General features: G+C 41.0%; 4 protein-coding genes and 1 non-coding gene across 6 annotated transcripts; all 5 read left to right on the top strand.

Annotated features, from left to right (window-relative positions):
- Positions 1-3,042: 3,042 nt before the first annotated feature.
- Positions 3,043-25,024, top strand: gar1 (GAR1 homolog, ribonucleoprotein). Its single transcript, XM_060826697.1, has 8 exons — positions 3,043-3,195; positions 3,299-3,370; positions 10,179-10,340; positions 12,513-12,667; positions 15,311-15,370; positions 15,742-15,916; positions 19,727-19,798; positions 24,644-25,024. The coding sequence occupies exons 3-8, from the start codon at positions 10,193-10,195 to the stop codon at positions 24,658-24,660; spliced, it is 627 nt and encodes a 208-aa protein (XP_060682680.1). The 5' UTR covers positions 3,043-3,195; positions 3,299-3,370; positions 10,179-10,192; the 3' UTR covers positions 24,661-25,024.
- Positions 25,025-28,510: 3,486 nt separating this feature from the next.
- rrh (retinal pigment epithelium-derived rhodopsin homolog) lies at positions 28,511-46,021 on the top strand. The gene is made up of 9 exons (XM_060828421.1): positions 28,511-28,520; positions 33,009-33,020; positions 33,881-33,958; positions 34,359-34,549; positions 36,819-36,918; positions 43,683-43,836; positions 44,835-45,003; positions 45,645-45,823; positions 45,901-46,021. The coding sequence occupies exons 1-9, from the start codon at positions 28,511-28,513 to the stop codon at positions 46,019-46,021; spliced, it is 1,014 nt and encodes a 337-aa protein (XP_060684404.1).
- Positions 46,022-63,314: 17,293 nt separating this feature from the next.
- Positions 63,315-94,853, top strand: LOC132817772 (leucine-rich repeat, immunoglobulin-like domain and transmembrane domain-containing protein 3). The gene is made up of 4 exons (XM_060828306.1): positions 63,315-63,430; positions 65,406-65,875; positions 83,298-83,603; positions 93,802-94,853. The coding sequence occupies exons 1-4, from the start codon at positions 63,315-63,317 to the stop codon at positions 94,851-94,853; spliced, it is 1,944 nt and encodes a 647-aa protein (XP_060684289.1).
- A 19,372-nt stretch (positions 94,854-114,225) lies between these two features.
- egf (epidermal growth factor) lies at positions 114,226-267,024 on the top strand. 2 transcript variants are annotated; one of them, XM_060826662.1, is made up of 22 exons: positions 114,226-114,379; positions 145,053-145,252; positions 157,996-158,177; positions 166,304-166,534; positions 170,063-170,265; positions 177,673-177,771; positions 179,736-179,858; positions 187,665-187,787; positions 195,963-196,088; positions 197,365-197,501; positions 203,783-203,931; positions 210,688-210,792; positions 212,613-212,836; positions 212,937-213,104; positions 225,859-226,029; positions 227,276-227,392; positions 228,691-228,816; positions 232,954-233,137; positions 237,649-237,813; positions 242,096-242,201; positions 253,386-253,518; positions 266,806-266,873. In XM_060826662.1, exons 1-21 carry the CDS (start codon positions 114,259-114,261, stop codon positions 253,503-253,505), a joined length of 3,180 nt encoding a protein of 1,059 aa, XP_060682645.1. In that variant the 5' UTR covers positions 114,226-114,258; the 3' UTR covers positions 253,506-253,518; positions 266,806-266,873. The 2 variants fall into 2 exon arrangements, with proteins under 2 accessions (XP_060682645.1, XP_060682653.1); XM_060826670.1 differs by lacking the exon at positions 253,386-253,518 and having other exon boundaries at positions 266,806-267,024.
- trnaw-cca (transfer RNA tryptophan (anticodon CCA)) lies at positions 231,137-231,208 on the top strand. Its single transcript has one exon. It is a non-coding gene; the product is annotated as a tRNA-Trp (tRNA).
- Positions 267,025-288,358: the final 21,334 nt, after the last annotated feature.

The raw sequence follows: 288,358 nt of genomic DNA, 5'->3' as shown, positions 1-288,358 counted from the left end.
AAAAACATCATACTCCCAGGCACCAATCTAAACCCTAAGCTCATCTGCCTTACATACTATATTCCTTGAGGTCCCCAGCAGCAGGAAGTCATGACCTGGTGTGAGCACTGCCTGACAAACCAGGCTTTGCCCCAAAATGGAATGGGCCATATGACATGGTAATAAGTGGGGACACCTGTGCCTGCATAGATATTAAAGGAAAAAGCACATGGAAGCACTAGACCCAACTAAAATCTTTTAAAGACACCTATGACCAAACTAATGTCATTGACCATTCCCTAGGCGCAGACAAGATGGTCATCTTGGGGGAAGTACCGAAAACACAACAGAACAAACCACACAGAAGCACAACTGCACCTTCTGACGAACACACAGACTTTGACTGATAACTTTATTTAACTGCAAAAATGTGTGCACCTGTATATATATTACTGTGTTTAAGTGTTGCGACTGTCAGGAGCATGTCAGGATTTGGAAGATAACCTCTTCTATAAAACCCATCTGAGTTTGCATGGGAACTGAACTGTCTGCTACCCACCGGCGATCAGTAGAATCTCTATTTGTGTGGGTGTGGACTCCTCTTGACCTATATAGACACCTCGAAAGCACCGTGTAAGGGGCAGATAGGGAAATATAAAAGGGGACGCCAGGGTGAATGTGTGCAGCTGGGCAGGATCACCAGCACGTGGGTCTGGGCCCCCCAGCCTAGGGAAGGGAAGACCCATTTAAAACCCAGTAATTACCAACTCTGCTTCACAGGGCAGGGGTGGGGATGCGTTTATGTTCTGGTTCCCAAAAATGACTCATGCGTCCAGACACAGTGCACTTATCAGTATTGTACAGTCACCAGGTGACAGTTAACCTGCACCTGTAGCCCAGAACATCAATTCTCCTGCTCCTCAAATGCTGCCTGACCTGCTGTGCTTTTCCAGCACCACACTCTCGACCTAATCTCCAGCAACTGCAGTCCTCACTTTCACCGAGAGGATCAGATTATTGTAGAAATAAGTCACCATGTGATGGAAAATGTTCTGCTGTAGTCTGGGGAAAGGTCTCCTGAAGCTGTCTGAGACACAAAGGCCATGTTAACAGAGGTAATTATACCTTTACCTGCCTTTGTCACAGTTTGTGGATTTGTGCCAGGAGCTAGAAGGTTCTTCTGGGTGGGCTTTGCTTACACCGTTGCACAGGACAAAAGGCCAAAGGGAAGGAAGATCAGGAGAAAGCAAACAGTGCTGTTGTTGTTGTTGATGAATATTGGCATGTGCTCAGAATGGGCACAAACTACCTTCAATTGTCCAAAACACAATGTCAGATATGGTCATGGCTTTCCCAGGTGGTGGTGACTTATCTATACATGCCTCAGCATCACTCAGTGGCTTTGGAAGGTTTCCCTTGGTCATCTTCAGAATTACTATGGCCCAAAATGCCATAGGAATTACTTGGGTGGCACGGTGGCACAGTGGTTAGCACTGCTGCCTCACAGCGCCTGAGACTTGGGTTCAATTCCCGACTCAGGCGACTGACTGTGTAGAGTTTGCACGTTCTCCCCGTGTCTGCGTGGGTTTCCTCCCACAGTCCAAAGATGTGCGGGTCAGGTGAATTGGCCATGCTAAATTGCCCGTAGTGTTAGGTAAGGGGTAAATGTAGGGGTATGGGTTGCGGGTCAGTGTGGACTTGTTGGGCCGAAGGGCCTGTTTCCACACTGTAAGTAATCTAATCTAAAACTTCTCTCCAAGAGACTTATTCCTCAGCTCAATTGGACACTGGGAGAGTTTTCCAGGCTGCGGCACTTCAATAGATGGATGTAGGTTTGCTCGCTGAGCTGAAAAGTTCATTTTCAGATGTTTCGTTACTCTACTAGGTAACATTTTTAGTGGATCTCATGCGAAGCAATACTGAAAAATCCTGCTTTCTATTTATATGTTTGGCTTTTTTTGGGTTGGTGATGTCATTTCCTGTGGTGAAGTCACTTTCTGTTCCTCTTCTCAGGGGGTGGTTGATGGAGTCTAACTCGATGTGTTTGTTGAGAGTTCCGGTTGGAATGCCATGCTTCAAGGAATTCTCATGCGTGTCTTTGCTTGGCTTGTCCTAGGATAGATGTGTTGTCCCAGTCGAAGTGGTGTCCTTCCTCGTCCGTATGTGAGGATATTAGTAAGAGAGGGTCATGTCTTTTTGTGGCTAGTTGGTCCACTGAAGATGTCGCCTAGTAGGGTAACGAAACATCTGGAAATGAACCTTTCAGCTCAGTGAGCAAACCTATATCTAAAACCTCAACCTGAGCTACACATCTTCTCAAAACTTGTTAACGTCAATATATACATGAGATAATTAATGGTCTGCTCTGAAGAGTCAAAAAGCTAGGTTCGTAACTGATCATGAGGTTCAGACTGCAAGAGTGTGATTCATGTAATTCCCACAGGTAGAAGGTATAATCAACTACACCCATGTGGCTTTTAGAGCTTCCTAGGAACAAAGAAGAATATGAACAAGAAATTGCAGCTTGGAGTATCATGACTAGACAGAAATGTGACAAGTGCACAACCAGCAGTATTGTGTGTACAAACCACATAAAAATCTGAATTCAGGCTGACACCTGGGCTCAACCATAGTGATGCAGCTCCAGACCAGGTTTTGGTCAAAATATGTCAAAAATTAAATTCGAAAGGTGAGCAACTTGGAACTTAGCAAAGAATCATGGGGAGAAGTTCAATGTTAGGGTCAGGAATGGGATTTTAAGTCACCTGGTCTGGTCAGGTGCATTGGTTCGGCACATTCAATCCTGAGCATGTTTGACATTCTTTGCTCTCACTCGTGTAGGTGTAAGGTTGTTCTATAAGGGTGCAGCAGATAGTTTCCTTGTGAGGATATCTCAGTCACTCTTCAACAGAATGATAGACTTTCATTGATGTCACCAGTAGCTGACAAATAAAATGTGCCCGGATGTAATTCCCAGCTCTTGCAGTATCGCTGCAATGCACACATCCTGCCTCTAGAGGGGGGTGCACCATCGGTCTCTGCACTTCCGACAAGCCACCTGAAGAGGGCGAGCAGGGCAGCATCTGTAATACGGCAGGTCACTGATGAAGGGAAGCGTCCCAAAATTGTCGCAAGGTCCCGGTGTTTTGAGGTAGTCTCGCTGAGGAGGATGAATGGAAATTTGAAATGTAGTAGGTGTTTTCGAAGTTTGTGAAGGTAAAATACATTTAAAGATACAATACAAAAACACTGGCTTTCGCGCGGGACACAATAAACGAGTTAAGTTTGGGGGTTTTATATTTCTTTTTGTCCCTTGCAGCAGGGACGAGTGCACGTGGCTGAAGGAGGAGCGCGTGCTCCGAGTAACGTTCCAGCTCTGGGCCAGAGTTCGGTGAGTAAATGGAGCCGCGCGCTGCTCGGGGACACGGAGTGATTCTGGCACCGACTGCATGGGATCCCTGTGCCTCTCGTCGCTGCTAAGAAGGCAGATCCAGGAACCGGATTTCTACTCCTGCGTTTTCATTTTTCCTTTACGACGTTTTTAATTTTTTTATATAATCGTGACATTTAGAATTGGGTGACGGTTCTCAGCAGTTCGTTCATTTCCTAGTTCATCTAAAATCACTGGAGTTATAGCAACGAGAAGGGGCCCCTGGATTACTTTAGGGCGTGAGGGAATGGTTCAGAACCAAGGAGGCCTGAGCAATTCTAGTTTAGAAGACAGGAAGAGCTTCCCGAGCAGATAGGGCCAAGCTATGAATTTAGGAATGAACGGTTGTTTGCTCTTAAAATTCTAACGTACATTTTTAAAACTATGGTTTCCAATTCTCTTGCACTGTTCTGCGAGTCGTTCCCAAAGGTTGCTCAAGTATCCCTTTCTTAGACCTATGAATGGATTTGAAATTAGCAGCATAGAATGTTCTAACCCCAAAACAAAAATGAACTGGAATACTCAAATAGTTAGCAAGGGAAAAGTTGGAAAAAGTGCAAAGGTTTAAAGGCTTAACTCTCACGTGATTGTTATGCCACGTTTTATGAACGACCTTGTGATTTCTGAAAGAGTGGCCAAGAAAAGAAATGAGGTTTAGACAGATAATACAAGGAGGATGCAATTTAGCTGCCATGTTAGAGCAGAGGGTTTGGAAAAGTATAAACACAGTGGGTCCGAATACCATCTATTGTGAAAGGATCAGAGTTAATGTTTCAGATGTATGACTATTTGGAATGTTTCTCTGAGGAAACGACTAGAGAAATTCAAAGATATTTTCGGGAGATTTAGCCTTCGAGTTAGGAAAGCATCACGTCGAACAGACTTGGAGAAAATAAATGTCGAATGGAAATAGCAATTAAGAGGGTGGGTAATTTGAAGGTTACAGGCACAATCTGAGAAAAAGGGAATCGTGAACAGTGACCATGTGGGAGCCAGAACCGAATCTCGAGGAGGTGTATAAATCCAAAGCAAGATCTTGTGCTACAAGGTCAGTAAACAACAATGGATTACATCTAATTGACGGCAGGAACAAAAAAAACATCAGTCTGTATATTCTCTACCCATTGAAATTTGGGCGAGGTCTAAATCAAACAAAAGCATAGACCAATTAAAGGAAAGAAACCTCAAAAAGTAGCTTTAATTTTAACAAAAACAAGTCCAAATGACCACCTTTGGCTTGATTATGGTTTGTACAAACCAGTAGCTTGTTCCACAGACCTGTTATTTCCTTGGCAAGTATTTATCTTTGTCATTTGAACCAGATCATGGCTTGTATAATTTCAAAATTAAAAATCACACCAGATTATCGTCCAACAGGTTTAATTGGAAGCACTAGCTTTTGGAGTGCTGCTCCTTCATCAGGTGGTTGAGGAGTACACAGAATTTATAGGTTTACAGTCTCATGTAACTGAAATCATACATTGAAAAATACCTTGATTGTTTAAGTCTTTCATCTGTTAGAATGACCATGTTAGTTTCACTTCTTTCATATGTAAATCACGAAGCTTTTTTTAAAAGTTACATTTTCAGATTAACTAATAGATGAGACGTAACAAACAAGGTATTTTTCAATGTATAATTTCAGTTACATCACACTGTAAACTTTTGCTATAAATTCTGTGTCTTACAATTGTGTACTCCACAACCACCTGATGATGGAGCAGCGTTCCGAAAGCTAGTGCTTCCAATTAAACCTGTTGGGCTATAACCTGATTTTTAACTTTGTATATCCCAGTCCAACACCGGTGTCTCCAAATCATGTGCAATTTCAAATTGTGACCCCATTCTGAAAAGAAATAAATTTGAGTGACTTAAGTCCTCTTCAAGTAATTGTTCTTTGATAGTATAGAATTTGAGTATTAGTGAAGAAAGTTTAAAGATTTAAAGTTTATCATCTGGCATGCATTGGTATTTCTTGTGAATTGTGCTGTTTACTCTTCACACTAACGCACTATACTGTGAGAAGAGAGTGCTGATTAATTGACAAGAGGACTCTGATTATAGGCAGGTTTGCTAGTATTGGTCATGGTGTAATCCTAAGAAATGGGCCAGAGAATAATTTAACCCATTCTGAGTTGAGACAAATACTATGTCTGCAAGGAACCAAGCCCAAACATGGAAGTGTACCACACTACAGGCCCGAACGACAATTGTGAATTGGTTTCATTGTAATTTTTATCACCTTTGGAAAAGCAAAATCAAATTTGCAGGATCACAGCAAGAATTGGTTAGTGTGTTTTGAGGTTTGTAAGCATGGGCGGGAAAGGAACGGTCAGGACTTTGCTTTTTGAGAATAGCTAAAATAATATGCTGTTTGACACAATCCTCCAGTTTTTGGGATAAATGTCCTACATACTTAGCATTACACTAGCACTGAAATTGATACGCTACCCTATAAAATAGGCAGCACATTGTTTGGCTAGATGGCACTGCTGCTGTCGCGACTGCATAATAGCAGAGAGCAATAGCTAGCTTAATCTGAGACACCTCACCTAAGATAATTTGAGTGAGACTGTGTGCATTTCTCAGGATACAAGTGACTGCCTTTGGGCCGTTGATGAGTTTCTGTGATACACCACAAGAAATGACATGATCACAGTCACTTTGATCCTGCAGAATGGCTTTGACACATCTTATTTCATCAGGAAGCTTACTCAGTGAATAATAGCTCGGGTCCGACTTATGAGGTTGTTGATGAATCTTCTCGCAGCTGGATGTGTAGGAGTCCTGATGTGTACGTTGACCAGTGAAAGTAGATTTGTGTTAGGCAATAACTGGCTGACTTCTCAACTCCAATTAAAGGAGGAAAGGTGATTTGAAATCTCTGTCTTAGAGGTCAGTTTAAATGCAGGATGGAACCCATTGGGAGGTGTAAGGAAATGCTTGCATGCAACTGTGGATTGGGAAAATGGTGACATAGGAGTAATGTCACAGTGTTAATAATACAGAAACTCAAACTAATGCACAGGACACATGAGATCAAATCTGACTCTTGCAGCTGGTAGAATTAAACTTCATCAATATATCTGAAATTTGAAAGCTGGTATCAGTTTTGGTGACCATGAAACCATTGATTATATAAAACATCATCTGGTTCACTAATGGGAACGGAAATCTGCCATCCTTATCCAGTCTAGCTTACAAGTGACTTCAGACCAGTGCAGTGTGGTTGAGACTTAACTGCCCTCTGCAGAGACTGAGCAAGCCTGAGTTCAAAGGCAGTTAGGTATGGATAATAAAGGTTAGTCTTGCCAGCATTGCCCACATCCTGTGAAAAACTAAACAAAAGAATTCAAATAAATCCAACATGTCATTAACATATCAGAGAAATGCAAGGGATTGGAGATTAGGTATCGTTCATTCGAACACATGTTTTTCATGGAACCCAGCAAAGTCAGTTGAGAGAGAGCTGGGTCTAGCAGGGATCTCATGGCAACCCTGTCGATTTGGGGCATATGTGGTGTCTTTAAAACTGAACTCACCTGGACCTGTTGATACTGTGACCAGTCCCAAGTCAGCCTACCTGTTTTAAATGATGCTTGGTAATGTCCCTCATCATCTGACCATTGAATTATCCATGATAATGTCCCTTTTAGTCAGAGTCAAACCAATTAACAAAGTGTAAAATATTGTTTTCCCTTACATTGGTATATCTTACTAATTGTCATGATGGGTACAAGTTGAAAAACTCTGAGTTGTATGAGAGGCATGTGTATGATTGAGACATTCTGTGAGATAGTGAGGTGCTGGAGATCAGAGTCGAGAATGTGGTGCTGGAAAGGCACAACAGGTCAGGCAGCATCCAAGGAGCAGGAGAATTGATGATCCTGATGATGGACTTATGCCCGAACCGTCAATTCTACTGCTCCTGTGATGCTTCCTGACCTGCTGTGCTTTTCCACTCTTTAGATTCTGTGAGATGGTGAGTTTGTAATGCTTTTCAGTGGATATCTGTGTGAGTGTGACTGAAAGTGTGCAAGTGCATGGCTGAGTTAATATTCAGTTGGTAGGGTTGAATCAGTTAATTGTAATAAATAAAGGTATGTGGGGTTTCTACAACCCATGCAGTGTGCATCTTGCTCCATCCTCCTCCATGTGCAGGATGTGTTGTTACCTGAAGTGGTTCACATCCCAGATTTTGAAGCTTCAGTAGCAGGTGCCATTGCTGTGGTGTGACCAGAGATTTAGAGTTGTGTGATGACCCATTTCTGACTTGTGCACTCTGCAGCTTGAGGGTTTTCGAGAGGAGAAGAAATGGGTGCCTGAATAGGAGAAAGGGCCGAAATTATTTGAGAATGGAACCAGGTATAAGCGATTTCACTTGTACGGATAGATGAGCAAATGGAGTTGTTCTCCTTGACGGAGAACGTGGAGAGGAGGTTTGATAGATGTATTCAAAAGCCTATAGAGCCTGGAATTGTGTTCCTACTAGTGTAAGTGTCAAGAGTGAGAGGACATTGGCAAAAGAATCGATCACCATAAATTAATGGTGACATGTGGCAAAACTCTTTACACAGCGAGTGGTTGTGATCTGGAATGTATCATTTGAGAGTCTGTTGGTGACAGATTCAATCTTGGCTTTCAAAAGGGAATTAGATACTCATTTGAAAGGAGAGAGTTTGCAGGGCTTCCAGAAAGTTGCATGAGTGGAACTAACTAACCAACCATTAGCCAAATCCTCAAGGGCCTCTAACTGAGAACAGTTGGGCGTTGCTTACTAGTCTTGAGTTTCTCCCAGATCTTCATATTATCTACAAACCTTCAGATTGTTCCCCATAACAACAATGTACATCTAGATGAATAGTAGAAATAATAAATTGTAATTACCCTCACCTTGTCGAGTCAGTATTGACTCATTTCCAACTAATCTCCAAAATGAAATCCCACCTATAACATCTGACCCCCAAAGCATTTTTCAAGACAGTTTTCATTCAGTTTTCATGCAAGCTGAGGCTTTGAATTGCATTAGAAACATTTTCTCTGGTTCTTCAAATTCCAAAAAGTATTTGGAGTCCAGAAAATGTAATGAGCTTATCCCAACTAATACCTTTTGACTTCATCAAGCAGTGGCAGCTCAGTGGTTAGCACTACTTCCTCACCGTGCCAGGGACCCAGGTTCAATTCCACGATCAGGCAAACTGTGGAGTTTACACGTTCGCCCCTTGTCTTGCGTAGGTTTCCACTGCTCCAGTTTCCTCCTACTGTGCAAAGATGTGCAGGTTAGGTGGATTGGCCATGAGAGATTGCCCCATAGTGTCCAGATATATGCAGTTTAGGTGGATTACGCATGGGGGATGCAGGGTAACAGGGATAGGAGTCTAGATGAGATGCTCTGTGGACAGTTGATATGAACTCGATGGGCCGAATGGCCTGCTTCCACACTAGGGATTCTGAGTACGAATGCACGGACTTGCTTTGATCACAATTGCGTTGCCTGAAAGGATAGTGGAAGAATATTTAACAGGTTTTGCATGGCAATTAGTTAAATAAAGGGGAAGAATTTAAGGTTATTACAAAAGGTGGTGAAAATTTAAGCTTTCTAATTAGATGCAAGAGCCAGCGTAACAATAAGGCGGCTCAGTGGTTAGCACTGCTGCCTCACCAGGGTCCCAGGTTCGATTCCAGCCTCGGGCTACTGATTGTGGAGTTTGCACGTTCTCCCCGTGTCTGCGTGGGTTTCCTCCTAATGCTCCGGTTTCCTCATACAGTCCAAAGATGTGCAGGTTAGATGAATTGGCCATGCTGAATTGCCCATAGTGTTAGGTGCATTAGTCAGAGGGAAATCGGTCTGGGTGGGTTATTCTTCATAGAGTCAGTGTGGACTTGTTGGGCCGGCGGGCCTGTTTCCACACTGTAGGGAATCTAATCTAAGTTTTCCTGATATTTAGTTCTTTGCTTAAGGGATCATATAGCATACTTAGTGATTCCTTCAGGTATCTTTCCAATCCTTTCCTCAAAGTTTGGAACTACATTGGCTGCCATGTAATCTAAAGAAACAATCCAATGCAAGCTGTTAGAGATGCAGAATGTAAAGACACAGACACTGCCCCCATCACTGTCAAGACTTTCAGGTAGACATCATCTGGACTAGATTTGATAATGTTAAAAAAACTATTTAAAGAATTTGCTGGCTGCTGTGTGAATGAAGAAGAAATGGAAACAGTCACAGGATTAGCAAGGGCCAAAAAAATGGCTTTCTGAATCCAGAAACAAGAGAAATTGTTTAAGGGCAGCAGTCCATGGAGGCAGCTGAACCTAATTTTTACAGTCTTGCTAGAAGTCCAGAAGCTCTCGCGTGATGTTTATGTATAGGAGTTGTGGAGAGATTTAAGACCATAGATGGAGGTGAGGTGTCATTGTTTTTCACATTGCGTTTCCTGGAAGTAATTAAGTCATATTTGGTTCTTGATTGGGTTGCAGCCCTGAATATATTCTTAAAATACATCATGAAGCACATGCATTGTCTTCATCACTTTCTGTCCCGAATAATAGCCCATTTTGCAGTGTTGATTAACTGAATTTCTACACTATATGACTGACCCTGTTCCTCCAGTAATTGAGCAGTTAGTTCCTGATTTGAAGCTGCAACAATGTGATGCATCCACTTATCTCTTTGTAACGTGTTCATGGTGAATTGTGACTGCTCAGAGAAATGAACTGATGCTCATGCACCCAACTATGAAAACTTAAATCTGTTTTTTCCTTTCAGAGATTTTGATTGTGATGTCTTTTCGAGGAGGTTTTGGTAGAGGAGGACGAGGAGGTGGCTTTGGTGGAGGAAGAGGAGGGCGAGGAGGTGGAGGATTTCGTGGCGGAGGACGAGGAGGCTACAATACAGGATATGATCAGGGACCTCCTGATAGAGTGGTTGGTAAGACGATTACAATCGGTTTAAAATACCACCATCCTAAACCACAGGATCATTGCTATTCAAGTAAATATTTGAAATATTTCTGTGGCTCAATCATTAGTTTGCTTCGTCTAACGATTACTTTTTTTCCCCCAGGAATTAGTGAAGCAGACTGGCTAAAGATGTTACTAGCTATTTGGTCTTTCCTAATTACACAAATAATTCAATTTTGTTTTTTCATTTTATCCGTTCATAGGATATGGGTGTTGCTGGCTGGGCCAGCATTTATTGCCCTTCCTGGTTGCCTTGAGAAGTAGTAGTGAGCTGCCTTCTTGAACCACTGCAATCCACATGCTGTGGGTTGACCCACAATGTTATTATGAAGGGAATTTCGGGATTTTGTCCCAGCGACAATGAAGGAATGGCAATCTATTTCCAAATCAGGATGGTGAATGGCTTTGAGGGAAACTTGCGTGTTATGGTGTTCACATATATCTGTTGCCCTTGTCTTTCTAGATGGAAGTGGTTATGAGTTTGGAAGTTGCTATCTGAGGACATTTGGTGAATTTCTGCATCTTGTAGATTGTACTGCTGCCACTGAGTTCGGTGGTGGAGGGAATGGATACTTGTGGATGTGGTGGTGATTAAGCAGGTTGCTTTGTCCTGGGTGGTGTCAATCTACTTGAGCATTGTTGGGACTGCACCCATCTAGGCAGCTGGGGAGTATTCAATCATACTCATGATTTTAGATTGTGGACAGGCTTTGGGGAGTCAGGAGCTGAGTTACTTGGCCGCAATATTCCTAGCCCCTGACATGTTCTTGTAGCCACTTTCTGCTAATTTTAGTTGAGTATCTGATCAATGATAACCCCCAGGATGTTGATTGTGGGTGATTCGATGATAATAATGTCAGTGAATGTCAAGGGCCAGTGGTTAGATTGTCTCTTATTGGCATTTGTGTGATAAGCATGTTTGCAGATGGAAAGTTATATAATGCTTCCAATTTCTCACTTACCCCTGTGATAAAGCAGAACTGAATGCTCATTGGTGAAGGATTTCTGTCGGCACGGTAGTTCAGTGGTTAGCACTGCTGCACAGCGCAAGGGACCCAGGTTAATTCCAATCTCAGGTGACTGTCTGTGTGGAGTTTGCACATTCTCCCTGTGTTTCTGTGTGGGTTTCCTCCGGGAGCTCTGGTTTCCTACCACAATCCAAAGATGTGTAGTTTAGGTGAATTGGTCATGCTAAATTGCCCATAGAGTTAGGAGCATTAGTTAGTTAGGGGGAGTGTTAGTGTGGACTAGTTGGGCTGAAGGGCGTGTCTCCACATTGTATGGAATCTAATCAAATCTATTTGTCAAGAATACTGACTGGTTGTGCTTGAATGTGAAATGATCTACAGCATTGCACATGCAGACCTTACTTACCATTGCACGTTGCCACCATGAGTAAGGTGTATTTTCCATGTGTGCTGTACCCTTTACGCAGCTTCACACACAGTTAATAAAGTGGGGTGACGGTGTAGGTGCAATTCCCCCTATTTGCTTGAAGGCACACGTGCATATCATGATGCTGTTGACCCACGTGAGTTGGTTGGGATACCAGATTTGATCAACTCGTGTAAGCAGCAATTTTGCAGTTCATTCTAATGCAAGGTAGGCCCTGTACTGGGGTTATTCAAAGGACACTCGCCATGTAACTAAGACAGTTTGTTGTGCTGCTGCAAAATTCATGGAATCATTGTGGTGAGTGGCTGGAACAATTTGGAGGTTTCTAGCTGATAGCAGAAAGGGAGGAAGTAACATTGCCTTGCGACGATCACCCTCCTGTCACTGTGGTACAATTTTATGAACGTGGTAGCAGTAGGAAGCCATTTAGCCTCTTGAGCTGGCACTGTCATTTCAAACCAATCATAGCTGATCATTCACCTCAGTGCCACTTTACAACGTTAGCTCAATGTCACTTGATGTCCTTAGTATCCAAAAATCTATTGTTTTTGGTTATGGAGATTTGAAAGTTTTTTGGGATGCAGAATTCCAAAAATCTGTGACCTCTCTCCCCAAAGATATTCCTACTGAACTCCATCTTAATGGTGTGCAGTTCTACGTATATCCACATAAATGTGACATAAATTTTGATCTGTAGGTTTAATGAGATTATACATGTCTAATATTTGCTTTCCTTTAAATGTAGAATTGGGACATTTCATACATCCTTGTGAAGACGAAATTGTTTGCAAATGCACCTCTGAAGAAAATAAAGTCCCGTATTTCAATGCACCAGTCTATTTGGAAAACAAAGAACAAATTGGAAAAGTTGATGAAATATTTGGGCAGCTCAGAGATTTTGTATCCTTTTCATGAGTTAGTGTTGTGAAAGAATTTTAACTAACATGTTTGCAAAGTTGATCGCAACATAATGTTGCATTTGAGGGTATTGTATCAGCCAGCATTTTCTTTGAAACCAAAGGAAAATCACTGCACAGATCGAGGCTGGCAACCCAATATTTCCGTATTAGAAGAATAAACTCACTATCGATTTTACTCCCACTTTCCGGTGCCTGGTTCGAAGCCTTGCAGGGAACAGTGCTTCAGATGCAGATCCAGATTCCTCTTGTTTTGAAATAGTTGAAGATTTCCACTTCAGTTACCAAACTGGGTAATACATTCCAGGCACCCACCACCGTTTGGCAGAGCATTTCCTTGTGTCTTTTACCAATCATCTTAAATCTGTGCCCCTTGATAACTGACTTCTCCACTGTCTGAGGGAAACCGGTCTTCCTGGCCACACTATCCAAGCTCCTTCTTATTTTGTGGACCTCAATTAACTTACCCCTCAGCTGCTTCTGTTCTAAGGAAAATAGCCCCAGTTTATCCAATCTCTGTTCGTTGTCAGGTCTTGAAAACTGCAGCAATATTCTTGGAAATCTCCTCTGTGCTGTCTTGTAGCATAATCATGTCCCTTCATGTCATGCAGTAATCAGAATAATGCACAAAATTCCAGTTGTCTAACCACTGTTTTGTGTAGGTTCAGCATTATATCCCTAATTCTATATTCATTACCTCATCCGATGAAGGAAAGCATCCCAAATATCTTCTCGACCACCTTACCTACTTACCTGCCAGGGACCTCCTGACCACTATTCTTCTCAACCCCTCCCATTTCTTTGTATATTCCCTTACTTTATTTGCCCTCTCCAACAAATGGATATCTTGCAATTCTCTGGATTGAATTCCATTTATCATTTTACTGCCCACTGAACCAAACCATCGCTATCTTCCGGCAGTCACTACTTCACTACAGCTACTAGCTAGTTTATACCTGACAAATTTTTGAATCATGTGCCTCACATTTAAGTCTAAATCAATAGTACATACCATAAATATGGGAACTCAAAACTGAGTCCTGTGGAACACCCCTAGAAGCCATTTTCCTTTTGCAAAAACATCTGTTGATTATTGTCGTTTGTTTCCTGTCACTAAGCCAACTTTGGATCCAACTTGCCACCTCATCACGCCAAACACATGCACGCACACGCATCACCTTTGCATTCTGTGGGTTTAATTTTCTGATCAGTAGGACCTTGTCAGGTGCCGTAGTAAAATCTGTCAAGAAGTTCTAGGCTAGGGAATGCTTTCACGTAGCCCTTCAATACAATGTGGATAAGTACTCTACCAGGATCTGCAAATGTAGTCTCAAGATTAAGATGAACAAAACAGTTAGAAACGTTCAGTGCTTGTCAAGGAAAATCAGTAAAATTTCATGTTTTACATAGTGAAATGTGTTAATGCAATTTCTGCACCAGAACCTGTACTCTCTAAAACTTTCATACTCTCTTTGACATTTTGAGGTGATTTTGGGGTAGAACAGGACTTCAATCAGATGGGCGGAGGAGTGGCAGGTGGAGTTTAATTTAGATAAATGAGATGCTGTATTTTGGAAAGGCACATCAAGGTGGATCTTACATACTTAATAGTAAGATCCTGGGGCATGTTGCTGAACAAAGACACCTTGGAGTGCAGATTCATAATTCCTTGAAGGTGTATTCGCAGATAGGGTAGTGAAGAAGTTGTTTGGTACCTTGCCTTTATTGGTCAGTGCATTGAGTATAGGAGTTGAGGGAGGTCATGTTGCGGCTGTTCAGGGCATTGGTTAGGTCACTATTGTTTGCAGTTCTGGTATCCCTGCTAGAGGAAGGATTTTGTGAAACTTAAAAGGGTTCAGAAAAAATTCCCAAGAATGTTTGCCAGGATTGAAGGGTTTCAGCTCTTGGAAGAGGCTGAATAGACTGGGGTTATTCTCTCTGGAGCGTCAGAGGCTGAGGGGTGACCTTATAGAAATCATGAGGGACATGGATAGGATAAATCAGCATGGTCTTCCACCCAGGGTAGGGGGAAGGGTCCAAAACCCAAGGGCATAGGTTTAAGGTGAGAGGGAAAAGATTTGAAAGGGACCTGAGGAGCAACCTTTTAGCGCTGAGGGTGGTGCATGCATGGAATGAGCTGCCAGAGGAGGTGAATGGGTACATGATTAGAAAGGGTTTAGAGGGATGTAGCAAATGGGGCTAAATAAATTTTCGGATATCTGGTTGGCATAGATGAGCTCGTCTAAAGGATCTGTTTCCATGATGTGCATCTCTCTGGGTAAGTATGCATATCCCCATTTCCTTTTATTTCCCTTCTGGTCAGCTTTCATTTCTCCTCTGCTGCTTTAGCAGGGTGTGAGAGTAAATGTCAGATATTCACCAATATGAGATATGAAAGGGAAAATTTATAAGGAGGTTTATTCCTGGGCTGGCCTAGACCTGATTGCTTACTCGATGTGCATCTTAAGGAAGGGCACAGAGGGTCTGATGAAAATTTAAATTAAAAGACGTATTGATTGCTTCAAAAAAATTGTAGCACTTTCATTTATAATTACTCACAAGTTTACAGCTTGTTGCTATTGTATATAAGTTGCGATATCTAATTTTCCTTAAGTGACATTAATAGTACTTTTCAGTTAAATTATCAGATAACATGAAAGCTGCTTCTTTTAAGAAACTACAGAAGGTAGGTTTTCTTGTGAAGATTGGCAAGTAAGGAAAGTTGTAGTTACTCTCCTTTGAAAATTGAGAATTTAGGGGAGAGTAATTTGTAGATCCCACCAAAAGAATTGAGAATCTCAGTTAACAGCCTATTTCTTCAGTTGTGATTGAAATTTATATTTGCACAAATCAGTCGCAAATTCCATCTAGCAATATTGGTTTTTGGATGCTTCTGCAAATATGGCAATGTCACGCGAAAGCGATTTAAGTTGTCAAACGTAAGAGTGACATTTTATTATTGGTTTGTCTTTCTTTCTCCTTGAAACAGTTTCTTAGAGATGCATTTGAAATGGGCCTTTTTGTGCAGACTTTAGTTGTTTCTGTCTTTCCCTACAGTTCTACATCGATCCAGCTAAACTACTCCCTCTTCAGCGATTCTTACCTCGGCCACCTGGTGAGAAAGGCCGAGGGAATGGAGGTCGTGGAGGAGCCCGAGGGGGGCGGGGCGGTGGATTTGGAGGACGGGGCGGTGGATTTGGAGGACGGGGCGGTGGATTTGGAGGAAGAGGCGGTATGATGTCTACCATTCACTGAACATTTGTCGATTATTGTAATTAATACTGATTGCCTTGGAAAGAGGTAGAATGTTGTCCTGTGTGAAGCAGGCAGAGATTTGTGAAAGTGAGAAAAGTGAAGGATGCTATATTCCTGATAACCAAATGTGAAGGAAGAAAGTAGAGCCATCTTTACCTAGTGTTGATTTATTCACAGAGTATCGTTACAGGTATGATATGCTTAAATCCTAATCCACCCCCATTAGTGTCACTTTGCTCTTTTATTTTTATCTAATCTACTGTCTTGTGTTACGACACACCTCAGTGGCTATTAGTGAGGTGGAACCTGAACCTGGACCTCCTGGCTCAGAGGTAGGGAACCACTAAACCCTGAATTGTGTTCAAGGAAGCATACAATTTATGCCAGTCAGTTGTATACACTTACCTGAATTGATACATTCAGAGCCATCTGGTGTTAACTGTATATCAAGGTGTTGTTTTGCAACTGATACAAAAGTGAGACCTGAATAATACTTTTTCCCCAATAATCAGTTGATACTTTATCATTGTGAGTGAGCCTTACTTTGCTTTTAATACTGTATGCTATAGTGTGGATATGAAGCTGAATTTGCAATGAAAGAGAACACTGAAGAGGTTGTTCACATAACATAGAGTTTCTTACTTAGGTTTTGTGATTTTTTTTTTCTGCCTACGATCAGCAATGGGGTTTTAGATGAAGTTGATTTCAATCTATGCTTCCGTAGTCCTCAGGAAATTCCGTGACATTAGAATTGCATGAATAAAAATTACACCACAGAACAAAGCGATTTAGCCTATCATCTCCATGCTGGCTGTGAAAGAGCTATTTAGTCTAATCTCACCATTTCACAGCAATTCATGTTCTTTTGTATGTGCAAGGCATGTTGAGGTTGTTGCATAATTTACACTTTCACATACCTATAGCATTCTGATATGAACTTGATGGGCTGAATCACCATCTGTGCTGTTGTAATAAGCTGCCAATCATCATTGCTGTAAATTAGGGAGTGCCTTTTTGTGTGTTTATTGTAACATTGGTTCTGTCATTAACATGTAAATCGAAGTCTATTATTTTAATACCTGTAAATTTAAATGGTCATTGGAAAAACATATGGATGAGAATGGAATAGTGTAGGTTGGATGGGCTTCAGATTGGTTTCACAGGTCAGCACAACATCAAGGGCCGAAGGGCCTGTACAGTGCTGTAATGTTCTATATTCTAGATTGGCAAATTTAATAGCTGAAAATGTGTTGCTGGTCAAAGCACAGCAGGCCAGGCAGCATCTCAGGAATAGAGAATTCGACATTTTGAGCATAAGCCCTTCATCAGGAATGAGAGAGAGTAGCCAAGCAGGCTAAGATAAAAGGTAGGGGGGAGGGACTTGGGGGAGGGGCGATGGAGGTGGGATAGGTGGAAGGAGGTCAAGGTGAGGGTGATAGGCCGGAGTGGGGTGGGGGCGGAGAGGTCAGGAAGAAGATTGCAGGTTAGGAGGGCGGTGCTGAGTTGAGGGAACCGACTGAGACAAGGTGGGGGGAGGGGAAATGAGGAAACTGGAGAAATCTGAATTCATACCTTGTGGTTGGAGGGTTCCCAGGCGGAACATGAGGCGCTCCTCCTCCAGCTGTCGTGTTGTTATGTTCTGCCGGTGGAGGAGTCCAAGGACCTGCATGTCCTCGGTGGAGTGGGAGGGAGAGTTAAAGTGTTGAGCCACGGGGTGGTTGGGTTGGTTGGTCCGGGCGGCCCAGAGGTGTTCTCTGAAGCGTTCCGCAAGTAAGCGGCCTGTCTCACCAATATAGAGGAGGCCACATCGGGTGCAGCGGATGCAATAGATGATGTGTGTGGAGGTACAGGTGAACTTGTGGCGGATATGGAAGGATCCCTTGGGGCCTTGGAGGGAAGTGAGTGTGGAGGTGTGGGCGCAAGTTTTACATTTCCTGCGGTTGCAGGGGAAGGTGCCGGGGTGGAGGTTGGGTTGGTGGGGGGTGTGGATCTGACGAGGGAGTCACGAAGGGAGTGGTCCTTGCGGAACGCTGATAGGGGAGGGGAGGGAAATATATCCTTGGTGGTGGGGTCCGTTTGGAGGTGGCGGAAATGACGGCGGATGATACATTGTATACGGAGGTTGGTGGGGAGGTAGGTGAGAACCAGTGGGGTTCTGTCTTGGTGGCGGTTGGAGGAGCGGGGCTCAAGGGTGGAGGAGCGGGAAGTGGAGGAGATGCGTTGGAGGGCATCGTCGATCACGTCTGGGGGGAATCTGCGGTCCTTGAAGAAGGAGGCCATCTGGGCTGTGCGGTGTTGGAACTGGTCCTCCTGGGAGCAGATGCGGCGGAGACGAAGGAATTGGGAATATGGGATGGCGTTTTTGCAGGGGGCAGGGTGGGAGGAGGTGTAGTCCAGGTAGCTGTGGGAGTCAGTCGGTTTATAATAGATGTCTGTGTTGAGTCGGTCGCCTGAGATAGAGATGGAAAGGTCTAAGAAGGGGAGGGAGGAGTCTGAGACAGTCCAGGTGAATTTGAGGTCGGGATGGAAGGTGTTAGTAAAGTTGATGAACTGTTCAACCTCCTCGTGGGAGCACGAGGCAGCGCCGATACAGTCATCGATGTAGCGGAGGAAAAGGTGGGGGGTGGTGCCAGTGTAGTTGCGGAAGATGGACTGTTCCACATATCCTACGAAGAGGCAGGCATAGCTGGGGCCCATGCGGGTGCCCATGGCAACTCCTTTAGTTTGGAGGAAGTGGGAGGATTGAAAAGAGAAGTTATTCAGGGTGAGGACCAGTTCAGTCAGTCGAAGGAGGGTGTCAGTGGAAGGGTACTGGTTGGTGCGGCGGGAAAGGAAGAAGCGGAGGGCTTTGAGTCCTTCGTGATGGGGGATGGAGGTGTACAGGGACTGGATGTCCATAGTGAAAATAAGGTGTTGGGGACCGGGGAAGCGAAAATCCTGGAGGAGGTGGAGGGTGTGGGTGGTGTCCCGAACGTAGGTGGGGAGTTCTTGGACTAAAGGGGACAGGACCGTGTCGAGGTATTGGGAGATGAGTTCGGTGGGGCAGGAGCAGGCTGAGACAATGGGTCGGCCGGGGCAGGCAGGTTTGTGGATTTTGGGTAGGAGGTAGAAACGGCGGTGCAGGGTTGTGGGACTATGAGGTTGGAGGCGGTGGATGGGAGATTCCCCTGAGGTGATGAGGTCATGGATGGTCTGGGAGATGATGGTTTGGTGGTGGGAGGTGGGGTCGTGGTCAAGGGGGCGATAAGAGGAGGCGTCCGCGAGCTGGCGTTTGGCTTCAGCGGTATAAAGGTCAGTGCGCCAAACTTATGGCTGTGCTACCTTGAAATGCAAATCAAGAGCCAAAGCATCAAGTGCATCATTCCGTCCTTTAGTACTTTGAAAATAGATTTTATTGGCGCTGCTTGAACGTGCTAAAGTAATAAATAGCTTGAAAATCTGGGCTAAATGGAATTGTAGAAACACCTTTATAATGTGAATCCCCTGTGGCATTGATAATGATTTATGCTGAAATTTGTAATTCAGCATGGTCCTACACAATGCTACTCTCGCTTCTGCTCATGTTCAGTCCAACAGAAGGAACTTCTGTTTGTTAAAATTGCTTGGAAATTATTTTTTTTCCTGAAAAAAGGATACTGAAAATTTAGTGTATTTGTACCAGTAAAGTTTTATGGACTTAAATTATTAAAATAATTTGAGCTAGTGGATGTGATATTTGGAATCAAACAGCAGTTGGCGGTAGATTACATTTTAAAAATTTATCCTTTCATTTTTGCTTCATGTCCAGGTGGTTTCAGGGGAGGGAGAGGAGGAGGTGGTTTCAGAGGAGGCAGAGGTGGTGGAGGGCGTGGCTTCAGAGGTAAGTGAAAAGTGCTAACAAATGTCAAAAAAGTTGCCTACTGAATTCAATATCTTGTAATCTCCTTTGTCGCTCCAACACCAAATCATTGCTCATTTTGGTGATGTTGATTGTTCAATTCAGATAGTACACTGAAGGATTCAAGGGTCAGCACTGGAATTTGACACTGATCATACTGAACGATTAGCTTATTTGTAGGAATGTCCCTACTTTCTCATATACAGGCATATGCTGTAGCATTCTGTGCAAGCAAAACTTAAAAAGAATTATGTTTAAATGTTCAGAGTCCTTTAAACAGTTATGATCTGTTTTAAAGTACATCAGATGCTCGAAATCAGGACGTTATTTTTCCATCTTAACAACTGATACACAGCTGAGTCAGAAATTAATGCCCCATTCCCATTCTTTCCATTATTAGCTCTGTGTCCTTTAGGCGTTTATCCAGTTTTCTTCATAAAGAAATTTATCCGCTTGCACATCATTCCTGTTGTCTATTTTAAATTTCTGAATAACTGTCAGTATTTCCCTTTTTGGTGAAGGAGTCAAACTAAATGGTCACTCAGTTCAGAATTCAGTGCACTTTTAGAAATTCATAGAACATTACAGCGCAGTACAGGCCCTTCGGCCCTCGATGTTGCGCTGCCTTGTCATACTAATCTGAAGCCCATCCCACCTACACTATTCCATGTACGTCCATTTGCCTGTCCAATGACTACTTAAATGCACTTTAAACTTGGCGAATCTACTACCGATGCAGGCAAAGCGTTCCATATCCTTACTACTCTGAGTAAAGAAACTACCTCTGATATCTGTCTTATACCTATCTCCCCTCACTTTAAAGTTGTGTCCCCTCGTGTTTGCCATCCCCATACTTGGAAAAAGGCTCTCCCTGTCCACCTTGTCCAACCCTCTGATTATCTTTGTATGTCTCTATTAAGTCACCTCTAACCTTCTCTCTAACAAGAACAGCCTCAAGGCCCTCAGCCTTGCCTCAAAAGACATTCCTTCCATACCAGGCAACATCCTCGTAAATCTCCTATGCACCCTTTCCAAAGCTTCCACATCCTTCTTATAATGTGGTGACCAGAACTGTACACAATACACCAAGTGTGGCCGTAACAGAGCTTTGTACAGCTGCAGCATAACCTCCTGGTTCCGGAACTCAATCCCTCTATTAATAAAGGCACTGTATGTTTTCTTTCAGGGATCTGTGTACATGGATACCGAGATCTCTCTGCTCATCTGCACTCCCAAGAATCCTACCATTAGCCCAGTACTTTGCATTCCGATTACTCCGTCCAAAGTGTATCACCTCACACTTGTCCGCATTAAACTCCATTTGCCACCTCTCAGCCCAGCTCTGCATCCTATCTATGTCTCTCTGCAACCTACTACATCCTTCGTCACCGTCCACAATTCCATCTACCTCAGTGTCATTCCCAAATTTGCTAACCCACCCTTCTAAGTCCTCATCCAGGTCATTTATAAAAATGGCGAACAGCAGTGGACCCGACACTGACCCTTGCGGTATGCCGCTAGTACCTGGACACCAAGATGAACATGTTCCATCAACTATAACCATCTTTTTTCTTTCAGCAAGCCAAAATTTGACCAATATTCACCTATTACTGATCCACTTATAACTTCTCAAATTCTGCAGGTCTTTCAATAGCTTTATTTACCAATTGGATACAGAACTGACTCAAAGGTACAAAACAGAGGGTGGTAATGGAGGGTTGGTTTTCAGACTGGAGGCCTGTGACCAGTAGAGTGCTACAAGGATCAGTGCTTGGTCCACTACTTTTTGCCATTTATATAAATGATTTGGATGTGAGCATAAGAGGTATAGTTAATAAGTTTCAAATAACACCAAAATTGGAGGTGTAGTGGACAGCGAAGTGGACAGTATGGGGCCAATGTTCTGAGAATCGGCAGATGGAGTTGAATTTGGATAAATGTGAGGTGCTGCATTTTGGGAAAGCAAATCATAGCAGGAATTTAACACTTAACGGTAAGGTCCTAAGAAGTGTTGCTGAACAAAGAGATTTTGGAGTGCAGGTTCAAAGCTCCTTGAAAATGGAATCCCAGGTAGTAAAGAAGGCATTTGGTATGCTTTCCTTTATTGGTCAGAGTATTGAGTACAGGAGTTGAGAGGTCATGTTGTAGTTGTACAGGTCATTGGTTAGGCCACTTTTGGAATATTGTGTGCAATTCTGGTCTCCTTCCTATCAGAAGGATGTTGTGAAAGTTAAAAGGGTTCAGAAAAGATTTACAAGGGTGTTGCCAGGGTTGGAAAATCTGAGCTATGGGCATAGGTTGAATAAGCTGGGGCTGTTTTCCCTGGACCATTGAGGCTGAGGGGTGACTTTATAGAGGTTTATAAAATAGTGAGGAGTAGGATAAATAGACAAAGTCTCTTCCCTGGGACCGGGGAGTACAGGACTAGAGGGCATAGGTTTAGGATGAGAAGGGAAAGATCTAAAAGAGACCTAAGGGGCAATTCTTTCACACAGGGAGTGGTACGTGTATGGAATGAGCTGGCTGGTGGATGCTAGTGCAATTGTAACATTTAAAAGGCATCTGGATGGGTATATGAATTGGAAGAGTTTGGAGGGATATGGGCCAGGTGCTGACAAGTGGGACTAGATTGGGTTGGGATATCAGGTCGGCATGGATGAGTTGGACCAAAAAGTCTGTTTCTGTGCTATACATCTCTATGATTTTCGATCAGTGGTGCTGGAAGAGCACAGCAGTTCAAGCAGCATCCAAAGTGCAGCGCATTGGACGTTTCGGGTAAAAGCCCTTCATCAGAAATAAGGGTGGAGAGATAAGCTTGGGGAGGTTGGGGATGGGGAGAGAGTAGCATAGAGTACAATGGGTGAGTGGGGGAGGAGACGAAGGTGATAGGTCAGGGAGGAAAGGGTGGAGTGGATAGGTGGAAAAGGAGCTAGGCAGGTCGGACAACTCCGGACAAGTCATGGTGACAGTGCTGAGCTGGAAGTTTGAAACTAGGATGAGGTGGGGGAAGGGGAAATGAGGAAACTGTTGAAGTCCACATTGATGCCCTGGGGTTGAAGTGTTCCGAGGCGGAAGATGAGGCGTTCTTCCTCCAGGCGTCTGGTGGTGAAGGAGGCCCAGGGCCTCCATGTCCTCGGCAGAGTGGGAGGGGGTGTTGAAATGTTGGGCCACGGGGCAGTGTGATTGATTGGTGCGGGTGTCTCGGAGATGTTCCCTAAAGCGGTCTGCTAGGAGGCGTCCAGTCTCCCCAGTGTAGAGGAGACTGCATCGGGAGCAACGGATACAATAAATGATATTAGTGGATGTGCTGGTAAAACTTTGGATTCCACATCCTTGGCTCCTTTAGGGCCTTGGATAGAGGTGAAGGAGAAGGTGTGGGCACAGGTTTTACAGTTCCTGCGGTGGCAGGGGAAAGTGCCAGGATGGGAGCGTGTGTGGTAGGGGGGTGTGGACCTGACCAGGTAGTCACGGAGGGAATGGTCTTTGCGGAAGACGGAAAGGGGTGGGGAGGGAAATATATCCCTGGTCGTGGGGTTTTTTTTGAAGGTGGCGGAAATGTCGGCGGATGATTTGGTTTATGCGAAGGTTTGTAGGGTGGAAGGTGAGCACCAGGGGCGTTATGTCCTTGTTATGATTGGAGGGGTGTGGTCTGAGGGTGGAGGTGCAGGATGTGGACGAGATGCGTTGGAGGGCATCTTTAACCACGTGGGAAGGGAAATTGTGGTCTCTAAAGAAGGAGGCCATCTCGTGTGTTCTATGGTGGAACTGGTCCTCCTGGGAGCAGATACGGCGGAGGCGGAGGAATTGGGAATACGGGATGGCATTTTTGCAAGAGATAGGGTGAGAAGAGGTGTTATCCAGGTAGCTGTGGGAGTCGGTGGGTTTGTAAAAAATGTCAGTGTCAAGTCGGTCGTCATTAATGGAGATGGAGAGGTCCAGGAAGGGGACGGAAGTGTCAGAGATGATCCACGTAAATTTAAGGTCCGGGTGGAATGTGTTGGTAAAGTGCCGAAACGTCGATTTCGCTGCACTTTGGATGCTGCCTGAACTGCTGTGCTCTTCCAGCACCACTGATCCAGAATCTGGTTTCCAGCATCTGCAGTCATTGTTTTTACTTTATCTCTATGATTTTACCTATCCTTGCATTTTCAGGGTATTGTCCCACTTGCTAATTAGGTCTCATTGTTCATCTATGGCCTTCTGTAGCATTCCGCTGCATGTATGCTCCAATTTCTTTGAGTTGCTTACCATAGTGAATTACTTTACACTCTTAATTGCATTTGATACGCGCCCATGTACAGTAGTCTACTAATCTATCCATCTCTGAATCTTCTCCAGTTCTCTTTGCTGTTTGCCATACCTCTGACCAAATCAATTGCGTATGCCCAGAGCAAAAGCAAATCTAGCACTGCTCACGTACAACACCTCCACACCTTTGATCAGTATTTCTGATACACTTTTTATATTTTCCAGACTTTCTCCTCTTTTTATACACCTGTGATTTTAATTTGACTTATGTGAGACCTCTTTCTCAAATGCCAAGTGAAAATCCATTTGCTGCATTGTCTTTATTTATCCAGTCAGTTCTTGCATAGCAGTTTAAGTTACAGAATTATATTTCCCCTCACCTCTCCATCACTATCTGCTCCCCTGTCTGTTATTTTCTGGAATAAATTGGTTGAATATTGGAAGTCAACCCTAAACCTGTCTGCACACTCCTCTTCCCTTAATGGGTATTGTTGCAGATGTTCCATTCTGTTCATAGCTTGTCATGATTTACTCTGTTATTGTTGTTTCTGATTCACATGCTATAATTTTCTCCAACAGGTGGAAGAGGAAGGTGAAATTGCAAATGTTTGAAGATTGAGCAGCAACCTCCAAGTTTATTGCTTTGTTCCTTATTTTACCAGATATGAGCTGCATCAAGTTGAAAGTTTTTTATCTTTTAAAAAAATGTGATTTATTGCATGCAGGATGTTTTTGTATTATTTGCATTGTTGTATATTTGAAATAAATGCATTTGAGGGTCCAGTGTACCACTCAGAATTTGTTTGTACAGTGATAGAAATGTCAATATCCTGATAAATTAGTTCTGAACACATTTGTACACAAAAATGCGAAGCATGTAAGTTGCATTATACAAACATAATACAATGATATACTGATTATGATAGGTCCACAAAATAGTACAGCATGAGATGATTTTCCAATGTGATATTTGTTTGAAAAATAAATGTTTTTACATAAAGGTGTGAGCATATAAATTATATCTGAAAATCAACCGAGTGCAACGATGCACTTATCAGTTGGACTATTTTTTTAAATTAAATAATGGGATGTGGGTATTGCTGGTGAGACCAGCATTTATTGCCCATCCCTAATTACTCTTGAGAAGGTAGTGGTGAGCTGTATTTTTGAGCTGCTGCTGCAGTCCATTTGGTCCTGGTAGATCCATAAAGCTGTTTTGACCCAGCGACAGTGAGGGAACGGTTATTATATTTCCAAGACAGGATGGTGAGTTTTCATAAAACCTCTGTGTGCTTTTTCAGTCTGTGGCAGCTGACAGGATCCCCTGTAAGATTTGATGCTTTTTTTTTTGAGTACCTTTAAAAACAAATTTTCATCTATTCAAATTAAGATAATTCTGAACTACTTTTATGTATAGTAGCAAATTTCATGTTGGTGCATTAACTGCAGGACTGCTTTATTTAGCACCAGTTGAATCCAAATGAAACTGAAAGAATGCTTTTTACAACTGGTGCCAAGTCTGGATAGGGATTTTTATTTTACGTGTCTTATGGCTTATCTGGATCCATGGTATCAAACCTGGGCACTAAAATGATTCGCAAATGTTTGAAAACTTAGGATAGGAGCTGTAAACTGCATGTTGGAAAGAAGTTCTGGGCGATGATGGACTCTGTATTGAATTTAGAATTTGCAGATTTACCTTTTTATTATTGTTCTTGTAATTTTGGAGCTTTGCTACCATTTTTATCCTGATTTATTTTCACTCTGGTGACACGTCATAGAACATAGAATAATACAGCACAGAACAGGACCTTCGGCCCCCATGTTGTGCCGAACATTTGTCTTAGCTTAAGCACCTATCCATGTACCTATCCAATTGCCACTTAAAGGTCACCAACGATTCTGACTCTGCCACTCCATGCCCCCACAACTCTCTGGATAAAGAACCTACCCCTGACATTCTCCCCTCCCCCACTCTTTCCCCCCCCCCCCCCCTTAAATTTATGCCCCCTTGTAACACTCTGTTGTACCTGGGGAAAAAAATCTCTGTCTACTCTATTTATTCCCCTGATCGTCTTATAAACCTCTATCAAGTCACCCCCCATCCTTCGCCATTCCAATGAGAAAAGGCCTAGCACTCTCAACCTATCCTCGTACGAACTATTCTCCATTCCAGGCAACATCCTGGTAAATCTCCTCTGCACCCTCTCCAAAGCATCCACATCTTTCCTAAAGTGAGGCGACCAGAACTGCACACAGCACTCCAAATGTGGCCTTACCAAGGTCCTGTAGAGCTGCAACATCACCTCACGACTCTTGAATTCAATCCCTCTGCTAATGAACGCTAATACACCATAGGCCTTCTTACAAGCTCTATCCACCTGAGTGGCAACTTTCAAAGAGCTATGAAAATCAACTCCAAGGTCCCTCTGCTCCTCCACCTTACTAAGAACCCTACCGTTAACCCTGTATTCCGCATTCTTATTTGTCCTTCCAAAATGGACAACCTCACACTTGACAGGGTTGAATTCCTTCTGCCACTCCTCAGCCCAGCTCTGCATCATATCTAAGTCCCTTTGCAGCTGACAACAGCCCTCCTCACTATCCACAACTCCACCAATCTTCGTATCGTCTGCAAGGCGTCACTCCGGAGCTGAATTTCAACTCTCCCTTCCTTCTCTAAATTCTTGGTGTGGATGCTTTTGCAAAAAAAACAAAGTTAAACCTAACTTGATCAGTAGTTTTGGCTCTGGGACAACCTCCTTAAAATCTCATTCCAGTTTTCAAAATCAATGCAGCCTTATTATTCACATAAATTAGTAAATTATGAAAAAGACAAACCAGCACATAAGTAACAAACACGATCTGCAGATGCTGACAATGGATGCCCTTTTATCTAACTGAAGAGGAAGAAATTACAATATTTAAGTATAAAGGTTTTTCTGAAGTAATGACAGGGTCTAACTAATCAAAAGTTTATTGGGAATTCATAATAACTCCTTTTAATTGAAACCAATCAAACTGAGTTCCTTAGAAATGTACTGTTTTAATTGCAAAGAATGGATTTATTTTATGTCCCAGAAAAAAAATGGTAATCAGGTTTTCTGGATTTAAAATATCTTGAGTCATTCATCATGGAAACAGACCTTGCAGTCCAACTTGTTCATGCCAACCTTGTTCCCAAACTAAAATCGGATTCACCTGCCCATATCCGACCAAACTATTCCTTTTCACAAACTTATCCAAATATCTTTTAAATGTTATAACTGAACCAGCATCCTCTACCTTCACTGGCAGTTTATTTCACAAATGAAGCACACTGTTTAAAAACAATTTTACCCTTGTACTTTTTAAGTCTTTCTCCTCTCACCATAAAATGTTTTCCCTTCATTTTGAATATCTTGCTTTGCAAACTCAAATGAGCTGTCAGTCAATATGGCAACTGAACCAGTCATGCAGCTTTATTTCAAACATTGTTGTTTCAGTCTCTGTCTTCAAAGTGGTAAAAATTCATGGATTTTTATCAGAATTTGGTAATGGAATATTATTTTTGTCATTTCAATGATTGCCAGTAAGTTAAACATTTACACAAAAAGCATTAGTGATCTTCACCTTTGAAGTGGAAAATTCAACACTGAAAAAGATTCAAGATAATGGGAGTAGACTGACAAATGTAATATGTTCTTTCCTGCTATTCATAGTTAGTATTTGTTCTATCATTATCACGTGCTGTATTATTGTGGCTGGGATGGCAGTATGCTGAAGTCCATGACCCTGGATTGGAGAATTCAGTAGAACGTTGGGTAGGAAAAAGCAGATAATCCGACATATAGTCAATGTATACAATTATGCAAATATATTACTTGATATCAAAAAAGGTATTTCATCCTTTTGGGGGGAAAAAGTTGGGAGCAAAATATCTTGGATGTGAATCAAGCAAGTAGGTGCTCAAGAGACAGGAAACCAAGGGATGTTATCATTTATAGAAGAGGTTTCTTTGAAAAAAAACTTTTTACCCATGGTGTTAGTTTGGAATTAAGTGGCAATTGACTTATTAATAAATTGAATCTTGCAGGATGAACAGAATGTTAGTATTGAGGGTTTATTTTTCAGCAGATACTGGCACTCTTACTGAATCAGTAAGGCGCTGTATAGATGGAATGGGCTCCAACTGAATCAGAATCAAATCAAAAATATTGGACAGGAAGATGGCAAAGGTTTTAAACTAGTAAGATAGAGGAATGAATCTGCAAGAAGTAAAACAAACCGAAATAAGATTAAACTAAGCATGGTATGCTAAGAGAAAGTGAGGACTGCAGATCAGAGTCAAAGAATGTGGTGCTGGAAAAGCACAGCCAGTCAGGGAACGTCCGAGGAGCAGGGGAGTCAACGGTTTGAGTATAAGCCCTTCTTCACTCCTTTATATGGACTAACACTGGGAACTAAATGTTGAGGAGTCTTATATTTAGACAGTTTAGACGATGCAAGAGTTAATTTATTAGAGGTAATGGCAGCATAAAAAACAAAGCAACCAGTGAAACTGTGCGAGTAGAGATTAAAAACTGATCAGTGATGAGATTGGAAACTACCTCTAACAGATGCAGTTACAAATAGTAACAAGATTAGTAAAAACTTTTTAAAAGAGACTTTAATTACACGAGTAAATTGGCTAAACAAGGTAGATAAATTTGTACAATGTGCAGTGGACTCCTTTCCAACCCAATACTGTAATAGGGAATGAACTGCAGTAAGGAAATTAAAGTAGGAAAACATCAAGGACTAGTGACTGTAATAAATATTTTGAGATCAGATAATCACAAGAGTTGGCCAGAGGATAGAAATTTTGCAATATCTAACTCTCCTGACTCCTCAGAGGTATGTGTTAGAATACTTGCCATGATGAGTGCAACTGCCAAAGACTAATTCAAGAAGTTCACTGTCATCCAGAAAACAGCTCTCTTGTTTGATATCCCATCCATTAGTTTAAACATTCCCTGCACTGCCTGTGCACCTGGGCTCATATGCTATTGACAAGAGGCATTGCAGCAGCTCACTGCAACAATATGGAACACAAGGCAATGAAATAGCAGTGAGAAGCCATTAAAATATATTCCACTAAAAAGAACAAGCATTGATGAGATAACGTGAATGAATAAAATAATAAGGGAAAAACTGAAGGTAAAAAATGGATGACACAAAATACTTTGACACTACTATCAGAATTTGACAAGGACAAAAAAGAAAGGAAAACATGGCAAATTTATTGAAACTACAAAATTGTCAAGGAAGAAAAGCCAAAATAGTAAAATATTGTATGAGCACATAAACAAAAGGATATGCTGGGTTGGGAATAGACCCTTTAAGTGATTGCATAATTTAAAATCTTAAGACGGTGAAAACTAGTTAGCTAAATATGAAATAATTTGGGACGCCATCTTGCAAGCTGTATGGGTCATTGGTGAGGCCACTTTTAGAATACTGTATAATTCTTGTCATTGTTCTACAGGAAGGAGGTTGTTAATCTTGGGGAGGGGGGTTGGGGTGCTGAAAAGATTTAAAAGGATGTTGCCAGGGTCAGAGGGTTTGAGTTATTGGTAAAGGCTGGATAGGCTGGGGCTTTTCTCCCCTAGAACTTTGGAGGCTGAGGGGGTGACCATTTAAAAGTTTATAAAATCATGGGGTTCATGGATAGGGTGAATAGTCAAGGTCCTTTTTCTTGCGGGTGTCCAAAATTAGAGGGCATAAGTTAAAGGTAAGAGGGGGAAGATTTAAAAAGGACCAGGGGATTTTTTTCACACAGAGAATGGTGTACGTGGGCGGCACGGTGGCACAGTGGTTAGCACTGCTGCCTCACAGCGCCTGAGACCTGGGTTCCATTCCCGACTCAGGCGACTGACTGTGTGGAGTTTGCACGTTCTCCCCGTGTCTGCGTGGGTTTCCTCCGGGTGCTCCGGTTTCCTCCCACAGTCCAAAGATGTGCGGGTCAGGTGAATTGGCCATGCTAAATTGCCCATAGTGTTAGATAAGGGGTAAATGTAGGGGTATGGGTGGGTTGCGCTTCGGCGGGTCAGTGTGGACTTGTTGGGCCGAAGGGCCTGTTTCCACACTGTAAGTAATCTAATCTAAAAGTAATCTAATCTAATCTACGTATGGTGTGAGCTGCCAGGAGAACTGGCAGAGGCAGGTCTGATTACAAAGACATCTGGATATGGGTATATGAATGCAAAGGGTTTAGAGGGATGTGGGCCGAATGCTCTCAAATGGGACTAGGTCAAACTGGGATGTCTGGTTGGCACGGACGAATTGGACCAAAGACTCTGTGATTGGAGACTAGCAAATGTTGCATCCGTGTTTAAACAAAATATAAAGATAATTCCAGCAATGGGTGGAGGCTGGTACAATTACATTTAAAAGGCATCTGGATGAATAGAAAGGGTTTAGAGGGATATGGACCAAGTGCTTGCAAATGGGACTAGATTAGTTAGGATAGCTGGTCAGCATGGACAAGTTGGACCAAAGGGTCTGTTTCCATGCTGTACACAGACATGACATATTAGTCAGTTTAACTTCAGTGATGGGGAAAACTGCTAGAAACAATAATTTGGGACAAAATTAATCATTACTTCTGGAAATGTGTGTTCATTAAGAAAATCCAGCGCATGAATATTTCAAGGAAAAATCAGGTTTAACAAACATTCTACAGGTTTTTGATTAGGTAAGAAAGTATTGATGAGGGCAATGCTGTTGAAGTGATGTATATGGATTCTAAACAAGGTTTAATGCAATGCCCTAAAACAGATTTGTCAGCAAGGTTATGCCTCATAGAATAGAAATAACAGTAGCAATGTGGGTACAAAATTACTGTGTGACAGGAAACTAAAAGTAGTGGCTGAAATAAATATTTCCCAGTTTGTTCAAAGATATATCATTGAGTTCCCCAGGGGTCAGTGTTGGCACCCTTTCTCTGATATATATTAATGACATAGACCTTGGCATACAGGACACAATTTTCAAATGGAGGATACAGAACGTGGACACATTGTGAACTATAGGAGGATAATGTTGAACTTCAAAAGGACATAGACAATGTAGGAGGGTAGTATACAGCAAATGGCAGAACCCTTAGAAGCATTACCATACAGAGTGATCTAGGTGTACAGGTCCACACTACCATCCATCAAAGACATATCAGAAATGACTATCAGACTATTCTGACCTCTTGGCATCATGGTAGCCCACAAACCTAAGAACACACTGAAACAGCTACTGATGAACCTAATGGACCCAATACCAACAACCAGCCAAACAACTGTCATTTGCAAAATACCCTGCAAAGACCGCAACAAACACTACAATGGACAGACAGGCAGAAAACTAACCACCAAAAGACATGGCCAGCTATCACTAGTATCCTTACACACAGATGAAGAAGAACGCCACTTTGACTGGGATAACACTAAGACAGGCTAAACAGAGGCAAGAATGGGAATTCCTGGAGGCCTAGCATTCAAACCAGAACTCCATTGATAAACACATCAATTTGGACCCCATTTACCAACCTCTGAGGAAAAGAACACGAAATTATATCAACCACCTTAATAGACCAAGACACATAATTAGAAAGTGGGACAGAACACCAACACTTCACCGAAGGTTCACCTAGCATGGTGATGAAACATCTGAGAACAAACCTACCAGCTCAGTGAGCAAACTTACAACCTAACCTCAACCTGAGCTACAAGTCTTCTCAAAAAACTGCAGATCCTTGAAAGTGCCAACACAAGTGGATAAGTTGATGAAGAAGGCACGTGGCATGCTTGCCTTCATCAGCTAAGGCAAAGAGTATAAAAATTGGCAAGTCATGTTGCAGCTGTGTAGAATTTTAGTCAGGACACATTTGAAATATTGCATATTGTTCTGGTTAACACACTGCTAGAAAGATGTGGAGGCTTTGGAGATGGTACAGAAAAGATTTTCCAGGATATTGCTTGATTTGGAGGGTATTAACTATGACAGTAGCATCCGATCATTGCTATAATTAATGTTGTGACCCACTTGGACTTCTGTGTGTAGTTTTGGTGTTGTTTCCCAAAGAAGAACATCCTTGCATTAGAGGCAGTGCAGTACCAGTTCAAGAGATATTCCAGGAATGAGATGATTGACCTATGAAGAGGGATTCAGTAGATTAGGCATATATTCCCTGAATTTTAGATGCATGAGAAATGATATCATTGAAACATAAAATAAATATAAGGGACTTCTCAAAGCAACTGCTGGACTAAGGGTTTCCAATTTGGCAAATCTCAAACCACAAGCGCAGTTTCACTTCATGAAATCTGCCATTTAGGACTGAGATAAAGAGAAATTTATTTCGTCGACAGATTGTGAAAATTTATAATTCTCTATCTAAGAGAATATCCAATTACTGGCTACATTTAAGACAAGTTGTTGGATTTTTGGGCTTTCATGAAATTTAGGGACATAATGTTACTGCAGCAATATAGATTTGAGGTAGGACAGCCTTGAAAGTCAAAGGGTTTGCTCTTGTTTCAATTTCTCCTGTTTTTATGGAGGGGTAAGAGGAACAAAATTGAAAAACAGAGAAATTCTGCTAGACATATGTTGAACACTGATTTGGCACGCTTAAGAGTATTGTATACAGTACTTTTACTTTGGTGCAGATAAAGAATGTCACTTTGCTGAATTATGCCTCTCAGTAAAGAATGGACAACTAAAATAATTTCTCCTGAAATAATTATGGTGAGATTTGTAATACAATTATTTCAAAATTAAGCAAGTTTCAATCAAGGAGACACAAAGAGAATGTTTCCACCTGCAAGGAAGGGCAAAACTAGGGGCTATGAACATAAATAGCCACCAAAATATCATACAAGAAATTCTGAATACGATTTCAATCTGGGGAGTGGTGAGATTTTGCAAGGAGATAACATAGGAAGTAGCTGAGGCAAATAGTATGATTACATTTAAGATGAAGTTAGGTAATCATTTGCAAGAGAAGTGATAAGTGAGTTATGTTGATTGACTTGGATGTAAATGGATGGAAAGAGGCTTGAAATGGAGCACAAGTACCAGCATGGAACAATTGGGCAGAATGGCCTAATTCTATGCTGTGTGCTATGTAATAATATATCATTCTGTGGAAAAGCTGAGGGGGACTTTAGTGGCAGGAATGGACAATGAAAGTGATTGAAATATGAGAGAAACCCAGAGTAGCCTAAATTAAGTAGGGCCAGGTGTTCTTAAATACTTTTATGTAATTGGTTTTCACAAAAGTTCTAAATGTTCTTTGTAGGATGAGCTCACAATTTCTTGAAAATGGATGTGGATAAGCAGGATGGAATGATTTCTGTGACTCTTCTGCTTTAAACTTCTTTTTACAAAACCTGAACGAACCTTTGGAAGTTCAGCATGAAGGTACCTGAAACATGTTCCAACTCAGGACGGGTGCTGGAAGTACAATTTATTTATTGTAAGCAGGAAAGTGCACTGACCTCCATGTGACTGTAATCTCATTCAAGTAATTCTTTGCAAAGTACCAGATCAGTGGAGCTCATTGTTCGTGTAACAAGGAGTTTGAGTTTCAGATTTTAAACTCTTTTCACTGATTGATCCAAAAAACCTTTCAGCAGCCTTTGTGATTTGGAGACAAACCTTTGTGCTCAATTTTACTGTTGAATAGATAAAAACAGAACCTCTATCAGTTTATTTTTGGAATTGTTAAGTATCTCTTAACCACTGTAATGGAAGATGATTTAGAAACCCTCTTTGGGAATGCTACTTTCAATTCCTCCAGAGACTCAACTGAAATGGAATCAAAATCAGTCTTCTCTCAGAGGGAGCATAACATTGTTGCAACTTATTTGATAACTGCAGGTACTTGATCGTTAAAAGCACGTATGAATAGAGTGATGGTTAAAATATTGGAATGTTATGTGTTATGATGAAAAAAAGTCTACAAATAATGTTAATGAAGATGTAATGATGAAACTTAATTAGCCACTCATTTTTTTCTTCATAAAAATGGATTGTGTCATTGAATAAGAAATATTGCGCAGATTTATGAAATATATGGTTCACTAACTTTTAATATTGGCAATGAGTTGAAGTTTGATAAAACTTTGATAGAATTCTGTTTTCCCTTTTCCCGTTTTAGAATAATTAAGGCTTGATATCGTTGTTGGCAAACTACTGCTGCACAAGTCTTAAAATGTACTGTTTGCTTTGATAACAATGGACACATTAATGAGAAACGTAACATTATGTTTCATTACAGGAGTGTTAAGTCTACTCAGCAACATAATAGTGTTAATAATGTTTGTTAAGTTCAAGGAGTTCCGCACAGCCACCAATGCAATTATTGCGAACTTGGCTTTCACTGACATTGGGGTGAGTGCCATTGGTTACCCAATGTCAACTGCTTCAGACCTGCATGGCAGCTGGAAGTTTGGCCATGCAGGCTGTCAGGTCAGTAAACTGTTAAATTGTTAAAACAGGACAGGAAAAATAATTTTCAATTGTATTTGTGAAATGCATTCATTATGGTAATTTCCTCACTGCAGGATTGTTTGGCAACAATATCTTCTTTCTCCTTCTCTAGTTCTACCACCTGCCAAGAACAAGGGCAAAACTTTCACCTTCTGTGGGTTATAAAAGAAACGATATTAGACTAAAGGGCCATTTGCCTGTGGATTTGTCTTTCCTGGGAAGTAGTGGAATCTGTGTTATTGAATTCATACAAGGCAGATAAATCTAACAAATCAAATAAATTATGATTAACAAGGGAGCCAAAGTTATGTTTTGTCACAGATATGCAGCATATATCTTTAAGGGACATACTTACGATGTCATCTCCATATCATGTCATATGACTTAATGGTAAAAACTGAACCTGTCCTCTTGCAGTGTAACACACTGAGCAAAATGTGCTACAGTACATCCCAACTGCTTACTTTGACCTCAGAAACACGAATGCCTGTGATTGTAGTCGATGTTTGCAAACACCAGGAGTTGTAATAAAAGTTCATTGAATTGTTCAGTATTCGGTGACCTAAATTTCATATTTATGTTATGGGAGCTAACATAGGCATCACATCACAAGAGTTGAAGACTGTCAGCTATCTTAACATTTCACATGAAGAGGGATTAGACAGGAAAATGGAGTTGAGTTGCCATTCAGATCAATCTTGTTGATTGGTGGAGCAGGCTCAAAAGACTGAATGGCCCAAGGCCTATTTTCCTATGGTTCAAATGTCCATTACAAGCCTCCTGATCTTAACATTCATTTGGAAATTGGACAGATTATATGACAAGTGACCAATCCGATGTTACCATGCTTTGTTCTCCAATTAATGTTGAACCGTTGAAAATTTAATGGAATCACTGATTATAATCAGTGTTTTCTTGTATAAAGTTAGCTGCCATAATATATTCTATCTTTCAGCTATTAAAAATATAGAAAATATATATCACAATGTTTTTAACTTTACTGAAAGCATAATTGTGTATTCACAACATTGGGTCTGATAATCAACCATGCTGTCACATATCTGCCATTTTGTTCATTTCTACCCCTCCCCCTTTTTGTGCCCCTGCAATGATGTAAAGCAGAGGTGTTGTGGCACAGAAGGAGGCCACTTGGCCCATCATGCTTGCACCAGCTGTCCAAATCAACATAAACCTTTGCGTCTCTATCTTTTCCCATTATGCTGAAGGGTTAGCTTTGCTTTTTTTGCTCTGATCTGCTGAGTATTCCAGCATTTTCTCTTGTTATTTCAGGTTGCCATTCCCAACATGGATTTTATTTTTGCATTTCAATTCCACTGATGTCTTATACCCAAATATTAAAAGTTTTTACTATCCAACATATGGAAATGATTAAATGAACAAAATTGACAATGAGAAAGATGGCATTGATTCTTATCTCTGATCACTAGGCGTTTCTTGTAAAATGAAATACTTAGAAGCATGTTGGAAGATTTCCTTACTTTCTATTATGAGCAGAGTGTGTTTAATTGCCTTCTAAAGTAGAAGAAGGAAAAAAATTAGAATGGAAAGGTAAAAATTTCACCCTTCATGTGAAATGCTGAATTAGCTGATGGTCTTCAACTCTTGAAATGTGATGCCGATATTAGCTCCCATAACATAATTATGAGATTTAGTTCACAGAATACAGAACAATTTGGCAGCATGGTGGCTCAGTGGTTAGCACTGCTGCCTCACAGCATCTGGGTTCGATTCCCACCTGTCTGTGTGGAGTTTGCACATTCTTCCCGTGGCTGCATGGGTTTCCTCCGGATGCTCCCGTTTCCTCCCACAATCCAAAAGATACGCAGGTCAGGTGAATTGGTTATGCTAAAATTGCCCACAGTGTTAAGTGCATTAGTCAGGGTTAAATATAGGGTAGGGGAATGGGTTAGGGTGGGTTTCTCTTCAGAGGGGCGGTGTGGACTTGTTGGGCTGAAGGGCCTGTTTCCACACTGTAGAAAATCTAATCTAATTCAATGAACTTTTATTACAACTCCAGGTGCAAACATTTATGTGTCTGAGATCAAGGTAAGCAGTTGAGATGTACTGTAGCACATTTCCCTCAGTGTTACACTGCAAGGGGATAGCTTTGGTAAGGTGGAGACCTTGTTACCATTAGGTAATTTTTGCCATTAGGTAAAATCACCAATTATCTTCATTGGATTGTATGTATTTCCCTATTTGTTTTAATTGGTGTTTTTTTTTTCAGGCTTATGCAGCTTTAAATATCTTTTTTGGGATGTCAAGTATTGGGTTACTTACTGTAGTCGCTATTGACCGATACCTGCTGATTAGTAAGCCTGATTTAGGTAAGACTATAGTGGTAGTTTTATAGAGCAGTCGCGATCTATATAATTGCTGTGAACTCCTTAGTATTCTCATTCTTTATCTGAGTCAATATCCTGGAACTCCTTGCCGAACAGCACCATGAGATTGCCGACATCATGTCTAACCTTTCTTGTCAAAGGCAGTTAAGAATACTCAATAAGTTATTTTCATATCCAGTACATTGTTTTGTAATAATTAAAAAGTTGCTTTTGAATGCCAATGCAAACACAGGCTGTATATTAATAATGAACCATCAGCATATAACTCTATTAGATAAAGGTCTAACCCCATACTAAAACATGCTTTACACACACATGCAAACAGACAAAAGAAACTTTACTGATATGGGTAGAGGGAAATGCTGTTCAATAGTCCCTATCCACAGGAATTACTGAGATGATCCTTTTGGCTTGGGAGGGCACATTGCTGTTATTTCTCTTCTCCAGGTGCTTTTCATTTGCTTGCTGGAGGCACAGACCAACTGGTTCACAACTTATAAAATTGGTTATAAAAAGCAACCACTTACAGAAACTGGTGAGGGTCAATTAACTGGCTTTCTTCAAACTTTAGGTACTTTATATTGTAGCCCAAAAGACATCACTTCCTTTCTACAAGTGCAAAGTTTTCTAATCATCTCATTCACACCCTAACGAATCATAGAATCCCTACAGTTTGGAAACAGGCCATTGAGCCCAACAAGTGCAACCCACCTAGATCTATTCCCCTACCCTATTACTCTACATTTACCCCTGACTAATGTACCTAACCTACGCACCCCTGAACACAATGGGCTAGTTTAGTATGCATATGTTTGCATTGTGTGAGGAAACCAGAGCATCCAAAGGAAACCCATGCAGACATGAGGGGAATGTGCAAACTCCACACAGACAGTCATCTGAGGTGGGAATTGAACCCTGGTCCTTGGTGCTGTGAGGCAGCAGTGTGCCGCCCCAAGGCTTTTCAACTATCTGCAATCACATAATTGTTACAGGAAAAAAAGCCCTTGTCATTGATAAGTGAGGACCAGTTCACAGGCCAAATCACCCTTGGTCCACATCCCCTGGTTCCAAACCAGCTGCAATAACCTCCCAAAACTGTTTGAATATGCAACAGTGTAAACTGCTCTTACAATGAGTATTAGATAAGCTGCTTTCAAAAAGTGCACCAATCCTTCTATGTCCTTGCTTTTAAAATAGTTCTTTTGCCATTTAATTTTGCAAAATTAAAAGACATGGTTAACACATTGCAGAAATGGATAATTTCATGGTCTAACTTTTTCCCTATGATCGATGTTAATCTGTTGAGCGTGTTTTCTGTAAATTGTTTTAAACAGTTAAGTCACATTTCCTATTTTCAAATTGAATGAAACCTTCACCAAATTTAAGGAATTTAGGAAAGTTGAAATAAATGCATCAACTATCTTATAAGCCATTTCTTTTAAGATATTAAAATGAAGTCCATCACTGAATGGGAATTTGTCATCCCACAGCTCCAACAATTTGCTAAGGACTAATTCCCCAATGTTGCTGATGTTGCTATTTCTTTCTCTATAGTGAAGGCCAATACAAAGTACCCATTCAATTAATCTGGCCTCTTCTTATTTGCCATAATCAATCTCTAAACTCACTTTCTATAAGAATTACTCACTTTGTTAACCATTTGTTTTAGAATTCTATAGCAGCTTTTCATTTTTATTTTACTAGCTAGTTTTCTCTGACACTCTGATTTTCCCCACTTAGTACTATTTTAGTCATTTTTTTTTCATATTTTGTTCAATCTTCTCAATAGCCACCTATCTTTCTACAATTGTATTACTGAATAGTCAAGTTCTGAAGAAGTGTATTTCTGGACGCAAACATTAACTCTGTTCCTCTCTCCAGAGATACTGTCAGACCTGCTGAGTCTTTTCAGATTCTTTGTGGTTGCTTTCAACAGTTGTCTTCTTGCCTTGATGATTCTGTTATCTGTATTCAAGCTGTTTTATCATCCTGACTTCTGGAACTTTCATCATCCTTTCTACCATTATTTCCTTTTGATGTTTTCAGCTCTGTCAAGAAATTCTCTAAATGGAGCAAACCTAAATACAAGTTCATATGATACCATTTCTCCAAACCAGTACAGTTGGCCACAAGCAAGCTGATGTAGAACATCTGCAGACTTGACTATTTCATGCACTCTTGGCAGGCCTATCATCTTGATGTGAAACACAATTCTCTGTCCTTGTTCTAAAATTCACCAAGTACTATTCACCCAACATTCCTTTCCTTACCGATCTACATTGATTCCTAATTAAGCAAAGCTTTGAATTTAAACTTCTCTTCCTTGTTTTCAAATCCATCCACAGTTTCACCTACCTATATTCCTGTAGACTTATTCAGCCTGATAACTGAGATATCTATATGTCTGACATATCTATCAAAAGAATTCTGGTCTCTTGAACTTGCTTGACTTTAATCACTCAAGCACAAGTAGCCATACCTTGAGCCGCCAAGGCCTTAAAGCTCTAGAATTCCCAAAGCTATTTTTTAATGTCTCCCTTTGCTCTTTTAACTGCCCCTTAAATCCTAGCTCTTATGTAAATTTCTGGTCATCTCTCCGAAGATTACTTTATGTAACGCGTGGCTACAGGGATGGTGCAGGAGGGAGGGATTCCGGTTTCTGGACAACTGGGGTTCTTTCTGGGGAAGGTGGGACCTCTATAAAAAGGATGGTCTACACCTGAACCTGAGGGGCACCAGTATCCTTGGGGGGAGGTTTGCTAGTGCTCTTTGGGAGGGTTTAAACTAACTCCGCCGGGGCATGGGAACCTGGACTGTAGCTTTAGGGTACAGGACCTTGAGTGTAGGGAGGTTATGAACAAGGCAGCAATCTCGAAGGAGGGTGCCTGTAAACAGAAAGGTGGCTTGAAGTGTGTATACTTCAATGCCAGAAGTATAAGAAATAAGGTAGGTGAACTTGCAGCGTGGGTTGGTACCTGGGACTTCGATGTTGTGGCCATTACAGAGACGTGGGTAGAACAGGGGCAGGAATGGCTGTTGCAGGTTCCAGGGTTTAAATGTTTTAGTAGGGTCAGACATGGGAGTAAAAGAGGGGGAGGTGTGGCATTACTTGTCAAGGATAGTATTACAGCGGTGGAAGGGACGATGGAGGAAGACTTGCCATCTGAGGTAGTTTGGGCTGAGGTTAGAAATAGGAAAGGTGAGGTCACCCTGTTAGGTGTTTTCTACAGGCCTCCTAATAGTCCGAGAGAAGTAGAGGATAGTATTGCGAGGATGATTCAGGAGAAGAGTGAAAGTAGCAGGGTGGTTGTTATGGGGGACTTTAACTTCCCAGATATTGACTGGGAAAGCTATAGCTCGAGGTCGTTAGATGGGTTGGTGTTTGTCCAATGTGTGCAGGAGGGTTTCCTGACACAATATGTAGACAGGCCAACAAGAGGTGAGGCTATACTGGATTTGGTTCTAGGTAATGAACCAGGCCAGGTGTTAGACTTGGAGGTAGGTGAGCACTTCGGGGACAGTGACCACAACTCGGTGACTTTTACTTTAGTGATGGAGAGGGATAAGTGTGCACTGCAGGGCAAGAGTTATAGCTGGGGGCAGGGAAATTATGATGCGGTGAGGCATGACTTAGGATGTGTGGATTGGAAAAGCAGGCTTCAAGAGAAGAATACTAATGATATGTGGAGATTGTTCAAGGAACAGCTACTGAGTGTCCTTGATAAGTATGTACCAGTCAGGCATGGAGTTAAGGGTCTTGTGAGGGAGCCGTGGTTTAATAAGGAATTGGAATCCCTTGTGAAAGGGAAGAAGGCGGCTTATGTAAAGATGAGGTGTGAAGGTTCAGTTGGGGCGATTGAGAGTTATAAGGTAGCCAGGAAGGATCTAAAGAGAGAGCTAAGAGCAGCGAGAAGGGGACATGAAAAGTCCTTAGCTGGTAGGATTAGGGAAAATCCAAAGGCTTTCTATAGGTATGTCAGGAATAAAAGGATGACTAGGGTAGGTATCGGTCCAGTCAAGGATAGTAGTGGGAAGTTGTGCGTGGAGGCGGAGGAGATTGGAGAGACACTAAATCAATACTTTTCATCAGTATTCACTCAGGAACAGGACACTGTTGCTGGTGTGAATATTGAGTCACAAGTGATTAGAATGGATGGCATTGAAGTATGTAGGGAAGAGGTTTTGGGAATACTGGAAAGGATGAAAATAGATAAGTCTCCTGGGCCTGATGGCATTTATCCTAGGATCCTCTGGGAAGCTAGGGAGGAGATAGCAGAGCCATTGGCCTGGATTTTTATGTTGTCATTGTCAACGGGAATAGTACCAGAAGACTGGAGGATGGCGAATGTGGTCCCCTTGTTCAAGAAGGGGAGTAGGGATAGCCCGATTAACTATAGGCCAGTGAGTCTGACTTCTGTGGTGGGCAAAGTCTTAGAGAGAATTGTAAGGGATAAGATTTATGAACATCTGGATAGGAATAACGTGATCAAGGATAGTCAGCATGGTTTTGTGAAGGGCAGGTCGTGCCTCACAAACCTTATTGAGTTCTTTGAGCAGGTGACTAAGGAGGTGGACGAGGGTAAAGCAGTAGATGTTGTGTATATGGATTTTAGTAAGGCGTTCGATAAGGTACCCCATGGTAGGCTAATGCAAAAACTACGGAGGTATGGCATTGAGGGTGCATTAGAGGTTTGGATTAGAAATTGGCTGGCTGGAAGGAGACAGAGGGTAGTAGTTGATGGTATAGGTTCATCTTGGAGTGCAGTTAGTAGACTTATTTTATTAGACTTACAGTGTGGAAACAGGCCCTTTGGCCCAACAAGCCCACACCGACCCGCCGAAGCGCAACCCACCCATACCCCTACATTTACCCCTTACCTAACACTACGGGCAATTTAGCTTGACCAATTCACCTGACCCGCACATCTTTGTGACTGTGGGAGGAAACCGGAGCACCCGGAGGAAACCCACGCAGACACGGGGAGAACGTGCAAACTCCACACAGTCAGTCGCTTGAGTCGGGAATTGAACCCGGGTCTACAGGCGCTGTGAGGCACCTGTGAGGCGCAGTTACTAGCGGTGTACCTCAAGGATCTGTTTTGGGACCATTGCTTTTTGTTATCTTTATAAATGATCTAGAAGAGGGGCTTGAAAGCTGGGTGAGTAAGTTTGCGGATGACACAAAAGTCGGTGGAGTTGTGGATAGTGAGGAAGGATGTGGCAGGTTACAGTGGGATATAGACAAGTTGCAAAGCTGGGCAGAAAGGTGGCAAATGGAATTCAATGTAGCTAAGTGTGAAGTCATTCACTTTGGTAGGAGTAACAAGAAGATGGATTACTGGGCTAATGGTAGGCTACTTGGTAGTGTGGATGAGCAGAGGGATCTTGGTGTCCATGTACACAGATCTCTGCAAGTTGCCACCCAGGTAAATAGTGCTGTGAGGAAGGCATATGGTGTACTGGGCTTTATTGGCAGAGGAATTGAGTTCCGGAGTCCTGAGGTCATGTTGCAGTTGTATAAGACTCTGGTGCGGCCTCATCTGGAGTATTGTGTGCAGTTTTGGTCGCCATACTATAGGAAGGATGTGGAGGCATTGGAACGAGTGCAGAGGAGGTTTACCAGGATGTTGCCTGGTATGGTAGGAAAATCGTATGAGGAAAGACTGAGGCACTTGGGGCTGTTCTCATTGGAGAAAAGAAGGTTTAGGGGAGATTTGATAGAGGTGTACAAGATGATTAGGGGTTTAGATAGGGTAGACACTGAGAACCTTTTGCCGCTAATGGAGTCAGCTGTTACAAGGGGACACAGCTTTAAATTAAGGGGTGGAAGGTATAGGACAGATGTTAGGGGTAGATTCTTTACACAGCAGGTTGTGAGTTCATGGAATGCCCTGCTAGTAGCAGTGGTGAACTCTCCCTCTTTATGGTCATTTAAGCGGGCATTGGCTAGGCATTTGGAAGTTATTGGGCTAGTGTAGGTTAGGTAGGATTCGGTCGGCGCAACATTGAGGGCCGAAGGGCCTGTACTGCACTGTATTTTTCTATGTTCTATGTTCTATGTAAGTTGGTGTCCTATTCTGCATCATAACACTCCTGATAAGAACTTTGGATGTTTTTAATACATAACTTCCTTTTAAATTGTGTTTTATAATTCATTGTATTTTTCAGAATAATAAAAGTGTAATTATGGTAAATCAGAAAATCATGAACAAATAATTTCTTCAATGCTTTTTCTTATTGTAGTTTATTAATAGTGCATACTTTGATCCCATATTCTGTGATGGGCATGCAGTCATCTAGTAATACAGTGGTAGTTTCCTTTCTGCATAATATATTTTTGTTTTACTTCATACAAACTTATACTCCTAACAACCATTTCTACTGTCTTCTGAAGAAAAACATTCGCAAAAAACATATGTAATGCAACCTTTACTTCTCTTGAGTGAAAAGGTACCTAAGCCACTTTAGGCAAGGATTTCCTTTATGTACTCGGTGTCTTAAAATCAAATACTTCATTAACTATGTTGACATTTTTGCTACAATTAACAGAGAGAAAATGTTTAGCAGATTTGTATTATTCAAAGTAAAAGTAAATTCAAATGACTTGACTTGTAGCACAATTTTGCAATTCAGATAAACTTAAATTTAGATCATTTTATAATGCTCATTGTTTTGCAGAGAGTTGAGCTATATGTAGGTGTGCAGTCAACTAAAGTGGTCCATTAATCAATAAATATCTCCAACAGGAAGAAAGATGACCTATGTTACCTATACAACTATGATCACTGTTGCCTGGGTGAATGGCCTCTTCTGGGCTCTGATGCCAATAATGGGTTGGGCGAGTTATGCCCCAGATCCAACAGGAGCTACATGCACCATCAATTGGAGGAACAATGACTCGTAAGTTTTCTTCTGTATGTTTTCTTTACATTTGTTCAATTACAACTTTGAAGTTACAAATCAGAATTAAACTTCTTGTTAATTGTTTCACTTTTTTAAATCCTAAAATAAATTCTCAAGTTCAGAAATTGAAAATCAAAAGTCATAAATGCAATATGTAATGGGCAATATCACTGTGGGGTTTTTGATTTAAATTTTCTTTGACAATTAAAAATGAAATGATATAGTTTTCCTCATCCCATTTCCTTCCCTCTCACCTTTGATACATGATATATACTCAGATATATTTCTGCTGATTACAAAAGATAAAGAGAGTAAGTATGGCAAATCCACACTCTTGTGCTGTGAGTGCAACTTTTGAAGGAAAATCATGGACAGCAACTTCCAGATTTCTGTGTGAAGACTGTTGAGTATTTCAGAAGTTACAGTCTGATTCACTAACAAGTGGAAGCATTGTTAACTCACCATTGATAACTGGTGTTATCTCACCAAACATGTGATCTATTTAGTTACTGATAGAATTACTTTTAGAATAAAATTTATAATTAAATGAGCTGATAGCACTGCTTTTGAGTGTGTAGATAAAATGTTAAGTATGTAAAATGACATTGAATATACTGGAATAGTGGGGCCTCCACTTCCTCTGTCTGTCACCTCCTCTTATGTTGAGTGCCCGTTTTGTTGCTATACATGTAAATCATGCATCCGCATATTCAGCATTCCTTTCTGTTTTCCTGTTCTTGATCTTCTTACCAAGATCTTCAGTTTGAATTTCTATCACAGATATGAGAACATGTTTGATATTGATTTTCAGTTTCTGCATTGTCCTTAAATTTCAGAAATAGTTGAATTCAGACCTGTGGATTTATACACCAATCTGCAGAAAAGGAGTTACATAGTTAGCTTACAAAGTGAAACTTAAATGTCTACCTAGAGAAGTTGCACCTTCAACCAAGCATTGAGAATTGGTCTGATTCACTGCATGTCTTTGTTTGCAGGTTGTTTGTTTCTTATACAATAACAGTCATTGCAGTTAATTTTGTGGTACCACTGTCGATCATGGTCTTCTGCTATTACAATGTATCAAAAACTGTGAAAAGGTTTATGCACCACGATGTTCTAGAAAATTTAACCTTGGATTGGTCAGATCAACTTGATGTAACAAAAGTAAGACCTTTTTTCCTTCCAAATTAACTTGCAATGTCTCTGGAGACAACAAAATGCACAGTAGTTAAAACTAATGGAGATTTAAGTCTGTTTTTTTTTCCAGGATTCTTAAGCTACCTTTGAAACTACTATAACCCCCAAACTTAAAAATCCCATCCTCAACTCTCTATGCCAATATCTCTTTCCTCCTGCCTGAGGGATGATGGTGTTAAACTTGAAAGATTTACAAAGATGTTGCCAGGATTGGAGAGTTTGAGCTATAGGAAGAGGTTCAATAGCCTAGAGTCATTTTCCCTGAGCTTCAGAAGCTGAGGGATGACCTTATTGACATTTATAAAATCATGAGGAGCCTAGATAGTGTAAATAGGCAAGATCTTTCATCCAGGGTGGTGGAGTCCAAAACTAGAGAGCATAGATTTACGGTGAGAGGGGTAAGGTGAGAAGGAACCTAAGGGACAACTTTTTCATGCAAGGGTGATGCACGTGTGGAATGAGCAGAGGAAGTGGTGGAGGCTGGTACAATTAAAACATTTAAAAGGCTCCTAGACTCTAAGCTATGTTTAATGATGCATCACAATGGGCACAAGCATAATGATTGCTATGACTAAAAGAAATATCATTTGTTTTTCATTTTTTCATAGATGTCTGTCGTGATGATTGCGATGTTCCTAGTGGCTTGGTCTCCTTACTCCATTGTGTGCTTATGGTCTTCTTTTGGTGACCCAAAATTCATTCCACCTGCAATGGCAATTGTAGCTCCACTTTTTGCCAAGTCTTCCACTTTCTATAATCCTTGCATTTATATCATTGCAAATAAAAAGTAAGTGTTTATTCCCTCAGAGAATGAGCATTCTTTTTGCAAATTTCTTTCCCAAATTTTTTTTTCCTTCATTTCAGGTTTCGGAGGGCTATAATTGCAATGGTATGCTGCCAGACTCAACAGGATTTAACCATCAGTCACACTCTGCCTATGACCACCTCTCAGGCACCTTTAACAGAATTAAACTCTTTCATTTAAATTGGCTGTATTGTAATCTACTTATTATTTTAATGCATTTTTATTTCATTTTCCAACTGGAAAATGTTTTCTCAATGTCTTCATTTTTTGACTTGACTTTAATCTGTTTTCTGAATCCTGCATCTAGTCAAAGATATTCCCTTGATCCAATTTCTCCCAAAAATGCTGAAGTCTTTTATCAATTGCCTTACTATGCTTTTTCAAAAGAGAGGAAAATTCCATCATAGCAAATCATGTTACATGACACACTCCTCCCATAACAACTGGCTTCGTAGAGCTCACATAATTATTTTCATTTACCAGTGACCAAAACTGAAAGGAACAATGTTAACCCTGCCATCCTTTAGATGTGGTTTGCTATTTTAACAGCATGAGTGGGAAATCAAATGTGGCTTTTCTTTCAGGTCACTATTGGAAAAAAGAGCTGAGCCTAACCAGATATTTTTACTTCATTTTTTTAATTGTTAAACCAGAGGAAGCAGTGAATGTTTCTCAGTATCTCTAAGATGATTTCAACATTCCCCATTCATACTCCAAGCTTCCTGCTGACACCAGCTCACCCACAGCAATTATGTAACCATTTCAAATTCAGTCCCAGCCTTAAGTCGCTTTAATAGTCTATCAATTATTTTATGATTCAGTAGTACATATGATTTTGAATCCAGGTAGATAACATTCACAACAACATTGGGCTTTAGTTATCAACCACTGGCAGCTGATGGTTGAGGTAGAAATCCACCAATACTTTTGAGATGCTGAATCTAAGTGCCAGTTTACTTACTATTGATAGAAGATAGACTACTGGAGAGTCTTAATAAGAAATGACAATGTATTATGTAACTAAGTATCACGTATTGCATTATGGCAATCGGTACAATGAACATTGACTAATTAGAGATAGTTACAACAATCAGGAGTTAAGTACACCTTTCTAGTCTCTGTTAGAGCCCTAGCCAAAACTAACTGTTTCTCTGCAGAAAAACTGCGTGATATCATCAATTGGGTGGAAAGTAATGCACCATCTCCATGAATTTCCAAAGAACCATTATCTTTTTTGAATACCTCCCCAAACTACATCATTTTCATGAGCATTTATATGTCCACGTATATATCTACCTTTTTCATGTACAACTGCGTTGTCTTTCTCCACCTAGGTCTCTGATTCCACAAATTTAGACAGTGGAGAATGTGATTTTATTTCAAACTTGGAGGATTAATAAGTCTTTGGCTTTATGGCTGTTGGTTTTGACTGTGTTTGGTAACAACCCACTAGTTTTCTGGTGTTCGTCTTTGAGTTCATTCCAATCAAGTTCTACTGAATTATTGTTCTGCAATAACCTTCTTCAGCTGTATGGACTGTTTAGTTTGTTGCTGTTTTTCTCTCCCATTTGACAACTGTACCATTCTTTCTTCACCCTGTTGTCCTAGGCCAATGTGTGGCAGCCATTTGGCTGGTGACTTTTAATATAATGAGGGGTCTGCTGCTCATCATAAAACTTACCTTTTACTACAAATATATTTATAGTCCAAGCTGTGGGACTCAACTATGGGGTAAACCACTCTGATAGGACAGGAAGTTAAGTCTTCAGTTTCCTCCCCATTAGTAGTTCTGATAATGATAAACCACAGTGTAGTGGGATGGACCAGTAAGTTAACAAGGCTGTATTAAAGACAGCGCTTTTCTTCAAAGGAGATTTGATTGTCAGGACCGCATGCTTAACTTCTCCATTCAGGTATTGATATGCCAGTGAATGGATTATAGCTTAAAATCCAGAAGTGGCTGCAAACTGGCCGATAAATATCTGTTGGCAAACAGGTCTATTGCCTGACATAACTGTAGCTAGGTTGCCATGTGTAGCAAACACCTTGTGCAAGACCCTGACAACTGCATCAGTGGATAGTTCATGACTTTATTGTCCCTACCCACTGGGAAAAATAAGTAACAATATTGAGGCAAGACCACTTGTCAGACAAGTGGTCGTTTCCTAGTCATTCTTATGTTTTGTTGGGAAAAGTAATGGAGGTCAGTGGCTGTTGCTGCTCTGTCCTGTGTCTAGGCAGGTTTCACCGTCAGCTATGAAGTCCTCAACTGTCTTTGAAATCCTTGACCACATCTAACCCTGACTGTACATGTGGTAAAGCTCAAATGTCCCTGGTAAACTTTATCCAGGATCTTTTGAGGCTTAAATGAGAAATGATTCGTCAAGTACCAGCAAGCTGTCTTTATTTATGAATTGCTACTGATGTTTAAAATTTGTCTTCATGGCCACTCAACTGGGCCTTTGATCTGACCAGTCTTCAATCAGTCCTGATGAATGGCAACAGATTCTTGGTCTTTCTCTTGATCCTGAGCAATTTGATTGAGTTGTTTCAGATTAATGGCTATTTGATTGCTGTGGCCCAACCAACAAATGCTTCATCACTCATTCTCGAGCTGCGGACAATCACTATAGAGAACATGTCCACAGTTTTTTTTAGCTTCCCCTGCACTATTGGGATTGGTGGGTGAACCTCATAAAGCAGAATTAGAACGTTTATATCAGCAATAGCTTTAGGTCAATAGGCTTTAGCCTCCATTCCTTCAGCTTCAGGGACACATGCTGCATTTTCAAGTTTAAAAGCAACAAGATGTCCACTGGCATAAATAAACTCTGTGAAAATCAAATCAGTTAGATCCTTTTTTTCCCTGCAGGAATGGCATACAAATGTAGTATTCTTTTGTCATGAGTGAGCATTGTCTATGTCTGTGAGGTTCTACTGTTCCATAGCCTTGACACTGACTCTTAGTATCTGGTATTTGACCTATTGAATATAATAATGTTTTAACATTTTCAGCTTCAGACTTAGTATTTAATATTGAAGCAATTCTAAATTAGAAGTGTTAAGAATTATTTTCTCTAAGATGTCTAATCCTGTGTTCTATTTTGTCCAATTGTCATATTAAGTTTTTTAGAAGTGATTTTTCCATCCATTTCTTCTTAAGCTGATTATTTACTTGAATTACCTTAAAACTGTCTTAAATCTGTTGTAACTCAATTTTGTTTATAACCAGCTGGCTTCAGGCTTGTATGAACTGAATGCTGTTTAAATTTTGTTGTTTTGAAGTTGTTTTATATTTTCAATAAAACCTTCTCATGAGATAGCAAGCAATACTGTATTGTATTACTTTTTTCAACTTTCAAATTCTGCTAACTGCTAATGTTGTATCTCTGCACTGCTTATAGAGTATTCTCCAATTTTATTTAAACTATCTAGGTTCTGTTTAATTTTTCCTGCTGCAGTATAGAACTTCAAACTGCAGGGGTGATTTCTAAGATCCTCCCAATGGCTGTGCAGATGCACAGGAGGAAACATTGTTTCCTACTTTCTGGGGATTTCCCACTTTCTACAGCCAAGAAGAATGTTTCCCCAATTCTTCTTGGCTAAAATGCTTGCTCTTCTCCCTTTTGAGACCTAAAACATATTCTCTTACAAAAGTTTTAAAATGATATTCTATAATTGTGGCCTTAATAAATGTTCCTCCCAAAATTAAATTCTGGCTATTCTAATTTACAAAATATTTCAAAATATTGCAAAATTCTTTTCACTTTCTTCCTCTGTTGACTGTTCCTTCAATCCTTTTCTAAATATGCCCATTTGTATCCTTAAATAAATTATACAACTTTTCTGACACAAACAACATAATTATATTTAATTAATTCAACCAGTTTCAGAAAGTCCACAGAATTTATTCAAGGCTACTAAAGACCATATTTAGAAAAAAAATGAAGAAAAAGTCAACAGAAGAAGGAAGTTAGAAGAATTTTAATATTTTATAAGATCAGGATAATCAGAATTTAGTTTTGACAGAATTATTCGAGAATAAATTATTTTTCTGGCCCTTGTTCCTTTCAGTAGTATCTCATGGATTGCAGAATTAATTGGTTTGCAAGTTGAGTACTCACTTTTTATTCCCTTTCCATCTTTGCCTGGTTTTAAGCCACTTCAATACATTTTTATTGCTTTCCCTCAAGGGAATCTAACTTTACATCTGTAGATGACAATTACTCCCACAGAGCCATCTTTTCCATGGTTTCAATCTTTCTACATCCAGGGAAAGGGAAGTACCTGCTCTCTGTGTGTGAATCCAATTCACGATGCTAGTGACCCAAGCACTCAGTTGTAAACATTAGCCTGTACATATGTGGAGATAGAGCATGAGTCCACACTTTTTAGTTACAAGATGATGGCAGAATAGAGTGCTGCAGCCAGAGCTCATCTAGTCTGCCCACTTTTCTACTTTTCTTCTTTCTCTTCTTAAGGCAGCACAGTGGCTCAGTGGTTAGTACTGCTGTTTCAAGCGCCAGGGAACCAGGTTTGATTCCAGCCTCAGGTGACTAACTGTGTGGAGTTTGCCCATTCTCCCTGTGGCTACGTGGATTTTCTCTGGGTGTTCTGGTTTCCTCCCACAATCCAAAGGTGTGCAGGTCAGATGAATTGGCCATGTGTGCAGGTCAGATAAATTGCTCACAGCGTTAGATGCATTAGTCAGAGAGAAATGGGTCTGGGTGGATTACTCTTCGGAGGGTCAGTGTGGACTTGTTGGGCCAAATGGCCTGTTTCTGTACTGTGGGGAATCTAATCTAATCTTCTATTTTTCTTCGTCCTGGTGTATTTTTTCTTCTTCTTCTTCCCTTTCTTCTTTTCTTCCCTTCAACTCCTGGACTTTGATAATGACTCCTGGCCTTCAGCAACCTCCAGCAAGGAGTGACGATCCCTGGCGTCCAGTGAACAATGATTCCCTGTCTCTGGCAATACAGCCCGGTCAGGTGCAGTGCCTTCTTGTAGCAGTCTCCTGGCCTGGACCAGCGGCATCCTGGCATTGTGTGGCATCCTCCTGGTCTAGCAGTGCAGCCCCTCACAGTGGCGTCCTAGCAGCGGTGATGTGGAGCCAGGGCTTGGAGCAGACTAGAAGCTAAGTACCAGCATGGTCTGCTGTACTGAACTCTTTTCTGTAATGCTGGGCATTTTATTTATGTAACAAATCTTTTAACCTGTGCCGAGGTACTTTTGCATCTAGGTCAGCGCGTCACTTGGCAACATATATAATTTTTCACTATATGCATTGCATACATGTGACAATAATGGCTATTCTGTTCTGGAAAGCAATGAAGGCAACGCATAATTAAGATTAAATTTCATATTTGAAGTATTTGAGAATTCAAGGAGAGATGTATAGAAACGGTGGCTCAGCACTGCTGCCTCACAGCATCAGGGTCCCAGGTTTGATTCCAGCCTCGAGCGACTGTCTGTGTGGAGCTTGCACATTCTCCCAGTGTCTGTGTGGGTTTCCTCCAGGTGCTCCAGTTTCCTCCCACAGTCCAAAGATGTGCAGGTTAGATGAATTGACAATGCTAAATTGTCCATAGTGCTAGGTACATTAGTCAAAGGGAAATGTGTCTGGGTGGGTTACTCTTCTGGTTGGGCTGAAGGGCCTGTTTCCGCACTGTAGGGAATCTAATCTAATCAGGTAACCTTGATCAGAGGATAATATCTTAAAACTTGTGCTAGGCCCTTTAGAATATGAAAATAGGAATCCATTTTTCATAAAGAATAGTGCAAATTTGGAACTTCTCCAAAACATTGCGGTTGTTCCTCAAATAAAATTGTTGAAGTGAGATTTTTACTTGTTGAAGTTATTCTAAAAGTGGGAGAAACATCAACCCAACTGCTTAGCTGTCCAATTTTCTGTTTATTTATCATTTGAGACAGTAGGCCTGGTTTGGACATGACCATTCAATTTCAATAGCCAGGGGCTTGTCAGAGAGACAACATGTTAAGAATACACCTTATTAGTGTGTAAAACATCCAGTAACTTGTCAGTTTCAGGATGAGGGTTCCTGATACATTGATTGTGCTGAGACAACAATGTCCAAGCTTTGAGGCCATAGTGCTAGTAGGAGAAAGTGAGGACTGCAGATGCTGGAGATCAGAGCTTAAAAATGTGTTGCTGGAAAAGAGCAGCAGGTCAGGCAGCATCAAAGGAGCAGGAAAATCGACATTTTGGGCATAAGCCCTTCTTTAGGAAACAGTGCTAGTAGTTTGTGACAAGAGAAGAATGTACTATGAGTTGTGAACTGCTACCAGTTACTTGATAATTTATGTCATTCCTCCAATCACCTTGGAGCTCACCATCAATCTTCTCATGGCTGCTATTTACTGACTCCACAAGCAACAGTGATTTGTGAAAGGTATGTATACTTGAAACCTGGGCAGCAGACAGTTTTATTCACCTGTTATGTGGCATATGCAAAATAATTCAGAACTACATATTTCCTGTATATAATTTGGTGGCAAATGTTCTTTTAATTTTTTTTAAATAATCTCCATGCTGCCACTTCATAGTGTTGCTTATCATTAAACTCCATCAATGTTTTTGAAACAAGGGGATCAACATTTGGTACTGTCATTGCCTCAAGGCTGGCTTACTCCCAGAGGACCAGTTCCAATACCATACGGCGCAGATGGCCTCCTTCTTCAAGGACCGCAGATTCCCCCAAGACGTGATCGACGATGCCCTCCAGAGCATCTCTTCCACTTCCCGCTCCTCCGCCCTTGATCCCCGCCCCTCCAACCGCCACCAGGACAGAACCCCACTGGTTCTCACCTACCACCCCACCAATCTCTATATACAGCGTATCATCCACCTCCAAACGGACCCCACCACCAGGGATATATGTCCCTCCTCTCCCCTATCAGCGTTCCGAAAAGACCACTCCCTCCGTGACTCCCTCGTCAGGTCCACACCCCCCACCAACCCAACCTCCACTCCCGGCACCTTCCCCTGCAACCGCAAGAAATGCAAAACTTGCGCTCACACCTCCTCCCTTACTTCTCTCCAAGGCCCCAAGGGATCCTTCCATATCCGCCACTAATTCACCTGCACCTCCACACACATCATCTACTGCATCCGCTGCAGCCGATGTGGCCTCCTCTTTATTGGGGAGACAGACCGCCTACTTGCGGAACGTTTCAGAGAACACCTCTGGGACACCCAGACCAACCAACCCAACCACCCCATGGCTCAACTCGTTAACTCCCCCTCCCACTCCACCAAGGACATGCAGGTCCTTGGACTCCTCCATCGCCAGACCATAACAACACGACGGTTGGAGGAAGAGCGCCTCACCTTCCGCCTGGGAACCCTCCAACCACAAGGGATGAACTCAGATTTCTCCAGTTTTCTCATTTCCCCTCCCCCCACCTTGTCTCAGTCGAATCCCTCGAACTCAGCACCGCCTTCCTAACCTGCAATCTTCTTCCTGACCTCCCTGCCCCCACCCCACTCCGGCCTATCACCCTCACCTTGACCTCCTTCCACCTATCACATCTCCATTGCCCCTCCCCCAAGTCCCTCCTCCCTACCTTTTATCTTAGCCTGCTGGACAACTTTCCTCATTCCTGATGAAGGGCTTATGCCCGAAACGTCGAATTTCCTATTCCTTGGATGCTGCCTGACCTGCTGCGCTTTTCCAGCAACACATTTTCAGCTCTCTTACTCCCAGTCTAGTTTGGTGTGTTTTGATAAGATGGCTGATAGTCCAATGCATAACCTGCAGATTCTGCCAATGTTGGCAGGTAGTGTTTGAAGGGCTGGACAGAGAAGATGCTTAGAGGTTTGCATGCTAATCCCAGCATCTGGATTAATCTCTGCCTGTTTCCTTGATGTGTTTGGCACTTTCCCAAATAAAACATCTTAATTTTGGCCGGTACCAAGTTAAGGACTCCCATGTTTTGCCTGTTCAGGAATGCTTTCAGGACATCCCTAAAGCATCTTTCATTGACATGAAGCATGCATCATGAGATACCTTGCTATTGAATCTCTCCCAGCCTCCACTGTATCACATAAAGATCTTCTCCTTTATTCTACCTGCCCCTTCTACTCTTCTGTTGCAATAAAACCTTGTCTTTCTCTCAAAGAGTGGTGAATCTTTGGAATACTTTACTGCAGAAGCTGGGTCATAAAGTATATTCGAGACTGAGATAGATTTGTAATCAGTAAGAGAAGCAGGATAAGGCAGGAAAGTGGAGTTGAGGATTATCAGAACAACTATGAAGACATTGAATGGTGGAGCATGGAACATTCTCTCTCAAGAAGATGACATTGTTGCTGCCACATTGGTTTTGACCAAAGCCAGGCCTTTTGGGCCTAAACCTTTCAAGGTCATCTTCCAAAGCCATCTGCAGTCTCCCTCATTGAAAGTCAGCAGCCTCTCACCAGTCATGCTGTGGCCTCTGAGGTTCATTAAGTACGACCACTAGGATAGGCAGGACTCACAGATGACATGTTCTATGTAAATACACAAGCGTGATTAGTTGACTTTAGTATGCAATATGGCATAATTATATCATGAGTTTTGTTTGGCTTTTTTTGGTTCACTTTTGCTTTTGCATTGTCAGTAAGTTTTCCCACTTAAAAAGAGATTTACCTTGGGTCTCCAGTTTTACAGAGTTGCAAGGATAGAGGTCAGAGAGAACTGAGGGCTGCCGGGAAGGGTAATTTTTCCCACTTAAAAAGGGACTTACCTCGGGAGTTGGGCATCCATTTTTACTGAGTGGTGAGGAGACAGGGCGGAGTGAACCAAGGACTACTGGGAAGGAAGAGCATGAGAACCGTTTTTAAAGGAATAGCTGAGGGAGAGGACACAACGAGGAGCAAAGGGCTGCCGGGTATATATTTGGGCAGCAGCTGAATCCCGAGACTCTTCACATATATCCCCCACCAGTATCTCCCACCTGCCTTCCTCCTCCCACCAAAAAACAAATTCTTGTGTGTTGTTAAGGTAAGGCATTTCAAATGATACTTCTTTAGTATCATGTAATTGATTAACCGAGTTGGTTAGTTGAATAAGACCATAGAGAAGTACTAGAAATTATTTGATTCATAAATTTGTATAAATTAATTAAATAAGTAGAGATAGCTGGACAGGTGATATGCTGTAGCTATATGATGTGGTAGCAGGCTGATCTCATTGTGAATGACAGTGACCACATCTGCAGCAAGTGTTGATTGCTGGAAGAACTCCAGATCTGGAATTTGAGCTTCAAACACTGCAGCACATCCGGGATGTGGAGAGTTACCTGGACACTTTGTTTCAGGAGGCAGTCACACTCAGTAGATTAAGTAATTCAAATTCAGTTAGTGATCAGGGACAACAGAGTGTGACTGTAAGTGAGGCAGGTAGAGGGGTTCTGAGTTCAGGAGTGGAGGAGCCTCAGCTCTTGACCTTGTCCAACAGGTATGAGATTTTTCTCCCTGGATATATGAGGAAAAGGACTATGGACAGGATGAGCCAGCTGACCGTGGCATCATGGTGCAGAAGGCCATTCAAGAGCAGGGAGCAAAAAGACAAGTAGTTGTCGTAGGGGATTCTATAATTAGGGGGAACAAATGTATCCTTTGCGAGCCAGATCCGAAGTGTCGCATGATGTGTTGCTTGCCCAGTGGCAGGATGCAGGATGCAGGATGCAGGATATCTCTGACCAACTTGAAAGGATATTGGAGCGGGAGGGAGAAGATCCAGTTGTTGTGGTCCACTTAGGCAAGGCTAGGAAGGACGACCTGTTTAGGGATTATCAAGCAATAGGAAGGAAATTGAAGAACAGGTTCTTGAGGGTCATAATCTCTGGATTACTGCTTGAGCCACATGCTAATTGGCATAGGGATAAGAAAATTAGGGAAGTAAACATGTGACTAAGAGATTGATGTAGGAAAGAGAGATTCCATTTCATGGGTCATTGGCATCAGTTTTGGAAGCGGGGTTGGGGGCGTGGTGATCTTTACTGATGGGACGGTCCACACCTGAACCAATCTGGAATCAGTGTTCTGGCGAAAAGGATAAACAGGGTTGTTTCTTGGACTTTAAACTTGTGAGTCGGAGGAAGGGAAAGGGAAAGGGACAGGGAGTATGGAGTCAGGTAGAAAGATAAGCAGCAGGTTAGCATGTGTGCAGGGATTAAGTTCGAGGTAGACTAGGAATGAAGCAAAAACAAAGGATAACTTAGGACATATTGTTAGTAATGCTGGAAATCATGAGGATAAGAAAACTGGCATTAAGGTGCTCTACCTGAATGTTCATAGTATTCGTAACAAAGTAGATGAATTAACAGCACAGATCATTGTGAATGATTATGACTGGTAGGCATCACAGAGACATAATTGCAGGGGGTTCAGGACTGGCAGTTAAACATCCAAGGAATTACAACTTATTGAAAAGACAGGGAGGTGGGCAGAGGGTTGGGGTTGCCTTGTTAGTTAAGAATGAAAGTAATTAAGAATGAAAGAATGACACAGGGTCAGATGATGTGGAGTCTGTGTGGGTGGACAAAGGCAAAAAAAAACATAATGGGAGTTATGTACAGACCTCCTAAGAGTGGTCAGGACCAGGGGAGCAAGATGTACCAGGAAATAGATAGGACATGTCAGAAAGGCAAGGTCACAGTGATCATGGGGGACTTCAATATGCAAGTGGACTGGGTGAATAATGTTGCTGGTGGATCCAAAGAAAGGGAATTCATGGAACGCTTACTGGATGGTTTTTGGAACAGTTTGTGATGAAGCCCACAAGGGAGCTGGCTATTCTGGTGCTATGTAATGAACCAGACTTTATAAAAGAACTTAAAGTATGGAAACACTTAGGAGGCAGCAATCATAATATGGTAGAGTTCAGTCTGCAGTTTGAAAGAGAGAAGGCAAAATCAGATGTAATGTTGTTATAATTAAATAAAAGTAATTACAGGGGCATTTGAGGGGAACTGATGAAAATCAACTGGAAGCAGAGCCTAGCAGGGAAGACAGTAGAACAACAATGGCAGGAGTTTCTGAGTGTAATTCAGGTCACAGTACAGAGGTTCATCCCAAAAAAAAGAAAGATTATCCGGGTGGGGGTGGTGGTAGGGGGTATGGAATTAGACAACCATGGATAATGAAAGAAATCAGGAAAACTTTCAATGATAGAGAGCCTATAAAGTGGGTAAGAGCACTGGGAATTCAGAAGATTGGGAAGACTACAAAAACAAACAAAGGATAACAAAGAGAGAAATGGGGAAAGAGAGGATCAAATATGAAGGATATTTCATAGCCAGTATTATTAGAAATGATAGTAAAAGTTTTTTTCCATACATAAGAAACAAATGAGAGGCAAAAGTAAACATTGGGCCATTCCAAATTGATGCAGGAAGGCGACGCTGGGAGATAAGGACTAAAGAACTTAACAAGTACTTTGTGTCAGTCTTCACAGTGGAAGATAGAAGTAATATCCCAACAATTAAGGAGAGGCTAGGGCAGAGTTAAGTTTGGTAGCCTTTACAAAAGAGAAAATGCTAGAAAAGCTAAAAGGTCCCGGGGAAATAGCAGTGATTAGATTCCCTACAGTTTGTTTTTTGGGCGGCACGGTGGCACAGTGGTTAGCACTGCTGCCTCACAGCACCTGAGACCCGGGTTCAATTCCCCACTCAGGCGACTGACTGTGTGGAGTTTGCACGTTCTCCCCGTGTCAGCGTGGGTTTCCTCCGGGTGCTCCGGTTTCCTCCCACAGTCCAAAGATGTGCAGGTCAGGTGAATTGGCCATGCTAAATTGCCCATAGTGTTAGGTAAGGGGTAAATGTAGGGGTATGGGTGGGTTGCGCTTCGGCGGGTCGGTGTGGACTTGTTGGGCCGAAGGGCCTGTTTCCACACTGTAAGTCTAATCTAAAAAAGTATGGAAATAGGCCGTACAGCCTAACCAGTCCACAATGACCCATTTCCCCCTTACTAATGCACCTCACACGATGGACAATTTAGATTAGATTAGATTACTTCGGCCCAACAAGTCCACACCGACCCTATGAAGAGCAACCCACCCCGACCCATTCCCCTACATCTAACACTACGGGCAATTTAGCATGGCCAATTCACCTAACCTGCACAGTTTTGGACTGTGGGAGGAAACCAGAGCAGCAAGGAAACCCACACAGACACGGGGAGAATGTGCAAACTCCACACATCTGAGGCAGGAAATGAATCCGGGTCTCTGATGCTGTGAGGCAGTAGTTCTAATCACTGCGCCGCTGTGCCGCCCATGGCCAATTCACCTGACCTGCACATCTTTGAACAGTGGGAGGAAATGGGAGCACTGAGGAAACCCACACAAACACGATGCTAATGTGCAAGCCCAAGGCTGCAATCGAACCTGGGACCCTGGTGCTATGAGGCAGCAGTGCTAACCACTGAGCCACCGTATCACGTCACTGGAGTCAGTGAAAGTCTCAGATGATTGGCAAATCACTGTTTTAACTTCCTTGTTCAAGGAGGATCAAGACAAAAGATGGAAAATTATAGGCCGATTAGCCTAATCTTGGTTGTTGGTAAAATTCTAGCATCCATCATGCAGGGTCGAATTAGAACAAATCAGCATGGATTTAGTATGGGGAGATCATGCCTGACAAACCTGTTAGAATTCTTTGAAGAGGTAACAAGTAGGTTAGACCAAGGAAATCCAGTAGATGTTATCTATCTAGATGTCCAAAAGGCCTTTGATAAGATGCCTCATGGGAGGCTGTTGAGTAAGGTGCAGGCCCATGTGTGCAAGGTGAACTACTGGCATGAATTGAGGATTGCTGTCTGACAGAAGGCAGAGAGTGGGGATAAAAGGTTCTTTTTCAGAATGGCAACCGATAACAAATGGTGTCCCGCAGGGTTCAGTGTTGGGGCCGCATCTGTTCACTTTATATATTAATGATCTGGATGAAGGAACTGGGGACATTCTGGTGAATTTTGTTGATGATATGAAGTTAGGTGGACAGGCAGTAGATTCCCTACAGTATGGAAACAGGCCCTTGGCCCAACAAGTCCACACCGACCCACCCAGACCCATTCCTCTATATTTACCCCTAATTAATACACCTAACACTATGGGCAATTCAGCATGGCTAATTCACCTGACCTGCACATCTTTGGATTGTGGGAGGAAACCGGAGTACCCAGAGGAAACCCATGCAGGCATGGGGACAATGTGCAAACTCCACACAGACACTTGCCCAAGGCTGGAATCAAACTTGGATCCCTGGTGCTGAGAGGCAGCAGTGCTAACCACTGAGCCACTGTGCTGCCCTTAGGTAGTACTGAGAAAGTGGGGAGGCTGCAGAAGAATTTAGACAGTTTAGGAGAGTGGTCCAAGTAATGGCAGATGAAATTTGACCTGAGCAAATGCGAGGTCTTGCACTTTGGAAAAAATAATACAGGCATGGACTATTTTCTAAACAGTGACAAAATTCATAAAACCAAAGTACAAAGGGACCTGAGAGTTCTAGTCCAGGATTCTCTAAAGGTTAATTTGCAGGTTGAGTCCGTCATTAAGCAAGTGAATATAATGTTGTCACTTATCTCAAGAGGGTTGGAATATAAAAACAGCAATGTGCTTCTGAGACTTTATAAAGTTAGGCCCCATTTAGATAATTGTGTCCAATTTTGGGCCCCACACTTCAGGAAGGACATACTGGCATTGGAGTATGTCCAGCAGAGATTCACATGATGACCCCTAGAATGGTAGGCCTAACATACGATGAAAGGCTGAAGATCCTGGGATTGTATTCATTAGAGTTTAGAAGGTTGGAGATCTAATAGAAACTTACAATATAATGTATGGCTTAGAAGGGGTGGGAACTGGGAAGTTGTTTAAGTTAGGTGGGGAGACACAGCCTTAAAGTTAGAGGGAGTCAATTTAAAACAGAAATGTGAGGAGACATTTCTGCAGTCAGAGAGTGGTGGGCCTGTGGAATTTATTGCCATGGTGCACATTGGAGGCAGTTAAATGTCTTCAAGGCAGAGATTGTTAAATTCTTGATCTTGCAAGGAATTAAGAGCTACTGGGAAAATGTGGGTAACTGGAGCTGAAATGCCCATCAGCCATGATTAAATGGCGAAGTGCACTAGATGGGCTAAATGGCCTTACTTCCACTCCTATGTCTTGTAGTCTTATGGTCTTATTGTGACAAAACTGCTGGTTATTGGACAGTGGCAGAGGGAAAGGAAGGGATCAGAACTTTTAAGTGAATGGGGATTTAGAATTGGGTTTGGAACTGGGATCACATTTGAATGAATTCTTCAAGGATAACAGACAGTTAATGGCTGTCTAACTTGTCTCCTGCCCTCTTCTTCTTTAACACCTTTATCTTAGTGCTCTTCCGCTTTCACATGCTCCTCATCCCCTTCCACTTGCTGTATAGTAAAAACCAAGATCTGAATCACCACAATTGTGGGATTGTGCACATCACAAATCATGACACTCCCCTGGTGGAATATTATATATCTCCTTCAAAATGGTAGAGGCAAAAGAAGTGTCAGCCATACGACATCTTGGAGATGTCCTGACGCAATCACAGAAAACACTTGGAGAATGTTAGTAACACCAGAAAAATAAATCAATTTAGTATCTAACCTTTAAATAGTTGATGCTCCCTTTTAGTAGCACTGGTGCAACTGCTACTGAAAGTGTGTTCTGTTGTGCAAGGTTAAGCAAGGCTATTTATTGAAGCTTCAAGATTCAAAGTAGCATTGCTGATGTTTGCTCTGCAGATTTTCAGCAGACATTTCCCCAGTACTTGCTAATGTACTTCAATATGACATTGATCATGATTCACTCCCCAAGTGTTTGTGAATGCCAAAGGCATCCATTTGGAGCCCTACCACCTGTCATAACAAAAAGAATACCCAATCTCTCAGCCAATCTATTTCAGTAGCTACAAGATGTAGGAGCAGATGTTGGCCATTCAGCCCATCAAGTCTGCTTCCACACTTATTGAGTCCATGGCTGACCTGATCATCTTAATTCCACTTTACTAGTTTTCCCCATAGCCCTTGATTTCCTGAATGATTAAAAATCTGTCTATTTTAGTCTTGCATATACTTGATGACCCAGTCTCTACAGTGCTTAGCAGTTGTGACGATATTGTGCCTTTCAGAGAGATTTGTTCTCTCCTCTTTCTCTTGCAGAGAGGTGTTGCCACAGTGGTAATGAAATGTCTGTGAGTAAACAACTTGGAGCTCACTGTGCTTTGTTTTAAAATTAAACAAAGCAGCATGTGTGGGCGGAGTCAGACTCACACAGACCCAGGATCTTGGTTTTGCTTTCCTTTGGGTTTGGAGTTATCTGTTGAATCTGAAAGATCCAGGTCTCTCCCTCTGCTGCAGCAAAAAAAGCTAGAGTTCTCTTTCAGCTGCTGGATTGTTTCATTCAGTGTTCTGTTCTCCTCAACTGGAAAAGAGATAGCATGTGAGGAGAAGCTGTTTTGCTGAATTTGCCTTTGCCAAGAGTTTCCTTTGGGAAACTGCTATATTGGAACAGTTGATGATTAGTAGTTAGAACATAGAACTGTACAGCACAGGAACAGACCCTTTGGTCCACGATGGTTGTGCCAAGTATGACGCCAAGTTAAACTAATCTCTTCTGCCTGCCGTTGGTCCATAGCCCTTCTTCCTTACTTATTCACGTGCTAATGTAAAAGCCCCTTAAGCACCCCTATTGTATCTGCCTCCACCATTACCCCTGGCAGCAAGTTCCAGACTCCTACCACTCTCTGTGTAACTTCAAAAAGCACCAGGTAATAATTTTATTAAGTTTCTCAATAGTGTTAAAGTTATGCCAATTCTCTTTTTTTGTTTGTATTTTATCTGTTTTGTAAGAATAAAGTATGTTTTGCTTGAAATCTAGTGGTGGACCAATTGAATCAAATGTGGAACTCAGCGCCTGACACTTGCCTTTAAATAAAATAAAAAGTTAGAGTCTAGTTTTGAGAGGGATTTGAGAGGGTTTGGTCTGGTCCATAAGAGCAGTAAAGAATTCCACAGATTCAATACCCTCTGAAAGTAGACATTCCTCCTCATCACTATCTTAAATGTGTAACCCCTTGTTCTGAAGTGATGCCCTCTGGCTTTACATTCTCCCCTGCCCCCCAAAAGGAAAACAATGTTCTATTAGCAATCTTATTTATATCAGATGGTCACATCTGACTGTGATGACTTTACATACTTTGAAAAAGGCATCAAATGCAGTGTTGAGCATTTTAAATTATATTGGCAATAACTGACTTATGTTTATAAATAGCTGATATTCAGTTCTATTTACATTTCAGTCAGAAAACAAAGAGTGGAAGTTAAAAGATTGTTTCTCATTTCACAAGTATATTTCCCATCCACCATCTCTGGCCTTAGGATGCTAAACTGGCAATGGGTAGTTTAACACCATGGACTTTTTGAAAATGGGTGAATACGATAAACTCGTTTTATATAGCAATCTTTACAGAATGTTTGGAGGAACAATTTATCTCATCGGCTTGATTTTAATTTGTAAAAAAGCAATAATTGTCAGATATGACAATTTTTCTAAAATTCATCTAGTACGAGTTGGACCAAAGGGTCTGTTTCCATGCTATGACTCTATATGAAACTTCAAAGATTTAACCATCATTATCAATGAAATTCTCTTCTTATTGTTAGTTTTTGTTTTTTTGAAGAGTTGTATCCTTTGGTCTTCATTTTTTAAAAATACACTCTCATTTTGACCTACTTGCGTATTACAATGTATCTATTACATCAGAAATCCAGTTCATGTTCCTACTTAATTTGTTTTGTATATATGCTCTGATATTGTTCAGTAAGCTTCACTGTGAAATGGAGGCCAAGAAGACAGATTCAAAGAGTACTTTAATCAGTTCAATCACCGACTTAAAAGTGGATCTTCCTCAGTCACGCACCATAATTAGTAGCCAGCTGCTTGGGCTAAACCATTTTCCATTTATTTCAGGGAAACGTTCATTCTACATTTGTTCTGTAGTTATCGATGAATTCACAGTAACTATATTTCTCTTTTTATTTTATGTAAGTTCAGAATTTTGTGATTTTCTCACAATGTTCCACCTTAAACTATAATTCACAAATTGTTGGACAATCAGTCAAAATTTCCAGTTTAACTATCATTTAAAACCAAAATTTAAATCTGATGTGCTACTAAGTCCCAGTAACAAAAGTATAAAAAGAATGTTGCATCTACTATATATAACCAGCTCTTTGTTTCCCTATTAAATAACCTCACTAAGTACGTCTGACTGAAAACTAAGCTCTTCCCAGGGATACCTGAAGGTTACATGACCTATAAAGCTCAGCTAATCTCATGTAATCCTCTATATCCAAACTGGTTCCTCCATGTTCTGAAATAAAAGCTATATAGAAATAGGGACTCTCAGCTTTATTTGTGCCTAGTTTTGTTGACTTTGAACAATGCATCTGATTGCTGTCTTTTGCTCGCTAGCCACAATTCTCACAAAAGTATCTTCCTTCTGTCCTTCTCAGTGCATGTGCATTTTCCACAGTAGAAGTGATGGCACTGCAACCAGGTAAGTCAATTAAAATAAATAGTCAGGTGGATATAATAGTTCTACAGCTAAACAATGCTCTATGAAAAGCAAGTGAGTGTACTCAGTTTTGAATCCAGTTACTTTTTCAAACACTGCTAGAATGCACCCTCAAAAGCCATTTGTTTAAAATTCATTTGAGCAATCTCCATACAGTTTATACTATTGATGTTGTTCAAGTGTGAGGATAAAATGTGTTTCCATTCAGCAACAGTGGTTAAGAATATAAACTATATGTTAAGATTGGCCTACATTGCAGAATTTAGTATTGAATAGCATAATGCCAAGAAGACAGAAGTACATTTTAAAATTTGAGTTGAAAAGGTACAAAGTGCATTTGACTATTTCAATCTACACTGCAGCAAGAACATTTGACTGAATGAGGAATGTGTATATCTCTCAGACCTGTAAATTATATTGGACATAATGTTTCATAAGTTAGACTATCCATACTAAAACGTTATCATTTATATTTCATATTTCTAATGTCCCATAATGCACTGTATTCAGATCCCACATTCAGATTATATATTCTGATCAAAGAATTCAGATGTTGTCATAAATCATGATGTAAAGAATCTGCAGATAAATTACAAATATGTTTATATTTAAATTTTCTATGACTTCATTTTTTAAGATAAATAATGTGGAGCGTTTAATGTGCAGCATGAAAAGACATAGGCTTAACTTCATAAAATATGTTATCCACTGAAATGCACTTTGGAAGTATGGATGTGTGCTCTAAGTGATTTTCCCATTTAGTAAAATAGGTGCAGCAAACATTGTTGGGATTGCGGGCTCTGGAAGGGATAAATGTTTCAGAGGTCTTGATTTGTGCTTTTCACATCACTTTTGGAATTTCAGCCTTGGTTCTAATTCCACATCCCTGTTTTCCTGATGGCAACTGCAGTCTCAGGGAATGTGGAGTGGAAATATGACTACTCTCCATTTCCTGCATAGAGCTCCTTACAAACAAATTTTCCCACCAGGATAATTTTCTGGATCTGACATAAGTTCTGTGGATCCTACTATTTATTGACATCAGAACTGATTGCCTCAATGATAAAATCAATAATTTAAATCTGCTCAGAACCATTTTGAGAAATAAGAGCACTGCTGGCACAGAGCATGTCTTTTTTTTTTCTTTAGATTTTTAAAATTTGTTCATGGGATGAGTGCATTGCTCTCCAAGACCATGTCCACTATTTCTTGCTTACTCTTAACCATGCTCAAGAAAGAAGTGTGAAGCCCCTTCTTGAACTGCTACTGTTCAAAGTTCATACATAATGTGTGTTGTTAATTTTGCTTTAAGCAAATATTGGTCAGTTCTTTCCCTAATCTGGTCCCTTTGCTTATTTTCAGTATCTCTCAAATTAGAAAATAATGCTTTATTTTCTTATTTGTAGAGAAATGCAGGCCCTATGAGTGTAAGACAATGGCTAAACCTTAAGTTACACTGTGTTTTGGGCTGATGAGCTATGTTGAGCTCCCTTTTACTCAAATCAGCAAAATTCCTAATTTATAATTCATGAGTGAAGGAGGGCTGACTTTATCCAAAAACGTTCTCATAGCAGAACAAATATAATACAAAATTATTTGGATATTTAAATAACAGATTTTGATTATTGATTTTATCATTGAGGCAAAGACAGAGCAAGTCAGTTCTGATATTAATAAACAGAAAGATCCACATCAGAACTTGCATCAGATCCAGAAACTGATAAATGCATAATATACTAATTTTTTAGATTAGATTCCCTACAGTGTGGAGAATCTCATCTAAAGAAGTAGTATATATTATGCATTTATCAGTTGCATTTATTATACTAATGTCCAGATTAAAGTTGTTTCTCTATTATAGATTATGGTGGTGTTAACTGGTCAGTGAAGTAACATGAGGGACATTCTATGAAAATAAAACTACGAAGTAAACTGAACATTTTCCTTTTTTTTTCAGGTCTGTATTATGTGATGACCCAGATATGTCTGAGATCCCTGTCAATATTCCAATGGATACAGTTAAATTTCGTGTTGAAAAAACTGTTGTCCAACAACTTCCACGTGAAGCATTTTATTACCTTGTGGACTTAAGATATCTCTGGTTGACATATAATGCCATCAATACCATAGACCCGCAAAGCTTTTATAATTTAAAAGAACTCCATGAATTGCGCCTTGATGGAAACATGCTGTCTACCTTTCCTTGGGAGTCACTGCAGGAAATGCCAAATCTTCGAATTCTTGACTTGCACAATAACAGGCTGTCAACTATTTCTGCTAATGCGGCTCGATATCTTAGAAATATAACCAATTTAGATATATCTAGTAACAAGCTCACTACCCTGCCATCTGACTTGTTAGATATCTGGCCTGCTCACTCAAGGTATCACATGTTTGAAAAAGATCCAATGCAGAGAGTAATTCTAGGTAAGTACTAATCATTATCTTCTGTAAAAGGCAGGAACAAAGACAATACCAACTTCTATTTGTGTTGCATTTTTACATTGTAAGGCATCAAGTTGCTCCATAACAAGTCATGGGATGATTTGTAAATAAGCATGAAGATCTTATAATTGATGTATGAGGATAGAAAGCCAATGATAATAAATGCCTGGGTAAGAGATCAATAGGATTAAGCACAGCAAGGGTTGTGAGTGATGGACTTCTGGAAGACATGGAATACAACAATAATTAAAGTTAACTTATAATACCAGTCTTAAGGAGCTGAGTAAACAGAAATTAGCAGAGGCTCAGTAAGGAGCATCTTACCTGGCCACATTCCGTGTCAGTTAAAAATGCAGGTTGATTAATGACATACTGTACATAATTTTTCTAAGCATTCTGCAGCATTTCAAATGAAAAACTATTCTGTTTTAACTTGAATTATTGAGTGATGCACAATTAGACAGCCAGAAAACCTCCAAAATCATCTTTCAATATGGGATTGGGCCTCAATTTAAAAATGACAATGCTTACTCCTGTGTCGAAATGTCACCTTAGTTTATGAAGTGCAATCGTTTGTATCTTGATGCATTGGATTGGCTGAATGCAGCAAATATTGGGCACTTAAAAATCAGTTGGCCTAATTTTCCTTCTGACAAAAAATAAAAAATTGTTAAAAACATAAAGATCGAGATGGTCTCTGGGGTGAATAATTTAACAGATTTACCACCTTCTGAATGAAGAAATTCCTCCTCATGTTGTTCTCAAATGGCTTTCCTTTTACCAGTGAATTGAAAATATTTGGATTTTCAAAAAGCATGTGGTAATATGCTTATTACATCAACTTGAACTCAATGGATTGTGATGGAATATGAATATGGATTGAGGATTAGCAGTTGGTAACTAGTGGAGTACCACGACGATCAATTCTTAGACCTCAGCCTTTTACAATCTAAATTATGACATAAAGTAAGGGATTGGGTGAGTAGTACTGCATGCAATTTTGCTGATAATACAAAATTAACTGGGAAAGTACACAGTGAAGAGAGTGCAATGTGATTGAAAAGAGACAAGCTGATATATGGGCAAAAACATGGCTGATGGAATACATTATAGCAAAGTTTGACGTCATGTTTAAAAGGAATTATAAAAGACTGAATATTAAAAACTGGAAACTGTTTGCATTCAGAAGGACCTGGGTGTATGTAAGCTCCATGAGGTTAATTAGGAAAGGAAATAGTATGTCAACTTTTGTTATGAAGGATTGGGGTACAAGAATAAAACAAATCTTATCCAAATGTAGATAGGATGAATGAGGCCATGCCTGAAATATTGTTCACTGTTTTAGCCTCCTAATCTGAGGAAGGACCTACGTGTCCTAGAGCGAGTGCAATAAAGCTCACAGAATGTTTACCAGGACAAGGTTTTACCCAATTGGAGAGATTGAGCACTTAATGGGTCCTGTGGAGTGGTGCCGAACAAAGAGACCTGAGAGTGAGGGTTCATAGTTCCTTGAAAGCAGAGTCGCAGATGGACAAGACAGTGAAGAATGCATTTGAAACTCTAGCCTTTATTGGTCAGTGCATTGAGTAAAAGATTCCATGTTGTGGCTATATAGGACATTGGTTTGGCCACTTTTGGAATATTGTGTTCAATTCTGGTATCCCTGCTATAGAGAAGATGTTGTGAATCTTGAAAGGGTTCAGAAAAGTCTTTTTTTATTGTTCATTCTCGGGACGAGGGTGTCGCTGGCTAGGTCAACATTTGTTGCTCATTCCAGATGGTAGTTAAGAGTCAACACAGTGCTGTGGTTCTGAAGTCACATGCAATCCAGTCCAGGGAAGGATGGTAGTTTCTTTCCCTAAAGGGCATTAGTGAACCAAGGATGTTGCCAGGTTTGGAAGGCTTGAGTTTTAGGGAGAGGCTGAATAGGCTGGGGCTGTTTTCCCTGGAGCATCGGAAGCTGAGGGATGACATTATAGAGGTTTATAAAATCATGAGGGGCATAGATAGAGTAAATGGACAAGTTCTTTTCCCCAGGATAGTGTGTCCAAAACTGGAGGGTTCAGGTTTAAGGTGAGAGGAAAGATTTAAAAGGGACTTAGGGGGCATGGTGGGTTGCGCGTGTGTAAGATGAGCTGCCAGAGAAAGTGGCAGAGGTGGGTACAATTACAATATTTAAAAGGAATCTGGATGGGCACATAAATAGTATGGGTTTTGAGGGATATGGGTCAAATGCTGGTAAATGGAACTGGATTAATTTAGGATATCTGATTGGCATGGATGAGTTGAAATGAACAGTCAGTTTGTGGCTTATACATCACTATGATTCTGTGATTCCACAACAGGCCTACTTTCCCTGTAGATCTGAACAATTAAAGGTGATCTAACCAAAACTTCTGGATTGATTAAGGAGCTTGACTGGGCAATGGGGAGAAGGTGTTTTTCCTGGTTGAGGAATCTAGATATAGAATCTCAGACATAGAATAAGGAGTCAGTTGAAGATAAATTTCTTGTCTCAAAACGTTGTCAAATTTTAGAATTTTTACCTTAGAAAGCTGGGGATGCTTGACTTTTGAGTATATTTATGTTAAAGGTCAGTTGAGTTTTGAATTTTAAGGCAATTGTGAGATGTGTGATGATTGGCAAAGCATGTTCAAAGGGCCTACTCTTCCATCAATATCTTATTCTTTTATATCTTTACATGAAATATTGAAATGAACATTTGAAGTAATTTTTTTCTGAAATTTCAATAGGGTGTGTTTTGAATTCCTGCCACAATTCAGTGCAAGATGGATAGATATCCTAGAAAAGCAATATAAACAGAGACACAAAGAGTAGAACCTCATAGGGTTTGGATCCTTATGCTCTATGGCAAGATTTGTGGCAGAATTGGACGAGGAGTACAGTGAGGCCTATCTTGATATGGACAGAATCTCACTTCACCTTTTATGCATTTGACAAGTGGTGTGGTGAGGTTCTCTCGAGGTAGTGTAATGTTGCCAGTTAATGGAGATGGATGTCTCATTAATTTCCAGCTTCCTTTCTCAGCAAATGTGCCAAGGAAGCTAGATAGTGAGGAAACTTTACACGGAGGTCAGAGAATTCAGTTCACCAATGGCTCTTGAAGGATCTGTACATTATACCCAACCAAAGACAATTTCAGGGCATGATACATAGGAACTAGTTATACATTCCCTCCATCCATGGACACTGGCATACGTTTTTTGCCAATCCATCATGGCCATCATGGTGCCTTTCTGATACACTCTCGCAGAGAGACAAACAACAGGTAGAATGTCAAACAAGCGTCATTTACAAAAAAAACTGCCAGATATACAGTGCATCATCATCATCAATGCCTCAATAAGTTTGCTTTTTCTTACCCCACCCAATACATCTTAGCATAGACCCTGGTTCTGCAGCTGGCATTGAGGGAGCTTGTTTAGCACTGAAGCCAGTTGACACTGGAGATTTGGTCAGGTGATCCTATGGATACTGGTGTCTGAACAGGTCAAGCATGTTAACCATCTTGCCAGGTGCAAATTGACACTCCTCAGTGTGAACGTCCAACTGTTGAAAGTGAGGTGGAGGACATAGTCACATCTGGGGTGTTCTGCATGGAGACCTCTGAGGGGGCTGTGTGCGCTTCCTCCTCAGACCTGGTACCTGTAGGGATCACACAACTTGTTTGTTCAGCAGGATTCAAGTCCCTAGGCACCATGCCTTCAATCCTGAGGACCAGTAGCTGGGCCAGTGGAGTGCAAGTCTGTATGTCTCTCTGGCAATTATCCAGGAAGAAGGCTCCTCTCCTTTGCACCGTCCACTTTACAAGGATCTCCAGGTCACTCGTAGAGAGTCACAGGGCTATCTTGCCCTTCTCTGATGTCTTCTTCAAATATCCTTGAGTGAACAGGACAGCCTTTAGGATTCCAGTGCTTATTCTGATATAAAACAGCCTTTTACAAATTGCAGGGATGCAAGGGAGCTGGTCTTTTGGATATCTGCCGTGTAGTGAGCTGTTGTTGGCACAGTATGTTGGTAAGCAAGGGCTAGAGTTGGACATGAGAGACACCATCGGAGCATAATATGTAGTTAATGAGGAGTGTTTGATAAGATGCATTAAGAATGCCCACTGGGCCTCATGGCAAAATGCCATCCAAAACATCTCAGCACAAGTTAGACTTAGCAATAAACAAATGCAAGGTTCTGCCTAAAGAAATTGTTCAATTCTTAGAGGTAGTTCAAAGTAAAGCCGGAGGTATGAGGAAAAGTTGTATCTGAAAGATGGTCATTTGGAGTGATTTAATGTTGGGTCCCTTCTAGAATGGTTAGCTCCGCTGCCTCTCAGTCAGATGGTTTTGAATTCAATTTATATTGTACTATGTGAGCTCAAGTCTCCTCTGAAAGAGGACTGCTTCCAGAATTTAGGATGAGATGTTAAACTGAGGTTACATTGACCCTCTTAGTTAAAAATAAAAAATCTCATAGCAACATATTCCTAATGTGTTGTCCAATATTTATCCCTTAGCCGAAATTCGCAAACAGGTTTTTAGTCTCTTTCACAATAATAACGGCAGTAAACTCACTGTGTGCAATAGGCCTGTTAACCATCAGTGATGGGTAATTGTTGGAGGAATTCTGAGGGAAAAGATGTACATGCATTTGGAAAGGCAAGGACGATTAGAGATAGTCAACATGACTTTGTGCTTAGGAAAACATGTCCTACTGACTTGACTGAGTTTTTTGAAGAAATGGCAAAAAAGACAGAGCAGCAGACTGAAGATAAACTTCAGTAAGGCGTTCAACAAAGTTCTGCAGATAGTCTGGTTACCAAGTATAGATTACATTGGATCTGGGGAGAGCTAGCCATTTGGATACAAAATTGGCTTGAAGGAGACAGAGGGTGGTGGTTGCTTTTCACACTTGGAGACCCATGACCAGCAGTGTGCCACAAGGATCGGTGCTGGGTCTACTGCTTTTCATTGTTTTTATAAATGAGCTGAATGTGAATACACAAAATATGGTTAGTATGTCTGCTGATGACACCAAAATAGATGGTGTAGTGGAGCACAAAGAAGCTTATCTCAATGAACAACAGGACCTTGACCATGTGGGCCAATGGACCAAGGAGTGGTAGGTGTAAAATTAATTTAGAAAGATGCAAGGTGTTCCATTTTGGTAAGGTCAACCAGGGCAGCACTTATACACTTAATGGGAAGGTCCTGGGGAGTGTTGTCAAACAAATCGTCCTGGGGTGCAGGTGCATAGTTCGTTGAAATGGAGTCACGGGTAGACAGGGTGGTTAAACAGGCATTTGGTATGCTTATTTTCATTAGTCAGTGCATTGAGTGTAAGAGTTGGGAGGTCATGTTGCGGCTGTACAGGACATGGGTGAGGCTACTTTTACAAGATTGTATATAATTCTGGTTTCCTTGCTATGGGAAGAATGTTGTTAGTTGAAAATGCGTTGCTGGTTAAAGCACAGCAGGTCAGGCAGCATCCAAGGAATAGGAAATTCGACGTTTCGGGCATAAGCCCTTCATCAGGAAGGGCATTCCTGATGAAGGGCTTTTGCCCGAAATGTCGAATATCCTATTCCTTGGATGCTGCCTGACCTGCTGTGCTTTAACCAGCAACGCATTTTCAACTGTGATCTCCAGCATCTGCAGACCTCATTTTTTACCCGAAGAATGTTGTTAAACTTGAAAGGGGACAGAAAAGACTTACAAGCATGTTGCTGGGCTTGGAGGATTTGAGGTATAGGGAGAAGCTGAATAGGCTAGGGCTGTTTTCCCTGAGGATGTTTGAATAGGCTGAAACTGTTTTCCCTGGAGCTGAGGGGTGACCTTATGGAGGTTTATGAATTCATGAGGGCCATGGATAGGGTAAACAGACAAAATCTTTTCCCTGGGGTGGGGAGTCTAGAACTAGAGGGCATAGGTCTAAGGTAAAAGAGGAAAGATATAAAAGTGACCTAAGGGGCAACGTTTTCACACAGAGGGTAGTGCATGTGAGGAATGAGCTGCCAGAGGAAGTAGTGGAGGCTGGTACAATTGCAACCATTAAAAGGCATCTGAATGGGTACATAAATAAGAAGGGTTTAGAGGAATATGGGCCAAGTGTTGGCAAATGGGACTAGATTAGGTTGGGATATCTGGTTGGCATGAACAAGTTGGACCAAAGGGTCTGTTTCCATGCTGTACATCTCTATGAGGCTATGACCTTATGGAAATTTATAAAATTATGAGAAGCATGGATAGTGTGAATAGCCAAGGTCTTTTCTCCAGGGTAGGGGAGTCCAAAATTATAAGGTGTAGGTTTAAGGTGAGAGTAAAGATTGAAAAGGGATCTGAGGGCCAACATTTTCAGAAGCTGGTGCGTGTATGGAACAAGCTGCTAGAGAAAATAGTGGAGGCAGATACAATTACAATATTTAAAAGGCATCTGAATGTGTGCATGAATAGGAAGGGTTTGGAGCAATATAGGATCAAATGCTGTCAAATCGAACTAAGTCAGTTTACAATATCCGTTTGATGCAGATGAGTTAGACCAAATTATACAAACCAATACATTTCAAAAATATTTCATTTACAGTGAAGCACTTTGAGGTTTTTGGAGCCATGAAATACCATATATAAATATGAGTTTATTATAGAATAGAATCCCTACAGTGTGGACACAGGCTATAGAGCTGCAACAAGATCTCTTGACTCTTAAACTCGATACCCCTGTTAATGAAAGCCAAAACACCACATGCTTTCTTAACAACCCTGTCCACTTGAGTGGCCATTTTAAGGGATCTATGTACCTGCACCCCAAGATCTCTCTGTTTCTCCACACTGCCAAGAATCCTATCCTTAATCCTGTACTCAGCTTTCAAATTCAACCTTCCGAAATGCATCACCTTGCATTTATCCAGGTTGAACTCCATCTGCCACCTCTCAGCCCATCTCTGCATCCTATCAATGTCCCGCTGCAGCCTACAACAGCCCTCTATACTGTCAACGACACCTCCAACCTTTGTGTCATCTGCAAACTTGCTGACCCATCCTTCAATCCCCTCATCCAAGTCATTAATAAAAATGACAAACAATCGAGCTCTGTGGAACACCACTCACCACAGACTTCCAGGCAGAATATTTTCCTTCTACTGCCACTCACTATCTTCTGTTGGCCAGCCAATTCTGTATCCAGACAGCTAAGTTCCCCTGAATCCCATTCCTCCTGACCTTCTGAATGAGCCTACCATGGGGAACCTTATCAAATTCCTTGCTGAAGTAAGGCCAATTCACCTAACCCGCCCATCTTAGCTGAGGCTTCAGCGGATTGTGGGAGGAAACCGGTGTACCCAGAGGAAACCCATGCAGAGACGGGAAAAATGTGCAAATTTCACACAGTCACTTGACAGCTGGAATTGAACCCAGGTCCCTGGCGCTGTGCAACAATTGAGCCGCAATAGTATTGTTTCTTTTAAATTGGAGTTCAGTTGAATAATTATTGAAGCTAATCCTGAAGTGCTTCAGCTCTTTTCCGATGTACCCACCACTTACTTTTAGGCTACTTTTTTTAAATTTCAAAAATATACTTTATTCATAAAATATTTTGATGATCTGTACAATTAGTGGTGCTAATCATAGGCATACCTTGCATTTCTTTACATACAGAGATCGGACTTAATCAATTGTATATACAGATCTATACGTTTACCATCCATATATTTAGCTGAGGCTTCAGCGGAGCCCACTTACAGAGTGGGCCCCCTGTTCTTCTTTGTCAAGTAGACGCTACACGGTGGTCTTTTCCCACTGCACCTTGGCGGCAGCTACCCCGAATTTCAGCGCTTCCCTCAACATTTAGTCCTGGACCTTGGAATGTGCCAGTCCGCAACACTCAGTCGGGGTCAGCTCCTTCAGCTGGAAGATCAATAGGTTTTGGACAGACCAAAGAGCATCTTTGACCGAGGTGATGATGATCCTCCAGGCACAGTTGATGTTCGTCTCGGTGTGCATCCCAGGGAACAGACCGTAGAGCACGGAATCCTGTATCACAGAGCTACCCGGGACGAACCTCAACAAACACCACTGTATTCCTCTCCAGCCTTTCTTTGCATAGGCACATTCCAGAAGGAGGTGTGTGACAGTCTCGTCCCCTCCACAGCCGCTTGTGTGGTGCAGCAGAGAGTCCAGGCATGCATAAAGGATCTCACAGGCAGAGCCCTTCTCACCATCAGCCTAGCCATGTCTTGGTGCTTGTTGGAAAGTTCTGGCGATGAGGCTCTGCCTCTTTCGAAAAGCTTGGAACATGGTAGCTTGGGGTATTGCACATCTCTACCCAGCCCCTGATCACCTGTGACTGATCCACTTGCAAGTCCAACTGGTGGTGACACTTTACATGAATTCCTAGTAAAAGAGATTCATTGCAGCTTCCTGTTACCTAATTTGCAAATCAGTTTGTTGTGTATTGCGAAATGGAAGTAAGAAATTGAAGGGCATGTTTTCTTTTGCACTTATCAGAACTCGGCAAAAGTTGTGAGGCATTTACAAATTTCTTTTACGGACATTAAGCAGTGTCTTGAGGTTTTTTTTGGTATTGTGGCAGATTTTCCATTGGTCAGACAGTCCTTATTCCTGTATAGGTGGGAGTCATGCATGGAAACCCTGCAGAATCCCCATTGTAGTAGATTCCAAAAGGACTAAAAGGAAAATTGAAAATTCCATTGGGCATTTCCTCTGTATCAGGGAAGCCTTTAAAAGTTTTCATAAAAATTGAAGATTTCACAGAGTCATAGAGTCATAGAGATGTACAGCATGGAAACAAACCCTTCGGTCCAACCTGTCCATGCCGACCAGATATCCCAACCCAATCTAGTCTCACCTGTCAGCACCTGGCCCATATCCCTCCAAACCTTCCTATTCATATACCTATCCAAATGCCTCTTAAATGTTGCAATTGTATTAGCCTCCACCACTTCCTCTGGCAGCTCATTCCATACACGTATCACCCTCTGCGTGAAAAGGTTGCCCCTTAGGTCTCTTTTATATCTTTCCCCTCTCACCCTAAACCTATGCCCTCTAGTTCTGGACTCCCTGACCCCAGAGAAAAGACTTTGCCTATTTATCCTATCCATGCCCCTCATAATTTTGTAAACCTCTATAAAGTCACCCCTCAGCTTATGCGCTCCAGGGAAAACAGCCCCAGCCTGTTCAGCGTTTCCCTCTAGCTCAAATCCTCCAACCCTGGCAACATCCTTGTAAATCTTTTCTGAACTCTTTCAAGTTTCACAACAACTTTCTGATAGAAAGGGGACCAGGATTTCATGCAATATTCCAACAGTGGCCTAACCAATGTCCTGTACAGCCTAAACATGACCCCCCAACTCCTGTACTTAATACTCTGACCAATAAAGGAAAGCATACCAAATATCTTCTTCACTATCCTATCTACCTGCGACTCCACTTTAAAGGAGCTATGAACCTGCACTTTGTCTCTTTGTTCAGCAACACTTCCTCGGACCTTACCATTAACTGTAAAAGTCCTGCTTTCCCAAAATGCAGCACCTCGCATTTATCTGAATTAAACTCCATCCGCCACTTCTCAACTCATTGGCCCATCTGGTCAAGATTCTGTTGTCCTCTTCGCTGTTCACTACACCTCCAATTTTGGTGTCATCTGCAAACTTACTATCTGTACCTCTTATGCTCGCATCCAAATCATTTCTGTAAATGACAAAAAGTAGAGTACCCAGCACCGATCCTTGTAGCACTCCACTGGTCACAGGCCTCCAGTCTGAAAAACAACCCTCCACCACCACCCTCTGTCTTCTACCTTTGAGCCAGTTCTGTATCCAAATGGCTAGTTCTCCCTGTATTCCATGAGATCTAACCTTGCTAATCAGTCTCCCATGGGGAACCTTGTCGAACGCCCTACTGAAGTCCATATAGATCACATCCACTGCTCTGCCCTCTTCAATCCTCTTTGTTCCTTCCTCAAAAAACTCAATCAAGTTTGTGAGATATGATTTCCCATGCCCAAAGCTATGTTGACTATCCCTAATCAGTTCTTGCCTTTCCAAATACATGTACATCCTGTCCCTCAGGATTCCCTCCAACAACTTGCCCACCACCAGCACACATGGTTCCAATGAAATAAAGTAAAATTGTTCCTCAGGAAAGTTTGGACTATAAAATACATAGTTGAATGCCTGAGTAATAGTTAAACCAATCCAATTCTTATCTCACAACCCCTCGACTACATTCCCTCCACCTCTGGACCAATCACATGGCTAGAACCTGACCTGATACCAGCAGCCTATCGGGATCTGATACTCCCCACCCAGAGTCAAAACCTCTGACCTGCGATCTGACATTGAATCTCCACCTCACCATGGGGATCTGGCACTCCCACCCCCCAGAAGTTGACATCTCTACCTTGAAATCAAACAATTGACTCCCCCATCCCCTTCACTGAAATGTACCCTGATACCCTATTTCCTGCCTGCCTGACCCATAATTGACTTGATTCATGAGCCCTCCCACTATCACCAGCAGTGAGCCCACTCCTCCAAATCCCCTGCATCCAGCCTGACAAACACTCCTGTTGCCACACCCTGCCCCACATTCCCCTCAACTCACTTGAAATGGCCACCCATTCACCTCCCCAGACCAAGGATTGCCATCTCACACCACTGATACCTTTACCCCTACAAGTACATACTACCCATTCACCTCCTCTCCCGATCCCACCTGAAGCCCAGTCCAAACATAGGGTGCGATTTACCTTCCCCTATGCTATGAAAAATCTGACAGAAATCTGTCACAAATCTCAATGGAGTCCAAAGTGGAAACTGTTAAAAAAAAGGATGGAACCGAGTGGCACTCTGTATGAAATTGCCACTCCTGGGAAATTAGGCCCACAGCTGTTAGCATGTGCATGATTCATTTCCAGTGCAACTTTACGGATTATTTAATAAATGATTTCCAAAAGCTGACTACCATCTAATGGTGGATAGACATTTTGACTACCAAAGGCTGTTTGAGTATTATTATCAATCCATCGCCAGACCATAACAACACGACGGTTGGAGGAAGAGCGCCCCATCTTCCGCCCGGGAACCCTCCAACCACAAGGGATGAACTCAGATTTCTCCAGTTTCCTCATTTCCCCTCCCCCTACCTTGTCTCAGTTGATTCCCTCGAACTCAGCACCGCCCTCCTAACCTGCAATCTTCTTCCTGACCTCTCCGCCCCCACCCCACTCCGGCCTATCACCCTCACCTTGACCTACTTCCACCTATCACATCTCCATCGCCCCTCCCCCAAGTCCCTCCTCCCTACCTTTTATCTTAGCCTGCTGGACACACTTTCCTCATTCCTGATGAAGGGCTTATGCCCGAAACGTCGAATTTCCTGTTCCTTGGATTAGATTACTTACAGTGTGGAAACAGGCCCTTTGGCCCAACAAGTCCACACCGACCCGCCGAAGCGAAACCCACCCATACCCCTACGTTTAACCCTTACTTAACACTACGGGCAATTTAGCATGGCCAATTCACCTGACCCGCACATCTTTGGACTGTGGGAGGAAACCGGAGCACCCGGAGGAAACCCACGCAGACACGGTGAGAACGTGCAAACTCCACACAGTCAGTCGCCTGAGTTGGGAATTGAACCTGGGTCTCAGGCGCTGTGAGACGGCAGTGCTAACCACTGTGCCACCGTGCCATCCACTGTGCTGCCTGACCTGCTGCGCTTTTCCAGCAACACATTTTCAGCTATTATTATCAAGCTGCCTGGCTTGAATGGTCAAACAGGCACACAATTTTACACAGTCCTCCAATTATTGAGACTTACAGCCTATATACCTGGCATCAGAAATTCATGCATCACATTCCTCATTTGTACAGTAGACAAAATGCTTACTTGGATAGAAGACAACATCCTGTTGGTGGAGAAAACCATTCATGAATTTACTGTATGATAGCAGTGTGACTTCACCTATAGTTCAAATGTTTGAGATACTTGACTTCTCGGATAATTTGAGGTAGATTAACCACCACTCACTGCCAGGAGTGCTGGATGTAGGCCTTTTTTCACATTTGAGCTTTGATCAAATTTTTACTCAGGATAGTTTTGATAATCCCTATTGGGCGGCACAGTGGTTAGCACTGGGTTCAATTCTCCCCTCCGGCAACTACTTGTGTGGAGTTTGCACATTCTCCCCATGTCTGTGTGGGTTTCCTCCAGGTGCTCCGGATTCCTCCTACAGTCCAAAGATGTGCAGGTTAGGTGAATTGGCCATGCTAAATTGCTCGTAGTGTTAGGTGAAGGGGAAAATGTAGGGGAATAGGTCTGGGTGGGTTGCTCTTCGGAATGTCCGTGTGGACTTGTTGGGCTGAAGGGTCTGTTTCCATACTGTAAGTAATCTATCTATCTCAGTATGACGCTTATCCAGTGGCCTAGGACCCTATTTACGAGATTGTCCTTACATCAAGGAAAAGAGCACTTTGATCACTCCATTTCAGTGGCAAACACAGCTTGGAGTTTCTTAAATAGCATAAAGAAATTCTTTGATGCAACTGTGGATTCAAATATCACAAATATTTCCTCTATGTGTTGGAAACGTGCAAGGGGAAGGAGGTTAGTGGCCTTTTCATCAAGTATTTGCTTCTCATGGTAACCAACAAAGACATTTTCAAGAACTGGGCTTGGAGTGGTTCCTATGGCAATGCTATCCTTTTGGGTGTACATGATGTCATTGAAAATGAACACAACTGAGTGTTCAGTTGAGTTTAGTGATGACACAATCAGACACTGGTAGCACATAGATGACCATGATACAAGTATCAGTGGCTTTTTTTGAGTTTTATATCAGCAAATGAGCTGGTAATGACAAATTATTACATGCACATGTTATTGCTGTCAATGTGTAGCTTTTGTATGGTCTCAGCGAATGTGAAGGAATCCTTCACAGTATGTGTGGATGGTGTTAGGGGAAAGCCTTAACATTCAGTTGTTTTAATTTCACTCCCAGTAGAGGGAGCAGCTGACTGTTCTATCAAGGCAGCATTTGTGGGGGCTGCTTTCCAACTGAAGTTGGAAAATTGAGTGTCAGTCCCTGGAAAATGCCATGTTGTCAAACATTCCTCACCCTCAGAAATGAAAGCCATATCACCCCCCAGTACTTAAATAAAGTATTTCATCCTTCATAGATTCAGGCCATGAATTCTACATTGTAAACACCATTGACAACTGGGTTCATTATTTGTAACATTCATCAAAGACCCTCAGGCCAATGCGGGATTGAGAACATGGCAACTCAGGGCATTGAACACCCCTTACCCCTTAGTTCTGAACTTCCTCACTGTGTTGCTGCAGGTGGAAGCTCTGCCTCTTTTGAAACCTTATAGATTTTTCAATGTAAACCAAGATCTGGCCTATTTGAGCAAAAATCACATGATACCAAGTCATATTTCACAGGTTTATTTGAAAACACTAGCTTTCGGAGTGTTGCTCATTCATCAGGTGTCATGTGATTTTTAACCTTGTCTAACCCAGTCCAAATATACACAAGATCTCTTCCCCCTCAGCTCTCTGTGGCAAGAAGTTCCAAAGATTCTCAACCCTATAAGAGAAGAAATTCCCCCTCATCTCAGTTTTAAGTTGTCATCTCTATTCTGAGACTATGCCCTCCAGTCCTGAACTCTCCTTGAGGGGGTAACTTCCTCTCAGCATTTATCCTGTAAGCCTCTTAAGAATCCTATATGTTTCAGCAGGTCTTGTCTTATTCTTCTAAACTTCCTGTGAGTAGAGTCCCAACCTGTTTAACCTTTGCTCATAAGACAATCAATTCATACTGGGGATCAGTCTAGTGAACCTTCTCTGAACTACTGCTAATGAAATGGTATCTGTCCTTAAATAAGGGGTCCAAAACTACTCCAGATAAATGCTCCGGATGATATCTCATCAGCGTCCTGTACAGTTGCAGTCAGACTTCCCTACTCTCATTCTCCAAATCCCTTGGAATAAGGGCTAACATTCTTTTTGCTTTCCTAATTACCTGCTGCATCTGTGTGCTTGCTCTTTGTGTTTCCTGGTCCTTTGCAGCTTTCTGCAGTTTTTCTCCATTTAAATAATACTATGTTCTTTAGTTCTCCATTCCAAATTTCACAAGGCTATGGGGAGAGTGCGGGTAATCGGAATTGAAACGCCCATTAGCCATGATTAAATGGCAGAGTGGACTCAATGAGCCAATTGGCTTGCTTCTACTCCTATGTCTTATGGTCTTTTGGTCTTAAAATGAACATTTCTATCTGCCAACTTCTTGCCCATTTACTCAACCTATCAATACCTCTCTGTAAACTGTTGACAGGGCAACCTCAATTATCTGAACGACACTGGTGGGGAGTATTTTGTTTGGATAATCGAATGTTGGGATGACCAAATGTTCAGATAATACAATTTACCCAAGCATTGGGATCTTGAGATCTTGTTTGGATATTCTGAAATTCAGATGATCAACGTTTGGAAAATTGAGGTTGCCTTGTTTATCCCTCTCGCAACCTGTCTTTCCTCGCATTTCTAGTGTAATCAGAATTTGGCTTCAGTACATTCACTTCCTTCCCCCAAATCATTATATTATAAGCAGTTTTGTTCTCAGTCAAAAGTGTGGTGCTGGAAAACACAACAGCTTAGGCAGCATCCGAGGAGCAGGAGAATCGACATTGTGGGCATAAGCCCTTCATCAGGAATCTTCCCAGTTATGTTCCCAGCATTGATCCCTGTGGAACCCATTGGTTAAAAAAAGGACTGCAGATGCTGAAAACCAGAGTCTAGATTAGAGTGGTGCTGGAAAAGCACAGCAGGTCAGGCAGCATCCGAGGAGCAGGATAATCAATGTTTCGGACAAAAGCCCTTCATCAGGAATAGAGGTATTCATCTATTCCTGATGAAGGGCTTTTGCCCGAAACGTTGATTTTCCTGCTCCTCGGATGCTGCCTGACCTGCTGTGCTTTTCCAGCACCACCCCTCTCCCGTCTATCTAGTCTGGTTGAGACTTCCTTAAAAAGATCTAAGAAATAAGTCAGACAAGATTTTCCTTTGTGAAGCCATACTGACGCTGCTTGATTCACTTATGATTTTTCAAATAATCAGTTTCCTTAATGATTGATTCATAGAACATAGAACAGTACAGCACAGAACAGGTCCTTCAGCCCACGATGTTGTGCCGACCACTGATCCTCATGTATGCACCCTCAAATTTCTGTGACCAATAGCATGTCCAGTAGTCTCTTAAATGTCCCCAATGACCCTGCTTCCACAATTGCTGCTGGCAACACATTCCATGCTCTCACAACTTTCTGTGTAAAGAACCCGCCTCTGACATCCCCTCTATACTTTCCTCCAACCAGCTTAAAACTATGACCCCCTAGTGTTAGTCATTTCTGCCCCTCGAGATAGTCTCAGGCTATCGACTCTATCTATGCCTCTCTTTATCTCGTATACCTCAATACTTACCCAACAATAGATGCCAGACTAATCTGCCTGTGATTACTTGCCTTTCGCTTCCCCGTATTTTTGAATTGGGGTGTCATTTTGCCAGTTTTCCAATCCTCTGGTACTTCTCCGGAATCCAAAGATTTTTAGAAAGTTACAACCCATGCATCCACTATCTTTGTACTCACCTCTTTTAGAATTCTCAGATGCAAGCAAAGGGTTTCAGTTGCTTTTAGCCCCACTTGTTTGTCTAATACTACATTTCCAGTGATGGTGATGGCACTTAATTCCTCCCCATGTTCTTTAGTATTAACGGGATGTTCAAACTAACTTCCACATTAAGGACATTCAGCTCTTCGAACCTGTGCTGCTATTCAAATCGATCATGGATGACTTCTCCCTCAAAGCCATTTTCCTGCATGATCAATTTTAATAGAAATCTTTCAATTTCTATCTTTAATATATTTTAAGATTGATACTCTGCAGTCTCTGGGGAAGTGAATTTCAAAGAGAAATTTATCTTCATCTCAGTTTTAATTTATCTATCATTTAGATTAGATTAGACTTACAGTGTGGAAACAGGCCCTTCGGCCCAACAAGTCCACACCGACCCGCCGAAGCGCAACTCACCCATTCCCCCACATTTATCCCTTACCTAACACTACGGGCAATTTAGCTTGGCCAATTCACCTGACCCGCACATCTTTGGACTGTGGGAGGAAACCTGAGCACCCAGAGGAAACCCACGCAGACACGGGGAGAACGTGCAAACTCCACACAGTCAGTCGCCTGAGTCGGGAATTGAACCCGGGTCTACAGGCGCTGTGAGGCAGCAGTGCTAACCACTGTGCCACCGTGCCGCCCACTAACTGACATTTAGACTGACATTCCCCCCAGTTCTAGACCCCACAAAGGGGAAGCATCCTTTTTATTACTCTGCTGAGCACTCTAAGAATTATATATGCTTCAATGTGATCACCTCTCATTCTTCCAAATTCCAAAGGATGCAAGTTCCAGTCACCTCAATCGTTTCTGAGAGGTCAATACCACCATCTCAGAAATCTTTCTGGTGAACCTTCCATTATTCCTCATAAAACCAGGATCCCCTTCCTTTGGTAAGAAGAGCAAAGCTTTACACAATATGTCAGGTGCAGTCTCTCCCAGCTTTTATGCAGTTGCAGAAAGGTACCTTTACTCCTGTTCTCAAATCTTCTTGCAATGAAGGTCGACAATAACGGGATTTTCCATCTTAATTGCTTTCTGCATCAGCATGTTTGCCTTCAATGATTTATGAAGAGGCACATCCAGGTTCCTTTGGACATCAACATTACCCTCTTTAAGAAAAACTCTGCATAGTGCCTATCAATTTGGGAATGACTCTCTAAGATCTGTCATTAAGTCAGTCTCGGTCTGTATCATTATAGACTGACTGTTTTTTCTTTAAAAAATTCATGTCAACTCTACCACTATTTTTAAAGTGTTCATTTATTAAATCCTGTTGAATAGATTCTCACATTTCCACTACTACTCATGTCAGGTAACAGAGCGATTAATTTCAATTTTCTCTTTTCATTCTTTCTTAACTAGGGGTTGCGTTTGCTTCTTTCTTCAATAGTGCAGTTAGATTTGTTAAAATGATATTGTTAGGTGGTCTTGTACAGAGTCTTTGAGATTAAATAAGTGCAACAGCCAAATGCAACAAGTTCACTTTTTAATTGGGTAGTCTGAAATCTCTAGAAAGCTGGGGAATAAACACAGGAATTAAGAATCTTTAACTAAAGACTTTATTTTAGTTACAAGCCTTGGCTTAGATAAATATTTTTGAAAACGTTTCATACAACAAAGATGTTACAGAGTTTCAAATGCTTTCATTTATTTTTTTGAAAAGTCTTAAATATTTTTCTCTTCATTAGGTTTTCAAGACAACCCATGGTTCTGTGACTGTAGGATATCAAAGTTGATTGAGCTTTGTAAATCAGAAGAAACATCAGTTATTCTCATGGATCCTTACCTGACATGTAGTGAACCTGAAAACATTGCAGGAGTTTTCTTCCAGAGAGTTGAGCTTGAACAGTGCCTCAAACCATCAGTCAAGGCTTCAGCAACCAAACTTACATCACCTGTTGGAAGTAATGTCTTGCTCCGCTGTGACTCAAAAGGATATCCAACCCCATCACTTGTCTGGCTCAGGGGGAATGGCTTACCGGTAAACCATACAGGTAATTCATGCAACAACAACTTGGATTCATGTAGTGCCTTTATCATAGTGAACTATCACATCGCGTTTAACAGCAAGCAACATTTGTCACTAAACAGTATCAGGAGATATTAGGTCAGGAGACCCAAAAAATGTTTAAAGAGGTGGGATTTAAGGACTGTCTTAAGGGGACATAGAATGAGGTAGAGGGAGGTGGGGAATGAATTTTGTAGAGGATGTTCCGGGGCTTAAGATCTGGGCATATGAAGGCATGGCACCAATATTGACCAATAAAAATCTGGGATGCTTAGAAGATGACAATCAAAAAGTTACAGAGATTTTGTAGCGTTTACAACAGGAGGGGATTACAGAGCAAGAGACAGACAGGATCATGGAGGGAAATATAAATATGGATGAGTGCTTTAAACTGAGGCTTTGATGGATCAGGAACAATTATGAATAGTTAAGCATAGTGATGAGAAGTAACTGGGAGTGGATTCTGAGTTAGGATATTACCAGCAAAGTTTTGGAGGATCTCAGAGTTACAGAGGCTGGAAAATTGGAGGTCAGCCAGGAGAACTTTGGAATGGTCAAGTGAAAGGTAGGAAACATATGTGTGAGGGATTCAGTAGTGGATGAGTTGAGACAGTGGTCGAGACAGACGATGCTCTGTAAATGGAAGTAAACAATTGTGATGAACGCATAGATATGCGTTTGGATGCTCATTTCAATGTGAAATAGGATGCTGAAGTCTGAAAAGTCTGGTTCAATATAATGTCATGACTAGGGTGAGTGATGGAATCTGTGATGAGGACAGAAGTAAATGATATAGATCTTCATGTTAATTAATTGGAAGAAATGTCTGCTTTTCAGGGATTGCATGTTGGACAATGTGCCTGGCAAATCAGTGACAGTTACAAAAGTGATTTTGAGATAGAATGGGAGTCATCAACACACACATGGAATCAGACACAATTTCAGATAATGGCAACAACTTGTAGATAAGGACAAAGAACAAAGAATAAGACAGGCCCTTCAGCCCAACAAGACTGTGTTGACACATGATGCCTTTGCTTCTACATGGTCCATATCCCTCTATTCCCTGCCTATTCATAAACCTACCATTTAAACATTGCCATTATATCCACCTCCACCATTTCCTCTGACAGCATATTCCAGGAACATAGAATCATAGAGTCATAGAGATGTTCAGCATGGAAACTCGTCCATACCGACCACATATCCCAACCTAATTTAGTCCCCCTTGCCAGCACCTGGCTTATATCCCTCCAAACCCTTCCTATTCATATATCCATCTAGATGCCTTTTAAATGCTGCCATTATACCAGCCTCCACCACTTCCTCTGGAAGCTCATTCCATGCAAGTACCACCCTCTGCATGAAAATGTTGCCCCTTAGGTCTCTTTTATATCTTTCCCCTCTCACTCTAAACCTATGCCCTCTAGTTCTGGACTCCCTCACCCTAGGGAAAACACTTCGTCTGTGTATCCTCTTCCATGCCCCTCATGATTTTGTAAACCTCTATAACGTCACCCCTCAGCCTCCGACGCTCCAGGCAAAACAGCCCCAGCCTATTCAACCTCTCCCTATAGCTCAAATCCTCCAGCCCTGGCAACATCCTTGTAAATCTTTTCTGAACCCTTTCAAGTTTCACAACATCTTTCTACTAGGAAGGAGATCAGAATTGCACACAATATTCCAATTGTGGCCTAACCAATGTCCTGTACAGCTGTAACATGACCTCCCAACTCCTGTACTCAATACTCTGACCAATAAAGGAAAGCATACCAAATGCCTTCTTCACTATCTTATCTACCTGCAACTCCACTTTGAAGGAGTGATAAACCTGCACTCCAAGGTCTCTTTGTTCTGCAACACTCCCTAAGACCTTACCATTAAGTGTATAAGTCCTGCTAAGATTTGTTTTCCCAAAATGCAGCACCTCACATTTATCTAAATTAAACTCCATCTGCCACTTCTCAGCCCATTGCCACATCTGGCCCAGATCCTGTTGTAATCTGAGATAACTACACCTCCAATTTTGGTGTCATCTGCTAACTTACTAACTATACCTCTTATACTCACATCCAACTTACCACCCTCTGTATAAAAAAATGTACCTCTCACATCCACTTTAAACTTGCAGACTTTTACCTGAAATTTATGTTGCTGAGTAATTGATATTTCTACCCTGGGATAAAGATTGCTACTATCCATTCTATCCACGCCTCTCATAATTTTGTAAAACTTTATCAGGTTGCCCCTCAGCATCTGATATTCAAATGATAAAAACCCAACATTCATCTGATCTCTCCTCATAGCTAATACTGTCTGAAACAAGGCAACATCCTGATAAACCTTTTGTGTTCTTTCTCCAAAGCCTCCACATCTGTCTGGTAATGTGGTAAGCAGAATTGCACACAATATTCCAAATGTGGCTTAACTGAAGTTCTATACAGGTATTACATGACTTGCCAATTTTGATATCCTATGCTTCTACCAATGAAGGTGGGCATGCCATATGCCTTCTTGACCAACTTGGGTTGCCACTTTCAGGGAATTGTGGGCCTGTACCTCTAGATCCCTCTATATGTTATTGCTTCTAAGTGTTCTGCCACTTACTGCATACTTCCCTCCTGCATTAGATCTTCCAAAATGTATCAGCTTGCATTTATCCAGATTAAATTTCACCTGCAATTTCTCTGCACAAGTTTTTAACCTGTCTAACCCCCATCTTTTCTTCCGCTACATCGATGACTATCGGCGCTGCCTCGTGCTCCCACGAGAAAGTTGAACAGTTCATCCACTTTACCAACACCTTCCACCCCGACCTCAAATTCACCTGGACCGTCTCAGACTCCTCCCTCCCCTTCCTAGACCTTTCCATTTCTATCTTGGGCGACCGAATCAACACGGACATCTACTATAAACCGACTGACTTCCACAGCTACATAGACTACACTTCCTCCCACCCTGCCCCCTGTAAAAATGCCATCCCATATGCCCAATTCCTTCGTCTCCGCCACATCTGCTCCCAGGAGGACCAGTTCAAATACCGTACAGCCCAGATGGCCTCCTTCTTCAAGGACCGCAGACTCCCCCCAGACGTGATCGACGATGCCCTCCACCGCATTTCCTCCACTTCCTGCTCCTCCGCCCTTGAGCCCCGTCCCTCCAACCAGGACAGAACCCCACTGGTTCTCACCTTCCACCCCACCAACCTCTGTCATTTCCACCACCTCCAAACGGACCCCACCACCAGGGATATATTTCCCTCCCCTCCCCTACCAGCATTCCGAAAAGACCAGTCCCTCCGTGACTCCCTCGTCAGGTCCCTCCCACACCCTCCACCAACCCAACCTCCACTTCCGGCACTTTCCCCTGCAACCGCAAGAAATGCAAAACTTGCACCCACACCTCCTCCCTTACTTCTCTCCAAGACCCTAAGGGATCCTTCCATATCCGCCACAAATTCACCTCCACACACATCATCTATTGCATCCGCTGCACCTGATGTGGTCTCCTCTATATTGGGGAGACAGGCCGCCTACTTGCGGAACATTTCAGAGAATACCTCTGGGACACCTGGACCAACCAACCCAACCACCCTGTGGCTCAACACTTTAATTCCCCCTCCCACTCTAGCAAGGACATGCAGGTCCTTGGACTCATCCATCGCCAGACCATAACAACATGACGGTTGGAGGAAGAGCGCCCCATCTTCCGCCTGGGAACCCTCCAACCACAAGGGACGAATTCAGATTTCTCCAGTTTCCTCATTTCCCCTCCCCCCACCTTGTCTCAGTCTAATCCCTTGAACTCAGCACCGCCTGCCTAACCTGCAATCTTCTTCCTGACCTCTCCGCCCCCACCCCACTCCCGCCTATCACCCTCACTTTGATCTCCTTCCACCTATCGCATCTCCATTGCCCCTCCCCCAAGTCCCTCCTCCCTACCTTTTATCTTAGACTGCTGGACACACTTTCCTCATTCCTGATGAAGGGCTTATGCCCGAAACGTCGAATCTCCTGTTCCTTGGATGCTGCCTGACCTGCTGCGCTTTTCCAGCAACACATTTTTAGCTTTGTCCTGTCTATATCCTGCTGTATCCTTTGGCAATTCTCTTCAATTTCCCTGATCCCCCAACCTTTGCGTTATTGGAAGTAACTTGACCTTCGGTATCAACCTGCCATGAGGGACCCTTGCTGAAGTCCACATCGACAACATCTATTGCTCTTTTCCCACCAATCCTCTCTGTCACTTCCTCAAAGAACTTAATTATGTTTGTGAGGTATGACCTTCCCTATACAAAACCATGCCACCCATCACTGATAAGTCCATATTTTTCCAAATGTGAGTAAATCCTGTCCCAGAGAATTTTCTTCAATAATTCCACTGACATAAGACTTAGCCGCCTGTGATTTCTGGATTAGTCCTGCTGTGCTTCTTAGCAAAGGAACAACACTGGCTATTCTCCAATCCTCTAGAACTACTCCCATATCTAAACAGGATACAACGATTTCATACACGGCAATTTCCTCCTTCACCCCCTCTCTATTCTGGGATAGATCCCATCAGGTCCTGGGGACTTGTCTATATTAAAATATTTCAAAACATGCTTTTCAAAACATTCAGTATCACCTCCTCTATGATATCCGATATGATATTGCCATGTCCTAGAATATCAACATATCCCTCTCTTGATTCATCATCCACCATATCTTTCTCCTTTGTGAATACTAATGCAAATATTCTCTAAGGACTTCACCTTCTTCCTTTACATCCGTGCATAAATTGCCTCCTTTGTTCTTGAATGGACCAAATGATCCGATGATCAATAGGAGTAGGTCAAGGATAGATCCTTGGTTACTCTAGAGATAGTAATGCATGATGAGACCCTTGATGTCAAGTAGTCTTGGAGGGGATCTGAGTGTAATTGTACAGTCATAGTCTCAGAGAGATGTACAGCATGGAAACAGACCTTTCGGTCCAATCCGTCCATGCCGACCAGGTAGCCAAACCCAATATAGTCCCACCTGCCATATCCCTCTAAACACTTCCTATTCATATGCCCATCCAAATGTTGCAATTGTACCAGCCTCCACCACTTCCTCTGGCATTTCATACACTTACAACCCTCTGGGTGAAAAAGTTGCCTCTTAGGTCTCTTTTATATCTTTCCCATCTCACCCTAAACCTATGCCCTCTAGTTCTGGGCTCCCTGACCCCAGGGAAAAGACCTTGCTTATTTACCCTATCCATGCCCCTCATAGTTTTGTAAACCTCTATAAGATCACCCCTCAGCCTCCGACGCTTCAGAGAGAACAGCCCCAACCTGTTCAGCCTTTCCCTATAGCTCAAATCCGCCAACCCTAACAACATCCTTGTAAATATTTTCTGAACCCTTTCAAGTTTCACAACATCTTTCCGTTAGGAAGGAGACCAGAATTTCATGCAATATTCCAACAGTTGAAGGAAGAAGTCAGCGGGTAGAGGTGAGGAGAGGATTATTGCACAACACATCAGATCTAAGTTTATAGAGGCAGGTTGTTCTCTGGATTTCCATCTGTTAATGTGTTGAAGCATTGAAAGGAAACCAGGTACTTCGAAAAATTCAAAGATCACACAGAAAGTCACCACAGATTCACACATCAATTCATGATTCAAAACATTTCAGAGGATGCATTAGACTAATTCTTCTGCCTGCCCTCTTGATGTCTGGTTGTAAATATCTTAGAGAGATTAAAAGATTAAAATAAAATTAGAAACATAACAAGATTGAAGTCCAAAATTATCGGTATAATAAAAGTAATTAATTCATGCCCTTCCTTTTGTGATGAAGTTTTATTTGGATCATGCTTGAATAAAATCATAAGCTGGTTTCTGTGTTGGCAGTAAAAAGTACATTGTGACCAGTCTTTGAAGATGTCCATATTTAAATGTCAATAATCAAAGATAGATGACAGGTAAATTTATTTAATCACAATGAGAAATAATATTACAAGCTAAGAAAGTTAGATAAGTCAGACAAACTATTTATGGTTTTACTTTTTAATATAGTTCATGTAATGTATATTGAATTAATATATCACAATAAATTTAGCCCTAATGGCTCATAGATTTATTATTGTGACTAAATGGCTATAGGTGATAGATGTAGGAGTAGAAGTAGGCCATTCCTCCCATCGAGTCTGTTCCACCATTCAATGGGATCATGGTAGATCCAATAATCCTCAACTCCATTTTTTGACATTATCCCCATAACCCTTGATTCCTTTATTGATTATGAATTTGTCAATCTCAGCCTTTAATATACTTAATAACCCAACCTCTACAGCTCTAGCATCTGCGGAAACAAATTCCATAAATTCACTGCCTGCTGAGAGAGAAAATTCCTTATCTGATCTTCATTTGAATCTATAGAACCTCACTTATTCACACTTTTAAGGGACTGAAATGTTCTGAAGTGATTTAAGACCATAAGACCATAAGACATAGGAGTGGAAGTAAGGCCATTCGGCCCATTGAGTCCACTCTGCCATTCAATCATGGCTGATGGGCATTTCAATTCCACTTACCCGCATTCTCCCCGTAGCCCTTAATTCCTTGTGACATCAAGAATTTATCAATCTCTGCCTTGAAGACATTTAGCGTCCCAGCCTCCATTGCACGCTGTGGCAATGAATTCCACAAGCCCACCACTCTCTGCCTGAAGAAATGTCTCCGCATTTCTGTTCTGAATTGACCCTCTAATTTAAGGGCGGCACGGTGGCACAGTGGTTAGCACTGCTGCCTCACAGCGCCTGTAGACCCGGGTTCGATTCCCGACTCAGGCGACTGACTGTGTGGAGTTTGCACGTTCTCCCCGTGTCTGCGTGGGTTTCCTCCGGGTGCTCCGGTTTCCTCCCACAGTCACAAAGATGTGCGGGTCAGGTGAATTGGCCAAGCTAAATTGCCCATAGTGTTAGGTAAGGGGTAAATGTAGGGGTATGGGTGGGTTGCGCTTCGGCGGGTCGGTGTGGACTTGTTGGGCCGAAGGGCCTGTTTCCACACTGTAAGTCTAATCTAATCTAATTCTAAGGCTGTGTCTACGGCTCCTAGTCTTCTCGCCTAACGGAAACAATTTCCTAGCATCCACCGTTTCCAAGCCATGTATTATCTTGTAAGTTTCTATTAAATCTCCCCTTAATCTTCTAAACTCCAATGAATACAATCCCAGGATCCTCAGCTGTTCCTCGTATGTTAGACCTACCATTCCAGGGATCGTCCGTGTGAATCTCCGCTGGACACGCTCCAGTGCCAGTATGTCCTTCCTGAGGTGTGGGGACCAAAACTGGACACAATACTCCAAATGGGGCCTAACCAGAGCTTTGTTGGATTGTTGGCAAATGACCTTTTCAATATGAGCCATTGAAGAAACTATTAGGAATGGTGAAATGCTTGATCAAATGCAAAAGATTTTAAGAAGTATTTTAAAGGAGAAAAGAGATGGGTGGGGTTGGAGAATTCTAGCGTTTATCATTCAAACTATTGAAGCCATGACTTCAAAGGATAAGGTGAAGAAAATAGAAGTTGCCTAAGATTCCAAAATGAGAATGAATTGAGTGTTGGTGGAAACGTTTAGCGATATCACGCCAAGTAGTTCAAAAGTATTGGGTCAACACAAAATAAATTGGGGAGAATTACCATGCCATTTTACTAACGTGTAATCTAAAAGAAAATACAGCGTGTGTGCAGTTGTTCTAAGGAGTTAATGGACAATGGACAACAGCAAATCCTTTAAGCCAAAGGGAAAAAAAAAATTTGACAGGCTATAAAATTTGCTAATATCAATTTTGCACGTTCTTCACGGATCAATTTTAAGAACCTAAGAACTTGGGGCAGGAGTACACATCTAAGCCCTGCTCTGCCATTCAATAAGATCTGGCTGATCTCATCTCGGCCTTAATTCCATTTCCTGCCTGCTCTCCATGATCCTTCAACCCATTGCTAAAAATCGAAGTCCTCCCCAAATTTACTTAGTATTTCTGCATCCACCCTACCCAGAGTACTGAATTCCACCAATTCACAACCCTTTCAGAGTTTAGCTTCCTTATTCAATTCCATGGAGAGAGTGTGAAGGATCCTGTGGTGAGGTGGGACCATCAGTTCTGGTGGTTGGGGGTATGGCTGTCAGGTTGTGGGGGATGTTGTATCAGGGTCCAGTGGATGTAAGGGATCTGGGGAGGGAGGGTGCAGTTGGGGTAAGTGTTTCGAGCTGCGAAGGGGGCAGGGTCAGCTTAATAGTTACCCAAGAGTCTATGAGGTTTGTAATTATCTTGCCTTTCCTGGGTTACTTTTAACTGCAAGAGAACCTTTCAAATTCGCTAGTTTAAATTGACATTTTTTAGGTTTCCAGCCACAGGGTATTTGTCCATCAGAGCCTTCAATTCACCAGCCAATTTCATCAGTCAGCTCTGGCTGGTCTTGATATATGCTCAATGCTACAAAAATAACTATCAGGTCTTTGGAGAATCTGGGCCACACTGAGAATCTGAAAGTCCACGTAATGTGCTGGTTTCCAGAGAAAGGTTTTAAAAATCACCACTTTGTAGCATAGAGCTTGAATATTGCTGAAAAAAAAATGCTGCTGAAACTTTTTCTTTTGTCCCAAGCTAATCTGGACAAATACAAAAAAGGCCAAAATTCAAAAAATCACATCGATTGACACTGTGGGAGAGAAGGTGCTGTTTAGTTAGCAAGTCGTCCCTGATTGGCCATTGTGGCCATGGAGAAAGCAACAAAGGACGAGAGGTTCCCCAAACTTTTGCATGATTCAAAACAGAAAAAAAGGAGACTTGAACACATTCCTTTTGAATTCTGGTGAAAAGGGAGGCAAAACTTTTCATCTGTAATCATCAGGATTTATGCAAGAATACCAAATTTCAATTGATAACAGTAATGTATACAGCAAGGAAGAAAGGTGCTGATCGAATGCAAGTTGGCTGTTCAAAATTTGGCTCATTTATGCTGTCTAGAAGCAAAATCCGTTCAGAGATATGGACCTATTCTCTGCAAATTCAACCCTTGCACATTCTGTGAACCACCAGGGGAGCATAGAGAGCCTATAGGCCTATTGCTGTCACCATGGCAATGTCTTAGCCAATCAGAACAATAGGACAATAGGTCCCAATGACTGGCTGAGATTCTCATTATCGGCAAAGTACAGAGTATTCAACTAAGCTGCACCTATTCTATGTGACATACATCCATATACAGGAACCTGTTCTCTGCTAACAAAAGGTACATGGTCCAACCTTGTACATTTTCAATTACCCAGAAACTTGCAGAGCTTACAATTCTTCATTCTTTCCTCTATGTCAATGCCTTAACTAATCAGAATCAATTTGACAATCAACCAGCAGTCTTTTCTCCTGACACATCATGTGTAGTGATCATTTGAAAGTGGTATTCCTATTCATCTTGATCAGTGCAAGATGAAATGCGCTGGCAACATTTTCCTCAGTACTTCTGGATTTGTGAGGTAGCCTGACATTGCATCTATTGTGATATACCATTAGTTCTTCCCGAAGGCTTTCTTCTTGTGACCCAAGAGCAGCTGTTTCTGGAGGCAGGACTTTCAGAGGAGTGTGAGTATTTTTTATAAAAGCTCACTTTACTTAATTATGTCTTTGTGTTGGTTTTGAGGTGGTCTAGATGTTGGGGGGAAGGTATTGCAGTTAGACAGAACAACAATTAATTCTGGAAAATGCTGCTTCAGGACACATATGAAATTAAGAAATATGTCATATTAGGTTTTCGGAGAGACACGTTTCACAAAATGATATTAAATAAAATTTAAACCTTACAGTATGAGAATCAAACTGTACCACACCACTTCTTTGCCTCTTGCTAGACCTCAATGCTTTCATAACTGTAACACTATTTTGGCTTCAGGTTGTCTGCAAATTATTTCATTCTGTGACAATTTGGAATTATATTTGAAATTCAGTCAGTTAAATACTAACATTCCAGCCTAAGGCAAACCTCACTATTGGTAATTGTTTAATAATGAATGAGAATAATCCAGTTTTAGATCAGTTGCATTTAACTGAAAGTATTAAAATCCCTAGATTGAGAAGCCTCTTTAGTTTTTTTTATTGTTCTTATTATTCAGTACTAATTAATGTTCTGCTACTCTCAAATATTTTTTGTTTCAGTTGTCCAAGAATCACCAGCAGATGGAATCCAATGGTCAATAATAAGTTTGACAGGAATTTCCTATAAGGATGCTGGTGAATACAGATGTAAAGCAAAAAATCTAGCTGGAACATCGGTAGTCTCTATTACTCTCACTGTTATAGGAACCATAACTACAGCTTCTCCTCAGAGACAGAGCCTTTTGAAGAAGTCGGGTACAGAACAAAAGATTTCAACTCCAGCAAATATGGAACAGAAAATGGAAAGTTTGACAACTGATGCGCTCTTCTCTGTCTCCACCACATTATCAACTAAGGAAAAACTTCTTCCTGTTGATGAAGCCATGCCTGTGGCAGATGAAAGAAAGCTCACCAAGTTGCAAGTCGAGAAACAACCAGTCAAAATAATTCAACAAGTCAATGAGAACAAGAAAAAAAACCTACCATTAAATACAACTACAACACCAGAAGAAAATGTTATCATTAAAAATCTGAGAGTTATCAATGAGACGGATCAGAAAGTCTCTGTCAGTTGGAAAATATCAAATTACAGAAGGGACACTGCCTTAAATGTACTCTACTCAAAGTATGGTGAGAAAGATGTCCAGAAGATCAATGTGGACCCTAGCAAAAACAAAATATCACTAGGCGGATTGATGCCAAACACAAAATATACAGCATGCATATGTCCGAAAGGAATCCAACCTAAGAAAGAGCAATGTGTCATTTTCTTGACAGAAGGAGAATCCAACACAAGTAGCCATCAAACTCTATTGATTATTATTGGTGTTCTCCTAGGATGTATTACTGGAGCAGGATTCCTTTTGGTGTTGTCTTATGAGCTAGTCAAAGTTCGTCGCAAGCGGAGAAAAACAGCAGAGCAGGAGCTACTCAAAGATTCTTATGTGAATTTTGAAACACTGTCACTCAGAACTCAGCCAGTAAGGAGAGGGAATGATTTGTGGTCACAGCGTGATTCTGAATCCCAAAGGCTACTGTTGTGGTCAAGATCGAGCATAGACTCACAAATCACCTTCAAAAGTGACAGTTCTAGGTCTGAATATCTTTGCTGACTTGTGCAATGCATTGACTCTCGTGTACTACAGAAGTACATTTGCCTGATATCTGCATGTTTTTCATTGTCAGTTGACATGTGCATGTGCAGTGATGAACACAGATTTGTATATTATTGTTTTTCAAACTGTATTCAAAACATTAATTCTTATTTCGTACTGAACACTTCATAAGCTACATCTTTATAATAAAATTACTTGTGTCTGTTGTGACCATCATCTACATTGTGAGCGTCAAGAATATATGCCAGAAAGATGTACAGATAAGAATTGCCCTTCACAGTGGGATTGTAGGAAGAATTGCCTCAGATAAGGCCAACAGGGATAAGTTGATGCCCTGATTTGCTGACAGGGACCTGGAAAGTTGGGATGGTGGAAAGGATGATAGTCTCCTGTCCTCAGGACTCACAGAGGATTCTGTGGCATCAGATATCAGGTCTAAAGTTGCCACATGGGTCAATGCAATTTCCACAGTTCAAAGGAGCATCTAGCAGTGCATCTACCCTTTGCCCACTCCTGCCTGTCCACACCAAGCAACCAGTTGGTGAGGTTCACCCCTTAACATTTCAACTGGAAATGGAATAATTATAGCACAGGTGGCAGGGTGGGAAGTTCAAGATGGGTCTTTCCAAATCTACAATTCATTGGAGTAAGGTAAAGAATTACGGCAAAGTCCTGCCCCCTCACTCTATACTTTGCTCCACTAAGCCTATGGGTTGGAGGCTGGAAGATTGTAGTCTTTGTTTTAAAACTAATGGGACTTGATTTGGACTATGGGGTTGGGTTGAGTGGGAAGAGGGCATTTTGAGCTTAAAATTATGTACATTTCTTGCGCTTATCTCAGAATCCCTGCAATGAAGCAGAAAGTCCAAATTATTATGATGTTCAAGACCATATTCTCTCTAATGAGAGGAGCAAGGAGGGAGCAATGCAACACTCGACAATGTTGGGACATGAGTGGTCTCAAAATCTTCTCCCACTAAAGCATGGATTCTCCCCTTGGAGAGGATGAACAGACAAATATTGGGCGACCCATTGTCTTAGCTCTGTCTGCCCTTCAATAGGATGTTTCCTCCAGGAATGAGACAAAAAGAAGAATTGAGAGAGATGAACACTGCTGGTATAGCTGTTAGAGTTGGAGAAGGTTGGAGAAAGCTGGTGAGATATCCTGAGTGAATGAGTAGGCAGCACAGAAGGGTGTTGGGGGGAGTGGGATGGGTGACAGTGAGTGATACAAGAGTGAGGGTGGTAAACCATTATACTTGATGGAAAATGAATGCAGTGGCAGAGAGTTATAACGAGAGGTAGCAGAGAGAAGATGGTGACACTTATTGCCACGGAGAGCAAAAGGTTTATAATCTTCTTCCTGCACTGTTGGGAAGCTCTCTGGGCTATGGAAATTGCATTAACCCACGTGGCAACTTTAGACCTGGTATCTGATGCCATGAAATCCTCTGGCAGTCCTGAGGAAAGGGGACTGTTATCCTTTCCACCAACCCATCTTTCTGGATCTACAGATCCCTGTCGGCAAATTGGGGCATCAACTTGTGCTTGTTGGCCATATCTGAGGAGAGTTACCCTTCACAGTGCCACTGTGAAGGGTAACTCTTGTCGAGCAATGATTGACCTTGTGCACAACTGGATTTTAAATATGGTACCAGTGGCAGAAATCCTGGAACAAACTGGCAGTAGCAAGTATATCTACATGATGCACGTGATAGCACAGGAGTGGCAGCATAGAGGTGAGGTCTGCACATAATGAAGTGTGCAATAGAGAAAATGTGTTGCTGGTCAAAGCACAGCAGGTTAGGCAGCATCTCAGGTCATCTCCTCTGCACAGAAGCTCTTCAGCACCTTGACCTCCTTCCACCTATCCCACCTCCATCGCCCCTCCCCCTAGTCCCTCCTCCCTACCTTTTATCTCAGCCTGCTTGGCTCTCTCTCTTATTCCTGATGAAGGGCTTATGCTCGAAACGTCGAATTCTCTATTCCTGAGATGCTGCCTAACCTGCTGTGCTTTGACCAGCAACACATTTGCAGCTGTGATCTCCAGCATCTGCAGACCTCATTTTTTACTCGAAGATTTTAACCTACTGCGAATCCTCTTACAAGGATGCCTTCCTTGAAGAAGCTCTCTTCCTCCCTCTACAAGGATTTCAGTGAGTCCCTCTCTCACTGCACCCCCCAGGTCATCTCCTCTGCACAGAAGCTCTTCAGCACCTTGACCTCCTTCCACCTATCCCACCTCCATCGCCCCTCCCCCTAGTCCCTCCTCCCTACCTTTTATCTCAGCCTGCTTGGCTCTCTCTCTTATTCCTGATGAAGGGCTTATGCTCGAAACGTCGAATTCTCTATTCCTGAGATGCTGCCTAACCTGCTGTGCTTTGACCAGCAACACATTTGCAGCTGTGATCTCCAGCATCTGCAGACCTCATTTTTTACTAGCAGTAGAGAAAATACCTGACAAACCTCACTAGAGCTGATAGAGAGAATACAATATCCTGACATTCATATGTAACCAATATTTAGTAAAGATAAAAAGCAACATTCTTCCCAGCTGCCAGTCAAATTCCAGTGGCAGTGGTCTCCGTTGCCTTTCAATTTACCAATGTGTGAAATCCAGCCTTGAAAATAGCAGGTGCAGTGAAAAGCATGACGATATTCTCTGGCTCACTTCGTGCAAATCTAGAGAGCATTGACTGATAATGTTGAAGTTGATGCTAGTCTGTGTATCTAGTAAAGTTGTCATGGTCCCATATGGGGACTGCTCTCTCATTAGAGAGAAAGAGAGAGGTAGTGGTTTAACCTGAGGGTCACCATGCATTAGATGAGAGGAGAGGTTGTGAAGGGAGGTCCTTCATGGTAACATAAGCTGGCATGGAATTAAACAAACACTGCAACATCACACTTCCCATGTATGATAAATCAAGAAGCCTGACTGGAAAGAATCTTTATCTATTATTGAGCACCAAAATGCACCACTGCTCTTGATGTACATAGGCTAGTCCCAGTTTGCGACAGTCAGTTCTGCAGTCCATCCATAGGGGACTAGCCATGCCTTGAAGTGTTTAGTTTAGGCCTCTGGGTCTGTATTGATCCGGAGGCTCTCTTAGATCACTTCAGGATGCTTCCCCATGACTTCATATAGATCATCAATGCCCATTTTAAAGTTCAGTTACCAATCCAGATGGATTATCAATAACCATTAAAATCACTGACACCCTCCTTCGACTGACTGAACTGGTCCTCACCCTGAATAACTTCTCTTTTCAATCCTCCCACTTCCTCCAAACTAAAGGAGTTGCCATGGGCACCCGCATGGGCCCCAGCTATGCCTGCCTCTTCGTAGGATATGTGGAACAGTCCATCTTCCGCAACTACACTGGCACCACCCCCCACCTTTTCCTCCGCTACATCGATGACTGTATCGGCGCTGCCTCGTGCTCCCACGAGGAGGTTGAACAGTTCATCAACTTTACTAACACCTTCCATCCTGACCTCAAATTCACCTGGACTGTCTCAGACTCCTCCCTCCCCTTCCTAGACCTTTCCATTTCTATCTCGGGCGACCGACTCAACACAGACATCTATTATAAACCGACTGACTCCCACAGCTACCTGGACTACACCTCCTCCCACCCTGCCCCTTGTAAAAACGCCATCCCATATTCCCAATTCCTTCGTCTCCGCTGCATCTGCTCCCAGGAGGACCAATTCCAACACCGCACAGCCCAGATGGCCTCCTTCTTCAAGGACCGCAGATTCCCCCCAGACGTGATCGACGATGCCCTCCACCGCATCTCCTCCACTTCCCGCTCCTCCGCCCTTGAGCCCCGCTCCTCCAACCGCCACCAAGACAGAACCCCACTGGTTCTCACCTACCACCCCACCAACCTCCGCATACAACGTATCATCCGCCGCCATTTCCGCCACCTCCAAACGGACCCCACCACCAAGGATATATTTCCCTCCCCTCCCCTATCAGCGTTCCGCAAGGACCACTCCCTTCGTGACTCCCTCGTCAGATCCACACCCCCCACCAACCCAACCTCCACCCCCGGCACCTTCCCCTGCAACCGCAGGAAATGTAAAACTTGCGCCCACACCTCCACACTCACTTCCCTCCAAGGCCCCAAGGGATCCTTCCATATCCGCCACAAGTTCACCTGTACCTCCACACACATCATCTATTGCATCCGCTGCACCCGATGTGGCCTCCTCTATATTGGTGAGACAGGCCGCTTACTTGCGGAACGCTTCAGAGAACACCTCTGGGCCGCCCGAACCAACCAACCCAATCACCCCGTGGCTCAACACTTTAACTCCCCCTCCCACTCCACCGAGGACATGCAGGTCCTTGGACTCCTCCACCGGCAGAACACAACTACACGACGGCTGGAGGAGGAGCGCCTCATCTTCCGCCTGGGAACCCTCCAACCACAAGGTATGAATTCAGATTTCTCCAGTTTCCTCATTTCCCCTCCCCCCACCTTGTCTCAGTCGGTTCCCTCAACTCAGCACCGCCCTCCTAACCTGCAATCCTCTTCCTGACCTCTCCGCCCCCACCCCACTCCGGCCTATCACCCTCACCTTGACGTCCTTCCACCTATCCCACCTCCATCGCCCCTCCCCCTAGTCCCTCCTCCCTACCTTTTATCTTAGCCTGCTTGGCTCTCTCTCTCCTATTCCTGATGAAGGGCTTATGCTCGAAACGTCGAATTCTCTATTCCTGAGATGCTGCCTAACCTGCTGTGCTTTGACCAGCAACACATTTGCAGCTATCAATAACCATTCCCTTCCAAAGGTTGGCACCTGGCCCCTGCATGACCATTAAGGGTAGTCGGAATACCTATGCCCATGTCGAACTCGGACAACAGTGGTCCCAGTAACATGTAAGGGCCCCCCAGTGCATGTGGCCAATTTAGCTTTAGTGCCTCACTGGCTTAAATGCAAGATGAGGTGACCTGGTGGCTCAGTGGCTAGCACTGCTGCCTCAGCACCAAGAATCTAGATTTAATTACAGCCTTGAGTGACTGTCTGTGCAGAGTTTGCATGTTCTCCCCGTATCAACATAGGTTTCTTCTGAGCGCTCTGTTTTCGGCCAACAGTTTAGATGGATTGGCCATGCTAAATTACCCTGCTGTCTCTAAGGATGTATAGGCTAGGTGGATTAGTCAGGGGAAATACAGGGTTGTGGGGGTAGAGTGTGTGGCTGAGTGTGTGTGTGGAATGCTCTTCTAAGGGTTAATGCAGACTTGATGGGTTGAATGGCCTCTTTCAGCACTGTACGGATTCTATGAAATGTCCCACCAGACTTTCCTAATGGTTTGCTTCCGACAATAAATACAGTGATACCCATGTCTACCTCCATGCCAAGGGTGTGGCTATGCCACATTGGGAAGAGTGACATAATTTGGTTTTACCAATTCCTCATCCACAGGCTGATTTATTTGCAATACCCTTTCTTGAGATGGCTTTGCCCTTTGGCCTGGGCTGCAAATGTTTCGCCTATTTCATTAGCCTTGTCTGGGTTGAACTCTATGACCACAAATACAGCATGGATACTCTTGTTCATTGCTGTGTTGTGGAGAAACTTCTAGATTCTGTAACATTGCAACCTCTGACTCCAATCACCCTTCCCAGGCAACAAGTGGGACCTTGATTATTATCCACTGAGGACTTGGCACAATGTTTTGGGGGTCATCCAAGGTTGAGGCTGGTACCATCTATGGACCACTGAAGCTCCCGAGTCCCTTTCTTGCCTGTTTCTTGGAAAAGGACCAGTTATTTGGCTTTCTTCAGTCAGTCACTTCCTTTGTGTCTCAATATTATTAATTTCACAAACTAAATGATCCCTTAACATTGCTCGAAGTGCTGACTTGTACTGACAGTATTCTACCAGTTTCCTCAGTCAAGAATTCGGTAACTGATTCCCCAGGAAATTTATTTGCCATGTGAAACCTGCAATGCTGCAATATAACAGATGGTTTGGAGTCATAGTGTGCCACTACCATTTCTATCAGTCCTTCAAAAGATTTTGAATGCTGGGCTGCTGTTTAGCTAAACACTTTATGATGCTGAAATTCAGACCCCCACAAGTGGTCAGAAGAATGATTTTTTTTGGCAGTGGTCCATTTCTTCCTGTTTGCCTGAAAAAATGTATTTAACTCTGTCAGCATACTGGGGTGAAACCTCCACACCCACATCATGAAATTCCAGTTTCCTAAACAGTGGCATTTTAAACATTTTCCTGTCATGGTCTTACTGGTTTTGTTGAAAGACAAGGCTGCCTGAAAATGTTTCTCTATTCACATTGCCAATGTAATAACTCAGGAAGCCTGCCTGGAAAGGAGCATCATCTACTGTTGATTCCCAAATTAGAGCTACTACTTATGGCAACAATCTGGGACAGACAGTTCTGCAATGGAATGGGACTATTTGGCGCCACCATTTTGGAGCCGATCATTTGGTCCTGCCGTTTTGGCTATAAACTGTTTTGGCACTCATTACTTTGGTGCTGAGCTGTTTTGGCGCCAATATATATAGATAACCATCGTGTGAAAATTTTGGTTTGTCTCTCTTGCTTAGAATGTTTTCAGCCATTTCTGGTATGGGCTCTACAAGAAAATACAAAGAAAATTTATTACAGCTTTCCAATGTGAACACAGAAGGGCCTAAGTATCATCAAGGCAGTAGATGACTATTAACAATTGTTAAATGAGAAAATGATTACAAAATGAGATTTGAATCTACAGCGGGTCATTGGTCATCCTCTCTTCTTTAACCAAGCAAGACTTTTTTTTCATTGTGAATTGGTGCCAAAACAGCTCAGCGCCAAAGTAATGAGCGCCAAAACAGTTTAGAGCCAAAACGGTGAAGCCAAATGATCGGCGCCAAATGGGCAGCGCCAAAACGTACCCGACCAGTTCTGCAGTACCTCCACTACCAATGGTCAGTGGTATACCCTACAAGGTGTACTGTAGAAATTCAACAAACCTCCTAAGAATGAACCTTCAACACTCATGACCACTTCCACCTCAAAGGACAAGAGCAGTCAATGGAAACACCACCATCTGCAACATTTAGGGTGCAGGTTTGCTCGCTGAGCAAATATCCAGATGTTACATTACCTGGCTAGGTAACATCATCAGGTCTTCACTTGGAGGTCGCCACTGATGATGTTACCTAGCCAGGCAATGAAATGTCTGGATATCAAACCTACAGCTCAGCAAGCAAACCTACACCTAAACCTCAACCTGAGCTACAAATCTTCACCATCCTTGCATCTGCAAGATTCCCCCCATACCACTGTTTTGGAAAGGTATTGCTGCTCCTTCAGTGTAATTGAAATAAAACCTTGGAATTCCCTCCCTAACAGCATTGTGGGTCTACCTATAGCACATAGACTGAAGCGATTGAAGAAAGCAGCTTACCACCACCTCAAGATCTACTACAGTTAGACAATAAATGTTAGCCCAGTCAAAAATACCTGCATTCCAGGAATGAATAAAAAGTAATAATAGTGCATACTTGCAGTAAGTGTAACAATTATTGCTGCTAACAATGTGATCAAGCTTCTTCGGTATTGCCTGAATTGTACTCATCCAGGCAAGTAGGATAGTTTCCACCACACTCCTGTCTTGTGCCTTGTGGGTGGTGGACAAGCTTTGGGCAGTCAGGGAATGGGTTACTCCCTGGAGTATTCTTCACCTCTGACCTGCTCGCATGGCTACTATATTCACTATATCTACATGGCTAGTCCAGTCTAGTTTCTGGTCAATGGTAACTCCCAGCATGTTGATAGTGGGAGATTCCATGATGGCAATGCCAATGAATGTCAAGGGGTTCGATTGTCTCTTCATAAAGATGATCATTGCCTAGAACATTTGCGTAGAGTGAATGTTATTTGCCACTTTTCGGCCCAAACCTGAATATTGTCCAGATCTGACTGCATATAGACATAGATTGCTCAGTATCTGAGGTGTCATGAATGGTGCTAAACATTGTGCAATCATTAGTGACAATCTCCACTTCTGACCTTATGATGGAGGGAAGGTCATTGATGAAACACTTGAAGATGGTTAGGCCTCGGATATTACTCTGAGGAACTCTTGCAGAGATGTCCTGGAGCTGTGATGAATGATCTCCAATAACCATAAGAATCTTCTTTTCTGATTCCAATAATTATATTTTTTAATATATTGTGGATTACACTCCTGTTTACTCTTATAATTATAGAGATTCTGAAAACAGATAACGGCCTGTTTTAAAAATCAAAAATGAATGTAATCATTAAAATCTGTAATCTTGAAAAATGTGTTATTCACATTACCTTCTTTAAAAATGAAGTGAACAAACTTTCAGACTGCACACAAATATTATTTATATTTGTTAAAAACGCTTTTGATAACAGATTTATCAAACAAATGAGGTTAGAATGGGTTACTTTATTTATTATTGTGTGACGAGCTGAGTTGAACTTTTGGAGAACCATATGGACATACCATGTGAATGGCACTTATTCTGTGCTATAACCATTCTATGATTCTATAAAAATGATGTGTGAACATGTTGAGAGTGTAGATGATTTACTGCGGCATTTTGTATTTGTCATTTAATCAGTAGCATCAGAAGTTAGTCATGTTGCTCACTAGATAAATGTGTATAAATTGCTTGGATCATATTATTGCATAGTTTCACTCTGAATAACAGGTCATTTTAAGTAGAGTCATAGAGTCATAGAGATGTACAGCATGGAAACAGATCCTTCAGTCCAACCCGTCCATGCCGACCAGATATCCCAACCCAATCTTGTCCCATACCAGCACCCGGCCCATATCCATCCAAACCCTTCCTATTCATATACCCATCCAAATGTCTCTTAAATGTTGCAATTGTACCAGCCTCCACTACATCCTCTGGCAGCTCATTCCATACACGTACCACTTTCTGCATGAAAAAATTGCCCCCTAGGTCTCTTTTATATCTTTCCCCTCTCACCCTAAACCAATGCCCTCTAGTTTTGGACTCCCTGACCCCAGGGAAAATACTTTGCCTATTTATCCTATCCATGCCCCTCATAATTTTATAAACCTCTATAAGGTCACCCCATAGCCTCCGACGCTCCAGGCAAAACAGCCCCAGCCTATTCAACCTCTCCCTATAGCTCAAATCCTCCAGCCCTGGCAACATCCTTGTAAATCTTTTCTCAACCCTTTCAAGTTTCACAACGTCTTTCTGATAGGAAGAAGACCAGAATTGCATGCAATATTCCAATAGTGGCCTAACCAATGTCCTGTACAGCCGCAACATGACCTCCCAACTACTGTACTCAATACTCTGACCAATAAAGGAAAGCATACCAAATGCCTTCTTCACTATCCTATCTACCTGCAACTCCACTTTCAAAGAGCTATGAACCTGCACTCCAAGGTCTCTTTGTTCAGCAACACACCCTAGGACCTTATCATTAAGTGTATAAGTCCTGCTAAGATTTGCTTTCCCAAGATGCAGCACCTCGCATTTTCCTGAATTAAACGCCACCTGCCACTCCTCAGCCCATTGGCCCATCTGGTCCAGATCCTGTTGTAATCTGAGGTAACCCTCTTCGCTGTCCGCTATACCTCCAATTTTGGTGTCATCTGCAAACGTACTAACTGTACCTCTTATGCTCGCATCCAAATCATTTCTGTAAATGACAAAAAGTAGAGTACCCAGCACCGATCCTTGTGGCACTCCATTGGTCACAGGCCTCCAGTCTGAAAAACAACCCTCCACCACCACCCTCTGTTTTCTACCTTTGAGCCAGTTCTGTATCCAAATGGCTATTTTTCCCAGTATTCCATGAGATCTAACCTTGCTAATCAGTCTCCCATGGGGAACCTTGTCGAACACCTTACTGAAGTCCATATAGATCATATCTACTGCTCTGCCCTCATCAATCTTCTTTGTTACTTCATCAAAAAACTCAATCAAGTTGGTGAGACATGATTTCCCACACACAAAGACATGTTGACTATCCCGAATCAGTCCTTGCCTTTCCAAATACATGTACATCCTGTCCCTCAGAATTCCCTCCAACAACTTGCCTACCACCGAGGTCAGGCTCACTGGTCTATAGTTCCCTGGCTTGTCCTTACCACTTTCTTAAACAGTGGCACCATGTTTGCCAACCTCCAGTCTTCTGGCACCTCACCTGTGACTATCGATGATACAAATATCTCAGCAAGAGGTCCAGTAATCACTTTTCTAGCTTCCCACAGAGTTCTCAAATAGAATAAAATTGGACAACTGCTATCTAGTAGTGACTCACATTGGAATAATATTTTATTCACACAGACATACAGGTATGCAGACACACTCATACCTTTAAACTGAGTTACATAAGGTTGTGTATATCAGAACAAAGCAAGTCCAACTAAGAGAAGGTGAAGTATGATAAACAAAAGGACAACTAAATTTTGAGATGGATGATATTTCAAGGGGTGTGCTTGATGTCTCCTTGTTTTGAATCTTGGTTCAAGTTTAAAGTTACGATTATTTTTAATCAGAATTATATTTAGTCACACTTTTCAACTTGTACTCCATCTCAACTACATCAGGGGTGTTCACAGAATGGTCTGTGAACTGTGAGTTTGTAAAGCTCATAAAACACAAGTAAAAGATTGGTGTATGAAAATATTACTGAAAATTAACAAATAAAAAGGTGGATACAGAGGTAAAACAGAGAACAAATGATCAAAAGCAAGTGCAGATAAAATGTACTTAGAAAGGTAAAACATAATGTCAATACTGTCATTGTTAGTCTGTTCATTGAAGATGACCTTTTCAAAATCTTAGACATGATACAGCACAGAAAGGAACCATTTGGCTTAAATGTTCATGTGACCTAAAGACACACAAAAGACCTTTCTAATCCCATCTTCCTGCATATGGTCCATAATGCTGCAGCTTACAGCACTTAAGGTACAGATTCAGGTATCTTTTGAATGAGTTCAGGGTCTCTGCCTCCACAACAAACTCCAGGAGCTAATTCCAGACACCACCCACCCTCTGCATAAAGATGTTTTTCCTCATGTCTCCTCTACTCATTCTGCCACTCACCTTGAATCTATACCTCCTGATTTTTGGACTCCCTGGCAATGAGGAACAGGTTCTTCCTGTCCACTCTGTCTGTACCCTTCACAATTTTGCACACCTCAATCATATCATTCCCTCAGCCAGCTCTGTTACAAAGAATGCAACCTCAAGCTCTCCAATCTGTCCTTGCAGTTGCAATTCTCCAGGCCCTGGCGACATTCTACTAAAGCTTCTCTGTAGTCTCTCCAGAGCATTATGTCCTTCTTGTTCTGTAGTGACTAGAACTGCACATCACACTCCAGCTGTGATCTCATATGATTATCTTATATGTTCATCATTAAATCCTTTTGTATTCTGTACATCTTCTAATGGAGGAAAGTATTCCATATGCCTTCTTTACAGCCTTATCTACTTGTAATCTATTTGTGCACTTGCACATCAAGGTCTCTCACTTCATCTGCACCTTTCAGTATATTTCCACTTCCTTTGTATTCCCTTTTACTTTTTGACCTTCCTAAATGCATTATCTCACACTTATCAGAGTTGAACTCCATCTGCCACTTGCCTGCTCATTCCACCAACCCATCTATATCATTCTGGAACATACAGCTATCCTCAACACTATCCACTGTACGGCTGATTTTTGTGTAATCCGCGAACTTTCCAATCTTGCTGTTCACGTTCATATTCTGATCATTAATGCAAACAACTAACAGCAAGGGTCCCAACACCTAGCCCTGTGGAACACAAATATAATGCATTTTAACAACTTTTCAAATAAACTATCAAGCAGAGAAAGTGAAGAGTGATAGGATCAATACATGAGAAGCCCAACAAGGGAGGAAGCACTGCTAGATTTGGTAATAGAAAATGAAGCAAAGCAAATAAAACATGTACATTTGATAGATCAACTGTGGGAGTAGTGATCATAACATAATAACTCCAGAGATATTTGATGAAAGACAAAAATCAAAGTAATTGACTAGAAACAGGCTACAATGAGAGAATCAGTTTGAAACTATAGAAGTAAAGTGGAGAAAATATTAATAAATCATAGAACAGTGATAGAACATAGAACATAGAAGGATACAGCGCAGTACAGGCCCTTCGGCCCTCGATGTTGCGCCGACCGAATCCTACCTAACCTATACTAGCCCAATAACTTCCAAATGCCTATCCAATGCCCGCTTAAATGACCATAAAGAAGGAGAGTTCACCACTGATACGGGCAGGGCATTCCATGAACTCACAACCCGCTGTGTGAAGAATCTACCCCTAACATCTGTCCTATACCTACCACCCCTTAATTTAAAGCTATGTCCCCTAGTAACACCTGACTCCATTAGCGGTAAAAGGTTCTTAGTATCTACCCTATCTAAACCCCTAATCATCTTATACACTTCTATCAGATCTCCCCTAAACCTTCTCTTCTCCAATGAGAACAGCCCCAAGTGCCTCAGCCTTTCCTCATAAGATTTTCCTACCATTCCAGGCAACATCCTGGTAAACCTCCTCTGCACTCGTTCTAAAGCTTCCACATCCTTCCTATAGTATGGCGACCAAAACTGCACACAATACTCCAGATGAGGCCGCACCAGAGTCTTATACAACTGCAACATGACCTCAGGACTCCGGAACTCAATTCCTCTGCCAATAAAGCCCAGTACACCATATGCCTTCCTCACAGCACTATTTACCTGGGTGGCAACTTTCAGAGATCTGTGTACATGGACACCAAGATCCCTCTGCTCATCCACACTACCAAGTAGCCTACCATTAGCCCAGTAATCCATCATCTTGTTATTCCTACCAAAGTGAACGACTTCGCACTTAGCTACATTGAATTCCATTTGCCACATTTCCGCCCAGCTCTGCAACTTATCTATATCCCGCTGTAACCTACCACTTCCTTCCTCACTATCCACAACTCCACCGACTTTTGTGTCATCCGCAAACTTGCTTACCCAGCTTTCAAGTCCTTCCTCTAGATCATTTATAAAGATAACAAAAAGCAATGGTCCCAAAACAGATCCTTGTGGTACACCGCTAGTAACTGCGCTCCAAGATGAACATAATCCATCAACTACTACCCTCTGTCTCCTTCCAGATGCGTGATATTTAACAAAAAATCAATAGAGCTAAGGAAAAAAATTAAATTTATTAATGCCAGGTAAATTTGGACGAGAAATGCTAACTCTGTTCTTTCTACAGATGCTGCCAGACCTGCTGTGCTTTTCTAGAACTCTCTGTTTTTGGTTCAGATCTCCAGTACCCACTTTTCTTTGTGTTCATTTCGGTGGAATTTAATGATTCCTGCTGAAGACAGCTTTATAGTGGAAAAGGCAATTGAATTGCATAGGAGTGGGAGAATCCAAATTCCAACAGCGGAAAATAATGGTGAAATTAAGAGGCTGGAAGGAATGCAGCAAGGCGGTAAAGCCCAGGAGTAGTTCAAAGCCAATTACTGATAGGATTGTTGAGCAGTCAGTTAAGAGACACTTACATCTTACTGACAGCTATCAAATGCACATTTGAAATTATGTGCAAAGAACCAGGCTGTCTGGTCACTGCCCAGTGAAAACTGTTGAAGCAAAACATTTCTCTAAGTTCGAAAACCGTGCTCTTCGTAAAACCTTTACACACTGGTTTGGAAGGAGTTCACAGAGTGCCAGTCTAAGAGGCATAGAACAGGCTGAAGGGAATACATCGACCTTTTAAATTCAGCATCATCAGCCAGTGCAAGGCAAAAGCAGAATACAAACTTGTTGGATGTCTGAGAGGTGGAAGGGTAGCACTGAGAGAGGCGACACCATAACCGAGAGGCAGAAGCCACAAAACAACCTCTCTCTGGATATGTAATTGAACAAGTCCCACGTGTGATTTTGCCGATTTATCCAATCACTGTGTGATTGCCTTTCCAGCTGCTTCCCTTTTGCTTGGGAATCTCTCCAACTCTTGAGTCTAAAGGTAGGACTCGTTGTCTCCGTTACATTTCCTCCAATTTATCTGTCCTCATGTTAGAAGATGAACAATGCATTTTGGAAACAGTAGGCACAAATGTTTACCAAACGTAACAGAGTTAAAGAAATTGATCTTATCAAAGAAACAGTATTTGAGAAAGAAATGGGGCTAAAAACAACCAATCTTGCAGACATAATGGATGGTCACAATGACAGTGGATGCACTAGTTTTAATCCACCAGAATTCCTTTTAGTTCAGACAATACTAAGTATAAGCCTGGTTTTAAGAAAGAAGGGAGTGAACAATCAAATATCTACAGTAGGGAAAATCCTGGGATCTATTATTCGGAATGTGATAACAGGACACCTAGAAATTCATTATAAGTCTGGACGAAGTCGATATCAATTTTTGGAAGGGGGAAATTACGCTTGACAAATCTGTTAGAGGTTTTTGAAATTGTAATCAGCACAGTAGATAAGGAGAAAACAGTAGATTTTCAAGACATATTTGATAAGAAACCACATAAAAAGTTGTTTTCACAAGATTAGGCCTCATGTCAGCAGAGTTTGAGGATTGGTCTGAAAGCAAGTAGTAAAAATAAATGCATAGTTTTTAACGTGGCAAGCTGTAACTAGGGATCAGAACTTGAGCCTCATAATCTAATTAGTTCATAAGTTCAATGGGACATAAATTTAAGGTGAAGGGTGGAAGGTATAGGAGGGATGTCAGGGGTAGGTTCTTTACCCAGAGAGTGGTGGGGGCATGGAATGCGCTGCCTGTGGGAGTGGCAGAGTCAGAATCATTGGTGACCTTTAAGCAGCAATTGGATATTTACATGGATAGGTACTTTAAGCTAGGACAAATGTTCGGCACAACATCGTGGGCCGAAGGACCTATTCTGTACTGTATTGTTCCATGTTCTATAAGCTAATGTAGGAAAGGGTCGGTTTTAACAAAAAACGCAAATGTGAAAGGACTTACTGTACTTTTTCAAGCAAGTTTTGACATTCATTGTAAGATCCAATCGGTGGGGAAAGAGGTCAGTTGCAGATGAGCTGGCATCAGGACATGCGTATCATGTGAGATTTAGCTGGCTATAAGTAGCTGACTGATTTCTTCAGTGGTTTCTTGATGTTAATGACAAAGGCCAAATGGCTGCCTATATGATTGGCTCCTTTGTACAGTTTGTGTGTGTGAGTGAAGTCTTTGGACCTCCAGAAGTTGGTTGATGCATCTTTCTATAGTTTTTAATTCCCAAGGCCTGAAGAGAACCAGATTATTTTCCCTTAAAAAATTGATGTATGTTGTTGCTTTTAATGAATAAGTCAAGGGGTTTATAAGTCGTGAACCAATCACTGTGTGATCTGCAATAAGTGGCAGTACCTGGAAAAGAGAGTTTGAAGAACAGGAATCCTAGAAAATAAAAGGATCATCTCAGCAAACTCTGCAGACAAGAGCCATTGAAGTGTTTTCACAGTAATTTCCCATCCCCCCTCAACACCATGCTATTTTGCCTATCTGTGTCTGTCTATGTGTATATATGTGGGGACTGGGGGTGGGGTGGGGACTGGGGGTGGGGTGGGGTGGGAGTGGGGGGGGAGGGGCGGTTGGTGGAAGGGGAGTGCGGGGTGCTGTTTATAAGGAGAGAAGGAGGAAAGTGCCACTACAATTACATGTTGTCTTGGTTTGACTGTATTTGAAGTGCTCTATTTGGTTTTGGTCTTCTTAACTGAGGAAAGATACACTTAAACTTAGAAGGATTGCAATTAGCTTTTATAGGATGGAAGCATTGCCATGTGACAAGTGATTGAGTAGAGTAGATCTATATTATCTGGAATTTTTAAAAAATGATAGGCAATTCCATTGAAATTAGGAACAAAGTTGACAGTAAAAGTTGTGCTGAAAATGTGTTGCTGGAAAAACGCAGCAGGTCAGGCAGCATCCAAGGAGCAGGAGAATTGACGTTTTGGGCATGAGCCCTTCCTCAGGAATAAGCCCTTCTTCAGTAAAAGTTGTGAGCCTGTTAACCACATCCAGGGAGCTCAAAATAAGGCATCGATGGCTTAAGACTGAGATGAGGAGAAATCTATAGATTCAATTGTAGATACCCAAGATAGTGACTAATAGATGTTCAAATAGTTAGGAAATCATAGGAGACTAGTATAGTGCAAGAAGTTGTGGCTGAGGTGGTAAAACAGCCATGGTCTTAGAGCTAGCATCATGTGATAATGGCTTACCCCTGCTTCTATCTGTTATTTTTCTGTGTTCTCATGGATGTGGAAGTTATAAACTTTTTACAGTCTTTGACATGGTGCCACAGGAATGGCTCATGAGACAGCTCAGGCTGTATGGAGTCAGGGACCATGTAGAAAAGAACAGTTTGAAAGATTACTGAACAGCAGTAAGTTTTGGGTGGGAGATCAAAACTTGATCAGGCAGGAAGTGTGGTGCATTGTCACTCAAAAATTAATACTGGAATGCCCCCTGTTCACCATTGACAAAGGTGATTCAGAATCCGTTCTCCCCTTGTCTGTGTGGGTTTCCTCCTGGTGCTCCGGTTTCCTCCCACAGTCCAAAGAGGTGTGGGTCAGGTGAATTGGTCATGCTAAATTGCCCGTAGTGTTAGGTAAGGGGTAAATGTAGGGTATGGGTGGGTTGCGCTTCAGCGGGTCGGTGTGGACTTGTTGGGCCGAAGGACCTATTTCCACACCGTAAGTAATCTAATCTAATCTAATCTAATCTGAAACTGGGTTGGGATATCTGGTCAGCATGGACGGTTTGGACCGAAGGGTCTGTTTCCATGCTATACATCTCTATGACTCTATGACTCTGCATGGAGGAGAATTTTGAACTGAAACATCTTTAAAATTCAATTGGATCACACTTGGAATATAATGTATCATTCTGCTCTCTATTATAATACTAGAGGAGGCAAAAAACATTTAGAAGGTAGACTAAAATTGAGTTGATGAAAAGGAGGGGTTTATTCCTGGAAAGAGTAAACTTAAAGGAACCATAATAAAAGCTTTTCTGCAGTGAGCCTGTGAAATTTGTCATCATATGGAATATTTGAAGCAAATGGCATTGATACGTTTAAGAGGACTCTTAATTCACATATTTTTAAAACTTCATTCACGGAATGAGGATGTCACTGGTTAGCGCCAGCATTTATTGCCCATCCCTAATTGCCCAGAGGGCTGTTAAGCATCAAACACATTGTTGTGGGTCTGGAGTCACATATAGGCTAGACCAGGTAAGGTAGTTTCCTTCCCAAAAAGTAATAGTGAATCAGACAGTCTTTTTCTGACAATCGATTCATGGTCATCAATAGACTCTTAATTCCAGATTGTTTATTTAGTTCACATTCTACCATTTGCCATGATGGGATTCAAACCCAGGTTCCCAGAACATTATGTGGGCCTCTGGGTTAACAGAGCAGTGATAATATCACTCGGACATGAGGGAGAAAGGAATGTGTAAAGGGCAGGAGGGGAAGTACAATTAGAAGGGTTGGCATGGACCTGGTTGAAGGCCTGTTTTCTGTGCTAAGTTCCATATACCTCTGCTGTAACTTAATGCTATCTCATTGGTGCTTTGCATCAGTTGAATGCTGTTATTACATTACCAGTCTCAATCTTAAATTGAATATGCGACATACTTATGTCAAAGTTTAAAGAACCAAGGATCCTCAATCTGGAAGCAGCTTTTGGTAGTTATCTTCACATGGACAGTGAGCATTGGAAGGATGTTTGGCTGTTGGGTGTATCACAGTTCCATCTTATTTTGTCCTCTTTTAACATCCATATCTGTAACACATCAAATTAGTTGAGTCATAATCAGCAAAAATAACTTTGCCTGATTTCTTTACACCGTTAGTCTCAGGACAACAAGTTAGACTATACTCCTCCAAACTACTGAGGCTTAGGTCACCTAATTGAGTTCAGAACAAAGTAAAGTTGCTTCTGGTCTGTACAGTTCACATGTAAAATGGGGTTCAAAACTTTGAAAGATATTATACACTGGAAGTATGATGTATTCACATACCTTAAAAAATACTTTAAATAAGTCGGTTATCAGATTATGAACCTTTACTGTGATGCTTGTCTCCAGATTATCCAGGTCACAGACTTGATAGTATTCCTATAAATCTGGCACTCAACCATGTAATACCCCATAAACATGATCAGCCTTTCCACGATGAGAACTATGAATATGCCATTTGCTCAGTCTGCACACAGTCAGAATGTTGATCCTGTGGAGTATCAGTGGCTTATTTCTGCTTTAGTAATTACGATACTTAAAGAGTTAACTGAAAATAGTAGCTGTCCCATTGGATGCAATGTCAATCTAACAATTAGCTATTGTGAATTTACAGTAGTTAAATGGGTTTTGTGTGTGGGAGGGGATGAGAAATCATTTACTAAAGCTCAAAATTTATTGCACCTTTCTATTTAGGTTAATGATTTGATCAGAAAAGTCAACAAAAATTGTTTAAAAATCTCGGAGTAATCTATCAAGAATCATGCTTACTAGTAAAATCTATTTAACAGGATCATGTAAACAGTATGTAGAGTGTAATGTAAAAATATTATTTGACTTCAATCAGCTTACAAAACTTGACTTTTTTTAATTGTGCATAAGCAGCAATAGTGAACTACAATTGACCCTGCCACTGTTTAGAAAAGTTGATATTTACTGTAGGTTGTGAGTGTGACAACCAAAGTCTGAATACTTATATTCAACATGCAAACTACAAACTTGTACAGACAGAGAAAATATGAGTTATGGGTCTCTGCTCTTTGGCTGACTTCTGCTTGGTATTAGTTTGCCCACATCTACATTTGAATGAAGTCTAACTCAACTGTTTAAAAAAAACAGAAAGGGGTGGGGTGAACTGAAATCTCGTGCTGCTACAGACAGTTAGTGGAGGAGGGGAGTCTTTAGAAATGCATGCAAACAAACACTTTGGTGAAAGTAGAACACCTCATTTCGCAAAAGAAAATGTGCTGAAAAGAGCCAACACTGCATTATTGTACTTTAAATTACTTTAATCTGTAGGTTTAATACTTGCAGAGAAATTTGTAGTGATCAAATGATCCAGATTTTTTAAACATGTCAAATGTATCACAAGGGTGTCAGGCATTTCATACTTTACTTCCAGAAAGCTACAAAACCCTGAAAGGCATTCCGAGGGAGCTGCATTTTGTAAAAGAATAGAAGTTGATAACATGAAAAAGAGGAATTGTGAAAAAACGCTACAGATCATTTAGTCTATTTCTGGAATCTTCCCATACACTTTTGCCCTGAAGAAATGCTTAGAAAACCACTGAATTATCATTGCAGTTATCCAGACACTATAGAGATTATGCCACTGTTACCACCTTTGATAGTACTCTTCAGCGTTGTTTTGACAAATCTTTCTGCCTCTGTGGAGTGGAGATATTTTGATGGTTACCGCCGAGCTGATGATAACCTCACATGTGTTGGTAAGTACACTTTTAAAATTAGACATCTTAGAGCATAAATGGTAAGTCATGATTTAACATCTTATTTATCCTAAAGTTATTTTCACTATGATATGTTTGTATTTATAATTTATTATTGTTTAAATCATAAATAATGTTAGAATTTTAAAAAATTGAACATGTTGCAAGTTGAGGTTCGAAGAGACATTAAATTGAACTCCTTGTCCACCAAAGAAATTGTTTAGACAATACATTATGAATTTTTTCAATATTTCAAAAGCTTTCTAAAATCTTTTTTTAAAAGTCTTCGTTCTGCAAATTTAAAAGGAACTTTTTTGTGGAAATATGTCTTCTGTTAATGATTAATTTATGATTAATGATTAACTTATAATGAATTAATGGTTAAATAGATTTAGTTTGATTACTAAGTGAACAGTCACCATCTCAGAAAAGAACAGGAAAGTTTTCCCTGTTGGCGTCCAAGCTAGCATTTATCCAATTTAATAATCATACATTTAGTGTTCACAGGGCGGCACGGTGGCACAGTGGTTAGCACTGCTGCCTCACAGCGCCTGAAGACCCGGGTTCAATTCCCGACTCAGGCGACTGACTGTGTGGAGTTTGCACGTTCTCCCCGTGTCTGCGTGGGTTTCCTCCGGGTGCTCCGGTTTCCTCCCACAGTCCAAAGATGTGCGGGTCAGGTGAATTGGCCATGCTAAAATTGCCCGTAGTGTTAGGTAAGGGGTAATGTAGGGGTATGGGTGGGTTTCGCTTCGGCGGGTCGGTGTGGACTTGTTGGGCCGAAGGGCCTGTTTCCACACTGTAAGTCTAATCTAAAATCTAATCATTCAGTGATCTTGTTCGGCCTGTCTCTATAACTCACTCCAACCTTGCAATCCTCCAAGATGTCTGTTTCCTCAATTCTAGTCTCTTCTGCACAGCTACCAATGCTAGGATTAGGTTAGGTACCCTACAGTATGGAAAGGATGATTTCCTTCACCCTACCGTTGATGGCTCCTGTTAATGTTTGGCCACCAAGATCAAGAATTTCCTCCCTAAAGTTCTTTGCCTCAGGAAAGGAACTTCAATCATAATCTTCTTGGAGGTAAGCGTGTTACCATTGAGCTAAGGTGTAGTTAACGTCATGAACCTTGACATCTGCATACCTTCTACTGATGAAAATCCTGTCTTTAGGGTGAAGCTCTATGCCCTGTCAAGGTGATACCTTCTTTTTCCATGCCCATATCAAAAGTTGTATCTATAACTGTGTGATACATATAAAGACTGCATCTGAACTCATCCAGTAAAAATCTCAGTGTTAGTTTAGATGGACCTAATAACTTAAATATTTAATGCCTTGATAAATTTTACAGATAGTAGAGGGGCTATTCCTCTTCCAGAAACATTTTGCCAATCAGCCTAAAGTATTTCATGTAACTATCTTTATAAACAATCTGTCATTAAATCTTGGCTGATATGCCAGAGTATAGCTTTTAGGATTTGTAAATGCACATTTGAATGCGACATCCCAGTGAGTCATTCACTCAAGAATATGTTTACCTCATCTAAGCCAGTGCTTTGCGAACTTTTGTAGAAGACTGTTACACTGAAGAGTGCAGCATGAATAGAAAGATCTCATGGAATTCTCCCAGGATTCTGGACAACATACATCCCTTAACTAACATCACTAAAGCAGTTTATCTCATTCTTATTTCATTGTCTTTTCTCGAACCTTGCTATCTGCAGATTGGCTCTCACAGATCCTGCATAAGAAAGATGACCACACATCTGAAAGAACTTCGTTGACTGCAGAGTGCTTTGGGGCATCCTTAGGTCATGTCCAGGGTAGTATAAATGCATGTCTTTCTGCAACATCCTGTGAAAATGAATTGCAATCAAGAATATCATGGACCAACTATACAATTTAAATTGACAAATAGAAATTCTTGATCTTCCAGGAATGCTGCAGCTCTTCTGATAATGCAGAAATGGGAATATTGCTTTGAAAATTCACTCTGATAGAACTGTACAGAACTGAAACAGCTCTTGCAAAATTGTTGGATGCACAATCCAGTCCATCTCAATCTTTCATTTCCATATAAACAAGTAATGTTTTAATGGAGCAAAAGTTGCAAATTGGCATTTTGACCAGTAAATTGCCAGTAACACAAATTCAACTATTTGGTATAACTTAAAACATGCTCATTTTAAATAGTTGAAACTATTTAAACACTTTATTCCATAATGTGTAAGCATGACAGGTGAATGAAAGTTACCAGGTCATTTTCTTCATGGTTAAAAATCACACAACATCAGGTTATAGTCCAACAGGTTTATTTGGAAGCACTAGCTTTCGGAGTACTGCTCCTTCATCAGGTGGTTGTGAAGTAAAAGATCATAAGTCACACGTCTCCAAATCATTTTCTTCATGATAATTCTTTTCAATGGTTGGACGATAACCTGGTGTTGTGTGATTTGTAACTTTTCAATGGTAAAGGGAACTTTCAACCTTAAATTATTAAATAGCTTTACTATTAGAATTTCTTTCATAGTTCAATACTTGCAATGTTCTGTACTGCTTTTGATTTAGCATAGTAATGGCATCAGAGGGCACACAGCTCCAAAAAGTTTAAGTCAATGTTGCAAAGACCTTTAAAATACTTTAAATTGATCATAATTTAAATTTGTTAGCAATCCAGTGCAATACTGTGGAACCTACTCAGCATTTGTACAGTTGTGAGTGCATTTATCAAGAACTATTGATAACCGTTACCTACCATTGAAGGACTTAAGACAAGTTTTCATGAAAGTGTACAACCATTGTGGAGGATTCTAAAATTGTTGAATTCCAATGGAATAATCTGAAAATTACATTTAAGATAACTAACTGGGACAGCTTAATGAATTCCAGCACAAATTAAAATGATACACATCCTTTGTAAACACAAGAGCTTATAGGGCAGTAAAGGACTGAAAAAGGGAGGGATGTGAGTCACAGGGCAAGGTTCTGTATTATTTGCAGTAAACTGTGAGTAGTCTCATGTATTCAAACTTCAGAGTGGTTAGTTAGCAGAAATCAGTCAATGGCCCTTTCTGTACGTCATGCAGTAATTAGATTTGCAATTCAGTTAGCTACATACTATGTTAAATGAAAATTGAACTATTAATGTTTATTATATTATGCACATACTTTGTAAGGTATTATTTAACCTTAACAGTTTTAGTTTTTAATACAAAATAAATTAGCTCCCCTTTTAATTTGTTGCTTCATTTCTTTGCTTTAGAACAACATTTTCCAAACTCCGTCTTTATCCAAAATTTACTGGAACTTTCTTCTCTTGTTTTGTCCATATGCAAATTACAGTTGGTGGTAGGCTCTATTAACTGGCAACACACAAACAGGACAAACACAGACACTCCAAGCAACAATTCTGCCTTCATTGCCAGGCCTTGGGAAATGTCAGCCCGCAATCATGGTGTCAGACATTGAAATGTTAGAATATTAATCACAGCATCATTCAGAGACCCTACTTTGTTATCTAGTGCTAATTCTTTGCTGATTTCAAATGCAAAATCTCCAGGGTGCACTCTAAAGATGTTATTCAGTCACCTCCAAGATTTTCAGTCTTCCATTCAAAGCAGCTTGTTAAATTGCTTTAGATTCTTTTTACTGGCATTCAACTCATTTTACAGTTAAAGGCAGTTCTCTTTGAGCAGACTGTTGCTAGGATAAATTAAAGCTGAATATGCTGATTCAAATTCGTTTTCCCATCTATGTAAACATAAAAGCAAATCATTCTTGTTTGGGTTTTTCCAATTTTATATATCTTTGATGAATGCTATAATTACATCTGCACCTTTAAAAGCTTGATCTTGTATAAATATTATTTATGAAGGCTTCAGTGCTGGGAATGGAACACTGTTCACTTCAGGCACCTAGTGTCAACTTGACACATTCCCATGTCATATGTAATGTAGCCAGACACAAAGTATCAGCTTCTTCCTCTTTGTCCTAACCATGTATTTCAACTCCAATCTCAGAAGAACACATTTTCTTGTACTGTTGTGGCAAATTCCCCTTTCTAAACAAGCTACCTTTATGGTGTCACTGAGCAATGACGACTAATTTGGTACAAAAGTATAAAGAAGCAGTGTAAGGCTTTATTTTCTAAACAGATTGAACTCCAACTTTAACAACCAGGCTGTTGACAATGAGGAAGGAGGCCTTAAGTTAGAGAAAGATTCAATGGATTTGTCAGAAAGGCAAATCAGTGGCAGATGGAAGATAAACTTGATAAGTATGAGACAATGCAGTTTGGAAGAAGTAAGAAGATAAGGGAGTAGTCAGTGAATGGCAGGACACCAAGAAGCTCAGAGGAACAGAGGGATCTTGGAGTTCTTGTACACAGCTGGTGGCAGGAGAGCATCTGTAGTTAAAAAGGGATACGGGACACTTGCCTTTATCATCCAAAGCATTAATGATGAGAGCAGAGAGGTTATGTTGGAACTACACAGGACTTTGGTTTGGCCACAGCTGGGGTATTATGTGCAGTTCTGGTCCCTACACAATAGGAAGGATGTGATTGCAGTGGAGGGAGTGCACAGGAGTTTCGTCAGCATGCCGCCTGGGATGGAGCACTTTAAGTATGAAAATAGCCTGGGCAAAGTCATGTTATTTTCTTTGGAGCAAGACTTTGAGGGTTGTTTGTGGGGGGGGGGGGGGGGGGGGGGGGGTTGGTGGTGGTGGTGTACTTGATAGAGATGTGTATTATTATGAGAAACATGGACAAGGTGAAAAGGATTCTGGGTAATCCAAGATGGAGGACAAGAAAAAGTTGTGACTGTAAGAGCTATTCCTTTTTTGAGATATTTTAGGTGGTGGAGATGGTTTCCTTGAGGTCTGGGAGCAGTGATTACTGTTTTATATACTAGTGCATTGTTTTGGAACTTTGGGGGAACAAAGATCAAAACAAAGGCATTTTAAAAAGGTGGAAGACAGACAAAAGCAGAAACCGCATGTTCAGAGAAAGAAACACTGGTGTCTGACACAGTTGCTCCCTTCGTTGTTTAAGATCAAGTATTACTGGACATTGGAGCGCATCTAAGACTACTCCTGGTGTTACGAGCTAGTGAGGGTAAGAATACGAGGATAATGCAGATGATTGCATGGCTGAGTAGCTGGTGCAGGGATGAGGATTCACATTTCTGGATCATTAGAATCTCTTCTGGGGTAGAAGTGACCTGTACAAGAAAGAAGGATTGCACTTAATTGGAAGGAGACTTAAATACTAGCAGGGAGATTTGTGAGAGCTGCAAAAAAAAAGCATAGCTTGGGGGGAAGGGGGTGGGGGGGGGAGCTTATTAGGGCTGGTTTGCTATTGAGGGCTTATCCATTCCCACATGAGTCCTCCGGCCAAATGTAAAATCTTTTCTTTCTAACGCTACTATTCTCACCCTGAGTCTTGGCCTCAGCCTGAGTTGTAAGCCTCCCTCTCTTGCAATGAGGCCAAAAATGTCTGCAATGGGAATTTTGAATCTTATTTTATTTCATCTCATTCTGGGTTCTGACATCTGCCCATGGTGGATATTGCATGAGGCTTGGAGGGTTTAAGAGCAATGGATGCTGGGTAGTGGGTATCGAAAGGCATGTGTTGGCACTAGGTTTGCAAGGGGTATTATAAAGTGCCATTGGGTGGGTACTGGAGCTTCGGTTGACATGGAAGGTATGAGGGATCGGGGGCTGAGCTGAAGGAATGCTCAGCACAGTAGGAAGTAGTTCAATGTTCTTTTCCATTCCACCAGCATGAGTATAACATTCCACCTTTTCTTCGATACCTCGTATTCACTCTATCTTTGCTACTGTACACACATCCCACCAAGTTTCATGCTTTGGCATTCTCATTATCATCTGCAAAATCTTATTAAATACACTGTATTCCACCCTAATCCCTGACACCACCAACCCAGCATGTCCTCTATGTTGCCTACTCAATCACTGCGGACACCACCCAACCTGTGCCAATCATAATAGCTGTGCCACTCACTTTCCTTTTCCAAAATATCTGTCCATATCTCATTCCAAGATCAAAACAACTCATAACAGGGCTCGGGGACTCATGATGGTTGGTGTGAAGCCCGTCATTTGGCTCCTCAATCCTTATGATGAGAATATCCTTACTCTGACTATCCCAGGCAAGGTCTGGAATGGTAGTGGATCTTGCCCTTGACTTCCTGTGCAGGGGCTTCACAGTAAAACGCTCTTTGAAGCATTTTGACCACTAAGACAAGATTTCTCACTTTGTGCCTGTGCTAAATTGTGCAGCAAGACAGTTGTAACATGAGCCCAGAATCGTTGGCTAAATGAGCAAAGCACAAAAAGGCAAGGCAAGGCAGGAATGCTGTGAGCATCAAGGTAGTCTAAGAGTGAATGAGTTCTATGACAGTGAGCAAAGAGCCCAGAGGTGAAGCATGGTCCAGTCCATGCACTGTGTGTATGTCCCTAAGTGTACAGTGTCCTTGCTGCAGCATTACAGTGAGAGTTGCTGGCAAAGCCTGAGGTGCAACATTGAAGTGCTAAAGCATTCTGTATGTGGACTGAAGCAGTGCCATAAGAGTTCTTAGCTCTATCCAGTGTCAATGGTCTGCAAATGTGGCCTGTGCCCATGGAAATGCTGGTTTTCAATGTGGATGTCATTCACAGCAAGTGAGGAGCTGAATCCACCAGCTACATGCTCTGATTTCCTCGTCGAGATTCCTCAACATCAAGTTAGATTGGCACATGTGGCTGAATATTAATGAGGTGAGTTGTGGCATTAACAAAACTTGACAAGCATTAATCCCCTTCAGTTGGTATCTCGCTGCTTCCTGGAGACAATTTTGCCAGCCTACCTGTGACAGCATGCAAGATGGCAGAGACACTCCCATATTAATGTTGACTCGCTGGACTTCTCACCTGATTCTGCCACACCCTTTGCTGTAGCCCACATCTCTCAGATTCCTGTCACATGTCACCTTCTATCCCAAATTTCATAGTATTGAAGACATTGATGGCTAACATGTTTCTGTAATAGGTTGAAGACAGTTGAGTGCTGATTGAGAGGATACCATTTCCACATGACTGGATACCAGTTAGTTTTATGTCTTTCACAATAACGTCTGATAAAGACAAGACCTGAAAATGGTAAACTGCTGGATGAAGTTGCATCATCCAAGAGCTGAGGAGTCTCACTATTCAATTCTAATTACAGGACAATGAATTCTCACTGTTCCTGTGCTATACTCTCAAATTTAAGATGAAGAGAGGGGTGAATCACGGGGAAGAGCACAGAGCATAAATTCACTTCTTGCACAAGGATTGTGAAAAATTTACAGACATCCTTTCGGATTTGCAGTCAGGATTGTCAAAACTGTACTTGAAATCATTGCAAAATATTCTGGAAAGTGGGGATGAGACGTTGAGGAGAAGTTCACTATTGCTAACTGTTACATCAGACGCTGTCCCTGGAACACTAAACAAAGGTGGAGAAGTTTCTGGGCTCTCACACACAAGTAGAGTATCATTCTCATGCTTCTGGATTGTTAAAGAATTTTCTTGCAAGTGTCAAGTTTCCTGTTTCCTGTGCACCTGGGTCAAGTCAACAGGCACACCCTATGTGTAGCTGAAGGAAAAATCGGTGTGAATCTCTCCTCTATCTCTAACTCACCCAGCAAAGCTGAAAATACGGTAATGTACATCACGTTGCAATAGTGACGTGTTTCGTCATTACTATCACTTGTCTTCTTGCTTCACCTGAGGAGTAGTTAAAGAATTATGTTTGCTCTGATCTGGAAGAGTATCATAGGGATCCTCTGCACCAAAGTCTAAAGAATCAAGAACCACAAGATTTGCTTCCTGAAATGATGATGAAACTAAGCCTTACTGTAGCTTGTTTACAGGGGCAGCCCCTGGAAGCGTCTCCTGGTTAGGAATAGCTAATGCAGAAACATGATTATCTTCTTCGATCACAAGTAAGTGAGATTCATAACGCTGTCAAAATTCTTAGAAAAGCTGAGAATGTTCATCTCAAAATGTCATCTTTAGATGAAAACTCATGTTCCTAGAGAAGTTGAGTTAAACTATCATTAAGTTGAATGCAATCATTTTGACCTGGCAGTTCCTAACAGTGTGGAATATTGTCAAGGAATGTCATCTACCTTGGCTAAAACACCAGGTGGGTGCTTTAAGAGACATAACTGGACACATTCAGCAATGATTTGTTCTGATTCTGTAAAACAGGAGTAGTCTTCTTAACAACTTTACCAACGTAGGTAAGTGATGTTTCAAAATTTCTTTTGAAAGGATCTGGCCTCCGATACCCTTGATCTTGTAATGGTCAAGTGTATAATGCTATGACTCGATGAATCTAAGTGAAAAATCTGCATTAAAATTCTTGACTTAAATTCTTGATCAATAGTCCTGGTTCATATCATCATCATTTGCTGTAGGCTCAGCGATATTCACTTTTCCTAACATATATGAAAGCCTCATGTCTTCTACTTCTTCTTGTTGAAATTGTTGATTGCTCCTTTATACTGGAAGTGAGCAATGTGACTTACTTGAAAGGGATGATTTGACATTGCAACCCTGCTAAAAATGTTCAAATCTGCCACAATGAAAGTACTGAGACATGACTTGAACTGAGCCTTGGGTTTGTAGCAAATGATTTTCTATATTCATTCACTGCACAGGTCCTGCCTAATGTATTGGTTCACTGGTCAGAAGGTCAGGCCTTGCTCTAACTGTAATAATTAGAAACCTTGCCTGAAAATGATCTATTTTCCAGATCAGGAGTGATCAATTCTGCTAATGTGCTGCTTCTCAAAGACTTGAGTTGTCTTTTTATTTAGACACAAAGGCATGAGTAGGCACATACTAAAAATATTTTCTTACAAAATCACATTTACTTCATTAAAAAACTGTTGAGTGTACATCAATATTGTTGTCACATGGTCCAAAGTTATAAATTTGGAGGATAACTATCATAGAATCCCTACAGTGTGGAAACAGGTTCTTCCTCCCAACAAGTCCACACCAGCCCTCTGACAAGTAACCCACCCAGACCCATTCCCCCTTCACTAATGCACCTAACCTACACATCCCTGAATATTATGGGTTATTTAGTATGCCAATTCACCTGACCTGCACATCTTTGGATTATGGGAGGAAACCAGAACCCAGAGAAAACCCACGCAGAATGTGAAAACTCCACACAGAAGCCCGAAGCTGGAATCGAACCCAGGTCCCTGGCACTGTGAGGCAGCAGTACTAAACACTGAGCAACTGTGCCACCCCAATATCAGTTTACTGTGAAGGACTGGATAGAATAGTTACAGAAAAGACAAATGAAGAGAAAACGTTACATTACCGCTATGCGAGGGGTGATCGATATTGGACAGATGTCAGAGGTAGTTTCTTGACTCAGCAAGTAATAGAGGCGTGGAACACACTGCCTGCAACAGTAGTAGACTCGCTAACTTTAAGGGCATTTAAATGGTCATTGGATAGGCACATGAATGAGAATGGAACCGTGTAGGTTAGATGGATTGGTTCCACAGGTTGATGCAACATCGAGGGCTGAAGGGCCTGTACCGTGCTGTAATGTGCAACCATCACAGTCTCTCTCAAAAAGTTCTCCAGATCAGGTCAATGTAGGTGTCCTCCAAGTGGTATAACTACTGGCTGTGGCCGTGCTCCTCACTCCAACTGCTAACATCTCTGCCAACCGCTGATCGTCCTTAGAGGCCAGGACCAGGAGTTTGAAGCTGAGAGAAGGGATAGAGGAAGCAAAAAGAAAAAGAAGGAAAAGAATGGGCAGAGAACAGGTGCTCTGGTTGAAGCGTCCTACACTGCAGCCTTCTTACCAGAAAATAAAGTTTCCTTCACCTGTATTACAGAAATGGGAACATGTTATAATAGAAAGGAAAATAAAGAACTACTATTTTCTTTTAGTCTGCTTGATTGTTCTAGTTCCTAGAATATTTTATGCTTGTATTTATACAATGAATTTTCGTAAAAATTTCGTAACCTAGACAGAACCATCGTTATGAAGATGTGAGTGTCCTGTACTTTAAAGAGAGTTAAAAATAGCAGAATTACCTGACAGAACCACGTGTTCTGAAAAAGGTATAATGTAAACTTTTGGTCCAGTAACTAAGACAGCTGGTTATCTGGATATGCAAAACAGATTTGAATTAGGCCAATCAATTTAAATTATATCTCAAAAAATACCAAACTCCAATCAAGTTTGAATTTACTATACTGATAATCTTAAACACGATCTGATGCTTTGGGAGTGTAAGACTGGGAAAATTGAACAGTTGGGAGGAGAACTGCCAAGCCACCAGCATCTTTAGACTGCCCAGAGAATGGCTCTCTGAAAGGTACCTTTATTGATCAGTAACCTATGAAACAGAAATCCCCGAGAAGAAGAAAAGAAGACTGAGGAAGATATAAAGAGAAGATTCAACATCTGGCTGGTTTTGAAAATTTGAATTTTTGGGAAATCTTAATCGGGGATTGTATCGGCCTAGTATTGTAGAAAGGAAAGTAAAAGATAGGTTGGAGGAAGGAGTTATAAATACCTGTTAGTTAATTATTCTCTGTTATACTTTAAGAAATAAAGATGTTAATTTTTACTTTTTAAATAGTTCTGCACAGGATAAATCTTTTCTGTACTGCTGGATTAAACTAAGCAGAAAGGTTTACCCCATGACAACACAAATTCTAGCTGCATTTCCAATTCGATTGCACCAGATGCAATTGATTTATTGATTTAAGACAAATATGAGTCAAAGGAAATCTAAATCTTCTACAATGCTTATTAGAAGCAACCTTACTGATGAGTCACAGAAGTAAATGAATTTTGCAGTTGAGCAACGAATAAGAAATTTGTTTTCCGTTAATTTTTTTTTGGCAATGTCAACAATAAAAACCACCATAAACCTCAGAATGTGAAAAGTGACAGCAAATGAGTCATTAATGTAAGCAATACTAACAATTATAGTTATAGACATAGACAGCACCTGCTTCAAGCTTGGTAGTGATTCACTGTATTTGTCTTTACAACTTTCTAATTTTATAATTATTACTCGATCTGTCTTGTATCTATCATATTTTTGAAACTGAAATATGATAACAGTATGTCATCAGGCAGAAATCTATGAGTCAGATGAAGTTAAGAAATGGAGTGGAGATTTAAGGATAAGCCTAGTTAGTGTAAAATGGCTAGAATACGTCTGGTGTGTGAGGGGTAAAATCATAAACTAGAGCTATTGCCTACATTTTCAGTGAACCACGCTTAGGCCGGTATTCTGTGGAATTTAGAATGAGAGTTCATTGAGGAATATAAAATACTAAAAGGGATCGACAAAATATATGTAGTGTAGACATTTCCTCATGAGAAGCAAGCTAGAATGAGAACTCATAATTTAGGATAAGGTATGGCAGATTTAAAACAGAAGTGAGGAGAAATTACTTTTTCAAATGATTGTGAATCTGTAGAATTCACTACCCCAGAGTGTGGTGGATGCTGGGAAAAAGTGAGGACTGCAGATGCTGGAAAGTCAATATCAAAAAGTCTGGAGCTGGAAAAGCACAGCAGGTCAGGCAGCATCCACAGGACAGGAGAATCGATGTTTCAGGCACAAGCCCTTCATTAGGAATGTGGCGGATGCTGGGACATTGAGTAAATTTAAGGTGGTGATAGATTTTTCAATAGTTGAAGATTTATAAAGAAGGAATAAAAAAGTGGATTTGAGGCTGAGACGGGATCAGCCCCAATCCCATTGAATGGTGCAGCAGGCTCGAGGGGTGAATAGTCTTCACCTGTTCCTCGTTCGTTTGTTCTTGACAAATTTGCATGAATTTTGTTCGAGTGATAATTGATCAAAGCCTGCAGATCAATTTATTGTTTCATTGTAAACATTGTGAACTCAGTTCTAAGCTATAATGTTTATGAAGTAGAAAAAAGACAGATCTTTTGCGATATAAGCTCCTTTAATGCATGGACGTGATACATATGTAAATACAGGTGTGGTTGTATGGTGGAACAGTTGTAGTTCTTACCAGATGAATTTTGAAATAAATTTGTACAGATGTGCAATATTGGACAACTTTTAAATGCACATCTCAGCAAGAAGGTTCAGCTATGGGAAGCATGCATTTGTAAAATTAGCCCTTATCTCTGTGTTAGATTACCTTTACTCATTTTATATTTTATGTACTTAATAGTTCCCTTCTCCCCAAAGAAAAATATCTGTCCAAGTGCCATTCAATCAGTACGTTAAATGCAATTACGTTTTTCTAAAGATCCTCCATTTCTTAAGAAAAGAAAAAATTGTTTGCACTGTCATTTTCATTTACAAATGATCCAAGTTATGCAAGTTACCAAATATACATAGTCATCAGCAATGATCATGAGCAGAACTATGTGTTACCTCTGGTATGTTCCATTTCCATCAGTCTCTGCACTCACATTGACTACATAGTCTTTAAATTGTATCAGTTTCCTAATCGCATGTATGTTTATTGTTATTAAATATTTGGCTGCTATCTGCTGATTTCCAAGGTGATATTCTTTGTCTGGGAAGTGTCATTCTTGTGGTGAATGTTTTTGCCACTATAACTGTTGTTATTGATTCATTTCTGTTGTTGGGGAACAGTCAACTCTAGGCCTGATGGATGATCTGTTCTCACTGGCTGAGATTACCATGAAGGATTCTCCTTCGCAACATCTCTCCTCTCTTGAGTCATAGTGACTCTCAGGTTAAACCACCATGTCGAATGATCTGCTGCCGAGAATGTGGTGCTGGAAAAGCACAGAAGATCAGGCAGCATCTGAGGAGCAGGAGAGTTAATGTTTCGGGCATAAGCACTTCATCAGGAATGAGGCTTGTGAGCAAAAGGGCTGCGAGATAAATGGGAGGAGGGTGGGGCTGAGGGAAAGGTAGCTGAGAATGCAAGAGCTGGATGAAGGTGGGGGAGAAGGTTGGAGAGGAGGGTGGAGAGGATAGATGAGATAGACGATGGACAGGTCAAGTCGAGTTGGAGTCTTGGGACTTGGATAAGGTTGGGGGAGGGGAAACTGGTGAAATCCACATTAATCCTGAATGGTTGCAGGGTCTCAAGGCAGAAGATGAGGTGTTCTTCCTCCAGGTATCGGGTGGTTAAGTTTTGTCGATGGAGGAGGCCCAGGACCTTAATGTCCTTCATGGAATGGGAGGTGAAACTGAAGTGTTGAGCCACAGGGCGGTGGGGTTGGTTGGTGCGAGTGTCCCAGAGATTTTCTTTAAAATGATCCGCAAGTTGGCGTCCAGTCTCCCCAATGTACAGGAGACCACATTGGGTGCAGCGGATACAGTAGATGACATTGGTGGAAGTACAGGTAAATTTCTGTTGAATGTGGAAGAATCCTTTCGGGCCTTGGACGGAAGTGAAGGGGGGAGGTGTAGGCACAAATTTTGCACTTCTTGCGGTGGCAGGGGAAGGTGCCGGAAGTGGATTGTGGGCTGGTGGGGACGTGGATCTAACAAGGGAGTCGCGGAAAGAATGATCTCTCCAAAATGCTGATAGGAGTTGGAGGGAATAGTGCTCTTAAAGGTACCTTTAACTATCACTGATCTCTGAAACAGAAATCCCTAAGAAGAAGAAGACTGAGGAAGATACAAAGAGAAGATTTGACAACTGGCTGTTTTGAAATTTGCAAGGGCTGTAGGAAGTAATGAAAGGATAGTCTAAAGGACACATTAGGTTATATAAGAAAATATTAGGCACACAGGTGTAGCAGAGAAAGGGATAAATGCATAGAGGTAGAAAAACTTAAATTACAGTTGAAGAAAATTGAGTTAGAAGATTGTGGTGGCACAGTGGTTAGCACTGCTGCCTCACAGCACCAGAGACCAGAGTTCAATTCCCACCTCAGGCAACTGTCTGTGTGGAGTTTGCGGGTCTGCGTGGCTTTACTCCAGGTGCTCCGGTTTCCTCCCACAGTCCAAAAATGTGCGGGTTAGGTGAATTGGCCATGTTAAATTCCCCTAGTGTTAGGTGAAGGGGTAACTGTAGGGGAATGGGTTTGGGTGGGTTGCTCTTCAGAGGGTCGGTGTGGATTTGTTAGGCCAAAGGGCCTGTTTCCACACTCTAAGTAATTTAATCTAATAAACAAAGGGCTAGAGAGAGAAATAGAGGATAAAGAGAGAGCGAGAAAGTTCTTAGCTGAGCAAAGAGAGGAGAGACAAAGAGAGAATTTGAACTTGAGAAGTTGCGACTTAGTCAGTAAAGTCAAGTTAACATGATGGAGATAAAAGAGAAGGTAGTGATATATATAAATATGTGAAAACTCTGCCACATTTTGATGAGAAAGATGTTGAAGCTTTCTTTATTTTATTTGAAAAATTGGCTAGGCAGCTGGAGTGATCTGAGGATTTATGGGTAATGCTAGTTCAGACTAAATTGGTAGGCAGAGCTATTGAGGTATTTGTCATCCTATTAGATAAGGGGTCAAGAGATTATGAAGAGGTTAAACAGGCTATTTTAAGTGCTTATGAATTGGTACCAGAAGCATATAGACAGCGGTTCAGAAATATAAAGAAGGAACCTGATCAGACTTATGTAGGGTTTGAAAGAATTAAACGTAATCATTTTGATAGATGAGTGCATGCTTTAAAAATAGGTAAGACCTTTGAGGCTCTATGAGCGATTATTCTGCTGGAGGAGTTTAAAAACTCACTTCCAGAGATGGTAAGGATTCAGGTGGAGGAACAAAAAGTTCAGGAAGTGAGAAGGTCAGCAGAATTAGCGGATGAATGCATGTTGATCCTTAAGACAAGCTTCCGGCCGGAATTTTGTCCTGTGAGGGATAGAAGTTGGGAGAAGGGGAGATCCTATACTATGAAACCAAGAGTACAGAGCACTGATAAGTATTTACCAGAGGATTAAAAAAAGTAGCCAAGAGGGTGAAAAGGAGATGAAAGGCCTCAGGTGTTTCCACTGTGGTAAAGTGGGACATGTAAAGTCACAGTGATGGTTGTTAATGAAAGGCACTGTGGAAAAAGATGTGGTAAAAGAAGCTAAGCATTAGTGAAGGTAGCAAAGGAGACCCCAAGAAGAGTGAGAAGCTGCAGGAGAGTGCAAGACCTAGGCAGGGGCTGGATATTGAGTTAGTACCTTATCTCTATAAAGATTTTGCCTCTGTGGGTAAAGTTTACTCAGAAATAACAGAGGGAGAAGGACAAGAAGTTACAATTTTGAGAGCTACAGGATCTAACCAGTTGTTGATAGTAAAGGATGAGAGAACATAGGCTCATTCTGATATGTTACCTGGGAGTGTGGTAATTTGTGGGATAGATGGACAAAAATTTAGCGTTCCCCTATGTAAGATCAGTTTGGAGTGCAAACTCAAGACTGGGGAAGTTACTATTGGAGTGATTGACGGAGTGTCAATTCCAGGAATTCAGTTCGTGGGAATGATTTGGCAGGATTTAAGGTGGGAGTGATACCATTTATTGTGGAGAAGCCCAAGGAAGACCAAGAAACTGCGAAGTTAAAACAGAAATACCCTGGCATTTTCCCAGACTGTGTAGTAACCAGATCCCACTATCATAAGTCACAGCACATAAGTGAAAAGTAAAGAGAAAGGTGAAAGAGTTGATGTTCAGTGAGCGGACACCTTGTTTGACGTAATGGTGCAGGAAAAACCTGAACAGGCAGAGGGTCAGACAGTGTTTAGTCCAGAATGGCTAAGAGACTTGCAACAGCAAGACAAGATGATAAAAAATATACATGTGGATGCATACTCCAAAAAGGAGGCAGAGAATATTCCAGCGGGTTATTATCTGAAAGATAGTATCCTAAAATGGAAATGGAGACCACAGCAGATTAGTACAGAGGAGAAATGGGCCAAAGTGCACGAGATTGTATTGCCAGTAGCATACAGATGGGAGATGTTACGGGTCGCACATGAACTACCTGTAGGAGGTCACCGAGGAGTATGAAAGACTCAGGCTAAGGTACAAAAACATTTTTATTGGCCTAGAATGCACAAGGATGTGGTTAACTTTTGCTGTATATTTCATACATGCCAAATGGTGGTAAGCCACAAGCAGCAATAAAACCAGCACCTTTGTTGCCAATTCCCATATTTGAAGAACCTTTCAAGTGGATTATAACTGATTGTGTAAGTCCCCTCCTGTGAACTAAAAGTGTCCACCAGTACTTATTAATCATAATGGATGTTAGATTAGATTAGATTACTTACAGTGTGGAAACAGGCCCTTCGGCTCAACAAGTCCATACCGACCAGCCGAAGCGCAACTCACCCATTCCCCTACATTTACCCCTTTACCTAACACTACGGGCAATTTAGCTTGGCCAATTCACCTGACCTGCACATCTTTGGACTATGGGAGGAAACCGGAGCAAACCCACGCAGACACGGTGAGAATGTGCAAACTCCACGCATTCAGTCGCCTGAGTCAGGAATTGAACCCGGGTCTCTGGCGCTGTGCCACCGTGCCGCCCACGAATGCTGGATATATTGATCAGATGTCCAGAAGCAACGTCATTCTGGAGTATCAAGGCAAAAAGGGTAATTGAGGAATTAGTAGTTTTCTTCACGTGGTATGGACTACCCAGAGAGATTCAGTTGGACCAAGGGTCAAATTTTACTGCTAGGCTGTTTTCAGAGGCTTAGGTATACAGTACTTTAAATCCAGTACATATCATTCCGAATCCCAGGAAGCTTTAGAAAGGTGGCATCTGACCTTGAAGGCCATGTTGTGACCATACTATTAGGAATGCTGGAATGATTGGGATAAAGGTGTCCCATTCGTATTGTTTGCCATTACAGATGCCTCAAATTAATCTACTCAGCTCATTCCCTATGAGTTAATATTTGGGCATGAAGTGAGAGGCTCTTTGGTCCTGTCAATTTTTCTTTAATTAATTTCAAATTCTGAAATCTCACATTTCGATTATGTATTAGAGGTGAGGGAGAGACTAAATCAAGTAAGTGAGTTAGCTAAACAGCACGTAAAGAGGGCACAGTATGGAACAAAGCAGTTTGCAGATAAAAGCTCTAAGATTCAGACGTTTTCCTCAGGGAATGACGTGTTATACTATTGCCAGTGATAGGCGATCCCTTCAAATTCAGATTTAGTGGTTCCCTATCAAATTGAGAAAAAGTTGAATCAAGTGAATTATTTAGTAAAAATACCAGTTAGAAAAAAAGGTATCAAGTATGTCATGCGAACGTGTTGAAACTGTATTACACTGGAGAGAAAGAACTGGAGAAACAGGTGTTAGTTACTGCCCCGCAGAGTGAGGAATCAAATTAAGATGACATGGAATTTGATGTGCCTCAAAATTGATTAAAAAATGAAGAAGTCCTTGAGGAGTGGGATAAGTTAGTCAGCTATGAGCATAGAACACAGTTGAAAGATTTGTTACTGCAGTGTAAGGACATATGTACGAATCAGTTGGGGAGAAGTAATGCTATTGTACATGAAGTAGATGTAGGGAATACTGTTCCAAAAAAACAACAACCCAATTGGCTTAATCCTTTCAAAGCCACACAAGTCCAGAAGTAGGTGGAGACCATGCTCGATGAGGATATCATTGAACCAAGCCAGACCAAGTGGAGTTCATCAATTGTCTTAGCTCCCAAATTGGACAGGACTCAATGCTTCTGTGTGGATTATCAGAAGGTCAATACCATTATAAAATTGGACTCAAATCCAATCCAAGATTGGAGGACTGTATCAAGAATGTTGGACAAGCCAGTTACATCACCATGTTGGACTTACATCTTGGTTACTGGTAGGTACCTTTCACAGAGATGATAAAAAAATTCTGCATTTGTTATCCCAAATGGTCTGTATCAATTTGAAGTGATGCCCTTTTGGAATGCACCCACCACATTCCAAAAACTCATGAACACAGTTGTGGCTGGGTTAATAAACTGTGCAGTCTATTTGGATGATGTCATGATCTTTAGTAAGTCCTGGAAAGATCACACAGTAAGTTGGCAGAGATCTTTGAACAACTGCAAGAAACAAAACTGATAATAAACTTAAATAAAACTGATTTCACAAAAGCAAACGTGACATTCTTGAAGATTGATACCACAGAACACAAAGACGAAGGCCATTGAGTAATTTCCATGACCAACCTTGAAGAAAGAGGTGTTTTGATTCTTAGGACTCTATTGGAAATTTGTTCCACACTTCAGCAGTGTAGTGGCACCGTTAACTGAGTTGCTGAAGAAGAACACAAAGTTTTGGTGGACAGAACAATGCCAGGAGGCATTCGACCATTTGAAAGCAATATTAACCACCAAACCAGTTTTAGCTATGCCAAACTTTTCAAAGCCTTTTAAAGTCGCCCTCGATGCTAATGACATAGGGGTTGGAGCTGTGTTGTGAAAGTAAGGGGTACTGTACCTTTAAGAAAGTTGAAGAACTTAGCAAGAACACAGAATACTTGAGAATTTACATTTTAACATTTGGTCCAGCAGTTGCTGTACCTGGGTTGCTATGAGAAAAAAATCAAATTCAGCCAATCAGTTTAAATTATGCCCTAAGATACTAACCTCCAATCAAGTTTGAATTTAATATTTTGACAATATTAAAACCAATAAGACCAGGAACAATTGAATAGTTGGAGGAGAATTGCCAAGCCACCAACATCTGCAGACTGCCCATAGGATAGCGCTCTTAAAGATACCTTTAATCTATCAATGACCTATGAAACAGAAATCCTTCAGAAGAAGAAAAGAAGATAGAGGAAGATACAAAGAGAAGATTCAATAGCTGGCTTGTTTTGAAATTTGAATTTTTGGTAAATCTTAATAGGGGTTTTATCTGTCTAGTATTGTAGAGGGAAGGTAAAAGATAGATTTAGATAAATGAGTTATAAATAGTTGTTAGTTAATTATTCTCTGTCGGATTTTAAAAATTAAAGTTGTTAATTTTTACTTTAATTAGTGACTTTTGGGATAGTTCTTTGCCTCCTGAATTTTCACAGACTACAGCAAGGGATGAATCTTTTCTGTGTTGAATTTAAATTAGCAGAGGGGTTTACCCTGTACCATAACACCTGTTTCCACACTGTAGGAATTCTATGATTCTATGAAGATAGGAGTGGCCCAAAAGCATCTCTGGCAGATCAGGCACGTCCATATTATAGAACATCTAATGGCTTGACAGAATTTCATTAACAGTGCGAATGGTGGGTCACATTGCATAATATCATGACAAATGACACAGTGGGGCCGGTGGCTCAGTGTGTCAGTGGTTAGCACTGCTGCCTCACAGCACCAGGGACCCAGGCTTGATTCCAGCCTTGGGTGACTGTCTGTGTGGAGTTTGCATATTCTCTCCGTGTCTGCATGGGTTTCCTCCGGGTGCTCAGGTTTCCTTCCACAGTCCAAAGATGTGCAGGTCAGGTGAATTGGCCATGCTAAATTGCCCATAGTGTTAGATGCATTAGTCAGTGGTAAGTGTAGGGGAATGGGTCTGGGTGAGTTACTCTTTGGATGGTTGGTATGGACTTGTTGGGCTAAAGGGCCTGTTTCCACACTGAAGGAAATCTAATCTAATCAAACCCAAATATATATATGAATCTGACAAAGGGCTGGACTAGTCAAAGTCAATCTAAGTGATTACATCTATAGAACCTGCCATTGCACGTGACTGAAGAGCCATACTCAAGAGCAAATTGCAGTTGAATTTGTCTGGTCACATTAATTCATGGGATGTGGGTGTGATTAGATTGGTTGCCCTTGAGAAGGTGGTGGTAAACTACCTTCTTGAATCACTGCAGTCATTTGGTTTAGGTAATAGTTCCATAAACTATTAGGGATGGAATTCTATAAATTTAACCCAAAGACAATGAAAGATCAGTGATATATTTCCAAGTCAGAATGGTGTGTGACTTGAAAATGAATTTATATGTGGTGGTGTTCCGAAATATCTGCTTCCCTTGTCCTTCTGGAAGGTATTGATCATGGTTTGAGAAGGTGCTGAATTTCTGAAGTTCCCAATTAAATCATAATTCACTGTTCACCAGAAAAACCCATGAAAGGACCTCTATGATTGGCCCTCGAGAACATGTGTTGACCAAATGATTGTGGAACCTGTTGAACACCAGATCTAAGTAAGTTTTCTACATAGACTATGAAAAAACCCTTCCCTTTTGTTACAACTGTGCAAGAGCTACATGTTGAGAGAAATAATATCTCTATGTGCTATTTCGACTTTGTCAGCTCACTTATAAATGTACCTCTCAAATATTTGCACAGTCACTATAACACGGTGATCCAGATGTGGCACCAGTGTCTTAATCTGTATTCATCAAACTCATGCAGTTGAATTCATTTTCAGTGACACCATATATGCTCAAATGGATAGCATTGTCATCCTCTGTCCAGCTCCTGGAAGAGCCTTTGTTGGTTACCATGATAAGCATGACTTTGATGGAAAGACCACTAAACCCCTATCCATTTCATGTTTCCAATACATAGATTGCAATATTTGAATCCATAGTTGTAACAAAGAATTTCTTTTCATAACTTAATAAACTCCAACCTAAATTTAAATGTACCACTGAAATTTACCAATCAAACAAGCTCTTTCCTTAAAGTATTTCTTGAGGGGTTTGTCTATGAGTTCAGAATTGCTATCTGCTGAAAGCCTATGTTCACTGGGTAATATATACATTGGGATTTATACAGTCCCAATGTCAATCTCATTGACAATTTCATGAATATGGCCCTCCTCATCTGCTCACTGTCAAAGCTTCATGCTGATTTAGGGCATATCAAAATTATTCTATGTGATAACAGATAACCTGATCGAGTGATGGCTTCCATTCATCTGTATATTGCGAAAATGCATGGAAGGGCCCAAGTGCATCACTTTGACCTCTGAGTATTGCTAATAGTGCAGGGGAAAGCATGTCAAAAATTTACAACATCTCATGATGCTACTGCACAATGAACCTACGACTGGCTTTCTCCAATGACAAGACGCTGCCGAAAGCCAGAGTTACGTTTTGTTTACTACACAAGTGTTGAATGTGCTATATGAGTTTCAATGCTGGTGTAAGCCAATTATGGTGGTCATGCTTGCCAACAACTGGTGAGCCATCTCAAATAACACATCCTGTGGACTCTTTACAAATTGTGCTCAATCAACCCATGCTTGCAAGCCTCAGAAAAGTATATCTACATTTTGATATGAATATGCTATTGGAAATCATTTATTCGATAATCTGGATTATACTAAGAGAGTGTGCTAAAATGATACATAGTAATACACAAGACCCTGCTTTATGCCTTTTTTTCATTGAGAAAGGGGTCATTAAGACTACTGACCTCTGCAATATTCCCTATAGTAACACTGTGACCATCTGCCTGCTTTGAGAATTAAGATTGACAGTTAACTGTCCTTGCTGTATCTTCAATTCAGTGGTAACCCAACAAATCAGTGCCCTCTTCTCATGCGGTATAAATTAGTGCCCCTTTTTCACGTCTGATTCTGATTCTGGGGTTACAGCCCTAAAGTGTAGAAGGCAGGAAGCTTGGAATTCTTGTCTCCTTTTGTCAATGTTTAAATTCTAAACTGCCCCTCATTTTAAAAAATGGTATAAGCATAGAGAGGACTTGCCTAAGTTTAGAAAACTAGAGGTAGTAGAAAGTTTGTGTTTAGTTGTGAAATGGTGGAGGCTGGGACAGTTATAACATTTAAAAGGCATCTGGATGGGTATATGAATAAAAGAGGGGAGAGGGATATGGGCCAAATGCTGGTAAATGGGACTAAATTCATTTAAGGTATCTGGTTGGAATAGATATGTTGGACCAAAAGGTCTGTTTCCATGCTGTACATCTCTACAACTCTATGAATGACAAAGGCAAGAATTTATTTTTAGACCTGGCATACAGGCTGGTAACTGTAAGCACATGATAGGATTGAATATAAAAGACATAACAATAGAGCTTTCTCCGAATCATACATCAATAAACATGGAGGATTTTATTCCACATAAAAATTGGAAAAGGCAGTTAGTTCTATCCTAGAAGAGGAGCTCAGAGTAAATTCTTAGAGCAACATGTTCTGGAGCTGATCAGGGTGCTGGATATACTAGATGCAATATTGTGGAAGAGATACCATTATGAAACATTAATTAAAGCTAAACATTTGCAATCAGCTACTTTTGCTGGTCAAACATCTTTTCACAATGTGACAATACTGTGGCTTTAAGAGGTGCATTTTGTTCTGGTTTTTTTGAAGTGAGACATGGACCAGAAGAGCCAAGCAGTCTGTGGTAATATCTAAGTAGCTTGAAAGGCTGTGGGTGTTTTTTTAAGTTGAAACAATGGAAACAACCTGAATAGGTGTGGCTAGGTCTCATAGGCCTAGATTTCTAGTCTTTTTTTTTAGCTTTTAGGTTCAGTAGAAACCACTGGAGTCTTGAAGAAATAAAATGTATTTTTCCCCTCTCTCAGTTATAAGTAGAAGCTGAGCTTTCTCTTTCTACTGTGGGCATTGCATGTGAGAAAATCTGATTTCTGACTTTGCTTTTTTGCCAAGGAATTTTTTTGGGATGTTACTATATTGGAACAGTTAACTAGTAATACTTACTGTATCTATCATTCTATTAAAATTTCCAATTTTGTTAAGTTAGTCGAAGTTCTTCTTTCTTTTGTTATATTTTAACTGCAGTGTTTGAATAAATTGTGATTTGCTTAACATCGAGTCGAATTGCATCTAAAATAAGACAAGTTAGGGTTTGGGCTACCTTCTTAATACATTTTGATGGGTATGGTCTGGTCCATAATAATGCATATACATTGGCTCCAGTTCACCTATGACTAAACCTTCTCTGGCTCTTGAACAAACATCAGTGGAAACAATTAATATGAAATGACTTGCTTTCAAATGGGACAGTAAGTCTTTCCACAATCCTTGGTTTTAAAACCGATCTTGTCCCATTTCATCCACAGTCAAAAATACAAGAAAATAAAATATCTGGTTTATACAATAATATCAGGCATAAAGAAAAAACATAAAACTGTGCAAAGTTGGCTGGTAGACAAGTAGAGTTGACAGAATGTTTATAAAATGACGCATTACTATAATATTGACAAAAGGATCATCAAGGAGGGAAAAGTCAGTGTATAAGAGAAAGCTAATTAGAATTAGAAAAGCAGGTATTTAATGTTTCCATAAATACATAAAGGAAAATGACTTAGCAAAGTGTGTTTTGGTCCTAATGAAAATGAGTTTGGGGAATTCAAAATGGAAAATAATGAGGATGGCAGCTGAATTTGACAGGTATTTTACATCAGGGTTCACTGTAAAGGATACATGTAACATCTTAGAAATAGATGTAAATCAGAAAATGCAAGAGATGAAGGAACACAGCAAAACTACAATCGCCAGGGAAGTGATACCAAGCAAATTGTTGAAGCTGTTGGAGGTATTCCTTGGGTCCTGATGGATTTTATTCTCCGGTCTTTAAAGAAATGTCTAGTGCAATGGCTGATATGTCAGTTCTAATTTTTCAAACTCAATTAACCCACTCGAACCACATGTGATGTGACGACGTGGCTCAGTACTGGCAGGTGTAAATTGTGTCTCAGCGCTCGTACTATTCACATGCGCATCTGCTGTTAGGTAATTTTTTTATTTCACTGTGAAAATGTCATTTATTCTGAAATCCAAAAATTTCTGAATTCCAGAAAACAGCTGACCCAAAGTATTTTGGGTAAAGGAATAGCAAATATTTCGATTTGTATTAGCAAATTGGCAGCTGACCCTTCACCATTCCGAGCTCAGCTGAAGCTAGGTTATGATATATTGCCGCTGAAAATGTGTTGCTGGGAAGGTGCAGCAGGTCAGGAGCATCCACAAGGAGCAGGAGAGTCAATGTTTCAGGCATGAGCCCTTCTTCAGGAATAATAATAATAATAAATAAATAATAATAATAATAATAAAAATAAGAAAAATAATAATAAACAACTGGAAGAGTAGAAGGTCAGCTGTTGATTTGCAAGGTAGGTTTTCGACTGCTGGCAACTTTCTCTCTGATATCCCTCAGCCTGTATTTGAAAATGATCCTGCAAAAACATCCAATCCATAAAGTAGTCATCATCAACCAATACTTTGCCAACTATAGCAACAAATAAGATCAGAATATATTAATCACTTAGAAAATGAGCCAATAGCCTCCTAAGCTACTGTTTGTCCAAATGCCTTCCTAATTTAAATTACTGTGAACAAAATATATTTTAATGTTTCTCGTTGAATGATGATCATGAAGCTGCTAACACATATCGTGTTGTAAAGCATGATTTGTTAACAAACCATGTAAATCTCAGACAAAACAATCTATTCCTACCAACGAATAAGGTGATACTGCTGTATAAGTGAGTCAGAGGAATAATAATTTATCAGAGTCACAGCAAATATCTTTCAGACATTGATGAATGTTTTGAAAATGGACTGGGAATTTGTGGTCAAATCTGCACCAACAAGTCAGGGTCATACACCTGCTCCTGTCTGCCTGGTTACACGTTACAGGAGAATAAATGATCTTGTCATCCAGACTGTAAGTTGCCAATGAGCTGCTTTTCATGTTGACTCTTGTAAGAAGGATAATAATTCAAGTCAGGTGACAAATGATACTAGAAAATGTAATTGAATACTTGAATGCTACTTTGCTATCAGATTAAAATTTACATCTACTTCCCTCAGTTCTAAGTCAAATAACAAATGTTCTATTTAATAAAGTTCTGGGTTAAGTATTTCTGTGACCAGCAGTCATCCTACTGTTTCTGACCTTGAGACAATGGCAAAATTTTAATACCACTGCTTTTTGATTTATCTTCTTTCTGCCTAATACTTAAAGAAAGAATTGCTCATGTAACGGGGAAGTACATGATAATGGGAATTGATATTAACATTCTAGTTTTTACTTGTTGTTTCCATTGCTGTAACACTAAGATCATTTGGAAGCTGGTCTTCTCCCTATTATTACTATTGATATCTTAAATATATTTCAACAAAATGGTGAAGTTGTCAGCATTCTCAAAGCTGACCAAATTATCCTTTGGGAAAACAGACTATTAATTTTCAATGAAATGGATAGTGTGGAGAGATGCATTAAGTGTAGAAATCAATATCACCCATTTTATGTCATCAGAAAATCTCACTCTAAGGGACCTTTGTAAAATATTACAAGGATGAACTTTGCTTCTATTGATGAATAGAGAATAGGGGTTGAAAAATCATGACCTGCATCCATTTTCTATGCATTTCAATTACGATTATAAAGTTAAGGTATGTAGACCAACAGTTGCATTACCATTGTTTGTCTGGAGTACCACGTTTTGAGGCCTCCAGAATTAAATAACCAATTAAAATTTCTCATTTAAATTTGAACAAAAATGTTGATGTAGCATTTTGAGAGAACAGTTTCCATTCCAGTGGACAAAGGAGCTGTATGTTATAAACTGAGTAGAAAGAAGGTTGTTGGCAAAAGTCCAGGCCAGCTGTTAAATTCTTGAGAAAAATGTAACCCAGTCCAGTTCAACATTCTAATGTTATTTACGTAAATGAAGTTTACATGTTCTATAAAGGCTGACTATCTCCTGCTCTGTGCAAACAGAAAATCCAGGAATATGTGAATATTGTTAGCATCTACTGAATGGTGCACATGTTTTCACTAGGGGATCTTCTGGTCATCAGCAATATGTCTCTTGGTGGAGTGGAAGCCCTTTCAGTTGAAAAAATGCTACTAATCTATGATTAATAAATCTATTATTGTCTTACTTGAGAGGTGTTTGAACAATTTTGAAAATCAGTGAAAAACAGATTATTTCAAAAACTTCAATGATTATTTGGAAGGAAAATGTTGCAAGCAAAAAAAGACAATATTCTCTTTTATTAGTAAATATGCTAAATGCGCATTGAAATGTCATAGGTCTAATACCCTTATTGTCAATTCTGGGACTTTATTATATTTATATTACACTTGCATCTCCTTAGCTAACTATTCTGTTGTCCCTGATCAGTGTCATTGCACCACTTGCTAGTAACTTTTAATTTCATTCTGTAACCAATATGTAAGAGTGGCAAAGAACTTGTCTAAATATTGTTCCTCTCACCAGAAAGCAGATTTCTCTCCACCAAGTACCTGTCTCTGCAAGCTATAAGCATACATGGGAAACTCATTGTGCCAGGAGTCACCCAAGCAAATGTATATCATTGCACTTTGTATTCTGAGAAGTCTTTTGATACAGTGGTATCCTTACTTCTTGTACAGAAGTTCAAGGCCTATCCAAGTACCTCTTGGCCAACAAAGGTGTGTCATAATATGTCCAAGCAAGTTGCTTATCTATGAATCTTGCTGATACATTGGCAGATGAGTTGTAGATTCCTGATCCACTAAAACTATGGCAGCTCCAGCACAATAGCCACTCCATACTAAAAGATTCAATGCTCATGTTCCCACTGTCATTCTTGTTATCAGTCACTTTGTATTTGTGAGTAATACTTGATATTACAGGTTAGATGTTTATATGACAACTAAACCTCTGAATATCAAATTTTGTTTATATTAAGCTAATTTCTTAGAAACAGAGAATATAGGAGCAGGAATAAGCCATTAATCCAAGCAAGCCTGCTCCATCATTCAACATTGTCATGGCTAATCCTCTTTCTCACCACCATACTCTTGCTGTTTTCCCATTTCTCTTGACACCTTTAGCTTCAGGAAAACTATGTTTTTCTTTAATATAAAAATGTTCTTAGTCTCCAAAGCCTTCTGTGGTAGAAAATTCCACTGATTCACCACCCTCTGAGTGAAAAGATTTCTCCTCATCTTAGTCTTCAATAGACTACTGCATATCTTAAGGCTGTGACCATTTGTTTTGGATATCTTGTTCAGCAGAAGCATCATCCCTACATCCAATTATCTGGGCCTGTCAGAAATTTATATGTTTCAATAGGTTAGGGAGGTGACAACCTAGTTGTATTATCACTGGACTGTTAAACTGGAGACCCAGGTAATATTCTAGGGAATGGGTTCAAATCCTGTCACAGCAGATGGTGGAATTTGGGCACAACTTAAAACAAAATCTGGACGTCACCATCTAATGATGACCATGAATCAATTGTCAATCTGTGTCTGTGTGCTTCTCTCTCACTTCTCCTGAAGAAGAGGATATGCTCTGAAAGCTTGTGATTTCAAATAAACCTGCAGGACTATAACCTGGTGTTGTGTAACTTCTGACTCTGAGATATATTACATGGTTGTAGCACTAGATTAAAGGTAAAGTTTAGTTTAATTCTGCCTGCTGTCCCTGACCACACTGTTGTAGTAACAGTTCATGTTTTGGAGATCTATGGAGATCATTATATACATCATACATACTTAAAAATAAATATTCATGGATTTCTGAGTAATCCTAACAAGTCTTGAGACCTCTTTGTTTTTTTTTAATTGTGTTCATACTGCAGCTTTCGCATAGTTGCAGAATAGCTTTCACTTCAAAGTAAAAAAGATGGAGTTCAGCAATATAAATGAACGAGGCTAAAGACTGCGGGGGGAGAGATGAGGAGAACTTCTTTTGGACAACAACTAGTTATGATCGAATATGCTTTACCTGACAGGATGGTGGCGGCAGATCCAATAGTCTACACCACTAAGAAAACCTTCTTGGTTTCATAATTCAAATGCTCTTCTGATGAAAGTAATCTTTCATGACGTGCATATCTAATTAAAATTGATGTCTCTCTCTCTTGTTTACACCAATGAGTTTGGACAAATCGTCTAACTGTGATAGCAAATTACACTGATGGCCAGAAAGTAGCTTTACAAGTGTAGCTGAAAATGTGTGGGGAAATTTTCTGAATGCTGAGCACAAATGGTTTTAAGAAGTGGAGTTACTAAGACTGTGCAAATGTGTTATGACTAACCTGGGAAATGGAGAGGTGCACAGATATGTCAGTGTAGATCTTGTGAAGAGATCTTCCTAAGGCAATAGTAGAATTACTGTGTACTGTGAAGATCCCCGTACTGTCTGGTACTTTCTGAAAGAAAAAATTTGAATTCCCAGTGGTCAACTTAATGGGATTGCACAGTAAAATTTCATTTTTAAAGTTTTTGTTTTAACAGCAAAACCCAAACTAAAAGCAACAGAGGAATATAGGAACAGAAGTAAGTTATTCAGCCTGCACTGCTATTTAGTTAATGACAACGTTGAGATAACTTGCATTCAAAACTACAAAATATTCCCCATTTAACATGACTGCAAATCTCTCTCAATGGTCATACTCAGTTCTTGACGTGAACACTTCATTCTCCCAGAACTAATCCAAAGTGATACTTATTTCCTTTTTTTTCGTTTAGTCAGATAATTTCTACTCTTTGAGCTGGCTTTCATGATGCTGATTATTCTGGAGATTCCCTCATCTGTCCAGGTTTAGGTAAATCTTCCAGCTTCTTTTAAACCCCATGATCCTTGTCTCTTCAATTACAGCCTAAGCTTTTATCCTCATTCTTACATGGTGATCTATAGAAACATGTAGCTTTTATCTTACACCTCCCTCTCTATCTCAATTTACATCTCTTACAAATTCTTGAAGGCCGAACCTCTCCGTGGAGTTCAGTAACATTTTTAGGAAAATCTGTTAAGACCAGGAAAGATGGAGTGAAAGAGCTCCCCCTCTTTTCTATCCTCTTGGTTGACCACAGCAAATATTTTAAATTCAGCTATGTCACACTTCAATCAAAACACACTATTAGTCAAAATTGAGGAGACAAATACAACTTTTCTTGAACAAATTAAAAGGAATTTTATTGCATTCTAACTCCTGCAAGGCAAAAAGTATAATTAAAGACGCAAACGAAAGTAAGTATACATCTTAAAAAGGTAGTGTCTAGTGCAATGGGAAGGCAAAGAGTATGCAGTTTTATAAATTCTTTGAGTCCTTAAGTTGTTACAGTTGAACCTGAGGAAGGGTCACCAAAATCTTCGAGTAAAAAATGAGGTCTGCAGATGCTGGAGATCACAGCTGCAAATGTGTTGCTGGTCAAAGCACAGCAGGTTAGGCAGCATCTCAGGAATAGAGAATTCGACGTTTCGAGCATAAGCCCTTCATCAGGAACCCAAAATATTAACTCTGATTTTTCTTCACAAATTTGAGCTTTTCCAGCAACTTCTGTTTTTGTTTCTGATTTACAGCATCTGCAGTTACTGAGACCATGAATGTTTAGTTGATATTCTGCATCTTCAGCATTGGTAAAATTTGTAGACTTGTTGAATTTGGTTTGTCATTATTACTAACTTTCAAAACAGAATGAGGATAGACTTCCAGTTCTTTTAAAAATCAATTTTCTTTTCTTCATTTCCTGTGGCTCTGATAAGTAACTGCTGAAATATGTTTAATTTTTACATTCCTAAATTGGGCTCCATTGTCATTCCAAACTGGATAGTTGCAGTTAACTCTTTTATGTTCAATATGTGCAACTACTTAAACAAGTTAAAATGTACCTGACTGTGTAAACTAGTATTTAATGCTTTTAGGTAAAATGATAATTTCAGTTCAGATGATTTTGTTTATTCCATATGGTTTCTTGAACTTGCCTCAATCTATGGTCGGATGATCATTGCAGCTATTTTAGGTCCATGTTGCTTCCTTTATAAATCCATTTTAGTCCATAAAGGTCTATATAAAACCAGACAATATAATTTAAATTGATAATCCATATTTTGTTACTATCGTGACAAGCCTGTAATAGTTTCTAATGAATCATTCTTGTCTCAAGTCCATCCCCATGGCAATGTAATGAATATCGACCTTTTATCCAGGCAGAAATGCTAATTAGCTATCCTTTAAACTCCCAAACTTCTATCTTGAATCTATATAGAAATATCCAGGTGTAATCATCTGGAAAATCTGACATTCCGAGCACTTTCCTGAGACTTTGGAGACTAGCAGCATTAACGCAGGTATTCCTTTCATGGTTTACAAACATGAACACCTTTCATCATTTTGCCGATAAAATAAATTTAGCCCTTCTTTAATCTTTGGCATAAACTATCTGGGCTTGTTATCAGCAAAATATGTTACATGGCCCTCTTAATCTTTCCATTTTTCCTAAACATCAAGACACAGTCCTGAAACATAACAGCCTTAAAATCCTGTAATTGAAACACCCATAAGGTACTGACCTCTGTAATAGTTCCTAAGTAGTTGGTTAGTAACTTGAGCAGAATGTATGTCTTGTGCATCGGTCTGTTTTCCTGGTCCCTTTTCAATTAAATGGAGGTTGCAAATCAGTATTATTAGTTATAGGTTTCACATCCGTAATGTAATTGCTTTGCAACGTGGAACATATTTCCTTAAGTCCCAGTTATGGCAGTGATAGCCTACCTTAATGAATCTCTTCAGTATAGTACGTTGCAGAAGACACACCAAAGGGCTGTTCCAAACAATGTGGTGAATAATGAGAAATTGTGTACCAATCCATATTCTATGGATAACACTTCGTAATCCAAAATGTTTGTTGCTGCTAGCATTAGTAATAATTCCTAGGCACTGTTGTGCCTCTGCTCAGATTCATATCATACACTTTTATGTTTTTGATTTATTTAAGCTCCACCACCATACCTCATCTTCAGCCATGGAAATGCAATATTCAAGATTGACATCGAGGGAACTAACCACCAGAAACTCGTGACCAATTCTGGGGTATCAGTCCTGTTGGACTTCCACTACATGAAAGGAAGAATTTATTGGGCATCTGTGGAGAAAGGACTGATACAACGGGCCTTAATAAATGGCACAAAAAGAGAGGTAGGTGCATAAAACTGAAAGCTTGGCTCTCAGAGCTTTATTCTTGCAAACCCTAGTCAGGTACTCATATAGTCTGCCAGTGAAAGTTGAGGCAATTTCACTGGATGAAATTAAATTAAAGTATGAACTTAGACTAATGTTTATCAGACCGGTCAGAAATAATTTCAGTAAATGAAAATGATATGAAAAAAAAGGCATGACTGCTATGCTTGACAGCGAAATTAATAATCAAGCCTATTTTCAAGATGGCACACATTGTATAAAAGTCTGGAAAATTCAGCACCCAAAACAAATTCATTCCTCCAAGGAATGACAGTGTTTTGAAACTTGATGCTGCTGTTTAATGTGAGTGACTACCATGCATCAATTTAGCCTTTCAGAAAAGTGCAGATGTGCAGAGAGCTCACAGCATTGGGGATGTCACTTCAGTGTTGTTGGTGGCTCAGTGCACCTTAGTCTACTGCAAGATAGATTAAACCCTTCTCATATCCAACAGCCCAGATTTGATGCAAAAAATTTTTCAACAAGCTTTTGGCACAAGCCTCCAGAATTTAGCTCGGATTTGTTCCTTTATTTTGAATGGATTCATTTCGAACATGAGTACTGGATGCCACGTGAGTGTAGAAGTTTGAGTATAAGTTTGACTTGTGTATTTTGAACAGGTTTTAATGAGATGATGTTTAGATATTTCCGACAATCTTATTACTTGTGATGAATTTTATTTGAGGTCTTTTATTTTACACACCTTTGGAGTATCTTTGTTTTTAAATTGACTCAAACTGCTGAATTTGATGCTTAAGGTGACATAAGCTGAAATAAAGCGTTGTAAAGAGATTAGCATGCACCGATGCATATTTGCAGAACTCAACACTTTTCCCTCCCAAAAAGCAAGCCTCAGCTTGCTCTAGGACAGCCAAGAATAGGCTGCCAGATCTCTGCCATTCAACAGCAAAGTCACATGCAGTTAACTTGTAACTGTCAGGGAAATGCAACCATAGATGGGCCCTGATGCTGGGAATGAGTCTGTTATGAGCAGCTCTCACTAGCAAGGTTACACAATTTATTTCAGGTTCCATAACCGATTCTGTGTCTAGGGATTGATTGTAATAATTTCAGATACTTCTCTGCGGATTTGAACCCACAGATGAAAGAGATGGATAAGAAATTGTCACTTTGAACCCAATTTTTACAAGAGAAAACTGACAAAGACTTTCTTGACTTTGTATTACTACAATATAGAAATGCCCGTGCTCAGTGCCAGTGCATTCCAAGCAGAAATATGGGAGGTCAATCTTGAGGATTTAAAAGATCTGATCCTCAGAGAGTTAAAGGATTTAGCAATGCATTTAGAATTAGAATTTTGGTCATAATCTAGGAATCCCAAAATTTTAGAAGTGGTTCACCCAGGTTCGGGGGAGATTAACTTAATGGGGAAACATCAACTAATAGAACCTAGCTGCAGTAGCTGCAGCTCCTTCATTGTATTCATTGGTGAATCAGTCGGCTCCAAAAGACACTGCATTGATTAGTGACAATTAATTCAGTGACCACAGCTGATTCCTTCTCAATATCCTGGCTGGAAGATTGCACAGATAAAGGCTATAAATCAATCTACATTACCAAGTTAAATTTACTCAAGGAATATGGGCAAGTCCCCTGGATTGTCTGCATGAAGAAAATTTCCACCTTTGAAAATCTGGTTGGGTTATCCCAGTATTAAGTCATGCCATTTTGACTCCAAGATACCCCGGCTACCTTCCAAGGGAAGATAGTGGTTAATTGCAGAGTGTACCTACATAACCTCTTGTTTACAGTGACATGTGGGTAATGTATTTAGAGAGAGTGGAAGCCCTATACTAGAAAGTACAGTCCTGCTGGTCAGTCTCACGAAGAGTGGGTTCACAGGAGAGTGAAACTGTACAAATAAATGATTAAGGATGAAAGCTGCTGACCAAGACTACAAAGTACAAGCAGTAGCACAGATCTCCATCCTCACAACAGGAAATCAAGAGGGTTCTTGGGATGCATAGATTGTACTGAAAGTTCATCCAAAACTTTAATCTTACAACTGTGTTGCTGACAGATCTACAACAGAAAGAAATGAAAGTAATATGGATTGAAAAATGACAAAATGCTTTTGAAAAGCTATAGGCTTTTTTGACAAGCAAGCCTATTTTTGCTACTCTCAACACTAGGTGTTGTGGTCGTGCAGGTCGCCCACACCTCCTCCCTTACTTCTCTCCAAGGCCCCAAGGGATCCTTCCATATCCACCACAAATTCACCTGCATCTCCACACACATCATCTATTGCATCCGCTGCACCCGATGTGGTCTCCTCTTTATTGGGGAGGCAGGCTGCCTACTTGCAGAACATTTCAGAGAACACCTCTGGGACACCCGGACCAACCAACCCAAGGCTAAACACTTTAACTCCCCCTTCCACTCCACCAAGGACATGCAGGTCCTTGGACTCCTCCATCGCCAGACCATAACAACACGACAGTTGGAGGAAGAGCGCCTCATCTTCCACCTGGGAAACCTCCAACCACAAGAGATGAACTCAGATTTCTCCAGTTTCCTCATATCCCCTCCCCCCACCTTGTCTCAGTCGAATCCCTCGAACTCAGCACCGCCTTCCTAACCTGCAATCTTCTTCCTGACCTCTCCGCCCCCACCCCACTCCAGCCTATCACCCTCACCTTGACCTCCTTTCACCTATCACATCTCCATCGCCCCTCCCCCAAGTCCCTCCTCCCTGCCTTTTATCTTAGCCTGCTGGACACACTTTCCTCATTCCTGAAGAAGGGCTTATGCCCAAACCGTCGAATTTCCTGTTCCTTGGAGGCTGCCTGACCTGCTGCGCTTTTCCAGCAACACATTTTCTACTCTCAACACTAACCAAGCACTTAAAGAAACTATTGTTATAGTGGCATGGGGTCACACAGAAAGACTAATCTGGAATAAAGAGACCAATCTTGTACACTAAACAAACATTAAAAAACATTCTTCATTGTAGGGAAGGAAATCCATGACTTCTTATTGGTTCTCAACTACTTTGAGATAAAGGTCTGAACTAGATACAGAGGGACCACAGGCAATACCAACCACAGTGCATTAATCCTTGCAGATAGGTTCAAGAACCAGAATATCAGGTTGTTCTGCTGGAGTTTGTTCCTTCAATCATGGAACTTAAATATGACAATCGTTGACAAGAATAAGATGTGATTGCAGCTGCTCTGTGTAGAATCTACAGAGAATCTGTTAGAATTGAAGAGATATAATTGACCAATCCTAGGGGAATGGATGTGTATGTGCGTCAGGCTGTTGTTTCAGTTTAAGTTTTCCTCTTTCTTTTAATGAAATGAGAATCAGTCTCATTTCATTCATCTTGCACCGGAATATAATTACCACACATGAATTTCAAAAGAAGGATTGATACAGACAAGATGACTGTTTAGTGGCAATCTAGAGAGAAATTCTGCAATGTCACGCCCATAAAGAGTCAGGAAAAGGAAAAAGTAACTGGAGGCTGACTACCCAAACTCCTCTCAGCAAACAGTGAACTCCTCAGAGATCTTTGTGTTTTACCCTTTCAGGATATAATAAAAACAGGGTAAAAGTTCATTGTCTCTGTGTATTTCTGGTCTGATATCCTTGTCTGGGGACTAGTAGATTAATAGAATCTTTATAGTGTGGAAGCAGGCCATTCAGCTCACCAAGTCCACACTGATCATCTTAAGAGCATCCCAACTCCATCCCTGTAACCCCACTTTTCCCGTAGCTAATCCATCTATCCTGCACGTACCTAGAAACTATGGGCAACTTAGTATGGCCAATCTACCTAACCTGCACATCCTTGAGCTGTGGGAGGAAACCAGGACATCCAAAGGAAACCCACGCAGACACAGAGTGAATGTGCAAATACCATGCAGACAGTCACCTGAGGCTGGAATCAAACCCAGGCCCCTGGCACTATGAGGTAGCAGTACTAACCACTAAGCCACTGTTCCATCCAAATGAAGTTCACCTATGCAATGATGACTGCCATAAACTACCATGCAGAGCAGGTAAAGGGGGAAAGCACTCTCTCTCACAGAGTGCTGAACTCAATAGCTAGTCAGTCAAAAAGGAACCAGCATCACAGAAGAAACCTTTCATTCTAAATGTTATAAAAAAAAGCCAGCCTCAGCCAAAAGGAATCAGGGCAAAGGAATATCAACCTATAATGCCAAAAATCTTGAAATTGAGGTTTCAACAATGTGGAGGGTGGTGGATTTTCATGAGAACGTAGTACGAGCAGCCAAATTTCATGCCAAACAGCCAAATATTGAGACTGGCTCTAATGCAATGAGGAGTATGTCGGGTTCCAAGAAATCAATTGTGTTAGGCGATTCTCTAGTCCAAGGTACAGATAGACGTTTCTGTGGCCAGCAGAGAAAAAGCAGAATGGTATGTTGCTTCCCTGGTGCCAGGATCAGGGATGTCTCAGAGAGGGTGCAGAATGTTCTCACGAGGGAGAGGGGCCAGCAAGAGGTCATTGCCCACATTGGAATCAATGACATTGGAAGGGAAAAGGTTGAGATTCTGAAGGGAGATTACAGAGAATTAGGCAGAAATTTAAAAAGGATATCCTCGAGAGTAGTAATATCTGGATAACTCCCGGTGCTACGAGCTAGTGAGGGCAGGAATAGGAGGATAAAGCAGATGAATGCATAGCTGAGGAGCTGGTGTATGGGAGAAGGGTATACATTTTTGGATCATTGGAATCCCTTTTGGGATAGAAGTGACCTGTACAAGAAGGAAGGATTGCACCTAAATTGGAAAGGGACTAATATACTGACAGGAAAATTTGCTAGAGCTGCTCAGAAGGATTTAAACTAGCAAGGTGGGCTAGATATAAACAGTCAGGGCAGGCAGGCACAAGGTATTATTTGGACCTTATTGGGATTCTATTATAGAGCCCCTAGTAGTCAGAGGCAAATTGAGAAACCAACTTGTTAGGAGATCTCAGCTATCTGTAAGAATAATAGGGTGGTTATGATAGGGGATTTTAACTTTCCAAACATAGACTAGGACTGCCATAGTGTTAAGGGTTTAGATGAAGAGGAATTTGTTAAGTGTGTACAAGACAATTTTCTGATTCAGTGTGTAGATGTACCTACCAGAGAAGGTGCAAAACATGACCTACTCTTGGGAAATAAGGCAGGGCGGGTGACTAAGTTGCCAATGTGTGAGCACTTTGGGGCCAGCGACCATAATTCTATTAGATTTAAAATAATGAAGGAAAAGGATAGACCAGATCTAAAAGTTGAATTCTAAATTGGAGGAAGGCCAATTTTGATGGTATTAGGCAAGAACTTTCAAAAGCTGATTGGGGGCAGATATTTGACTGTAAAGGGATGGCTGGAAAATGGGAAGCCTTCAGAAATGAGATAACAAGAATCCAGAGAAAGTATATTCCTGTCAGGGTGAAAGGAAAGGCTGGTAGGTACAGGGAATGCTGGATAACTAAAGAAATTGAGGGTTTGATTAATAAAAAGAAGGAAGCATATGTAAGGTATGGACAGGATAAGAGTGAATCCTTAGAAGAGTATAAAGGAAGTAGGAGTATACTTAAGAGAGAAATCAGGAGGGTAAAACGGGGACATGAGGTAGCTTTGGCAAATAGAATCCAGGAGAATCCAAAGAGATTTTACAAATACATTAAGGACAAAAGGGTAATTAAGGAGAGAATGGGGCCTCTCAAAGTTCAGCAAGGCGGCCTTTGTGTGGAGCTGCAGAAAATGAGAGAGATACAAAATGAATATTTTGCATCAGTATTTACTGTGGAAAAAGATATGGAAGATATAGACTGTAGGGAAATAGATGGTGACATCTTGCAAAATTTCCATATTACACAGGAGGATGTGGTGAATGTCTTGAAATGGGTAAAGGTGGATAAATCCCAGGACCTGGTCAGGTGTACCCTAGAATTCTGTGGGAAGCTGGAGAAGTGATTGCTGGGCCTCTCGCTGAGATATTTGTATCACTGATAGTCACAGGTGAGGTGCCGCAGATGTGGTGCTACTGTTTAAGAAGGGTGGTAAGGACAAGCCAGGGAACTATAGCCCAGTGAGCCTGACATCAGTGGTGGGCAAATTGTTGGAGGGAATCCTGAGGGACAGGATGCACATGTATTTGGAAAGTCAAGGACTGATTAGGGATAGTCAACATGGCTTTGTGTGTGGGAAATCATGTCTCACAAACGTGATTGAGTTTTTTGAGGAAGTAACAAAGAGGATTGATGAGGGCAGAGCACTAGATGTGATCTACATGGACTTCAGTAAGGCGTTCGACAAGGTTCCCCATTTGGATACAGAACTGGCACAAAGGAAGAAGACAGTGGGTGGTGGTGGAGGGTTGTTTTTCAGACTGGAGGCCTGTGACCAGTGGAGTGCCACAAAGATTGGTGCTGGGTCCTCTACTTTTTGTCATTTATATAAATGTTTTGGATGTGAGAATAAGAGGTACAGTTAGTAAGTTTGCAGATGACATCAAAATTGGAGGTGTAGTGAACAGCGAAGAGGGTTACCTCAGATTACAACAGGATCTGGACCAGATGGGCAAATGGGCTGGGAAGTGGGCGGCACGGTGGCACAGTGGTTAGCACTGCTGCCTCACAGCACCTGAGACCCGGGTTCAATTCCCGACTCAGGTGACTGACTGTGTGGAGTTTGCACGTTCTCCCCGTGTCTGCGTGGGTTTCCTCCGGGTGCTCCGGTTTCCTCCCACAGTCCAAAGATGTGCGGGTCAGGTGAATTGGCCATGCTAAATTGCCCGTAGTGTTAGGTAAGGGGTAAATGTAGGGGTATGGGTGGGTTTCGCTTCGGTGGGTCGGTGTGGACTTGTTGGGCCGAAGGGCCTGTTTCCACACTGTAAGTCTAATCTAATCTAATCTAATCAGCAGTGGCAGATGGAGTTTAATTCAGATAAATGCGAGGTGCTGCATTTTAGGAAAGCAAATCTTAGCAGGACTTATACACTTAATGGTGAGGTCCTTGGTGGTGTTGCTGAACAAGGAGACCTTGGAGTGCAGGTTCATAGCTCCTTTAAAGTGGAGTCGTAGGTAAATAGGATAGTGATAGGATAGATAGGATAGTGGTATGCTTTCCTTTATCGGTCAAAGTATTGAATACAGGAGTTGGGAGGTCACATTGCGGCTGAACAGGACATTGGTTGTGCTACTGTTGGAATATTGCATGCAATTCTGGTCTCCTTCCTATCAGAAAGATGTTGTGAAACTTGAAAGGATTCAGAAAAGATTTACAAGGATGTTGCCAGGGTTGGAGGATTTGAGCTATAAGGAGAGGCTGAATAGGCTGGGGCTGTTTTCCCTGGAGCGTCAGAGGCTGAGGGGTGACCTTATAGAGGTTTAGAAAATTATGAGGGACATGAATAATGTAAATAGGCAAAGTCTTTTCCCTGGGATCGGGCATAGGTTTAGGGTGAGAGATGAAAACTAAAAAAAAGAGATCTAAGGGGCAACTTTTTCACGCAGAGAGTAGTACATGTATGGAATGAGTTGCCAGAGGAAGTGGTGGAGGTTGGTACAATTGCAACATGATTCTATGAACTACCGACATTAAGGGGACTAGTGACATCCACTGTAATGGCTGTAATGTTCAACTATCTTCACAAACAATGCTGAGACTGATTGGTATATTTCTTCTTGTTTTTACATTTTTCCTTTTTGGGTGCACTTAAAGTCATAGAATCATAGAGATGTACAGCATGGAAACAGACTCTTCGGTCCAATCCGTCCATTCCGACTAGATATCCCAACCCAATCTAGTCCCACCTGCCAGCACCCAGCCCATATCCCTCCAAACCCATTCTATTCATATACCCATCCAAATGTCTCTTAAATGTTGCAATTGTACCAGCCTCCACCACTTCCTCTGGCAGCTCATTCCATACATGTACCACTCTCTGTGTGAAAAAGTTGCCCCTTAGGTCCCTTTTATATCTTTCCCCTCTCACCCTAAACCCACGCCCTCTAGTTCTAGACTTACCCACCCCAGGGAAAAAGATTTTGTCTATTTATCCTATCCATGCTGCTCATAATTTTGTAAACCTCTGTAAGGTCACCCCTCAGCCTCCGATGCTCCAGGGAAAACAGCCACAGCCTGTTAAGCCTCTTCCCATGGCTCATATCCTCCAAACCTGGCAACCCCCTTGTAAATCTTTTCTGAAACCTTTCAAGTTTCACAATATCTTTCCGATAGGAAGGAGACCAGAATTGCACTCATTATTTTTGTTTCAAATCTGTGTTGCATTGACATTTCTTCTTGCAGTTCATAGTTAAGAATAGAGTCTTTTCCTTAATTCAATAAAACCTGTTTGACTCCTTTTAAAACACAAGTTCATTTGGGTCTGGTGGAAAGATGGACATAAGGGGAAAGGATCCTTTTTATAATTAACTTGATTGCACACAACTGAGGGGGGTGCTGAATTTCGAAAGGGAGCTGGTTCACCCCTCCTTACCTGAGAGTTGAATGGTTTGAAGTATCCAATCTGGAGACAACTGGGGGAACCTCACCAACAGACTGCTTGTAACAACTGGCTCTGTCATATCAATTGATATGCTTCTTACACATGAAAATGCAGGTGCATGAGGTGTTAGTCAGTATAGACAGCACTTTCACTTCTTTTGCTATCACATAACACAATATGACCATCCAGTGTGTTCACATATTACTGTATTTCCTCCTGGGTGGCTTACTGATGATTGCTTGGTCTAATACCTACACTGGCTAACAATTCAGAATTATTTGGTGCATTTTGATGTGTGCACTCATGTGAGTGTGGCAAGATTTACAATTCTTAATACCAGATTGAATATCTGGTCTACTAGAATATGATTATGTATAGTAGGTGACAAAACAGCTGTACATATACTAGTACAACAATAAGTGTGAACCAGGTTGATAAGCAGGCTTTCAAAACTCACTCTTTTTGGTCAACTATCTGATAGGTACCACACTAATGTAGCTTCATTTGGCCAGTTTATGTATCCTTTTGATTTGATTTATTTTTGTTTCAAATACCTACATTTAGTGAAAAGTTTTGTTTTGTGTGCAGTACAGAAAGATCATGCTGTGCAAAGTACATAGGAGTAATAGAACAGAGCAAGGAATACAATATCGCGGCTGCAGGGAAGGTGCGCAAGGAGCAAGATCAACATTAAATTTGAAATTTGAGAGGTCCATACAGAAGTCTAATAAAAGTGGGAAATAAGCTATTATTTAGCCTGTTGGTACGAGTGTTTAAGATTTTATATCTTCTGCCTGATGGAAGAGGTTAGAAGACATTATAACTAGGGTGGGAGGGGCCTTTAGTTAGGTTGGCAAATCCTGAGTTCTGCAAATATTTTGTCAAGCTTTAAGGATGTCAGTTACCTTCTGTTGGGGAAGCACCATGCTGTGTTGTGGGAATGATGCACTTACTACTTAAGTAGGCAATTGTCTTCACATTTTCCACATTCAGCAACATATCATAAGTAATCAAACATGTCTTCAAAATTTGATATTGATCCGACATTTTGTCCAAAGATTCCACTTTGTGTAGTCCACTCCACTCAACTTTACTCAAATTTCAGCTTTAATTGTTTTTGGTTTGTCATTTCGAAATTTATGCTTTTTTTTTCTCATATATTACCCCTCCCACTCTCCTAACATTACTGCCATCATCACAGGTAAAAAGGCTTATGCACTTTAAAAAAAGAATATTTTTTGCCCATTGCATATGAATCAATGATACCTCTTTAACTGTTTCTAACTGTCTGAGAAGATACTGAATTATACTTACAACCTGCATCTGGTCTTAGGTGATCCTAAGGCATATGTTTGTCAATTAGGTTATGTCATAGTTTATATACATTGTCAGGAGGGGTGATAAAGAAGTAAAATTGCAAGTTTTAAATTAAAAAAAATTGAGCTGAGCTATAGAAAATAATAGAAAGAAACAGAACCAAAAAAAAGAGAAACTAATACTGTGTAGATTCTTCCTACTGAAGGTACAATAGTTAAGAGTTTGAGATTCAGATTTTGAATATACCCATGTTGTTCCTAGATGGATAATTTTAGCAGTTTATGCTATAGATAAGGTACGTGTTTTTAACTGTCTGTTGATACAGATGAAAAATGTGGGACACATTTGTTTGAATTTCTGATATATGCTCCAAGTATTCAAGTCACCACACAGGGAGATTAAATCTATTATTATATTATTCCACAAAATTGAGAAAAATCCATTTTAAAAAGAGACTATGGGTTAATTTTTATCATCAGTGAAAGTAAGAAATGAATTCTAAGGGATCATCACTTGGTATAAAAGAGATGAATGCAAGTTGAGATTGGTCTGATCTGTTTTGTTCTTTTTACTGAAGGTGATTTTATTCCCACTAGGTCTACCCTGTCCTTACAGCAAACAAGAAAGTTCAACAAAATTCGAATATATTTCCTAAAATACCATCATAGCGCAGGTCACACCAACAGGAATGCAGTCAATTGCAATTTTATAGCAAAAATCATTTTGCTGTACATATGTGATATTTAATGTAACTTTGTAAATACGATGCTGCAAGACAGGATCTGAGGAGAATAAGTTGGGAGCAGAGGCTGTCAGGGAAGGATGTCATTGAAATGTGGAACGTTTTCAAGGAACAGATACGACCTGTCCTTGATATGTATGTACCTGTCAAGCAGGAAAGAGATGGTCGTGTGAGGGAACCTTGGTTGACGAGGGAGGTTGAATGTCTGGTAAAGAGGAAGAAGGATGCTTACATAAGGTTGAGGAAACAAGGTTCAGACAGAGCATTGGAGGGATACAGGATAGCCAGGAGGGAGCTGAAGAAAGGGATTAGGAGAGCTAAGAGAGGGCATGAAAAATCTTTGGCGGGTAGGATCAAGGATAACCCCAAGGCCTTTTATGCGTATGTGAGAAACATGAGAATGATGAGAATGAGGGTAGGTCCGATCGAGGACAGTAGTGGGAGAATGTGTATTGAGTCAGAAGAGATAGGAGAGGTCTTGAATGAGTACTTTTCTTCAGTATTTACAAATGAAAGGGACCGTATTGTTGAAGAGGCAAGTATGAAACGGATTGGTAAGCTAGAGAGATACTTGTTAGGAAGGAAGATGTGTTGGGCATTTTGAAAAACTTGAGGATAGACAAGTCCCCTGGGCCTGATGGGATATATCCTAGGATTATGTGGGAAGCAAGAGAGGAAACTGCAGTGCCGTTGGCAATGATCTTTTCAACAGGGGTGTTGCCAGGGGACTGGAGAGTGGTGAATGTTGTGCCCCTGTTCATAAACGGGAATAGGGATAATCCCGGGAATTACAGGCCAGTTAGTCTTACTTCAGTGGTAGGCAAAGTAATGGAAAGAGTACTGAGAGATAGGATTTATGAGTATCTGGAAAGACACTGCTTGATTAGGGACAGTCAGCACAGATTTGTGAGGGGTAGGTCTTGCCTTACAAGTCTTATTGAATTCTTTGAGGAGGTGAACAAGCATGTGGATGAGGATAGAGCAGTGGATGTAGTGTACATGGATTTTAGTAAGGCATTTGATAAGGTTCCCATGGTAGGCTTATGTGGAAAGTCAGGAGGCATGGGATAGTCAGAAATTTGGCCAGTTGGATAGAGAACTGGCTAACCGGTCGAAGTCGGAGAGTGGTGGTAGATGGTAAATATTCAGTCTGGAGCCCGATTACAAGTGGAGTTTCGCAGGGATCAGTTCTGGGTCCTCTGCTGTTTGTAATTTTTATTAATGACTTGGAAGAGGGAGTCGAAGGGTGGGTCAGTAAATTTGTAGACGATATGTAGATAGGTAGAGTTGTGGATAATGAGGAGGGCTGTTGTCAGCTGCAAAGGGACTTAGATATGATGCAGAGCTGAGCTGAGGAGTGGCAGATGGAATTCAACCCTGTCAAGTGTGAGGTTGTTCATTTTGGAAGGACAAATAAGAATGCGGAATACAGGGTTAATGGTAGGGTTCTTAGTAAGGCGGAGGAGCAGAGGAATCTTGGAGTCTATGTTCATAGCTCTTTGAAAGTTGCCACTCAGGTGGATAGAGCTTGTAAGAAGGCCTATGGTGTATTAGCGTTCATTAGCAGGGGATTGAATTCAAGAGTCGTGAGGTGATGTTGCAGCTCTACCGGACCTTGGTAAGGCCACATTTAGAGTACTGTGTGCAGTTCTGGTCGCCTCATTTTAGGAAAGATGTGGAAGCTTTGGCGAGGGTGCAGAGGAGATTTACCAGGATGTTGCCTGGAATGGAGAATAGGTCGTACGAGGATAGGTTGAGAGTGCTAGGCCTTTTCTTATTGGAACGGCGAAGGATGAGGGGTGACTTGATGGAGGTTTATAAGATGATCAGGGGAATAGATAGAGTGGACAGTCAGAGACTTTCTGGATAGGTGCTTAAGTTAGGACAAATGTTCGGCACAACATGGTGGGCCGAAGGGTCTGTTCTGTGCTGTATTATTCTATGTTCTATGTTCTATGTTCCAGATTGATGCTAATGCTGAATTAATGCCCAAGTCTCCACTGAAGGTAGTTTCCCAATGTAAGAAACAATTGGTTAATAATATATTACTTGGCTTTTAATCCAAAAAAGATGCATTCCTTTCATACAACTTGTTTTACTTTATTTTCTAAGAAATCATCAAAGGATAATGAGCCTTTTTTTTGCATCACAGAATGTTCGAGCTGTCGGGAAAGGTCTTTCGGGATTTGTTGTGGATTGGTTGCACGACACCATCATTTGGACCAATCAAAGGAAAGGAACCATTGAAATGTCAAACTTAAATGGGAAGAATTCCAAGAAACTGCTAGAAGAACTTACCTTTCCCACTGCTGTAGCAGTTGATCCAAAAAATGGGTAGGCCTCTGGTTAGACTTTTCTGTTATCCAGAATTTCCAAATATGTAATGCACAGAAAATCAGATGAAGCTCTGTTGCAGGAAGCATCATTTAGATCATTCGTCCTGTTAGAAGGAAGCATTTCCAGAAAAGGTTTGAAATACATTTAAGAGATAAGAGAACACACATTTTGTGAATCTCTCCCGGTGAGACTGTGAGACAATATTGAATGGGACTTTTCCCTCTCACCATTACCCGCATGCTGAATCCCTGTAGAAAATCCACTTACCTACTCAGCATTACAGATATCCATGTCTTCACTGCCAGTGTCCTCAGTGATAATCTCCCAGGCTGAAGAGTCTCCCAGAATGTGAATGGTCTCTGGCATGCAGGACATCTGTGTTGAGGCTTGTGTGAATCGTAGAAGTCCACTGGTCAACTATTCCGAGGCTATATGGGTTTGTTGAGTGAGGGTGAATTTAATCATCTCCTCAAAGTTTGTGCGAAGATTTGTAGCTCGGGTGCTTGTTGTAGTGGTTCTGTTCGCCGAGCTGGAAGTTTTTGTTGCAAACGTTTCGTCCCCTGGCTAGGAGACATCATCAGTGCTGTGGAGCCTCCTGCGAAGCACTTCTTTGATGTTTCTTCCGGCATTTATCGTGGTCTGTCCTTGCCGCTTCCGGGTGTCAGTTTCAGCTGTCCGCTGTAGTGATTGGTATATTGGGTCCAGGTCGATGTGTCTGTTGATGGAATTTGTGGATGAATGCCATGCCTCTAGGAATTCCCTGGCTGTTCTCTGTCTGGCTTGCCCTATGATAGTAGTGTTTTCCCAGTCGAATTCATGTTGCTTGTTGTCTGAGTGTGTGGCTACTAGGGATAGCTGGTCGTGTCGTTTCGTGGCTAGTTGGTGTTCATGTATGCGGATTGTTAGCTGTCTTCCTGTTTGTCCTATATAGTGTTTTGTGCAGTCCTTGCATGGTATTTTATAAACTACATTAGACAGAGAAGCCAGACAGAGAACAGCCAGGGAATTCCTAGAGGCATGGCATTCATCCACAAATTCCATCAACAGACACATCGACCTGGACCCAATATACCAATCACTACAGCGGACAGCTGAAACTGACACCCGGAAGCGGCAAGGACAGACCACTATAGATGCCGGAAGAAACATCAAAGAAACGCTTCGCAGGAGGCTCCACAGCACTGATGATGTCTCCTAGCCAGGGGACGAAACGTTTGCAACAAAAACTTCCAGCTCGGCGAACAGAACCACTACAACAAGCACCCGAGCTACAAATCTTCGCACAAACTTTGAACACTTACGGGCGAGAGACGCTGGGACAAGCCAGGAAATGGGAATCCTGCGCTAACCGCCTAAGCGCAACATAGGAACAACTCCGGTTTCTACACGAATGCCGAAAAAAATCAAATCCTTCCACAATGTGTCAGGTACAGACCACCAGTCAATAATCCACAAGCCAGGGAAACAGCCAAGCAGAACGGACTCAGGATGATCCAGGTAATGATCACAGACGCTCACAACCGACTGCACAAATACAAACAAGAAATTGCGCGCCAAAAGTCGTTAATTTCAAAGACCGCTAATCATGAATGGACCCGGACCATAGAACAGGCTGTCACTATAGGACAGAACAGGACAACACATCGCAAAAAAACGGCACTAAAAGAAAAACTGGCCAAACTAACACACAAAAAAGAGGACACTACAACACACACCTGGGTTAAAAACCTCTCCCACAGACAGCTCACAGACATGGAAAGAACTATACTGACCAAGGGACTCAACTACAACCACAGGGACGCCAAGACAGCAGACTTCCTAGCAGCACTGGAATGCACACTCAGGAACAATGGACTGACTGAAGAGACACAACAAACAGTGAGACAAACGGTCGTACCTATGATGATAAGAAAAAGACAAACACATAACCTCAACACCAAGGAGAGGGAAGCACTGAAAGCACTAAGAAATGATAAGAACATAATCATACTACCAGCAGATAAAGGCAGAATGACTGTCATCCTAGATAAATCAGACTACATCAAAAAAGCACAACACCTACTAGCAGACACCAACACCTACCAAATGAAGGATTCGGACCCCACACCACAACTCACCAATAGAATAAATAACACTCTAAGGAATCTACAAAAAAACGGACAGATAACCAAAGCGGACCTATGAAGAATGAAACCGGAAAGCAACAACACCCCCAGATTCTATGGACTACCCAAAGTACACAAACCAGACATCCCACTCAGACCCATAGTATCACTACCAGGGTCACCAGCATACAAACTGGCCAAAGAACTACAACAGAAACTGAAACACCTGGTCAGCGGATCCAAACGCTCCATACAATCAACACAGGAATTCTTGGACGCCATCAGGAATACACACATAGACAAAGAAGAAACCATGATCTCATTCGACGTGACGGCACTGTTCACTTCGATTGACAAAACCCTAGCCAGAGAAACAATAGCCAACCTACTGGACATACATAACAGAAAACAGGAGGCGGAACCTATCAACAAAGACGGCATACTTAAACTACTGGACCTATGCCTCACTACACACTTTACATTCAACAATCAGATATACGAACAAATCAACGGAACACCCATGGGATCACCAATCTCAGGACTCATAGCAGAGGCAGTTATGTAAAGGTTAGAACAAACAGCCCTACCACAAATTCAACCCAAACTCTGGGTCAGATATGTCGATGACACTTTCGTAATCATCAAAAACACGGAAATAGAAAAAACACACCGGATCATCAACGCCACACTCACAGGCATCCAATTCACGAGAGAAGTAGAAAAGGATAGCCAACTCCCACTCCTAGACGTGATAGTACAGAGAACACCGAACGGAGAATTCACCACAAGGGTACACAGGAAAACAACACACACAGACCAAGTCCTAAACTATGAAAGTAACCACCCCAACACAAACAAACGAAGCTGCATCAGGACACTATTCAAAAGAGCTACAACACACTGCAGTACACCAGAACTGCGAAAAGAGGAAGAGGAACACCTATACAAGGTATTCGCCAAAAACGGATACCCGCGCAACTTTATCAACAGATGCCTAAGAGATAGACCACGGAACGAGGACGTGCCACAACCAAAAGGACTAGCCACACTACCATACATCAGGAGCGTTTCAGAACTGACAGCCAGACTACTGCGACCCCTAGGACTCATAACGGCACACAAACCAACAGCCACGCTCAGACAACAACTTACTAGAACAAAGGAGCCAATACCCAACATGAGCAAAACTAATGTAGTTTATAAAATACCATGCAAGGACTGCACAAAACACTATATAGGACAAACAGGAAGACAGCTAACAATCCGCATACATGAACACCAACTAGCCACGAAACGACACGACCAGCTATCCCTAGTAGCCACACACTCAGACAACAAGCAACATGAATTCGACTGGGAAAACACTACTATCATAGGGCAAGCCAGACAGAGAACAGCCAGGGAATTCCTAGAGGCATGGCATTCATCCACAAATTCCATCAACAGACACATCGACCTGGACCCAATATACCAATCACTACAGCGGACAGCTGAAACTGACACCCGGAAGCGGCAAGGACAGACCACGATAAATGCTGGAAGAAACATCAAAGAAGTGCTTCGCAGGAGGCTCCACAGCACTGATGATGTCTCCTAGCCAGGGGACGAAACGTTTGCAACAAAAACTTCCAGCTCGGCAAACAGAACCACTTTAATCATCTCCTGCTACATCGAACGCAGAGATTACTAAATTCAGCCCCGTGAAGCTGAGGTTATCTTATATATATTGGGATGTATGAAACCTTTGGGTAGTATACCATCTTAGCTTTGATAAGAAAAGAGGTGAAAGATTATCAGATGTATGTAGGAATATGGAGTAGTCAGATCAGCCAAGATGTTATTGAACGGTAGAGCAGAATTGAGCTCCTCAATTCTGTTCCTTTATTCTACAACCTGATGTTGTGTGATTTTTAACATATTTTCATAAACATATTTCAATGTTAATGCCTGAGGTTTGGTTTGAAACCAGCTGAGAGTGCTGGTGTAAAAACCTCCTCTCATTCTCTCTCTTTCTCACAATCCGCCAATGAGAAGGAACCTAATGGAAGTGAATTTTGGCAGTTCCATGTCAGTGATTGGCAATCTAATTTCAAAAGGAAATGTAAATGTTATCCAATACAACAAAAAGGAAGCATTGCCGTCCTTTTATTCCATATAACTTCATTCAGGCACTGAAAAGTTCTATTTCTTTTCTTTTTTATTCACTGCAGTTTTCTTTGGTTATGACCTGCTCTTGTAGCTAATGTATTTATGTGGCTAGTCTAATTGGTAACCTCTGGGCTGCTGATAGGGGAGATTCAGAGATGATGATGTAATTGAAGGGTGATGTTTAGTTTGTCTCTTATTGGAGATGGCCATTTCCTGACATATCTGATATACATGTTACTTGCCACTTGTCAGCCCAAGTCTGGATATTGTCCTGTTCTTGCTGCATTTGACTATGGACAGCTCCAGTATCTGAGAAGTTGGGAATGGTGCTGAACATTGTGCAGTCTTCAGTGAACATTTCATCTTCTGACCCCACAATGACATCAAGGGGCTCTAGATAAATAAGAGTCAATGGGAATCAGGGGCAAACTTCTCCACTGGCTGGAATCAGACCAGGCATGGTTGATAGAGTTCTGCCTTCTCAGTTCCAGGCTATCTTTAAGGAATTCCTCAGGGTAGAGGCTTTGACCCAACCAACGTCAGTTGCTTCAACAATGATGTTGGTGGCACAATGGTTACCACTGCTACCTCACAGCTCCAGAGACCCAGGTTGATTCTAGCCTCAGGTCACTGTCTGTGTGGAATTTGCACATTCTCCCCATGTCTGTATGGGTTTCCTCCAGGTGCTCCAGTTTCCTCCCACATTCCAAAGATGTGCAGCTTAGGTCGATTGGCCATACTAAATTGATCATAGAGTGCAGGGTGGGTGAGTTGGCCATAGGTAATGCAGGGGTAGAGGTGGGATGCTCTTCAGATGGTCTGTGTGGACTCGATGAGCCAAATGGCACGTTTCCACATTGTAGGGATTCTATGAAACCTTCTTTCCATTCCAAAGTCAGAAGTGCAGAAGTTCACCAATGATTGCACAATGTTCAGGAACATTCGCGACTCCTCAATACTGAAGTGGTGCATGTTCGAATGCAGTATGACATGGACAATATCCAGTCTTGGCTGACAAGTGCTACCATACAGGTGCCAGACAAAGAAGACAGAATCCAATAAATGGTCCTTTGACATTCAATGACATCATCACCATCATGCCCCTCCTAGTAAATAAATTCACCATAGTCCCTGAGAACCATAGGGCTGCTCATAAAGAAAATCAACTGGTTTTGGTTCATCCTGAGGGTGACGAGGCCTCAGAAGTGTGGCCTTTATGGTGACCTCAACTAGTCAGGAAATTGAACCTTACTGTTGGCATCACTGTATCATAAACTTGCAGTCCAGTCCCCTCATCTAACTGACTTCCTCTTCAGCATTATTATTGACCAGAATGAACCATTTGGTTGCAAGAACTGGTCAGATTCTCAGAATCCTGTAGTCAGTAACTTATCTCCCGACTCCCCAAAGCCATCTATAAGGCTTAAGTCGGGGTGCGGTGGAATACTCCCCACTTGCCTGGATGAGTTCAGCTCCAACAGCATGTAAGAGGTATTGCACGATCCAGGACAAGCAGCCCACCTGAATGGCACCACATCTACAAAGATCCACCCCCTCCACCATCAATGATCAGTAGCAGCAGTGTGTAATACTTATAAAATGCACTACAGACATTCATCAAGGCTCCTTAGACAGCACCTTCTAAACAAATAACCACTATCATTCAGAAAGGCAGGGACAGCAGATACAGAGAATACCACCACCTTCAAGTTTCATTCCAAGCCACTCACCATTCTAACCTGAAAATATATCCTTATTCCTTTAGTATTACTGAGTCAAAATCTTTGAAATCCCTGCCCAATGGCATTGTGGGTATACCTAAATCAAATAAATTGCAGTAGTTGAAGAAGACAGCTCACCATCATTTTCTCAAGTCCAAGCAGGGGTTGGGCAATAAATCTGGCCAGCCAGTGACACCCCCATCAATCAATGAATTAAGAAAAGGCAATAGGTGTCTTGGCCTTTCGAGCATGCATCACCAGTCTATAATGTCATGGCTGATCTGATTTTAACTTCAACTCCATATGCTTGCCCATCTCCCAATAACCTTTGACTCCTTTGCTGATCAAGAATCTGTCTGCTCCTTCCTTAAAACCATTCACAGATTCTGTCTCCACTGTTTTTGAGGAAGTGAGTTCCAATTGGCTTATAATCCCCTGATTATATTAAATTTCAAACAATGACACCAGTTCTATATTTGATATACCAGACAAATCATCCACCCTGTCATGAACTGTCAGGGTTTTGTATGTATCAGTCACATCATTTTTAACCTTTCTAAACTCCAACAGGTACAAGCTCAGCCTGTCTATCATCTCCTCATAAGACAACACCTATTCCCGTTATTAGTCAAGTAAAGTTTCTGAACTACCTCCCATTCCTACAAAGGGAGAGCCATACAGTACACATTGCTCCAGATGTGGTGTCACCAGTACACATTAGAACTGAAACATCACCTTCATATTTTTGTGTTCAATACCCCTCACGATAAATAATAACATGCTATTTGCTTTATAATCATGCGCTGTAGCTGCATACCAATCAGATCCCTCTTTGTGTCAGAGTTCCGCAATCTCTCATCATTTAGATAACACTTTTTTTTGTTCTTCCTACCAAAGTGAACAATTCCACATTTTCCCATATTATACTCCATTTGCCATATATTTGCACACTCACCTAACGTATCAGTATTCTTTTGTTGCATCCTTATCTCCTCTTCATAACTTATGTTCCTGCCTATCTTTGTGTCATAAGCAATTTGAATAACCATACCTTTGATTTGTATAACCAAGTCATGTGTATAAGTTATAAAGGGTTGAGGCTCCAGCACTGGTAGCACACCATTCATTACTTCTTGCCAACCAGACGTTACCAATTTATGCCTTCTCTCTATTTCCTGTTCCCTAGCTAATCTGTTATTCAAGTCAATATGTTAATCTCATGACATAGGCTTTTATTTTCCTCAATAATCCTTGATGTGACATTTTATCAAATACCTTCTGAAAATATCAGTACAGAATACCGTTCATTCCCTCTAATCCACAGTTCATGTAACTTCTTCAAACATCTTTAATAAATTGATTATAGATGATTTTCCTTTCACAAAACCATGTTGATTCTGCTGGATTGTCTTGAATTTGTCTAAGTTGTCTATTGTGACATCTTTAACAATAGTTGCTAATGTTCTTCCTGTGACATGATGTTAAGCTAACTGGTGTATAGCTTCCTGCTTTCTGTTTCCGTCCTTTTATGAATAATGGAATTATGTTAGCTACTTGCCTATCTGTCAGGCAGGCTATTAAAGCAAAAGTACATTAGCTTCAGAAATTTTATCCCTCTTTATCTTGTCCAAATTCAGTCCTCCAAGCCTACATCAACATATTATGCTCTTCCATACTAAAATGGGCTTCAATTTGTATTCCTCTATTCCCTTCCTATTCATCTATTCATCCAGGTACTTCTTGAATGCTTCTAATTGTGTCCACTTCCACCACCTCCTCTGGAAGCGCATTCCAGGCACTCACCACTTTTTGTGTGAAAAACGTGCCTCGCATATCTCTTTTAAACTTCTGCCCCTGCACCTGCACCTTGAACCTGTGATCAATTGTGCAGAATCCACAATTCATTTCTGGTGTGAAAACCAAAACTTCTATTGAGTTATTGCATGGATGGTCTCAGTTTATAGCCAAGCTTCATTGTATATTATTCACTGTAACTTTGTGTTCTGTCGTCCATGATTCTTTGCCAACACCAAGTTTTTACTCTATTATATTGCATACTATTTTTGCAGCTAACCTTGCATATATTCAATCCCCAGAGAAAACAACATTATTGTGATAATTGATCCAAACTATGTAATCTTGTTCCAAGGTATATGTTTTGGGCTACAGAAGGCTCTGTTCCAAGTGTTCATCGTGCAACACTAAACGCTACTGGAGTTGTCACCATTTTCAAGACCATGAACAAAGTGAAGAGTTTATCTCTGGATCTTATTGACAAGCGACTCTTCTGGGTTCAAAGTGATGTTGGGAACATGTCGAGCAGCTTTGGCTCATGTGATTACAATGGTGACTCAGCTTACATCATAAAGCAATCAATGCAGTAAGTGGCAATGTGAAAAATTCAAAATCAACAAATCCTTGCATATAGTCAAATGAATTTTAGTTATGTGCATTTCACTAAATAGTTTCTTCATCATACTCTTTAATGTGAAATTATGTTGCCTACATTTTCATTACTAATTAATGAATTACTGTATTAATTAATGAATTAAATTGGATTATTTACAGTGTGGAAACAGGCCTTTGGCCCAACAAGTCCACACCGACCCTCTGAAGAGCAACCCACCTAGACCCATCCCCCTACATTTACGCCTTCACCTAATACTACGTGCAATTTAGCATGGCCAATTCACTTAACCTGCATGTTTTTGGACTGTGGGAGGAAACTGGAGTACCCGGAGGAAACATGCAGACACAGGGAGAATGTACAAACTCCACACAGACAATTGCCTGAGGCGGGAATTGAACCCAGGTCTCTGGCACTGTGAGGCAGCAGTGCGAGCCACTGTGCCACCGTGCCACCCACTCATTTATTCAAAATGGTTCATTAAGATTAGAAAGTAATGCATTGCTTATCTAACAGCATCACACAAATCATTATTGTCAAACTACATAGATTGAAATTATTTCCTGTGAACTTGCAGCAAATTCTAAGGAAATACTGCTGTGCTAGTGTCTGCATCTGCTGTTTTAACAACAGATGTAAAGGAAAGACTCATGGTATAGTTAAAATTACCCAAAAATTCTGAAATTGTGACAATTACAGGTAGTTATGACTTCTTTTACAAATCTATACGTATCTAGATAGATCAACATGACTATATGTACAGTTCAAATTCCTAAACTTTAGTTGTGAATCCATACACTGGCACTTTAAAATAATCTCTTGTGCTTGTAGTTTATATCATATCTGTCACCTATATTGTGTTAACCATTTGGGCTTGTCAATTCTTCTTCATTATTAATTAAGTTTATATTTTCCTTCTCTCCAATTATTTTCACGACTGACCAGCCATTTCATATAAGCGTCTCTCATAAATTCCAATTCAACTCATCAAATTTCATCAGAGAAGAGATTTTGTATTTCATATTCCCAGAAACAAGATGTTATTGCTATGATAGTTTATCTCTCCTCTAGAATATTACATTCCTAAAATTAACATCAATCACATGATTCATATATAAATACCAATTTGTATCAGTTGAAAATACTGTGTGCTCAAATGTACACTCGAGTGAAACATTGAGGATTGGCTGCATTGCTGGATGTATCTAGCTTTGAATGAGTTATAAACCACGGTAGCCAATTTGTAAATAGCACAACCCTGTAAACAGTTATATGGCAATGACCAGCTCATTTGTTTTACAAATATTGATTGAGGGATGACTATAATCCAGGACACCAGAGAGAACAGCTCTGTTTTGCTGCAAATATAGCATGATATTTTGATTATTTTATATGGGCCATTACAATAGCTTGCAAAATGTAAAAATATATTGCTATCTAAGGGAGTAAGAAAGGATGTCATTTGAGTATCTGCATTGGCTTTACAATGAACATCATGACTTAGTACCATTCCTTTGCCTTTTCATATTGCTTCTCTTCAAATAATGATCTAATAATCTCTTAAACACATCAACTGAACTTGCCTCCACCACACACCCAGGCAGTCCATTCCGTACCCAATCTAGTCATTGTGTGAGAAGGGTTTTTTTCATGTTATCTTTGTTATGTTTGCAAATCGCTTTAAAACAGTATCACTGGTTCTTGAGTTGCATTCTTAATTTTGCATTTCTACTCTATTAAATGTGAACCTTAGTGTTCCATTGGCTTTTTTGGCTTTACTGACCTGTAATGCTCCTTTTAGTGATTTATATATCTATATTTCTAGATCCCTATTGTTCCCTTATCCCACTTAGGTAATTATTTGCACAGATCTCTGTTTCTTTCTATCATATGTATTTTGAGACCATTGTCTATATTACAATTCATTTGATTATTACATGGAACATAGAATTGTACAGCACAGGAACAGGCCCTTCTGTCCACAATGTTGTATCAAACATGATGCCAAATTAAATTAATCCCCCAGCCTGTCCTTGATCTATTCCTTACATACTCATGTGCTTTTTCAACAGTGTCTTAAACATTCCTATCATATTTGCATTTACTACCAGCTCTGGCGACGTGTTCCAAACTCCTACCACTCTATGTGTAAAAAACCTGCCCCATACATCTCCATTGATCTTTCCTGCTCTCACCTTAAATGCATGCTTCTTAGCTTTAGAGATTTTGACTCTGGGAAAAAAGATTCTGACTCAACCCTATCTATGCATCTCATAATATCATAGACTTCGACCAAGATTCCCTTCAGCCTCCACCAATTCAGAGAAAATAATTTGAGTTATTCTAGTCTCTCCTTATAGTTCATACCCTCTAATCCAGACAGCATCGTGGTAAACCTCTTCTGCACGCTCTCCAAAGCCTCCACATCCTTCCTGTATTGTGACAATCAGAATTGAATGCAATACATTGAGTGTGGTCTAATCAAAGTCTTATAAAACTGCAACATTGACTCTTGTACTCAATTCCCCGAACAATAAAGGCAAACATTCAATGTGCTTCCTTTACCATCCTATTTACTTGTGTGGCTACTTTCAGGGAGCTATAGACTTGAACCTCAAGATCCCTCTGTATATCAATGCTGTACGCCAATTGAATATCATTCTGTAAGTTTATGAATGTTGCCCTGTCTTTTATCTCTGTCCTCCTCTGTATTCATTGCATCCCCAATTTAATTTTGTCTACAAATTTTCAAATTGCAGTTGTAAAGATATTGAGTAAGATATATCGAACAACACATCACTGCTAAATATTTTCCAGTGTTGCTGACAAGTGTCTGATTAGATTCCTTCAGCCAATAAAATCACTAAGATCTATCGAGGATCAACGTCCCTGATCTTCCTCAGTAGTGCCTACCTCTCTCAGTAGGGGTGCTAAGGATCCATAGATAAATGTCTAATCATTGGGCCCTAAAGTTTTGGGATTGCACCCACATCATTAATAGAGAGCAAGAGGGGAGGCAGCCAATGGGAAAGTGGTCAGTTAGGTATCCATCTCTTTGATCTTATGGTTTCATCACTGGCATTTGGGTTAGCCTTGTCACAACATCAAGTCACAAAAACCTGTGGAAATATCAAGCCAATTACGTCAATTACATTGTCCTTTATCAACCTCTTCTGTTACACCTTCCAAGAATTCTATAAGATCAAGATTGACCTCCCTCTATAGTCATTTATGTATTTGACTAAAAATCCCATTATTCTTCCAACCTGGATATTAACATGTAATATTTCTTAAACTCCTTTTATAAAACATAGGAATCACAGTGATTAATAATCTTTAAAGGAGACAATTGTATCTTTTGGAATAAAATGCATTTTATGAATGAGGAGGTGTGAATTTGATCTTTTTTATGAGAATGAATTGGCACTTTGTGACATCTCAGAAGAAAAGTAAAGCATAATATTTGTTGTTTATTAGCTGTCTCTATTTCTATCTGAACAGTCACCAGCCATTTGGAATATCCGTCTTTGCTGAGAACATATACTATGCAGATTGGAAAACCGGCACTATTCGTCGAGTGAACAAATACACTGGAAAAGATATTGTGACCATCAGCCTAAAACCATCCGTTTTACCTCCAGCCGATGTCAAAATAGTGCATCCATTCCACCAACTGACAGCAGAATCAGACTCACAGTCAGCAGGTACAAATCTTGACTAACAATTTTTCCCTAATGGATATATTTTAGTGTATTCAGAATATTCTACACCACTGCAGTTATAGTATATATATTAATTTCTGAATAATCATCTGAACCAAGTACAATTTGGCATAGGGAAACATAGATTAATGGTTTGAGTATGTGACTGAATGAGTGGGACAGGAGGAAGGTGCACAATTCATGGATCACAGGAGCCCATACTGGTGAAAAAACGTTTGCTCTATTGGGCTCAAATAAATCTGGCGACAATTACTGAGACATGGTAGTAGTTGTAATTTTTATGGGGAAGGGATGTAGTTTCAGGTGATGGTGGGATGTTAAATCCTCTGAAAATGACATTAGGTCAGAATTCTGAGATCACCACACCCACTTCCTATTTTCAATGAGTATATTCAGAGGTGAACTGTGAAATAAAGCATTTAAATGCTCAGATAGGCAGTTAAGTCCTACTTTAATCATTTGAAACAAACATTCTAAATTTAAAAGGAACTAGATTTACTTCCCAAGGTGTGAGGAAAATTGAGTTGCTAAAACACATATACTGTGGGGTACACTTTTGCACTGAAATTGACAGTCTGAGAACCTGTTGATCAATGAAACTGAAGAGTTCCAGCCATGGTTGTTACTTACGGCATGCTTCCTCAGTCAGAGTATTCACGGACTGACAGGTTGTTAGAGCTGCCCCATGACAGTACAACAAAATGACCAATGACAGCCCCAACAAGCTTTGCAGTACACGTTTAATAGGAACAAGAGACTGTGGGAAGGGCTCAGCACTTAAAACAATAGCCGAATGTTTATTATAGTAAGATCGAATGAACAGATAAGAACATTTCATACCAATCAGTTATTTCTTTTAAGTCTTTTTTCTAAAAAAAAGTTGTAATATTACAAATAGGGTTCAACTAAAATTCTTCATGATAATCATAGATACAGATTCAGAAAGATGTTTATTAATCACTTAAATACTCAGAAAAAGTTTTAAAACTAACAGAGAGGGGCCTCTCTATCTCTTATTAAGGCAAAAGCTATGAGAGTTGGAATGGTAAGAAATCTTAAAGAAGACTCTGTTACAGTCCTGTATAAAATAGCAGATGCAGACGCCATAATTGAGAGATGAGGTCACAAGCAACCATGGAAAGTTCAGCTTCCCACACACTAAAGTGAGCTCATTCTGATCATAGCAATAAGATTAATAATTGAATGATGTACTGGGAACCCAATCATAGTTGAACAACCCAGCACTAATTAATAAACAGTATACATGGGGAGGGAGTATGTGCCGCCATGTATACAAAATATGTATAAAAGATGTTTTACTTGAAGTTGAAATTAGAGTGCCATTGACTTTTCTTCCAACTGTGCTGCAGATTAAGAAGGTAGTTGAACTCTTGCGTCAAGGTTAGATTTGGGAGAAGTCTTTGGCCTCATCTTGTATTGTACCGGTGGAATACATGAATAAAATTGCCATGTGCCTCAAGCTCTGCTGTCTCCCAATCTTATCTCTGGAAAGATTTGCTCCAACACAGGTGATCACCAACTTATTAGAAGATGCTTCCGCAATCTTGCACTTTATCATGCAACCATACTTCCCTGTTCCCACTCTTTACCGCAGATTACAAACATATCTACCTTGCACCTTTGACAAGGAATAACTGGAGCAACACCAAGACAAGCTGCCTATCACCCTCACCTTAACTTCCTTCCACCTATTGCATTTCCAACGCCCCTCCCCCAAGTCCCTCCTCCCTACCTTTTATCTTAACCTGCTTGGCACACTCTCCTCATTCCTGAAGAAGGGCTCATGCCCGAAACGTCGATTCTCCTGCTCCTTGGATGCTGCCTGACCTGTTGCGCTTTTCCAGCAATACATTTTCAGCTCTGATCTCCAGCATCTGCAGTCCTCGCTTTCTCCTAGATTTTTCTTCATCCCCAAGCCAGAGGAAATGGACATATGAACACGCTTCACTGAGGAGAGATCCTCAACAGAACCTATAAGCAGACTATTTGTTATTGTTCAGGAGCATCAGAGGGCTAAATGTCAATGTGCTACCCCTGTGAATTGTAAAATAACATGAAGCCACAGATATGAGAAACTATGCCAAAACTGATGAATGACAAAACAAAGCATAAATAGCGTACAATGGTTCACAAATTCCAAGTGCTGGATCAATGGTGCTGGAGTTCAAGTACAATAAATCTACCAGGATGCTGCTGATGTTCTCCATCATAGACATAGTTAGACTGTGGAGAGAAACCAGAGTAAACGTTGAGTGAGCTTTCCTCAGTTCTGTTTTCTCCCCATAAATGCTGCCAGACCTTATGAGCTTTTCTAGCAATTCTGTTTTTAACCCTCCTCTTTCAGTCAGTCCTTGTGAAAGCCACATACTTAATTCCTCGTTTGATCTCCTTGTGACCACATCGACATAATAGCCATAAAATCATACCTATTAACCTCTATTTGTGCCACTAATTCATTTATTACATTCTAAATGCTACATAATTTTGGTAAAGAGTCATGAATTTGCCTTGTTCCTCCTTTGATGCTATTTTGCTGCTTCTTTTTGAATGCTTGAACACTCTGAAGCAGCATCCAAAAAAGTAGAATTGTATTTCAAGTATAATGGTAACCTGTAATAAGACACTCTGCTGGTTTCAGCAGGGAACGCCATACCCTGAGTGAATGAAAAACACTATCAAGCCAGGTAATCAACTGTGGTTAGATGAGGACTGAGGAAAGCATGTTTTTATCACTGGTCCCATTCATTGGAATCCGTGTGATATCAAGCTCAGAAACCTTGTCTCAGAAACTTCAATTCATGGCTTACCATTTAACTATCCAGAATTTTTCATCAAAATGAGCAGTGTCAAAGGAACTGCAAGGTTGTATTTGGAAGAAATTGCAAACACATCTTACTCTGTAAGTACAATATTCACTTCAAAGACAAATTGACGATCGAACTTGACAAGATTGCACAAGATGGAATCATTCAAAGAGTACCAAAACACACAGACTGGTGTCATGTAGAAAGATGAATCTTTGAGAGTATGCCTTGATCCATGACACCTAAACATGCTTTGAAATGATGTCTTTACAAAACACCTATTCTCAGAATTAAATTCAAAATTCTTGAAACTTGATGCCATGCATAGTTACTGGTCAGTGCATCTGGTCAGACAGTTCTATTTTCATTGGCTCTCATTTAGGTTATTCATTAGCCAGGAATTCAATCAAGCTCCTAATAACTGTAGTTCATCCATTGTATGAGGATGTATTTGTGTAATTAGTGACAAAGCTGTGATAGGAAGGACAAGGCAAGTACATATCCAAATTCTGCAATTATTGTTACAAAAGGCATGAAATGAAAGACTGATATGCAACAGTTAGAAATGTCATACCAATGTGTCACAGATGAACTTTTTCAATTCTATTTACTCCAATACATCCTGATCCAAATGAAATAGAGAACACAAAAGTCATACCAACTCCTCAGGGAAAAATGATCTTCAAAGATGTCCAGATCATTTCAACTTATTATCATAGAGTCATAAAGTCATAGAGATGTACAGCATGGAAACAAGACCCTTAGGTCCAACCTATCCATGCCGACCAGATATCCCAACCCAATCTAGTCCCACCTGCCAGTACTCGGCCTATACCCCTCCAAACCCTTCTTATATACCCATCCAAATGCCTCTTAAATGTTGCAATTGTACCAGCCTCCACCACTTCCTCTGGCAGCCCATTCCACACACATACTACTCTCTGGGTGAAAAAGTTGCCCCACTTACCCTAAACCTATGCCCTCTAGTTCTGGACAACCCCACTCCAGGGAAAAGACTTTGCCTATTTACCCTATCCATGCCACTCATAATTTTGTAAACCTCTATTAGGTCACCCCTCAGCCTCCGTGCTCCAGGGAAAACAGCCCCAGCCTGTTCAGCCTCTCCCTATAGCTCAAATCCTCCAACCCTGGCGCCATCCTTGTAAATTTTTTCTGAACCCTTTCACATTTCACACCATCCCTCCAACAGAAGGGAGGTCAGAATTGCAATATTCCAATGTCCTGTATAGCCACAACATGACCTCCCAACTCCTGTACTTAATACTCTGACCAATAAAGGAAAGCATACCAAATGCCTTCTTCACTATCCTATCTGCCTGCGATTCGACTTTCAAGGAGCTATGAACCTGCACTCCAAGCTCTCTTTGTTCAGCAACACTCCCTAGGACCTTACCATTACATGTATAAGTCCTGCTAAGATTTGCTTTCCCAAAATACAGCACCTCACATTTATCTGAATTAAACTCCATCTGCCACTTCTCAGCCCATTGGCCCATCTGGTCCAGATCCTGTTGTAATCTGAGGTAACCCTCTTCGCTGGCCACTACACCTCCAATTTTAGTACTAACTGTACCTCTTATGCTCGCATCCAAATCATTTATGTAAATGACAAAAAGTAGAGGAGCCAGCAACGATCCTTGTGGCACTCCACTGGTCACAGGCCTCCAGTCTGAAAAACTCCCTCCACCACCACCCTCTGTCTTCTTCCTTTGAGACTGTTCTGTATCCAAATGACTAGTTCTCCATGTATTCCATGAGATCTAACCTTGCTAATCAGTCTCCTGATGAAGAACCTTGTCATACGCCTTATTGAAGTCCATATAGACCACATCTACCGCTCTGCGCTCATCGATCCTCTTTGTTCCTTCCTCAAAAAACTCAATCAAGTTTGTGAGACATGATTTCCCATGCACAAGGCCATGTTGACTATCCCTAATCAGTCCTTGACTTTCCACGTACATGTACATCCTGTCCCTCAGAATTCCCTCCAACAACTTGCCCACCACTGAGGTCAGGCTCACCAGTCTATAGTTTCCTGGCTTGTCTTTACTGCCCTTCTTAAACAGTGGCACCACGTTTGCCAACCTCCAATCTTCCGGCACCTCACCTGTGACTATCGATGATACAAATATCTCAGTAAGAGGCCCAGCAATCGCTTCTCTGGCTTCCCACAGAGTTCTAGGGTACACCTGATCAGGTCCTGGGAATTTATCCACTTTTATATGTTTCAAGACATCCAGCACATCCTCCTCTGTAATATGGATATTTTTCAAGATGTCATCATCTATTTCCCTACATTCTATATCTTCCATATCTTTTTCCACAGTAATTACTATTGCAAAATACTCATTTAGTATCTCCCCCATTTTCTACTGCTCCCTACAAAGGCCACCTGCTGATCTTTGAGGGGAATCTTCACTCAATTCTAATTTTACTTTAAAGATTTCAGCACTTGGAGAATTATTGAGGCAAAAAGCATACCTTTGAAATGGTGTGGGGATCAGCAGGACTTCTTTGAAGCTTTAGTAAAGTCACTTTCAATTCATTATAAAACTTATAATTTTATAGCACTCCTCATGAGATCTTTCTGGACAATTGATTGGGAAGGTATTTCAGGAAAGTTAAACACATAATTTTTTGTCCACTTATCACAAGTCCAATTGTCTAGCTAAATGTATTATTTGCACAATCAAGAACCTAATCCTCAAATGTAGCCAGGCCCATGCAAGATCTACACATTCTAATGTCACACTTGAGAGCAATACTTCAGAGTGAAACCATTCCATCACCAGTGGGGTGCATGTTTGACTCACATACCAATTTATGGAGTCGTATTCAAAGTGCTCATTTTGAAACTCGAGGGCAGCTTATAAAACTGCAACAGATAATGACAAATGAGCTTAAAATAAAAATATGGATGCAAAATTTTGAAGATTACACAGGGAATGACAATTTTGTGTTCACGATCCCACAGGAAGCAGATGGCACTCAGCCAAGGTAACAAAATGTGATCTGAACTGGTCTATACACACACAAGTTAACACAATGGTGAGATAGAACTGAGGATAGATCAGGTCTGTTCTAGCTTCCCAATGATCTCTCAGTCCTGTTGAACTATACAAAATCCAGAACACAGAAAGAAACAAGAGGCAAAGTCACCATAAATGTGAACTAGATGTGTGAGTAAATTACAAAATGAAGCTTCTTAGGTTCGCATTATTGTAATGAGGCAAACGTGTGTGTGTTTGTGTGTGTGTGTGCGCGTGCATTATCGCAACTCTTCTTGGAAGTCTGCTTCATGTTTGTAAACTGTAATGTCTGCTTCGTAACCGATACTGTGATTTACTTCTTCAAATAAACTAGCTATATAATCAGTCCCTGATGAAGATTTGATTATTAGTTTATTATTATGAGCGTGACAATGGCCATTTAGATGCTCCTCTATGCACAGTGGCGTGACTGGCTAGACAGGAGGCCAGGGTTGGGGGCGGTAATTTGGGGAGGGTGTGTGTCCTGCCAATATAGCAACTAGCTATAGCCTTGATTGAGGACGGACCCAGGTACAAATTAATGACATAGGTATGAGTGTGCAAGAAGAGGTTTACTCAGGAAAGTAATTGCCTTCAAAGTAGGTGACTAGCTGTAGGCTTTCCTGATTCTCAATCTCTTGATTCATTGCTGAGTGTCTTTAATGAGAGACCTTGATCTCCTGGAAGCACCCAAGCAAACAAGAAGTATATTTGTCATGTTCCCACCATGATGAGTTCTCTACCTGTTAGTGAGTTAATGCAAGTGAACTGGGCTGTCCATGAATTGTCCTGGCCCAAACATATTCAGGGTGGACTTGGAATAGTAGTAGTAACCCTCCTGCCAAATCACCAACTCCCAGGAGTGCCAAATGTACCATAGGGTTGGATAGAGGCTTCCACCAACTGAGACAGATAGCTTGGTACAAACATATGAAGAATGGAGGTAATCATAGGTAAATACAGTCATAGAGTCATAAAAATGTTGATTTCTAGTCTAAATGATCCCGTTATGAATGAAAATTGCTGGATCATACAGTTTGAATTTCCATGCATTTACATTAAAAGATAGATTCCTCAAGCAGTCTGTGTCCACATTTTTTCCAGCCAATGTTTCTTGCAGTGCTTCTTCCAGCCAGTAGCACCAATGGGAAAGCAGGTAAATGACCAACCTAGTACATCAGAAATTTAAGAACTTCTGTAGCATTGTCTGAGAGTGGCAAAATTGTGCATTGGTAAATAGATTTTATAATAATTATTAAGTTTATAATAAAGTTCTATTCCACAAACCTTAATTTGCAAACTGTAATATCATTCATAGATAGAGGAAGAACAGTTTTGAATGATTTGGAGGCTTGCAACACTTTCTGGATAAGCTACCCTGATGGGCAAGGTGCACTTCTGGAAATTCATCCCTAAGACCTCAATTCCCATTACCTTGACATTATTAAAAGGAGAATTTGAAAACTGTACCTTTAACATTGTTGCTTTCCTGCTTCTGTTATCTATTTCTGCAGAAAGAGACAATGGAAACATCTGCAAAAAAGCCTTGGAAGAAAATCATTGTGAGTGTAAAGATGGCTATGTTCTGAGTGATGATCAGAATTCCTGTGAAGGTAAACTTTGCACAATGAGCTGGCAATTTTCTGAAATTGAACATGATTCCTTGCAACTTTGGTGTTGTGCTTGATGCCAAGATGAACTTTGGACCATTTATCTACTTTATTACTGAGACTATCTTCTTCTACCTTTGTAACCACATCTGACTCTGACCCTGCCTCAGTTCATGTGCTGCTGAAACTATCATCTCTGACATAGTTATCTCTGAACTTCACTATTCCAATTCACTTTTGGCCAATCCCCTAACTTCAACCCTTCATTGACTTTTGATAATCCAAATCTCTGCTGCCTGTATCTTCTGTCACACTGTGGACAGAATCTTGTAGCAGTGTGGATCTGATCTGCTAGTTAAAGACTTGACATGAGACAGCTCTGTCTCTGATCTTTGCCATCACTTGCACAGTGCTTGTTTATGTTTCTTTGCCTACTGTTAAGAAGTATCAAGCTATTGCAGTTTCTGGTATTGTTACTTTAAAGGTTCTGAATGACTTAAACTAACATTGCATTGCAACAACTTTGACTCTTTTTAACATAATGTACAGCAATGAATGAATTGCTTTTTTAAAACATATGCCATTGTCACTGGAGGGCTCATTGGATCTACATAGTGTATTGTGGGCTAATGAACCTGAAAGCGCCATAGCTTGGCATTGAAGAATGAAGGACCATGAGGCATAGCTTAGCATTAGAAAGTGAAGAAAACTCTGAAATCACTATTCAAAATGGTCCCTCATGCAGAATATGGTTCAGAAAACCTCTGAGATGCTCTGAGCCAAGACTTTGTCAAAAGGCCAACCTGACTCCATGAAAGTTATGGATCAAAAGGATATTCTTATTGCTACAATAGAGCCAATGAGGTCAGGAGTGCCAAGTGCAACCTCAACCAGCTCAAACCCTTAAAGGCCTTGCTAAAAATTGAAAAGCCTGGAAATAGATTTGGGAATCAGGATGCATCCTCCATTTTTAAAAGATTCCTAAATCATTCTGATGTGGCAGAATTCCAGGTTCATATGTTGTCTTCATGTACAAGTATGTTAATGTTCTTTGTTGTGTATGTGTTTTATATGAAATTTGAGTAAATTATTTCATCTTAAAAACCATTACTGATACAAATGTAATGTTTGTATTTCTATGTTGGTACACACACATGAATGGAATGTTTGCGTTTATAAGATGTGCATTTGAAATAGTAGGGAGAAATTTTGCTTCAATGCTCCAAATGTTGGAAGCGTACATCTGATCATTCTAACATGTCCAAATATATTCCAATCACTATTTTTTTACTGGGTTATACAATTTGCTGGGAAAGGATGTGCTAGGAGTATCAAAGCGGGACATCTCCCATTATATTTCCTCATTTATCTGTCTACCATGACTAAACAGACCACATTTTCATGTAGATGCTTCTATTAGTTGTAGGGAGGTTAATTGTTTGTATGAAGATGTAAAATCTGCAGTTTGGGAAAAAATGATTTAAGTTTAGAATTTGTTCTCTGCAATGGTAACATTATTTAGAATATATCTGTCAAAAAGTCATTTGTAAAATATATTTAACACATCTCGCCCACCAAAGGCATCAAAAGCCAACACAGGCATTTTTGATTTAGATCATTTTAAATATGCCTGTGTTTTGCTTGGATGTTTTTAATGGTACAAATCACTTGCATGAAGCAAGATTTCAATGACATATCAAGATGGTTTTTCTTCACTAACTGTATTTAAGGCTGAGGTGAAACAACAATGTGGAATGAGAGAGAGTTCAGATGATGAGGCCTTCTGCCATATTATTGCCCAACCTGGGATCATACAGTACAATGATATCATTTGGCTTCTGTATGAAAAAACTGTTTAATTACATTCATTATTTCCTTATCACCTGCTACACTGTAATACTTTTATTAGTTCCAAATACAATATGCAACTTCTCTTCCCTCTGATGTATATATCTCTGTATATTCAGATGTCAATGAATGTGCATTTTGGAACCATGGCTGCACTCTAGGCTGTGAGAACTTTCCAGGCTCTTATCGCTGCTACTGTCCAGAAGGCTTTATACTGCTGCCTGATATGAAAACCTGTCATGGTAAGGTTTTATGCAAGTATTTTTGTGAAAATCTAAGAATAGTAGGGGCAGCAACATTCAATCCATTGACTCTTGTATCTCCAGTAAATTTTGAAGAATTTCAACCAATGTCATTTTCTTTAAGTGAATCTCTGCATTGTCCATGGATTCCAGAACTTCCAATGAATAAGAGAGGTATTATTCACACTGTTGGGTCTCCCAACGCTGCAAGGTCTGTAACTGTTCAAGAAGGCAGGTCACATTTTACAGAGGAATGAGGGATTAGGAAAAGCATTGTCTTGGCCAGCAACATACACATTCTGTGATAGAATCTTTATTGACACTGAAGAACTTACTTGTATTGGAATAAAGATAAAATACTGTTCATGCTGGCCCTCTGAAATAAAAACAGAAAGTGCTGGAGAGTCTCAACAGGTCTGGCAGCATCTGTGGGGAGAGAAATGGAATTAACATTTCAAGTCTGTTTTGACTTCTTCGGAATTCTTCAAAACCTGCCCCCTTTCTAGTGTTTACATCCATGGCTAATTTGCCTCCCATTTTTTTTCCTTGCATCTGACCATCATTAATGAAGTATTTTGGACTGTTTTGTTACATTAAAGGCACTATAAAAATATAAGTTATTGTTGGTGATTGTAGAATCATAGCGATGTAGAGCATAGCAACAGACCCTTCAGTCCAACTTGTCCTTGCTGACCGGATATCCTAAATTAATTTAATTCTATTTGCCTGCATTTGGCCTAAATCCCTCTAAACCTTTCCTATTCATACACCCATCCAGATGCCTTTTAAATGTTGTAATTGTACCAGCTTCAAACACTTCCTCTTGCATTCCATACACAGACCACTCTCTGTCTGACAAGATTTCCCCTTAGGTCTCTTTTAAATCTTTCCTTTTTCACCCTAATCCTATGCCCTCCAGTTCTGGATTCCCCCACCCCAGGGAAAAGACCTTGTCTAATTACCTTGTCCATGCTGCTTATGATTTTATAAAATGCTATTAGGTAGTCCTCAGCCTCTGACACTCCAGGGAAAACAGCCCCAGCCTATTCAGCCTCTCCTTACAGCTCAAAAACTCCAACCCTGACAACATCCTTGTAAATCTTTTTTGAACCCTTTCAAGTTTCACAACATCCTTGCTATAGGAGAGAGACCAGAATTGCATGCAATATTCCAGTAGTCACCTAACCAATGTCCTGGTCAGCTGCAACATGACTTCCCAACTCCTATACTCAGTGCTCTGACCAATAAATAAAAGCATACCTTCGTCACTATTTTATATAACTGACACTCCACTTCCAAGGAACTATGAACCTTCACACCAAAGTCTCTTTGTTCAGCAGGACCTTGCCATAAGTGTATAAGGTTGATTTGCTATTCCAAAATACAGCACCTCACATTTACTTAAATTCAATTCCATCTGCATATGGCTTGTAAGTGAACACATATTAACAACTATTAATACTTCTGGCAAAATATAATTAGTGTATTTAAAAGATCACAAGACCATTTTAGATCATTAGATCATTCAGCCCATTGAGTCTGCTTCAGTATTTGATATGGTTGATATGTTTCTCAACACCATTCTCATGTTTTCTCCGGTAAACCTTTGATCCGCTTACTAATCAAGAAACTACCTATCTCTGTCTTAAATGCATTCAATGACTTGGCCTCCACAGCCTTCTGTTGAAATTAGTTCTAGAGATTCATCAGACTTTGGTTGAAGAAATTTCTCCTCATCTCAGTTCTGAAGAATCATCCCTTCAGTGAGTGTGCCCTCTGGTCCTAGTCGCTCATACTATTGGAAACATTTCCACATCTATTCTATCCAGGCCTCTCAGTGTTCAATAATTGATAATGAGATTCCCCCTATCCTCCCAAACTCCATCAGTACAAACCCAAAGTCCTCAACAACTCCTCATATGACACACTCTTCATTCCCAAGATCATTCTTACAAGCCTCTCCAAGACTAGAACATCTTTCTGTAGATATAGAACCGACTTGGATTGTAAAGTAGGTTCAATGGGATTTGGTGGAATTTTGTCTGCACAGCAGCTTCATTTAAAAGCAGACAATAAAATGTCTTCCTCACATGTATCATGTGTTGTTCACAGGTTCAAATACCTTTTCAAATAAGTTGGCTGGTTAGGTCGATTATACATCCTGTGTTGTGGATTTCACACCTCGAGAGTTTTAGACAGCCAATTTGAAAAACCCTGTTAGTCAGTGTTTTGTGGTTAGTTTTAAAAGTAGTTTGAATTTCATAATATACTGAGAAATGACACTTTGTACTTAAGCATCTACTGCTCACCACTGAAGTCAACTTCACTGGGTGCTATTCATTCAAAGGCAAGTGTTCAACTCCTCATATCTGTGCAGAATAGAATAAAATCCCGACAGCATGGAGAAAGGCCCCTTGGACCAGCAAGTCCACACCAACCCTCTGAAGAGTATCCCACCTTAGACCCTTTCCCTACTATTCTACAATTACCACTGACTAATGCACCTAACCTACATATCCCTGAACACTATGGGCAATCTGTAAGAATAATAGGGTAGTTATGATAGGAGATTTTAACTTTCCAAACATTGACTGGGACTGCCACAGCCTTAACAGTTTAGATGGAGAGGAATTTCTTAATTTTCTAATTCAAGACAATTTTCTAATTCAGTATGTGAATACACCTACTAGAGAAGGTGCAAAACTTGACCTACTCTTGGGAAATGAGACAGGCCAGGTGACTGAGGTGCCAGTAGGGGAGCACATTGGGGCCAGCAACCATAATTCTATTTGTTTTAAAATAGTGACGGAAAAAGATAGACCACAACTAAAAGTTGAAGTTCTAAATTGGAGGAAGGCCAATTTTGACGGTATTAGGCAAGAACTTTCGAAAGCTGATTGGAGGCAGATGTTCGCAGGTAAAGGGATGACTGGAAAATGGGAAGCCTTCAGAAATGAGATAACAAGAATCCAGAGAAAGTATATTCCTGTCAGGGTGAAAGGAAAGGCTGGTAGGTATAGGGAATGCTGGATGACTAAAGAAATTGAGGGTTTGGTTAAGAAAAAGAAGGAAGCATGTGTCAGGTATAGACAGGATAGATCAAGTGAATCCTTAGAAGAGTATAAAGGAAGTAGGAGTTTACTTAAAAGGGAAATTAGGAGGGCAAAAAGGGGACATGAGATAGTTTTGGCGAATAAAATTAAGGAGAATCCAAATGATTTTACAAATATATAAAGGGCAAAAGGGTAACTAGGGAGAGAATAGGGCCCCTCAATGATCAGCAAGGTGGCCTTTGTGTGGAGCCATAGAAAATGGGGCAGATACTAAATGAATATTTTGCATCAGTATTTACTGTGAAAAAGGATATGGAAGGTATAGAATGTAGGGAAATAGATGATGACATCTTGAAAAATGTCCAGATTACAGAGGAGGAAGTGCTGGAGGCCTTGAAACGGTTAAAGGTGGATAAATCCCCAGGACCTGATCAGGTTTATCCTAGAACTCTGTGGGAAGCTAGAGAAGTGATTGCTAGGCCTCTTGCTGAGATATTTGTACCATCGATAGTCACAGGTGAGTTGCCAGAAGATTGGAGGTTGGCAAACGTTTAAGAAGGGTGATAAAGTCAAGCCTGGAACTATAGACTGGTGAGCCTGACCTCAGTAGTGGGCAAGTTGTTGGAGGGAATCCTGAGGGACAGGATGTACATGTATTTGGAAAGTCAAGGACTGATTAGGGATAGTCAACATGTCTTTGTGCGTGGGAAATCATGTCTCACAAACTTGATTAGCTTTTTGTAGAAGTAACAAAAGAAGATTGATGAGGACAGAGCAGTTGATGTGTTCTATATGGACTTCAGTAATATGCTTGACAAGGCTCCCCATGGGAGACTGGTTAGCGAGGTTAGATCTCATGAAATACAGGGAGAACTAGCCATTTGGATACAGAACTGTCTCAAAGGTAGAAGACAGAGGGTGGTGGTGGAGGGTTGTTTTTCAGACTGGAGGCCTGTGACCAGTGGAGTACCACAAGGATCGTTGCTGGGTCTTCTACTTTTTGTCATTTACAGAAATGATTTGGATGTGAGCATAAGAGGTACAGTTAGTAAGTTTGCAGATGACCCCAAAAATGGAGGTGTAGTGGCCAGGGAAGAGGGTTACCTCAGACTACAACTGGATCTGGATCAGATGGGCCAATGGACTGAGAAGTGGCAGATGGAGTTTAATTCAGATAAATGCGAGGTGCTGCATTTTGGGAAAGCAAATCTTAGCAGGACTTATACACTTAATGGTAAGATCCTAGGGAGTGTTGCTGAACAAAGAGACCTTGGAGTGCAGATTCATTGCTCCTTGAAAGTCGAATCGCAGGCAGATAGGATAGTGAAGAAGGCATTTGGACATTGGTTAGGCCACTGTTGGAATATTGCGTGCAATTCTGGTCTTCTTCCTAACGGAAGGATGTTGTGAAACCTGAAATGGTTCAGAAAAGATTTACAAGGATGTTGCCAGTGTTGGAGGATTTGAGCTATAGGGAGAGGCTGAACAGGCTAGGGCTGTTTTCCCTGGAGCGTCGGAGGCTGAGGGGTGACCTTATAGAGGTTTACAAAATTATGAGGGGCATAGATAGGATAAATAGACAAAGTCTTTTCCCTGGAGTGGGGGAGTCTAGAACTGGTGGGCATAGGTTTAGGGTGAAAGGGGAAAGATATAAAAGAGACCTAAGGGCAACTTTTTCACACAGAAGGTGGTACATGTATGAAGTGAGCTGCCAGAGGATGTGGTGGAGGATGGTACAATTGCAACATTTCAGAGACATTTGGATGGGTACATGAATAAAAAGGGTTTGGAGAGGTGGGGTGCAGATTGGGTTGGGATATCTGGTCAGCATGGACAGTTTGTTTCCATGCTGTACATCTCTATGATTCTATAATTTAGCATGGCCAATTCACCTAACCTGCACATCTTTGGATTGTGAGAGGAAGCTGGAGCACCCAGAGGAAACCCACACAAATACAGGGAAAGGCAGCATCTCAGGAATAGAGAATTCGACGTTTCGAGCATAAGCCCTTCATCAGGAATAAGAGAGAGAGAGAGAGCCAAGCAGGCTAAGATAAAGGGTAGGGAGGAGGGACTAGGGGGAGGGGCAATGGAGGTGGGATAGGTGGAAGGAGGTAGAACGTGGCTGAAGAGTTTCTGTGCAGAGGAGATGACCTGGGGGGTGCAGTGAGAGAGGGACTCACTGAAATCCTTGTAGATGGAGGAAGAGAGCTTCTTCAAGGAAGGCATCCTTGTAAGAGGATTCGCAGTAGGTTAAAATCTTCGAGTAAAAAATGAGGTCTGCAGATGCTGGAGATCACAGCTGCAAATGTGTTGCTGGCCAAAGCATCTGCAGATGCTGGAGATCACAGCTGCATCTGCAGATGCTGGAGATCACAGCTGCATCTGCAGATGCTGGAGATCACAGCTGCATCTGCAGATGCTGGAGATCACACCATCTGCAGACCTCATTTTTTACTCGAAGATTTTAACCTACTGCGAATCCTCTTACAAGGATGCCTTCCTTGAAGAAGCTCTCTTCCTCCATCTACAAGGATTTCAGTGAGTCCCTCTCTCACTGCACCCCCCAGGTCATCTCCTCTGCACAGAAACTCTTCAGCCACGTTCTACCTCCTTCCACCTATCCCACCTCCATCGCCCCTCCCCCTAGTCCCTCCTCCCTACCCTTTATCTTAGCCTGCTTGGCTCTCTCTCTCTCTTATTCCTGATGAAGGGCTTATGCTCGAAACGTCGAATTCTCTATTCCTGAGATGCTGCCTGGCCTGCTGTGCTTTGACCAGCAACACATTTGCAGCTGTGATCTCCAGCATCTGCAGACCTCATTTTTTACTCAAATACAGGGAAACTCCACATTGACAATCACCTGCGGCAGGAATTGAACCCGGGTCAGTGGCGCTGAGACAGCAGTGCTAACCACTGAGCCACTGTGCTGCCCAAATAATAATGGTCCCTTTTGCACCGGCATGGGGCCGTGTTGGTGGGAACAGTTTCTGATCTGGCAATCTGCTAGTGAACATCTTTGAACAATTAGGTCACAAGATAATGGGAGAGGGTGAATTTCAGCTTTGCAAAAATATTACACGTGCAAGCTGACCCACTAACTTTATGATTTCAGAAGAAACCACTGGCTTTCCATGTTTGGTCTCAGAAATTCTACTTTTACACAAGTACATGTGGGATTTAGCTGTTTCAACCTATTGACAATCTATATATATTGACTAGTCACTGAATGATCAGCAAATTAATAAATAACAAGTCATAATTATTGTAAATTAACTGCTTGAGTGCAGTATATTGTTGTTCGATGTATACAGATATGTAAGAATGACAGTACGTTATAATGAAGAAATAGGTGAGGACATTTAACTCATTCCAAGTTATGTAAAGTAACATTATTTAAACAAAATAAATGATAAAACACAAACTCCCTTAACACATGGAAGAATCTGAGATCTGTTTAATACAGAATTGCAGTTACAGTAATAGGCGTGGGCCATGCCATGGAGTCATAGAGACATACAGCAAGGAAACAGGCAATTCTTTTTTAAACATTGCTTAAACATTCTCTTTTAAACAGGTATTCACCAGCTCCTCTGGAAACTCATTCCACACATGAATCACTCTTTGCGTAAAAAAAAATCGTTCCTCATATATTTTTAAAACTTTCTCCTCTCACCTTAAAAATATGTCCTTGAGTCTCCCATTCTAAGGAAAGAAACTTACCATTTACCTATCCATACTCATTATGATTTTATAAACCTTTATAATGTCACCCCTCAAATGCCTACACTCTAATGAAAGAAGTCCCAGACTGTCCAGCCTCTCCTTGTAACTCAAACCCTCCATTCATGGAAACATCCTGGTAAAACTCTTCTGAACCTTTGCCAGCTTAATAATATTCTTCCGATAACAGGGAGACCAGAACTGCACTCAGTACTCTGGAAGAGGCTTCACCAACATCCTGTACAACAACAAAATGTGCCAACACTTATACTCAAAAAAACCTGAGCAAGGGAGGCAAGCATGCTAAGCACCTACTTAACCAACCTATCTATATATGATGCAAACTTCAATGAATTTGTACCTGACCCCCCAGGTCTAGCTGTTCTGCAACACGTGATCTTCACTTTGCACAGCTCAGGGTTGATCCACACCAAACCTTCATTGAATATTTCTTCCAAATCAATTATTACCCTTTTGAAGCAAAAATCAACAGTCTCTTTCTAGAAACAAAAACAGGCACTAAAAATTGAATAAAAATGTTCCAGTGCTCTCATACTGCATTAAGAACTGCTTTGAATGTACTCAAGAATATTCAATGTCCCCAGTAGAATTGGAGGTGACCAGTAAGGAGATGGTTCCTTGCCTGTCACCCAGTATCACACAGGATTGCAGGAATTGTAATGTGTTATATTTTATAAAGACAACAATAATGATAATTTGGGTTATCACCGTAGTCCTACCAGACGATAGGAGCTGCTCTCTTATTAGACAGAAGTGACTGGTGGTGATTTAACCGGAGGGCCACCAAACCTCAGGCAAGGGAAGAGGCTGAGAAGGAGAGTCCTTCATGATAACCTCAAACCAGTGATGGGGAATTGAACCCAGGCTGTTAACATCATACTACTCTGTAAACCAACAATCCTGCCAACTGAGCTAAATCAATTCCCCATTACTAATTTATTTGCTACACTATTGTTCTTTATTCACCAATGCTAATTTATTTGCTACTCTATTGTTCTTTATTCATCAGATCCTATCCCTTGTTTGGAAAATTACACTGAATGTAGCCATGATTGCATCCAAACATCCAAAGGACCAATCTGTGTCTGTCAACCAGGATCTATTTTAGGATCTGATGGAAAAACATGTTCAGGTACAACACGTGAAGGCAAAATGTTTTAAAAATGTTTCAATGAAGTGAAGTGGAAAAGATCTTTATGGGTTGATCAATAGGTAATAACACTGTTAAGGCTGAAAACACACAAGATTGATGTGAAATATTTCACAGTAACTTCTGCAAAATTGACCAAAATGTATATTTTTATCCTTGGAACTTGCAGAGTTTGGATGAATTAAGTTCATGTGCAAGTGATGAATCAGGCTACACATCAGAACAAGTTTTCTTGAAGTATTAAGTAGTATGTTAATGAGGTGAACAAAATCAGAATGAGAAATTTATCTTTTTATAAATCCAGCAATGGGGTGAGAATTTTTTGTCAGAAATAGAAGAGATGTAAACTGTGAGAATCACAGATCCACTTTGCTTAAATCACCAAGAAACACACACCAAAGCATTTATGGATCCTCCATCATATTCCCATATCAAACCTGGGAATGCTAATAAACCATAATAAAGATTGTCCAATTCTTCTTTGGAAAGAATTCTAAGGGATATGAATTATGACTATATGGCAAAGCATAGTGTGATTAAAGGCAGTCAGCATGGCTTTGTGAGGGGCAGGTCATGCCTCACAAATCCTATTGAGTTCTTCCAGGAGGTGTCAAGACAGGTCGATGACAATTGAGCAGTGGATGTGGTGTATATGGACTTCAGCAAGGCATTTGACAGGGTTCCCATGGTAGGCTCATTCATAAAGTCAGGAAGTATGGGATACAGGGAGATTTGGCTATCTGGATTCAGAATTGGCTGGCTGACAGAAGGCAGAGAGTGGCTGTCGATGGAACGTATTCTGCCTGGAGGACAGTGTTGAGTGGGGTCCTGCAGGGCTCTGTTCTTGGGCCTATGCTCTTTGTAGCTTTTATAAATGACTTGGATGAGGGGGTTGAGGGATGGGTTAGTAAATTTGCAGATGACACAAAGGTTGGAGGTGTCGTCGATAGTATAGAGGGCTACTACAGGCTGCAGCGCGACATAGACAGGATGCAAAGTGGCGCTGAGAAATGGCAGATGGAGTTCAACCTGGATAAGTGCGAAGTGATGCATTTTGGAAAGTCAAAATTGAATGCTGAACATAGGATGAAAGACAGGATTCTTGGCAGTGTGGAGGAACACAGGATCCCTCAAAGTTGCCACCCAAGTGGATAAGACTGTTAATAAAGCATATGGTGTTTTGGCTTTCATTAACAGGGGAATCGAGTTTAAGAGCCGCGAGGCTTTGCTGCAGCTCTACGAGTCCCTGGTGACACCACACTTGGAATATTGTGTCCATTTCTGGTCACCCTACTATAGGAAAGATACAGAGGCTTTGGAAAGGGTGCAAAGAAGGTTACCAGAATGCTACCTGAACTGGAGGGCTTGCCTTATGAAGAAAGGTTGAATAAGCTCGGACATTTCTCTCTGGAGAAAAGGAGGAAGAGATCCTGATCGAGGTGTACAAAATAATGAGAGGAATAGAGTCATTAGTCAAAGACTTTTCCCCAGGGCAGATTGACTGGTACGAGAAGTCATAGTTTAAAGATATAAAGGAGACATCAGAGGTAGGTTCTTCACACAGAGAGTTGTAAATGCATGGAATGCATTGCCAGCTGTAGTAGTGGAGGCAGAGTCCTTGGGGACATTTAAGCGACTACTGGACATGCACATGGATAGCAGTGAGTTGAGGGGTGTGTAGGTTAAGTGACTATATTTTACACTAGGATTAAATCTCGGCATAACATCGTGGGCCAAAGGGCCTGTTCTGTGCTGTACTTTTCTATGTTCTATATTCTTAATCAATGAGCAATAAACAACTCCAGGCAGGTTTTTAAATGTTTTATATGGATAATTCTGGATGTGAGAGCCAATAATGTTGCAAGAATGAAACCTGAATGAACATAGCAAGCAACTTGAAAACTCTAGCCAAAAGACTGAAGGATTTCAAATTCACAGAATGAGAACTGAAAAGGTAGTGTTTGTTAGAATGCGTGATTTCAATGCAAGATGGAAGAAAATAGAGAAAAGTCAAGAAAAAATAGATTAAGGCAGGGAAAAGAGACAGAGAGGAAAACTTTCAGATTATATTCTAAATATTGCATTTTAAAATTCACAAAAAGTAGTGAAAAGATGAGAGTTGAGTTTCCATGTCAAATAGTTGATTTGATAACAATCAACACTTGTCACACCATTAAAACACTTCTGAGATTGAAGAGGCAAGACTTAACTTATAATATAATGGTAATAGTTACAGTAATTTATTGTTACATGTGTTTATGAAAATACTGTACAAAATGTGCAAGTTGCCATAAGTTGGCACCATTTTAGTGAAATAAATAATTTTAAAAATGCAAAGTTAGCACAAATTTTATGTTTTGCTCCATCCACGGCTTCTTGATTTCCCAAGTGGCTACGGGATGCCACAACAGTCTGCAGCGGCCAAACCATTCCCAGACTCTGCAACACCAAGGAGAAAGCATGTTGAAGCAAATTGTGCTGCCATTGAAAAGACCTCTGTCAAAGCCTCATCGCTGCTGATTCTCCAACTGCTGCCACAGCCAAGAGATTGTCCCAAATGGATTCTGGGTAATCCAAGATGGAGGACAGGGAGAATTTCTGGCTGAAACAGCTACTCCTTTGTGTTGGTGTTGATTTCCTCGGATTCCAGGAGCAGCACTTATGTTTTATATGCTGTTGCATTGTTTTGGAACTTAGTTGTGATGGATATTAGTTATAGGAAGGGAAAAAGTTGTAGATACAGTCACATAGATGGATTAACTCCAGGAAAGGTAAGAGAAGTAGGCAGGTCATGCATGAGTCTTCTGTGGCTATCTGTGCTATTTTGGAAAATGTAGGCGGTGATGGATTCTAAGGGGAATGTAGCACAAACAGCCAAATTTCTGGTATTGAGACTGACTCTAATGCAATGAGGGGTATGTTGAGTTCCAAGAGATCACTTTTGTTCGGGGACTCTCTATCCGAGGCACAAACAGACATTTCTGTGGCCAGCAGCGAAAACTCAAAATGGTGTGTTGCCCTTCTGGTGCCAGGATCAAGAATGTCTCAGAGACGGTGCAGAATGTTCTCAAGGGGGTGAGGGACCAGCAGGAGGTCGTTGTACATATTGGAACCAATGACATAGGAAGGGAAAAGGATGAGGTTTTGAATCAAGAATGTAGAGAGTTAAGCAGGAATTTTAAAAAGGAGATCCTTGAGAGTATAATATCGGGATTACTCCTGGTGCTGTGAGCAAGTGAGTGTAGGAATAGGAGGATAGAGCAGATGAATGCAGGCTGAGGAGCTGATACCGGGGAGAAGGATTCACATTTTTGGATCATTGGAATCTGTTTTGGAGTGGATAGATCGAATGGTGGATGGTATGGTGGTTCAGTGGTTAGCACTGCTGCCTCACAGCAGCAGGGTCCTGGATTTGAATCCCGCCTGTCTGTGTGGAGTTTGCACATTCTCCCTGTGTCTGCGTGGCTTTCCTCCAGGTGGTCCGGTTTCCTTCCACAATCCAAAGATGTGCAGGTCAGGTGAATTGGCCATGCTAAATTGCCCACAGTGTTAGGTGTGTTAGTCACGGGTAAATATAGGGTAGGGGAATGGGTTTGGGTGGGTTTCTCTTTGGAGGGGCGGTGTGGACTTGTTGGGCCAAAGGGCCTGTTTCCACACTGTAGAGAATCAAAACTAATCTAATCTTTAGAAGAGTATTAAGTCAGTAGGAGTATACTTAAGAGAGAAATCAGGAGGGCAAAGATGGGAATGAGATAACTTTGGCAAATAGAGCCAAGGAGAATCCAAAGGGTTTTACAATACATTAAGGACAAAAGGGTAACTAGGGAGAGAATAGGGCCCCTCATAGGCGGCCTTTGTGTGGAGCCACAGGAGATGGGAGAGATACTAAACAAATATTTTGTATCAGTGTTTACTGTGGAAAAGGATTGGAAGATTCTGAATGTAGGGAAATAGATGGTGACATCTTGAAAAATGTCCACATTACAGAGGAGGAAATGCTGGATGTCTTGAAATGCATAAAAGTGAATAAATCCCCAGGACCTGATCAGGTGTACTCTCAAACTCTGTGGGAAGCTAGGGGAGTGATTGCTGGGTCCCTTACTGAGATATTTGTATCATCGATTGTCACAGGTGAGGTGCTGGAAGACTGAAGGTTGACTAACTTGGTGCCACTGTTTAAGAAGGGTGGTAAGGACAAGCCAGGGAAATATAGACCAGTGAGTTTGACATTGGTGGTGGGCAAGTTTAGATTAGATTAGACTTACAGTGTGGAAACAGGCCCTTCGGCCCAACAAGTCCACACCGACCCGCCGAAGCGCAACCCACCCATACCCCTTACCTAACACTACGGGCAATTTTAGCTTGGCCAATTCACCTGACCCGCACATCTTTGGACTGTGGGAGGAAACCGGAGCACCCGGAGGAAACCCACGCAGACACGGGGAGAACGTGCAAACTCCACACAGTCAGTAGCCTGAGTCGGGAATTGAACCCGGGTCTACAGGCGCTGTGAGGCAGCAATGCTAACCACTGTGCCACCATGCCGCCCACCGTTGTTGGAGGGAATCTTGAGGGACAGGATGTACATGGACTTGGAAAGGCAAGGATGGATTAGGGATAGTCAACATGGCTTTGTGCGTGGGAAATCATGTCACACAAACTTGATTGAGTTTTTTGAAGAAGTAATAAAGAGGATTGATGAGCGCAGAGCAGTAGATGGGATCTATATGGACTTCATTAAGGTGTTCGACAAGGTTCTGCATGGGAGACTGGTGAGCAAGGTTAGATCTCATGGAATACAGGAAGAGCATTTGGATACAGAACTGACTCCAAAGTAAATGTAGAAGGTGGTGGTGGAGGGTTGTTTTTTAGATTGGAGGTCTGTGACCAGTGGAGTGCCACAAGGATCGGTGCTGGGTCCACTACTGTTAGTCATTTATATAAATTATTTGGATGTAAGCATAAGAGGTATAGTTAGTAAGTTTGTAGATGAAACCTCAAATTACAATGGGATCTTGATCAGATGGGCCAATGGGCTGAGAAGTGGCAGATGGAGTTTAATTTAGATAAATGAGGGGTGTTGTATTTTGGGAAAGCAAATCTTAGCAGGACTTATACACTTAATGGTAATGTCCTAAGGAGTGTTACTGAACAAAAAGACCTTGGAGTGCAGGTTCATAGCTCCTTGAAAGTGGAGTTGCAGGTAGATAGGATAGTGAAGAAGGTGTTCGGTATGCATTCCTCTATTGGTCAAAGTGTTGAGTACAGGAGTTAGGAGGCTATGTTGTGGCTGTAAAGGACATGGGTTAGGCCACTTTCAGAATATTGTGTGAAATTCTGGTCTCCTTCCTATCGAAAGGATGTTGTGAAATGTGAAAGGGTTCAGAAAATATTTACAAGGATGTTGCTTGGGTTGGAGGATTTGAGCTATAGGGAGAGGTTGAATGGGCTGTGGCTATTTTCCCTAGAGCATTGGAGGCTGAGGGGTGACCTTATAGAGGTTTATAAAATCATGAGGGATGAGGATAGGATAAATAGACAAAGTCTCTTCCCTGGGATGGGGGAGTCCAGAACTAGAGGGCATAGGTTTAGGGTAAGAGGGGACAGATATTAAAGATACCTAATGGGCAACGTTTTCACACAGAGCATGGTGTGTTCATGGAATGAGTTGCCAGAGGAAGTTGTGGAGGCTGGTACAATTGCAACATTTAAAAGGCATCTAGCTGGGTACGTAAATAGGAAGGGTTTGGACTGATATGGGCTGGGTGCTGGCAGGTTGGACTGGATCTGGTTGGCATGGATGAGTTGGGCCGAAGGGTCCGTTTCCGTGCTATACAACTCTGTAACTCTATAACTCTCAAGGACTGAGCACATTGTCAATGTCCAAGAAGTGTTTGACCAGTTCAATAAATTAACTCCTGAGGATGGAAGAGTCATTCACTCTGCTGCTATTGCAGATGCCACCAAAACACCAGAAGAAAAAAAATGGACCTCAATTCATCAACATTGGAACAGTTGTTCAAGATGTTGACTATGAGGAATGGACCAGATCTGCCGTTCACCTGCACCGAGGAGACTCTCTCCACCACCACAGCTGCAGAAAGAAGAAAAAATGAATTTGATTCAAAAGTTAAGTGAAGAAAAATAAAGTAAAAGAAAAAGGATGCAGTCGTTCATGCTAGAGGGAATGGACAGGCCAGGAGTCCGAACACCTCTTGAAAGATGGATGATGTGTTTAATTCATGAGTACGATTCAAATACTACAATCACATGCCATTTAATGAATTTCAATTGCAAGGCAGACAGCTTCTGTTTTCACAAAGCTACTGATACTGGAACACATCTTGGACAGCAATAGTTGAGTTTCCATAAATAATCAGTGCATTTGTCCTCAACTGAAGGCACAGCAGTATATGCACATAAGTAACAATGGTGAATATCATTATTATTTCCATTATTTCAGTGGAAAAGTATGTGCCAATATCATTTTTAATCTTCTGCACGTTTTTAATCTAGTAGACTGTTCAAAAAGGCTCTCCAAAAAAAATCTAGTTTCCATTTGGCATTGATTGTTATATCAAGTACTGACATAAATGAAGGATTCTAAATGGAACTAAATGTACCACCAGCACAATAAAGAGTTTTAGAGGAGTGTCTACGGGTTTCAAACAGTAAAGTTAAATATAAAATGGAGAAATAAGAGTATAATAAAGAAATAGGCTAAACAAATTACAATAATATTTTCCATCTAAATTATTTCTATTGAATTTGATGTTAAATGCTCTGGGAACATGAACCGTCCTTCTTAAGTCTCCCTGCAGATAGTCATACCACTGACAACCAGAGGAAACTGGGGCTGATAACATCAGTAATTTGAAGAGGGAGCTTGAAAGGCATTTGGCAAAGACAAAAATAACAGGGGAATTGCAGGTAGTGAAATGTGCTTTTAAACTCTGATCATTTTCAATTCCGATATATTTCTCTACATAAAATTAATACTTTTCAGAATCATTAAGCCATTTATTTTCAATTTAGGTAACTAATGATTTCCCGGAGTTGTGATAAATTTGTTGTCAGGCTTTATCATGAGAGGATTTTAGAAAAGGAGGAGTGAAGTTGTATTTCACATGTACTGAAGTTTGGTTAGACTGCACCTGGAGTAACATGCAGTTCTGGACTCCTTGTCTCACGACTGATATTACCATCGAGTAAGTGCAGCAAAGGTTCACCAGACTTGTTCCTGGGATGATAGGACTGTCCTATGATGAGAGATTCTAAAGAATATAGGCAAGCTGCGCCTATATTCTCAAGAGATTTGAAGAATGAGATGTAATCTGGTTGAAAGCTGCAAATTACTTAAAAGGATAGACAGGGTAAATGCTTCCCCCCCATTGGAGAGTTTAGAACCAGGGAAAATAAGGGGCATGTCACTTAGATCTGAGGTGAGTTTTCTTTTATCAAAGGGTTGAGACCCTTTGGAATTGTCTCCATGTGGAAGTTCAGTCTTTGACTCTGTTTCAGGTAGAGAATGATAGATTTCTGATTACCAATAGCACACAGGGTTATGAGGGTGGGATGATTAAAAGTCATTGAAGTGAATGATTAGCCATGATTGTATTGAAAGGTGGAACAGACTCAATGGGCTGAATGCCTGCTTGTTTTCCTATGTTCCATTAGTCAACATGTTAAAAAATATGAAATGTTAATTGTTATAATTTGGAGATGCCAGTATTGGACAAAGATATACAAAGTTAAAAATCACACAACATCAGGTTATAATTCAACAAGTTTATTTGGAAGCACTAGCTGTTGTGTGATTTTTAACTTAATTGTTGTAATTGTACTAAATATTTGACTAAAGGGATTTTTGGTGCAGAGTTGGTTTCTGCTGCAGGGAAAATATCTACTTGTTGGACTGCATTATTGTGTCATTGTGTAGGAACTCTTGAAGGTATCCTTTCTACTTGTAAAAAGAAATTATTTTTCAGGTTGAAACTATTTTAATGATATGAATCTGTATTAAGCATCTGTATAAGAATCTGTATAAATCAGAATCTAAATGGCAACCTTTTGACAAAAAAAAGCAGGCAAGGAATTAATAGTGGGCATTGTTAAGTTACGAGTGATTCCATGACCCAATTCATTTCTTTTTTTCAGGTTGCACTGCACCAGATAATGGTGGCTGCAGCCAGATTTGTGTACTGCAGAATCCAGTGTCCTGGAAATGTGAATGTCTGCCTGGTTATCAGCTACAACTTGATGGGCAGCACTGCATTGCTTCAGGTCAATATTAATTCCTAATGTTGAGAGTTTTAGTAAATCATGAATTCTAAATGAACATGAATGGGGAAGGACTTTGGTCAAGTACATACAATTCAAAATGCTCTCTCAAGAACTACTTAACAGAAACTGATTGATCTGTAGAAATATAAAATTTACAAATTTACAATCAGAATATGGACTTTGTTCATTAGGCGCACACAGTAAAAAACAGACTAAATAAACTCCAAATGAGGAAGAGATTTGAAAAATGATCTAATTTTTCTCTTGTCTTCTGTCAAGCTTATCTTGTCCATGAAACTTGGTATCATTTCAACTGTATTTTCCTAAGCAACGAAATTATACTGTGGCCACCTACCTCTGCTCTCCCTCCACTCTCCTCTCCAAATCACCCTTCCCCTCGTGGGTTAAAAGTCTAAATGGTTAATTTTTCTTGTGAAACGTCTTACGGTCTGCTTTTCTTTCAAAATTTCTTTCTTCTCCCCTGTCCCCCCCACCCCCCCTGCCACCCCCACTCCCAAGAAGAAAATCTACTTTCAAATCCTCTGCCCTCGCAACCTACCACTCAATCTTGAATCTTTGTTCTTCAGCGAAAACCCTTCAAGATCTTGTCCATCTTTCCCAAAAGTTTGAGTTAACATCCCTCCAGTTAGATTTGTCTCCCTACTGTGGTGTCAAGATCACAATTTGTAACTGTTATTGTTAATGCATTGTTCCTCCTCATCTCTCTTGACCTCTGGTCCTCAGGTTTCTAAACCACAATTGTTAATAGTTTTTTTTAACCAAATGGAACATTTATGAAAACTGCAGCCAAAACGCTGATGATCTCTGAGCCTGGATATTTATGTTCCCTATTATAATTTGGGCTGGAGACCTTTGCTTTACATAACATATATTTTTTGGATCTGATAGCAGACATGGTTGCACAGTGGCTCAGTGGTTAGCACTGCTGCCTCACTGCACCAGGGACCCAGGTTCGACTCCGGCCTTGGGCAACTGTGTGTGTGGAGTTTGCACATTCTCCCTGTGTCTGTGTGGGTTTTCTCTGGTTTCCTCCCACGGTCAAAAGATGTGCAGGTTAGGTGAATTGGCCATTCTAAATTGCCCGTAGTGTTAGGTACATTAGTCAGGGGGAAAATGGGTCTGGGTGGGTTACTCTTCAGAGGGTCGGTATGGACTTCTTGGGCCAAAGGGCCTGTTTCCACACTGTAGGGAATCTAATCTAAAAAACTTTGTTTTTGAACTTATACAGAAAATAATGCTAATTTGTATTCACCAGGTCCTAGACCATTTTTGTTATTTGCAAACAGCCAGGACATAAGGCGCATAAACTTTGATGGAACAGATTACCATATTCTTCTGGAAAGACAGATGGGAAGAGTTTTTGCGCTTGATTATGACCCTGTGCAAAATAAGGTAAGCAGGTAACCTGTTCATAGATGGCTCCTGAATATGTACACGCATAATTAATTTTTCCAATCAAGTTTCAATTAATACCTTAATTTTTCATTGATATTCTACGCACAGAAGTTTAGAAACTTTTGTTGGCAATAATATCTTACATCATTGAGGTGACATTTACTTGTCTGCAGAGCAATTAGCCCATGTAAAATCAACGGCTGTTAAACAGATGAACCTTTTTTTAAGCAACAAATAATCAAGCTATGAAATGTCCCACGAATGGCAGGGTTTACTTAGAAATAATTTGCATATACTGACATTATCCTTTAACAGTGAAGTTTGATTCCTAGCTTTTCGTGATATTATCCTCACCTCTATCACAAAGTTGAACTATTTAATGTCTACTTAGTTGATGTCAGTGGCTGGGGGTGGGGGTGGTGCAGGGTTAATGGGGGTGCAGTTGGCTGTGGAGACATTATTTGGCTTAGCACAGAGAGAAACTCAGTGGGTTTGGCATCATCTGTAGTAGGTGAAACAGACTTAACATTCAAGGTGAAGGAGAAACAGAGATTTGAAATAAATGCAAATTAGTGTAAATGAATATGAGAGGGCAAAAATGGATCCTCTTGGCTAAGAACACAGTGATGAAAATGTGTTGCTGGAAAAGCGCAGCAGGTCAGGCAGCATTGAAGGAGCAGGAGAGTCGATGTTTCGGGTGTTGACTCTCCTCCTCCTTGGATGCTGCCTGACCTGCTGCGCTTTTCCAGCAACACATTTTCAGCTCTGATCTCCAGCATCTGCAGTCCTCACTTTTTCCTATAAGAACACAGTGAGCAAGACAAGCCTGTGACATAAGTGTGGAGGAGTGGTGGTTGGGGACAGGGTGGGGTAGGGGTGGGGGGAGGTAGGTGTGCTGGTGCTGAGGGATGGAACAAAAGGAAAATGGAGAACTGACATCATGGGCTCAAACTCTGAAGCTGTGGAATACAATATTGATTTCTAGAGGCTGTAAACCTCACCTGCACCATCTCTGACTTTTCCCTTCCCTTCCTTGACGTCTTACCTTCAATTTCTGGGCATAGGCTGTTCATCAATACCTGTTAAAAATCTACCAGCCCCCACAGTTACCTCGACCACATTAGCTCACACCTTGCTTCCTGCAAGGATTTCATCTCAGTCTCCCAGTGCTGCCACCTTCCACTGGGGTGCCTCTGGCATATTCTCCTTTTTTCTCAACCGAGGATCCCATTTCCAACACCTCATTTCCCATTCCCTCCCCAACTCCTATCCCAACATCAGGGAGAAGCCATTCTCTCTTGTAAATGAAAAAAAAAGAGAGATTTAAAGGTATGCACAAACAAAGCAAGGACAATGTAAGAAAAAGTGTTATCACGCAGTGAGTAGTTAGGGTATGGATTGCACTGCCTAAACATTTGCTAGCTGTAGGTTCAATTGAGGCATTCAAGAAGGCATTGGATGTTTACTTGGGTAGAAGTGATGTGCAAGAGATTGGCGCGAGATAATAATGCAAACACATTGGACTATATGGCCTCTTTCTGAGCTGTATCAGATTTTTTGAATAACAGTGAAATATATAGTTGCAAAAGTGCAGACTTTATCAAAGTCTGGCAGCATCTGTGGACAGAAGAACAAAGTTAATATTTTAAGTCCAATAAGATTCTTCATTGAAATTGAAGAGACCTGGAAAAGTGATAGATACGTGTTGAGGGAAAAGAAGGAAGGAGGAGCAATGGAACAGATAGGAACAGTGCATAGAGCAAAAGGGAACAAAGAGCTAACAATGGACATAGGTCAAAAGCAGGTGCATGTTAATGTCATAAAATAGGTAGATTTGCTGAGAGAAAACCCATGCAAACAAGAGACTGGGAGTGGGGAGAGGATTAATCAAAATGAAGCATAGTCTGAAGTTTTATAACTCTATTTGGGTCCTGAAGGGTATAAAGTGACTCAGCGGAAAAGGGGATGCTGTTGCTCCAGTTTGCAGTGTGTTTTGTTGCATTACTGTAGCAGGCCGAGCACAGAAATGCTGGCATGAGAGGAACATGGTAACATGGCAAGTGGTCTCAGCAGAGTTGTTCAGCAAAACAGAATGTATTTAGTGATGCTAATGTAGAAGAGAGCACATGTTTGCTGTAGAATTGATTGAAAGAAGTACAAATAACACACTTCTTAGAGAAGTTGTGCTTGAGGTCTTGATCAGTGAGAACGTAAGGAAACAACTGTTACACCATCTGTAATTGCATTGGGAGGGTGCCATGTGGGGGATGAAGAGGTGGAGCGGACCAGGATGAGAATGGTTCCTGTGGAATGCTGTCAAGGGAGGGAAGGGGAAGATGTATTTGGTTGTGGTATCCCTCTGGAGGCGATGGAAATGGTGAAGGATGATCTTTTGAGTGTGGCGCTGTGGAAAAGGAAGTGAGGACAGGGCTAACCCTACCAGTGTTCTGGAAGGGAGGAATGGAGTGAGGTAAGAAGAGCGGGAAATAGATCAGACACAGCTGACTCCACAGAGTGGGGAGAATCCTCGGAGAAGGAAGCTGAAAGACATGTTGGAATTCTCTGTGTAGAAGGTGGCAATGATAAGTTTCTCAAACACTTTGTGTTTTCATTCCAGAATTCCAGCCTTCACGGCAATTTGATGTTATGCAGATTACGTATAATAATTGAAAATTGACACCCATATACCCTTGAAATTTTTTCTCTTCCTTGCCCTCCCACTACATCTATTTGCAGGTCTGACCTTGGCAGGCAGAGTGAAGAGAGACAGACTCTGGTGACTTTGAAGACTTGGTCAGTTGTCACCTGGTGGCTATTAGCCTCGAGGTGAAGTCTGCAGTAAAAGTCCCACTGACTCCTCCTCCATTCCATGTCCGCCATGTTTTCCAGGGATCCCTTTTTAATCCTGAGCCTCTCCTATGTGCAGTGCTGGCAGCAGCCACTGTTTCTAGTAGTGATGAGAAATGGACCCGTCCTGGCTTTCTGTTTGGATGTCTTTTGCCAGGGGCGGATTTCTGCCCCAGATCCTCAATCCAAGGAAAGACCTGAGACTGGCCACCTCCATACCTGATGGGCACTTAATTCCATCAGGCCTTCCCCTTGCAACTGACAGGTGTTCCCCACCAGCTTTCCAGCAGATTGCTATCCACTTCACTAAAGCAACTCAACCTTAATCCCACAGAAACATCCACCTTAATATTAATTCTCCCCTTCACTTGTGATGACAAGCATGAGAGAATGTATGTAGGAGTGGTTAGAGTTACATTTACACAATGTATCCCCAGTGCTGTGTGCATGCTTGCCAACATTTTTATAGGAGTCAATGTTTAGAGGCATGCCAGTATCCCACCATGGAGTAACAGAATATCCCTTGGGATCTGGAAATTCATGAGAACAAAGTAGGAGTGAATTGATGGCACCATAGTTAAATGTTTGTGTCATTGCCCACTTTGAATCAGTAGGATTAGAGGCCTCAAACCAAGGACCCCTCTGAGAGACTTTCAATCTCCCTAAGCCCCGATCTCCAGGGTAACCACTCCAGACACTAACCCCCTTCCTCTCCGCCATTGATTCCTGACCTCTTTCCCCCACATTCATCATATCCACAACTGACCTCTTTTTCTCTTCTTGATCAAGGCTTGTCTACCCCTTTCCAATTTTCAAGAATCAGTCTCAAGAACTTTACCTGCAGCATCCTGCCATTGGAATTTCTTCCCAGTCATTGGTTTAGTTATCAATTTCCAGATAGGAAACAGAACTAAAAACTGCTAAGGAGGTCCTATCGTCAATTTCAACAGGACCTCAATAACTCCAGAATTGCCAAGCTATTTAGTGATTTCCAGCCAGATCTCATTTTTCCTAGGAAAAGGCAAGGTCCTTGTCACTTTGACTTGATTTCATTTTTCCTCCTTAGGCACTCACTATATCAAAATCTGATGGATTTTGACGAAATTGTACTCGTCATCTCTGAGCTTAGCTGAACTTCAAAATCGACATTTAGTCTATCATTAACACCTGCAGACAGCTCTGGAAAGTAAACTCTTTCAATCAGTGTCTCAGCCCCATTGTCTCTTAAACCTTCATCTACATCCTCGTCACTCCTGGACTTGATTGTTTCAGATGCATTCTGCACTCTTCTCCATCCAAGTACTTACACTTAGTCAGTTCACCCCATCCCAAACTAATTTGTTTCCATGATCACTCCTAAGTCTCCTCATCTCCACACACTGACATCATGTCGTTATTATCATTTTCTTAACCCTCTGTAAACAAATCACCATTCCACTATATTAAATGCTTTGCTGTTTGAAATGTATCTAATTTTTCTTTCTGTTTTGATGCACAGGAGCAGGGCTGATTGCCACCATGTCCATTTACCCTGCATTCATTTTAGTTTATGGCCCCAAAAGCACGGTGGGTCAGTAGTAGGCACCGCTGCCTCACAGTACCAGGGACCCGGGTTTGAATCCAGTTACAGGCGACTATCTGTATGGAGTTTGCACATTCTCCCCATGTCTGCATGGGTTTCCTCTGTATGCTCTGGTTTCCTCCCACAATCCAAAGATGTGCAAATTGGGTGAATTGACCATCCCAAACTGCCCATAGTGTTCAGGGATGTGTAGGTGAGGTAAATTACTCATGGGAAATGTAGGGAAATGGATCTGGGTGGGATCCTCTTCAGAGGGTTGGTGTAGACATGTTGGGCCAAATGGCCTGTTTCCACACTGGAGGGATTCTATGATTCGAATAAAATGCCTTTAGGATTGTTCTCAATGGTGCCAGTAATGTCAAGTATTTTTTCTGTTGTTCTAACAATATGAATGCCCCTTGGTACCTATTAGTCTTTGATGCAATGCTTTTTCATTCTGCTATAATGTGCTTTTCTTTAATGCAAAATCACTATAATGCAATTGACAAATTGGGGATACTATTACTTTTATTACTATTACTATTACTATTACGTGAACTTTTAAAACAAGTCTTTGTTATAACATGATTCCAGGTCCATTACTTAAAATGATACTGCGGTTTTCTTATAACGTAGGATTGCATGAGAATGAAACTACTACATTAAAGCAGAACTGACTGTATTCTGAAGCTAGGAAAGGGCTTTTTGCCCGAATCGTTGATTTTACTGCTCCTCGGATGCTGCCTGAACTGCAATGCTCTACCAGCATCACTAATCCAGTATTCTGAAGCTCGACAATGGTACCAAATGAATAGTAAATATAATTAAAAATAGCTCGCATATAAAGTTACAGGGACACAAGTCCTATCCATTGAAATTAATTGGCAAAACTTCAATGTGTCTGTGAGTTCAGTGATGAGAATTCGTCATAACGTATCACTGACCCTGTCAATTTGAGTTTGCATCACTACAAAGAATACTGCAAGCTCGGTCAGGAATTATTTACCCCTTTGAAAATGATATTTTTGGACAGTTATTGTTATTTTCACAGTGGCTCTCTCATATTTCACAATGTATATTTTTCTGCATTCAGGTTCTGAGAGGTGTTGTTGGGGCAGTCAGGAGACTTTGAACAGTTCAGGTCTGTACTTGCTAGAATTTAGAAGAATGAGAGGAGATCTTGTTGAGGTTAAAGGGGATTGACAAAGCAGACAGAGAGTGGATAGTTCCCATTGTGAGGCAATCCAGAATGAGAGGTTATAGTTTTAGGGCAAGGGGTGGCAGATTTAAAGGAGAGATGAAGAGGAATTACTTCCGTCAAAGAATCATGCATCTATACAATTTATACCCCAGAGTACGGTGGATGCCAGGACACTGAATAAATTTAAGAAGATCGGCAGAGTTTTAATTAGCAGCATGTCAAAGGATTGTAGGTAGCAGGTGGGAAAGTGGGGTTGAAGACCAAGACGAAAAACATCATGATCGTATTAAATGGCAAAAACAGATGGAAGGGAGTGAATTGCTTACCCCTGCTCCTATTCCTTATATTCTTATTGGAAGCCTTTCTTTGTACCTAACTACAGGAGGTTTATCTCTGGAGCATCTCATTCAAAAACTGAGTGTCCAAAAGAAGTATTTATCTTCCAGCCACCATATGCAGCTTGAAACAAATGCAACTTATCTAAAGAACTGTAGGATGCTGTGAATGGCTCATGCAAGGTGCAGATACAATGAGCTGAACGGGCTCTTTTCATGTTGTCAAAAACTCTATAACAGTATTCCTACACAAGCATTCGATAATTTAACATATAAAAGACTGATCTTTTTTTTAAAATATCTTTTTAATGATTTTCTGTTATTTCCTTTGTAGATTTATTTTGCTCACACAGGCCTGAAGTGGATTGAAAGAGCTAATCTGGATGGTTCTGAGCGTGAGGAACTTATTAGCAATAATCTGGATTTGCCTGAAGGACTAGCTGTTGACTGGATTAACCGTAAATTATATTGGACTGACAGAGGGTATGTCCGGAGTTAGACTGATAATTCTTGAGGTTTACCTTAATTTTAAATGCTGGATCAAAATCTGTATTTAGCTTAACATCTGTCAGTGCTCCTTAAGTTACCCATTAGCAAGTAGCTTTAAGCATCATGAAATAGGATTTGGAAATAATCAAATGGTAAATTTAGTTCAATCTAAGGTCGAGAGGTGATTGTATTCCAAAACTCAGCAATGACTGCTGCTCATTTTTCAAACACATTTACGGGAATCAATATTTTAGAGTTAGAATCCCTACAGTGTGAAAACAGGCCCTTCAGCCCAACAAGTCCACTCTGACCCTCCAAAGAGTAACCCACCCAGACTCATTCCCCTACCATATTACTCTACATTTACCCTGACTAATGCACCTAACCTACACATCCCTAGACACTATGGATAATTTAGCATGGCCAATTCATCTAACCTGCACATTTTTGGACTGTGGGAGGAAACCAGAGCACCTGGAGGAAACCCATGCAGAAACGGGGAGAATGTCTAAACTCCACACAGATTGTCGTCCGAGGGTGGAATTGAACCTGGGTCCCTGAGGCAACAGTGCTAACCACCAAGCCACCGTGTTTCCCCTGCCCCCCCCCCCCCCATCCCACACACAGGCCCAGGAGAGTAACTAAGATAGTTTATCATCTACACAAATTCAACAGGTAGACACCAACCTCCACCCAGTATCAGTTATTTTCTCTTTATGGAGTTTTTAAATCAACTTGTTTCGATAACAAATGACAACTTTGGGGTAGGTCAGACCTAAACCCAGGCCATTTGGCTTAAAAGTCAGGGACACTACCAATGTGCCACAATGCCTATATTAACCATGCACCAATGTGGCTCACTCGCATTGGAATAGCTCAACATGACTGTATTGTGCTGGTGTCATATCTTTGTGTTTTACCACTTAAAGGAAGGGACCCATAGCTGCAACACGTGTCATAGTTTTACACTTTTGACCAGATCTTGCAGTCTCTGGACTTTCAGAGACCGGACAAATGATCCAAGACACACCTCAGGATGCCACAGAACTTCTAGCACTTCTTTAGTTTATAGCAGACCAACTGTATGACTTCAGTCTCTCCAGGTTCACGGTCTCACCACTTAAATTCATGGTGAATGGCAAGAAAATTAAAGTTAAATTGGATACGTGGGCAGATGTGTCTGTTCTTCAGACTCAATGCTATGATTGACGTCAAACATTCTCAGGCCGTCTTCTATTCAACTTTGGTAAATAGGTAATATTAAAATCAGAGCAAAAACATCAATGCATTGCTACACTTTGATATAATGGAAGAGAGATCACAGAAATATTGCATGCCATTTTTGTTATTGTTATGTTGTTATCGTTATTTTTCTGTATTGCATGAAGATACTTGTGTGGCTTTGAATATTTCTCATTCAGCAGTCACAGAAGTCATTGAGGCTGGTGTGTGTGCCAGGAATCACTCTCCATCCGTGGGACCACAAGAAGATTCCTCAAAGGGGAAGTTTCAAATGCCAGGAGGAAAAGCATTAAGATAAAGATGACCATCCCAAGAGGGCATTCTAGATTTCTATTGCCGATCATAGAGACAGTGAATGAATATTTGACTCATCTTGATGATTTAATGGAGGCAAATATCTTAGATCCTCCTAGATTAAGGTGGTATTGAGTTCGAATTCAATTTATTGTTTTCACATGAACTACAATACAGTGAAAAGTGTTGTTTTGAGTGCTATATGTGCAGATCATACCATACAAAGTGCATCAGGATAGCAGAACAAAGCGAAGAAAACCACCGCAGAGAGAGAGAGAGAGATCATTACTAACATTTGAGAGGTCCATTCAAATGTCTGATAACAGCGAGGAAGAAGCTGTTCTTGAATCCGTTTGTGCATATTTTCAGACTTTTATATCTTCTGCTTAATGGAAGAGAGTAGAAACACTGTGGGAGGGGTCTTTGATTTTTTTGGTTGCTTTCCTGAGGCACCAGGAAATATAGATGGAGATGGATGGAAGGCTGGTTTGTGTGATGGACTGAGCTGTGTTCATGACTCTCTATAGTTTCTTGCGGTCTTGGAAAGAGCAGTTGCCAGAGGATGCAGCCCATGGTGCAGATTGGGAGGAGTCTTTCTGGACAAGCTGTATGACTTCAGTCTCTCCAGGTTCACGGTCTCACCACTTAAATTCATGGTGAATGGCAAGAAAATTAAAGTTAAATTGGATACGTGGGCAGATGTGTCTGTTCTTCAGACTCAATGCTATGATTGACGTCAAACATTCTCAGGCCGTCTTCTATTCAACTTTAGGGCGGCACGGTGGCACAGTGGTTAGCACTGCTGCCTCACAGCGCCAGAGACCCGGGTTCAATTCCCACAAGCGACTGACTGTGTGGAGTTTGCACGTTCTCCCCGTGTCTGCGTGGGTTTCCTCCGGGTGCTCCGGTTTCCTCCCACAGTCCAAAGATGTGTGGGTTAGGTGAATTGGTCATGCTAAATTGCCCGTAGTGTTAGGTAAGGGGTGGATGTGGAGGCGTGGGTGGGTTGCGCTTCGGCGGGTCGGTGTGGACTTGTTGGGCCGGGGGCCTGTTTCCGCGCTGTGGGTAATCTAATCTAAAAAAAGCTGAATGTCCTTAGCCTACTGAGTAAACAGAGGTGTTAGAGGTACTTTCTTGACCGTCGCTGAGAGTAAACCAGGACAGATTGTTGGTGATTGTTACTCATAGGAATTTGATGCTATCAACCATCTCCACATCAGCACCATTGATGCAGACAGGGGCGTGTCCTCCTCCCTGCTTCCTGATATCAATGACAAGCTCCTTCATTTTGCTGATGTTGATGGAGAGATTGAGTCCCCGGCCAAGTGCTCACATTCAGTGCAGACCAGCTAGCAGGAGTATTCGCACATTTCTTGAGGTCTCAGGAATTCCCAGACACTGAAGTTTCAGGCACCTTTCATTGCAGAATTGAATATACTCAATGCATATTTACCATCATGCATAATGAACATCATCATGAACTTGGAAAAATTCAGAGATAAACTTCACACCCTGGAAACAACCGTTGAAGTGATAGTTACAGGAACATAGGAACAAGAGTTGGCTATTCAGCCCCTCGAACCTGTTCCAGCATTCAATGAGATCATGACCCAACTCCATATGGCCTTTGGCCCATCTCCTTTAAAAACTTTGCTTAACAAAAATCTATCTCTCTCAGATTTAAAAACAAATGATCCATATTCCACAGCAGTTGGTGATGGACAGCTCTAAACCTTTAGCACCTTTGTGTGTAGAAGTACTTCCGAATATCTATCCTGAACAGTCTGTCTCCAATTGCTATACTGTGTCCTATATTTCCAGATTCCCGATCTAGTGGAAATATGTTATCTAGCCTGTCTTTTCCTCCCAATATCTTGTAGACTTTAATCAGATCACCCCTTAACCTTCTAAATTCTAGTGAAAACAGGCATAATTTGTAAAATCTCTCCTCATAACTTAATTTCTAAAGACCAGATATAAATCAGGTCAACAACTGTAAGATGTTAATAAAAAGCCATCCAAGGAAAAGGTTATGCTTAAGTCTAAGGGCGACACTGTGGCTCAGTGGTTAGCACTGCTGCCTCATAGTACCAGGGCAGCTTGGGGTAACTGTATGTGTGGAGTTTGCACATTCTCCTAGTGTCTGTGTGGCTTTCCTCCGGGTACTCTTGTTTCCTCTCACAATCCAAAAATATGCAGGTCAGTGAATTGGCCATGCTAAATTGCCCATAGTGTTAGGTGCATTAGTTAGGAGTAAATATAGGGTAGGAGAATGGGTCTGGGTGAGTTACTCTTCAGAGAGTTGGTGTGGGGGTTGGGCCGAAGGGCCTGTTTCCATATTGTAGGTAATCTAATCTAATCAAATCGTGTCAAATTTCAACAGTTAGAAATGATGAATTGGCATAAGTAGCAGTTGGAATCTACAATTGAATTTCATCTGCAAGTCATGGACTCACTCATTCAAGGGCTCTTCTAATAAACAGGACCGACATGACTAGTGTCCAACACCTAACCATTACTCTGATGTCCCATTGAGATACTTCCTGACCTGAACTTACTAGCACCCAATCTGGCAATCCACTGATAATTAGCTGCCACCCCACAAACTAACTACCCTACTCAACCTCCCTGTCCTACTGACTTGTCACCATGTCCAGCTGTCAGCTGTTGTCCTTCACCTATCATCTTGTATACGTGCTACCTACCTGCTTGCTCATACCTCATCCACATATAAGTTCACCCATTCACTCACTCATTCTGTCACTAATGAACTGAGAAGTTGTTCAAATGTCCCAAATCTTTTCAGTTAATGAAATAGCATTTATCCTAACACAACTGTCAGTGCCACAAACAGAGACCAAGGTTGTCCTCCTTTCCCTCAATAACTCAAATCTACCAGGATGCAAAAGAATTTCCAGCATGCTCCACAATTCTAAATAAGCTAGTATAAGGAGACTTGATCAAAAATGTGGAGCTCAGTTGTGGTATAGAAATAAAGCTGAGCAAAACTCTGAACTAAAACTCATATTATAATGCTGTGACACTTCTAAAATTTAAAATTTCTTCCTCACAGTATAATTGGTAATTTTGTTTCCAGCTAAAGCAAAATACACCCAATGCTGGAAATCTGAAATAAAAAAAATAAAAGCACAAGAAATACTCAGTAGGTTAAGCAATATTTGTGGAGAGAAAAATAAAATTTAACTGTTTTATTTCTATCTTGAGATGCTGCCTGACCTGCTGAATATTTTCAGCATTTTCTATTATTTTATTATTGTGTTCATAACAGCCACACCCAAAGGAATATAATTTACTTGAGAGTTTACAATGAAGTATCCATGTCCTGAATTTAATATTACACTGTTATCTGCTCACACTTACTGAATTTTCAAGGAAACAAAAGATCTAAGTATGCAAAGCCAAGTTTATCCTAGCTATCACAAGTGCAGCACTGTTATAAGGATATCACAGAGAAAAACATGGATTGTAAGGTAGTAACTAATTGCATTATCACCTTTCTCCTCTGATGTTGACAACTGTGTGTACAATTAAACATGGAGGCCCAAATGTTGGTGTCATCCTAGAATTACTTAAAAATAATGGGCAGATCTGAGTTTACTCCTGGTAAACAAAATTTCATACCGAGTTGAAAACCCAAATTAACAAAGAGTTGTTCCGATTTCTTGCAACATCCCATAAATACACCCTTAGCAAAAAAAAAAGGTAAATTCAGACACGGGTTCTTATAGGAGAGAGATGCCAGAGAGAGGGAGGATCAGCATGGAGCTGTTTTTTTGGGTCTCCAGCTAAAACTAACCCAAAACTAGAATAAACCCTGAACTTGGAGAACTGGCCACTCCCCTTTCATTTTGCATGTGCTTTTAAAAAAAACCTGAAAGCCTTTCTGATTGTTGACTTAGGCAGCATCTGTTAGCCATTATTAAAGTAGTCCGTTCAAACATTTCAGCACCTCTGCCTTTATAAACCATCTCGAAAAAGAACCAAGGACAGAATAAACTTGTTAAAGGAGCAGCATTTTCACAAAATACACACTGAAATATTGATCAAAGAGATCATAAAAAGATCAATTTATTATAAGCACTTGAAGATGTCAATCAAGCAAAGTGAACCATTTTCTTCAGCTTATAAAACTGAATCTCCCACTGAGAATGTTCTTTTCTGAGTCTGTACTATCAGCAGTAATAGATGGGTGAGGACATTCTTTGAGTGTGCAGATAGAAGAATCACATACCTAGCTGATTTAAAGTCTGACATTCATCACAAATAGACTTACTTCAGTCAAGATTCCCAGATAATCATTGTTATACATTTTATATATATGTATAAAATATATTTTTGAAGACAATTTTATATATATATATATATATAATTGTCTTCAAAAATGCACACACAATAGGCTTTGAAGAGACTCCCCTACATTCCTATGGACAGACAGCCTTGGACAGTAAGGAAAGGCCTTTACACTGCGAGAGGGAGAATTGAATTACAGATGCAAAAATCTGCAGCCATTGGAATAAGATGCATTGTAAAGGCCCAAGGATAAGTTAGGGATCTTTAATGAACAGTGAGATCATAGGAATAATGGGATGGTCTGTAAGGATGCCCATCACTAACTATGCAGTCACACGATTAACCTGATCAATTAGTAACATGGTTGGTTTGTAATTATCAAAGGCAGGCAGGAAATGTATAAAAGTTTGTCTTTCCTTTGTTCAAGAAGATGCTTTTTGACCCCAGAAGTTTCTTTCCACTGATGTAACTTCAATAAACTCTTTGACCCTGGGTGTTAAGTAATTGATTTAGTCATTTCACCCCAACAGTGGGAAAAATTGAATCACCATTTGCAGACAATATTAAATGAAGGAAAACTAATTTAGTTGTAGAAGAAGTATAACTAATCAGGAATTACTAGTTATATTGCATGCTACAAGCTACCACAAAATAAGATGAAATTACCGGAAATGTGCAGTGTATTAGTATGTAATGATGTTCTGTGAGTCTTGGATTAGAGGAAGTTTGTCAGCCATTAGCCCATGTACTGTTGTTATCTACCAGATACTTATATTTGCTTCTTTATGGAAAGGATATCCTTAAATATGAGATTATTCCCTAATATGAGAAATTGTATCTGTATGACTGGTATCGAAGGATGAATATTCAAAATAGCTTTAACATAGACTCTCCTTTTTTCAGGTTATCACACATTGAGAGGAGTAAACTCAATGGCATGCACAGAGAAGTGCTTATTAATGAAGGTGTCAATGCACCAAGAGGAATTGTTATTCATCCATTGGCAAAGTAAGAATGTGAAAATATAAAATGGCAAAGCAGTCATTGTATTGCTGAAGCAATAGCATAGTTTGAAATTAGATTGCATCAAATGTCTTGATAAGAATATGGAATCCAAAAACATCAAGTTACAGTATCTCAAAGAATCTCATTAATGTCACTTTTTGAAGAATTGTACCTCTTTTCAATATTATTCCTAAATCTAAATCAGTTAGTCCAACTGCACTGTGGTAAAACACACTGAAGGATAATTGAGCTCACCACACAAGTGGACAATGGAAATATAACCCTCTGTTCAATGACATTGCCAGTCTCAGACTTGACAAAAAAATTCGAAATGCTCAATTGGTATCTTTCAGTGAAATTTCAACCCATTCAAGAGGTGGCAGACAACATGCAGTAACAGCTGGAAACAAATAAAGGTGAAATCAAAGAGGTGGCGTAGTAATGAAATCAGCTAGAAAACATAAACAGTTCAAACTTCTTGTGAGAGTTATTCATCTGTAGCAGGGCTGATCTAACAAATATCCAGATTAAACTTGGTCTGGAAATGCGAGAGGAAGGAATACAACATTATAGTAATCATCTCGAAAATAGTGCTATCATGACTGATATCATGCATTGGGTGAGATTTTCTGTCTTATTGCCATGCAATTCAGGGGCATTAGTCAGATAGTCAAGAACTGCCTGAGCAGTCAGTGGCATAGTGGTAGAGTTACTGGGATTAGTAATCCAGAACCTCCAGCTCATGTTTTGGGGAGATGGGTTTAATTTCATTGCAGGTGGTGAAATTTAAAATTCAATAAATTTGGAATAAAGAGTTGGCCTAAGGGTCAACTGTTGTAAAAACTTACCTGGTCGACAAATGATCTTTAGGAAATGAAATCTACTGTCTTTACCTATTTTACATGCGACTCCAGGCCCACATCAATGCGGTTGACTTCTAACTTCCCTCTGGTCAATTAGCAATTGGTAATAAATGCTGATCAAGCCAACAACTCATCAAATGAATGAATTTGTAAAATATTATCTGGGAAGCATTTACCTGGCTACAAAGTATGCAGTCACAATTTTCAATATGAAGAGTTATTCATCTTAATCAGATTGCGCGGAAGTGACACTAATTGTGTTATAGAGGAGTCTAATTGAAAAGCAATTTGAGCCACCCTCTTAACATGTACAGCACAGAAACCGGTTTAAGAACACAGAGTATTAGGCACGGGAGATCTCTCAATCACTATTAGGACATAGTATGTGGTATGAGAAGTCGCTTTTCTTCTTCTCTGCAAGTTTGGTAGGTTCTGTTCTCCTAGAATATGCTGCTAATTGAAGTATGAAAAGTAATAAGCACAATATTGTATGGCAGCAATATTTTATAATGTGAAACTTTTTAAAGCTAATTTAAATAAAGTAATTTTGTGTTATAATGTTTTGATAGGTTATGTGTACATGAATTACTCATTAAAATTCAAATTATTCACTAATTGGCAGCAAATAAATAGTCCTGTTAGCTAATCTATTTGTTGATCACTGCATATAATTCACTGGAAAAAAAGATCAATAAGAACATTTGGAAGATCCACACTGCTGAGGCAATAAGTCCCTTTAAATTTTTTGACCTAAATGTTTGGCACCTTGGTAATGCGGGAAGATTACGAACTCAAAGGTATTCTTGATATATAGAGATTGTTATGCTGAAATTATGTCTGATGAGTTATTTTGTTGCGATCTAACATTTGAATACATCTGTCTTAATGGTTGGTAGATGCATTATAACATACGAACAAAATAAAATCATAGTTTGTTGTGTGTTATTTCATTTAATAAAGGAGGCTATTCTGGACTGACTGGGGAGATGAACCTAGAATAGAAAGCTCTTCCCTGGAAGGTGATGGTCGTTTGGTGATAGTTAGCACTAATCTCATGTGGCCCAGTGGAATAGCCATAGACTACCTAACAGACAAGTTGTACTGGTGCGATATCAAACGATCTGTTATTGAGATGTCAAATATAGATGGATCCAACCGTCGGATACTTGCACTGAATGAAGTAGGTGAGGTTCCTTTTTTTAACAAAACTAAGTATTTTCCCATCCACAACAAAAAACAAACAAGTTTGAAAGAAATGACGTGAATGTTCTCCCCACCCTTTAGGACATCCTTTCGATGTGGCAGTATTTGAAGACCATGTTTGGTTTACAGACTGGAGCAAACCTTCCCTTATGAGGATGGATAAGTCAACAGGTCGTAATAGAGTGCGACTCCGAGGTGGAATGATTCGACCTTCATCTATAGCTGTGGTCCATCCAATAGCCAAACCAGGTAAATTCATTTAGCATTAATAGGTGGATGGTGCTAAACAACACATTCTAAATTCTAAACAATCCTTGTGAGAAATATTTACACCTAAAATTATCCAAGTTGACACTGGTAATTTTAACCAACACCCCCCCCCCCCCTCACCAGGATTGGGTATAATCCAGTTTTGAACCCAGCCGACTTTTACCCTGAGTAATATTAAAGGGCTCGATAAACCAGCATTACGCCTTATCCTTTGAGTTATACGATACGACTTAAGGAAGCGATCCTTGGAATAATGGATATGTTTGTGGTCATCTTTCAAGATACTGCAGACTCTGGAATAGTTCCTATGGCTTGGAGGGGAGGTAGTAAAATCCTACTATATAAAAATGGAGCTGGAGAGAAAACAAGGAATTATAGAACAGTTTGCCTGACATCAGTAGCAAGGAAAGTGCTAGACTCCATTATAAAAGATTTAGAAGTAGAACACTTGGAATAAAAGAGTCAGTATGGATTTACTAAATGGAAGCTGCAAATGTGTTGCTGGTCAAAGCACAGCAGGTTAGGCAGCATCTCTCTCACTGCACCCCCCAAGTCAGTCCCTCTCTCACTGCACCCCCCAGGTCATCTCCTCTGCACAGAAGCTCTTCAGCCACGTTCTCAAACAGACTCGTTACCACAGCCACATCTCCTTCCTCAGCACCTGCCTAAGGAACCGACTGATCCCACACGGACTCCGAACTACATTCCTCATTTCCCCTCCCCCCACCTTGTCTCAGTCGGTTCCCTCAACTCAGCACCGCCCTCCTAACCTGCAATCCTCTTCCTGACCTCTCCGCCCCCACCCCACTCCGGCCTATCACCCTCACCTTGACCTCCTTCCACCTATCCCACCTCCATCGCCCCTCCCCCTAGTCCCTCCTCCCTACCTTTTATCTCAGCCTGCTTGGCTCTCTCTCTCTTATTCCTGATGAAGGGCTTATGCTCGAAACGTCAGAATTCTCTATTCCTGAGATGCTGCCTAACCTGCTGTGCTTTGACCAGCAACACATTTGCAGCTGTGATCTCCAGCATCTGCAGACCTCATTTTTTACTAAATGGAGATCATGTTTGCAAAATTTACTGGGAATTTTTAAGGATGCAACAAATAAGAATTAATATGCAGGAGCCAGGGAACTTGGTCTACTTGGACCTTCAGAAGACTTTTGATAAAGTTCCACTCAATAAGAGATTAGTATGCAATATTAAAGTGCATGGATTTGGGGGTAACGTACTGACATAAATAAAGTCAAAAAGTGTGGTGCTAGAAAAAGCACAGCCAGTAGGCAGCATCCGAGGAGCAGGAGAGTCAACATTTCAAGCATAAGCACTTTATCAGGAATGTAGGGGTACCCAAGGGTGCTGAAAGATAAATGGGATGGGGTGGGGCTGGGGGGGAAGGTATCTGTGAATGTGATATGTAGATGGTGTAAAGTCAGAGCAGAGGTTGGAACTGATAGGTGGGAAAGAAAGACAGGTAGGACAGTTCAAGAGGGCAGTGCCAAGTTGGAAGGTTGAATCTGGGATAAGGTGGGGGGAGGGGAGATGAGGAAACTGGTGAAATCGACATTGATCCTGTGCAGTTGGAAGGTCGCAAGGCGGAAGATTAGGCTTTCTTCCTCCAGGCATCAGAGGGCTAGAATTTGGAGGTGGAGGAGGCCTAGGACTTGCATCTCCTTTGCACCCCACCCACTCTCAGCCCCCTTGGGCCCCCCACATTCCTGATGAAGACCTAATGCTCGAAACATTGACACTCCTACTGCTTGGATGCTGCCTGACTGGCTGTGCTTTTCCAGCACCACACTCTTTGATTCTGATCTCCTGCATCTATAGTACTCGCTTTCTCCTCCTGACATAGATAAAATACTATTTGGGATAGTGCACGGATCAGAGCTTTCATTAATAAATGAAATGAAATAAATAAATAAATCGATGTTGCGCCGACCTGTGAACAATTCTCAGCTCGTCCCCCTACATTATCCCTAAATCATCCATGTGCTTATCTAAGGATTGTTTAAATCTCTCTAATGTGGCTGAATTGACTACCTTAGCAGGTAGGGCATTCCACGCCCTTACCACTCTCTGCGTAAAGAACCTGCCTCTGACATCTGTCTTAAATCTATCATCCCTCAATTTGTAGTTATGCCCCCTCATACAAGCTGATGTCATCATCCTAGGAAAAAGACTTTCACAGTCTACCCTTTCTAATCCTCTGATCATCTTATATGTCTCTATCAAATCCCCCCCTTAGCCTTCTTCTTTCCAATGAGGACAGACCCAAGTCTCTCAGCCTTTCCTCATAAGACCTTCCCTCCAGACCAGGCAACATCCTGGTAAATCTCCTCTACACCTTTTCCAATGTTTCCACATCCTTTCTGTAATGGGGCAACCAGAACTGTACACAATATTCCAAGTGTGGCCGCACCAGCGTTTTGTATAGTTGCAGCATGATATTGCGGTTCCGGAACTCAATCCCTCTACCAATGAAAACTAACACACCATATGCCTTCTTAACAGCACTATCCACCTGGGTGGCAACTTTCAGGGATCTATGTACATGGACTCCAAGATCCCTCTGCACATCCACACTACCAAGAATCTTTCCATTGACCAAGTACTCTGCCATCCTGTTATTCTTCCCAAAGTGAATCACCTCACATTTAGCTGCATTGAACTCCATTTGCCACCTCTCAGCCCAATTCTGTAGTTTATCCAAATCCCCCTGCAACCTGTAACATTCTTCCAAACTATCCACTACTCCACCGACTTTAGTGTCATCTGCAAATTTACTAATCCATCCACCTATGCCTGTGTCTAAGTCATTTATAAAAATGACAAACAGCAGTGGTCCCAAAACAGATCATTGTGGCACACCATTCCAGACTGAATATTTTCCATCAACCACCATTTCTTCCAGAAAGAAGGTTTCTAATCCAAACTGCTAAATCACCCTCAATCCCATGCCTCTGTATTTTCTCCATCAGCCTGCCATGTGGAACCTTATCAAAGGCTTTACTGATATCCTGCACACCATTAGATTAGATTACTTACAGTGTGGAAACAGGCCCTTCGGCCCAACAAGTCCACACCGACCCGCCGAAGCGCAACCCACCCATACCCCTACATTTACCCCTTACCTAACACTACGGGCAATTTAGCATGGCCAATTCACCTGACCCGCACATCTTTGGACTGTGGGAGGAAACCGGAGCACCTGGAGGAAACCCACGCAGACACGGGGAGAATGTGCAAACTCCACACAGTAAGTCGCCTGAGGCGGGAATTGAACCCGGATCTCTGGCGCTGTGAGGCAGCAGTGCTAACCACTGTGCCACCGTGCCACCCATAATCAATCACTAGAAGTAAAAGTGCAGGTGCAGCAGATGATCAAGATGGCAAATAATATGCTCGACTTCATTGTAAGAGGATTTGAGTAGAGAAGCAGGGATGTCTTGCTACAGTTTTATAGGGCCTTGCTGAGACCACAACTGGAGCATTATGAGCAGTTTTGGTCTCTTTATCTGAGGAAGGGTGTTCTAGTTAGGAGTCAAGATTAGAGTGGTGTTGGAAAAGCACAGCAAGTCAGACAGGAAAATTGATGTTTCAGGCAAAAGCCCTTCATCAGGAATGAAGCTGAGAAACTCAGAGGTGGAGAGATAAATGGGAGAGAGGGAGGGTGGGTCTGGGGGGCAAGGTAGCTGAGAGTGCGATAGGTGGATGGAGGTGGAGATGAAGGTGATAGGTCAGAGAGGAAGGTGGGATCAGCTAGGTGGGAAGGAAGATTGACAGATGAGACAGATCATGAAGACAGTGTTCAGCTGGAAGGTTAAAACTGGGGCAAGGTGAGGGGAGGGGAAATGAGGAAATTTGCGAAGTCCATATTGATGCCATTGAGCTGAAGGGTCCCTAGGCACAAGATGAGGCATTCTTCCTCCAGGTGACGGATGGTTAGGCAGTAGCGGTGGAGGAGGCCCAGGACCACCTTGTCCTCGGCAGAGTGGTCGGGGAGTTGAAATGTTCAGCCACGGGGCGTTGGGGTTCATTGGTGCAGTTGTCCCAGAGATGTTCTCTGAAGCACTCTGCGAGTAGGCGTCCAGTCTCCCCAGTATAGAAGAGACTGCATTGGGAACAACGGATACATGTGTGGAAGTGCAAGTAAAACTTCAATGGATGTGGAAGGCTCCTTTGGGGACTTGGACAGAGGTGAAGGGGGAGGTGTGGGTGCAGGCTTTGCAATTCCTGCAGGGGAAAGTGGGTTGTTAGGGGTGTGTGGACCTGACCAGGTGATCACAGAGGGAAAAGCCTTTATGGAAAGTGAATAAGGGTGGGGAGGGAAATATACCTCTGGTGGTGGGGTCTGTTTGTAGGTGGCAGAAATGACGGAGGATGATGCGATGTATACGAAGGTTGGTGGGGTGGAAGGTGAGGACCAGGGGGCTTCCATCCTTGTTGAGGGTTGGGGTTCAAGGGCAGAGGTGCGAGACATGGATGAGAGGCGCTGGAGGGCATCATCAATCATGTAGGAGGGGAGTTAGGAGTCCAATGAAGGTGTAGGTTCTTCTCTCAGCTACTTACCATACTGACTTGAAAATATGTCGCTGTTCCTTCACTGTCACTGAATCAAATTCCCAGAAAGCCCTCCCGAATACTATTGTGTTTCTATCTACACACATAGACTGCAGCAGTTCAAGAAGGCAGCTCACCACCACCTTCTCAAGGGCAACTAGGAAAGGGTAATAAACGCTCACCAGCTAGCAATGCTCATATCCCACAAATGAATATAAATAAAACAAGCCATGATGAGAAAACTAGTTCTGAACTACCTGTATTCTAAAACTGTGACAACAAAAATTGTTGGAAGTGAGAATGGAAGGGAATTCCTTGGTCTACTCTTGCTGCCATATTTAAAGGACTCTGAAGGTGAACATTCAGGCTCTTATGTACGAAATCTCCTTGATTCTTGTGTTCCACATCACGCTACCAATACTCATCCTGTACAGAAAATGGATTGAACATTGTGTTCAGGGAAAAGTTCTGCAAATATTTTGATAATCTCTACTCAATGGTAGTGATGAGTTCGTTGTTTGGTGTTTCTTGATCATGACTATGTTTTCTTCTGCTGATTTTCTCTTGACAACTTCTCAAGTTCTCTTGCTTGACATACAAAAATGAAAGGTAGCTCAAGTGAAAAGCTACTACAATTTCTTTTCTTTTGCTAGTTATGCAGAAACATTGTGAAACCTTAATCAAATCAAATTTATTGTGAACTTTAAACTAAATTATTGCTTACAACACAGTGCTATATATTAGCACTGTCAATAATACTCAAAAACATAATACAGTTATAAATCCAAAGCTAACAAAGTTAAAGAAAACTCTCAGATAAAAGCAAAATACTGTGGATGCTGGAAATCTGAAATAGAAACAGAAAGTTCTGGAGGAACTCAACAGGTCTGGCAGCATCTGCGGAGAGAAAAGCAGAGTTAATGTTTCAAGTCCAGTATGACTCTTCTTTGGAATTTGACAGTTTCAAGAATGAGTAATAGGATTTGAAACATTAACACTGTTTCTCTTTCCACAAATGCAGTTAAATCTGTTCAGTTTCTCCAGCATTTTCTGTTTATTTTAAAGGAAATCTAATAGTGATAATAACAAAGAACACTGTTGGTAATGTGTACTGTGCAGATATATGCCAGGGTTTCACTTTGCTTTTTTGAAAACATCTTCCAAACCCATGATCTCTACCAGTTAGTAGAACAAGGGCAGCAACTGCTTAGGAACACAAGTTGCACATTCCCCTCCAAGTCACCCACCATCCTGATTTGGAACCACACTGCCTTTCCTTCACAGTTGTTGAGTCAGGGTCCTGGAATTCCTTTCTTCGCGACAGCACTGTGTGTTTTCCAACAACCCCAAAGACTGTTGAGACTCAAGAAGGCAGCTCACCATCACCTTGACATGGTTAAGAATGGGTAGTAAATGCTGGACAAGCAGTGATGCTCCCATCCTGTGAATGACTTAAAGAAATACAGAAAACAGTCAGATGTATAAACCAGATCTAGCAAAAATGAACAACATCGAACCCTCAACTCAGTACACTTGTTCACAGATTTTCTCTGAACATGTGTAGTAGATATTTCTGCCAGCCAGCTATTCATACAGCTAGTGCCCTCTAACTGGCACATGAGGCTATATGAAAAAAGGTCTCATGAACCCAACATAGCTGCTAATGAATAACATGATTTGTGAACCAGGAAATATCAATTCAAAGATGGAATTCTCTACCAATACAGAATATTTACAGGAGAGAATAAAATATCATACTAACAACGAAGACAAAGTAGATATAAAGAAATAAAACAAATCTCCAAAACATAATCAAATTCTGAAGGAATTGAACTCCACAATTGTTTTGCAAGAGTTTTTGCAAAGTCCTATAAATTAGATTTTATTTGTGTCAATGCAAGAAATTTCAGAAGCAAACCAGAAAAAAAATACCAACATGCCAAGTACAGTCCTGAGCAAACTGAAGCTTTAAACATATATTGAATTGAATTGAATTTATTGTCAATTGTACAGAGGCACAGTGAAAAGCTTTGTCTTGTGAGCAATACAGGCAGATCACATAGTTACGTAGCATAGACAAGTAAATAATAGGTAAATAGCAGCAGAAACAAAAACAGGCAAATGTTAAAAGTTTATGAGTCCCTTCAGTATTCTAACAGTAGGGTAGAAACTATTTCGAATCAGCTGGTACATGTGTTCAGGCTCCTGTACCTTCTCCTCGATGGTAGAGGTTGTAGAAAAACATTACCAGGGTGGGATGGCCCTTCATTGACAGCGGGCCTGGTAGATGGATTCTATGGATGGGAGGTTGGCCTTTGTGATTGTCCAGACCTAGTTCACCACTCTCTGTAACTGTTGCTGATCTTGAATGGTACAGTTGCCATACCAGATAGTGATACATCCAGACAGAATGCCATCGATGGCGAACCTATAAATGTTGGCAAGGTTATTCATTGTCATGCCAAATTTCCTCAGCTGCCTGAGGAAGGAGAGATGTTGATGGGCCTTTGTAACCAGTGCGACCACAGGAAGAATCCAAAAAATGTTTCTTGTGGATGACAACTCCCAGGAGCATCACACTCTCCACTCATTCCACCTCTGTGCTGTTAATATGTGTGTGTGTGTTTTGGGGGGGGGGGTGCATGAGTAACATCCCGCCAAAAGTCAATAATAAGTTCCTTGGTTTTGCTGGCATTGAGAGCTAGGTTGTTCTCAGTCCACCATTTTTTCAGGTCTTCCACCTCCCATCTGTGGTCTGTTTAGTTGCAATCTGAGATTCGACCAACTAGTGGTGCCATCAGCAAACTTGTAAATGGCATTTGTCTGGTATTTGGCGATGCAATCATGGGTATACAGTGAGTACAGTAGGGGGCTGAGTACGCACCCCTGGGGGGCTCCAGTGTTGAGTGTTAGTGAGAATGAAATATTGACCCGAGTCTTCACTGATTGTGGCCTGATTGGGGTCAGGAAACTGAGGATCCAGTTGCAGAGAATGGGGCTTAGTCTGAGATCACTAAGTTTAGTAATCAGTCTTGAGGGGATAATAGTCTTGAAGACTGATATAGAACATAGAACATAGATCAATACAGCACAGAACAGGCCCTTCGGCCCACGATGTTGTGCCGAACATTTGTCCTAGCTTAAGCACCTATCCATGTAGCTATCCAATTGCCGCTTAAAGTCACCAATGAATCTAACTCTGACACTCCCACAAGCAGCGCATTCCATGCCCCCACCACTCTCTGGATAAAGAACCTACCCCTGACATCCCCCCTATACCTTCCACCCTTCACCTTAAATTTATGCCCCCTTATAACACTCTGTTGTACCTGGGGAAAAAGTCTCTGACTGTCTATGTATTCCCCTGATCATCTTATAAACCTCTATCAAGTCACCCCTCATCCTTCGCCGTTCCAATGAGAAAAGGCCTAGCACACTCAACCTATCCTCGTATGACCTATTCTCCATTCCAGGCAACAGCCTGGTAAATCTTCTCTGCACCCTCTCCAAAGCTTCCACATCTTTCCTAAAGTGAGGTGACCAGAACTGCACACAGTACTCTAAATGTGGCCTTACCAAGGTCCTGTACAGCTGCAACATCACCTCACGACTCTTGAATTCAATCCCTCTGCTAATGAATGCTAATACACCATAGGCCTTCTTACAAGCTCTATCCACCTGAGTGGCAACTTTCAAAGAGCTATGAACATAGACCCCAAGATCCCTCTGCTCCTCCACCTTACTAAGAACCTTACCGTTAACCCTGTATTCCACATTCTTATTTGTCCTTCCAAAATGAACAACCTCACACTTGACAGGGTTGAATTCCATCTGCCACTCCTCAGCCCAGCTCTGCATCATATCTAAGTCCCTTTGCAGCTGACAACAGCCCTCCTCACTATCCACAACTCCACCTATCTTCGTATCGTCTGCAAATTTACTGACCCACCCTTTGACTCCCTCTTCCAAGTCATTAATAAAAATTACAAACAGCAGAGGACCCAGAATTGATCCCTGAGGAACTCCACTCATAACTGGGCTCCAGGCTGAATATTTACCATCTACCACCACTCTCTGACTTCGACCGGTTAGCCAGTTCTCTATCCAACTGGCCAAATTTCCCACTATCCCATGCCTTCTGACTTTCTGCATAAGCCTACCATGGGGAACCCTATCAAATGCCTTACTAAAATCCATGTACACTACATCCACTGCTCTACCCTCATCCACATGCTTGGTCACCTCCTCAAAGAATTGAATAAGACTTGTAAGGCAAGACCTACCCCTCACAAATCCGTGCTGACAGTCCCTAATCAAGCAGTGTCTTTCCAGATACTCATAAATCCTATCCCTCAGTACCCTTTCCATTACTTTGCCTACCTCCAAAGTAAGACTAACTGGCCTGTAATTCCTGGGGTTATCCCAATTTCCTTTTTTGAACAGGGGCACAACATTCGCCACTCTCCAGTCCCCTGGTACCACCCCCCGTTGACAGTGAAGACGAAAAGATCATTGCCAACGGCTCTGCAATTTCCTCTCTTGCTTCCCACATAATTCTAGAATATATCCCGTCAGGCCCGGGGGGACTAGTCTATCCTCAAGTTTTTCAAAATACCCAACACATCTTCCTTCCTAACAAGTATCTCCTCTAGTAGTCAATGAGTAGGATTCTTACGTAGCTTTTCTTGATGTCAAGATATTCTAGGAAGGAGTGAAGGGCAAGTGATATGGCACCTGACGTGGATCTGTTGGTCCGATAGACAAATTGAAGTGGGTCAAGAGTGGTAGGGAGAGTGGAGTTGATTAATGCCATGACCAGCCTTTCAAAGCACTTCATGACCACCGAAGTAAGGGCCACTGGATGTTAATAGTAATATAAGCGTAATAAAGCTGGCTTAGTGGACAATGCACCAAAAGGCAAGGCAATGCATAATAACGATAGTTACCAGTGCAGCCTGAGGTGCAGCACTGAAGAGCAGAGGCATCCTGTATGTAGATCAGAGATATGCCATGAGGGTTCACAGAGGCTACCATATGTTGGAGGACAATATACATTGTGTGTGTGTGTGTGTGTGTGTGCGTGCGTATGTATGTATTATATATACTTGGTGAGTTGTGACTGAGATGTTGGTGCCCAGTGTCCAACATGGAAGATGTTTGGAGCAAGCTGCGAGTTGAACACACCGTGTTCACACCAAGAACTCACTCCAGTTTTCTTGTTGCATTTTCCTGATGATGAGTTTCTGTGGAACGTTTGATAAGATTGCAACCTGTGGTGAGTTGGACTGTTAAAAAGGCACTTAACAAGGAATAATTATCATTAATTGGGAACTCACCATTCCCTATCGATAATCTTGCCATGTTGCTTGAGAAAAGTGCAGAAGATGCAAACATGATGATCTTGATGTTGAGATAGGCCACACTGAACATCTTGCCATGCCTCATGTCATTCAAAATTTGATCAGATTCCACCCATATATATAACAGACATTGTCACAGAAACTTTGAGGCAGATATTAGGAGTCACTCCTTTGAGATCCTAAGCTCTTTCTTCCCATTTGTCCCCATTATAGAGGTTAGTGCTTTATGGCACTCCTCTGTATTAATTCTTTCAGATCAAAATACAACATGATCGCCGAGCCCAAACCCCGACCCCATCATTGTCAATATTTTGTATGTGTAATTTTATTCACATTCACTTATGCCCATCTCTCCCATGATCTGAGGATTTTATTATTCTCCTGAACATGTTTTCTTCAGAGTTGGAAGACTGGCCATCCTGACAGTCTGAAGTGTGTATGCCTCTTTAAACTGAAAGGTCTCTAATCTCTTGAATTTACTTCATTAAGAATATTTTCCCTGCTGAAACTGAAAATTTTTGTCTTGATGAGTCCTGAATCATTGGACGTTGGTCGTCCCTTAACAGTGGTGATTTCCATAGTGGTGCGCGCATGACATCTTCAATCTATATCAATTTTATCCTCAATCCAGATATAAACTTTTTACTTCAACTTCATAATTGTGTTTGATGCTTTAATTCACCTTCACAGATTGCACTGTTTGTGAAACCAACCTGGTTACTTCCTTGGTTCTGCTTTTTAAGAATTGCTGCTGTTAAATGGATTTCAGTAATAGACTTTTGTTAATTTTAGATTGATTGTGATTCAGCAAGGCAAATAATGTGGCCTAAAATGTTTGTTAGAGAGATCTAGAATTTGTTTTTATTTTAATGCTAAATAAAACACCATAGTTGTGAGAGAGAGACTTTTAGTTTTGATTTTGACTTTTAGTAGGGCAGCTCTGTGAAATCCTTGGAACAGGCTGGCTGTGGAAAGTAGTGTTCCTGTCACAGGAATGCTACATACCATATAAAGAATCATAGAATCTCTACAGTGTGGAAGCAGGCCATTTGGCCCATCGAATCTACACCAACCCTACGAAGAGCATCCCACCCAGAATCACCCCCTAACCTATCCCTGTAACCCTGCATTTCCTATAGTTAATCCACATAGGCTGCACATTCCTGGACTATGGGCAATTTAGCTTGGGCAATCCACCTAACCTGCACATCTTTGTACTGTGGAAGAGAACTGCAATATCCAGAGGAAGCCCATACTGACACAGGGAGAACATGCAAACCACACACAGTCACCTCAGATCTCTGGTGCTGTGAGGTAGTAGTGTTAACCACTGAGCCACCATGCCACCCCAAATATATGCATATAGTGAATGAGATTATCTTGATGAAGAGTTAGTGTTAGTCCCAAACCAGAAGTATTGAGATTAAAAATGTGAAGAGGTTACTTAAAGCTGAGTTCAGGTGTATGGTTGCTCTGGGAAGAAGCTATCTGTAGTTCCAGTTTAAAAGTTGAAGTCACAATTGACTTAAATTTATTGAGGCATTTAGTGGCTCAGTTGTTAGCACAGCTGCCTCACAGCACAAGGGTCCCAGATTTGATTCCAGCCTCGAGCAACTGTCTGTGTGGAGTTTGCACATTCTCCCTGTGTCTGTGTGGGTTTCCTCCGGGTGCTCCGGTTTCCTCCCACAGTCCAAAGGCCCAGGTTAGGTGAATTGGCCATGCTAAACTGTCCATAGTGCTAGGTGCATTGGTCAGAGGGAAATGGGTCTGGGTGGATTACTCTTTGGAGGGTTGGTGTGGACTCGTTGGGCCAAAGAGCCTGTTTCTGCACTGTAGGGAATCTAATCTAAAAAATATTCTTCTCTTAGAATTGATCCATTTGCTTCTAGATCTCTACTTCACTGATCGTTTGAAGAGCTTTTTGTAGAATCAAGTGGGCTTTGGTTTGTAGTAAGTCACAGGAGATGGTGCCAAAGTGATAATAACATGACAAGTACTCCAGAATCTCAGGTTAATGTCCGACCAGAATTTTGGTTGGTTAGTCAGGCCAGTAGTTGTTAGATCAGCACTAGAAGCTAAAGTTTCCATTGAAATAAAAAGGCAGGGATTTCACAGAATCCCAGAATTGCTACAACACAGAAAGAGGCCATTCGGCCCATCTGCGCTGACTGTCCATTTAGTGCCATTTCCCCAAGCTTTTTCAAATAACTCTGCACATTCTTCCTTTTCAGTTAACAGTTTAATTCTTTTAGTCTCCACCAAAATCTCAGACAGTGCATTTCAGACCTTAGCCATTCTGTGTGAAGGTGTTTCTTTTTCTCATGCTCCTTTTGCTTATTCTACTTTCAATCTGTGATCTCTCATTCTCAATCCTTTCACCAGCGGGAATGATTTCTCCCTATTTGCTCTCTCTACAGTGTGATTGATTTTGAATGTCTCCTATCAAATGTCCTTTCAGCCTTCTTTCTCCCACGGAAAACATCCTAACTTCATCAATCTATCTTCGTAACTGGGATTGCTTGTCCCTGAAATCACTCCATACATCTTTTCTGCACTTTTCTCATACCTTTGTAAAAGATATGCAGAACTCTAGATCATACTTGAATTGAGGCTGAACTGTTGTCCTATACAAGTTCACCGAAAACCTCCTTGCTCTTGCACCCTAAACTCATATTGATTGTTCTCTCAACATATCCTGTCAGCTTCAGTACTTATGCCAATATCCAAGCGAAGTCAAGATCAGGTTCATGAATGCAGATTGAATAAACAGGTTAAGCAAATCAATAATCGGACTTCCATTTTGTTAACAGGGTCCAGAAAAATGTCATCCCACAAGATAAATTTGTTACTAGCCACAACATTACAAAAGAAGAATATCTCACCCACAGAACCGAGTTCCTCTGTCACTAATGTCAATGAGGATGAGATTACTGCTGAACTCCAGCCAAGATCCACTCTTGTGGCAGAGATAATGGTATCAGGTAACTTCTGCTTTTGGAACTGCAGTTGGAGGTCAACCAATACATAATGCAGACCAAATTTACTGATACTTAGGTAGTTTTGAGGTAGCAGTGCCAAAAGCAAAAATTTCAGCTTCCACACGAATTGTTATTTACAGCTATTGAAATAGTATAGAAATATTACTGATTTTCTAAATTCTATAAAATAAATGCAATATATCTTTAACCCATCACGTGAATGTGATGGGTTAAAGACATATTGCATTTATTTTCTAGCCTGGAAAGTGGTTATCTGTTTTACCAGGGATATTGGTTAAGTTAATACGAAAATGAACACTTAAAATTTAAACACATAAAATTCTATTTGTGCATCAAAAATGTATTGTAAACTCTGATAATTACATATGGAGTATGAAGACCACAAAGATAGGAATAGGTGAGGGGGGGCATCCTTTCACAGAGTGAAAGTTTAAGTTCACTCTGCCCCACTCCACAACCACAGCATTTAGTTTGCTTTAAAACAAGTCCAGAATGTTTGCCTACGTAGTGCCATTCTGCAACTGAGTTCAAAGTTGTGTGTTAAAGATCCGTGACTGGAGTTACATAATCTATATTGACACACAGTACAGTTCTCACAGAATACTCATTGTCAGAGGTGACATCCTTCAGATGAAGCAATTAATCAATGCTCTCTCTGCCCAGTCAAATCAACATAAATGATCCAGAGCACAATTCAAACAGCAGTCTTCCTTTACTTAACATCAAAAACTACTTTTTCCTGAGCTTCATTCGTTACTTTTTCTGGGGTCTTGTGATATGCAGTTGGTTGAGGCACATGCCCACATACCAACATTCAATCCATTTCAAAAGAAATCAATTGGCTACAAAGAATTTTGAGACACTCTAAAGATACAATAAGGTGCTATAAAAGTTAAGCCCCATTTTCCCATAAGCATATGCAGAAAACTTTTCAGGCCTTACATGAAGACCTTCTTTGAAGACCTTCAAATACCACTTGTCTTTGTCTTATAGTCATGATCTAACTTGAAACAATCCTGTAGATGAACTATGTCTCTTACACGTGACATTTTAGATTCTGTTTTGAGGTCCCTTCTGATTTCTTTTTTTCCTTTTGATGCTGAACTTTTCTAAAATTTCTGCATAATTCAGTGACACATGCAGGGGTAAAGCCAATAGGGGCTCCTGTTAATAACTCCTGTTATTTGTTTATTATTTTTACTAATTCTGTTTGATTTTCTTGTTCAAGATCAAGATGACTGTGGTTCACTGGAATGTGATCTCAATGCTCAATGCGTTGCCCCAGGAGAAATTAGTAGATGCCAGTGTTTGGAAGGATTTACTGGCAATGGCACAGTCTGCAGTGGTGAGAAGTTAATTTAAAATCTCCTTGTTTGTGTGTTTTAATTCTGAATAAAGCAGATTTCTTCTGGGCACATAGATTTTGCTTTCCCTGAAATACATGGACTGAAACTAGTTCATCAATCAAAGCGTGAATTTCAAATGATTTCCAAACGGCAATGTCCCAGTTATGTAACTAAGTAAAACCTGTGCATTCAATTTATTTTGCCAACTTAGCATCATTCTTTGGCCAATTTTGCCTGGTAATCTGCTTGCTGGCACTCAAGATTAATTATATTTTTAATGTATGATAAAGACAGATGGCACAATCAGATCTTTGCCAATGTCAAAAGTCAGCTTCAAATTATTTAATAAGTTCCTTGGCAGTCTACTTGTCAACAATTTCACCCATTCTCTTCTTACTTTGTATGCATGGCTGTTGACATTCAATGACAATTGCTGAATCCCCTACATCTTGGGGGTTGATCAGAAACTGAACTGGACTATCCTTTCAAATACTATGGCTGGAAAAACAGGTCAGAGGCTAGGAATTCTGCAGTGAGCTCCTGACTCCTCAGAACCTGACTATTATCTATCAGGCCCATGTCAAAAGTTAAATGGAATGTTCTTCACTTACCTGGATGAGTGTAGCTCCAAGACCATTCATGAGACTGAACACCATGCAGGTCAGAGCAGCCAACAGTTGGCATCACATCCTTATGGATGCTCTCTCCCTCCACGCTGATGTACAGTAGCAGCATCTACAAGATACACTGCAGAAATTCACCAAGGCTCTTTTGATAACACCTTCCAAACTCTCGACTTCTAACATTTCGAAGGACAAGAGTATGAGATACATAGAAACACCATGATCTGCTAATTGCCCTCCAAGCCACACATCATCTTCACTTGGAACTATATCACTGTTTCTTCACCACTGCTCCCAGCACCATGGTGTCTCTACATCCCAAGGAATGAAAGCTTTGAAAAAGGTAGTTTACCATCACCTTCTCCAGGGTAATTAGGGAAAGACAATGAATGTTGGCCTATTCAGTGATGCCCCTATCCCATGAAAGAGTTTGAAAATACATAGAATATATTGGGCTTTGGGCTTTGATTTTGGACTATTGAAGAATATTTGATAAAGATGGTTTGTCAAGAATAAACAATCACTTCATTATAATTGTAATGCAATGACTAGTATTACAGAAGGCAACAAAGCTGATGCCCAGTCTTAAATGTTCAAGACTTTTTTATGTTTCAACAATTTGTTTGTAATAGTGACTCCAGTCCATGTCTCTAATACACGCTATTTTCTTGCAGATATTGATGAATGTGCCACTGGTGCTTCCCTTTGCAGCAGACACCTTGCAGATTGCATTAACATAGAGGGCAGCTACGTCTGTAAATGCCATCCTGGTTATAGTGGCGATGGACTGCTCTGTCATGGTGAGAAGTCCTGTTTGCATTTTTTGTTATGCTAATTTCCTTCAATCATCTGGACGAAAGAACTGAGGACATTGAGTGTTAAGTTTGCAGAAGACACAAAGATAGGTAGATAGTTGGAAGGACAGGTAGCGTTGATGAAGTGGGGAGGCTGCAGAAGGACTTGGACAGGCAAGGAGAGTGGGCAAAGATGTAGCAGTTGGAATACAATATGGGAAAGTGTGAGGTTATGTATTTTGGTCGGAAGAATTGAAGCAAAGACTACTTTCTAAAGGGAATTGAATTGAACTGAACTAAGAGTTCAGGATTCACTTAAAATTAACCTTCAGGTTCAGTTGGCAGTTGGGAAGGCAACTGCAATGTTACATTCATTTCCAGATGGCTAGGAAACAAAAGTAGAGGTGTACTGCTAAGGCAGTATAAGGTTCTGGTCAGACAGCATTTGGAATATTATGAGCAGTTTTGGGCCTTATATCCAAAGGAGGAGGTGCTGGCATTGGAGGGGGCTTCAGAAGAGGTTTACAAGAATGATCACAGGGTTGATGGGTTTGTTGTCTGAGGACCGTTTGAGGACTCTGGGCCTGTACTTGTTGGAGTTTAGAAGGATGAGAGGGATCTCATTGAAACTCACAGAATGCTGAAAGGCCTGCAAAGGGTGGATGTAGAGAAGATGTTCCCATTAGTAGGAGAGACTCAGACCTGAGGGCACCGCCTCAGAGTGAAGAAATTACCCTTTAAAACTGAGATGAGGAGGAATTTCTTCAGCCAGATGGTAGCGAATCTTTGGAATGCATCATCACAAAGAGCAGTGGTGGCCAAGTCATTCAGTGTATTTAAGACAGAGGGGGGAAGGAATGATAGGTTCTTGATTAGTAAGGGGATCAAGTGTTTTGAGTAGAATACAGGAGAATGAGGCTGATAAACCTATCGGTCATGATTGAATGGCAGAGTAAAATCAATGTGCTGAGTGACTTAATTCTGCTCCTTGTGGTCTGATGAACAGTGGTACCATTGTGATATATGATGCCAACCTCTTGACATTGTTGACTTAATGTTTATCTTCAACTTTATTGCTTGCATTTTAGAATTCTTTTCTGGTCTCTAAGATGTAAGATGTAAGACCATTGACTCTGCTCCACCATTCAATGTGATCCTGATTGATCTCAGAATCCTCAATTCCACTTTGCCTTTTCCCCCATTACCCTTAATTCTCTTACTCATTCAAAATCTGTCCATTTCAGTCCTGAATATACTTAATGACACAGCCTCATTCTTTTTGATAAAGAATTCCACAGATCCCCTACCTTCTGAGAGAAGAAATAGCTCTTTATTGCTGCCTTAACTAAGTGCCCCCCTACGCTGAGATTATGTCACTCTTCCACAAGAGGAACTAATCTTTCTGCACTGATCCTATCAAATTCTCTAGTAATCGCACATTTTTCAGTAAGTTCTCCTTTCATTTGTCTGAATTCCAACCTACTCAACCTTCTCAAAAGAAATTTGCCCCTTACCCATAATGTGACTTCTTCAATGTATGCCTCATTTCATTTGAAATAGAAAGATATAATTATTCCCCAGGTTTCTGGTGAATTCAGCATGTGATATCTGTTATTACATTTACAGATATTGATGAATGCAAAACTGGGATGCATAATTGTGATGAAAATGCTGTGCGCACTAGCACAAATGGAGACTACATCTGTACATGTAACAAAGGCCTTTTGGGGACAGGTTTTAGCTGTAGAAGTAAGTGTACAAACTTCATTGGCTGACTGTATGAACAATGGCAGCAATGGCGCCAATGGTGGGGGTTGGTACCAGGACCAACAGTTTAGTTACCATGTCCTCAGCTGTGTACCTACTGACCATCTATCTACCCCTGCCTCCTCCATGATTTTAAGATGGCTGGGAGGTATCAGATGAATTATCCACACATGGCACTCGAATAAGCAAGTAATAACCAACAAAGGGTCACGTGCTGCTGTTCCTCCAATAATATGACTGGAGAGGCCTATATCTGTCACTCAGGTGGTTTAATCCTGCAGGTTGCTGTTCACTAATAAAGGAGGCAGGTGTCTCTTTTACACTCCTATGCCAATCAGACAATCCCCTTCCACAGTTTTGCATCTCCACTTTCACACTTGGTCTCCCACCCAGCCCTTTCCAACATTTCCCACACGCTCTACTAATGCTTGTTACCCTGGTACAGGTGAGATCTCACACTTACCTGAATGTCTGCGACCATTGACAAATGCCCTGTCCTACCAGCAGTATTGCCAATGGACACATTGCATTGCTGGTGCTGTTGGCATGCAAGGCTTTCGAGCTTGTGGCGCAGCGGTAGCGCGTCTGACTCCAGCTCAGAAGGTTGCGTGTTCAAATCACGTCAGGCTTACTGAAACTCAGCTTCTTACATTTCACCTTCAAGGAAGGATTGTGTTCCCTCCGTACATTTGTTGAGCTAAGTCTCCTTTGCGGAAACTTTCGATCACACATGAAGCTTTGCTGTCAGTTTGATTTGTGAACACTGTGTCAGGGAGATGGTGTGCCCAGTGTTTGGGTAAATGCTCAGCTCCCCCCAATGTGAGAAGTAAAACGCAAACTGCTCATCACGGGATTTAAACACAGCCTCTTCGGTCAGTTGGGGACAGCGCGGTGTGAATAATATCATACCGACAGTTTTACAGTATAATCCATAACCTCCCATCTTTATATTTTTGTGGGCGGCACGGTGGCACAGTGGTTAGCACTGCTGCCTCACAGCGCCTGTAGACCCGGGTTCAATTCCCGACTCAGGCGACTGACTGTGTGGAGTTTGCACGTTCTCCCCGTGTCTGCGTGGGTTTCCTCCGGGTGCTCCGGTTTCCTCCCACAGTCACAAAGATGTGCGGGTCAGGTGAATTGGCCAAGCTAAATTGCCCGTAGTGTTAGGTAAGGGGTAAATGTACGGGTGGGTTGCGCTTCGGCGGGTCGGTGTGGACTTGTTGGGCCGAAGGGCCTGTTTCCACACTGTAAGTCTAATCTAAGTCTAATCTAATCTAAAAAAAACCATTGATTCACTAGCAGCTCAGTAGGTAGGATGGCCTCCTGGAGGTGAACACAGATTGCACCTCATGCTGATTAAAGAGCATTGCCCAAAAAAATGAAAACATTGCTCGCAAGCTAAGTGGAGGACAAATCAATCCCAAATCTTTATTCTTTGCAGGGGGTAAGGTGTGGCAAGAAGACCTCTCTCCCTCTGACCTCTGTATAAAGCTCACAGCGTAAAGTGATAATTCTACTCTTGAGCTGAAAAATGTGTCGCTGGAAAAGCGCAGGTTAGGCAGCATCCAAGGAGCAGGAGAATCGACGTTTCGGGCATAAGCCTTCTTAAGCGCTTTTCCAGCAACACATTTTTCAGCTCTGATCTCCAGCATCTGCAGTCCTCACTTTCTCCTAGTTGAATTCTACTCTTGATATTGGCACTAGCTAGGTGTTGGCTTGTGTGAAATAGTATGGGTCTGGAATTTCATTGCAGCTGCTCCTGCTGGACTCCTGCCACTTTGCTGGCAGTTCAGCAGAAATTCCTATATGTACATAATTAAGACTTCCACCATACCACATGGAAGAATCAATCTCAGCAACTAAGTTATTCCATGAAATTCCTAATAATTCTAACTTCTGAACATTTCCTTGCTACAGGAGAGGAATGATTGAAATGACATTTTATGCCTCATCAAATTCTCCAACTGTTCAAATGTTACCGCATGGATAAGTTTATTGACGTGAAGTATTTTCATTGCTGATTAAGTTGAATGCACAAAGCCCACTGCGTCAACTAGTTGGTGGGTTAGTAGATGCATGGCAATGCCATCTCACCAAGTCACATACCAACTCTATTTAGACATGTATTTACATCATGGTCTCTGGATTGAAAAAAAATTGAACTTTCTAACAGAACTGTGGAAGCATCTTCAGCAAATTTAGCCGATGAATAAAATGGCACCTACAACTTCATAACGATAGCTAGGGATGGGCAATATATGTCTGTATTCCCAGACACAATGTTAAAAGACCAGAGTACCTCATTCCTTCTCCCCAGCAATCGTAAGCTCTGCAGCATAAACTATGCAAGGTATAAAATGTCTACAATTCTCTCAGGTGTGATTGGCTCAGCCTTCCCCACTGATGGCTTGATGGAGGTAACTGTCAGGAGCACCATTTTTGAAACAACCACACACAAGCAAAATAATAATGTTGCGACTTGTCCACTTTCGCATGAGGATTTCTGTCTGAATGGAGGAGTTTGTTTCCACATGCCGGAGATAACAGTGTTTGCATGCAAGTAAGTGAAGTCAACAACTTGTGTTTCACATTCAAGCATTGATTACAAAATTGTCTTCTAAGTAGTCAAAAAACTGAAGAAACCACTAGAAATATATTTTGCACCATCAGGCAACAGTCAGCTGCTACAACTGGACTTTATATTAATGGTAAAGAAAAATTAACAGCTTTTACAATTTTAGGCTGTCCTGAAGTGCATCACAACTTTTGAAGTGCAGTTACTTTCGTAATGAGATTATTGGAGGTACTCAATGGCATTACCAACAGTGAAACAACCACTATCAACATCCTGGGGGTTACCATTCACCAGAAACTAAACTGGACTACCCATACTGTTGCTAGCAAAGCAATTCAAGGCTGGGAACTCTGAGAAGAGTAACTCACCAACATCTATCTTACCATTTACAAGGAACAAAATAGAAGTACAAAAGAATGCTCCCCAGTTTCCTGGATGAGTACAACATTCAAGAAACTTGAGACCATCCAAGGTGAAACAGACAACTTAATGGACAGTGCATCCACTACTTTCAGCGTTAACTCTTTCCAGCATTAATGCTCACTTAGTAGCAGTGTGCACCATCTACAAGGTTCACTGCAGTTGCTCACCAAGAGTCCCTCAACAACACCTCTCAAACCCAATCTAGAAGGACAAGGTGAATAGATACATGGGAACAATACCACGTTGCACGTTCCCCTCCAAGCTGCTCACCGTTCTGACTGCATGATATCACACTGCCTTCATAGTCACTAGGTCAAAGCCCTTTCTTACAGCACTGTGAATGTGCCTATAATCCAAGAACTATAGCAGAAGACAGCTCACCAACAAATTCTCCAGGTCAATTAGAGATAGGCAATAAATATTGGCCTAGCCAACAATGTTCACATGACATCAATTTGTTGGTGTATTTGTAAATTCTATGCCTAGTTACCATTTGCCAGATTTGCATTATTGCATTATTGACTTTTCCTTTATCACTAACTTTTTAAATCTCTTCTCATGTAACCATATCAACACTATTTTGTTTAATGCCCTCTCTAGTCATTCAGATGGTATGGTCTCATTGTGGTTCAGACATTCTAACTGCATGGCTCCCTCTCTTTCCCAAGTATTAGTGCTAGTTTATTAGTGCTAATTAGTGCTAGTGTCCTATCATTTAAAACCCATCTCATCCACACTATTCTCCTAATTACTCATGAATTAAAGGCACGGAACCGATCTATCCTATGAAGGGCTTTTGCCCGAACTGTCAATTCTACTGCACCTCAGATGTTGCCTGACTTGCTGTGCTTTTCCAGTACCACACTCTTGACTCTGATCTCCACCATATGCAGTCCTTACTTTCTCCTACCTACTCTATGCTAATTTTCTTGTGGCTCAGATAACAAAAGAAGTCCAGAGATTTTAACTATTCTGGTTCTAATTTTTAATTTAACCCCCGGTTACGTCATGAGAGTCATCGAGTCATGCAGAACAAACCCTTTGGTCCAACTAATCCATGCCAACCAGGTTTCCCAAACTGAACTAGTCCCATTTGCCTGCGTTTGGTCCATATCCCTCTAAACCTTTCCTATTCATGTACCTGTCCAAATAGTCTTTTAAATGTTGTAACTGTACCTGCATCTACCTCTTCCTCTGTAATGCATGCACCACCCTCTGTGGGAAAAAATTGCCCTTTGCGTCCCTTTTAAATCTTGCCCGTCTCACCTTAAAAATACACCCTCTAGTTTTGAATTTGCCTACCCTTGGGAAAAGACCCTTGCCAATCACTTTATCTATGCCCCACATGACTTTATAAATCTCTGTAAGGTCACCCCTTAACCTCCTATGTTTCAGGGAAAAAACGTCCTAGCCTATTCAGCCTCTTTTTACAACTCAAAACTTCTGGTCCCGGTAAATCCTTATAAATCTTTTCTGCACCCATTCCAATTTAATAACATTCTTCCTATTGCAGGGTGACCAGAACTGTATGTGATACTCCAAAAGTGGCCTCACCAATGTCCTGTACAGCCGCAACATGACTTCCCAAGTCCGATATTCAGTGCACTGACCAATGAAGGCAAGCGTGCCAATATAAACTTTTCCTAATGTTATCTATGCTGTTGGTGCCCATGTAGCCCAAGACAATTGGATATTTCCCTTTGCACTCCTCATCCACTTGACAGCTTTTTCTATTTTTCATTGCTGCATTTTTAAAAATATCGAAAAGTGCACCTTCATATTAGATTAGATTAGATTAGATTACTTACAGTGTGGAAACAGGCCCTTCGGCCCAACAAGTCCACACCGACCCGGCGAAGCGCAACCCACCCATACCCCTATTGAAACTCCTGAACTGCTGCAGACAGCTCCTTTGAAATGGGAGCTTCTGTGATTGGCCTTTCTGTTTTGGAAGCCTGTCTATGATTGGCCTTTCTGCTTTGGAAGCCTGTCTGCAAACTAAAGGGGTGGCCCAGACACAATCCCGACAAGTAACTGCTTCAACAACCTCAAGCCCCCTTTTTGTCAGATTCAGGAACGAGGACCATCCCTGACCTTTGACACCCTGTCCCAAAGTTTTAAAAAAATTAATCAGGCCAGTGTTTGAGAAACAGTCTGATTGTGAGTATTCATGTAAAAACAGTAAATACAGGCATAGCAACGGATTCCATGAAAATCAGAAGAGATGCACAGTAGCCAAATAAGCATGGCTGTTTTAACCTATCAGCCAAGTTTAAAATTACCCTACTGATTCCATATTTTCTTGGTAGTTCACATGCACACTTGCAGGAAAAGCAGAGGAACCCAGTGAAAAGCAGTGAGCTGGACCACAGATTCAAGACTCAGCCCCTTCCTTCAGTGAAATTGGTGAAAGCTTATTTTCTTAAAAATTCAAATGCACCAGAGGGCAGTGTTGTCACATATTTTGACAGTTTGGTACAGGATAATAGCACAAAGTCTCAAACTGAAATGATTAGACACAGGAAAAGGGGATGCTGGAGGTACTCAGTATGTAGGATTTGTCTAAAGTGAAGTCCTGAACTCTCCAAAAAAAAAGAGAGGGTAAAATAGAACATTTTTAAAATTCTGGTCATTTACACCATTCTTCCAAGAGGGTTGAGGGGGTATAGGGAGGGATAGGGATGTGAAACAAAAAGATTCTGTGAATCTCCCTGCCAATATCATAGAATCCCTACTGTGTGAAAGCAATCCATTCAATCCATCAAGTTCATGCCAGCCCTCCAAAGAGCATCCCACCCAGATCCATCCCCCTCCCATATCCCTATAACCTTACATTTCCTATGCAAAATCTTACCTACACATCTCTGGACACTATGGGACAATTTAGCATGGTCAATCCACCTAACCTACACATCTTTAGACTATTGGAGGAAACTATGGCACCCAGAGGAAACCCATGCAAACATGGGGTGAATGTGCAAACTCCACATAGACATTCACCCAAGGGTGGAATAAAACCTGGGTCCCTGGCACTGTGAAGCAGCAGTGCTATCCACTGAGCCCATCACTCTGTTCACCTGCTAGGGAGGGCTTAGGTCAAAGGGAAGAATGCAAGTATAGGCTGGAAGTGCCTACAGTAGGATTGTGGCATGGAGAATGTCACGTCTGATTCTCCAGGCTGCATATTCAGGCTATAAAATAAAAATAACCCTTTCTCATGGAACCCTTTTAGGGGCTGCTTGTTAAGACTGCTGTGGACCTGGAAAAGCTTAATAGTTCAGGTTTTGTTCAATTTGGGGATTGGGAACTTTAGGACCAGGATGTTTTGTAGCACAGTCAAGAGGCCTAATTGTGTTTCAGTCAGCCATACCAGCCATTCTGCCCACTTCCAGGAAGATCAGGAAGATGATCTAACTGTTCTGAATTTGTTTTTCTAACCCTGATTTCTTTGGCAGAAGTGTGAGGTCCAGCAATTCACATCACATTGACATTGCATGTATCATGTCCTTTACTGGGAATACAATTATAGTGTTAAAACGAAGAACTGCAGACGCCAAAGATCTGACATAAAAACAGAGAAAGCTGGAGAAACAGCAGGTCTAGCAGAATCTGTGAAGAGGCTGGGACTTTTTTTCCTGGAGCATAGGAAGTCTAGGAAGACCTTACAGAGGTTTATAAAATTATGAGGCGGCATGGAAAGGGTGAATAATCAAGGTTTTTTCCTCTAGTCCAAAACTCTAGGTTTAAGATGAGAGGAGAAAGATTTAAAAAGGACCTAAGGGGTAACTTTTTCATGAAGAGGGTGGTGTGTGTGTGGAATGAGCTGTTAGTGAAAGTGGTGGAGGCTGGAACAATTACAATATCTTGCGGGCAAATGGAACTAGGTTAGCATGGTCAAGTTGGAATAAAGGGTCTGCTTCATGCTATATGCCTCTATAATTCTATGGCCTATGACCCTTCTTCAGAATGCATTTATCTTTCTGTACAACCGAAGAGTCCGTTTCTCTGCTGTATATCTCTATGACTCTAATTATAGTGTTGCCCTGTTCTAAAGTGTTTGGCCATTTTAATAGCTGCCTCAAAGGCTACGTCGGGGAGCGATGTGAGTACAGCGACTTACAATGGTGGGAGCTGCATCGTGTTGAGGAAGAGAAGAGACGTAATGTGCTTATAGCTGTATGCACAGTTGTGTTAATCTGTCTGCTGTCAATGGGAGCTTGTGTTATACATTGCTACAGGTGAGTCCAACCAGATCATGTTTAATAATCCACAGCAACTGTTTTATAAGGAAATGCATTCCAGTGAATGTTTTTAAAAGTACAATTCAAAACACATTGAACAATTAATTTTAGTTTTTTTTAGGAGTGATTTCTGATGAAATCCAACATGGTAATATGATTGTACAATAATCTGATGACAAAGCAAAAAAAAAGGACCTGAAATTCTTGAAGAGTTACCGTCTCGCAAGGCAGTTGTTGCCCTGATGTTTTAGAATATTGTTTGGATATATTCCATGTTCAGAACAACAGCTTGTGCTAACATAGCACTTTTAATGTAACAAAAATTCATAAGATGCTTAGCAGAACGCTTCTCTAGCAAAACTCGATGTCAAGTCTATTAGAGCAGATGACCAGAGCTTAATCAAAGGGATGGTTTTTAAGGAGCAACTTGAAGGAAGAAACAGAAAAGGAGAGTATAGGAGTTGGGACGTCATGCTGAGGTTGTATAGGAAGTTAATGCGGCCTCTTCTGGAGTACTGTGTGTGGTTCTGGACGTCCTGCTACAGGAAGGATATCATTAATCTGGAGAGTGCTCAGAAAAGATTTATCAGGACGTTGTCAGGAATCGAGAGTTTGAGATATAAAAATAGATTGGATAGGCTGGGACTTTATGCACCGGAGTGTGGGAGATTAAGAAATGACCTTTTTGAGGTTTTTAAAATCATGAAGGGCATAGATAAGGTGAACGAGAAGGGTTTTTTCCCTACGGTGGGACAGTTCAAATCTAGGGGGCATTTGTTTAGTTGAGAGTAGGAAGATTTAAAGAGGACATGAGGGTTCACTTTTTTGTACATAGCAAGTAGTTAGTGTGTGGAATGAACTGCCAGAGAAAATGGTGCATACAGGTACAGTTTCAACATTTAAAACACAATTTGATAAGTACATGAATAGGAAAGGTTTGGAGGGATATGGACCAAGAGCAGGTAAGTGGGACTAGTTTAGTTTGAGTTGGTGTGGACTAGTTAGACCAAAGGGTCTGTTTCTGTGCTGTATGACTCTATGACCGAGTGAGAGAGATTTAGGAAGGGAATTCTAACAAGTAGAATCCAGAAAGCTAAAGGCTCTCCCACCAGCTTTCCCATTTATAACTGAAGTCCCTGATTCATGGGAATGTTCCTATCAATCTTTCCTACACTCTTTCGTATGCCTTCTCTGCCTTCCCATAGTGTGGACGCATGAGGCAAAATCAGGGCTTTATAAAAGTTCCTCATAGTTTGCTTTTCCACTCTATGCTTATGTTTATAAGGACAAACATTTTAAACTATTCTTAACCTGCCTTATCACCTTCAACAATCTGTGCACAGATACCCCCAGGTTCACCTGCTGCTGTACCTCCTTTAATGTTTTTGCCCCAGTTTTTCTCACCATTTTCCCCAATCAGAATGTATTACTTCACAATTCTCAGCATTAAATTTAATCAGCTACATACTTTTCCATTCCACCAGTCTGTTTATGTCCTCTCGAAGTTGATTGCCATCTTCCTCAACATACTTTCAAGTTGTGTGTCATTTGCAAATTTTACTATTATGCCCTGTAGACCCAAGTCTAGGGCATTAGTGCACATTAGGAAAAGCAGAGATCATTATAGTGACCATAGAAAATGCTGTATACCTTCCTCCAGTCTAAAAAATAATTGTTTACAACTAATATTTCCTGTTGCTCAGCCAATTTCATACCTATGTTATTACAATCCTTTTTATTACAAGTGCTTCAGTTTTCTTGATAAGCCTATCAAATGACATTTTATCTCTCGGGATCCTTATACACCACATAATCACATAATAACCCTAATCTACCTTACCTGTCAATTCATCAAGAAATTCAATCCATTTCATTAAATCTGAAAAACAAATAGATGCCGATTGCCTTGTAGTTGCTGGGCTTATCCTTACACCATTTTTCAGACAAGGGAATAACATTTGCATTTCTTTAGTCCCCTTGGCACCATCCCTGTATCTAACAAGTATAAGGACATCAACAGGAATGGAAGAAGATCATGTGGTTCATCAAGTCTGCTCTAACATTTAATATGATTCTGGTTTGGCTTGGGCTATCTTTGGCTTCAACAACACTTTCCCACCACTCCCATATCCTTTGATTCCCTCACAGCCTAAAATCCTGTCTTTTCCAGTTTCAAATATATTCAACAATGGTGCATGGATGATCCTCTATGGTAGAGAATTCCAAAATCACACAACCCACATGTCCCTTTATTTCAGTCCTAAATGATAGGTTCCTTATCCCGAAACTGTGTCCCCATTTTCTAGATTTCCTATCTGAGGGAAATAATGTGTCAGTATCTACCCTGTCAAGCCCTTCATAATACTAAATGTTTCAATTAGATCATCTAAATTCCAGCAAATATAAACTGAATTTACTCAACATCTCATCATACAGCAACTCACTTATCCCTGGGACCAAGATAAGTGAACCTTCGCTCGACTGAGTCCAAAGCTAGTTGATGACTAGTAACTCCAAAACTTACACCCTTATGTCTCCCTGTATCCTCCAATGGGTCCCATCCAATCCTGATGGCAGTATCATTATCCTTTGTAACGGTTCCATTTTCCAATTGTTAGCCCACCCAGTGTTTCAACTATGTTTCATCACAATTTTGGCTGCATCTTCTACCTTGATAAAGATAGTTGTGAAGTACACATGAATTATGACTTTGCATCTAGTTGCAAATGTAGGTGCAAAGTAAATAGCTCAACGTGTTGCCTATCTGTTCGTAAATGCTAAACAGAAATGCCATAACAGTTTGGGCATACAGATTAGACAATAATACAGTGGAATTTCCCTAAGTATCAACTGCCATTGTTCTCTGGCCAGCGCGGTGTCTCAGAAGGAGTAACTAGATTGTAATGTATGGTTTATTCGTATTTGTATTCATTTGTGTTTGTTGACATGTTGTTCCACAGACAGAAAATGGTATTGAGACTGTGCAAGTTTGAAGCTCACACAAAGTGACTAACATTGCCCAACTGCAGGACTGCTTCATAGAATTATTAAAAAAAAAGCTTTGTTCCATTGCTTCCTGGTTTAACTCTTAAATGGGCTGCAGCAAATATTAAAATTGTGACATTTCATTCTTGGTACTTTACTGACACTGAGAAAATCATAGATAGGATTTTCATGCTCTCTGTCGTAGTTCAAAGGCCCATGAATGGCCTCCATGTCTTGTTGCCAATTGAAGTGGCCATCCGTACGCGTAAGTGGTCAATTAGTGTGTAGTTAAGGACCTCAACCTGCTGCTGATGGTGGATGTAAGACGGCTCGCCACACAGCGACAAACAAACCCATGTGGTCGTGTTTGCAGCTTTCTAGCAGCAGGTGGAGGAAGTGAGGGGGCTGACAGGGAAACTGTGAGGAATTCCCTCACTTAAATGCACTCTGCCTGAAGAAGGAACCCAGCATTCAGAGGTGAGGGGCCAGCCAAGAGTTACCCCTTCCACCTAAGGCACCATATTGGATGTGAACATGGCTCACCAATGACTCTCACTCAGCTATGGCCTGGAATCAGCATTGAAGTTTGGTGTTGGATAGATTAGACTTACAGTGTGGAAACAGGCCCTTCGGCCCAACAAGTCCACACCGACCCGCCGAAGCGCAACCCACCCATACCCCTATATTTACCCCTTACCTAACACTATGGGCAATTTAGCATGGCCAATTCACCTGACCCGCACATCTTTGTGACTGTGGGAGGAAACCGGAGCACCCGGAGGAAACCCACGCAGACACGGGGAGAATGTGCAAACTCCACACAGTCAGTCGCCTGAGTCGGGAATTGAACCCGGGTCTACAGGCGCTGTGAGGCAGCAGTGCTAACCACTGTGCCACCGTGCCGCCCACGCCCGATAGATGCTGTACTGTCTCCAACCAACACTCTTCTGTGACACTGTTGTTCAATAGCTGGCCTCTGCTTGTCCTGTAGCCCTTGACAGTCCGAGCTTTCACCCCTCCCCTAACCCTCCGCATCTGGTTCTCGATCCTGGGGAAAGCCCAACCCTTCCAGTTGAGTACTTGAGTGGCACTTCATGCAGCATGCTTCCCTAAAGGAGGCAACAAGGGAGTTATCATTGGCTCGCCAGCCAGTAGGTGAGACCCAGTTGCCTCCATTAAATGACACTTCCATTTTTGCAACCTGAATCCTTTCAACGTTTCTTTTAAAAACTTGATCAGATCATCATTAATCTTAACTGGAGCTTCAATGATGTATGCAGGTTTTATTTAATAGGCACCAGAAACATTTGAAGAAAAGGCAATACTGTGAAGAAATGAGTGACACCAGCTGCAGCAGCATCGACAGTGTAACTGAGACATTGAAAAGCAATGAGCCACAGGTAATTTGGTCATTTCATGAAGCTAAAAATTCATGTATGTACACGTTTAAACTCCCAGTAAGTGATACTAATGAGTGATGCATCCAACAAGGAGAATAATTTGGAAAGTAATTTCTAGTCTAAAAACATTAGCTTGCTCTCTCTCCACGGATGTTGCATGACCTGCTGTGATTTCCAGTACTTTTTATTTTCTGAACAACTAACTAATTTTGTTATTCTTCATAGTAGTTCTTGTTTACTGAAAGCTAAGGATATGACTTTAAATTTAATATTAATGATAATAAATTGCCAACATATAAGAAACACAGATAATATGAACATATTTTATAACTTTGATAGTAAATACAGAATTGAAGAAAATTAACAGGCTTCAAATAAAGTGAGCAGAAATTTTTAAATCCAACGTTGGATATGTGAACACATTCCAAATGGTCAATTTTGTTTATTTTTAAATTGTTTCAGATTGGAGGCCTGTGACCTGTGATTTGCCACAAAAATTGGTGCTGGGTACACAGCTTTTCATCATTTATGTAAATGATTTGGATGTGAATGTAGGAGGTACAGTTAGTAAGTTTGCAGATGACACCAAATTGGAGGTGTAGTGAACAGCAGAGAAGATTACTCCAGTGTAAATGCGATCTTGATCAGATGGGCCAATGCACTGAGGAATGGCAGATGGAGTTTAATTTAGATAAATGTGAGGTGCTACATTTTGGAAAGGCAAATCAGAGCAGTGCTATATACTTATACACTTAATGGTAAGGTCTTGGGCAGTGTTGCTGAACGATGAGACCTTGGAGTGCAAGTTCATAGTTCCTTGAAAGTGGAGTCGCAGGTAGATAGGGTAGTGAAGGAGGAGTTTGGTATGCTTGTCTTTATTGGTCAGAGCATTGAGTACAGGAGCTGGGAAGTCATGTTGTGGCTGGTTAGGTTACTTTTGGAATATTATGTGCAATTCTGATCGCCATCTTATCAGAAGAATGTTGTGAAACTTGAAACAGTTAAGAAAGGATTTACAAGGATGTTGCCAGGATTGGAGAATTTTATCTATAGGGAAAGGCTGAATAGGCTGGGACTGTTTTCCCTAGAGCATTCAAGGCTGAGGAGTGACCTTATAGAGGTTTATAAAATCATGAAGGGCATGGGTAAGTAAATAGCCGAGGTATTTTCCCTGGGGTGGGAGTGTTCAAAACCAGAGGGCATAGGTTTAGGGTGCAAAGGGAAAAATTTATAAGGGACCTAAGGGGCAACTTTTTCATGCAGAGGTTGGTGTATGTTTGGAATGAGCTGCCAGAAGAAGTGTTGGAGTCCAATACAATTACAATATTTAAAAGGCATCAGGGTGGGTCAGTGAATAGGAAGGGTTTAAAGGGATATGGACCAACTGCTAGCAAATGAGACTGGATTAGGTTCAGATATCTGGTCGGCATGGATGAGTTGGACTGAAGGGTCTGTTTCCATGCTGTACATCTCTTTGACTCTATGACTCTATATCCATTTAAAAGATCATGTGCTTCATGATTATAAGGAAAGGAGAAACAACATTCTGAGGCACAGTATTGGCAAAGGGCAGCAACACATTATGAAAAACCTTATGGAAAATCAGAAAAGCTTTACAAATAGTTCTCCATACAGAGCCTCAGGAGGCCTAGCTCACAAATTCCATCTACTGTTAAATCTGAACCATGAAGTGAAACTATTCCTGGTTGTAGAGCTGGGCAAACACCAGCATTTCTCCAGAACCCACATTCCACTGTCACTTCCATGCTGGTTTGGCATTTGCCCCAATAATGTGCAGAAACAGTGATTCTGTCACATTTCTGGCAAAGTTGTAATGGTAGAGTGGACATAACTCTGAGGAAACTCTCAAACTGCAATAGGACAAATTGGTCACTCTCTTTGGAGGAAATTGGCCTGATGAAACTAATTACCATATTTAGTCCTCATTTTCTTGAGCTCACCTTATCCCTAAAGAAAAGCCGATACTTTCTACTCACTAACTCTTTGTGATTAACCCTCTAGTTCACAACTGTTGTGCCTCCAGTTTATGGTTTCCCTCTCACAATTCAAATTAATGAGCAAAGCATTAGATTGTACAGCCAATGTAGCTGGTTGTATTCATTGTACAACAGTGTAAGGGCTGAAGGGTCAGTTTTGAGGAGTACATTAGGCAGCATTCAATATTCAGATGTCACATTGTCTTGAGTAGGGATTTCAAAGAAGTAAGAACTAACGTAATTGTCTCTCCCATAGTCTCAGCAGCAATGTTTACCATACCAATGCAACATATACTGAATAACTATCATGCAATAAGTTTTGTTTGTTAAAGTCAAGGTGCTGTATTAATTAGACTATCAGGTGGCTTTCTTTTGCCACACCGGACAATGTAGCGCCTTCAAATCCCAACCAAGATAAAGGATGGTGCATCATAGCTACCTGATGAGCTGTGAGCATCATATTAAACTGTGGTGAGACCATAAGAGCATAAAATATAGGAACAAATTAGGCTATTTAGCCAACTGAGTCTGCTCCATCACTTGATCATGGCTGATATGTTTCTCAACCCCATGTCTTCTCCCTTCCACCCTTAATCCTATAACTAATCAAGAACCTAAAGACACTCAATGACAAGACCTCCACAGCTTTTTGTGGCAATAATTTCCACAGATGCACCACATTCTCGTTGAAAAAATTTTCCCTTCAGAAATTCTGTTCTGAAGGATCATCACTTCACTCTGGAGACTCCTTTGGCTCCTAAGCTCTCCTATTAATGAAAACATCTTCTCCAGCTCCACTCTATCCAGACTTCTCATTCATCTGTAAGTTTCAATGAGATCTCTCCCTCATCCTTCTAAATTTTATCAACTATGGTCCCTGAATCCTCAACTGATCATTATCTGGCAAGCCCTTCATTCCCAGGATCATTCTTGTAAAGTTCCTCTGGACGCCTTCCAAAGCCATCACATTCTTCCTTCGATACGGGGCCCAAAACTGTTTGTGATTTTCCAAATGCAGACTGGCCAGAGCGTTATACAGCCTCAGAAAGACATCTCTGCTCTTGAACTCTAGCTTTCTTGAAATGCATGTTAATATTACATTTGTCTTCCTAAGTGCCAACTTAACCTGCATGTTAACCTTAAAGGAATCCTCAAGCAGGACTCCTAAGTCTTTTGTACTTCAGATTTCTGAAGTCTTTCTCTGTTTATAAGATCGTCTTTGCCACTATTCTTCCTATCAATGTGCATAATCTCAAGTCTCCCATAATGTAATCCATCTGCCACTTCTTTGCCCACTCACTTAGCCTGTCCAAGTCCTTCTCCAGCCTCCCTACTTCCTCACCACTACCTGTTCTTCCATCTATCTTTGTTTCCTCTTACAGCAGTGTTAGCTGCGAAAAACATGAAATAGTTTAATTTCCCTTTTGGGATACATCAAAAGCCATTTCCTCAGTGAACAAGGAATGTATTAGAATGATATTTGAATGCTTCAACCAAATCAAGGTTTAGCTAACCTCTCCTTTTATTAAACAACAATTGTTATTGCATTAGTTTTTAAACTTTCTTGGATATCTCTTGTAAAACCATAAGGGATAGGAGCAGAACAGGCCATTCAGCCCATCGAGTCTGCTCTGCCATTCAATGGGATCATGGCTGATCTGATAATCCTCATCTGTCTTGAAATCATATCTTTGGCGCATTTTACTGGCTCTTCCATGAATTAGCCACTGCATGTCCTATATTAATTGTTTGATTATTTTAAAAGCTTGGACTGCATTCAGTCTATAAAATGGGTGACTAACATAACTGTATAATTGACAGTTTTCTTAACTAGTATTATGCAATAAAGTCCAAGACGTTTTGTTCTGATGCCAGTTATTATGGTTGTGGTTCAGATTACACAAGTATGTGATCCAGTTGCTTAGATCCTGATGTTTTTGCAACAAAACAAATGCTGTTGTATATTCTTACTCTTTCATTTATGAACTGGAAAACTGACCTTAGCTTTTTTTATAATCCAAACAAGATGAGACTTGCACACGATAATGCCAAGGCTTCACCAGACAAAACTTATTCAACTGAAATGCAACAACAATTCTTTGTTGCTTATAATGTATGAATAAGTATTTAAAGAGGAAAGAAATTCTTTGGGCAATATTACAATTGGCAGCTTCTCAGTGGCCCAACAGTGTTTTCTTTTTTAGTTTTGTTTTGCATATCTTCATTTAAAAGGATGATGACATACTGCAGTTTAAGGAGGAGAGAGTGAGTACTGCAGATGGTGGAGATCTAGTCGAGAGTGTGGTGCAGGAAAAGCACAGCAAGTCAGGCAGCATTAAAGGAACAAGAAAATTGACGCTTTGGACAAAAGCCCATCATCAGGAATGAGGCTTGTGGCCAAGGGGGTAGTGAGAGGTAGATGGGGTTGGGGTAAGTAAGCTGAGAGTGCGATAGGTAGATGAAGGTGGGGGTAATGATGATAGTTTGGAGAGGAGGATAGATCGGATAGGTGGGAAGGACAGGTTATGAGAGTGGTGCCAAGTTGGAAGATTGGAATTGGGATAAGGTGGGACGAGGGGAAATGAACTGGTGAAATCCACATTGATCCCAGTGGAAGATGAGGCATTTTCCTCCAAGCGTTGAGTGGTAGAGTTTAGCGATTGAGGCGGCCCAGGACCTATATTTCCTTGGTGGAGTTAAAGTGTTCAGCCATGGGGCAGTGGGGTTGCTTGGTGCGGGTGTCCCAGAGATGTTATCTAAAGTGTCCTGCAAGTAGGCGTCCTGTCTCCCCAATTTAGAGGAGACCACATCGGAAGCAACAGATACAGTAAGTGACGGGTGTGAAAGTGCAGGTAAATCTCTGATGGCTGTGGAATGCTTATTTGGGGCAGAGGTGAGGGGGGGAGGTGTGGGCACAGGCACAGGTTTTCCAATTCCTACGATGGCAGGGGAAGATGCCGGGAGGGGAGGGTAAGTTGGTGGGGCATATGGAATTGACAAGACAGTCGCAGAGGGAATGGTCTTTACGAAATGCAGATGGGGTGGCAAGGGAAATATATTTCTGGTGGTGGGGTCCATTTGTAGGTGGCAGAAATGGCAGAGGATGAGGAGATTGGTGGGGCAGAAGGCGAAGAGGAGGGGGGAGGGGGTGTTCTATCCTTGTTGCTGTTGGAAGGATGGGGTTTGAGGGCAGAAGTGCGGGAATGGATGAGATGTGCTTGAGGGCATTATTGGCCACGAGAGGGGAAATGGCGGTCTTTGAAGAAGGAGGCCATCTGGTGTGTTCTGTTGTGGAACTGATCCCCCGGAAGCAAATCCAGCAGAAACGGAGGAATTGGGAATAAGGGATAGTGTTTTTACAGGAGACATGTAGTCCAGGTAGCTGTGGGAGTCAGTGGGTTTGTAGAAGATGTCCATGTTGAGTTTCTCACCGTTGATTGAGATGGAAAAGTCCAGGAAGGGGAGGGAGGTGTCTGAGATAGTCCACATAAACCTAAGGTCGGGTGGAATGTGTTGGTGAAGTTGATGAACTGATCAACGTCCTTGTTACAGTTAAAGTCATAGTACATCAGCCACAGATCATTTCATTTCTTCCCTACCATATAAACAGGGCCGACTTTGATTGTATTTCAAATTTGGTATAGTGTGAAATTAATGATAATGCTGGCTGGGGTTCCTGCTCATACACTGAACATCTGCAGTCCCACACAGAGGTCAGGGCAGGGGGAAAGTTTCAGGTTGAAATTGGGACGAATTTCTGAAGTTTTTCCCAATAGCAGAGAGGATCTCCCCCACCCAACCCTAGTTGATGGTCAAGCCCAAGCACAGTAGGTACATGGAGGCAACTCTCCAGTACCTGCAGTGTTAGACTAGTTCTTTTTTTAAATTGAAATCTAACCCCTTCACCTGGGGTCAGATGACTCCCTCATGTACTTCCTCCCAGAGTGGCAACGTCATCTCTGGTGGTGGGTCTGCCATAATTTTGGAGCTGCACACCTCTTATTTGGCCAGGAGCCTTAAGGAAATATCATCTTTCCTTTCATTGAACAGTGTCTACATAGATGGGCACATAACTGGCTGCCTCTTGGAATTTTTCCCAGAGGTGTTCTAGCAGTCAAAACAGGGGCTGGACCCAGATATTGACCCATTCTTGACCAAGGACAGATGGGTTAGGTGGGTTGGCCATGCTAAATTGCCTGTAGTGTTAGGTGAAAGAGTAAATGTAGGGGAATGGGTCTGGGTGTGTTGCGCTTCGGTGGGTCGCTGTGGACTTGTTGGGCTGAAGGGTCTGTTTCCACACTGTAAGTAATCTAATCTTAGAGTCGTCCACAAATTTACTAACCCATCCTTCTATGCCCTCATCCAGGTCATTTATAAAAATGACAAATAACAGTGGACCTAAACCATATCCTTGAGTACCTCACTAGTAACTGAACTCCAGGATGAATATTTCCCATCAACCATCACCCTCTGTCTTCTTTCAGCTAGCCAATTTCTGATCCAAACCTCTAAATCACCCTCAATCCCATGCCTCTGTATTTTGTGTAATAGCTTACCATGGAGAACCTTATCAAACGCCTTACTGAAATCTATATACATCACATCAACTGCTTTACCCTCATCCACCTGTTTGGTCATCTTCTCAAAGAACTCAATAAGGTTTGTGAGGCATGACCTACCATTCACAAAGCTGTGTTGACTAGATGATTACAAATCCTATCTCTTATAACCCTTTCCAACACTTTACCCACAACTGAAGTAAGGCTCACTGGGCGAAATTACCAGAGTTGTTTCTACTCCCATTCTTGAACAAGGGAACAACATTTGCTATCTACTAGTCTTCTGGCACTATTATTGTCAGCAATGACGACATAAAGATCAAAGTCAAAGGCTCTGCAATCTCGTCCCTGGCTCCCCAGAGAATTCTAGGATAAATCCCATCAGACCCAGTGAACGTATCTATTTTTACACTTACCAGAGTTGCTAAGATCTCCTCCTTGTAAACCTCAGTCTCATCTAGTCTAGTAGCCTGTATCGCAGCCTCTCCTCGACAACATTAGAAAAAGACAATGTAAATACAGACGAAAAATATTCATTTAGCGCTTCCTGTATCTCCTCTGACTCCATGCACAACCTCCAACTATTGTTCTTGATTGGGCCTAATCTTACTCTATTATGACTCTATTCATTTTTTATTCCTGATATAGCTATAGAAAGCTTAGGGATTTCCTTGATCCTATTTGCCAATGATTTCTCTCGTCGCCTCCTGGCCCTTCTTAACTCTCTCTTTAGGTCTTCCCTGGCTAGCTTGTAACTCTCAAGCACCCCAACTGATTTATCACATCTCAATACATAAGCCTTTGTCTTCCTCTTGACTCAGGTTACATGCATTTCAGTCACTTAAGTAGCTGAAGATTAGCCAGCACACAACATAGCAGCATTTGTTGCAGTCACTTGGCCAAGCATCGAACCTTTGCCACATTGACTCTGAAATTGTAAATGTAATTAATCGAGTTCACTGTAATCAACCCTCACTGGCAAAGAAGCCTGTACTTGCAAAGCATTAACTAAATGCCAACATCTTTCATTATCCTCAGCTACAAAACGCAAATCCCAATAAGATGATGTTCACGCCCTTCAGTGAAGTGATTTGAAGAATACCCATGAATTTGTAACAATTATGTCTGACAATATTTTTTATTCCAATATTAGACAGTTAAAAAAAATGACAGAAATATGCATCTTATAACACCATGTGAATCATCACTTCCCTTTCTTCTGTACTTTCTTTCATTCGCCAATGTAATGTTTTATAATGTCAACCAGATTTATTTCATGGAATCTGGTCAAATAAAGCAGTAACATTTTTGCGGCACTCCATTACACCATAAATTAATGTGTTGTGGCCAACAGTATGACATGACACATCATTCAGTTGGATGTAAAAGGGTTCTGCAGCACAAATTCATTTCACAATCATTGTATCTTTTAAGTGCTAGTTTATGGATTCAATATGAGGTTGATTTTTGCAAAGTACTGCAACGCATCCATTATTGGGTTACCAGATTTGCATTCAGTTAACTAAACATTGTTAAAAATAACACGGATTGCATTTTGCATAACAAAATGGATTGGAGAAGACTTATTTTGATTTAGAGTCATAGAAATGTACAGCAAGGAAATAGACCCTTCAGTCCAACCAGTCCATGCCGTCCAGATATCCTAACCCAATCTGGTCCTACCTGCCAGCACCGGCCCATACCCCTTCAAATCCTTCCTATTCATATACCCATTCAAATGCCTCCTAAATGTTGCAATTTTACCAGCTTCCACCACTTCCTCTGGCAGCTCATTCCATACACATACCACCCTCTGCATGAAAATGTTGCCCCTTAGGTCTTTTTTATATCTTTCTCCTCTCACTCTAAACCTATGCCCTCTAGTTCTGGCCTCTCCCACCCCAGGGAAAAGACTTTGTCTAATTATCCTATCCATGTAACAAGAAGATGGATTACTGGGCTAATGGTAGGCTACTTGGTAGTGTGGATGAGCAGAGAGATCTTGGTGTCCATGTACACAGATCTCTGAAAGTTGCCACCCAGGTAAATAGTGCTGTGAGGAAGGCATATGGTGTACTGGGCTTTATTGGTAGAGGAATTGAGTTCCGGAGTCCTGAGGTCATGTTGCAACTGTATAAGACTCTGGTGCGGCCTCATCTGGAGTATTGTGTGCAGTTTTGGTCGCCATACTATAGGAAGGATGTGGAGGCATTGGAACGAGTGCAGAGGAGGTTTACCAGGATGTTGCCTGGAATGGTAGGAAAATCTTATGAGGAAAGGCTGAGGCACTTGGGGCTGTTCTCATTAGAGAAGAGAAGGTTTAGGGGAGATTTGATAGAGGTGTATAAGATGATTAGGGGTTTAGATAGGGTCGACACTGAGAACCTTTTACCGCTAATGGAGTCAGGTGTTACTAGGGGACACAGCTTTAAATTAAGGGGTGGTAGGTATAGGACAGATGTTAGGGGTAGATTCTTTACACAGTGGGTTGAGAGTTCATGGAATGCCCTGTCAGTAGCAGTGGTGAACTCTCCTTCTTTATGGTCATTTAAGCGGGCATTGGATAGGCATTTGGAAGTTATTGGGCTAGTGTAGGTTAGGTAGGATTCGGTCGGCGCAACATCGAGGGCCGAGGGGCCTGTACTGCACTGTATCTTTCTATGTTCTATGTCCCTCATGATTTTGTAAACCTCTCTAAGGTCACCCCTCAGCCTCTGATGCTCCAGGGAAAACAGTGCCAGCCTGTTCAGTCTCTCCTTATAGTTCATATCCTCCAACCCTGGCAACATCCTTGTAAACGTTTTCTGAACCCTTTCAAAATTTCACAACATCTTTCTGATAGGAAGACCAGAATTGCATGCAATATACCAAAAGTAACCTAACCTATGTCCTGTACAGCCGCAACATGACCTCCCAACTCCTGTACTCAATACTCTGACCAATGAAGGAAAGCATACCAAACGCCTTCTTCACTATCCTATCTACCTGCAACTCCACTTTCAACGAACTATGAACCTGAATGCCAAGGTCTCTGTTCAGCAACACTCCCTAGGACCTTACCATTAAGTGTATCAGTACTGCTAAGATTTGCTTTCCCACAATGCAGCACCTCATATTTATCTGAATTAAACTCCATCTGCCACTTCTGAGCCCATTGGCCCATCTGATCAAGATCCCGTTGTCATCTGAGGTAACCTTCTTCGCTGTCTACCACACATCCAATTTTGGTGTCATCTGCAAACCTACTAACCATATGTCTTACGCTCACATTCAAATCATTTATATAAACGACAAAAAGTAGAGGACCCAGCACCGATCCTTGTAGCACTCCACCAGTCACAGGCCCCGAGTCTGAAAAACAACCCTCTACAACCACCCTCTGTCTTCTACCTTTGAGCCAGTTCTGTATCCAAATGGCTAGTTCTCCCTGTATTCCATGAGATCTAACCTTGCTAATCAGTCTCCCATACACCTTGTCGTACACCTTACTGAAGTCCATATAGATCACATCTGCCCTCGTCAATCCTCTTTGTTACTTCTTCAAAAAACTTAATCAAGTTTGTGAGACATGATGTCCCATACACAAAGCCTTGCTGACTATCCCAAATCAGTCCTTGCCTTTCCAAGAAACATGTACACCCTGTCCCTCAGGATTCCCTCCAACACTGATGTCAGGCTCACTGTCTATAGTTCCCTGGCTTGTCCTTACCACCCTTCTTAAACAGTGGCACCACCTTAGCCAACATCCAGTCTTCAGGCCCAGCAATCACTTCCCTAGCTTCCCACAGAGTTCTACTCACAAGACTACAGTGAAAGGTCTACAAGATCTTAGGTACAAATGTGCCTATGTACAGACTCTTTAGTATAAGTTATTTAGCTGCTGTAATTTTTCATAATATGGGGAAAGATTGAATGTGATTTAAATTTGGGAAGAATAGCTCATATTGAGTGCAGCACCAAAACAGCACTAGCAAAACAGGAGTCAAACGAAATCAGGGGAAAATCTTCACTGGTAGGAGACAGTTACAATCAGATCAAACTTGATCTTAGTAAATGGTATAGCAGGTTCAAGGGCCTCCTAACTCCTATCATTTTATAAATATTTGTATGGACTCTAGCAGTTCAAGAGGGTGGCTCACAAAAACCTTTTCCAGGTGGATTAGAGTTGGACAATAAATATTGGACATGCCAGCAATTCTCACAAAGGATAGATGGATATGAAGAGAGTTAGAGCACAGAAGTCATTCCTGAAACACAAACAGGATTTAGTTTGTAACATTTTGTTCATCATTGTAGACATGTAAAATACCAACTCTTGGGTTATCCAGGGTAAAGTTGAAAAGAAATTCCAGAGAGAAAGAATAACCAGATTTTTGCTGCATTTAAAATGCATATGGCACTGCTGGGAATTAGATAGTTGCATTACTGAAATGTGAAATTTAAGAGATAACTGATGACTGACAGATTTGTTTTTTGTTTGTTTACTAATATTGGTGTAGTTCCTGATCATTTAATGATAGCTTTCCATGAAGTCAGAAATAGTTTCTCTGCATTTATTTTTGCAGTTTTGTCTGTTGTATCTTGCCTGATTTAATGTTTATTTGCATTCTGCTCCTTGCTTGTTCCAGTTTTATACAATGGTGGAAACTAATTGGAAGATTGGAGAAGCATGTACAATCCATGTTATCAGAACAGAAAATCATACTCAGGCTGCAGCATCTGGTTACCTGGACACTGTTTTAAAATAATTGGGAGTTGTGTGTGAGTTTTGTGCAGTAACACAGATTCTCTGCTTAATTTCTAGTCTGTCATACTCCTGCAGTGATTTCCAATTGATAAATCTGTGTGTACTTCTTTTGATGCAGATGTGCAAATACTGTGTAGATCATTATGTCTAGAATCTGAAACTTCCTGCTAAATTACAAGATCAGCAGTTTGTTTCTCTTTGTAAGTTATACTGCTACTTTCATTTCCATTTCCTGTCATTAGTCTGTCAGCATTTTCTACAGTATCACTTATTTGCAATCTTAAAGTACATGGCAAATGCAAAAACTGGAAGGGTTATAGACTGGAAATTTGATTAACCATGAAGATGGGCATATTGAGCTATCAATTCACTCTTGTTTCTGGTGAAGGCAGCACACAAGTGTGGTTTGCATTTTTAAAGGCTTGTAGCTTGCAGCTGGCATAAAGTTGTGTGACTACATACATGAAAAAAGGCCACAAAACAGTGAGAAGCCAGCGCAAGTTGGAACGAGTTTTAAAACGGCACTTCTTGAAAGGAAAGTGTATTGTGGTTGAAGTGGCTGGAAGTCATTCCACAACTGATTCCAACTTGGAAAGGATGTAGAAACATGGCATAAGACAAACCCTCAGATTTTCTGATACTGCATCAAAGCCATGGTAGGGGTGGTGAAGAGCATGGGAAATGGCATCTGTTCATGAGGTCTAAATTTGTGAAGGCTACATGATCAAAAAGCTGTGCTGGTCAATGCCAACAGTCAAGCCAACCTGATATATTGCTGCAAGAATACAATAAAGGTCTCACATGAGTAATCCAGGGGCAGTCAACGTATCTTCAATTGCCATACCCAGAAACTTGAGCTGAAAATGTGTTGTTGGAAAAGCACAGCAGGTCAGGCAGCATCCAAAGAGCAGGAGAATCGATGTTTTTCCAGCAACACATTTTCAGCTCTGATCTCCAGCATCTGCAGTCCTCACTTTCTCCCCTTTATACCCAAAAACTTGACCAGCTACAGTGCACACATTCTCAAATTGCTGACCACCAACACCATTACTCCCCCCTCTGTCCCAACAATCTTCCCAGTAATTTCCTTTGGATCTCATACCTGCCACTAATAGCTTCACCTCAGTGTCATACAGCTGCAAGTTGCACTCCCAGATCTCTCACTTCACACACTGCCAGCTATTCTGTCATTACATCAACCAAACACAATGCTCCATGTTCACAATTTGGAGATGCCGGTGTTGGACTGGGGTGTACAAAGTTAAAAATCACACAACACCAGGTTATAGTCCAACAGGTTTAATTGGAAGCACTAGTTTTTGGAGCGCCACTCCTTCATCACAATCACCTGATGAAGGAGCAGTGCTCCGAAATCTAGTGCTTCCAATTAAACCTGTTGGACTATAACTGGGTGTCGTGTGATTTTTAACTCCATATTCATACACTCATCTCTCTCTTTTAAGATAAGAGAATGCAAAGCCAGAGGCAGCAGTATTCAACAAGCAGGGGATAGAGGTGTTTGATTGCTCACCAAATACTCTTTACTGAAAGTAGCAACAGGACAGAACCATTTGAAGATAAAGGTATTCTCAGACTGAATCCTTTATCTCACATCCCACTTATACCTCAGCTCAAACTCCTTCCAAATTATGAGCTCTAATGTAAGCCTATATAGCTTGCTTTCTCTTATGCTTATCATAATGCTATGACTATGCCTTTTTTCCTTTTTAGATGCACAAAAACCTGTCCCTCTCAGCCTTGCATATACTTAATGACCCAACCTCTACAGCCCTCTGTGGTAAAGAATTCCCCAGATTTCTACCCTCAGAGACGGAATTCTTTCTCATCTCTTTCTTATCTGGGTGACTCCATATTCTGCGAGTATGTCTTCTGGTCCTAGACTCTCCCACAAAGGAGAAATACCTGTCTGTATTTACCCTTTCAAGCCCCTAAGAATTGTATTTGTTTCCTCTCATTTTTCTAAACTCAAATGAGTAACCGCATCAACCTGTTCTCAATAAGAAACATGCAAACCAGGAGCAGGGGTACGCTATTTGGTTTTTTAAGCCAGTTTCACCATTCAATATGATCATAACTGATCTTTTATCTCATTGCCATATGCCTGATTTCTCCACATACCAATTGATGCGTTCAATATCTAAAACAACTAAGTCTTTATTTAACATATTCAGTGACTGGCTCCCACAGCCCTCTGTAATTGAGACTCCATAGGTTTCTCTAACCTTTGAGAGAAGAAATTTTTTGTCATCTTAGTCCTAAATTGCCTAACCCATATCCTGATACTGTGTCCCTAATCCAAAGCCAGTCAAAACATCCTCCCTACATTTAGTCAGTCAGAATTTCATATGTTTCAATCATCTCATCTCTTTAAACTCCAGAGAATACAAATCCAGTTGAACCAATAGAGTCATAGAGAAGTGGAGATGTACAGCATGGAAACAGACCCTTCGGTCCAACTTGTGCATGCCAACCAGATATCCCAACCCAATCTAGTCCCACCTGCCAGCACCTGGCCCATATCCCTCCAAACCCTTCCTATTCATACACCCATCCAAATGCCTTTTGAATGTTGCAGCTGTACTAGTCCCACCACCTCCTCTGGCAGCTCATTCCATATATGTACCACTCTCTGCGTGAAAATGTTGTCCTTAGGTCTCTTTTATATCATTCCCCTCTCACTCTAAACTTATGCCCTCTAGTTCTGGACTTCCCCACTCCAGGGAAAAGACTTTGTCTATTTATCCTATCCATGCCCCTTGTGATTTCATAAACCTCTATTAGGTCACCCCTCAGCCTCCAAAGCTCCAGGGAATATAGCACTAGCCTATTCAACCTCTCATGATAGCTCAAATCCTTCAACCCTGGCAACATCCTTGTGAATCTTTTCTGAACCATTTCAAGTTTCACAACATCTTTCTGATAGGAATGAGATTAGAATTGCACACAATATTCCAACAGTGTCCTACCAAATGCCTTCTTCACTATTCTATCTACCTGCGACTCCACTTTCAAGGAGCAATGAACCTGCACTCCAAGGTCTCTTTGTTCAGCAACACCCCCTCCCTAGGACCTGATCATTAACTGTATAAGTCTGCTAAGATTTACTTTCCCAAAATGCAGCACCTCACATTTATCTAAATTAAACTCCATCTGCCACTTCTCAGCCCATTGGCCTATCTGATCAAGATTCCATTGTATTCTGAGGTAACCTTCTTCACTGTCCACTACACCTCCAATTTTGGCGTCATCTGCAAACTTGCTAACTATACCTCTTATGCTCACATCCAAATAATTTATATAAATAGTGAAAAGTAGTGGACCCAGCACCGATCCTTGTGGCACTCCACTGGTCACAGGCCTCTAGTCTGTAAAACAACCCTCCACCACCACCCTCTGTCTTCTACTTTTGAGCCAATTCTGTATCCAAATAGCTAGTTCACCTTGTATTTTATGAGATCTAACCTTGGTAACCTTTGGAGACTTCCAAAGGGGAGCATTGTCAAATGCCTTACTGAAGCCCATATAGATCACATCTACCGCTCTGCCTTCATCAATCCTCTTGGTTACTTCTTCAAAAAAACTCAATCAAGTTTGTGAGACATGATTTCCCATAGACATTCCTCATGGGACATTCCTGCCATCCCTAGTGTCTGAACCTCTGCTGCACTCTCTCTACATTAAGGATATAATTTCTTAGGCAGGGAGACCAATGTGCCAGATGCACTCTCACCAAGGCTTTGTATAACTGAAGTAAGACATTCCTACCTCAGAACTTAAATCTTATTGCAATTATGGTCAATATATCAATTGCCAACTTAATTACATGCTGCACCTGCCATCTAACTGGTGCACGAGGACACCTAGATCCCGTGGTATGTCCACACTTTCCAAAAAATCACCATTTCAATAATACTCTACTTCTCTATGTTTCACATCGAAATTTATATTTTCATATTTAGCCATGTTATACTGCATCATCTTTGTGTTAGCTCATTCTCCGAAGTTAACTTGAATTCTTACTGCACCCTCCACACAATTCATAATCCTGCCCAGTTTTGTACTAACTTGCAAATGTTGCATTTTGTTCCCCGATCAAAGTCATTTATATATAGAATATTGCAGCGCAGTACAGGCCCTTCAGCCTCGATGTTGTGCTGACCTGTGGAGTAAAAAATGAGGTCTGCAGATGCTGGAGATCACAGCTGCAAATGTGTTGCTGGTCAAAGCACAGCAGGTTAGGCAGCATCTCAGGAATAGAGAATTCGACGTTTCGAGCATAAGCCCTTCATCAGGAATGTGGAACCAATCTGAAGCCCTACACTATTCCATTCTTGTCCATATACCTAATCAATGACCATTTACATGCCCTTAAAGTTGGCGAGTCTACTAATGTTGCAGGCAGTGCATTCTACTCCCTCTACTAGTCTGAGTAAATAAACTACCTCATACATCAGTCATATCTATCCTTTCTCAATTTAAAGCTATGTCCCCTTGTGCTAGCCATCACCATCTGAGGAAAAAGGCTCTCACTGTCCAACCTATCTAACCCTCTGCTTATCTTATATGTCTCAATTAAGTCACCTCTCAACCTTCTTCTCTCTAATGAAAACAGCCTCAAGTCCCTCAGCCTTTCCTCATAAGACCTTCCTTCCATATCAGGTAACATCCTAGTAAATCTCCTCTGAACCCTCTCCAAAACTTCCACATCCTTTTTATAATGTGGTGACCAGAACTGTATGCAATACTCCAAATGTGGCCCTGCCAGAGTTTTGTACAGCTGCAACATAATCTCATGGTTCCAAAACTCAATCCCTCTACCAATGCAAGCTAACACCAAGATCTCTCTGCTCTTCTACACTACCAAGAATCTTACCATTAGCCCAGTACTCTGCATTCCTGTTACTCCTTCCAAAGTGAATCACCTCACACTTTTTCACATTACTCCATTTGCCATCTCTCAGCTCAGCTCTGCAGCTTATCTATGTTCCTCTGTAACCTATAAATCCTTCATCACTGTCCATAATTCTACCGACCTTAGTGTCATCCACAAATTTATAAAAAATGACAAATAGCAGTGGACCTAAAATAGATCCTTGCCGTACCCCACTAGTAACAGAACTCCAGGATGAATATTTCCCATCAATTTTCACCCTCTGCTTCTTTCAGCTAGCCAATTTCTGATCCAAACTGTTAAATCGCCCTCAATCCCATGCCTCTGTATTTTGTGCAATAACCTACAGTTGGGAACCTTATCAATCGCCTTACTGAAATCCATATACACCAATCAACCACTTTACCCTTATCCACCTATTTAGTCTCCTTCTCAAAGAACTCAATAAAGTTTGTGAGGCACGACCTATGCTTCACAAAACCATGTTGACTATCCCTAATCAATTTCTGCCTTTCTCGATGATTATAAAACCTCTCTCTTATAACCCTTCTCAACACTTAACCCACAAAGTAAAGCCCACAAGTCTATAATTTCCAGGGTTGTCTCTACTCCCCTTCTCGAACAAGAGAACAAAATTTACTACTCTCCAGTCTTCTGGCACTATTCCTGTAGATAATGATGATATAAAGATCAAAGCCAAAGGTTCTGCAATCTCCTCCTTGGCTTTCCAGAGAATCCTAGGATAAATCCCATCTGACCCAGTAGACTTATCTATTTTTACATTTTCCAGAGTTGGTAACACTTCCTCCTTATGCACCTCAATCCCATTTATTAGTACTCTGTATCTCAGAATTCTCTTCGACCACATTGTCTTTCTCTAGTGTGAATACTGACAAAAAGTATTTGTTTAGCACTTCCCCTATCTCATCTGACTCCACACACAACTATGCTTGATTGGCCCTAATCTTACTGTAGCTGAAAATGTGTTGCTGGTTAAAGCACCGCAGGTCAGGCAGCATCCAAGGAACAGGAAATTCAACATTTCGGGCTAAAGCCCTTCATCAGGAATCTTACTGTAGTCATCCTTTTATTCCTGATATACCTATAGAAAGCCTTAGGGTTTTCCTTGATCCTATCTGCCAATGACCTCTCATGTCCCCTCCTGGCTCTTCTTAGCTCTTTCTTTAGTTCTTTATTGGCTAACTTGTAACTTTCAAGTGGCCTAACACATCTCATCCTAACATAAGCCTTCTTCTTCCTCTTGACAAGAGATTCAATTTCCTTGGTAAATCACAGATCCTGCACTCGACAATCTCCTCCCTCCCTGACCAGTACATACTTATCAAGGACTCACAGTAGCTGGTCTTTGAATAAGATCCACATTGCAATTGTGCCCACCCCTTGCAGTTACCTTTCCCCATCCTATGCATCCTAAATCTCAAATTTCCTTTGAAATAACACTCTATGGCTTTTTCAATTACCTGCTAATTTTGGATGCTAGCTCTTTGTGATTTGTGCACAAATCCCTCTGTGTTGTAGCTTTCAGTAGTCTTTCTCCATTTAAGTAACATTCGACTTCTGTATTCTTCCTGCCAGAGTATATAACCTCACTTTGTCCCCCATTATATTCCAAATGCCAGGTTTTTGCCAACTCATTTAATCTGTCTGTATCACTCCATAGACTCTTTGTATCATTCTCACCAGTCGCTTTCATACTTAATTTTGTGTCATCTGCAAACTTGGCAATGGCACATTCATCTCCCTCACCTAGGCCATCAGTACATATATACAGGCCACCAACAGATTAAAAAGTCTCAAAAAGGAAATGAATCTGTCCAGAGAACCTGGTACTGGAAACAACAAACAGGAAATTCTGTCCTGTTGACCCAGCAAAGTCCTCCTTACTAATATCTGGGGGCTGTGGCAAATTGGAAGAGCTGTCTCACTAACTAGTTGAGCAACTGCCTGACAGAGTCATACAATCAGAATTATACCTCACAGCCAATGCCCCCAAAAACCACTATCACCATCCCTGAATATGTCTTTTCTCAATGGCGGGGCAGACCCAGCAGACATGGCAACACAGTGGTATACAGTTGGGTGGGAGTTGCCCTGGAAGTCCTCAGCATCAATTCTGGATGCCATGAAATCTCATGGCTTCCGGTCAAACATAGGCAAAGAAACATGTTGTCGACTACCAGATAACAGTCACACTGATTGATTAATCGGTACTCCCCTGTATTAAGTACCAATTTAAGGAAACTCAGAGAGTGTCAAGGGTGCAGAATGTACTCAGAGTGGGGAATTTCAATGTATACCACCAAGTGTGGCTTTGCAGCCTCTTTATTGACAAAGCTGATTGAGTCCTAAAGGATATAGCTGTGAGACTGGGTCTGTGGCAGTGTGAGGAAACCAACAATAGGTAAAAATATACTTGACTTCATTCTCGCCAATCTTCCTGTTGCATGTCCATGATGGTATCAATAAGAATGACCATCGCATAGTCCTTGTGGAAACTAGATTCCATCTTCTCATTGAGAATACCTTCCATTATGTTGTGTTCCATTATATTATGACTGCCAAATGGGATGGATTTTCAACAGATCTAGCAACACAAGAATCAACATCTAAGAATTCCTGTGGACCATCCACAGCAGAATTTCACTCAAAAACACTCATAGCCCAGGATATCATTAAGCCAAGGTTCAACCCTCGTTCAATGAAGAGTGCAGGAGGGTGTGGCAGGAGCAGCACAAGTACCTAAAAATGAGGTTTCAACTTGGTGAAGTCACCAAACAGGACTACTTGCATGCCAAACAGCAGATGCAGCAACTGACAGACAGAGCTAAGCGATCCAACAACCAATGGATCAGATCTAAGCTCTGCAGTCCTGCCACATCCAGTCATGAATGATGGTGGACAATTAAACAATTCACTGGAGGAGGAGGCTTCAGAAACGTCTCCATTCTTGATTATGGAGTCCAGCACAAATGATAAAGCTGAAGCACTAGCAACAGTCTTCAGCCAGAAGTGCTGAAGTAGATGTTCTATCTTAACCTCCTCCAGTGGATTTGGAAGGTCCAATCGAAAGAGCTTTTGTGAATTTCTGCAATGCATGTTATAAAAAGTACACACTGCTGCTAATGAGTGAGCATCACAGGTAAGTCTTCAGCCAATTTGATTCACTCCACGTGATACTAAGAAATAGCTGAAAACACTACATATTGCAAAGGCAATTGGCCGTGACAACATTCTGGAAGTAGCATCAAAAGATTTGTAATTCATAACTTGCCACACTCTTATTGAAATGGTACCTGTACAGCTGCAATACTGACATCTTACCAACAATGTGGAAAATTACCCATAAGCCCTGCACACAAAAATCCAGACAAATCTAACCCTGCTAATTACCATGCCATCAATCTGCTCTTAATCATAAGTAAAGCAATGGAAGGTATCAGCAACAGTGCTATCAAGCAACACCAGCTCACTGACACCAAGCTTTTGTTCCATCTGGATGACTCAGCTTCTGATCTCAGTACATTCTCATTCAATGGTTGGTAAAAGAGCTGATTTCCAGAGGTGAGAGTGACAACTCTGGGCATCTAGGCCACATTTGACCATGTGCAGCATCAAGGAGCCCCAAGACTTAGTAGGGACCATGGGAAAATGTTTTACTGGTTGGAGTCATACTTGTCACATAGGAAGATAATTTGGTTGCTGGACATCGGTCATCTCACCTCCAGGATATCTCCACAGAAGTTCCTCAGGGTAATGTCCTAAACTTAAGCATATTCAGCTGCTCCATAAATGACCTCTCTTCATCATAAGGTTAGAAGTTGAGATGTTCACTGATGACTGCACAATGTTCAGCTCCATTTGCGACTCCTCAGATCTGAGGCTGTCCAAGCCCAAATTCAGCAACATCTAGATAATATCCAGGTTTGGGCTGACAAGCGGTAAGTAACGTTCCCACAGCATAAATGTCAGAAAATGACCATCTCCAAAAAGAGAGAATCCAGCAATTGTACCTTGACTTCAATGGTGTCCCATCACTGAATCCCTCTCTGAGGGTTATGATTGACCAGAAACTCAACTGGACTCACCACATTAACATGGTGGCTGCAAGAGCAGGTCAGAGGCTAGTAATACCATGTGGATAACTCACCTCCTGACTCCCCAAAGCCTGTCCACCATGTAAAAGGCTCAAGTCAAGGTGTGATGGAATACTCCACACTTGCCTGGGTGAGTGCAGCTCTATAAACACTGAAGAAGCTTGACATCATCCAAGATTAAAAACCCACTTGACCGGCACCACATCCACAATTCTCACTCAGTAGCAGCAGTGTGTACTTTTTATAACATGCATTGCAGAAATTCACAAAAGCTCCTTCGACTGCACCTTCCAAATCCACAACCACTGCTATTGAGAAAGTCAAAGGCAGCAGATACATGGTTCCTGCAAATTCCATCCAAACTATTCACCATCCTGACTTGGAAATATGTTACTGTTTCTTTCGTATCACTGGATCAAAATCCTGGAACTTCCTCTACGACAATATTGTGACCGCAGCTGTACCAAATGAACAATGGTTTAAGAAAGGGCCTCAACACTATATCTTCTCAAGGGCAAGTAGGGAAACTACTAAATGCTGGCCCAGCCAGTAAAGCCTCATTTTCTGAATGAATAAAAATAAAATGCATCCTCTGCTTTGTCAGAATAGCTGAGGTACTGATTATTTAGTGGGCTATAGAATGGCTCGTCCATTGTCTTGTGAGATGTGCTGAATATAGTTACTCATCAGCAAAACACTGAATCTATTTGGTTATGGTATATTTCAGAGTGCCTGAAAATCTGTGCATCCTGGGTGATTGAGAACCCTGCAATCTCTGCAAAAGCATATGATCACTTCACTGCTCTGACAATAAAACATATAATTGAATTGAATTAGTTTTACTGTCACATGTACTCAAATGAGTCCAGTGAAAAGAGTACAAGTCACCACTTATGCCATCATCTTAGGTATAAGATAACTAGATACAAATACTTAAGTATTTGGTCTAAAGTAGAAGAAGTAGTAATAAAATAGCATAAGAATGAAAAGGAAAACCAAAAAATAAAAGTACACAGTTTAGAGTCCCCTTCACCTGGGAACCACCTCCAGATCACACCAGAGATTGCTTGTCCAGGGACTCGCCTGTAAACACGAGATTGTGGAGCCTCAGAAAGTTACAAATAGTACCTGCTCCAGTCTCAAAGGAGCAGACACAGAAAAACTCCCAACTGCTGACAATGACATTCCGACCAGCTCTGAAGTTTTAGCAGTTCGCAAAGCTATGACATTTGACACATTTTACGGTTGGACACATTATTGAGGTCTAGGTAGGAGAATTGCTCCCTGAACACAGTGCATGGTTATGGTTTTCTGCTAAATGTCATTGCTCCTTCCCCTAACTAGTTCCTTGCTCTGTTTTCCCTTTTCTCATTCTCTCTTTCATGCTGTAGTCAAAGAGGGTTGGAGTGGTGGAGGGGGGTGGGGATGTCTACACCTTCATTAATTTCCGGGAGCAAAGGATTTGTGTGGAATCCTTGAAGTCAGCACATTGTCCTTCGGCATCTATCACACTGCTCCCTGCAGAAACCAGTGAGTCTAAACAATTCTGGAAGACAAAAACATTCTGCAAATGCAGAAACAACCAGTAAAATCCAACAAGCAAGTAAACTGGAAATAGTTGGTTATCCCCTTCAAGAGCACTGCAAGATAGTGGAGGTCTGATGCTGAACATGAGTATAAGTTTAAGGAATGGTGTTAGTTGGCGAAGTGAAGGCCAGAATTGCAGCATTGGCCTGAATCCATGATTATCTGCTGATTGATATCACAACCCTCTGCATACTTCTGGCAGGTATTTCATACCTCCACAAATGTTTACTCAGTGTTACATCATATGTGTGTGCCTCAAACCTGGGAGGCAAAAACACACTTAAGGAGCTGCATAGGGGAATGACTGAGTCAGATATTGTGGCCACAATGCAAACCTATCATTTCTGAAGAATTTCATCGCATTGCATATAATTTGGTTTAACCATATTTAAAATCACTTTAAAATGATTAAAGATTCATTTCATTTGTAATTGAAACAAATATCATGATTTTTAACGTATCATTTTATTAACAAAAGGAAAAATGAATTTGAAAGCAGTTCAAAGAAGTTTCACAAAGCAGATTCCTAGGCTGAAGGGGTTGAATTGAGGAAAGATGTTAGGTCTTAGATTCAGTGGGATTTGGGAGAATCAGAGAAGACTTTATCGAAACATATAAGATTTTGAGAGTTTCACACATAGATACTAAGAGGCTGTTTCTCCTCATCGGGAGTCTAGAACTAAGGGAAATAGTTTAAAACTGTAGGGTGCCCCATTAAAGATGGAGATGAGAAGGATATTTTTCTCTCAGAGGGTCATTAATCTTTCTTACTCTTTCAGGTAAAGCTGAAGAACCTGAGTCATTCCAATTTTCATGCCTAAGCGAGACAGATTTACAAGGGAGTCAAAGATTATGCAGGGCAGGCAGGAAAGCAGAGTTAATCAGATCAGCCAGGATCTTATTGAATATTGGGATGGGTATGAGACACCAAATGGTCTACTGCTCCTCTTATTACTTATGTTCTTGATACATTGCTTCCAATATGACACAAGGATCAGTGCTGGAACATGTACAATCAATATCATTGACTTAGATATTTTACAGGAAAAGGTAAAAATTTTCCAGAGGGTCATAGTGTGGTAAAATGTTCATAGTTGCAGAATTTGATAGAAAGAAAAGAAAAGCAGTATATTATAGAGATTGCAGGATTCAGAAGTACTGTGTGCCTTGTTTTTGAATCACATAAAATTAATGTGCAGATACAGTAAGTGGTCAGGAAGATAAATAGAATATTGGTTTATTGGAAGGGGAATGGAAAATGCATTAAGTATGTTTTACTGCTACTCCACAGGGCCATGTTGAGAGCATCTAGAGTTCTTTATTCACCTCTGGCCTCTATCTGAAACAGTCCAAAGAAGTTTCAGTTGAATTATTCCTGAGATGAAGGACTTATTTTATGACGAAAATTTGAACAAGTTTATCCTATACCTTTTGGAGATTAGAAGAATGAGTGGTGATCTTATTGAAACACATACAATCCCGAGGGGATGTGGAAGGTAGATTTTGGACAGATGTTTCCACATGTGGGGGAGAGAAGTTTGAGAGGCACAGCTGAAAAGTAAGAGGTCTCCTTTCTAAATGGAAATGAGGTGAATTATTTTCTTTCACTGCGTTGTTAAGCTATGGAATTCTCTTACCAAGGGGGCAATGAAGGCTAGATAATTGAATTTATTCAAAGCGGAGTTGGAGAGAGTTAGAAAGGTTATGGGGAGCAGTCATGAAAAAAAGAGTTGAGTCCACAACCAAATCAGCCATGATCTTTCTGAATGTCGAAGCAGGTTCAAAGGTCTAAAAGGCCTACTCAAGCTCCTCAACCAGGCTGATTGCGGGAAAGGCAGGACTGACGTGTGAGGAGAGGTTGACTAGGTTAGGATTGCTTGCGCTGGAGTTCAGACGAGTGAGGGGAGGATCGTATGGACACTTGTAAAATTTGAACACAATTAGACAGGATAGATGCAGAGTGGATTTTCCCAATGTGGGTGTGTCCAGAACCAGGGGTCACAGTCTAGGGATTCAAGGTGGACCATTTAGGACAGAGATGAGGAGACATTTCTTCAACCAAAGATTGGTGAGCCTGTAGAATTCATTACCACAGAACGGAGTTGAGGCCAAAACATTGAATGTATTCAAGGGGCGGCTAGATCACTTGGGGTGAATGAATCAAAGGTTATGGGGAGAAAGCAGGATTAGACTATTGAGTTAGACAATCGGCCATGGTCATGATAAATGATAGAGCAGGTTTGAAGGGCTGAATGGTCACCTCCTGCTTCTATTTTCTCTGTTTTTATGTTTCAACCTTATGTTAGGGTCAGGGTGAGAATTAGGGTTCCTTCTTTTGGGTACATGTGTTCATCATCAACGTGTAAGCCAGGTGATATGTCACAGCACGATGATTAGTTAGTTATATTTGAAGATTGCACTTTATGATAACCTTTATTTATGATGATTTGGAGGTGCCGGTGTTGGACTGGGGTGTATAAAGTTAAAAATCACACAACACCAGGTTATAGTCCAACAGGTTTAATTGGAAGCACTAGCTTTCTGATGAAGGAGCAGCACTGTTGGCCTATAACCTGGTGTTGTGATTTTTAACTTTATGATGATAATAATTTATATACAGTCCTGTGTTAGTATGTGCCATTCAGTATGACTCTGTAACTGTATTTAACCTTACTCTTTGACTATAGAACATGCCTCCATTGCCTTGTGTAATGAGGTTGCTGGATGTCAGTTAAAAGAGCCACTAATATACAACCAAATGAGGCTGTCTACAACCCTGCATTGAAGCCCTTCAACTAAGTCTCAGCTCCCAGAAGAGGACAATCCAATTTACCTTGACATTCTGATCTCTCCTTGCTAATAGGCTGAGACCATTCATCTGTTTAAGAATTAACCAACTTAGCTGTCAAATCTTCAGTGAATAAGTTTGTTGATTGTGTTCATTTCTATCAAATTAAAACCATTAAACACCTCCTTTACAAGTTGCTTCAGTCTCTCTGATGTACCATCCTGAACTCATTAATCAATTGATATTTACCTCATTGTCAATACAAAAACACTGGATGATTTTTCGAAAAAGTAACCCCTAGTCTTGAAATCCTCCTTCCTAGGGAAAAGAAAACTATTTTAACCCTATCTACACCCCTCATTATTGTATAAACTTAGCAAGTTTTAAGATGTTTCATAGCTCAGGTTGAGGCTCTGGATGTAAGTTTGCTCTCAGAACTGGAAGATTTATTTTCAAATGTTTCATCAGCATACTAAGTAACATCATCAGTGAGCCTTCGTTGAAGCTTCAGTGGAGGCTCTCTGATGATGTTACTTAGTATGCTGATGAAACATTTGAAAATGAACCGTCCAGCTCAGTGAGCAAACTTACATCCCGATTTTATAAACTTGTCCTTAAATACTCTGCATCTTCTTTGTACTCCTAAACTGTTTGGTGTTCAGATTCTATTTCCAAGCTGAAAAAGTACATAGAATTCTTTTGTTTATGATGATAAACGTCCTCTCAGTTTGCCGTAACTAACCTGGTCATCATCTGATGTAACAATATTGGAGTTATCGTAAGTCATTGCATCTTCATCAATTCACCTACAACAGAACCAGGTGAAGCAAATTCCAATGGCATTGAGCTTTGGAAGTCATAGATCCCCAAGCCACACATTCCTTAAAAGCATGTTATATTTGCCATGATGTATCAAATTACTTTGATTCTTTAAAAATGTTAATGTAAAAAAAAACAATTCTTTTTCACAAAAATCTGGCAGTACCACAGTTCAGAGCCATGTATGAGCAGCTTGTGAGAAACTTTTCATTTGCCCTTATCTTCATCCAAAAGAATATAACTCAGTTTTAATGTTTTTTTTTGCATTAGTAACTTGACATATTCTCTGGAGATATTCAGACATCAATTATGTCCAGGATAGGTTCATCATGGACTAGATGCTAAGTACGGCTCTTGAAAATGTCTTAATGTTAATGTCAGCATCAGCTTGTCTTTATTACAGCAGTGTGAAATTTTTCAATTCCTCCAGCAGCCATAAGTCTTCTTGAAATGATTGTCAATTAGGCTCCATTCTCTGCTGTGAGCTATGTCAACAACTAAAGGGTTTCAGTGTCAAATTCAGAAAGACCTTGATTCCATCTTATCGACAAAGTAAGAAATCATCTATCTAAATTGTTGCAGCAAACTTAAATTTTCAAAGCAAAAAAGATATTATCCAAATATTGTCCAGCTTATACATGTGACAAATTTCCTAACACATGCACTTTATTTTTATATTCTAGACAGAGTGGATTGGTTAAGGACAAATAAATTGGATGATCTCTGTTGCGATTCATTTCAAAGTTGCACTGTCTATACACTTGTTGTCTTCTGGTTATTCCAGTAATGAAGCTGTGACAGTCTTTCTGTGGATCTGTGCTACAACTGATGTTGTTTATATGTAAGTCAGCCATATAACAAGGCTCTTCCAAGCATAATATTTAGCTACTGGATGCCTTCCAAGTAATAAGTTGGCATGAAATGGAAGACATTAACCTTTGAATGTAACACGAAGAAAATCACCATTGTGTTCTTCGTTGCTTCTATAATTTTGTAAACATTGCTGACACATCAGTACAAGTTTTGTCTTATAATATCATGCATATATTCTTCCTGCACACACACATTCTATTGAACAATCAGATGTACAGATCTGGAAGTAGCACAAATGGCATTATAAGGTAGACTTTATGGTGTTTTACTCTGTAATTGAAACTTCATCCATTGGAATTCATATCAGAATTTTGGGCACAAAGGCCATAGAGGTATAAAGCTGTCTTCAGCAGCAAACCATCAAGGAGAGCTGAATTGTTCAGGAATAGAAATACTTCTCTTCCTGCTTGTAATCCTTTGCAAGCAAACCTCAGAGTTATTCTGTGAACAGCAGGAACATCACACAACCAATGTTCATATGACCAATAAAAGACAATTGTAATCATATAGAAACATCACATGGCTTGCTGAAGACTTTGCCTATCCTTTAAAATGGATTAAAAGGACTAATAGGTTCAACTTCAGAAGTTTCCTCTCAATTCCAGCGTTGGATGACTGGCTGTGTGGAGTTTGCACATTCTCACCACGTCTGCATGAGCGTACTCTGGGTGCTTTGGTTTCCTCCCAGAGTCCAGAGATGTGCAGGTTAGGTGGACTGGTTATGTTAAATTGTCTATAGTGCTAGTGAGGTGGGTTAGCCATGGGAAATGTGGGGTTATGGGGTTAGGGTGGGGGTCTAGGTCTGGGTGGTATGGTCTTCAGAGGATTGGTGCAGAATCGATGGGTGGAATTGTCCCTTTCTCACTGTAAGGATTCTATGATTCCATGATTCTACCCGATTTGGTGAGGACGCTGAGCTAGTTTGGAATTTTATTTTTCAGAGGTACGATGGGAAGTGTGGAATTTCCTTCTGAAATTCACAGAGATTAAAAATCCACCTTGGTGTTTTAAGAGCAGTGTGCACATTCTCACTGCATTATGCTCACCAATCACCCTTATTGATATCCCAAATGAAGCAAAAGACGAAAGTGGACAATTTGAGGATGGCCCTCTTCCAATGTGGCTGTAAGATGGATTCTATCACAATCTTTCCAATTTTCCGTTCCTCTTGAGGTGGGAGGGGTTAGTGTTCAGGTGTGGCTGTGGGTGGTTTTCCCTGTGGCACCTTCTCATAGCGGAGTTGAATGAGTTTTTCACTGCTTTGCAAGGTGTCAGTACATTGCCACCTCAGTGAGATGTTGAGGTAATATTCTTGTGATAACCAATAAAGTCATTCAGCAATCACATCTAAATTTGAAAGTTGGGGTACAAATCTGGCAAATTCTGCATGAAAGAGGAATTTTAAATGATATTTTAGTTGCTATAATTGTACCATTAAAATTGCAGGATTTGTTGACCCAAGGGGCAATGTTTTCACAGAGGGTGCATGTATGGAATAAGGTGCCGGAGGAAGTGGAGGAGGCTGGTGCAATTATAACATTTAAAAAAGGTATCTGGATGGGTATATGACTAGGATGGGTTGAAAGAGATATGGGCCAAATGCTAGCAAATGGGACTAGATTAATTTAGGATAGATATCCACATGGACAAGTTGGTCAGAAGGGTTTACTTCTGTGCTGTACATCTCGATGATTGTATGACTCCAAGTGACTATTTCTACCTATGTATTTAAGTGAAGGTAAAACAAAATAATTGATCAATGTAATTGATTATATTCCACTGTGTTTTTGAGATCAGTTTTTCAGCCTCTGCCAATAAGTTTTTGATGGGGTTGGAGATCACACACAAAAATATGACCGGTTGGCGTACAACCATCCCTCTTCACTCCCAAGCTGATCCCCGAAAACAAATGATGGATAAGGCACTAGTCTGCCCATCCTTAGGTGTAATTTAGGCCCTTCAGTAGAAAATTAATGGCTATTAAGAATCTCAATCTATCCCGACTGCCGTAGTACAATGGACATAGTATAATGGGGAGAATGGAATGGTGACTTTTTTCAACAAAGGCCAGGAAGAGGGGCTATATAGATTCTTCAGAGTATCCTGTGCACATTTCCCTTTAAAGATGTGCCTTCTTTCCCCACTTTGTATTTTCCGAGCTGAATTTTTAAATAAGGTTTAATAAAGAATCAGAAGAGCTTATGGAGTATGCTGCAACATAACTGCGACCTCAGTAGTCATATGAGAGTGTCTCTCGGAGAAGGATGGAACTAAAGCAGCTCAAAGCAAAGGGCATTGCTGCACAATGGTACTACAACTCCAGCTTCTATTATTTACCCACTAATCCCATCACCCCTTGCCCAAGGTGCCTGATCCCTCTCTGCTCTGGGATCCATGTTGTCTTCTTCCTGGGGTCTCACAGCAGCACTCAATACTGTTGTTGCTGGGACTACAAGAGCCAACTATCCATTAAATTTGTCAGAAGCTCTCAGGAATAGGGTTTTCTCAGGTAGTTAAGGACACACACAGCATCATTCTTCTGAGGGATTGCCTTCCTTAAAATGTTTGTTTTGCAACTGACCTTTTTAAACTCTAGCCTTATGTACAATCCCATTTCAAAATAAACAAAGCTCTTTTAGAAAAATACAAATGCCTTCCTGTGGAAGATAAAGAATGAAATGGAACTTCCAGCATTGAATTTGTTAAAAAGATGAATTAACACATATTAGTACACATATTCTGAATATAAAGATATTGCAGTATAATTCTGATCACCATCTTACATTAGTTGTTTAGCCCTATCCACATTTTAAACTAAAACAGTTGAAAGTGCCAGTGAATAGTCAATTCAAATACCTTTTAAATATTAGATAATAAAAACACAATCATTATTGGAGGAGGAAATAGAGAGCTAACCTGATATGAACATTTGAGAGAGTGGTTCTGTCAGGTATTGAGAGTTTACAAAGAGCTATTTGCTTGTTCAGCATTAGAAACATTAAATCAAATTAGGCTCTTCTTTCTGGTCTGTTGAATAGTAAATGGGCATTATTATAGTGCTCTTTCCTGTAAGTGTGGCTTTATAGTGGCTTTGGTTCAGCTGTTCAGACTTTAGGTGGATTAACCTTTATCCCTTACTTCAAGAGAATAGGGTGTGCATGGCTTGGCTCGCTGCAAAAGCTCATATGACTACCGATTTCTTTCTTTCTTTCCCTCCTCAATCTTTGCAGATGATGTACTAAACAGGCCATTAGCTGCCCACTCAAAGGCTTTGTTTCAATCCTCCGGGTCACGCTCTGGTCTTCTTGGCACCAAGCTTTCAGTGCATTTTGTTTGATGAACCAGATTTGGATAAAATAGAAGGAAGTAAATGAGTCCTGGAGGTATTTCCACATATAGTAGCAACCATCCTGCCTGTCCTTCTACACATTGTTAGCCAAACATTATACACTGAGTATATCTGTTTCTGTGCAAATCTTTTCACATCTGAGAGATTACAATTCGAGACTATCTGTTGGCAGTTTACAGGCTAAGTTTTGAAATAATTAGGTTACATAATATTGTCTTCTTCCTTCATTTTAGCAATGGGCTTGAAATCCAGATTTCTTTTTAAAAAATGTATCAATGAGGTTATCCATTCATATATTGATAGTCTGCACACTGGCCAAGACATTGCAAGCTGACATAAGGATGCAGCCCAATACTGATGCTTTTATGCTGTGAACTTAATTGAAACCCACAAAACTCATTATTTCCCATTAGTATGTGAAGGAAGACAACTCCCCTTTCCATTCTGGGGAGCAACTGAATTCAAAGGTAAATTATTGGCTCGGTTGAAGGGACTACTAGATTTAAATGACATTTTCTAATTGGGAAAATGGATCTTTAAAAATGTGGTCCCATTTGTCTACCATCAAGAGGAAATGCGTAAATCAAGAAATTCCATTTTAATGTGCAGTAATTTTTCAGTCTCATAAATCACTCCATTCTCCAGCAAAAAAAAGAGATAAACATTGAGTTATAGAAGTCTATTTATATTATTTCTTTCATGAAGAAATTCATATAAATATATATTGCTGAGATGAACATTATAACCATTACAATAAGCCTGTAATCTTGTTTTATACTGAGGGGCTGATATTTCTAATCATACTTTTCCAATTTGTCTGCAAAAATCAATGAGCAGTTAAAACAACATTTTAAAACTAATATTGTGCCATTTAGAGTGCAGATGGGTTTCTGACTTTTGCTGAATTACTGTTCAGCAGGAAGGTTAAGTTAGCAATCACACAGCTGACCTCTTTCTCTACCACTGGGCCATGCGATCAAGAAAATAATAAAAAACACGCAGCCACTATGGCTTCAACTCTCACCCGATGAGGTGCAGTGGGTTACAATCCTGCTGGGAGTTCAGCAAACGTCAAGTCTGGTCAAACAAAGATTGAGAAAAAAATCAACTTCAGGTCAAGCCACCACAGTAATGTTCACTCAACACCAAAAATCAGAATAATTACTCTCAAAAAATCCAAGTATAAATGTTATATGGTATATTAGTAATTATGATTACTATCATTAGAAAAGCAATACCAATCAATTTTATGTTGGTTTGAGTGTGGTGCTGAATGAACACTTCAAATAATTTAACTTTCTTTCTTTGAATGAAAAAAAAGCGTGCAAGGTCAAGCTAAGCTCATATCAAATGTTTGGTTCTGACCCAGTGTGATAGTGGATTAACCTTTCCTCACTTCCAATAAAATAATACAGGATGGGGCCAAACTACAAGAAAATTGTTTCTTGTTTTCTGTGATTTGTATGCTGATGTCTTTGCCATGAGGTGTCGCTGTTTGGCTGTAGAATCCTACATTATGGTTCAAAGGTAGCATAAATTGTGTGAAATAGCTGTACAAATCATGATTCTCACAGACCAAGGGTACTCACGCTCACGATTAGTCAATCCATTCTACCATTTTGTGAATATTTGGAAGAGAGCTGAAGAGGTTCGGGCACAACATGACTTGACTTGATTTATTGTTGTCACATGTACCTACATACACTGAAAAGCTTTGTTTTGCAAGCAGTACAGGCAGACCAGAGCAAACAAAGCATACAGATCACAGACTGCTTATACAGAGCAAGGTGCAACGGTTATAAGAAATGTGAGAATAAGACATGCTGTGGAGAGCTCACAAAGTTTCGCCCAGTCTTGGCTCAATCTTGAATGAAAGTTTGCAGCAAAGGGGTTGGCAAAGTAATTGTGAATGGACTTTAGAAAAATATGGGGTGAAAATAAAATGGAAATTTGTAAAGCAAAGCTTGTTAATGCTAAAAGGTTAAGAGTGTGGTGCTGGAAAAGCACAGCAGGTCAGGCAACATCCAAGGAGCAGGAGAATCGATGTTAAGCCCTTCATCAGGAAGGAGGCAGGCATCTTGCTAGACAGCAGTGAGCCATGTCAATCTCACACTGATACCATGTACCTGCAGTTTTGGCAGCAAACTCATGGCATGTGTGGCAAGGTCTGAAAGTCCGAGGCCAGTAGTCCTTATTGAGGTCCATGGAGACACCTGTCAGTTGGGGGGAGTACTGGCTCAGTAAGACTCAGACAGCAGTATACAGTAGAGTATCAATGGGAATGAGGTCTTGCAGGAGGAAGGGTTCATCATTGGCAACAATACCCTGGCTTTAAAGTGCAGGTGATCCCATTTGTTATGGTCATTCTGTATGCCAGTGGCTGGGGGTGTGGGGGTAAAAGTAGATGGGTGAGGAAAGGAGGAGACATTCAAAGCTTAGTGCATCCTATAAACCACAATATCAGATAGGGGAACTCAATGTTTGACAACTTACCCACACATAGAGGCAAAGACTGGAAACGTGTACAAAACGTTTCCACTGTCACCTTCTATCATGCTAGAAATTTAAATCACACAACGTGAAAGAAAATAGCTGTAATCACACTCAGAGTGGGAGGGGGTGAGTGACTCATTCCGTGAGGGAGACGGCTACAGGATACAATGAGGTCAGACTGTATCAAGGGCAAGACATCACACACAGGTCCACAGTGTATAGACACAGGCCCACACAGTGTCCAGGACACAGGCCCACACAGACCTGTAATGTCCCTAATCCCTAGCCATCTTGATGTATTTGCTCCTTATGTGCTATACACCTCACTCTCCCACACATTGCTAACCACTTCCCTTAGTACCAACACATTTGCACTAAAACATCAGGGACAGATGCTGCCAGACCTCAAGCATCCCCTGTGTTTGTCCCAGATTTCCAGCATCCGCAGTAATTTACCTTCATTCGAATGTGTATTTTATTCTACTGAAGAGAAGGTCCTTGATATTTTTGTAGCCCGGCTGACCATGCCTCCAGACCTGGGTGGTAACCTCAGAGCTGTCTGCCAAGGGAGGCACCTTCTCCAGGAGAAAGACACACTTCCTGTGGTCCACCTTGTCCACCAGGGCTTCCAACTTGCTGTTGGAAAGTTGTGGCATCAGGTTTCCCCTTTTCACACATCTTTGGAAAGACTGTTTTTTGAAGAGAAGAGCTGGGAATCTTTGGAACGCCACTGCTTTCCCGGGTGCACCACAACCTTTTAAAGATGGCATGGCATCAGGGTTTCTGGTTCTCCAGTGGGCATCTCATCCAGTGATGAGATGTTCCAAGAACAGCAATTACTAGAATGGGGCTAGAATTAGATAACAGGGTTCCACAGAGGCAAGGTAGGTAGCTAATGTGGCAAGTTTGGTAATAAAGAGTGAGAGATCTTGCTTGGTCTTGCAGAAAGAACTCGACAAAACTGACACTTAGCCAAACAATTTAAAAAGTCAGCCTTTTGGTTATAATAAAGTTTCTTTGTCAAGGTCACATATGGCAGACTGATCAGAAGTTTAAAATCCCATGAGATCCAATAACGAGTGAAAAGTTGGATATGAACTTGCAGGAGTGGTTTTCAGAAGCAACGGGTCATGCTTAATGGTAATTGTGTCAGGAAGTCTGTTCCCAGTGGAGTTTTGTAGGATTCACTACTGGATCCCTCGCTTCTCATGGTATATGTCATTGATTGAGAATCTCATGACAGAGATAGGTTGAAGTAGATTACAGCTGATAGCCGCAGACTGCAGGAAGATATTAATTGATTAAGCAGAAAAACTACTATCAGTATTAGGGAGGAGAAGCAAGGTGAGAGAGGTCACGATAAATGAGAAGGTATTGAACGGTGTAGTGGAGCAGAAAGATCACGGAGTATATGACTACACATCCCTGAAAATATCAATACAGTTAGGCAAAGTGATCAAGAAGACCAACAGAACACTTTCTTTGATTGGTCTAGATCTAGAGAGTAAGGGGTTTGTGTTGGAAATGTATAAAACATTAGTTAGTCACAGCCAGACTACTGCATGCAGTTCTGGTCACCACATTAAAGGAAGCTTATGATGACACAGAGACGGTATAGAAGAGACTTACAAGGATGTTGTCAATAATTTTAGCTGTAACAAGAGAATTGAGAGGTTAGAGATATCTTCTTTGGACTGGAGGAGACTAAGGGGAGATTCAACTGAGTATAAAATTAGTTAAGGTAAAGTTGCTATTGTCCTCAATATGTATTATAGAGACAAAGAGAGAGAAAGAGAAACAAATCGATTACATAGATTAGATTAGATTAGATTAGACTTACAGTGTGGAAACAGGCCCTTCGGCCCAACAAGTCCACACCGACCCGCCGAAGCGAAACCCACCCATACCCCTACATTACCCCTTACCTAACACTACGGGCAATTTAGCATGGCCAATTCACCTGACACGCACATCTTTGGACTGTGGGAGGAAACCGGAGCACCCGGAGGAAACCCACGCAGACACGGGGAGAACGTGCAAACTCCACACAGTCAGTCGCCTGAGTCGGGAATTGAACCCGGGTCTTCAGGCGCTGTGAGGCAGCAGTGCTAACCACTGTGCCACCTTGAGAGACATCAGACCACTACAAGCATGGGGCAAGACCAGGAGACAGGCCTACCACAGGCAGTATTGGGATTCAACCCACACCCCATACTGTTGGCATCATTCTACAACACACTGGCTATCCAGCCCACTGAGCCAACAAACCCTTCAACATGAAATTATGAGGGTTCTCAATAGAGTGAAAAGGAAGGAATTGTTTCAATAATGAAAGGGTCAATAACTTGGGGAAATAGACTTCAGATAACTGGTAGAAAGATTAGAAAGTTGAGGAAAATTCCTTTTCACCAGTGGGTTGGGGGATAAGAGTGTGGTGGAGATGGAAACTCTCACCACTTTTAAAATCCAGTTGGATATGCAGTAGAGATGCCGTAGGCCGAAGTACTGTGGCTGACAAGCTCCTTTTCTCACACAATGGACTGAATTCCCTCCTCTGTGCTGTAAACCTTTCTAGGTTTCCAGCTGTGGGCTACAAGAGACCATAAGCCAATAGCATTTGCGGTGGACAGCATTTCAAATCAAATATGGCCTGGCTGGAAGTGGCAGAAACAATCAGCAACAGCAGTATGCCCTCAAACATGCACTCATGCACACAGCTTTATGAGATGTTGTCGTCATGTTGGTCTTGATAACGTATTAAAGGTGTTCGCTTCTCTGTGTGGGGCTGTCTGTGCCATAATGGTCAGACTGATTCTAATCTAAATTCACAGAATATTACATGGATTCATGCAGATTTTGAGCAAAGTAAAATGTAATTCTGCAAGTATAAATTCACCCCACAAACTTATATATGTGTGTGTGCACGTGTGCGTTGTTTGGGTGGGGGGGGTGGGGGGATGTGGGGAGAAGACAAAGAGTACAAGTGTCATTCTAAAAGGTGAGAGATTTAACAAACAATTCAGGTCTTTTTCAATATATAATTTCAGTTACATCACACTGTAAACTTTTGCGATAAATTCTGTGTTTTACAATCTTATTCTCCACAACCACCTGATGAAGATGCAGCGCTCCGAAAGTGAGTGCTTCCAGATAAACCTGTTGGAGTATAACCTACTGTTGTGTGATTTTTAGACTTTCTCAATAAGTTTCATGCACAGCACTCCTCAGGAAAATGGATCATGTCACTCTATGCATTCTCTCGTACATCCTCATCTGAGCATATCATACACAAAGCTAACACACATCATCTCGTTGTTTCATACCAATCCTCATAATCGTTCCTCACAGGCGAAGTTCAGAAAAGACTTACAAGGGTGGAGGATTTGATCTATAGGGAGAAGCTGAAAAGGCTGGAGCGTCTGAGACCAAGGGGTGACCTTACAGAGGCTTATAAAATCATGAGAGGTATGGATAGGGTAAATAGCCAAGGTCTTTTTCCTGTGGTGGAAGAGTCCAGAACTAGAGGGCATAGATTTAGGGTGAGACGGGAAAAAATTTAAAAGGGACCTCAGGGCAACTTTTTCATGCAGAGGGTGGTGCATGTATGGAATGAGCTGTCAGAGGAAGTATTGGAGGCCGGTACAATTACAACATTTAAAAGGCATCTGGATAGGTATATGAATAGGAAGGGTTTAGATGGATATGGGCCAAGTGCTGGCAAATGGAACTAGATTAGGTTAGGATATCTGGTCTGCATGAATAACTTGGACTGAAGGTCTGTTTCTGTGCTGTACATCTCTGACTCTAAGTGTCATCATTCCCTCCTCTCCACACAATCTATTTTTCTTACTCATAACTCTTCCCCACAGGAGGAAAAGGCACAGAACCCCAGTGAAAGATAGAGAATCACTGAGGGTTAAAACAATTAGACTTAGGAGCAGAAGGGTATTCATCCCATTCAGTTTGCTCCACCATTCAGTGAGATCATTTCTGTTCTGACAATCATCAACTCCATTTTCCTGCCTTTTCTCCAGAATCCTCGATTCCCTTACTGATTATAAATCTGCGACCCCCAGCCTTGAGTATACTTGATGACCCTCTGCGGTAAAGAATTGCACCTACTCACTACCAGCTGAGAAGAAATCCCTCTTCATCTTTGTTTTAAATGTGTGGCCTTATTCTGAGATTATGTCCTTTGTCCAAGACCCTCACACAAGGGAAAACAGCTTTCTATATCTGTCAAGTCCCCTAAAAATCTTTTTTCAATGTATTTCAATAAGATTGTCTCTCATTCTTCGAAACTCCAATGAGTCCAAGTCCAACTTACTTAACATCTCCTCATAAGACAGTTGCTCCATACTCAACGTTAGCCTTGCGAATCTTAGATAAGGGGCCCAAAATTGTTTACGGTATTCCAACTGTGGTCTGACTGATACCTTGTATAGTTTTAGTAAAACCATCCTGTTTCTAGCTTTCATTCCCTTTGAAACGAAGGTCATTTGCCTTCCCTATTACCTGCTGAACGTTTACGCTAATGCTTTGAGATTTATCTTGGTATGGATCAGACCAGACACTCCTCAATATATTTTAAGGTGGTAATCTGGACCATAACTACTACTAATTTTAAAGTAAATGTGAAGAAGTACCATGTTCCGGATGCAATACAAATAGTCAAACTATTTGATATTAGGCAAAACACAACTGTTTTAAACACTATAGTTAAAATTCAAACAAAAATAAGAGGAATTTAGAATAACTTACCTATTGGAAAAACATCCCATAAACGCGCCCCTTAGAATAAAGGCAAATTCAGACACAGATTCAAATATGCAGTTCTCTGATCCAGGAGAGAAAAAAACATCGAGAAAATTCAGAGAGCATAACAGCCAGGAAATATTCACCAAAGCTTCCAAACTGTTTGAGACCCAAAGGCCTCTGCTTAAAACTAAACATAAAAATTAAAACAGAACTATATAGCCTGCTCTGTGACTGCTGGCCACACCTAAGCTGCTTCCATTGTTCCAACTTTCAAGAAGTCCTAAAGCCTCACAAATTGTTTACTTTTCTTTACAAAAAGCTCAGCACAATTGCTTTATGACGTTTTTTTAAAAAGGACAAAATAACCTCCTAAAGTGACAGCTTCAGGAAATGTACATTGACTTCCACATCCCTCTGTGCTGTGGCTTTCTGTAGTTTTTTTCCATTTAAATAAATTCAGCTCCTCTATTCTTCCTGTCAAAGTGCAAAACCTCACATTCTTCCACATTATATTCTATCTATCAACTTGTTCTTGCTCATTTAATCAGTCCACATCCTTCTGTAGACTCTTTACATTATCCTTATCACTGGCTTTCCCACCTTTTTTTTGATCATCTGCAAACTTGGCTATAATACAATTACTTTCCTCTTCCAAGTCAGTATTTAATATTGTAAATAATGACAGCCCCAGCACTGATTCCCATGGCATTTCATTAGTTACAGGTTCCATCCTGAAAATGAACCCCTTATCTCAACTCTGTATTTTATGAGTTAGTCAATTTTCTCTCTACCATCAGCACCATTGGCTCTCATCATATTAATTAGGCTTACGTGCAGTACCTTATCACGTGCCCTCTGAAAATTGAAGTATATTACATCCACAGCCATCCCTTTTTCTATCCTATTTGTTACCTCCTCAAAAATTCTAATAAATTTGTCAGGCATAATTTTCCCTTCATGAAGGCATGCTAGCTTTGCTTGTGTTTCTCATACACTCCTATTGTGTTTCTAAAAAAACTTATTTAAAATCGACATTGGGAAAATGTTAATCAGATTTCTTCCCACAATCCAAAGTTGTGCACATTCGGTGAATTAACCATGCTAAATTGCCCATAATGTTCAGGGATGTGGAGGTTGGGTTAAATGTAGAGGAATGAGTTTGAGTGGGACACTCTTCGGAGGGTCGGTGTGGACTTGTAGGGCTGACGGACCTGTTTCCACGCTGGAGGGATCCTATGAATAACAGACATTAAGCTAACTAGCTTACACTTATCTTTTTACTGTCTCCTTCCCTTTTTAAATATGGGTATTAAATTAGCAGTTTTCAAATTCTCTAAGTCTTTTCCAAAATCTAAGGATTCTTGGAAGAATACTATCAGTGCATCCACCAGCTCTGGAGCTGCTTCCTTTAATATCATAGGATACATCCCATTATGTCTAGAAGAGTGGTCAGTCTTTCGCCCCATTAGTTTCCCTACACTATTTCTCTAGTTAATAGTTATTGAATTTATGTTCTGCACCCACCCCACCCCCACTTTTGCTCTTTGATTATTTCATAATTTTGGAATACTCTACTGTGAAGACTGATGCAAATTATTATTCAATTCCTCTGACATTCCCTAGCTCCCCCTTGTTATTTCCCCAGCCTCGTTCTCTAAAGGGCTCAAGTTAATTTTGGCCTCTCTCTTCGTTTTTATATATTTAACAAAGCTCTTGCTTTTCATCTTGATATTACTTGCAGGTTTACCCTCAGAGTTTATCTTCGCCCTCTTAATTGTGTCACTTTCACTTAATTTTTAAAACTTTCCTAAACTTCGGCTTTACCACTAATCTTTGTGGCATTGTATGTTTTTCTTTCAATTTGACATTTTATATGACTTTCCTGGTTATTCACAGTTGGTATATCTCCTTCCTAGAATTCTTCTTTCTCATTAAGCTATATTTTTATTGTTAGCCATGAATCATTTTTTATAAATGTTAGCAACTGTATTTGCTGCTAAATTCTTTCCCAGCCCACTCCAAGTAGCCCTGCTCTCAATCCTCATTAAACTGAACACAGTTGCTTCAGAGCCTTGGACTTTGCTAATTTCTTGCGTTGTTTATCAAACCAGTCTCATTACATATCACCAGATCCAAAATACACTGATCCCTGGTTGGATCCACAATATATTGTTCTGGGAAATTGTCCCAGCTACACTGAATTCTTCCTCATAGTATTTTCTGCTAATCCGACTATCTTAATCTACATGAAGATTAAAGTTACCCGTTCTATCTTGTTTACAAGCCCTGATTATCTTTTGATTCATTCTCTATTGATAATGTTGGGGATGGGAGGTGGGCTATAGTCAACTAATATCTTTGTCCCTTGTTATTTCTTACCTCCACGCATATGGATACTATATCATCTAATCCAGAAAATCACAATTCTTGCTGTCGCATTTAGTCCATCCATATTAAAAATGCTGCGCGACCATCAATTTCTGCATATCCTACTGAATAGCAGGCTAAGGAGTCCTCCCCTCCTGCTCTTTGACAGACATGTCAATAGACAGACATGTAGAAGCTAGCTTGTAATTAAGGAGAGTATCAAGTAGTTACTCATTCAACTTTTCAGCACAGTCTAGCCCAGTATTGCTAGAACATTTGGAATTTGCTGCGTGCGCATATGCACATCTACCCACACGCAGCTATGTGGACTGTGTGTAAGAGACAGAACCTTGGACAGGCACAGGAAGAGCCACAAAAGACAGAATCAAAATAACAGGGATTCACTGGACATCAGAGTCAATACTCTGGCAACATGTTCTCGAGAAAGAGCATGTTTAAGATCTCCATAAACAGCAAGACATCAAGGTGTGTAGCAATCCTAGTCCTAGTAATCTGGTTACAGCTAATGGCACCAATATTCAAAATAGAGTTGTTGTAATGGTGGTAAATAGAATGGGAGTCCTCTGACTAGCAGGCTGGCAAGTTGATTGAATATCATATTTTTGCGTTTAAACAATATCGACTAATTCCTGGCTTTATTGCCAGTGTATTGTTAGGCATAAAAACAAATTATTACATTAAAATGGAGCAAAATACTAATTCAAACTGGTTTCAAAAGATTTAGAAGTTGCGTTTACAGCAGTAAAATCTGAAAAAATTCCAACTATTGTTCAAATAACTACACACTATCACCATTGGTTCTAGATGTTGAATCTTAGACTGAAGCTATTTTTTTATTCTGTACAGTTTTAACAGTAGTCAGGAGTTCTGCATGAAAACACAAGTCAGGCATTCCTTGAATTTGAATTTTTTTCAGATTAGGAATCAGAACTGTGACATGACATTCTATGACAACTTTCATGATCATGTAGGAACTGGTGGGGAAGGAAGAATATGAATAGGAAAGGTTTAGACAGATATGGGCCAAGTGCTGGCAAATGGGACTAGAATAGATTAGGATATCTGGACGGCATGGACGGGTTGGACTAAAGGGTCTGTTTCTATGCTCAACATCGCTATGACTCCATGACTTTAACATCAGACAAGCAATCACATACAAGTTGGTTTTTAATCCCTTCACAGGAAACACACGAGCTTTTTGTGCAGATTTGCTTTCACCTCACATTATGCCCACAGTCTGGGGATGTAACTCACAAGGATAGTTCACAGTTTAGCATCGTCTCTCTTCCTCTGAAGTCACTGTCTGAGATTCCTTGATATCCTTTCAGGTTTGACATCTCAAAACCTCTCTTGAAGGTGGGTGTAATCCACACAACCACTGAATTACATCATCAGCCAGCTCTGTCTCACATGTACTTTTTCAAAGCAATAACAAGCTGCCTTGCTTTCAAAATGTCAATATGTCTCTAAGTAATTTGGGGCCATGATCCCTAGTAATGAAAAGTAAAACTTCATCATAATCTGTTACACTCTTATTTCAGGGGGAAAAAATACATAGGGCAATTGCAAGGCAGGTTTTCTGTTTACATTTATGACTTAAATATTGGCCAGAGTGGAATAAACAGAATAAAACCTGCCGGTCCTGTGGCTTCTAACGATGATTGTACATTTTGAAGAATGCAGAATGAAATATGATTATTTCTTATTCTAATATATTTGCAAACAACTGTGAAGTTTGGGTTTAGCAGGAATGTTTATATATTTTCGAAATGAGAGGTAATACTATTAATATTGAATTATTAATTCAAAATAAATAATTTTAAAACCATATCACCTGTCTATTTTCAGTTTACTATGTGAATAGTATTCATTGGTTTTTCCATTTTGTCTCAATGCTGGTGATGCATATTTCCCATAGGATTTTTCAATTTACGTGTACAGCCTGTGATTCTGTAGTTCAGTGTTCTGGCCAACAGATGACAGTTTACAGCAGATTAATGAATCATCATCTGAAAATTGTAAAGTATTGTGATTTTCAGAGACCTACAAACTAAACTGCAAGTGACTGATAGGAAAAGCCACAGGCAAAGTCATATGCAAAAGAAGACTAGAACAGTCAGCCACAGGACTCATCTGTCAATTATTTTTGAACAATTTTTGTATAAATGCAAATTAAAACTGCTTTAAAACCCTAAGCGCACTATACAGACATATTATATGAATATTAAATCAGAAACTGAGTTTGTAATAACCCATGTCAACAAACAACCCACTTCAACAGTCAAAATGTAAGAAGTTTGGTCAATTTTCACTTTTGTTCCTATTGTGTGCAATAAACATATTATAATTCTGACTTGCCTTTGGCAATAGTTATGTAATTTCAATAAATTAGGACAGAAAATGTATCGTGATTGTGAACAAGAATCAAAATAACATCTGCATGAACCAATGTTCTGAAAGACTGCTATTCTAAATATATAATTTGGAGAAGATTATGGGCGGCACGGTGGTTAGCACTGCTGCCTCACAGCGCCTGAGACCCGGGTTCAATTCCCGACTCAGGCGACTGACTGTGTGGAGTTTGCACATTCTCCCCGTGTCTGCGTGGGTTTCCTCCGGGTGCTCCGGTTTCCTCCCACAGTCCAAAGATGTGCGGGTCAGGTGAATTGGCCATGCTAAATTGCCCGTAGTGTTAGGTAAGGGGTAAATGTAGGGGTATGGGTGGGTTGCGTTTCGGCGGGTCGCTGTGGACTTGTTGGGCCGAAGGGCCTGTTTCCACACTGTAAGTCTAATCTAAAAAAAAGTCTCATTCATCATTTACCATAGACTCAGGTGTACAGCACAGAAACAAACCCTTTGGTCCAACTCGTCTTTGCCGACCAGATAGCCCTAATTAATCTTGCCCTATTTGCCAACATTTGGCCCATATTGCTCCAATTCATGCACCTATTCAGATGCCTTTTAAATATTATTACTGTACCAACTTCCATCACTTCCTCTGGCAACTCATTCCATACATGCACCACCCTCTGCAAGAAAAGGTTACCCCTTGGGTCCTATTTAAATCTTTCTCCTCTTATATTAAACCCAAGCCCTCTAGTTTTGGATTCTTGGACCCTGTAAAGACCTTGGCTATTCATCCTATCCATGCCCCTCATGGTTTTATAAATCTCAGCCTCTAATGATCTAGGGAAAATAACCCCAATCTATTTAGCTCCTTCCTATGGCACTCATATTCTGGAATTGAAAACAGTTTGGAAATCGTTTACCTATCATGTATGACTGAGCTTATCTAAAATGCTTTACATGCTTGCTACCATTTGTTTGGTCACCTTTTTTTAAGGAAGTTTTATTTTCAGAGTTCCTCAAATGACTGTGTGCGTCAGTACTCCTTTTAAAGAATCATGATTAAAAGTTCTGTTCGATCAGTTCATGAACGTGGCTGATGGTTTTCAGTGAAGAGCTGATTTCATTGGCACATAAGTAAAATTATGAGTTTATTGCCATTTCGGAAGTGGATATTCAAAAGCAGCCGTATTCATGTTAACAGAATAGATCCCACATTTTTTTAATGTGAGGTTGTAAGTTATAGCCATTCTTGCCACTATTTCTGATGAGTTTGTCGGAGTGACAGGTGAAAACAGAGTTATGATTATACATAATACATTGCACGATCACAATGGATGGGGATGCATTTTATATTGACTCAAAGCTTTGGGACATGAATTCCCCAATTTGAAAAATTCTGCTCAAGTTATATATCCCCATTCTCTTCCTATTTAAGAATTATTGGCTGGCAGACTCCACAATGATCCAATCACTAGCATTCTTAATGGTCTCCATCTCCAAAACATCCAGTATATCAAATATTTGATTTTGAACATCTGTGTCAGGTATGCAAGCAACACACATAAGACATTATTCCATACTTCTAAGAATTGAGAATCACCACACCTTTATTCTCTGGGAGCCACTTAAGGTCCAGTGAAGTAGGAGTGACATTAATGAAACTGTTAAGATTTTGGGAAAACCTACTAGCTTCCATACTAAGTTGACTTGAGTCATAAAATATTATATTTATTATACTCAATTTTATAACTTACCAGTTTAAAATCTAGATTATTAATTCAGCATCACCGAATTATCATGTTCGCCCAATCAAGTTTAATGACAAACTAACCATTTGCCTTTAAATATAATAAAGCCTGACCACAAAAAGTCAAGCAGTGATATATTAAATGACAGTGACTGAAACTCTGGTCAAAGGGACAGGTATTTAAAACAACCAAGTGATATGAATTGCAGCTAAATGATCTGGTTATATATTGCAGATTTGGTGGCACGAGGATGTCATTTGGCAAAGTCAGAAGGCCAGAAGTGAATTTGGTGTAAACAGAGAACAATTGAAAGAGCTGATGCAACACTGCTCTCACTGCATTAGTTCTGCCATAAGTTGTCGTGCATCTTAATTCAGAGTTGATATTCCCTCCAGCGCTCAGTCTAATTATGGAAATTTCTTGCAGTCAGCAAAGAGAGCTCTGGGCATTCTCTCACTGCAGATCAGACAAAAACATGACAGCCTGTTTATTGGGCTCTGGAGTCTAATTATTAAAGAAGGCAATAGGTGTATATTTCTCCAGTATTTGGAACCCACATTTGAGCAATTTTGTTCATGTGATGTAACAAACATTCTTTTTAAATAAGTTTCCTATTTCATCGCATATAACAGAGGAACATCTCCTGCAGAGTTTGAGAAAATCTTTCAGACCAGTCAGCAGAGGATTTATTGGTGCTGCAGTTCAATTGAATAACATCAAGTAGTAAAATTGCTGTGATCTTGTAATAACGAAGACACATAGAAACACAATTCCCTTGTATTGGTAGTAAACTGCAAGAAAGACATGCAGACATTTTGTGAAAAGTACAAAATATCGATTGGAGCAGAGGGAAGATTTGCAATGTATAGTAGTGAAATCTTGCCATCCTTTAAGGTTTTCTTACACTGGGATGAAAAATGGATTCCATACTCCGTATTTTCACCTTGTTGACCATTCACATGACTTTACTGAGAACATTGTCTATTGGACGATGGAAGATGGGCTAGGCACTTGGCAGATTCTGGATTAGTGCTGCTCCACTCCACCCTCCTCCCTGACCTATCATTTTCATCCCTCCTCCACTCACCTATTATACTCTATGCTACTTTCTCCCCACCCACACCCTCCTCTCGCTAATCTCTCCACCCTTCAGGCTCTCTGCCTTCATTCCTGATGAAGGGCTTTTGCCCAAAACGTTGATTTTACTGCTCCTCGGATGCTACCTGAACTGCTGTGCTCTTCCAGCACCACTAATCCAGAATCTGGTTTCCAGCATCTGCAGTTATTGTTTTTACCTAGGCACTTGGCAGGCCTAACTGGAGGATGCACTCACAGGTGCACGATGGAAGATGAGGGTTGCTGGAGTAGTCTGGAAAACAGGACTCTAGATGTGAGGAAATCTACATAATATTTGTGACCACAACTGCCAAGTATCATTGGAGATGGCAACATCCATTACAGGATCTGGAGATTTGGCCCTGGAGATTGCCCTCAGGAGGTCACCTTTCCTCTTGGTCTGATTCATGTCCCTCTGAATTTATGCTGAACAATAGCCATGCCCAGTATTTGCCAAATTGAATACAAATGGAAACTTCCCAGAATTACTGTCTTAACATTAACTGTACTTAACTGTCTTTACATTAAATGATATTAAGTATTCTCTAGTGCACCTTATTACAATTCTCTTGTGCGAGGTGTGTTCGTGATTTTAAAAGAAGCTTGGCTGTAATAGTTTTTGGCCACAAACATCTGAGCACCATTTGCTTCAGATTCTTCTTTTGATTTCATTTTTATATCTTCTACATTTTTTCATGCAAACTTGCATTAAACTCAAACATTTCAACATAAAACATGTCAAATAATTTTAATGTGAAGAAATTGGTCGTAATTTACTGGCTGTGCAGATGTTATCTGTGACTTTTTTGTTAAAAAACCATACCTCCAAAATCATCATTAGTATGAATGGCTCCACAGAAACAGCAAAATTAGTGTCCTCTCAGTCTGAATATTTAAAACAAATGAATATATATGGATGGAAATACAGTACATCTTCATTATCAAAGGACATATCTTTATTCATCATCCTAATAAACATTCATTAGGTTACTTTTCACAGATCACTTATATTTGACTTTTTGCCAATGATGTGTTAAAGTAAATTAAAAATGACAGATATATCAATGAGATCCAAAGGGGGCTAATTCATGAAAATAAATTGCCAGATGCATCTGAAAAGTTAGATTTTTTTTGGAATCTACTACAAAATGACAATGTTCTGACAATCATGTTTACTCACATAATTTACTTTTTATACCTAATTTGTGTCTATTATATTCTTACTCCCATCTGTTCATTAGTGCAATCTGAATTTATTAAAACTCAAGTGATCATTCACTTGATTAGTGTGTAAGTTCAGCTATTCAACAGGCTCAATTAGTTCACCTAACACACAACCACAGATTACTATGGATCCAAGCAAACCAGTGGAAATATTAAGCCACGGCATAAGGCTTTCAAGTACTACAGCCAAAATGTCAACAGCAACGTAATTTAATATTTAGTCCATTATAAATGCTAATATAATTCCCTCCCCCAAAAAAGGCACAAGGATTGTGATTAACTTGAATGTATTAAATAAAAAGCAGTGTTAAATCAACTTTATGCTGTGTACCATT

Source organism: Hemiscyllium ocellatum, chromosome 1 (genome assembly GCF_020745735.1).
Source record: "Hemiscyllium ocellatum isolate sHemOce1 chromosome 1, sHemOce1.pat.X.cur, whole genome shotgun sequence".
In the NCBI taxonomy this organism is placed as follows: domain Eukaryota; kingdom Metazoa; phylum Chordata; class Chondrichthyes; order Orectolobiformes; family Hemiscylliidae; genus Hemiscyllium; species Hemiscyllium ocellatum.
This window is presented reverse-complemented; position numbering and strand designations above follow the sequence as displayed.

Excerpts from the sequence above, each read along its gene's own strand:
- gar1 (XM_060826697.1), top strand. The coding sequence starts at position 10,193 with ATGTCTTTTCGAGGAGGTTTTGGTAGAGGAGGACGAGGAGGTGGCTTT. Across the intron at positions 10,341-12,512 it reads ACCTCCTGATAGAGTGGTTG|AATTGGGACATTTCATACAT; the intron begins GTAAGACGATTA and ends CTTTAAATGTAG. Across the intron at positions 15,917-19,726 it reads TGGATTTGGAGGAAGAGGCG|GTGGTTTCAGGGGAGGGAGA; the intron begins GTATGATGTCTA and ends CTTCATGTCCAG.
- rrh (XM_060828421.1), top strand. Across the intron at positions 43,837-44,834 it reads AATTGGAGGAACAATGACTC|GTTGTTTGTTTCTTATACAA; the intron begins GTAAGTTTTCTT and ends CTTTGTTTGCAG. Across the intron at positions 45,824-45,900 it reads TATATCATTGCAAATAAAAA|GTTTCGGAGGGCTATAATTG; the intron begins GTAAGTGTTTAT and ends CCTTCATTTCAG.
- LOC132817772 (XM_060828306.1), top strand. The coding sequence starts at position 63,315 with ATGCATCTGATTGCTGTCTTTTGCTCGCTAGCCACAATTCTCACAAAA. Across the intron at positions 63,431-65,405 it reads AGTGATGGCACTGCAACCAG|GTCTGTATTATGTGATGACC; the intron begins GTAAGTCAATTA and ends TTTTTTTTTCAG. Across the intron at positions 83,604-93,801 it reads CTTACCGGTAAACCATACAG|TTGTCCAAGAATCACCAGCA; the intron begins GTAATTCATGCA and ends TTTTTGTTTCAG.
- egf (XM_060826662.1), top strand. The coding sequence starts at position 114,259 with ATGCCACTGTTACCACCTTTGATAGTACTCTTCAGCGTTGTTTTGACA. Across the intron at positions 197,502-203,782 it reads ATGACCCTGTGCAAAATAAG|ATTTATTTTGCTCACACAGG; the intron begins GTAAGCAGGTAA and ends TTTCCTTTGTAG. Across the intron at positions 242,202-253,385 it reads TGAAAAGCAATGAGCCACAG|TTTTATACAATGGTGGAAAC; the intron begins GTAATTTGGTCA and ends TGCTTGTTCCAG.